Source organism: Protomyctophum bolini, assembly GCF_963924005.1.
Source record: "Protomyctophum bolini genome assembly, chromosome: 12".
Classification (NCBI taxonomy): Eukaryota; Metazoa; Chordata; class Actinopteri; order Myctophiformes; family Myctophidae; genus Protomyctophum; species Protomyctophum bolini.
The window spans coordinates 15,973,047-16,214,928 of record NC_137873.1 but is presented as its reverse complement, the minus strand read 5'-3'; the positions used below and the strand labels follow the sequence as shown (position 1 = coordinate 16,214,928).

The following is a 241,882-nucleotide window of genomic DNA, read 5'->3' as shown; positions in this document are numbered from 1 at the left end:
TAGGACCACTACCAGTTGGCCTGTAGTAAGTCTCATGGGGGGGGGGTAGGACCACTACCAGTTGGCCTGTAGTAAGTCTCATGGTCGGGGGGGTAGGACCAAGGGATTTGGGATTTGTTTATAAACATTTTGGTATTTGTTTATAAACATTTGTGATTTGTTTATAAACATTTGTGATTTGTTTATAAACATTTGTGATTTGTTTATAAACATTTTGGGATTTGTTTATAAAGATTTGGAATTTGTTTACAAACATTTGGGATTTGTTTATAAACATTTGGGATTTGTAAGTCTCATGGGGGGGGTAGGACCACTACCAGTTGACCTGCAGTAAGTCTCATGGTCGGGGGGGTAGGACCAAGTCTCATGGGTTTTGGGATTCGTTTATAAACATTTTGGTATTTGTTTATAAACATTTGGGATTTGTTTATAAACATTTGTGATTTGTTTATAAACATTTTGGGATTTGTTTATAAACATTTGGGATTTTTTTACAAACATTTGGGATTTGTTTATAAACATTTGGGATTTGTAAGTCTCATGGGGGGGGGGGTAGGACCACTACTACTGGCCACATGAGGCCCCCACCTAGCTTCTTAATTTTTATCTCAAAGTGCACCAGATTGAAGCATTTTCATGGCAAATTTACAATTTTTATCCGGCGTGGCAAAGCAGGAGGGGGGGGGGGGCCTCTGTATAATATGTTGCCTAGGGCCTCAAAAGGCCTAGAACCGGCACTGAAAGTACATATTGAAGACAAAAGTGAGGGCAGAAAAGTGAAGAAGCCAAAAGTGATTGGCCGGAATGGCATTTGTGATGATTTGATTGGCTGAGTACGGAATGTGATGTATGATGATAAGAGCGGCCCTCACTGCAGACTGCAGACTTGGCTTCAGACCATAGCCTTGTGATGTTACAACCAAAGGCATGAGAGGCGGTATCTGGAAGCATATAAAAAAAGGTTTTCACTTTCAGTTACTAATTGGATAAATTAACATTGAGGATCGTATTGTAGCAGCAGTGTGTTTGTCCTGTGATGGCATGAGGGCAATTTCCTAATCTTCCCTCTCCCCCTTGTGTTTGATCACAGGCCATTAGAGCATATCGTTCATAAACATACACAAACACAAGCACTCCAGCTGATTAAATTAGTGTGGAATATGAGAATCATTTCATATGTGGTCGATAGCGATAACAACTGCCATGGCCGTGGTAACACGGTTTCACAATTAAGTAAAGAATCCCCATTTCCATTATCATTTTGTTAATTATTGATCATTGACTAAATTCCCTATTTTGTACTTAAAGCAGTACTAGTTTGGGATATTCTTTGAGACACACATAGTCACACACGTATTTTGGGGTGTGGCTAAAACCCGTCATTCTTTAATGCGGTGAAAACAACACAGCTTACCATAGGAATTGCATAGGAACTTCAACTTACACACACAGCACAACATGGTATACACTATACAAGCTCACGAATGCATCACGATGCTGCACATTCTCAGCTTGTAGAATGCTTCCGTGTGATACCACAGTAGTGTCACATTCATATGCGTATTCATTTACAAAAAAACGCCTTCCCGACACCAGGGTCGAATGCACAGGTGGTGGGCACCATTTCACTATTGTAAACATTTGATATTGTACAAATGTATTGTACATTTGAGTACAATACAGCTGCCTGCATCAGTGGAATGCATGTATTATGGAGAGGGTCCGAGCCATATCTTGCCTATGTGTGGTCTAATGTCTCAGTAGAGACTGCAGCTGCCTGAATTAAAGTGTGAGGTTTCAGAAAGTGCTTGGAACGTGGTCGTGATTTAATCATGTTCTGTTGTCACACAGGGTGGCCATTGGGATGGGACACATTTCAGTTTGTCTCAGCCAGCTAATGCTGCTGTAAGGAACTATAAATGTAGTTGTAATTAAATGAATCCAAAGTGATTCTGCACAGATCCACTAAGCAGCTGGGAGCTGTGCTCATTAGCATGTAAATAAGCAAACATCACTTTCCTCATGTTATTATAGTTGTTGTAATCTGATCGCCCATGGCTGTGTACTTGTACGTGAGAGCACAGTGTACTTGTTATGTATTGCGTACTGCCTGAACTGTAGCATATTTTATTAGTTAGGCTACGAGAGGCATCTCGGTGACAGCAAGGTCAGCCTTGCTGCAGTAGGCACTCCCGGGCCCGGGAGAACAATAACGCGACACGAGACAGTATCACGCTAAAGGTTCACAAAGTTTATTACACATACAGGAACATATATAGAGCTGGATCCCAACTGACGTGACCACAAGATATCAGACATAATAACATGCCTACTGCAGTAAGGCTGACCTTGCTGTCACCGAGATGTCTCTCGTAGCCTAGCCTCGGAAACCCAGGCGTTTTTATTAAACTATTAAACTATTAAAGTATGCTACAGTTCAGGCAGTACGCAATACATAACAAGTACACTATGCTCTCACGTACAAGTACACAGCCATGGGTGATCAGATTACAACAATAGTTAACTAAAATTTACAAAATAAGGAACTGGTAAACATAGTTAACTGAAATTAAAACTTAAACTGAAACTGTGTTGTTTGTTTGTAAAACCAACTGAAGCTAACTTTGTCTTTGTCAAAATCCGTGTGAAGTGAGGGGCACTCTTATCATTGTACATCATCATGCATTATCTCATACTGCATGGCCAATCAGAATGCCTTTTGCCACAAATTACGTCATATTTGGCGGACATTTGACCTAATTTCTCCTTTCATTGTCAATGGTAAATTTTGAGACGTGTGGGGTCAAAAGCTGTATATAGGAGGGGCGCCCCTCAAAAAGCACACCTGTGTGAAGTGATGGGCACTCTTATAATCGTCCACAGTTAACAATTTTGTATTGAGTTTTGTATTGATTCAATCAATCATCATCTCATTCTGGCCAATCACAATTTGCGTCCTCACTTTTCTGTCTTCACTTTTGTCTTCAATGTTTGTTGTTTACACAAACCCGGAAAGCGCCCCTCAAAAATAAAACTAAGCCTTTTCTAGAAGAATAAAATAAAATCTAAACTAGCAAACCTACTTAAAAAAATCACACCCGGTGTGAAGTGAGGGGTCTAACTCATGTTGATTATGTGACGTAATGGTGATATAAAACAAATGGTGCCAACACAAACATTAAATGCCAATAAAGAGACAATATGACGTAATGAGGGATAATATGACGTAAATCTTCCCTTCATTGTCAATGGCATTTTTAAAACAAACATGGAAATAAAAACAAACCTGAAAAACAAAAAAATAAACCTGTATAGGAGGGGCTAGCGCCCCTCAAAAATAAATACATGAATAATAAAATAATAATAATAATCAAAACTCCAATAAAGTAAAGTTAAGATATGCAAAAACACACTCAAGTACTGTACTTCAATAAATGTACTTTGTTCCTGTCCACCAACTGGCAGTGATTAATTAAGTGATACATGATGTGTAGTGATGTATTGCAATAATTTAGTTTAATAATTTCTACCCAGCAGCACACAGACTCATTAAAATCAGTCCCAACTTTACCAGCTGCGCCATTAAAGTGATGAACACATTTATGCGTTATTAATTGCATCCAATAATACGATTTTGGAATGAAATGGGCCATTCTGCATAATCAGTGCTTTTACGTAATGTAAGTATATTATACTTAGAGTAAAATAATTGAATAACTGCGGCATAAAAACGAGTACTTTCCCATACACCCTGGCCTATACTGTACTATACACTAGTACTTTGTTATACGAAAGGAAAGGAGTGGCAGGACGGTGGTTGTTTGGACTCTACTTTAATGTCATTTTCTCTGGGTCTCAGCAGCGCTCTCTACCTATGAGAACAAGCCATTCATCTGTGAGCTTTTCTTTCAGACATGAACAATCATTTACATATACCGTCTCAGAGGTCAGAGAACTACATGCTTTAAGATCATGTCTGGTCCTCCTTGAACAGTTCACGTCTCCTTGGACCTTTCATTTGTTTGGAGTTCTCCTCTTCTCTCCTCTCCTTAAGTTACTTAGTAAATTTAGATATAGATTTCAGGGCCTATATTGGTTCTATATTGCGCTGATCAGAGGAATCTATGTCCAAGTGTTTAACAGTGCTAATAGTATGTGTACAATTATTATGTTTTGTTTATTTGACCCCTGGTGTTGTAAGTGTTTTATGCCAAACCCCTGAACATGTTTGTGCAGATGGGAATTAGGCAATTTAGGATTATTATTAATTATACTTAGGGAATTTGAAAATAGCGACTCTGCAAGCTCACACAATGCGTAATATTGTGTGTGTGTGTGTGTGTGTGTGTGTGTGTGTGTGTGTGTGTGTGTGTGTGTGTGTGTGTGTGTGTGTGTGTGTGTTCAAACAGACTCATTTCTGTGTCTAATGAGGCAGACTGGAGCATCAGCGATCGATGGCACTTTTAATGATGGCCACTTGTTTTTATAGTCACGCCATGCACGTCGAGACTGGGAAGGGAGGGGCAGGGTAGGGTGACACTGGAGGGGTGTGTGTGGGGGGGGGGGGACAACGCTTTAATTAGTGATGTAATGACTCATTTAACCTCATTAAAAGTATGGTCCTGCAGGTGATCGAGGCTCATGGAGGCGCAGCTCAACGGGTTCACGGGTGAACCGTGATTCTCTTATAGCGGTGACTCCTCTGGCTCATTGTAAATCAGTGATTTTCAACCTTTTAAATACAGGTTTGATTTGTCCATGTTTGTTTTGTCTGATAATTGCGTCATAAAAGATGCGTATACATTGGTAGCGATGTTGGAAGATGATAACAGCGCCCCTCAGTTCACACGGGAGTGATTTTTTTATTTCAAGGACCGCCCAGTTTGAGGCTTGGGCTTGGAACATGTTGAAGACCCCTGCTCTAATTCAAGGGTTCCCATACTCTTTGAGGCATTACATTTAGTTTGACTCGTTTCCACAAATAAATATTGTGAAAATAGCTGAACTGCAAGCTCGCCATTCTTCGCACAATTTCACAAAAAAACAGAACCACTGCTTTAGTGATGGTTCTCCGTGAAGCACATTAGCATAATAGCCTTTTAAAGCCCTTTTTAAAGACATTGTTGTCCTCCGCATTGTGTTGCAGTACAGATGTGACCTGCTGTCAGGCGGGTGGAGCTCCCATGGCGTTGCAGCGTTATCTCAAAACACAGCATGTGATTATGAAACACCGCACCGACACACATCTCCACAGCCCCCCCACCTCCCTCCTTCCAGTGCTATGATTTATGGGTAGTTTGTCGGAGTCGACACGCTACGGCCTTCTGACTGACAGGTCCCGTAGCGTCACATCACACTCTAGTTGATCTTTGACCCTTGTGCACCCCCCCCCCCCCCTCTCGTCTCATTGTTTCCACAGAATATTACAATGTTGTCGCTGTCGTGTGGAAACCTCGGATGTTCAAAAACTAGTCATGAGAAGAAAAAAACAAAAAACAAAACTAAAAAGTGTTGTGAGCTTTAATCAGCTATTGTTACAAACTCACAAACGCACTTTTGTGAATTCTCAAATAGCCAGGGGTTAAACTGTTCCTTGGACCCACTCTGAGAACCACTGACATAGAGTCTGTAACAATGCACTCTGAAAGCAGTGCGCATCTCATTTCCATTCAATGAAAATAATATATTATATTAAACTTGCACATGTGTGGGTGGACGGCAGGCATCCCAAACTGGATTTTATTTGCCATGCTTCGTGTTACGTAGCCTAATGTGGCCTGAAAATCTATAGTATTTTAAAATGTCTTTAAATATATATTTTTGAATGTCCATTGTGCGCTAAGCAGCAGCCCTATCACGAGAGGATACGCGACTGCAGAGATGAAAGAGAAGCGGGGGGAGGCAGACAGCTGTTTTACAGTCTGTGCATTGTCAGAGCTTTACGTTGCACGTGGCTGCATGTTGGAAGCATTCGTATAATTGTGCGAGCCAGTCTTGTCTCGAGAGACTATACACCTACTGTACCTACAGTATATTGAAGTATAGGATACTAAAGACAGATGGCGGGGGCGGAAAGACAGTATATACTGACGATCTAGCCATCGACTGGCTATAGACTCCTATGGAGGCTGGAGATTACTTTAGTGGATGACCTAGACTGGAGTTGGATGTTTATCTCCTTAGTGTTCAAGCTGTGTGACCATGGGCTGGTCGCGTTACACACAGGCTTTCTGTCATGTCGTCTGACATGTTCCATCAGCATATAGAGCGTCGCAGTCCCACCCCCTTTCATGACGACGACAGACCCGGAAAATAATTTCCCATGCATTTTTCCCATAGATGTTTCAAAAAGTATTTATTTAAAGATCTGTAAGCCTCGGACAAAGCCAACTTGGATCGTGACAAATCATGACACTAAACGCAATATGATGGAGGGGAAAGGAACTGGAGTAACGGAATAACGTGTACCTTCCACACGCCAAGTCCCGTCCGGGGAAACCCCCCACTATCAGGTGAAAATAAGCAGCTTGGACTCCTCATGCATAGAAGGAAGCATGAGGTCTGTCCGCTCCCCCCCCCCCCCCCCCCCCCCCAGGTTGGCAGAGGAAGTGTAGCGCCCAGGATTACATTAGATAATTGACACTGGGTGAAAAAATGGGTTGCAAAGTCGTGGGATAAAAATTATAAAAACTATGGCATTACGAAGAACCATTAAAGTCCATGCTAATTATCCATAATGTATAAATTATGGATACGGCCCGGGGTCAGAACACATAGAACGCCAGAATGAAATGGTTATTCGCCTAAACAAAAAATGGAGATGAGGTTTCTGCCCGATAACATATAATGGAAGTGTCACAGAGGGTGAGCCATAGGTGGTATAATGGAAGTCTCACAGAGGGTGAGCCATAGGTGGTATAATGGAAGTCTCACAGAGGGTGAGCCATAGGTAGTATAATGGAAGTCTCACAGAGGGTGAGCCATAGGTAGTATAATGGAAGTCTCACAGAGGGTGAGCCATAGGTGGTATAATGGAAGTCTCACAGAGGGTGAGCCATAGGTAGTATAATGGAAGTCTCACAGAGGGTGAGCCATAGGTAGTATAATGGAAGTCTCACAGAGGGTGAGCCATAGGTGGTATAATGGAAGTCTCACAGAGGGTGAGCCATAGGTAGTATAATGGAAGTCTCACAGAGGGTGAGCCATAGGTAGTATAATGGAAGTCTCACAGAGGGTGAGCCATAGGTGGTATAATGGAAGTCTCACAGAGGGTGAGCCATAGGTAGTATAATGGAAGTCTCACAGAGGGTGAGCCATAGGTGGTATAATGGAAGTCTCACAGAGGGTGAGCCATAGGTAGACGCCTCCTCCGGCTCTGGGGCATCTGTAAAAAAAGGGAAGGCAACGTGCAAGGCAAGCTTCTGGATTTCTGAGCGGACATTCTGTAGACCAATCAGAGGTAGGACTCAGAGGCAATGTAAACGTTTGTTTCCTCATGCCAAATAAAGTTCCTTTGGATTGAATTTAAGTCCCGTAAAAGACGTGCTGGAATTGGCCAGTTGGAAGTGTTCCTTCCGCACTTCTTCCTCCATGTGCACTTTTGCAGCAGCGAATGAGATATCTAGGTCTTTATAGATGGTGTGAACCTACAAACCTATAGCTCTGACACAGGGCCGGCTCACATGCCGGCATGACCAAGTGCTCAGGAAGCTGGCAGAGGCGCTGGAGAAATGTCGCCAGGAGGCCAATAACCTGAGTCCATCAAGGAGCCAACAGAGGGTCCACTTCCTCAGGCAGGGGGAACCTGCAGAACACTCCAGCAAGGGAGCACCACCCTCTAAGCTGTTAACACCAGGGGTGGAGTGGAAGATGGAAGTGGGTAGACAGCTCCAGTTCCCAGAGGAAATCTGCACCACCACCTTAATACCAGATGTGGTGCTGAGGTCTGCAGCAGTGAAGTCAGTACTGCTGATTGAACTGACAGTGTCATGGGAGGAGGGACTGGAAACTGCTTACGAAAGAAAGATGGCAAAATATGCAGACCTGGTTGCGGAGTGCAGGGAGAGTGGATGGAGTGGGAGGACGTACGTGGTGGAGGTGGGAGCTAGAGGCTTTGTTGGTAGCTCCACGTCACGCCTGCTCAAGGAAGTAGGGCTACGGGGAGCCAGGCTGAGCAAGGCCACTAAAGAACTGGCAGAGGAAGCAGAGAAAGCAAGCCACTGGCTTTGGCTGAGATGACGAGACAAGTCTTGCGGGGAACATCAAAATAAATTGCGCTGTAGGGGGTGTCAGGGAGACGTCCCTGTTCACTGCCCCGCCACCAGGAGATGTTCTGGGTAAGGGGCGAAACATCCATGAATGGTGGTCCCCAGCTGATGTCCTTGCAGTAAAACGTACCTTTTTGGTATGCAGTCAGGCTTAGGCTTGACTCAGGGAAGAGGACGCCCCTGCCATGCATAGTCCGCCATGGCACCGTTGGAGGTGTGACGAAGAAAGCAGGAAGACCATCCTTCTGTATGAAATATTACGGCAGAATGCAGTAAGCAGATCTGTCATGTTTAGGACAATTACAATAGGAACACGTTACCAACTATGATCACTGAAGCACCCAGTAAGGCTAAGAAACTCCTTGAGATCAATTACTATAATTAAAATTTTAGTGGACAGACTTGTAATTTAATGGATTGTCATGCTTATTTATTTCCTTTTTTGTAGATTGTAGGCCTACATGTTTTTCTTCTGTTGTGTTATGTTTGTTGTGGCCCCAGGAAGAGTAGAGCTGCTGCTCTGGTGGCAACTAATGGCTAAAGAATAAAGAAGGATCCATTTGAAATTGCGGTATTACTTCTCTGACCTGTTTACTTGTTTTCCTTTGCCTGTGTCTTCGTCTGTCTGTCTGTCTGTCTGTCTGTCTGTCTGTCTGTCGTCTCCTACCATCTGTGTTTAATTTGCTTTTAAGCTGATTTATTTCCTTTAGTCCCTGCTTCTCCTCTCTCCCTCGAAAGGTCTCGTCTCTTTTGCCAGGACACTATTATAAAAGAATAATCTGTTCTGTATGTGTTTTGTCTGCTCAAAGACAAACACAATTAAATTCAATAAAAAGGTCCCTCTCCTTTATACCGTCTGTCTACTGTACTGTCTGTGATCGCTTCCGGTGTGTGTGTGTGTGTGTGTGTGTGTGTGTGTGTGTGTGTGTGCGCGCGCGCACATGCACACGTGTGTGTGTGTGCGTGCGTGTAATCCACTCGTCTATACTCTTCCTCGCTGCCTCATTGATTTCTGTCTGTTGCCACGGCAACCCATGGTCCCACTAGAATTAAGCACAGCAGTACATACACTGAAGTTACACATCCATTCATCCACCCATCCACTAAAGTTACACATCCAACCATCCAACTACTTAAGTTACACATCCATCCATCCATCCACTAAAGTTACACATCCAACCATCCAACTACTTAAGTTACACATCCATCCATCCATCCACTGAAGTTACACATCCATCCATCCCCCCATCCACTAAAGTTACACATCCAACCATCTAAACATCTATCTACTGAAGTTACACATCCATCCATCCATCCATCCACTGAAGTTACACATCCATCCATCCACTACATTTACACATCCAACCAACCATCCATCCAACCACCCATCTACTGAAGTTACACATCCATCCATCTACTGAAGTTACACATCCATCCAACCATCCATCCATCCATCTACTGAAGTTACACATCCACCCATCCTTCCATCCACTATTGCCATCCACATTGAAAAATGAAGGGTGGCATTACTTTCTTGGCCTAGTGGTAATATGTGCAAAGTTTCATGACAACCTCCCACTGTATTCATGATTTGAGGCATTTTGTTAAAAAAGGACCACTCCTGCAAACTTTGGGTTTAATGATTTGCGTGATGTTTGGACAAAATCTGTAATGTTTAAAGCAAAAGTCGGCCTCCTGGTGGCACAACATAATGTGAAAAATGTGGGGCTGCCATCCAGGAAGTGTGTGTGTGTGCAGTGCACAGTTTCACGGCGTTCAAACACTGACGGACAGACAAACACACAGACAGGGTGCAAATTCTGCAAAACATCTCTAGAATAGTCTGTCTTGCAAGTCCTTGTGAGGCCCTGCGGGTCCTTGCACAGCAGCTGGCCTTGACAACCATCTGTTTAGCATACTGCAACCTACACTTCAAGCCACAAGCCCTTGGCTTGCTGAGTGTCCACAGACAGACTGCCCAGAGCTCATGCAGTTTAGAATCAGACTCGACTCCATTTGGTAATAGATATATAGCAGATATTTACAACCAGATAAGACTGAAGAAACAACTCTGTTTGGAATTACTCCTCAGGGAAAAATGTCCCTCATTTATTAGTGTGCCTCTTATAAGCTTTCTAACTTTAGAGAGATTATAGTTTGATTGTCATGTCACGTTTCATGTCAAGATACTGTTCCATATTATCGCAACACATCGCTCACAGTGATGCATATTGTAATTCTTTGGAAGTAGGAATCATTCATTAGATCTTGCAATAAGGGAGCTTGGAGCAGAGAAAGAGAAAGTTCTGAATTGTATAATATTTGACATTCAAATTAAATTGACATGTTATGGTTTCTTGCTTACTTATATAGACCAGGTGAGCCACAATACACGCACAGCACATCCAAGTGGATACACAGGTTTGAGTTAAATCTTGTACTCACTTGTGAGATATCCCTCATACCAGCCTCCTCATGAACAGAGTGATTCCTGCTTCCTCACTCCTCCATTAGTCCAAACACTCACCAGGCAGCTTGGGCTATTTAAAAGCTTCTGTTGATTGCCTTACTGGCTGCAGGTGCGTCCATGTCCAGGCTCCCATTGGCTGCAATACCTGTACAGGGTGATATACTCCCTCTATCACCTCCCCCAGCCTCCTTCTGTGGGGAATAGGCCTGGCTGTTTCCCCTGGTTTGCCACAATACACACACACGCACGCACGCACGCACGCACGCACGCACACACACACACACACACACACACACACACACACACACACACACACACACACACACACACACACACACACACACACACACACACACACTCACACACACACTCACACACACACACACACACACACACACACACACACACACACACACACACACACACAGTATATGGTTCACGTTTTGGAGTCCAAAACATTAAGCGTCGAAGCGACCATCTATTATGCCACTTTGGGGTGGAGGTTCTTCCTTGGCCTAGTAGTGCCTGATATTAGCTGTACACGCACGCACGCACGCACGCACGCACGCACGCACGCACGCACACACACACACACACACACACACACACACACACACACACACACACACACACACACACACACACACACAGAAATGGCATAGCACATTTTCAGATGGTTGTCCGTGGACAATTATATGAATCTGGAGTTCCTTAACACAATCACTTGCGGGAATTCTTTCAAAATAGCAGCTCGGGGTGCCGCGCAGATATAGCAGCTTTACTCTGAAAGCCCCCACCCCCCCTTCCCTTCCATACAAAAATGCCTTCGGGACCGTGGTCTCTGCCGTGATGTGGCTATTTTTCGAACACAATCCTTTGAACACCATGAACCAGGGGAATAGCGCCATCTAGCGGCAGTGACGTCAGGATTTATATTAAAGGTAGAGTAAGTGATTTCACTCAAAAAACCGTAGGTTTCGTTTTTGGCTGTGGGACCTAAGCCTTCGTCCAATCAGGATAGAGAGTCAAAAACGAAACCTAAGGTTTTTTGACCCGCAGGGGTTAACTGGGGACAGGGAGGAACTCCTTATATGGTCAGCACACTCTATAGTAGAGAGGATTATCACAACAAAACAAAAATAAAAGTAATATTTGAATTAAGTGAAATCCCTTACTCTACCTTTAACTCCTCTCAAGAACCCAACCACTGTTCTAAGCATCATCAAGCAGGGCAGGACAGCAGTACTCTTCCGTGCTGTGCCTGTATAGCACAGCCATGGCACTGATGGCAAACACCCTCTCGGTTTGCTCCATGGTTTCCTGCTCGCCATGAATCCATCCACACTTCTCTCCTTATACCTGCATCATCCTATTCATAATTTAAACAGTGGTGGAATAACTAGGCTACTGTATGTACAGTCTATAGGCCTATAATATAGTATAGTATATTATACAGTACAGTTCAAAACTGTGTGTGCTTTTACTTTAGTGGAACTTTTACATTTTCAATACTTTATACCTATACTTGCACTTTTTACTCCACTACAATAATTAAAACACTTAAGTTAGACGTTACTTTGTAGATGCAGGATATTATTGCAAAACGTGCAATAACCACTCTGACAGAACCTATTCTTTATGTTTTTATTTTATTGTTTTTTATTTTATTTATTCTTCTTATTGTGTATTATGCCCTGAGTCTGGCATAAAGATTGAATTGATTTGATGAATAGATAACATAGGTGAGATGAGCTCATATCTCAATGTGAGCTTGTAGTTTGTCTAAAAGAAGAGAAAAAAACAAGATGTGAATAGTTTTGCTTTGGTTCTTTGATGTAATAGTGTTATACATAAAACAAAAATCCAGAGTATTTCCACAGTGTGATGTTGCTTCACTTTGGTAAAAAAAAGCACTTCTTCCACCATTGATTGATTCTATCTCTTCCAAACCTTTTCTTACCTACAGTACCCCCCCCCCCTCTCCTCTTTCCTGCCCCCACATGACGTCAACCCCACCAATGCATTTACATGAATTATTTACATATCCATCCAGAGTAAATGCCTCTCTCTGTCAATCTCACTCTTTCCCCCTCACCTCACCTCCTGCCTGCCTGCCTGCCTGTCTGTCTGTTATACTGTATTTAATCTTTTTCCCCTTAAAAATTGAAATGTATACAGTGTTCTACACATCTTTCATTGGTGTCCCAGAGATTTTTAATCAAATCACGATATTGTGCATAGAAAGGGTATCTTGTATACCATTCAGAATTGAGACTATAGTACAACAGCAGTGTGTGATCCATTGAACGATGTCTTTGTCACAGTATAGCATGCTGGTGAATTATTAATGTGTGTGTGCCAGGTTTTTATCTCTGGATGGTGTTTGGGTTGGGCCTCCTCCACAGTGCTGTACACAGAGCATGTTTTATGCATCCAATGTTTCATCCAAGTTTGATCAGAGGAGGTTAGATGTCAGACTCTCTGAAGGCTTTTTCAGTTGGACTCTGAAATGTCAAAAAGTGCACTCGAGAAGCTATTCTATTTCAGTCAGACAACTCACGAATAGATTTAACCAATATTTATTATAGAATGAGAATACAAGTGTGCATACTATAATATCTTGGCGTTCGGCTCTGCTACATTTTTCTCCCTGCTCGGCACAATCAAACGTTAAACATTAAGAGCATGGAGATAGATATACAATAAAACCCCCATGGGGAACATAAATAACAGCGCCCACCGGTGGTGCTGGGGTGGTGGTGGGAGCAAACATCACATAACAGCAACCAAGAACCATAAGCAGAAGGAAGAGCATGCAGTCTAGTGAGCGCACACACTGAATACACCCACATAGTAATGCAGCATATTCATTCATTTCTGGGAGCATTCACAGCGGTGTACCAATCTCATTTGTCTCTTGAACGGTGCGATTTACATCCTGCGCCTGTCACATTTTTGGATGTGCATGCATTACCTTCTATTAGCTTCTATTTTTGGCCACTGGAAGCTGACCAGTATCACTACAGTCTTCTGTTGTACTGGGAGCTGACCAGTACAAAAGCCTGTTCATTCGACAGTCTCTCTTCTTATTTTTATCCCATGATTTTGCAACCCAGTTTTTTCACCCAGTGCCAATTATCTAGTGTAATCCTGGGTGCTACACTTCCTCTGCCAACCTGGGGGCAGAGGAAACCCCACCTCGGGTGTGGGCACTGATGACGTGGTGGAGGGAGCATGCCCCCAGTGCCCACGTCGTCCCCAGCGGGAATCGAACCCAGGACCTTCTAGCTGTGAGGCGACAGCACTACCGACTGTGCCACCGTGCCCCGACAGTGTCATGGTCTGTCTCCCTACAGACCATGTTTCCATGTCAGCCACTCCCACATTCCATTCCATCTCTCAGTCCTTGCCACACACCTGCTGCACACTCCCTCATTAACCCAACAGTGCCATGCCCCTTTCACACCTGAGGACATTTCTCCATCATCCTGCTCCCCATAAGACTGGCCTCATTCCACACACACACTGCCAGTACATATACTTCTGTTCCTGTGATGTTCCTCGTTCTTCTTGTGCCTCTGAGAGATTTTGGACTTTACTGCTTGCGCCTCTTGTAAGGTTTGCTTTTTGGACTTTTTTAACTGTTTGCATTTTGGGCATCCCTGTTTTTGTGTTTGAATCAGTTTAGATTTTTACTTTTCTGTTTTTCTGCTTGCAAACGCATTTTTGTAAGCTGTACTTTAGTTTGAATTAATAACTACGTTCATTTTAACTCTGCTGCTTGTGTCTTCTTGCATTTGTTTTGGGTTCTATCTTCTGCCTATCGTGACAGACAGTCCCTCTTCTGAGTCTATCCAGGGATTGAAACATGTGACCAGCTGGTCACAAGCTGTCTGCTCTATCCCCAAGGCTTCCCTTACAATGAACAGCACTCAGTAGAAGACAGTGAGACAGATTGGGATCAGTCAAGTGGAAACCTTGTATGACCAATCTTGTTACGTTTCAGGAAATGGAAAGAAGTCGTTATCATTTAGTCACAATGTTTTGTTAAAAGGATCCCTGGCTAATAAGACAAATATGCCTTAAAACATTATACTTGCCCTCAATTGCCCCTCAAATAAAAAAATAAAAATATTTTATTTCTTTCATAAATAGCTAAATCTTTCACTCATTAGGAACTGCTCCTGTCGCGAGTTGATGTTGTCATATGTCCAATTGTCCATGTGTGTCCATCCCTATGGAATGCACGTGCTAATAAAAAGTATTTAAAATATTGCTTTGATGCTCATATTAACCTTAGAAAGTATTACGTTGTTTTTTTTATTAGCATATGCATTCCATACATTCCATAGGGCTAGACCAGATCAGTGTCACACTGATGAAGGCTGGATTTGTCCTGTTCAAATATTAGATAAACAATTTGAACTGAAGTCTTGGTGTGTGTGACCCACTACCGTTATTTTGATATCTTTTGAAATAGCCAATCTACTTGTAAGTTCATAACACGTTGTACGTCATTAATATACGTCATTAATTTACCCCCCACCCCAAAAAGGAAAAAAAATAGACATACAGGGTTTCTGCCGGACAGCGACAGCATCAACAACCACACAGACACATGTAGGAATCTCTTACAACAAAGGGAAAAGGGTGGGGGGGAAAGAAACAGTCGTTCTCAGATCATTGAAGACAGGTTTGGTTTCAACAAAACGGCGAGACAGCAGAAAAATAAACCCTTGGGTCAGCAGCTTCATTTTAGAAAAGCTCCCCAGACCAGCGGTGGTGTCGCCTTACACGATGGACCCAGGTTGTTACACGAGGACCCAGCTCCACTGGGACCCTTCCAGAAAGGCTCTGGTTGATAGGACCCGACTCAGCATTTCCTCTGACATGTACTGTATGTTCATGGCAGACAGGCTATCGTTCTTCAGCTCTATTGATGCGCAAGAATGTTTCCACAGCATGGAGTCACAGCCACGTTATTAACTGCTCAAACTCTCAAATATACTTGAATATATATCGCTTAGTTGACCGGAGTTCCCTAGAGCTTCCCTAGAGAACAATTTCACATAAAGGCAAAGAAAGATAGATCTTAAATAGGCCTACTCTAGATGCCAGCCATCATGGATAAATATGGTTTTGTTTATGTTCATGTCCGATCTACAAGCTCTGAGCTTGTATATACCTGCTATTTTTGGTCAATGTTCTCCCCAGAATAGGAATGCTGGTGTTTAGTTTTCAAGCACCACTTTGAGACTAAACATGGGTTGGTCTCTCATAGATCAGGCAGAGTCAATGAAATATGTTGAGTTATTGTCTAATGTTCTGAAATGTCTAAATCTGTTGGAAATGTCTTATTTTGATGTGGTGTCATAAATGTTGAAATGGCACGCTGACTATCAGGGAAATTAAAAACATGGCATTTAAATGGTTGCAGACCCATGCATTACTTTATCAAGACTTAAATAAACACAGTGCAGAATGAGGTCCCATGTAGTATCAAAGGAGGGTCCGGAGTCTAATATATATAACTGGGGGTCCTTGAAATAAAAAAGGTTGCAGACTCTTTTAGTTTGGATTTACATGGACCATTTTGTAGGCTATAATACTGGACCTGGTAGTACCTTTGGCACTATTATTTGTATGCCAATACTTTGTAGCCTACTTGAAGGCAGCACTTTTATATGTAACATTATTTCTACATTGTGGAATTCCTACATTTACTGAAGTAATACAGTATTTCTTCCACCTCTGCCAAAGACGCTTGACATGCAGTGGTAACAGTAATAGTATCTTTAAAAGAAGAATTAATCTGTGGCGTCTGGGCTCTCTGCAATAACTTAAAAGAGCGGTGGCAGCTGAGAACATTGAGCCCAGGCCAAATATGCATCTCACAGTGTGCTGTTTACATAATCTAATTTACCATGCCATCTTACTGAGAATAGAAAATATATCGCTGTTGTCGAGCAGACACCTCTTATCTCCATATTCTACCTTGTGCTTTTACTTAATACTACTTGTTCACACTTCAAAACCATCAAAAGTAGCAGGTCGACAAGCGCTCAACACACCTGACAGAGACGACATATTTAAACAACAAATGCCTCTATACATCTTCGGCAGAATGCGTCCAACTCACCGAAAGACGTTTTTATTTTATTGTCTCTGGTGCTATAACCTTTGGTAAGATAAATGTGGGTTCTGTGAGGGGGTGTCTGCTGCAGTTTGGGGGCACTGAGCGTGACTAAACGGGCTGTCATAAATCAAGCTGTTAACCTCGTTGATGCCTTCCACTGCCGGCATGAAATAGGACACTCCAGAGGTGGTGCGAGTTGACAGATTGAGGTGACGGACATCATATCCGAGGATGCAGGGAATCAGCATGAATGCTGCAGATAAACGTATCAATCTCTGGCCAGCTCGTGCTGGCCAGGGACGTAAAGTATTTTGGCTTTACGTTATTTTGGCAAATTATTTTGGCAAATTATTTTGGTGTGACTGAGCTAGATTTGCTATTTTCAAAAACTGCTAATAATACATTTGGAAACTTGAAATGGGACACTCTGCATAATGAGTCTGACTATACTTTTACTTTTGGTACATTAAGTACATTTCGATTCCAATACTTTGTACTTTCACCCAAGGCCTACATTAAGAATGATGGGCTGTTACTTGTAACAGAGTATTTCTATATTGCAGTATTGATACTTTTAAAAAATAAGTGAGTACCACCACTGGTATTTAGTCAGCACTCAGCATGTGGATCATGTGCAGGTCTTCTTCTCAGTGTTTAGTCTGATTCATGTGCCAATGCTGAGTGCCTCCGCCAGTTAGACGTTATGGTGTGTGGACATTAATGCTCTGTGGATCAATATGTGAACCAAATCCATCAGACACGTCCATCATTCCAACACTCGCAGGGAACTCTGATCTCTGCCTTGCAGTGGTGGAAGAAGTACTCACGCTTTGTGCTTAAGTAAAAGTAGAAATACCACAATGTAGAAATATCTCTATTGTAAAGACCACAATGTAGAAATACCTTATAGTGTAAATACCACAATGTAGAAATACCTCTAGTGTAAATACCACAATGTAGAAATACCTTATAGTGTAAATACCACAATGTAGAAATACCTCTAGTGTAAATACCACAATGTAGAAATACCTCTAGTGTAAATAGGGCAGAAGTGGTTTGTGCATGTTTTGTAATAATAATCAAAATCTACAAAGTAACTAATGTTTTCCCATAACTGTAGTGGAGTAAAAAAAGTGCAAATATGGATATAGAGTTTCTGCCCGATAGCATGTAGGCATGTAGGTATGTAGACTATGTACCATGGTGATGTTCAGGCCATCTCCTTCCATCATTTGATCATGTGTCACTTCCTTCTGGCAGACTGTCAGTCCGTCCACCTCCACCTGTCACTGTGGCAACTCCGAGACCCCCCCCCCCCCCCCCCACACACACACACACACACACACACACACACACACACACACACACCCTAAAGTCACTTGTATGATATGATAGTATGGATGGATGGATGGATGGATGGATGGATGGATGGCTGGATGGATGGATGGATGGATGGACAGACGGACAGATGGATAAAAAAATATGAAATAGTGGATATAGCCAAGAGCTACACAAGCTTACACGCTTCACAAACTAGTGATCTACAAGCTCACAAGTGATCTTCAAGCTGTGAGTTTAGATTGGCTATTTTTGACACTCATGTATGACAGGGTTATGAGGGGAAAATAAAAATGAAATATGGAGATACGAAGTTACATGAGCAATGTAATAAGACAAGCCGGTATCTTATGTATTCTTCCAGATATGGCAGCAGAGCAGCGCCACACATCCTGAGTGTTGACTCGGTATACAAATTCCATTATATTGAATTCTAAATGACTTGGCTACTCTCCACTTATGTAATGTAATAATGTGTAGCAATATAATCCTTATATGTGTTGAGTCTGCGGACAATGAATGCTCTAACACGCACATTGCCAAAACTAAGCAATGATTTGAACAATAACAACAACTACATTTTCAAACTAGTGAAAATAGCCGATCTACAAGCTCAGTTGTGAGTGTGTAGATCGGCTATTGTTTTACTACTTCTTAAAAGTTATATTATTTCATTTTTGGAATGTCATTGATTATGATTCATTTGTGACATTCTTGCAGGTTCATTTGGTTACATTTGTGCACTCTCAGAGTCATGCATGTATAAATGAACACTGAGGATTTCACTGTGCACAGCAGTGGCAGACCGGCAAAATCTAATTATTGCTTTTTCCATTACAGCCTCGTTTAAAAACAAGACCGTTTTCTAACCCTGATAATTAGTTGGACAAGACAAGTGCATTCATTTGACCTGCTGATTCACGTCTCATACTCTTTGTTCAAGTAATTACTCTCATGGTACATTTACTCAAGTGCTGTACTCAAGACAAGTATAATTTTGAGGTACCTTTTGAAAATAGTGTGGCAGTTTGAGAGGTACAGTAATAGTAAGCGATCTGGGAGATGAGGTTTTGATAAAGGGAGACGGAGAGCGGCGTCAAATAAAATGGTGTAGTGGTCAGATAGACATGGGGCTATTTTTCTCATATTGATAGTGTTGAAACCATGGGATAAAACGAGGTCCAATGTGTGACCCAGCCTGTGGGTGGGACCAGTGTCAAGGGGTGAGAAGTTAAAGGACTCGATTAGGTGGATAAAATCAGTAGCTAGGGGCTTGTGAGGGCAGCAGACATGAACATTAGTGTCACCCAGAATCAAAGCCTGCAGGTCACATGTGGGCATGATGGTTGTGAGAAATGCTGCAAATTGAGGAATGAAATCCTTGAATTTTGGTGGGCGGTACACAAGTACAATTAATAGTGGATTTTCTGAGTCCACTATAATGGTTTGAACCTCAAAGCTGGAGTAGTGGTCAGTATTTATAGGCGGCAGTTAAATTATTTTTAAAATATAGCAGCTAGGCCCCCACCACGTCCAGATCTAGGTGAACTGAAAAATGAATAGTTTGCTGGGCATGCTGCTATAAGTGTGGCGTATTCATCTGTGTTGAGCCATGTTTCGGTTAGGAATAGAAAATCTAAGGTATAGTCAGAGAGTAGAGTATTAAGAAAGGCAGTTTTTTGGTTTATGGATCTTGCATTATATAGGGCCATTTTAACTGGGGTGGGGCATTTGGGTTTTGAAGGTTGTCTTGTCAAAGTGGAGAGGTTTCGGAAAACTACACCACGGTCTAAAACATGATGGTTTATTATAATTTTAGGTGGCCTGCAACTAATTATTGTTTTTATGTTACTTGAATTGCATATGTGAGCAGTGGCATTGTTTAACAGACTGGTGTTGAAAACGGGGGCTGTGAGAATTAATGTAGACGATGGTCCGAGCCCATTGAAAGTTATGGAGAGTAGGGCGGAACCATTGTGATGGGACCGGGACCGGGGGGGACGTCAATCAGTGGGGGATATGACAGGGCTGGTGTTGGTCAATGTTGTGGTCAGGTAGGGAGCGAGGAGGTTAATTGCGGCTAAGGGCTATATTGGACGCCAAAGCCTGTCTACCCCGTCTACTTGGGTGTAGACCGTCTCTGTGGAAGAAGGAGGGACGGTCCCAAAATAAATTAAAATTGTCGATGTAGCCTATATCGAACGTCAAATTAACCCGCCCCGCCGCCCGTCTGGGAAATGCATGTACACCTTCTCCATAGCGGGAGCACGCACGCACGGTACGACGCACGCACGCACGCACGCACACACACACACACACACACACACACACACACACACACACACACACACACACACACACACACGCACGGCACACACGCACTTGGGTCGTCAGGGCATCTCCACAACCACTCCCTCCATGCTCCATCCGTGCATGCACGCGGTGTCGTGTCGTGTTTTTGGTTTGATATCGGCATGTGGATGGATGGGTCGGAGCCAGCCGCTTTTAAGACGCTCCCAGTCCAAGCCCCTGATTGGTCGCTTTCTACAGGAGAGTCTTATCCACCCAATGCGAACTTTACGTTATGCCGCTTTTAGCGCTTTATTATTTGCTATTATTTTGTTATATGTTTAGGGTATAGTGACCGCCCTGTGGGGGCTCTTTGTTTAGATCCAACGCGACGCGAGGAGGCGACGGGAAGAAACAGAAAGACGGCGGGCAAATTGTTGCTTTTTGGTGTGGCAATCACGGTGGATCAATGGACCTGATCGAGAAGAGATCGGGCTTCGTTTAATGGCTTTTCTAATGATCGTTTGGATAACGGCCACGAAGGTTTACTGAGAGAGAAGGTGTCAGCACTCTTTTCTGCCTCTCTCTCTCTCTCTCTCTCTCTCTCTCTCTCTGTCTGGATCTCCTCTCTCTCTCTCCACATCAGTAGCCTATCAGTTGAGGGAGAGACATCAGTTGAGGGAGAGACAGGGAGAGAGAGAGAAGAGCACCTCCCTTTCTTGCTTTCTTCTACTATGAGGAGACATACCATCATCCTCAAATGACCCATCATTATCATCATCATCATCCTCATCATCTCCACCCTCCTCCTCCTACTCCTCAGTGAATCGTCCGTCTCCTCCTGGTCTCCCCTCCGGGCTGTCAGATCATGGCATGCGGCTTCTGTCGGCTCTCCACACCGCCACAGCCTCGCCTCGTCGCCGCTGCTGCCAGTGCTGCTGACCATGGGGCTGAGATCCAGGAATGTTGCCGCCGTTAACGGAGCTACCGAGGACAAGAACGCCGGCGGCGCTACTCCCCATGGAGGGGACCTGCTGGACCACCAGGTAGGACTCGAGTCGACTGTCGTTTCGATTCCGTTCAATTGAAAGCGGCCAGTGTGCGACAGAGTATAGGCTATTATAGCCTACCTCAAGTATTCAAAAGTATAGGTTACACATAACGAAGTAGACGACATTTAGTTTTTCATATCAATGCATTGTTGTATTGAAATTTGGAACATTTCCAAAACAATGTAAAAAAAAAAAGGAAAAAAAGGCAATTCTGAAATTGTCTGAAAGTTAAATAAGAAATTAAAAACATTGTGAAAATAGCAGACCTATACAAGCTAATCAACCCATTGCTTTATGAGCTTGTAGATATGCTATTTTTGCAATATTTGTGACAAAGGAGGCTAAGTGATTATTTGGTAATATAATAATAGATTTTTGGGGGTCCCAAACTACAATATCCAAATATGTAGCAGTGTGAAAGTTATTCCCAAATAACGCAAAACTAAAAATAACCCTCCAGATAAGTAGTAAATGTATCTAGTTTATGTCCACCACAAAATATCAATAGTGGAAATAGCAGATGTGATCAGATGTGTATGTGTATCCATTATATTTTAAATATGCTTAAGCAGTTAATAATGTACGTGCAGTGAAATATACACATCCTGGAGTAAAGTACAGATACTCAATAAAACATTGGCTACTTCAGTACAATAGGCTACTCAAGTAAATGATACTTACTCCCTATGACCTGCCTATACCACCAGGGAACTCCCACCGGTGCCGACAAAGATGGAGTTTTCCTCCTGGTGGTCCCCGGGAGCCGGGACTCGGACGGCAAGAAGCAGCGGGGGTCCCTCCAGATCCACGGGATGGTGGGCTTCGGACTTTTGGCCAAGACCCCCCTGGGCTACACACGTCCCACCAAGAGGAATAACCTCCGCAAGAGGAAGATCCAGACCCTCATCTACGACGTGCTGGAGAGACCACGAGGGTGGGCGCTGCTCTACCATGCCTTTGTGTGAGTAGACAATGAAACGGCCCGGCTGCGGTCTGTTTACTTTTACTATGTGTGGGCACTGTCAAGGTCTTGAGGGTTCATTTAACTCTGTTTCAGAGTGGTTAGGTACAACCATCTGATAGGATTTGTAATCTCTGGGACTCTGATATACACTGTAAACGCCTCAGTGTAATCATAATGTGCGGTGTAGTATTGAAGTCAGTCATGCATAATTTATTTTTCTGCTTTGGCACCACAGATATAGCTACAGGATATGTATGAAAACATAAACGCTATATTGTCTCTATAATCAGTGCTGTCAGTTGGAGAAACATTATATTGGATCATATAGATGTCTAAGTGTACAGTTCCTCATGTGATGTGTGATCCTCTGCAGAGTAACCGAAGTTTTGTGATATCAATGGGTCCATTTGGTTGCATTGTGGACATTCCCTGAGTTAAATTACGACCCACAAGTGAGTTGTAGTAGGATTTGGTTTCCTATTGCACACTCCTTTGTAACACTCAGGACTTTACTTGTTTGTGGTCAGACATACTGTACACCCAAACGCAAATCCGCTTATTGCCATTGTTGTACACATTTTGGGACTAACAAAGCTTTTAAATAGCCGGATAGTGTAAATCCGTCTCATGGCTACTTGGAACGCACGCACACACATTTACCCTACAGTAAGCAAATGTGACAACGTTTTGTTTAATATCAGTCTGTTGTGTGGGGAAGTGTAAAGGGAAATTGGAACTCATGTAGACAGTGGAGGTTTTCATGGATGCTTGTTTGTTGTAATTGTTGAGACTGTACTGCAGCAGTGCAGTCAGACCATCAAAGTGCGGCTGAACATTAAATTAGATCAGTGGTTCCCAAACTTTTTCAAGTCAACGACTTGCAAATGACCCGTATCTGAAAATACAGTTTGTGCCAGGGACCCCCATGTGAGATTCGTGCTTAAAATGTATCAGCAAGATTCCAAACGCTGTGTGCGTGTGTGTGTGTTTTATGTTGATTGCAGCTTGTTTTTTTTGTATAAATGACACCCCTGGCTGACAGCCACCACACTGAAGTCATCTTGGCAGCGACATGAAAAGAAAACCTGTCACCCCTTCTACGCATCATCTTACATCATACAGTGTGTCATCACACACACACACACACACACACACACACACACACACACACACACACACACACACACACACGCACACACACACACACGTTCCCGCTCACAATCACCCCCGCACGTACACACACAAGCAATGTTTTCGCCAAGTTCCGCTTGGTACCCTCGCAATCCAGAAGTCGAGTCGCAGTACTATATTAGTCCTTACAAGAGTCCGAACTCAGCCAATCCCTGTTTTTCGGCATGGTGTTGCATGGCATATAGGCAAAAATGTGTATACAATATAATTCTATATATATTCTATTATGGCACTTTTTCATTTGGTTTTGAAAATGTTTGGAGTGTGTGAATGTTGTTGATCTTGACTCTTCCGGGTGTTCTGTGTGTGCTCAATAATGGTGCCAATAATCCGCCTCAAATTGGCTCAGCGTACCTACTTATAACAACATGGCCAAAACAGGGTTGTGATCCGGAACCAGAGGAATTGGATCCAACATTGAGGAACCGGAACCGTCACATTTGTTTCTTCAACTGGGTTGTATCACAATGTCAGAGCTGTTATGTGGACTTCACGTCTGCTATATACAATTACAATACTCAAGGACCACCATAACTCTGAGAGTATACAAATGGAAACAAATGTATACGCACTCAAACTCACTACAGCCCTGTATGCAGTATCCATTTGAAACAGCCTGTAGGAATGGTTAAGACTGAATCGTTAAGGAATCAGAATCGTTACAATCCTAAAGGATCCCCATCCTATAAGGATGAATGTTGTTAATCGTGTCGTGTCATGTCGTTTCTGTTGTCACAGGCTGGGTGGTGTGTTTCAGTGTGCGTCAGTGTGTAGACATTGTGTTGTGGAGGTCACAGGGTCATTGATCAGAGAGGGGTGACACCCGGAGGTTATGTAAGGACTTTAGGGACCTTGACATCTGCTGAGCTTCCATTTCGGACTGCAGTGCGTGCGTGCGCGTGCGTGCGTGTGCGTGTGTGCGTGCGTGTGAGTGAGTGAGAGTGAGAGACAGCGACAGACATTAATCTTTACAGCGATGCCCTGGGAGTTGTAGGGAGTTGCCTGGTACAACCTCAGAGAGACAGAGAAAGAGGGGGTGGGGGGTGTGCGTGGGTCTTGGCAGTGTGACAAATCTCTTGACACCAGGCCGTTTCCCAGAAAGAATCTACCAAGCTAGTGTTTCTCCACCTCTCTCTGTTTGCATCCTGCCCCCCCTCTCTCTCTCTATCTCACTCTCACTCACAGACAGACAGACAGACAGACAGAGGTCTTTATTAGAACGTTTTATGTCCATTACAGTACAACATATACTGATAAAGCGTGCAGAGCTCTCCATGGTGCTGAAAGACAAGGGCTCCAATTTCGTCTCAGACTTTACCCGCAGCGCGGCCCGCAATTCAGCCGCTGCCCGAAAATGACGAATATAGGAGCTTTCTCTGTCCCTTAATGGTATTTTCGTCCAGCGTCACCCGCTATCTTTTTTGCCGACACCGGTATTTGCGCCTAGAGGTGTGTTCATGGGCGTGTTGGCACGCTTTCCCCTAAATTGCTATTTTGGTCACACACATTTGGGAAAGCGACAGTGGAGTTTAAAAAAGGCAATGGCACGTGGACTGGTGATTGGTTAAATTTGGTTTAATTATTGTAACCCCCAAACCACACCTGCATTTGATTATCCATTTATTCCATTAGATTAGACCATAGACCATTTCATGATTTTATCCAGAATTAAAACATTCTCTGAGGTAAATGAGTTAGAATACATTTCCCATAATAGCCTATAGCCACTATAATGTTTTAGTTAGCCTATTACATAACCTTATATGCTACTGGCTGTATTCTTATTGGACAGATATAAAAAGAGACTCCTATGGAAAGGCTGCCTATATTATTTTACTTATATTGACCAATTTAGTATAACTGTTAAAAAATATATATTTGTACTGTTGTGAACATTTATAATAGTTTCCAGCACACTGGACATTTGGACTGAATGTTTCCTTTATCCTCGTGTTGGGCTTCTGTTTTTATTTGTGTTGTTTCAGTCATAAGCGCAGGTCCGTTGTGCTTCATGTTCCACAGCCGTCTGCCTTGACTTCTGTGTGTGCTGACTGCGGTGGGCACAGTGTGGGCTAGCCCCTCCCTCCCCTCACTGGTGTGAAATCGGGTAGGAAAAACGGGGAAGCATATACCATAAAATGGTAAATGGTGCATTTATATAGCGCCTTTATCCAAGGCGCTTTACATAGATTGTGCATTACATTCACCCATTCATACACCGATGGCAGCAGAAGCCATGCAAGGTACCAACCAGCACATCAGGAGCAATTTGGGGTTCAGTGTCTCGCCCAAGGACAATTCGACATGTAGACAGGAGGAGCCGGGATTCGAACTGCTGACCGATCATTGGATCAAATGCTTTCTAAAGATGAGTCCTCGCCGCCAGACTGTTGCTGGGCAAAAAATAAAAATGGCTCACGATGCATCGCATCGCCATGCCCGTGAGCTTGCAGATCTGCTTTGTTGTTCTATCGCGCCGGCACACTTCCATGCTGAGCCTTCCAGTCCAGCAGAGCAGTGTTGATTTTGACAGCACAGTCCTTTGAATACAATTCCATGTAGTTTTAGTCATATTTTAAATATAAAAAATGTTAGTCTAGTTTATGCCGACTAAATATCATACTATTTTACGCGACTAAATCTACAATTGATTTAGTCGACTAAAAATAATTTTGGCAGGCCTTTATGGCATCATAATCCCTGATTTTACATGTTTTGCATGTTTTACAAGCTCACAACACGTCGCAGCACGTAGATCAGCTATTTTCAGAGCGCAACACCCAAGCACAACCAAACACAAAATTACTTCTCTTTTAGTTCTACTGGATCTCTTTTCCACTAGTCTCTCCCTAACATTTAGTCTAGTTCTTTTTATGTTGACGAAAGTTATTGTTTAGTTTTCATCAGTGAAAAAAGGGAGTGGAACATTTTCCGTCATAGTTTTAGTCAACAAAATCAACGCTGCAGCAGAGTGTGAACTTTTTCCACATTATTGATTGTGTGGTGTATTATGAAACAGCTGGTCTGATGGAAGCTCTCTGCAGGCGGCTCATTAGAAGCTGTGAGCGCTCATTAGTGGCAGAGTGGCCACGCAGCATATTCTGCAATGCTATACGCAGCGATTTAGTCAAAGTGAAACAAGACAGACCTCACGCTCACTCCATGCTCACTGAACTCACTCACAACCGAGTTCGCCGAGGGCTCCGGACCGTCCCACCTGTAGCATTAACCCATCTTGACCTGAGATCAGATTAAAAAAATGTCTTCTAAATCCTGACAGTTTTCTGAAAAAGCTATGTTTCTATGTCAGTCGATTTTTCAAAAATAGCAGACCTACAAGCTCGTAGCGTGCCACTCGGTGGCGCTATGAGCTTGTAGATCTGCTATTTTTCAATAGCTAAAGCATAACGTAATGCTAACACCAAAAGGGGTTCCCGCCAAAAATGGGTTCAGTAGGCTCCTTGTGTTACTAAAGCTTCAGGAAATTGAGTCCGCTACTCATACAACCTCACGTATCTCAACACGGTAACACCCCATGGAAATCAGTCACAACGCTGTTATGGCACCGTGACTTATCTCTCACTGGCAGTGCGATCGCTCTTCAGTCACTGAACACATTGATCTTTCATGCATTAACGCCATAACAGAAACACTTCCTGGAAGAGTCAACAGGAACAATGCATGAAAAAATATTCAGTCAACGAGTTCACTGGTTACAGGGACCGGGATTTGAATTAAATCCAGTGTAATCACTGTGCGGTTATTTTGTGTTTAGTAACCTGTCACTTTGACTTCTGACCTAGTTTGTCAACATTTGCGACCATGTCGCATTCTTGTCAGTGCACATAAATGTTAGAGCAGACATTGCTGTTCCCCTCAGAGTGCGGCTGCTTGGGTTCAAGTGTTTAATGTAAAAGCCCCTCTCCCTGTAGTAATCTTGAGGACTATGTCAAGTGTTGCCTATTTAGATGCTGTGCTTTTTATTGGTGATAGAAAGCACACGCAATACCTATGTGCCTATATGTCTACTGATGGCTCACACACCATGCACAGCCTACCAGCCAGCCCAGACGCAGAGGGCCATATCTGTTTATAAGTGATTTTGTGGTGAAAATAGCCTATCAATCTTGTGAAATATGAACTCATATATTCTAATCAGCACCTTGCAACTGAACCATTTGTGTGTTCTCTTCTCCTACACGTGCACAAACCTGCACACAATGCGGCCTATATGACACCTACACATCAAACGCGCGCGCACCTGTGTGTGTGTGTGTGTGTGCGCGCGCGTGTGTGTCCAGCTGACATAAACATGCTTGCTCACAGTAAATAGAATGATAATAAATGGACCACGCCTGGTGCTTAATATGGGGTCCAGGGTGTCTCCAGCTAGATGATTGATAGCTACTGCAGGGAAATTCACCTGAATATGTATGAGAGAGAGGGAGAGAGAGAGAGAGATGATTATTTGTCACGTGCCTGGTCTTGCATGTTCTTCTTACTGGCTATTAAGCCTTAAAGCTTACTTATATCTGCATGATTTGTAACCCTTTTCTCAGAAGCTGGCGTTGATAATGTAAGAGACACTGGACTTAACTTGGAATAGGTTCTAGACATATCAGGGAACCTCGGTGTGCATGTTGAAAGTCTCCATATTACATTGTGCATTTGACACGGTGTCTGACATCAGTCCATATATGGGCATTTGACTCCATGTTATGTGAATTTGACATGGACATTTCACAACACAAAAGAGTTCTAAAGAGTTCAAACTTGAATTTAAACATTCGCCTCGGTTCGCCCCGTTTGTGTTGTGCTAGCGGCGCTCATGTTTGCATTGACTTGTAATCGCACCGCTCTAACCATCCATGTCTGAACGCACCTTAATACCGTAAATAATACACTAAATCGATTAGTCTGATTAATCACTTCTAAGCCCTGTATCATGCTTCGTTGCACAACAGTGCAGTGCAAAACAAAATGTTGCATGACGTGTATTGCGTGAGCTTGTAGATCTGCTACTTTAACTTTAACAATTGTAAAATTGATTTGAAGTCATATGGCCCAGCCCTACAGCAACCAAATGGACCTTAATGGGTCTGTACCTCGGACAGTACAAACTAAATGGACCGTTAATTGGTCCATTTGGTTCTATACCATAACAATTACTAATTGTGCCTTTAACATCTCTCTCTCTCTCTCTCTCTCTCTCTCTCTCTCGCTCTCACAGCATCCATTAGGAAGCTGTGGTGTTTGTGAAATGATAAATATCATTTTTTGATGGGCAGAAAACTCGTATCTCCAAATGTATGTTATTTCCTGTAAATGAGCCTTACAATGTCATACTACAGAATTACACATTGTCAGCTTGTAGATCTTATACATTAACCATTGAAAAGTATGAACACAAGCTTGTGACTAAATCATAACTACATTTTTTGGATCCATTGGAACATTTTCTTTCCATTTCCTGAAAATTATGAGTTTTGGACATACAAGGTTTTCACCCGACAGCGATGATATTTGGTGTCTGAGTGTCTGGACATTGTGTGGGCTGACGGGGCCTGTGTTCGCTTTCTCCCATCGCAGGTTGAATAAGAGTTTGTAGGTCTGCTATTTTTGAAAAATCGAAGAACGACTGACATAGAAACAGAGCTTTTTCAGAAAACTGTCATTTTCAAAAAGACATTTTTAGAATCTTATCTCAGGTCAAAATGGGTTAAGGGAAGGTGAACACTTTGAAAAGCTGCTATAATAATAATATTATGCAATAATATGCAATAGTAATAATATGTCAAAATGACAAAACCTCAAAGACATTTTTGAACGCAGAAGCGGCCCCTAGATGTGTCACACAGACACAGGTGTTTTGGGGGAGCGTTTTAGTCATTGCTGTCTGTCTGAATACAAAAATACAACATGACTTAAAGCTGCTTATATAGCTTTAAGTCACGTTGGCTTTATACATATGAACCAACGACAAGTTTGAACAAGAGCCTGTGATTAACTAACTGCATTGGACCATTGGGGGAAAAAAAATCTCCATTTCCTGAAATAGCTATATCAGACATACAAGGTTTCCCAACGACGGTGACAATATTGCTACAGCACTGATAGGACGGTGTTTGTTTGGAGGCTTGTGGTTTGGTGTCATTTGCGGTAATGTCTTCAGTGTTTTAGCATTAGGAGTGTCTGCTCTGTTTAACTTCCCCCAAGGGGAACAATGTGGAGTCACATTTTATTTTTTACGACGTATTAAATACTCTCCGCTCTAATGCTGTTGTTGCTGCCCCACCTCTTCACTCAACTAAATCATATTGAACATGTATGTAGTTCTGTACTGATAGAACCAAATTAGAAAAAGAGATAGAAGACAAGAGATAGAAAACAGGGTAATAGTTTAGAACAATTATGTACATTTATGCCGATAGTGTATGTGAAAGGCAGATACATGATGTATCGAACATTACCATCACATGCAGGACATATTATTTGACAAGCATTAGCAACATATGCTGTTGTGTACATTCTTTTAGAAACATAAGCATCTTCATATAGAAATATTTGCATAACTTGCAGATGTGTACATATGTTTTTAAGGTGCCGTGTCCAGTTTGTGCAGCATGGAAAGATAAAGAGAAAGAGAACCATAAATCACATGGCTAAAAGGCGAAGCATACTCCAGTTCAACTTCTTAGGCGATAACCTACTCACTACGGTGGTTGGGAAAACTACAACATGACATCACTGAGCCGCGGAGGGTGATAAACGACTCACTACGGGGGTTGGGAAAACTACAACATGATGTCACTGAGCCGTGGTGGGTGATAAGCGACTCACCGCCCACCCCCAGCAGATCTCTCTGTTTTTACTAACCAGTGCGGTGGTTAGGTTATCACCTAACAACTTAAAGAACACCTCAGGCAGGTGTTGTTCATGCATTTTGTTCAACAGACTGATGGTTTTCGGGTCAGAAACCGTTCAGTGGTCGGGTATTCAGACATTTTACAGCAGTAGAGCTTGCGTTGCTGTTGTCCTGAACAGAAAATGGCACGCACGCACGCACGTACACCCTTTCGTGTGATCTCTGAATGCTACATACATTAGCATTGGGTTGCTAGGCAATGAAGTAAACAGAAACTGTATACCGTATGCAAGATTGCCTTGTGTATCCACTTGTTGTAAACATTTAAAATACCTTATCTCGGATCTTGAATCCGAGATAAAGGCATTATATGAAAGTGTAAAGTAAATCGTCCTTTCTTGAAAGGCGCTATATAAATTAAAGTTATTATTTGTAATATTTATCCATTTTGACCCATGTAGACTACTAGACGTATCTTGTTGTGTTCCATTCGAGATCATTATAAATATCACTGTAACTTGTCACTTCCACACAATGTAGAGAGAGATATTATTGTTGTTATTATAATTATTATGATCATATCGTGTCACTTCGTGCCATATGTTATGAGCTTGTAGATCTTCTATTTTTTTAATAGCCTAAGAATTCTAAAATGACACAGTTGCTTTCCCGGTTTTTATGGGATAAAGTGCATGAAACATCAAACATTGTTTTGATTAATGCAGCAACATTAGATTGCTCTCAGTTGCATATTGTTCTCATTACGTTCGAGGAGAAAACAACAGTTTTGACATGAAATCTATTAAGCTTCGGTAGTAAGTCTGTGTAGGCCTATAACCTTTTCCCTTCTTTTTACCCGAGTCATGTTTGGCTGACACAGCATCGAGTCAGGTAATCACCAGAACAGCTCCCTGCAGTCTCATAACACATTGCTAAATCCACCTGGACCTAATTATAGCATTCAATTAGTTGAGTTGTGTTTTTTTCTACTTGTCAGGTACAGTACATTGGAAATGTATTGGGGAGAGACAGAGAGAGATGTGTTTTTGTTACTGCTGCTTGTTTCTTAACCACAATGTTTAGAATGTACTCTAATTTATATTTTCTACCTGGTATCCTAAAGTTTCAATGTAGGCCTACAAATTATAATTTTTGATTGTATATTGTTTAGCTTAGTATATTGTTTGCATTCTATGTGTGTTATTACCTTGCTTAATGTGAGTCACTCTGGAAATGAGCAGTGCTAAATGCTTAAATTCTAAATTGGAGAGAGAGTTATCATAGGTTGGTGAACCAATAGAAAGTTGGCTTCGGTTTCCAGTGCTAGTTTGTTTTGTCTATGCCCTGAAAATCATATAGGGGTCGTTCAAGCTACCCTCCCCCAAACACGGGCCAATTGTGTTCGTACTATAGACACTCGACAAAGGCGGATGCACCACGATGGATTCGAACCCCCAACCTCTGTGGTGGCGGGCATGCAGGCACTTTACCACTGCGCTGCTCGAGCACTCTCTCCAACTACCAACTCTCATCCTGTATGGAGGTGTCACTGAAGGTGGAGGGGGTTGGGGGTAGGGGTGTCGTGGTATCGGCGGGCACGCCAGGCAGGGTGCAGGACGAGGAGGAGAGGTCACAGCCTCTCCCTGGCTGTCCTTGTGAGAGGAAACGCAGCGGGGTCGATCAGAGAATAAACACCCCACTTCCTCACTCAGCATCTCTCCTACACTGGCAGAACATCATGATCATGATAAAGCACGAAGAGTCCACCGACAAATCTCTCTCTCTCTCTCTCTCTCTCTCTCTCTCTCTCTCTCTCTCTCCCCATGCCTCTTTCCTCCCCTCTCTATCTTTCATTATTTCTCTCTGTCGCTATCTTGTTCTCTCTCTCTCTCTCTCTCTCTCTCTCTCTCTCTCTCTCTCTCATTATTTCTCTCTCTCTCTCTCTCTCTCTCTCTCTCTTTATCGAGATATATGCATATATCTCTCCCTCTCCCACTCATCAACCTGGTGGGCTGTGAGTTTATTGCAAGTGGGCCCCCAAATTATTGACAAAACACTGATTTTAAAGATAACATTAACATGAAAAGGAAATGATGTGGTTATAATTTAGTTTTTTCTTTAAAACATTATAAAATATTTGAATTATGAAACTGTATAACTGCATACTATAGGAATGCCGTGCTGGTTCCATATCGATTCCGATGCCAGAACACTGTCGATTGATGGATCATTAAAATAATCCCGGTCTGAAAATACACGCCAATTTAACAATGGCTGCCCGTGTTTAGTGGTCACATGGGTGGGATTTTCAAGTGGTCCTTGATTGAGAACCACTGCTCTCTCTCTCTCTCTCTCTCTCTCTCTCTCTCATCCAGACAAGCATAAATTCGCCTGGCGCCCACAGACCCCATCCTCCTGATTTATATCAAGTTTGTGGCAGAGCAGCAAGAACACATTCAGTTCTCTCAGGTAGTGTCTGAGTGACTCACTGGCAATTTAGCGATGGTACATGCTTGGCAAAAACGCACCGTGCTGGACTGGCTTTGCAGGTTGCAGAGGGAAACGCTACGCACTGGGAAACGCTGAATGTTATTTATGTTTGTCCGTTGTTTATACTGGTAATACCCCATCGAGATACATATATCTCCTTTTTTTCACTTTGACCTACGAGAGACAAATTCCATAACAATTGTGGTTGTTCAGTGGTTCGTTAGGGGTTATTTAGGTGCTGTCTATAGCACCACCTGTATGGTTAACCACTTAAACCTTCTAGACCAGCGGTCTTCAGCATTTTTCAGGCCAAGGATCCCTTAGCTGAGAAACAGATGAAGCAGGGACCCTCACTACATATATTGTATGCAATGTTTGAATGTGATGCATGTCACACTTTTTCATTGATGTCATAGATCGCTTCATATAGACCCATTTTTGGTCTTTGATGGCACAGAGCTGACGCTGTGGAGGCCTCCAGTGCCCCGGCATAGATCCATCTTGTAAACAACAGTTGAACGAGACCTGTTAAACATACTAGGATCATGTCTACTTCCGGAAGTCTGGAAATGTGGCTTTTCAAAATAAGAGAGAAATGCTGGCGTGAATTAGATCCTAATTTTTCAATTAATGCTAGCGGGCTAAGTGTTAACAGCACTATCATCGTTTTTTTTTTGTCTTTTCTGTTAAAATGTTTGATTCATCTCGATGAGTCATTTCCGACTTTTAAACCCTCAATACGTGGCGTGACTTTTTCCCCTCAACATGGTGTTGTGCTATTTCCGGCTAGAGTAAGGATTGTAGGGTTCAAGTAGTAAATGTAAAAACATAAATATTTCCAATCACACATATTTGGTGGGCCCCCTGTACTAACTCTGAGTACCCTTTAGGGTCCTCAGGCCCTGACCTGTTGAAGATCCCAGCTCTAAACTGAGTACAATTAAGGGTTCAAGTGGTTAAGATGGGGCCAAAGGACCACTTTTAGTGCTTTTTTTTTACCATGTAGTCAGTGTGTACTGTGTAGGATAGGTTGCGATCTCTATTGGTCGATCAAGGCATTCTGGGAAATGTTGAGAAGCAACAGGCCACTGCACTGCCTCAAGGCTTTGTGATAGTGGTGGGAAGTAGTTCTACTGTAAGTAGTAAGTACATTTACGTACGTATTAAGTACCATACATTTAGGTACTTTTACTTGAATCATGCAGTAAAAATATTCTTTTTTTGTTTGTTCTTTTTCATTATTTTATACTCTTACTCTCACACTACATCGCAGAGGCAAATATTGATATTTCTACTGCACTACAAACATTTCACAACTTTAATTACTTGCTACTTTGCAAATTTAGATGATTTCATACTGTACTTGTACAGCTATTTGGAGTCGGACATAGACAATCTACATACTAGCTCACAATGTGTCACATCTAGTTGTGAGCTTGTAGATCTGCTATTTTCAAATCATTTTGACACATTTAGAAAACATTATGCAGGGGAGGAGTACTTTTGTTTCACGTTTGGCACTTTAAGTAATTTGTTCAATACAAGACTTTTACTTGTAACATTGTTGTGAGAAATATTTGAGAAACAAAAGAGCACTGCTCTGCCTCTGGCTCTGGAAAGCGGAAGCTATGTTTAAATCAATATTTATTGTCAAAGTATTGATTTAGTTGGTAAGTAGTGGTGTAATCCGCAGGATAAAGATGTGAGTGTGGCCGTATCTCCGTATCTCTCTTCTTACCAACAGCCTTCACTAATCCAGCTTTTTAAGTGCAATAGCTACAGGGGAAATATGTTTAAAATACCAAGAGTAAAAGTACTCGCAGAACGTTCCATTGCTTTTTTCTTTCTTTACAAAGGATTTTTACATTTCTCAAGATCTTTTCAAAAATAGCTGATCCACAAGCTCACAATGTGACGCGTTGTGGTCTTGTAGATCGGTTAGTATTTTCAAATAGCCAAAGATAGGGTTTAAGTGGTTAGTGTATGTTTTGTAATACTAATGTAGTGGAGTGAAAAGTACAATATTTGCCTCTGAGATGTAGTGACGTAAAAGTATGAATTATTGAAAAACGGAAGTCATCCAGTGAAGTAAAAGTAGCCTACCTCAAAATACAATACTTGAGTAAATGTACTAGTGTCTTTGCACCTCTGCGGCCTTTCTTACCAACAGCCAGCGGTCACTACAGATTTAAGTGCAATTGCCTCAAGGGAATGGTCCATCCATATCACTTCAGTCAATTTCACCATTTACCAGTTAACTGAAACCTCAAAACTATCGCTGGTTATCTTCCAATTTCACAATTTCATTATAGCTATAAGTAAAACCTCCAAAGGACCATTTTGTTATCTGCCAAACAGGCAGGTGGTACGGTGGAGGAGGAGCCATGTGTCTGCCAATTGCATTCATCTGGTAAATGGTCTGGCAAACTAGGCAATTGCCGAAGAGCGGCACTTAGGGTGGCAAAATGTGGTCCAACTATTAAATTAATTACCATATGGCAAGTCAGGAACATCAGTAAACTGTGCCAAACCCTGCACCTTAAGTCGCCTCTAAATAACCGCAATGATCTGTGAATATTAAAAGGAGGAAGTGACTATAAGCCATTGAAGGACTGTTTTGAGTGGATGGCTGGAATTAAATCCACTGTAGACGAACGTAAAATGTACCTGTGATGTTGGTTTCACGTTTTCATCCCCATGTCAGTAGTTGCTTCAGGATAAGTTAAACTAAGACAAATGAAATACAATCTCTTCAGTAGCCTAATGCAACAAGAAAGGCATACATAAGCTCTGTATTCATGAACTGGCAAATAGAGGATAGAGTTGAGACAATTTTCCACTATGAATACTCGTCATTCAATTCTGAAATGTGGCTTTGTCTCTTAAATCGCTAACTGTTGTGTGTGTAGACATCAAAGGGGCTTGAGCCCCTGTACTTTTACCCGTCTGTAAAAAAGTGCCCTCTCCAGACCATGAATGCAGCATATTATGGTAAAATAAATCCCCTTTCCATGCCGTACTCAAAGGTAGCATTCAATAGAATTGCCTTTTTCCAAAGAATTCGAATTCAGCCTTTTTTCCGTTATTTCCTTTGTTGAGTGTGGTGTTGCACAACTACTGTATTTATATCAAGGTAAGCCCTTAAATCTAAAACAAACCCAGCCGCAAACATGTCCAAGTGAGTGGTCCGTCTTAATTTGAGACAGTGGTTGAAACAAGGTATGATGCTGTCAGGAGGAAACCACCTAACTCAATTTTCTTCATTAATCAATGCTACTGAACACCCTTTACGTCTGTGTGTTGGTTAAGAACATATTGAACCAATAAAGTATTAAAAAGCGCTTCGGACAAAACCTCTTAACTCCATTGGAAAAAATAACACAAAACAAACAAGTATCATCCTAATATTAATTGAAAATGAGATATTCCTCTAAATCTGGCTAGAAATGTCAAAACATTTGTTTGCCCTTTTAGTGCCCTTTTTAAAATTTCAGCCCATGCCACCCTGTAGTGTGTTTGTGTGTGCGTGTGCATGCGTGCGCGCGTTTCATGCAATGGCACTGGTTGTGCAGACCTTTTCCTTGATGTATCTTATGCACATGAGAAGGTGTAGGCTAATAGAGAGCCTGAACTATTTTTTTATTTGAGGAACTGAAATTGTATTATTCAGAAAATAGGTGTAACTCATTTTTTTATGTAAATAATTTGGCGGATTAGTGTATATATGCACAGCGTCCCTGTTTTGTAAATTGTATGTCGTCTCTGTCGGTTGGAAACCCCATATATCCAAAACTGTTATTTTTCAGGTTTCAAATTCAAAAACGGCAACATCTACAAGCTCAATATGTGAATATGTCAATCACGCGGTGAGGGTGAGGGTCTAAATCTCATCAAATGGTAGTCAGTGGTCCATGTTACTCTTCTCTTCCTGCGCTCGCATGAAATGCAGACCAGCCTCTCCTAAATATAAAGAATGTTTTACTTACTCACCAATACAAAGGCGGCTTGTGTTATTATAGAAAGCCTACTTTCCTTAGTGGACGCACTCTGAGCCCCCCACCACGTATAAAACGTTTGGCCAGAAATGGTTTATTTTCACCGGAAGTATTTTTCTTCAGGTGAAAAAAAATCCCTTTCTGGACAAAAAGTGCATAGTATACGTGTGGTGGGGGGCTCAGAGTGCATCCACTAAGGAAAGTCGGCTTTCTAATAACACAAGCCGCCTTTGTATTGGTGAGTAGGTAAAACTTTCTATAACGCTGTTAGTGGGCTCAGACGTCCCCGCCGTTCTGTTACCAACGAGTTACAAGACACGTTGGATCTGTGCATGAACGCTGTGTGTTGATTGGCCCTTCATCTATTTTACATGTAAACCTAATTCAGGAGACTACAACTACAGTTTTACTCTGCAGGCGCGCACGCACACACACACACACACACACACACACACACATGCACGCATCAGTGTTGACAGCAAATATTGATTTGGTTTAGTCATATCCTTTGAATAAAATTTAATTTGGTTTTAGTCACGTTTTTGTCATCTGGAATGTTTTAGTTTTAGTTTAGTTTAATCGACTAAATATCATGTAATTCTCTACTAGTCTAAATCTGCAACCAAACATATAATGACTTCTCTTTTAGTTCTACTGGATCTCTTCTCCACTTGTCCCTCCCTAATAGTTTAGTCAAGATTTATTTGTACAGTTCTATTTGTTATAGCTTAGTTTTTGTTTTATTTAGTTTTCATCTGTGAAAAAAGGTAGTTGACGAATAGTTTTTGTCATTGTTTTAGTCGACAAAATCAACACTGATATGTAAGCAATATGGGAACCCATTGGGTAAAAAAATGAGCGCTCCTCCTCCGTCACATCACGTTTTGGAATGTGTCCTCATGCATGCACGCGTTCATGTGCTATTATGATTAAATACTATCGTGTCGAGTTATCAATTTAATAGCGTTGTCGTGGTAACAGCGAGGTCACTTCCCCTCCCTGTCGTGCCGTCGCGGCGGGATGCTAATGAGCTCGCCGCTGTGACCACGGCGCCCAGATGGCGGAGTGGAGGCGACCTGAGGCGACGGTACACCTATACTTTGTGATTATCGTGGACGATTACAGCGCCAGCATGTGGTCTCTTGCTGGCGTGAAGGACAGCTCTCACAGCCAGGAGAGCATTGTCTGGTGACCCGTAACAGAGGCGTCACACCGGACAGATCTTTAGCACGCAGCCATCAGCCTGTGTGACTGAGAGAGAGTGATGGTTACCTGTGGTGGAATTTCTTTCTTTCTTTCTCTATAGTTTAGTATACTGTGCTGTAATTTTTTTTGTCTCTGTCATTTTTAGGAAGGGATCTCTGTGGACCCAAACGTATACATACAACCACTTAATCGAATCAAGAAGTCCTATTTGAACAAGAATTGATGATTACATCAATTAATTACCAGCTGCCTTATTATATCTGCAGAACTGTGCTATAAAATGTGTGTGTGGAAACAACAACAGGATCTGTCCTAAATAATTCTGAGGCAACATGGTGGCGTATTATTTCTATCTTGACAATGATTTCTACAGTACATGGATTGTGTGTGTGTGTGTGTGTGTGTGTGTGTGTGTGTGTGTGTGTGTGTGTGTGTGTGTGTGTGTGTGTGTGTGTGTGTGTTTCCTGGCGTGTAGACGATGGACTGTTGGATAGAAAGTAGTGTCAGGGCGTGTTTGTGTGTGCACCATGGTGTGCACCCCGGGCGTTTAAACTATGGGTTTTGTCGTTTAGACAATGGGATGTTGCCTCTAAGGTTGTTGTTGGCTGCAATGCTGTCCCATTGGCTTAGAGGTCGCCTAGAGACGAGGCAGCCAATGAGAAAGAGAGCTCTCAATAGTAACTATAACTCCAGTTTCTCAATAATTGTAGTGGAATAAAAAGTACAATTCCCTTAGAGATGTCTTGGAAGTAGGGGGGAGGGCTTGTTTCAAAAGTGTAGTTAGGCTACTTATTAGGACTTTCTTCCTCAATGTTAACTACTTAACTATAATGTCTTTCGTCACATATCCCCATCTGAAAATATTGTTGCACCAAATCTTTCTATTTAAAATGCCCCCCATGCAAGCCCCCCCAGCCCCAGATGTAAGGCCTTTTGACACGGGGCGTCGATGCCTTAGTATCGGTAATTCATTTTCAATGAGGACGCGTGGAGAAGTTGAGCTAGGGGCGGAGACGCAAGCGGGCGCCGACCTGTGACATTCTCACACATGCTCATTTGTGCACATGCTTTGGTCACGCTACGTGGATGCACGTGAGACTGCGGCACGGTCCCTGCTGGTCCAAGCAGTCTCTCCCCACCTGAAACGACCTATAAAAAGATACATTCATTAAAAAAATATTAACACATTAGTTATTTGCCTGAGTTGTAGAAGTAAAGTAAAGTGAAGGTGCCTCAATATTGTACTCAAGTAAAGCACTTGAGTAAATGTACTTAGTTACTTTCCACCACTGGGTCTCATGTGTGTGAAGGACAGCTTCACAGCCAGGAGGTCATTGTGTGATGATGATCTGTGACAGAGGCGTCATCCTGACAGATGTTTAGCACACAGCAATGAGCAGGGTGTGACTGAGAGAGAGGGAGACTGAGAGAACGTCTTTTTTATTTTTTAAGATATATATATATATTTTTTTTTAAACTTTTATTGGTTTTTTGAAGGCACAGACAGTAGGTTAACCAACAACTTCATAGTGATAACAGATGCGTTGCAAGCCATTGTGAGCTCAAGTACAGTAGATCTGGTATTTGCAACCGATGGTTCCAGGCCCCCTCTGGCACCCCCGTGGCGCCGGGCCTGCAGACATTCAGGCTGTTTGAAGGAGCTGTGAGCTTTGAAGTCAATTTATTTGTATTTCCATTTGGACGGTCTGTTTTCACAGATAAGAAAATTCAGCAGGACAAAATAAGCCACTAATAATTGGAATGCAATCTGTAATCCCTAACACTTAAAGTAATAGCCACTCTGTATTCAGCTCAGTAATTTGGTACAGCATATTGTGTACAATGCAGTAGTATAATAAGAGGCAATGTTTTGAATGAATTGTATGTCAAATATAAATAAATCACACTTGTGTGAAGTGAGGGGCGCTCTTATCATCATACGGTACATCGACATACATCACATTCCGTGCTCAGCCAATCAAATCGTCACTATTTAGTACCAAGTGCAACCAAGTGTAAAGGCATTACGATGCCATCAAGGCCTACCAAAATACATTTTAGTCAACTAAATCGTTCTGTAGATTTAGTCGACTAAACTCTTATGGTATTTAGTCAACTAAAACTAAAACATTTCAGAAGACTAAAATATGATTGAAGCTAAATGGAATTGTATTCAAGAGACTAAAATGTCTTGTCAAAATCAATACTGCAAAGTGGCGTCTGGTATCCCTTTAGGGAGATACGTATACATTGAGCAAGGATAGACACTGATGCTTGCCGGGCCTCTCCCCAGGGAGGTCCTCTGGGCACGTCCCACTGGAGGAGGCCACAGGGCAGACCAAGGTCTCCACACTGGGAGCCCCAGACCCCAGTCAGAGCTGGCTAAGGTGGTCAGGGAAAGACTTGCCTGTTGTTCTCTGCTGGAACTATATGGGTGGATGGATGGATGGATTATACTTATAGGCAATTATTTTGTACATTTTCTGTTCTCCAAATTAGCAGAAATGGCATAGCTCATATCATTGCTGTCGGGGAGACATCTCCCATTTTAATTTTGTTAAATTAATGACCTATATTTGAACATATGGGGTTTCCACCCAACAGAGACGATATGCACCATAACCTACCATATGACAACATTACCATAAAGTACCACGCCACGTCCATTCCATCAAAACCTGAGGCCTATAGACAGACAACAAGACGGCACACTATAGTTGTATTTCAGCAGCAAGCTGAAGAACCAGCCTGCCTCATATCACTTTACACTACTGCAACACTCGTGTGCGTGCACACACACACACACACACACACACACACACACACACACACACATACACACACACACACACACACACACACACACACACACACACGTGCATAGAGACTCGATTACACCGTGTTTGTGACGTTAGTCACACGACGGTAGCTTCCTCTTCATTAGGCGATGATTGACTACCTGCTGGTCCAATCGGAGGCTGTGGGAGAAGGACAGTGCAGTCCATGCTATTTAGGGGCCATCAGGGCCCCGCCCCGGTCGCTCCATGCTAACCCTGTTAGCATGCTGCCCTCTGTCCTCTTCAATCAGTCCATTGGAGGGCTGGATGGACTCCAGCTATACTGGAGCTGGATGCTCCCATATATATATATATATATATATATATATATATATATATATGAGAGAGAGAGAGAGAGAGAGAGACTGTCTGTCTGCATGCAAATCCTGGCCCAAGCTTGTGTCAACATTGAATCCACAGTAAATTTGGTCTGTGTTGCGCTGTAAATTATAGGTGGTGCTGTGGAGCTAATTAGAAGCTATTGAGCGTTTCGTGTGTGTGTGTGTGTGTGTGTGTGTGTGTGTGTGTGTGTGGATTCTTGTGCAACTAAGTATTTTCATTATGAAGCAATATAGTGTCCCCATTCAACATTTATTAGCAGATCTGCAGGCTGTGGATCGGATTGGCAAATAGATGGTTTTAACCAGGCGAACTCCAGGAAGAGCTTTGACTGGAAATGTATCACTGCTGAGAATGCATGCACACACACACACACACACACACACACACACACACACACACACACACACACACACTCACAAACTTGGCTGCAGGTGCATGCAGTTTTTATACATCGCTATAATAATATCAGCAGGGAAGCTGAGAGGGAGACAGTGTGGGAGAGACAGACAGTATAGGGAAGCTGAGAGGGAGACAGTGTGGGAGAGACAGACAGTAAAGCTGAGAGGGAGAGATCTATACAAGCTCACACAGCTTGTATATGTTATTTTTTGGTAAAGAGATGTTGGTGTAGACGAAAATAAAAAGCTGTCCAAGTACACGGAGCCCACTGAGGTCCAGTTTATGACGAAGGACATTTCCACGATGCATTGAAACCTCAGAGATATGATGACACTCACTGGCGTTATCGTCCCATCTCTGCAGTTGAGAAGCACTGACTTATAAAGTACAGTGGAAAGAGCAGGAGAGGTTGGGGGGTGAGACATGATGTGTACGGTAACATGATGTGACAGGGATTCAAACCTCCACATATCACCTCCACCATCCATACATGCACCCTAACGAGACATGACTTCGTTTGTGACCTTTAGAAGGTGAGGTGTCTTTCCCAGGAGGGAGGGAGGGAGGGAGGGAGCCATTAAGTATGTGTGTGGAGCTGTGCGTGCGCTCGCACTTGTGCGCGGGCGGGCATGTTTATTTGACAAGGATCTGCACTTGCAATGCCAATAAACCCATCCAAATGAAATTGAACTTCCTGTGCGTGCGTGCGTGTGTGCGTGCGTGCATGCGTGTGCATGCACATTTGTGCTTACTTGACAAGGACCTTCCTCTTGTCATGCCAATAAAAATACAGTGTGTGGGCGCGCCCAGCTCTTATAGTAATCCCTTTCCAAAGAGATTCCAAATAGAGCGGCCATCTGCAAAACTTGGTTCCCGGTTTGATCCCAACACCCCCATGGCTGTGTGCCAAAGTGTCTTTGAGCACCACACTGAACCCTTAACTGCTCCTGACTAGAAGGCTGGTGCCTTGCATGGCTTTCATCCACCGCCGCGGTCGTGTTACTGTTAGAGAAAGGTGCGATACAAAATGAGCATATTTGTGTCCATCTGGCTTTGAAAATGATGCATTTACACACACATGCACACGCACTTGTACATAATCACAATTTTCGGGTAAGAAATGCGGTGTACACCTAAAGCTTTCCATCTGGTACTTAGTATTCGTTCCTATACTCTCACCTATGATCCTGAAATGTGGGTCATGACCGAAAGAATAAGAAAACAGCTTGAGTGAGTGTTCTCGTCCCCTTAATTGTGAGGGTCTCCCTTAGGGCAGTGGTTTCTCACAGACGCCTACATTGATATGTATTCTTAACATATAACTGCAGTAGGCATGGGGAGAGAGTATGTTTTGCACTCCGTCCGTCCGTCCGTCCTTGTGTGTGTGTGTTCGTGTGTCCGGCCGTCCGTCTGTGTACAGCTAATCTCCGGCACCGTTGGCTTGATCACAGCCATAGTCTGCACACACACACACGCAGCTGAACCTCTGCCCCAAGGTTTTCACTTTTGCCTCTTATAGCGCCACCAGGAGGCGGCTTTGTGCAAAACATTTTTTGGGACAGTACACCTACAGATTTTGTCCGAACATCACACAAATTGGTACACAGTCTCTCTAGAGCCATTCAACGAAACACGTCTTTCAGATTTTTAAGACTTCATCCTGATTGACTAAGATTGGCTTCCAAAGTTTGAAAAAATGCTGCAAATCATGAACACAGCGTGTGATTTCCGTGAAATTATGCACGCACATTCCCACTAAGCCGAGGAAGAAATGCCACTTTCATTTTCAACTCAGCCTCATGGTGGCGCTATAACTGGCCCATTAGTGTTTTTACCTGCGTGCGTGCGTGCGTGCGTGCGTGCGTACGCGCGTGCGTGCGTGCGTGTGTACAGCTGGCTTCTGCTGGACAGTGACGATTATAACGCTGTGTTGTATGACAATAAGAGCTGTGCAGGCAAAGGCAGCTGCAGATCTCCCATCGGTGCCGAGCGACCCTGTGGATGCCCAGGAGATTGAGCCCCCGCACTGGGAACAATGCACAGAATGCATGATGTACAATTCTGAACGGATTTCTGTCATTCAAACTCTCTCTGTAATCTGCAGAGTCTCATTATTAATGCTGTGGTGGCATTTGTTTGTTTTACCAGCAGCTTTATCTCACTTTCCAACCTGCCAGTAAAAAATGTAAATCAGCGCCCCTGAGATTTTCCTATTTTTGTCTAATCTCGGACAAAACACTCAACTCTCAGTGAAGGTAATCTGCAGTCTGTCTTTGTCGCGTCTTGACAGTCAAGGGACCGACTCCTTGTCATCTCTGAGGTAAAGGCTGGCTTTAGCTGGGATGTGGAGGTTGGTGTAGGCCTACAGTTTGTGCGTGCGTGCGTGCAAAAAGAATATTTTTTATACACTTGAAAACTTGAAATGGGACATTCACCATATGAGTACTTTTACTGTTGGTACTTTATGTACACTTTTGTACTTTTTAATGTAACGTGTGCGTGCATGCTGGGGGTGTTAAATCTTGTCAAGGTGAGCGATGATGGTCCGCGAGGCTCTGTGTGGTGGGACGTCCCGGAGGTGTCATGTTAGAATGGAAATAGGAACTGTAAGTGAATCAGTGATGGTTCAGTCACGCGCCACGTTGCGCCGGGGGAGGAGGACTGGGGGAGGATATGTCCCGGAAATGTTTAAACACATTTTAAACACACACACAAATGGCTCTCACATGCAGATGCCAGGACACGTGTGTGTGTGTGTGTGTGTTTTTTGTGTGTGTGCGTGTGTGCGTGCATGTTTGAAGGGTAGGGGAGGACACACAGCATGAGGCCAGAGAGAGAGGGGGGGGGGGGGGGGGGAGGGGGTTGCGAGTTGCTGACTAGACAATTCATTTCCCCGTTTTCCCAGTATCTGTGAAGGACAGAAGCACGTTCTGTATAAAAAAAAGAAAAAGTGAACATGATATATCCTGTAGTTCTACCTGCAGACCATGCACAAAAACACACGCATGCACAGAGAGAGAGAGAGAGAGAGAGAGAGAGAGAGAGAGATTCCTGGAATTTATATAGAGATAATATCCCTTGAATAATATTGTCGTTCTGTGTGAGTGTACTCATGGCAAAAACAGTATTTTGAAACAAAATACTGTATTGCACACACAAAAGATCTCTCATGCCATTTCCCCCTGAAGAGGACCTCCCATCAATCCATTATATGTCTCCACCAATTGTCACATCTGCATTTCTCTCTCTCTCTCTCTCTCTCTCTCTCTCTCTCCCCCTCACCCTGTCATTTGTTTTCCAACATTACATTTACATCCCCTCCTCTCTCTGCCACCCCCATCCATCTCTCCATCCACCCCTGCCACCACCTCTTGTTTTTTCATCACTCTCTCCCCTACCTATAGTACCACCACCTCCTCCTCCTGCTTTGTTTTTATTTCAGCGGTCTCCTCTCCTCTGCTCTGCTCTGCTCAGAATCAGAATATCTTTATTGTCATTGTACAAAACGAAATTTATTTACAATCCAGCTCAGTGCATTTAAAACAAAAGACATAATACTCTATATAAAATACAAACATTTAAGGCATATTGCACAGTAAGTCCTTTTAGTCCATAAAGTGTCAAGTGTCACAGTTCAAGTGTCAAGCTATGACTGCTCTGGGGTAGAAACTGTTTTTCAGTCTGTTCGTCCTTGCCTTGATGACTATATAGCGCCTCCCTGAGGGCATGAGTTGCAGCAGGTGATGACCTGGGTGGGATGGGTCCTTGAGGATACTGTTGGCTCTCCTGCTACAATGTCTCTTGTAGAGGTCCTCCATAGATGGAAGGGGACATGTCATGATCCTCTGTGCCGTGTTTATGAACGGACTTTCTTGCTCTGCTCTGCTTTGCTCTCTTATAACCAACATCTACCCTCGTTGTGCTGAGATCATGCAGATGACTATAGGTCTGTCAAAATTGTTACATAATCGCCAAATCATAATTATTTTTGCATAAACCAATCCTAGCCATGTGTCAATGTTGAAAAACATGTTGCTCCCTCCAGTCCGGACTCTGCTGTTGAAACTGCTATTTATATTGCATTGCTGTTGTCACATAAAGTTTGGTGTGAAAACGAGGCTTGCTGATGTTGCTGAATATGTAACATAATAGCTAGCAGGAGAGTCCAGACAGGATTTTGGCCAATGAGTTTAATAACATCCTATCATAATGTCATCAAACATTGTCTGGAATTGGATATCAAAATCCTACACTTCACTAGAATGGTGGCACCCATTTCACATCCATGGAACATCATCCGTTAAGAGCACTATAGTGTTCCAAACCAAATGTATTCATATTGGCTGTAGACCCCCATGGCAGGATGGGACCCCCCTGCCAGGATGGGACCCCCCTGCCAGGATGGGACCCCCATGGCAGGATGGGACCCCCATGGCAGGATGGGACCCCCATGGCAGGATGGGACCCCCATGGCAGGATGGGACCCCCATGGCAGGATGGGACCCCCATAATAATAATAATTTGTCAACATTAATGTCAAACAGAGCTGATCTAAATGTCAGGCCAGCTTTACAACCATTTACATGTGCTCAGGGATGTGGTACAAACTCACAAATGATTTAGGATCGTCGGATGCGCGGCGGCTCACCATGGACAGCGCTCGAACCTTTTGAGATACAGCTCTTTGAAAACCCTGTTCTAATGGAGGCTCAATGGAGCTGGATTTAAAGATCCCATAGCTGGTGGGGACTGAGGCTCTCCATACTAACCTGAGCAATGCTAAAAGGTAAATAGACGGTCGCTGCTTAGCCTAGCTACGTTTATAAACGTAGATGGCAGCGAAAAAGAATGACTGCGTTAAGAGATATATTTGTTGTTTCCCAACCTTTTTTGAGCTGTGGACTTCTAGCATATCGTTGCTGTCGTGCAGAAATCTCTTATATGCATATTCAAACTTTTATTTATTTATTTTATTACATGAATTAATGCCCTATTTGATCATAAAGCGTCACACAAAAGTATCAAAAGTTGCAGAACAACAAGCTCGAAACGTGGTGCGAAGAAACACTCAATTCTTTCTGGCTTTATTAAGAGTCCATAGTGAAGAGATACAGGAAACAGGGAGAGAGAGAGTCAGGGGTCCTCATTCACAAAAGAGAAATACGCCACAGTGTAACGGATGCGTAAACAGATCATATTAATCCGTACGATCAAGCTACGAATTTTTGCCGTGAAATTCAAAGAGTGGTGCGCAGGCGTATCGCAGGTGTATGTCATACTGAATGCAGTGATCGGAAAATCACCCGACAACCTCATTTCCATTGATCCACGCCCCATATCGCACCATAAAAGGCTTCAAGCATGACTCAGCAGACAGCAGTTTGTCTGAGATCCATCTGTCAAAAAAAGAAAAAAAAGGCTTTGCAGCTTTTCCAGTGACTAGCGGCTTCACAAATTACAATAAAAATGATTGCTGGAAAGAAATCACAGCCGCGGTCACTGCTATGAATATAGCCCGCACTCTATTAATTTCATAATTCTACACATGTAGGAGCAGGACCACAAACAAGTTAGGGCTTTTATGTTATATCGTTTTTGCACCATTGTATATTACCACTGTAGGCTACTATATGTACAAACTGACATCAATCCATCAAAGGACAACAAAAAGAAAATTAAAAGATTTGCGTGCTTCGCTGCAGCAATATAATTATAATTTATTTAATTAAGTTCGGGACCAAGGCGGGTGCTCACTCACACCTTTTGCAGAGGTAAAACATATATCCGATATTTTTTATCAGAGCTGCATAATGCAGCTCTGATAAAAATATCAGATATATGTCAATGCAGCCTGCATTGATCCATATGCAGGGAATTAAGTCGTCTTTTGAGAGAGAGAGAGAGAGAGAGAGAGAGAGAGAGAGGGAGAGAGAGAGGGAGGGGGGCATGGGCCCTCGACACTGTCGGTTTGCGATAAAGAACAGTAGACATTCATAAGTGAATAATTATAGGCCTACCTCGTAGGCCTGAGATCCTCTTGTCTTAAGAAATTATAATCCAGTGAGTTTATCCAGTGAGTTTTCACCAAATGGTAAGAGTTAAACTATTCTGTGTGTGGTATCCATGTGATCAATATACATTATTATAAATGAATACCACAACGCAAATGGAGGCAGATATATATCAACAGCCTTTCTTGTCTGTCTGTCTTTCTGTCTGTCTGTCTGTCTGTCCGTCATGTTTGTGAACAAGCGCGAGTGGAGGTGAGCTGGCTTAAAACTATGATATGACTGGCCGACTTTCAAACACGCTGATGCCATTCATTAGGCTAATGTGGTCTTCTGTTTTTTATAATAGGGCTAATTCCCTATTCATTTTCCAATGTGAATCGGTTCGGCAGCATGCTGCTGTCTGTTCACGGCCATGTCCATGAATTCCGAATTAATGTGGGAATCCACGTAAATGCCTGTCCGCTCACGTTACGTAACGTTATGAGCGTAAACGCCGTTGTGAATGAGGACCAGGGAGTGACACAGCAAAGGTCTGCTAGTATCGGGAATGGAACCCGGGACTCGATGTCAGGCTTCATCAGAGCCTATACTGCATGTGGTGCCCCTTAACCACTCAGCTATTGGCGCCGGCAAAGTCTGAAAGTGTGTCTGTGGGTTGTTTAAACATTGAATGTCAAAATGTCAAAAAGTATTCACAAAAGTTTCAGTTTTGGACATTACGACATTTGGACATAAGATTAGTCCGACATCCCCTTAGTTCGACTATGAAGCTGGTTAAGACTCACCCGTGGCTTCTGCATGCGGTTAGGGTTCGGGGATAGGGTTCGTATGGGGCTCTGTGGTCGGAATATTGAGTAGTCAGATTTATGGGTGTCAGATTATCGGACTAACGCTATACGTGCACCCACCAAACCCAAAACTGTTACTCTCCCACCACTTGTTGCGAACGCAGTGAGCACTTACTATGAGACCTAGCAGATCATGTCTGTCTGTCTGTCCGTGTGTCTGTCTCGCTATCCAAATATGGAGTGTGTTGCATCAGCAATCACTCAGCTCCATATATGGGCACAAAAGGGGCCAGGTCCACTCAGCTCCATATATGGGCACAAAAGGGGCCAGGTCCACATATACAGTAACAGCGGGACATACACACAGACAGACAGACAGACAGACAGACAGACAGACATGATCTGCAGGGTCTCAGCTGCGTTCGCTTCCCGCGTTTGCACGTTTTACTGGTATTATATACAAATCCTTCTTTATACAGAGTGGTTTTATGTTGTGAAAATCCTTGCCTTCCGTTGTGAGGAAATAAAACGCGGAGGCCGGAGGAGGAATTGCCCTACATAAAATGCATTCATCACGTTAACTGGAGACCTGTAAATGTCCCCTTGATAGAGGGCAGAGTTGGTGCTCTGTAGCACCCTGCAGGGAAGATGCAGCGTAAGACAGCAGAGATAATGTAGCATATATGAATCAACAGCAGAGAGTTCAGGTAACTGTCAACTGTGCTGGGAAATTAATACATTTACGTTAAGTGTGTATAGATTTCTTGATGCGTAAGACTTCTCAGACGCATATATTTTATCATGTTGCTCCCCTACACTGCAACTATTTGACAGGTTATTATAACGTTTACTTTGCCAATTTAGAATTTATGAAGATTAGAGGTCCTCACACCTATGTCACACCGCCAGTCCGACCAATGAGTCATAGTGTCTGGGGCTTTGCCAGAGTAGCCGTTGTACCCGTCTGTCTGTGTCCCTTTTGTGCCCATATATGGAGATTTCTGTATGTGTCTGTCCACCTGCAGTGTCTCTTATGCCCATATATGGAGACTTCCGTATGTGTCAGTCCATGTCCTTTGTACAGTATGCCCATATATGTTGATACCTGATGGCTTTATAGCCCATATACCCTGTAAATTGTCATGATCTGTGTTTCTGGACAACCAAATCTCCCATAATATGCCTATGGGCATATCCCTCCACACACACACACACACACACACACACACACACACACACACACACACACACACACACACACACACACACACACACACACACCAGGGTGTTTTAGGGAAGGAAGAAGAGTCTAGGATGTGTGGAGTGTTGTCCATGGGGTTTTAGGGAAGGGAGAAGAGTAGGAAGTGTGGAGCGTTGTCCATGGTGTTTTAGGGAAGGGAGAAGGATCTACTGTAGGTCTTGTGGACCCAGGGTGTTTTTAGGGAATTAGTCTCTGACAGCAGTCCTGCAGGAAGGGTTGTATGGTTGGACCTTGTTCTGAAGATGGAGGTGCCATGCCTTTTTTTGGGACACACACCCACAGACACACACACCCAAAGACATCTCTCACTGTGCGGCACACACCCACAGACATCTCTCACTGTGCGGCACACACCCACAGACACAATGTGCGGCACACACCCACAGACACACTGTGCGGCACACACCCACAGACACACTGTGCGGCACACACCCACAGACACACTGCGCGGCACACACCCACAGACATCTCTCCAGACAAAGCGAGCATGCTGACTTGATTCATCTACAGTTAAATTTCCATTAACACGTGTTCGCTTGTTCAGATTAGGAGGGGAAGTGTGTGTGTGTGTGTGTGTGTGTGTGTGTGTGCATTGTACAACAACAAGTTCTTAGTTGCCTAGCAACCACATCTAAATATGCTTGCCAACAAGAATAACCCACATGGTTCAATGTGTGACATGCAACAGTTATGATCTCAGTTACATTTAGTCAAGTATATTTAGTCAAGCATATTTAGTCAAGTATATTTAGTCAAGTATATTTAGTCAAGTAAGTTTAGTCAAGTATATTTTACTCGAGTATATTTATTCAAGTAGCCTTCATTTCCTCAAGTACATTTATTCAAGTAGACTTCATTTCCTCAAGTACATTTCCTCATCAAACAATATGTTTATATTAGCTCGCGAGCCTCGTCTGTCGGTCAAAAACAAAAACAATCAAAACAATGTGTATAATTACATGGGGATAAAGAACGTTACGTTATAAACACATTATCGCACGTCAGCGTTATATAAATGCACCATTTACCATTTACCAAAGGGACTTTGTGGAAACATTTAATATTATATGTTTACGTTGCCAAAGCGAACAAAAACAAAAAACAACATATGCCTCTCTCTCTCTCGCTCTCTCTCTGCCACTATACTTTACGAGACAAAACAATCACAATGAGTCACAAGATGTATTTATATTGGCCACGTGACGTCTCACATTGGTTGCCCTAAACTAAACAGTAAAAGTCCATAATGGCGTAATTTCAAAAGCCAGGAATTGGAGTGACACTAGAATAAATATACTTTGTTTCCACCACTGTCCCAGATGCTCCGTACCCATTATCCCCAACATTTAATTAAACTTTTCACCAGATTGTATAGTTTTCAGTTCCTGCTGTTTATCGTTGACCTAATATTGGATGTGTGAGTCATGCTTTGAATGAGGTGTGTCATGTTCAGCGTCACTCTAGTCTACAGACGGCTTACAGTGTGTGTGTGTGTGTGTGTGTGTGTGTGTGTGTGTGCGTGCGTGCGTGCATGTCTTTGTGTGTGCCTGTGTGTGTCATTATCGGTTCCAAGTTGAAAAATCATACATTTTCAAACCTTTTCAAAATAATAGTGAAAATAGCCGATCCACAAGCTCCCAATGTGACTCATTGTGAGCATGTAGAAAGTTCACCCCAGAATATAGGCTCTATGCACAGCATCAATATTGGAAATAAATTGAACCTCTTCCTTATTTCCTTTGCAGGTCTTACCAATTATTCAAATTAATGCTTGGTTCCATTTAATGCCAATTTCTTTCCAATATGGCTGCTGTGCAGAGCCAATAGGATGCGAGCGTTCAGGTGGTTAACCCATTGTAGGCCGCGCGTGGGTAAATGGTATGGACAGAGCACTGAGCAGTCTGTTGTGTCGTTACCGTAGAGGGATGTTACATATTGAGACGCCATCATGGAGGACAGAGAAACATTAGCAACACCTCAGAGACACCGAGGTTCTGTAGACGCCATCATGGAGGACAGAGAAACATTAGCAACACCTCAGAGACACAGAGGTTCTGTAGACGCCATCATGGAGGACAGAGAAACATTAGCAACACCTCAGAGACACAGAGGTTCTGTAGACGCCATCATGGAGGACAGAGAAACATTAGCAACACCTCAGAGACACAGAGGTTCTGTAGACGCCATCATGGAGGACAGAGAAACATTAGCAACACCTCAGAGACACAGAGGTTCTGTGTCTCTGAGGTGTTGCTGATGTAGCTGAGCCAAAGTCACTGTGTACATACATGTTCACACATTCTGCTCTGACATTATTGTCCCGAAAGCCAACAGGCAGGGGACGGGAACATATGGCACTGTGCGCGCGTGCGTGCGTTTGTTTGCGTGCGTGAGCGTGCGTGCGTACGTCCGTGCGTGCGAGAGTGCAATGACTGTTCATGCCGAAGGCAGTGTGTGTGTGTGTGTGTGTGTGTGTGTGTGTGTGTGTGCGCTGCCGTGCTGCTGCTTAATGTCATCAGTCTAAAATAATGAATTAATCAGCCCAACTGTATAGCTGCTGTCAACCATCCATTCACCAGCTGGGTTTACATGTGCATGTGCTGTGTGCACGTGCTGAAGGCATGGTGACAGCAGCAGGTCAATAAAGGGATATAAGTGTGACCAGCTGTAAGCTCTATACTGTCACCTCTGTCACCTCCTGGCAACACACACACACACACACACACACACACACACACACACATACCATACCAGGTATGATGGCCAAGTAATGAAGTATTGTAAAATTTTAGAACTACACATTGTGATCCTGCGGTCCTGAGAAGAGAAATGGTGGTTTTATGCTTAAACTATAATTAGAGTTAGGGTTATAATTAGGAGAAAAAAATCAGGTTGGGGTTAGACATTTAGACATTAGGTTTAGGCGTTAAAGTTGGAGTTACGACCCAGTTCAGGTATAGCAATTCAAACGTGTGTGCATGCATGCGTGCGTTCGTTCGTTCGTTTCGTTTGCGTATGTGCGTGTTGTCACCTTTGTCATCTCCTGACACTGCACTCAATGAGTAAGTCCCTCTCTCTCTTCTCCCATGGTGCATTTATTCTTGCCATTATGGTACACTTATACGGGGTGTGCAAAGGTTAATGGAACTAATCCATTAGATCAATTCTAAGCCGGGTTACAAATGTCTTCCAATGAGTAGAGAAAATACCAAAGATTTGCTGATTTGTTTGTTTCACTTCCAATTGTAATCCTGTGTACCCTGTACAAGTTCTCTCTGATTGGATGAAATTGATATCCCTGATATCTCTGTTTAGTAAATAGTTGAAGAACCCCTGTTACTGAAGTTACTGAACAAACACACTATAGCGATGTTACAGTGGTTTTCAGCCAGTGGTCCGGGGACAACCAGAAGTCCTTGAGGGGGTTCCAGGTTGTCCCCAGCTAAATGATGAGGAGTTGGTAACCAAATGGACACTTATTAGATTTTCATCTCTTGACAGTGTAAAATTACTTATTTTTAATTGTACACTACTTATCTACTTAATTTTCAAGAAGTCGACACAATTAGAGAATGTAGAATAATCATTATTTTGATGAACACCGACTGTCTCTCCAATGGTACCACATCAATACAATATATTTGTTTCACTGACTAAAACAGAATATAAACTAATCTTATGATGGCTAAAACCAAAATTAGCTGTCAAAATCCTATGTAATGTGGCGTCATGTCCCATACCATCCTTGAGTTCTGGTATCGCCATTCGCCAACCTCCTGGAGGTACCCAAGACCAGGTACCGTACCTGGGGCGATGTGGATTTCTCTTTTGCTGCCCCAACCCTGTGGAATGCACTCCCCAATGCAATCAGAAAAGCCCCCAGGCCCTCCAATCCTTCAGAACTGCTCACAAAACGTCTTACTGTTCCACAGTTTTTATTGATTTTACTGCATAGTCTTAGCCATTTTTTGTGTTTTTCCAAATAAAGAGATAGAGTGTGTGTGTGTGTGTGTGTGTGTGTGTGTGTGTGTGTGTGTGTGTGTGTGTGTGTGTGTGTGTGTGTGTGTGTGTGTGTGTGTGTGCGTGCGCGCATCATTTAAAGTGTCTTCGGATAACGCACCATATAAATTTGTGATATTATTTGTAGTAGCAGCTAGGGGGCATGTATCCCCAACTTGTCTTGTTCCCAATTTCCGTGGTCCCTGAGTTAAACCAGCACTGGGCTATACTATGAATACAATGTGTCTGTTGACCGACTGCCCAGATATGCAGATCATTGATAACATCAATATGATGTCATATAGCATTGTCTCCAAGTACTCAAAGTGACTTGTTATTTGTATGGAACAACAGACGGGTAATGTGTTCCCAATGGATATGTGCACTTGTCAATAGGCTCTATGCACAGCAGCCTTATTGGAACTAAGGAAATTGGGCATTTTCTTTACTTCTTTCAGGTGTTACTAATGATACTGAAGGCTCTCTTCCATTCTGGTCACATAGAGGTCGAGGTGCTGATATTTTGCATGTTGGCTCTTGAGGTCTCTGAACACTTGATTAATTGCATTTTATATCGCTTTTCCAAGTGCTCAAAGCTCTTTACAATGGTTCATTCATTCATACATTGGGAGGTGAAGCGGCGAACAGTCGACGCCAGCGTCCTCACTTCCCACATTCACACACCAATGGTGGCAAGCAAACACCAGCTAACACTTCAATGTGGACAGGAGGAGCCGGGATTCAAACCGCCGACCCAGGGATCATCAACATATTCATTTTCTGAAAACTTAGGTCAGGATCTAAAGAAGGCGTTTTTTTTTTTAAATCAGCCTCATGGTCTAAATGGGTTTCATAACATATTTAATGTTAGACAGTCAAACATGTGAGTGCAATTTTATACAGTTATCCTACATCATAGACAAACGGCTGTGTATGTTGTGAGCTTGTATTGAGTGTTTATAGCATCAGCTCTGTGCTGATGTTAAAACACCCGACGAGAAGCTATTTTAACCAGCTGGGTTTCCGTTGCCGTGGAAACTAAAATGCCAAGCGCAGCAGTGGCTCCTGTTTGCACCAATGGCACACATCAGGCTGCGTGTGCACATAGTGCGTGTGCGCGGACACACACACACACACACACACACACACACACACACACACACACACACACACACACACACACACACAGCTTGTGTCAGCATGTTATGTTTCAAAGGCTTGTGATCCAGCTGAACTGCATTGACATCACCATGACAACCAACCTTCATTACGGGGTCTTGAAAGAAAAGAAGGAAAACGCTCAAAAACGCTGGCAAGGGCTGCAATAGGCATATATAAACTCTGGCAGTTAATGAGTTAAACGGTCCACACAAGTATTGGAAAAACAGAAATACTTTTGTAACCCTTTTACCACTGCCAGTGTTGGTTGTACAGTATGAAGAGGTCAGGAGGTTAAAGCAAATCCCTATACGCCTACAAGTGTATTTTCAGTTTTCTGTTATTGTTGGGAAAGCGTCAGCGGAAAATAGCAGACCGACAAGAGGGTCAAGCTGCTATTCTCTGCGAAAGTCTTCCACAAAATAAGGATGCTGAGGGTTTAAGTGGTTACCTTATAGGTATGCCAGTTTGAAATCAGACAGAGAGAGAGAGAGAGAGAGACAAAGAGAGAGAGAGAATACAAACAAATCCAGGAATTCACAAAGTTCCTTCCGGTACGTTCTGTAACGTGAAGCGTACATTAGCACTTTCGTCTGCCTTTTAATTGAACATGTTCCCGTCTATAAATAGAACGAGACACCTTCCATTGTCTCGCGGATAGAGTGTTGGGCACACAAGGTACAGCTGACAAAGCTTGACGGCAATCATTTCCTCCGTCGTACCAGTTCCAAAAACTTTCCACTTTGATTTGATTTAGCGTCTGTTCCAACACTTTTCATTTGGATTCGCTACAACTCGTGTCAGCAGGACAGTGAAGGAGGAGTGGAAGTGTCCTTGACTCATGAGATAACCCTTTATTGATCCCCGTGGGGAGATATTTCAGCGCTTGCAGCAGCCAACTGCAGTAAGAATGAAACTAGGAGAGATACAGACAAGAGTAGAGAGATAAGAATAATAATTTAAGTAAGATAAAATGCATAGAGATGTATAGAGTCTGCATGACACTGGACTGAGATAACGATACATATTGTTACTGTCGGGTGGAAACATTGTATGTTCAAAACCGTTCCTTACGTTTTTCTTTTCAGCTATTATATTCAGCTATTAGTGTAGAATAGATCTTCGTCTTACACAAACATTAAATTCCCCTTGACAATGATTGGAGAATTTACGTCATATGTGGCTGATGATGTACAATTATAAGAGCGCCCCTCACTTCACACGGGTGTGATTCTTTATTATTAGATCAGATCGATGGTATTTTGCATACCGTTGCAAAAACCATGTTTTTAAAAAAACACAATGCTGCTTCATCAAAATTGGTATGGTGACTTAATACATTGTCAGATACTTGCAGGTGTCCTTATATTATCAGCACTTAATTTACTCCAAACCCAGCTGGGAGTTGGGAGGTTTAGGGCTCGCGAAAGTCTGGGTTTCCGAGGATAGTTGTTACCTCACTTGGAGTGGTGGTTTGACGGACAGTTTGAAGATCCAATATTAATAATTTTCATTCGTTCAATATGTGTACAACCCACACACAGATGTAAAGGGTGTTCAAATAGCACTTTTTTATTAAAGAATATATTTATTTAAGTTGAAAAACAGAGATAGGAGGTTTGTGCCCAACAGCGGCAATAGCCAATATATTAGAGCTGTGTGTTGTTTAGCTAGCTAGATGAGCAATTAGCATCTTCTAGTGCAAAGCTAATGTTAGAACATAAATATCAGGTCCAGGGACCACCAGGGGTCCAAATGAACTCTGAGAGTGTGCATTAGTACACTCTCAGAGTGTACTACATTAGTAACACTGACGATCGTTACAGCAAATGGGGGTCTGTGTGGTCTAATTGCATATCAATGGGGATCCCTGAACTACTGTAAATTTAACTCTGACAGTGTGCAAATAGAATGCGGGTGAACTAAATATATAGCAACTAAGACGAATGAATTTAATTAGAAGCACGCGCGGCCGCGCCCATTGTGCCAACAATGCATTTCAACATAACATCTGTAATTTAATCAATCAGTTCACATTTTCTGCTTACTGTTTTCTTATTCAATACAAAACACAGTATGTAAGACATGAAGATGTATGAATGTGGACACTTCATGGCTCATCATAACACATCATTAAATCCTCCCACCCAAAGAAAAATAATCATCCATCTTCTTCTCCTGTACTGAAAAGTATATATATATATACAGAGCTGCACACAACTTTTTTGGTCTAGTACTCAGAGGAGCACCTGGAGGAGTTACTTGGTGCTCCTAAAATGCGGCGACCCGTCTCGCCGGATGGATAAAAGAGGGATGCATGAATAACTTATTATTGGATAAGTGGGGACTGGGGAGTCAATGGAGAGTATTGCAACTCTAGATTCATCCCATTATTTTAAAAAATCCAGAGTTACAAATTGCAGGTATAGGTCCATGTGTATTCCCAGCCCTATATGCATATTCTAATACAAACTTCTTATTTGTTTGTTTATTTGTTTATTGACTGGATCCCCATTAGCTGACGCCGTGGCGACAGCTAATCTTCCTGGGGTCCATATGAAATACATACAAAAAAAATACATACGGTAATTACAAACACATTCAACAGTTAAAAACATGAAAATACATAATTACAATTTATTCTATAAAATTTAAATGCAACGTAATGAAAATAACATTATGGTCATGTGGTCAGCTGTAGCAAGTGTTCCTTTAAAGCATATTTGAAAGATAATTTATGTTGTGTTATGTTAATGTGAGGTGGTAACATGTTCCAAAATGATATTGATCGATACATAACTGTTTGTTTAAGGAGGTTAGTTTTTGGAGCAGGGAGTGATAAATGACCGAGGCTTGCAATTCTGGTGTTATGATTATGTCTGTCACTTGATTTTAATAACTGTTTGAAAAAGTAATCTAGTGTTTGATTAGAAATTGTGTTTCTAACAAACATGAGGACACTGCAATGGAGTTTGTTTTTGACAGATAACCTTTGATTGATTGAAATATTTATTAACAGTTTGCAGAATTACAGTACATTTCAAGCACAAACTCATATTATCCTAAGGATAATATGAGCATCAAAGCAATATTTAGATACTTTTTTTTATTTTTTATTTAAAGCCGCTAGCTCACAACATGTTGCGGAGCCGCGACACGTTGTGAGCTTGCTGGTCAACTATTTGTTTAACATACGACACGTCGTACGGCGAAGCATACGTCAGGCTTCCCTTTTAGCCAAGGCGATGTACACAGTCAACACTGTCAGACAGACAGACACGCATGGCTCCTCGTGCAAAATAAATAATGTACAATAGTAACAATACTCGACTTTACGATAAAAGCTGGGTGACTGAAATTCTTTGTCCCTGTATAAAAGGTGCAGTTCTTATCGGCCAGATTGGGATGCTCACGACATATTTTGCACCACATCTCGCTGCGCTCAGCATTAGTTTGGAGCCAGCCGACATCATCCAACCACTTTTCCGCAAACACGTTTTCTGTGCGGTTCAGGTGGTGGTTCCGTTTGGCGTCTCTTTGGAGGTGGTGGTGCTGGAACACCAAAATAGTTACTTAATGACGCTTGCTTCTTGGACATTTTGACGAGAGTTTGGCTGTAATACTGTAAGAATAATGTGTCAGATAACTTTTTCTCCGAGTCCGTAGTAAACTCCTGTCCTCCTCCCAGTAGCAAGCAGGAAGCAGCACGCATGGATTTGGAATCCTCCCTAGTTTGAGTAAGGACGCGCTGTGATTGGCCACACTGGCCAGTGCACTCTCGCAAGACGTGCTGTGATTGGCCAGTAGCCACTTTGAGTGGCAGTCTGTGGGAAATGCTCTCGCCACAGAATTTAGTGGGTATTCTTGCCATAATAATCATTCTGGGCGGTCCCAGCTGTTGGTATGCAGAAGTGCTTCCCGGCGCTTGATTGACAGCGCATTTTATATATACAGTATATATATATATATATATTGTCTGTCTGTCTGTCTGTCTGTCTGTGTGAGAGCGTTTTTGTCAGTGAATCCACCACTCCAAGGCAGAATGATTCATTCCTCCCAAATGAAGCATTTTACTGGCTCCACACTCAACAAGACAACAGTAATAATAATAATAATAATAAAACTTTATTTGTATAGCACCTTTCATGACATGAAATGCAGCTCAAAGTGCTTTACAGAGAAATGGAGGATAAAAGAAAAGCAAGGCAACAACATTAAAAACAAGCAGTAATGCAATACAGTGAGGACATGAATAACAAAAATAAAAAAATAAAAGATCAATTAAAAGCAATGTTGTAGAAGTGGGTCTTGAGCTGAGCTTTAAAAATGTCTACAGAGGCTGCCTGACGAAGGTACAGTGGGAGCTTGTTCCATGCCGACGGCCCGTAGAAGCAAAAAGCTGCTTCCCCGTGTTTTTTAGTTGCCATTTTTTTTGGCAAAGCGAGCAGGCCGGCAGTGGAAGACCTTAGGGGGCGGTTTGGGACATATTTAGGCAAGCAGTCATGTAGGTAGGAAGGTGCGAGACCATTGAGAGCTTTATAGACAAGTAAAAGAATTTTAAAATCAATCCTAAAAACAACCGGAAGCCAGTGCAGTGATGCCAAAACTGGAGTAATATGTTCTCTCATCTTAGTTCTAGTTAAAACTCTGGCTGCTGCATTTTGGACAAGTTGTAGTCTGTCAGTTGTTTTCTTAGGCAGTCCTGAAAAAAGTGCATTGCAGTAGTCAAGCCGAGAAAAAACAAAGGCGTGGATTAGCGTTTTTGCATCGTCCAAGGACAAATAGGCTCTGATTCGTGCAATATTTCTAAGGTGAAAAAAGGCAATCTTGGTAACATGATTAATGTGTGAATTGAAATTCAATTCAGAATCAATAATAACCCCCAGGTTCTTTACTTTACTGTTACTTTCTACAGTCAGGTTACCAAGTCTGCTTATTATTGATTCTTTCTGCTCACTAGAACCGATTATGAGAACTTCTGTCTTATCCTCGTTTAGCTTGAGAAAGTTCTCACTCATCAGTCAAACTCGGCTAGATTGACAAAGTAACTTCTGTTTGATAGGTAGAAGGAAAACCAGGACAGGGCCGTACCAGACAGGCCTATCCAGTGCTCCAGACGCTGTATTAAAATTGAATGATCAATCGTGTCAAATGCAGCCGTTAGATCTAGGAGTAGGAGAACAGATACATGTTTCTTGTCAGCAGACACCCTAAGATCATTAATTACTTTTACAAGTGCTGTTTCTGTGCTGTGACCTTTCCTAAAGCCAGATTGGAATTTGTTGTGCACATTGTTGTTCTGTAGAAACACATCCAATTGATGAAAGATGCATTTTTCTAAAACCTTGCCCAGAAAGGGTAGATTTGAAATGGGTCGAAATGGGTCAGTGTACAGTACTTGAACTCTGTGAACCCCAGAAAGCGTAACGAGCTTCAATGTCCCTGGCGACCTTTGTGTCTGTTGTACACAGAGGAGGTGGGCTTTCATTAAAGCTCATTAATATTCTGCATGTTGTTTTATACATGCTTATCGTTGCTGTCAGGAAGAAACCTCTTATCTTGTTTTTTTTTAATGTTTTTTCATACTGTAAATGAATGCCCTACTACTTGATCGTACTACAACTTCTCACAAACGTATCCGAAATAGCAGATCCCCAAGCTGGAAACGCGACGGCAAGTGATGTGATGTGTCTCAAGCTTGTAGATCTGCTACTTTTTATTATGTTTTAATTTGCGCAGAACCGAGTCAAACGGAATATATTGCCTCAACTCCTGGACCAGTGCCTATAGAGGTCGGTCTCTGTCACCTCTAGCCCCCCCCCCCCTCCCCTGCTGTTATAAGACCCTCAGTGAGCCACTGAATAATTCACACACATGACCAGGATTTAGAAGAGAGACACGTCTGAATTAAAAGCAGCTTACATATTATAAGTGTTTGCATGTAGTTTGCCTATATTGGTAGATGTTCAGGTGTGTGTGTGTGTGTGTGTGTGTGTGTGTGTGTGTGTGTGTGTGTGTGTGTGTGTGTGTGTGTGTGTGTGTGTGCGTACACAATGTATCATCAATTGCACTGTTAACTTGGATTTAACTTCCTGCACTGCTTTCAGTAGGCCTATAGTGCGCTGCTGCAAACAATAATAGCATATAGTCATTCATCAGACATGCAAGGCACAACTAGAATATGAGATTGAATGTAAAATATAAAAAAGACAGGTTGAACATGTCTCTCTCTGGTCAGGTGATTCCCACAGCCATTCAATCAGTCATGACAATCTTTAATCTTTCTATTCTGAATGACTGCACAGCAAAATTAATGTTTCACATGAAGGGATTGAAGGCTGAGGTACGCGCGCGCACACACTCTCTCTCTCTCACACACACACACACACACACACACACACACACACACACACACACAGTCTGCATAATGTCACTGTGATGAATGGGGCGTGTGCCAAAAACAAGCACTCCCTCCACATGTGTGTGTTACTGTATATCCTGCTCAAACACGAGCAGCACAGAACACTTTTTTCCTCCTGCTTGTGTGACCATGCAGGTGAGTGCGGTTATAATACCCACACAATTTACAATGCATACTGTATAGGCTTTTAGCAGAGGCCAAATCCAAAGTGACTTACAAGTCTGGATAAGAATACGAGTACAGTAAGCACTCTTGTCAATGATCAACAAGGCCAATAATTGCTATAAGTACTAGTGTACATAGAGAACAATGTAGGGCCTCAAATAACCTATAGGTTACCAATGAATCTACAGTAGCATCTGTCTAAACGACATACTATCTCTCTGACATTCTGGACATTTGTGGTCGAAAAAACTAATCTAAATGACAAAAAACATAAGAACAATATTGACCAAGATACAGTATAGCATATAGTGCACATCTGTCGAACAAAGGTGACGAGAAGAGATACAACGAGAGACGTGATAGGGTGTAGTCTGGACAGGTGGAGTGGAGTCTGAACAGGAGAGTCTCTATTCAGACTGATCTACAGTATGAGGGGAAATTGGGAGTGAGTCATACTGTGTTGGGGAGTTTTTCCCACAGTTTGGGAGCCAGGGTGTGTCGTCCAGGGTGTTTGGGATCAGTGAGAAGAGTCTATAACGTGTGGAGTGTTGTCCACTCCATGCAGGCTGTTGTAGGGAAGGGAGAAGAGTAGGACGTGTGGAGTGTTGTCCAGGGTGTTTTAGGGAAGGGAGAAGAGTAGGACGTGTGGAGTGTTGTCCAGGGTGTTTTAGAGAAGGGAGAAGAGTAGGACGTGTGGAGTGTTGTCCAGGGTGTTTTAGAGAAGGGAGAAGAGTAGGACGTGTGGAGTGTTGTCCAGGGTGTTTTAGGGAAGGGAGAACAGTAGGACGTGTGGAGTGTTGTCCAGGGTGTTTTAGAGAAGGGAGAAGAGTAGGACGTGTGGAGTGTTGTCCAGGGTGTTTTAGAGAAGGGAGAAGAGTAGGACGTGTGGAGTGTTGTCCAGGGTGTTTTAGAGAAGGGAGAAGAGTAGGACGTGTGGAGTGTTGTCCAGGGTGTTTTAGGGAAGGGAGAAGAGTAGGACGTGTGGAGTGTTGTCCAGGGTGTTTTAGAGAAGGGAGAAGAGTAGGACGTGTGGAGTGTTGTCCAGGGTGTTTTAGGGAAGGGAGAACAGTAGGACGTGTGGAGTGTTGTCCAGGGTGTTTTAGGGAAGGGAGAACAGTAGGACGTGTGGAGTGTTGTCCAGGGTGTTTTAGGGAAGGGAGAACAGTAGGACGTGTGGAGTGTTGTCCAGGGTGTTTTAGGGAAGGGAGAACAGTAGGACGTGTGGAGTGTTGTCCAGGGTGTTTTAGGGAAGGGAGAACAGTAGGACGTGTGGAGTGTTGTCCAGGGTGTTTTAGGGAAGGGAGAACAGTAGGACGTGTGGAGTGTTGTCCAGGGTGTTTTAGGGAAGGGAGAACAGTAGGACGTGTGGAGTGTTGTCCAGGGTGTTTTAGGGAAGGGAGAACAGTAGGACGTGTGGAGTGTTGTCCAGGGTGTTTTGTTCCCTTTCAGAGACATAAACACTTAACCCAGTTTCTACATTAATGCGGCTGCCGCTGTGTTTTTTGGTTGTGGTGCTTTGAAAGTCGCCTCACGTATGTAGGTCACTGATAAGCTCGGCAGTGTGCGAGCACGGTGGAGGGATGAGGGGAGGTGTTTACACACACAGACAAACATAGGTGGCGACTGGAACAGAATCTGCCTCTCGTGATGCCTTATAGGAACCATATTTGGTTCCAGAAAGAACCTTTCATAAAGAACATTCATTTTGTGTCTATGACAAACCCTTAATTTGCTCAAACCCATATATCAATAGTGGCAGGCAGAAACCTCTTATCTCCATACTTTTAGTTTTTCGTAAATTAACACACTACTTGATCATATACTATAGCACCACAAGGGCATAAAAAATAGCAGATCTGCAAGCTTAACACGATCGTTTTGAGCTTTTGAACACTGTCATGGGCGTAGCTCGGATAGCGCCTAACTGCTCGGTCTCAAACGTGGCATGTGTGTCTCTGAGTCTGGTGTTGAATTGGGACGGACCGGTGGTTTCCGAGAACCCCCACCCACAAATATCTGTATCTGTCAAGTCTGAGAAAGACGCAGAGATTATCCGTGTATTTGGGAGATTGTATGTGCCGGCTTCCCTGCTTGACCAACCCGAACCATCTGCTTCACGGCTTGGCAGAGCGGAACGTAAACGCTTGTGCCTCGCCAGTATAAATCCCCGATTGGCTAACCCGACCCATCGGCTTTAACTGATTGGCCGAGCTATGAATAACGCACAGTAGAATCTATCAGTACCACTGCCGTAAATGTGTGGTGTTGTTGTTGTTAGCAGGAATACACACGGAAACACCCGGGAGGAAGTGGACTAAGAAAGGGGAGGGGCCAAACCAAGTTCCTGTGTCTCCACATAAAAGGAGGTGGCTAAAACAAACGGAAAAAAATATATATATTTTTTTTAACCAAATGGGTTCCCAGATTGAAATGGAACGACCTGCATTGTTCCCAAAATGTATTGACCCCAAGTAGGCACCAACCGATAAGTCATGCTTTTAGAATTTGGGTCGATAATAAGTCCTCTCTCATGAGGTCTAGTAAACAAACACTAATGGCTGCTCATTACAGTCTGTGTGAAATGGCACTCACCTCTGCTCTACACATCCGCTGGGACTTTTAATAGTGTGATTTTTCATCACCGTGTCATTCATTATTATTATTTTCTTTAATAAGACGTGGCCGGCCCACAAGGAAGCGGAACGCCCCCCCCCCCCCCCCCCCCCCCTGATTGATGGAGCAGCAGGCGTGTGATTGGAGGGACGGTATTGATCGATGAGTGTGTAACGTCACACTGACAGTTCAGATGATGGGGATTAGTTTCAGAAGCATAGGGTCACCAGTCGTTCAGGCTGAACACTTCAAATCCAATTTGTTGCTCTAATGCAGTGTTCGAAAGTAGGCTAACGAAGTGCATTCCGTTGCTGTCGGGCGGAAACTTCTTATATTTGAACTTTTTGTGTTTTTGAGTGGTGCAACCACTCCAAGGAACAGCAATGTGTGTCTGTCCCTATGTCTGTCTGTCTGTTTAGAGTACCAACAGGTGACAAAGTGGCGCTGTTGTTCACACTGGGCACAGGTGCGTGGATGGGAAGCTGAGTTTTGAGTGTAGGTGTAACACCAGCACAGAGCACAGTGCAGTAGGCTACAGACTAGGGTGTAGCACAGGTGCATGATGAGAGGCAGTACAGTACAGACTACATAGTCCGACAACCAATAGTTCGACAGGCAATAGTCCAACAGCCAATAATCCGACAGCCAATAGTCCAACAACCAATAGTCAGACAACCAACAGCACCGCTCAGTTCAGCCGGGAGTGATTTTTTCAAAAGGGGTCAGAAGAATATCGCTACAGTTTGACTCAGTCTCTCTCTCTCTCTCTCTCTCTCTCTCTCGCTCTCTCTCTCTCTCTCTCTCTCTCACCCAGGTGTCTCATGTCCAGCCGGTATTTCTCAGTTCGTTCCGCTGGTTTCTCCAGGCGCTCGTTACAAATGAACGACCCCCAGATTTTCTGCTTTGTCTCTTATTGTGGCTGTCTGTGTGAGCCAGCCTGGATCTTTTTATTTATTAGGATGAATGGTTTGGCCTCTGGGGATTCATTATAACGTATGAGGTACTTTTCTTGTGTGATCTCTTAGAAATAGAGATGGGTTGAGCCATGAAGTTGGCCTGTATTTTCTTTTGAAATATTGCTGCAAGCGCAAGCAGCCTTGTCCCTAAAGCATCACGGCCAAACCGCACTAGTGAAGTAAAAAGAAAAAAATATTGTTACTGTTGGGCAGAAACCTCTTATCTCCATATTCTTCTCTGATTTCTTGTTTTATTGCAAAGTAAGGCCCTACGTGATCATACTACAGCGTGCGTCACACAAAAGTATAGCAGATCCACAAGCTTAAAGCGACACGAAGATGTGTTTTGAGTTTGTCAATCTGCTACTTTCCTTTTTTTAAGCACCCTATGGACTTTTAATGTTTGCTTTAGTGATAGCCATCATGGCCACCCCTCACTTCACACTAGTGTGATTGTTAAGTGTTTTGGATATATGAGCTCACTCCACAAAAACCCTAAAAAGTCTGCCAGTGTCTCCATGTATACGGTCTTCGGAGTCAGGATTTTTTGGTGTACACCTGAGACAGCTTTCAGAAAGTCTGAAAAGTGTTTGCAAAGAGTTTGTCAGAGATTATAGTGCAGCTGAGGCAGACTTCTGACATTTTGCAGGTTTTAAATGAGCGTGCGTGCGTGCTCTCACTGCTCTGGGCCATTTTACGCTAATATCAGTCCCAGCCATTCCCCATTAGACATCGATAAGAGTTGGCCTTTCACGTGAGAGACCTACAGTAGCTGGGTTTGAATAGCGGGCGAGTACTCAAGTAAATGTAGCCTACTTTGTTACTTAAACTGCATTCATGTGATGAGCAGAGAGCATGATGGGAGGTGCGAGTAGCATCCTGACCTGCCACCGGCAGTAATTTGTCACCTGAGCGCCCTCAGGGCCAGAGGATCTGGGGAAGCCATCTCACTGGAGCCAAGATGGAGTGTGAAGTATCACTGTCACCCACTGAGCGCACACTGAGTTCATTACTGCAGAGAGAGAGAGAGAGAGAGAGAGAGAGAGAGACTTTTCAGAACACAAGATTCAGTGAGAGATCTGAACAGACAGGTAGATAAGAAGCAGATAAAGTGTGAGAGTGAAGAAGGAGAGGAGATGTCATGTTTTTGAGAGAACGAAATAAGTTAGTGTGTGTGTGTGTGTGTGTGTGTGTGTGTGTGTGTGTGTGTGTGTGTGTGTGTGTGTGTGTGTGTGTGTGTGCGTGCGTGCGTGCGTGCAAGGTGCATTCAGTATTTAAATTCCTTTGGCAATGTAAATGTGTGTTTTCCCATGCCAATTAAGCTGCTTTGAATTGAATTGAAATGGAATTGGTAGATTGAGTGAGAGATGCATATGAAAATAAAGTGGAAAAATAACGTGTGATAAAGGAGAGGTTAGAGAGAGATAGACAGAGAGATCCATTTGAACCTGTTGTACGTAAGTCATTTGATTTAAACATCTTCCAAATTTAAGTAGTCGATCTACAAGCACTCAATGTGTCAAAATGTGATGTTTTTGTGTAAGCGCAATAACCTTTTATTCTGAGGCAGGTCTTGTAGATCAGGTGTGTTCTGTGCAGATACCTCCAGTGAACACAAGTCTGGTTCCCCCCCCCGACTCACTCTCTCTCTCTCTCTCTCTCTCTCTCTCTCTCTCTCTCTCTCTCTCTCTCTCTTTCTTTCTTTTCCACTAACACATCATTAGGTTGCACAGTGATTTGTCACATGACTGTAGCACAGGAATGTTGTTTACTGCTGGCTCAGCATAACGTATAACGTATACTCGTATAGCATATCATCTGATTGGTATGATTCATGGATGTCACTGCTGATATGAAACTCAAGTAATTTACAGTAACTACATCTATCTGTCATAGTTTCACACGTCCGTCCGTCCGTCCGTCCGTCCGTCCGTCCGTCCGTCCGTCTGTCTGTCTGTCTATTCGTTATGCGGTTCAATGGCAGCATGTACTATATACAAATAGGACAAGAAAAATAACAGTTTTTAGTTCCCTATGAACACAACACAATATGTCTGTGAACATGTCTGACGGCGTATATTGAGATATTTGGCATGAATATTGAGGCATGTCCATATCTCACAGCCCCAGAATTTAAGTATAGTAATTAAAACAAATATGTGTTCAAATGAACGGTAATTACCTAATTACCTATCACTACTTTTCGGGCAAGTGGGCATGACCTTTGGGCGAGTAGAACGTGACCATCGTCTGACAGCAAGTAAAGTGCCTCTGAGACCTTCGTGTCAAGTCAACCCCTGTTACTATTACTAACTCAAGCAACTTTCACTTGTAGTTGAGTAATATTTGACTTAATGACTTGTAGTTGACTAGGCTACTTTCACATTGTCAATTATGCTTATGTATTGACTATATTTGAAAAAGCACACCCGTGTAAAGTGAGGGGCGCTCTTATCATCAGACATACATCATCAACTCATTCTGGCCAATCACAATTTCCGTCTTCACTTTTCTGCCCTCACTTTTACTTTTTATGTACTTTGTTCAGCGGCTTTTGCGATGGGCAATGCAGTTGGCTTTAATTTGTTACAGCTGTTATTGAATCAACTATTGTCAGTAGGCTACGCTACGTGTTGTAAGATGCACCGCTTGAAATCGGTATCATTCATTACTGTACCACACTGTCTGTAGGCTACTCCTCTGCTAGCTTCGGAGACCGCAGGCGTCTACTTTTCACTCCTCTCTGCCCGCACGCAACACACACACACACACACACACACACACACACACACACACACACACACACACACACACACACACACACACACAGACACACACAGACACACACATACACCTTGGGATACTCCTCGTACCACCAAGGGGTCGTTGCGTACCGGACCTGGTATGCGACTATGCGTACCACAGGTTGAGAATCACTGTGTTAGATTATTATTATCCATGCATAAAAAGTCCTTCCGTCCTCAAATTTACAAATTTACTAAAACTAGCAGTTAACTAAAGTTATTAGTAATAATAATGTTTGACTATACATTGACTCAAGCACTGAGGTTAAGTACTTTTTCCACCACTGCTTCATATTATGGGTTTCAACTCTGCCCGCGACCTTCAGATAAACATCATTCTAGCTTGGGACCGTATAAGTTCAAAATCCCTTTTGATGTCAGACAGAAATTCAATCAGGCCCGTGGATTTATAAAGCAACGTGGCCTGTTCATATATCAAAAGGTTGTGTGTCCCACGTTCTGAAAGATCACACGGCTGTGTGTGTCCCACGCTCTGAAGTTCCACCGCTCCCGCGTCAGAAATCACTACCCTGTCACCTTGACCTTCAGGCCACCTCGTTAATCAGCACAGTGCAGTGCTGATCCATGTAGGGTACAGTAGATGGATGAGCTGTACTGTACTGTACATCAGGGGCTCTTCAACAAGGGGTCCGTCCGGGACCCTTAAGGCAGTGGTTCTCAGAAAGGACTACAGGGGCGGCGCCAAATCTTTGGTGAAAGGAACTTTCTATTTTGAACCCTGAAGACTTCCATTATCCATCCATTATCTGTTGCTCATCATCCTCTGTTATTAACGTACTGTACATACTGCATTAGTTATCTTATATTATTCCCCATTATGTTATGATACTGTATCACTATATCGTCCATGGATAACACAATCAAACTTTTCAATTTACACACATTGCTTCCAAGATCATCAGACTTACCACACAATACTTTCTGACATGAACAATATAATAAGTCCATGCACATTATTGCATGGTTGATTATTTTATAAGACAAAAATGAACAGCACAAGGTACAGTCAGACATGTGAGCTAAAAGGATAACACAAAAAAAGTCCTGGGGACTTGTTTCCATTGTGGTCCTAATGTATGTATATTCAGTTCATCAGCTTATCATAAAAAGCATGCACCAACATATAATCAACACATATAAAACACTATGCATTGTACAGTGTAGAAAAAGGAAAAATCACACCCATATGAATTGTACATCATCATGACGTAACATGTCTATTTGCTCAGACGTAAATTCTCCATTCATTGTCAATGGGAATTTCATGTTTGTGTAGGACGAAAATCTACACAACTAGCTGAATATAGGAGGGGCTAGCGGCCCTCAAAAATAAGGGGTTAAAAAACTAGAAGAGAGAAGAGAACAGAAGTGAGTTTACCTCCTCCTTTGGCCTCTTGAAAGATGGATTTTCAGGCTTGTTTTGAAGGAAGCCATTGATCCACATTGTTTAAGGGATGGAATGGTGTCAGGGTATTCCACACTTTGGTGGCAGTGCCGTAGAAAAATCATTGACGCGCTACGTCCTACCGGGGAAACATAATTCCATACACAACAACAATTACAATTACAATCCATTAGTTACAGGGGGAAAAATACTTTCATTACTGAGAAGTAGTGAAAATAGAAGATCTACAAGCTTGTATAGTGGCTGTTTTCACTAGTTTTGGGTCCCGGGGAGACATCAAGCTAAAAAGTTTGAGAACCAACTTATTGTGATTCGGCACTTTAATAAAATGCAATGTGATTGGAATGTTATCAGAACACAAGGCAGAATGTCTGTATTATTACAACTAGAATTCAACCGGCCTTTGGGTCTCACTCTAGCGCCACACCATCCAGGTGGCCACTGTACTGTACTGTACTGTACCAGACTACCGTACCGTAGTGTGTGTGTGTGTGTGTGTGTGTGTGTGTGTGTGTGTGTGTGTGTGTGTGTGTGTGTGTCACCGTGAAATGTTGTGCAATAACATGGTATTTCATGCAAATGCAAACTGTACAGTAAATATGACAGGCATGCAGTAGGTGTCCTGCATGGAGAGATGTGTGCAAACGGACTGGTTTGGTAGGAGAAGGCGGACAAAGGCGAACGGATAAACAGGCTTTCAATTAGTGTGGCAAGATATGTAATTAGCAGACGCTCTTACAGCATTAGACTGTGGTTGTACTGGTCAGCTCCCAGTATAACAGCATTAGACTGTGGTTGTACTGGTCAGCTCCCAGTACAACAGCATTAGGCTGTGGTTGTACTGGTCAGCTCCCAGTACAACAGCATTAGGCTGTGGTTGCACTGGTCAGCTCCCAGTACAACAGCATTAGGCTGTGGTTGCACTGGTCAGCTCCCAGTACAACAGGACTAGTTGTCATTAAATGTTCTGTTCATTTTCTGTCAGTTACTTGGCATGCAAGGATGACAGGCATCACTGGTTGTCATGGCAACGACTGCTCATTCCCTGCATGCTGGAGAATTCCCCTCTTATCCATATCACCATGGTGACACCTGCTCGCTCCATCAATCCCCCCCTCTCGCTCTCTCTCTCTCTCTCTTTCTCTCTGTCTCTCAGTACAGCAGGTTGGATGTATTCATGTTTTGATTTGGGGCCGTGCAGTACAGTGGCATCAGGCATGTGTTTACGTATTTCGCGCTGTGATTTGTCCCAAAACGTGTGATGGGTGTGGATTGTCACAGTTTGTGACACATCGTTTGTCTTGGGCTATATGTCACGAATGCCAATCTATAGAGACCGCTTGAAACCGCATTTTCCAGGTGTTCAGGCCGCTACAATCTAGTGTGTGTAGTGTACACAGCGCACGCGTGCGAGCGGGGGCACACGCACACACACACACACACACACACACACACACACACACACATCACAGTAAACCGGTATGCTATGGCTCATATTCTCGTGCATGGCAGGCAGCAGTGGGTTCATCTCGGCGATGATATGGCCCTGTTGTGATCGCACATTCCGTTGCTGTGCAGGCGGAAACCTCCAACTACTTTAATCTGTTGCTATTAGGGATGTCAGTAACGGATAGTTTCCCAGCCGGTTAGCCGACCGCAAAGCTACCGTTGTAACTTGTAGCCAACTAGCCATTGAAGTACAACAGAGAACGGGGACATTGAGGGGGCAGAAAACAGAGCCCGAGCACTGTTCATACAGCCTGGAGTGTGACAAGCTGGGCGGCGCAAATAGCAATTTTAGGCATGTGTGCAACATGACAACTGTTTTAAAGTATTGTACAGTGACAACTACAGTCTCTGTAATGTTTATGTTGTACTATTACTAAAAACGATCTAAAATAAAGGGATTTAAGATCAGAACACACATTTATTATTATGCAAATTAACCGTTAAAGCTGATAAAAATATCCGGATGTTTCTTAACGGTCAGCTAACCGGTTAGCCGGTTAACCCCTGACATCCCTAGTTGCTATGCTTCTGCTACTTCTGCTATTTTTGCATTTGAATCCTGAAAATGAACCGTTTGGACATAATAATAAGGTTTCCAGACGATATATAGGCCCCTCTATGTCCAGCTTTTAGTGTTTAGTGTTTAATGTTCACAAACTTTGTCCTACACAAATAATAAATTCCCATTGACAATGGACAATTACGTCACAGTGTCTATTTTACATCATGATGATGTACGATGATAAGAGCGCCCCTCACTTCCCACTTCTGTCATACTGTTCACATCCTACAAGAGAAATAAATAAATAAACAAAAAAGAGCGATAAATGACCATAACGGCCTCACTAAATCCTCCTAAAATGTGACGTATATTATTTCCCTTGCCTTTTTGTTCCAATGACTTATTGTGCTCTCGGGATAAAGCTGTTTGTCATAAGAGTGTACAAAGCATGGGCCATTATGACTTGACCCCAATACCTCCCTGCGCCGATCGATGGCCATCTCATAGGCTGTAATGGAAGCATGGATATCAATAACAACAGCCTCACATGCTTCCTAATAACCTCCCTCCGCGCTCTGCTCTGATACACTTGTGGGCCACTGGCATTAACGTAATCAATCAATTTGATTGATTGATTACGTTATTAGTCAGAATTGTAAACAGCACATGGTGCAGTGAGACATGAACCCATTGAGACCCAAAAGACCAGGTCCCCCAAAATGACATGAATTTGGCCGCGGACGCCCATCTGAAAATGTCTTGTGCCAGGGTCACTCGGAAGAGGAGAATGGACAACACTGACATATGGTGGACAACACCGACATACCCAGCCGATCGCAGTACATGTGCACTCTGCTTGCGCAAGTAAAGACCAAACGTACCTTAGTTACATCATCACGAACGGTGGTCCCCTATTGGCCGACGGACAACACTGACATACACCGACGGACAACACCGACATACTGTACGCAGCCATTTACAGTACTTGCGTGCACTGCTTGCGCAAGTAATACGTTTAACAGGTACGCTCACAGTGAGGCACAAAAAGGACTTCTTTCCATTGTTCTCCTATATACATATGTTGTAGCCTACGGATTAAACAAAATAAAGTATATTTTCTCCTATGACATGCCAAATACGAGTCGTTTCACACCCCTACAGGTCACCCCAAAGTCTTTTCACCTATCCACATATCCATATAGGCCAGAAATAGGGACGCCTGGTCGGAAAGTTGTAAACACAGGTGGTTCAATAGAGCAGAGACAAACGACCTGCGAACGATTGATCTGTTTTTGTTGTTGGTTCCATGTCACCGGCTGTCACCTTGAGTCATCAGTACAATGGAGTGCAGCTCCGCACCGCAGCCTGTTATTATGACGCAGACTGATGCTCTGTGTTTCTATGTGTGTTCGCGTGTGAGTGCGTGCATCTGCTCGTATTATTTGCCATACTTGACAAATGACAAATGTCAAGTATGGCAAATGACAAGCTTAGTAGAATTTCAGAAAGCATCTTTGGGTACTCAGAAAAGCGCTATATAAGATATTATTATTATTATTATTAGAAATATATTTTGTGAGGACCATTTTCCTGGTCTTCACAAGAGGAATGGTTGGTTTGTATGGTTCAAACAGCTTTTGGGAGTTATGTTTGCAATTGGGAAAACATTCATGTTGTTAGTACATTTAGAGATTTTTGACTGGCGTTATAGCCCCTCCAATATGGCGTTTAAAGATTATACGTCATATGCAGGGCTGCACACAACTTTTTTGGTCTAGTACTCAGAGGAGCACCTGGAGGAGTTACTTGGTGCTCCTAAAATGCGGTGACCCGTCTCGCCGGATGGATAAAAGAGGGATGCATGAATAACTTTTAGCAAAATTATATTTATTGGATAAGTGGGGACTGGGGAGTCAATGGAGAGTATAAAAATCTAGAGTTGCAAATTGCAGCTATAGGTCCATGTGTATTCCAGCCCTATATGCATATTCTAATACAAACTTCTTAATACTTCCTAAGGATAATTTGAGCATCAAAGCAATATTTAGATACTTTTATTTAAATAGCCGATCTACTAGCTCACAACGTGTTGCGGAGGCGACACGTTGTGAGCTTGCAGATCAGCTATTTGTTTAACATACGACACGTCGTACGGCGAAGCATACGTCAGGCTTCCCTTTTGTTTTTAGCCGAGGCGATGTACACAGTCAACACAGAGTCAGACAGTCAGACACACATGGCTCCTCGGTGCAAAATAAACAATGTACACTACCCGACTTTACGATAATAAGGGACAGTATGTCGGGACAGGCTGTTGATAAGCTTCATGTTGTGCAGCAGTGCCAGTCCGCAATGCTTTGCACTCCTCCCACTCCACTATTGTTATGTTAGTTATTAATTGTTTCAACTACGTGCTCTTTGCTTTTCTCGTGCTTTTCAAAAGCTGGGTGACTGAAATTATTTATCCCTGTATAAAAGGTGCAGTTCTTATCGATGCTCACGGCATAGTTTGCACCACATCTCGCAGCGCTCAGCATAGTTTGGAGCCAGCCGACATCATCCAACCACTTTTCCGCAAACACACGTTTTCTGTGCGGTTCAGGTGGTGGTTCCGTTTGGCGTCTCTTTGGAGGTGGTGGTGCTGGAACACCAAAATAGTTACTTAATGGCGCTTGCTTCTTGGACATTTTGACGAGAGTTTGGCTGTAATACTGTAAGAATAATGTGTCAGCCTGTCAGGTAACTTTCTCGGTAGAAAAATCCTGTCCTCCTCCCAGTAGCAAGCACTGAAGCAGCATTCATTATTTGGAACCTCCCTCGTTTGAGTAAGGATGCGCTGTGATTGGCCACAATGGCCAGTGCACTCTCGCAAGACGTGCTGTGATTGGCCAGTAGCCACTTTGAGTGCAGGCAGTCGGTGGGAAATGCTCTCGCCACAGAATATACTCGCCATAATTATCATTCTGGGCGAGCCCAGCTGTTGGTACGCAGATTCGCAGAAGCGCTTCCCGACGCTTGATTGACAGCGCATTTTGAATTTTGACAACGCATGTGCCGTGGCGCACCACTTATGTGCAGCCCTGGTCATATGGCAGAGTCTGGCATTTGTTATGTTTGTTTAGAGCACATGACGTAAATCGTTGGCCAGCTAAGTCTATGGACTTTAATGTTTGTTTAGGGCAGTAAATGATATCATACAAGAAGCAAGCCACGATGGATAAATTAGCAGCCACGTGACATACAAGAACGAGAAAAAAAAGGTGTGGTTTGTTTTTGTTGTTTTTTAAGGGGCGCTATAGTGTAGATTTTTGTCCTTACACAAATTCCCATTGACAATGAATGGAGAATTTGCATCATATGGAGATGAGGAAATTGGCTATTTCGGTCCTACACAAATTCCCATTGACTATGAATAAGATGATAAGAGTGTGAATACGATGATAAGGTGTGATTTCCCCCCCCCCCCCCTCTTTTTGCAGATGGTCTTAGTCTGTGACCCGATTACTATCCATGTATGGATGTTTCATAGTACTGACATAACAGACTGGCCTCCAAGTATTCCCAACGGGCATTGGCATAATATCTACGTACTTCACTTGAGAAAAATACTTTTTCAATACATCTCAGAGCCAAATGGTGTATGTTTTACTACCCTTCGTCAGCCTTCTGATTGGTCCCTGACTGACTAACCAGCAGGCTCTTTCTGCCTTGTTCCACCCGGGTTCCGCCTTGATTAAGTTGAATTTGTTAAAACATATTTTTTGGAGAAACCTAAAAGCAAACATGATATGCCCAGTCACCATGCTGCATCTGTGACGTTCCTTTTTAATGACACCAAGTTTAGAAAAATAATCACACTGTCTTCACTTGAGTTTAGATTTTATTGAGCAACGTTTCGGTCATCAGACCTTCCTCAGGCATCATGATGCCTGATGAAGGTCTGTCTCACTGGCCAAACAGAAATGCTGAAAGGTCATGTCTCTTCACAAAATTAAACAGAAGCACGTCTGACATTTGGGAGCCTGCATAATATTGATTAATTTCCCATTTACAACGCCTAGTTTAAAAGTTTTGCTTCCATGTATTATAGGGCAGTGGCTCGTTGAGACCTGCAGGCTCATTCTCAAGACAAGTGGTTATCAAAGTGTGGTCCGGGGACCCCCTGGGATCCCTTGGGGGGTTCCAGGGGGTTCCCAGCAAAATGTGTCAGGGAGAGCGAGTGCATTTTCCGGCAGCGGCATCAGCCGTGGAACACAGGCGGTAGTGTTTCTCGACGGCATCAGTCCAATACTCTACCCCAAACACTAAACCAAGCACGACGCAATGCATGTCGGACCAACGCAAATATTCCAAATATTGAAATATGGAATATTTTTAATCTTGTATGGGATCCCTGGCAGAAGATCTTTTCAGCCCCTTAAAGTTGTCTGATTAAAGGTAGGGTGAGTGTGTCAAGCCGGTATCATCTGGTGAAAGAGATCCACAAGGTCATGTTGTTGTGAAAGCTACAAGATAGAGAGATTAAAGCAGATACTCATTGATCTTCTGTGCTCCCATTTCAACCCTTCAGGGGTTTTTCTTTTACCCTAGAGGCAGATGGGGCGCACGGTGACTTTGAGAACTGATAGCAAGAGTCATTTTGATTGGATCTCACCCACATGCAGACAGTTGATTATGTTACAGTATATATAACCATTTAAAACCCCAGCATTTCCAAGGGAATTCCAGACCATAATTAACAATAGGTGATAGATTTGTGTATCTCAGGTGGCATTTACATTATGTAGCAGCCCCCCCACTCTCTCTCTCTCTCTCTCTCTCTCTCTCTCTCTCTCTGTCTTTTCTTTTCTTTTTCAAAATGTTTTATGGGCTTGATAAAATAATATGTTCTACATTGCCAAAGCATACATACGACAAAGTATGACACTGTCCTTAGTGTGTGCAGTGAGATCACATATTTCGGCCATATCATCTCTGATCTTTCAGATGACAAGGACATCTAAAGACAGCGACGGAAGCTGTGTGCCCAAGCAAACATGCTGTGTCGCAGATTTAGCATGTGCATGTATTGCTCTTTAGATCCTTCTGTACACCACATACTGCACACCTTTGGTGCCGTTATAGACAGAGCAGCATCAGACGACTCACAGTGGCCTATAATGACTGTATGAGGCTGCTGCTGAGAGGGCCGAGAAGCTCCAGTGCTCGCCAGATGTTTGGTGTGTCGGGGTAACTACCTGCTCTGCTGTACTATAATGTAATAAAGATTGATTGATTGATTGATTGACATATTGATTTGGGGGTCTTTGACATGAAAATGTTTTGAGAACCACTGATCTAAAGGCTAGACTGGTGGTCTCAAGGTGAACACCTGCAACTGATTACAACTCAGATGTACTGGTATGTCCATGTTTAACATCGCACAGATGTCGTAAATATGACGTCATAGACGGGCCTCCAAATACTATTATAATGACGACTGCACACACGCTCTGCTCAGACTTCAATTCAGTGTGATCAGGTTATTTTAACAGTAATTCTTTACTCAGACGTACAGTTCAGTGTGTCAGGCATAATTAATTATTATCTAATTAATTCTTCAACCGCAAGAGAATGACAGACATCGTCCCATCTTACGCGGCCGCTTCCCCAGCGAAGGCGGATGCAAGGAGGAGGAGGAGGAGAGCCACATCTGCGGCGGCTCCCAAGAGACGCAGGAGGAGGACAACACGTGCTGCGTCCGTGAGGCCCAGGAGGAGAAGGAGACGCGCAGCTGCAGCCAAGAAAACCACCAGGAGACGCAGGAAGTCCATCAGGCGTCGCAGGAGGCCCGCAAGAAGGACCGCGCCAAAGAAGCAAGTGAGGAGGAGAAGAAGGCGGGCCGTATCGGCTTAGGAGTAAGCATCCATATTGGAAGCTGCAACTATGGATTATTTTATTTATTTGATTATTCCATCGGTCACAAGGACCGCGCCAAAGAAGCAAGTGAGGAGGCGCAGAAGGCAAGGCCAGGAACATGTCTGCGTAAACATCCAGGCTAGGGCTGCAACTTTGGATATATAAATATTTTGTATACATTTTTGGCTCAATGGTGTCGTGCGGAAATGTGAGGTGAGCTTGTCGATCTGCTATCGTCACTTTTTATTTCATTTTTACATTCACCCATAATGAATGCCATGCCCTAATCCATACAGTGACCTACGGAGCTGAAAAGATTGTCGTGTAAGATAAGAAAGGGAACCCCAGAGTACCAGAGGTACCAGAGAGCCTGAGAGAGATCTTTCAAGCTCAATAAGAAGGCTAATCTCGACTAGTGGAGACAGACTGTGGGCTCACACAATTTTCAAACGTTTCCGCCAAACAGTCTGTGCAACGGAAACGCTTAAAATGTGAAGATAATTACAGCCTCCCCCCAATTCTGTTTTGCCTTTGCAGTCGTGCACTTTAGCCCTACTGTAAATCAACGTAGTCGAAGCCAACGGAATTGATGAACAGCTTCCGAGAGGCATAGTTACAGACGGCCTCTTTAGCATTTGAAGGTTGTGGATGAGTCAAACGCAAGAAACGGTAGTGGAAAGGTCAAACGCAAGGAGCGAGCTACTATGAACTGCACATGTGGCTGAGAAGGCCAAGAAATGTGAAGCTGCAAAGAAACCATGCAGCAGCCAAGAGATGAAAGAAGGCGACCAAGATTTGTGGAACATCAAGAAGCCCGCTAAGAAAACACCAAGCAAGATAACAAAAAAGACGACCACTGAGATCTTTACAGTAGCCTGCCTAACCTTGCATCACAAGACTGTTCCCACACTGTGGAAAGCCTGGTTCTCCGGTGAAAGCCATGCCAACTTATATACATCTGGTTGCAGGTTGCCTGCTGCAATGTTATTGTTCCCTCTCGTGAATGCCATAGAGGCCTCGTCTTGCCAGGCGCTACGAGTTAAACATGGACATATCAGTACACTCAGATGTATATATATTTTTATTTATTTTAAAGATGAGCTAACCTGCATCACAGTTTTATGGGTAGAACTTAAAGCCAAGAGGAATCATTTCGGAGGAGCTCAAGCTCTATAAATTCAGCCAGCTGGTGACGCGAGGTTGTATCCACTCTAGGCCAGATTAGATTAGATCACAATCTACAGTAGTCTACAATGGTGAACAAACCCGCTTCAATGTTGAATTTCATTTATTCTTTATTTTTGTTTTTTTATTTCTTACAAAATGGCGGTAATCGAATTGTCTAGGAGGGCTAGGGATCAGACCCAAAGGAGAGTTCACCTAACCCCGGGAAATAAAGGTTACTCTGCTTCAGACTAATGTTACCGGGGCTTCTGGATCTTTAAAGCTCAAGACGTGAGCTGCCAAGACCCACATTACGGCTAACAAAACATGCAGCTGCAAAGGAACATTTGGCCAAGAGATGCAATTAGGACACCGAGAGTGGAAGAAAGGTCAAGAAGCCCACTGCTGCTAGGACATATTCAAAGACGCATCAGGCTATATTGGCTATCATTTGACTTTTTTTGTTTGTTAAATGACACCTTTGTTTAACCACTCTCTACCTGGTGTCATTAGGTGACATTTTTGTTATCAAAATAATTAAACCTTTTCTTTTTAGTATTGACTTGTCTTTTTTTTTTTTTTTTTTTAATATGGGTCCAAACTTTGATAGTCATTGGCGAAATATACAAGGAATCAAACAAGAAAGCACATAAAGAAGGAAGCAAAGAAATGAGCTGGCCCATGAAGACAGCCCAGCCAATAGGCTCTATAAACGGGCAGCCATATCAGATGGAAATTGAGCCTCTTCTTTACTAGCTTCACAGGTGTTACCAACATGAAGGCTCTGTTCCATTCTGGTCAAATGGAAGGATTGCTACGCCAGTGGGTCTCAAGGTGTGGCCCAGTACAAATGGAACCAAATTGACCCTTATTGGTCAATTTGTTTTCAAGCTCAAAAAGAAGCCACCTGCCAAGAAACGTGAATCCACAAATAAGCCCAAGAGACGGAGGATGGTCAGAAGGAATCATGGCAAGGTGATGGCATCCCAGATGACATCCGCCAAGATATCATCCCGTCATCAGACTTTTCCACACAGCAGAAAGCTTTTTTTTTCCCCCAGACTGTCTACTGTCCAAATCTGGGATTTGTCCCTCTTTGTTTTTGCTTGATTTTGTCCCTGTTTGTTTTTGCTTGATTTTGTCCCTGTTTGTTTTTGCTTCTCGGGGCACCACCTAATTTCTCCTCCCCTTGCGAAGTCCAGTTATTCCCGCCGGGTGCTTCTGTGTTTATTGCTACTAAATAACACAACACTTTTAAGGCAGTGGATTGATCTTAATTCTGTCCTACTGCTTGCTGTTCTCCTAAGGGCACAGCTGTGCCTCCGGCTTGGCAGAGTGTCTTTATATGAACACAATTGGTCAGAGGGAAAGATGCTGGGCAGGGAAGGTGATCTTTGTCACTCCAAACAATGGGGTTTAAATAATTGCCTGATTTTAATCAAATAAAGAAAGAGATACAGTACGGTTCCACTGTTCCTCATTGGACTGAACTACGTGAGAAGGCCTAGGCCCTTTCTACGGTGGACTGATAGCTGAACACTTTGTGAGCTTGTCGATTATAGCTATGCACACACACACACACACACACACACACACACCAGGGGCTAACTTAATTTTAGTCCGGCAGCCAAGGTGGACGGGTGGGAAATGTGGTATATAGTCTTTTTTATTTGCCTAAAATATTGTCTATAACTCTATACCCTACCATTAACATCCAGCAGGCAAAAATGTCACACTTCCTTTTGCTTTAAGTAGCATGTGACATGTCAAACGAGGGGGTTTTCATGATTCTGAATCCATTCCAAGCATTCGTTTTGCACAAACTAATGGTTGGAAACGAAACGTTGCTTCTTAATAATGAATGCTCTGAACCTAGCAAGTGGTGGCGTGCGGGTGTGCCTCCTTTCTACATGGTATACAGTGTTACAATACTTTTGTCATTTCAATTCCAAACTTTTTATATTATATTTCGACATTGTAGTTATTGAAACTTTTACTTTTTTTTTAATATATTTCTTTAAGAGTACTTTTTCCACCACTGTCTGCCTCAAGGTTTGAATGTTGATGCTCGGTTGTATTGAGTGGTTATTTGAGTTACTGTTGCCTTTCTGTACATTTGAACCAGCTGGGCTGTTATCCGTTGACCTATATGGCATCATCAACAAGGCATTATCGGCCACAGAAATGCTGTGATGATGACTGATGAGCAATGTGCTTTTCTCTACGTGAGGTATGGCTATATAAATAGAAATGCCTATATGAATAATATAGAATATAATATTATATGCTATTCTATGTCGTAATTACGGCACAACAACCTGACATATCAAAGTAATTATGCCCTACTGTATTGTATGCTTGGTGGAATATTTTCACCCAAATGCTTCAACTGTGCTAAGTTATAATTCGCATATTTCTATTAGTTGGTACTTGGTAGGTGTGAAACACCTCACCGTCCGTGATGCAGACAATTGGAAAGAGGTCTTGGTTGAAATGATTGATATCAGAGCAAAGAATATTGTAATGCAGTCTATTAGAGAATAACGTTTTTTATTGCAAAACGTGGCCTGTGGTGAATTACCAGAATCATCTTTATTGTCACATCACCGTTTTATAAGTAGGCCTACTATTGTATAATCTCTCTACGACTCCTTCGTATTGATGGGAGTCAACAGTTTGTTTCCAGAGACTGATGAACTAGACTCGCATCAATAGCCTACTGATTTATGCACACTCGAAATTACTCACAGTCTTTCATTTTATGTCCTATGTTGTCATCATTTGTCTCAGCAAAATGATTTGTCTCAGAAAAAAAACCCTCCATAATCATGCCAAGTCACCCCGCTTATAGCGTACTAGTACCCACAGAGAAGGGATTTGGGATAGCTGCCTCAGTGGCCCGCTTAAGACACGCCCCTTGCTTTCACTATGAAAATTGCAACAAGGGGACAATTTTTGGCGCTCACCAACAAAACCCCCGATCTGATGAAAGCTCGGGCTTTGATCGCCAAGGTTTTGCTCGCTGTGTGTGAAAGGCTCTGCGAGAATATAAAAGCGCCGTATCTGAATACCAAGCAGGTTTGATATTTGGCTCTCTCGCCGCCTGGACATCGTACAGTATGAACTGGGTTGTGACCGCGTCCCGAGAAGGCCATATTACAGCCAATGAGAGCATGCAGGACAGCTGTGCTCACTGACACTGTCTGTCTGTCTGTCTGTCGACTGTATCGATAGATGATCATGATATATAACCTTTATTCCTTGAGTATACTGTACATGTCGTACAGGCAGCTATATTAGCGCAATGTTGCTGTTAAATAGTATAAAACCAAGGCATTGCACTTGAATAATGTTGATAAAACCGCATCGGAATCAACATTGCAGAGCAAACTATGTGTGCTGCGTGTGTGTGTGTGTGTGTGTGTGTGTGAGTGTGGATGGCTGTGGATTTCGAGGAATTTGGGGAGCGCTGTGATTGGTTGTCAGTGGAGTAGGAAGCGCTGGGCTGTGTTTACGCCTACTAGTACTCTATGACTAGTATACTAACCCATCTTTAACTCTAACCTAAACATGACCGCAAGCAGGGGAGCAACGCATCCCTCACCAACCTTAATCCAGTCTTTTTAATGCACCCCTCAACAACCTTAATCCAAAAACTTTTAAAAAGTCCGATGTTGTATAAACAGTGGCGGCAGTGGGGCGCGAACGAGCAAAGCATGTATTACAAGTCGGTGTAGTAGTTCACTAGGCTAGCGAGGCAGCTGGCAGAATGGGGTTTGTGTTTATATTAGAAGGTGAAGTTCCGCCATATAGTAGTAGCCGGTGGTAAAACGAGCGCTCCTTTCCTAAACTAAACTAGGAATAAAAAACGAGATGTCAAAATAAATTGGAATTAAAAACAAATGATGTAGCCTATATGTATCGGGTCTGGATCGCATCTTGGTGAACTCTTGCAGTGTGTGATCCCTAGTCGGCGATCACTCGTTTAGATATAACTGACACTTTAAAACTCACCTGTGGCTCTCGACATTCGTTGCCAGTTATTCGTTGCGAGGTTTGGGCTAAGTTAGGTTTTGGGGTAGGTGTTGGACTAATGCAGAAATAATGCCACGGCAAAAAAAAAACAGAATAAAAAAAACAGAATTGGACAAATATCTAAAACCTGTGAATAAAACACGTTGCAATTTTAAATGAAATGTGTAAAGAAAATAAGTACAAGCTGAAAATAACCGATCTACAAGCTCACAATGAGCTCAAGTTGTGAGCTTCTAGATCGGCTATTTTCACTGTTCTTGCACGCCGCCGCTGTGCAACAAAGTAAAATAATAAAATAACACTCAAAAGGTTAATCGATGTGTTGATATGAAATAAAAATATATTAATTAATCAAAAATGTGACCGATCGAAGAAATTAAATAATCCATAGTTGCAGCCTCCAATATGGAAGCTTACACCTCAGCCGATACGGCCCGCCTTCTTCTCCTTCTCCTCACTTGCTTCTTCGGCGCGGCCCTTCTAACTGGCTTCCTGCGACGCCTGGTGGACTTTCTGCGTCTCCTGGTGGTTTTGCCTGCAGCTGCGCGTCTCCTTCTCCTCCTGGGCCTCACAGACACAGCGCGTCTGGTCCTCCTCCTCCTGCGTCTGACAGTTCTCTTTGGACCCGCCACCTTCGTGGTTCTCCTCCTCCTCCTTGCTTCGGCTTTCGCTGGGGAAGCGGTAGCGTAAGCTGCACACAGAAAAATAACATGGCGGATTTGTTCCTTTTGGGGTACAAATGGCTTGTCACCCCCGGAGTACCCTAGTTGAGTACAGAAATGTACCTTTGGTATTGGTACATTGGTGTACCCTTCTTGGTTGTACCTCTAAATAACATTCCTGTACCCCTATTGACAACTTTGTACCTTTGCCTGTATCTCTAAAAGAACATTTATGTACCCCTATACGGACAACATTGTACCTCTAAAATAACATTTATGTACCCCTATACGGACAACATTGTACCTCGAAAAGAACATTTATGTACCCCTATATGGACAACATTGTACCTCTAAAATAAGATTTATGTACCCCAATATGGACAACATTGTACCTCGAAAAGAACATTCATGTACCCCTATATGGACAACATTGTACCTCTAAAATAACATTTCTGTACCCCTATAGTGACATTGTACCCCTATATGGACAACATTGTACCTCTAAAATAACATTTCTGTACCCCTCTAAAATAACATCCCTGTACCTCTAAAATAGTAATTCTGTACCCCTACTGGCAACAATGTACCTTTATGTACAAATACAAAATGGATTCAGAAACATGAACAACATTCAATAACTTTTTATTTTTTCCCCAAAGTGCAGGTCAATTGGGCAATAAGTTATGGTTGTGCAACATGAACAACCTAGTGCAAAGAACAACCTAGTGCAAAATGAGGTTTTGTGCAACATGTACTTGAGTACATTTAGTGCAAACATGTAAAAATATAAAATACATACAACATCAACATTTAGTGCACACATGTAAAACTATATATAAAAAAAAATACAACATGAATGAGTACAATTCCCCCAGCACTTAAACAACACAAGACTGATGCATCGAGCCTGTTGAGCCGTTCATTAACAGTCTTGCATTTCTGAAATGCTGGGGGAATTTTACTCAATTCTGTGACATCCAGCTAGTCTGCACAAAACTACAAATTCCTTTCAAAAGATCTATACAAAATGTTTCAACGCAACATACAAATGATCATCCACTAAATATGTGTCAAGCGATGTGTGGTCCAATTCGTCTCCAGGTTTGAGCAACATCCAGTCACTGTCTACTTTTACATGATAGGCATGAAAATGTGAGTGGGACCTGGTGGGTATGCAAGGTTGAAAACAAAATACATACAGAAGGCTGTTATGAAGGCTTCATCAAGGCTTCTGCACTGGCACACGTCCGCACCGTCAACTTTCACCACACACCGCACCCGTCCAGCGATGGCCATCTTCCAGTCCTGGTCCATGACTTGTATGGTTGGATTGGGCGTAGCAGCATCCCCCTACATAAAGCAAAACATGCAAAATGAATATTTTCAAAATATGTGTCAAAACTTGTTACATCAACCACTTTGAACCGCATCGTTCTTTTTTCTGGGGACATTTGCCAAACATATTGGATCTACAAGCTCATGACTGACACATTGTGAGCTTAGAAATTTGGTCAAGGGGCGGCAGACAAAATAAAAATTGTATTTAAGGTTCAAGTGGTTAAATAAACTTTAAAATGAAGTCAACCTTTTATTTTCCAAAGCTAATGTGTAAACAAACACTACATCATATACACATTGGTGAGGGTCACTGCTAAGGGTTCCTTGGCTTGAAAAAAAGACCCCTAGTTTACATTTTGTAACTTCAGTGGCATTTATATAGAAAGAACAGATTTGTCATTTATGTTAAACACAATACATCTGGGTGGGGCAGCGGTTGCCTCTCCCTCATTACCACCACTGAACAAGGCCCTTAATCCAAACCGCTCCGGTGGAGCTGCTCAGTGGCTAGCAGGTCAGACTGTGGTTGTACCGGGCAGCTTCCAGCTATGAAAGTGTGTGACAAGAAGTACGGCCCCACAATTATATATGTTTTTGTAGTAGTAGGATTGGATGACCCATACAATTGACATGGGCTGCATACAGTGGAGGAGAGCAGTGGTTCCCAAATGCTGTGCCTAGATGAGTACGCTGCTCACACAGGCTTTGTGGCTGCTCTAAACTGTTTACATGGTGATAGAACTGAAAAGCAGTGAAACACCGTGCAGGACAATTCAGATGCTCACCTCTCCCATCATGATGAAGACTTCAATTTTCTCTTTGAAGATGGACGGCAGTATGATCAGCCCGGCCATGAAGTCGATTTCTGGAATGCAGTAAACATAGCAAGAGTCACCAATCACATCAAGTGGGGATGCACACCAACGGACCGACATGAGGAAACAACGGTCAGAAACTAACTTGTGGTTAGGTTAGGGTTTGAAGTAGGTTGTTGGTGACAGTCGGACCAATAGTATGTCTAAACTAAAGTGTGCAACGTGTTTAATTAGAAAAGTGCTCACTATCTGGTAGATCTTCAGCCAGGGCATCCTGTCTTGCGGCGTTGAAGACTTCTGCGTGGGATTTTCCTGCACGTTTTAGAACTTCTGGCAAAATACCAGCGAAACCCTCCCTGAAGCGATCACACAGACTGCTTGTGGCTGGATGGATTCGATCAACCTCATCAGAAAACTGTAGAAAACACAAGAATGATTAATATTCAGCATATGCCTATTATATACAATCTCACAATATTTGAAATTACTACATAGATGGGTTTTCAACAGGGGGTCTGAGACCCCTAGGAGGTACTCATGAGGACTTACATGAGGTTGTTTTCATTTTGTTGCTATAGCTCTGCCCCCAATGTAAAGCGTAAAAGCGCTATACAAGTTTGAGATATTATTACATGGGTGCTTACCTAATTGTGTGATGGGGAAAATGTGCAGAAAATAGCAAATCTACAAGCTCACATCACAATGCGTTGCTGCGATATGCTGTGAGTTTGTAGATCTATTTTTGGCAAAGAGGTTTGGTTTTGATTTAAAAAGTAATCAAAATGTTAAGATTTGCTAGCCATTGGGCTTGAGAACATATTTTTGTAACCAGATAAAGTTAATGACCCCTGATAGATTGATAATGCTGCAACATTCAGCTGTGCACTATACTTACTCCACCAGGAGCCCTTAGGAAGGGATAGCTTTGGAGTAGATCTTCCACAGAGATCCCATCCATGATTTCACGCCGTCTCCAGGAGAAGGTTCACACCATGAGATCTTTCACAGTTGGGAGATCTGGATGAGTCTTCTGGTATTCACTTTGAAGAACGGCAACATGGGCCTTCACAGAAGTGGCATCCTCTCCGACAACCAGTATTTCCTGTGGAAAAAGCATAGACAGATGTGGATGAGTTGCACAGTGTAACGCCTGCTCCCACGTATGCAAAGCCATTTTGTTATCGTTGGATGAGATTCTGTTCACAATTCCATGCTGTATTTATGTGGTAACCATACAAGAAATAACAGGCAAATGTTGTGAAGACTTATTAGAAAATTAAAAGGGTCCATTTCGTTTCTATTTACACTCTCAAGAGTCAATTTGGTTACCAACTCTCCATAATTTAGCTAGGGACAACCTGGAACACAGTCACCCTCAAAATATATAGATATGACAAATGACTTACACATTGATTAGCTGCTCGTTTGTGCAGACTAGGTGTAGAGGGAGGTTGGGGCTTCTTTGCGTGGCCATACTTCTCTTTCATCTTTCGGACCTCGGTATTGCTGAGCAGTGGTGCACGTTCATTTTTACATTTTCTTTTTAGGGACGCATGCCAGGTTGTCTGGATAAAATGGAACACATTTGGCTATTAACCCCTTTTGGTGTTTTAAGCAATGTTATACTTTAGCTATTGAAAAATAGCAGATCTACAAGCTCATAGCACGGCACTTTGTGCCGCGCTATGAACTTGTAGATCTGCCATTTTTCGTCGCATGTACATACACATTCCCCTCTGCATCTCTAAGATGCGGGTATTTCAATTTTTCTTAAAAGATCAGCTAACAATGTATGAATGCCAAGTACTAAAGTTATAGTAATGGTTAACAGTTGATACTTACATGTTGTGCAACATTAGTTTTTCATACAGCACACTGGTAATTTTGTGACGTATTCTCGGCACTACGAGACGCGGGTCCCTGGCATCGAGCACTGTCTGAACGTCATGGGGAAAGGTTGGACAGATGGTGATATGTTGTAGTCTCACACGGGCTGGTTCAACACTCCCACAGGCTGGTTCAGCACTGCAATGGAACAAATAGCACATAGGATGCAAACACATTACGGCTCCTACAAGCAGTTTCCTTTTGTTAGTTTTATATTCGTTCTGTGACCTCAGATAAGCACAACTATCTTATGGAGATGCACTTGCCTTGAAACCGTGGAAAGCTGATATTGGGAGGCTTCTTCAGGCTCAATTGGCTGTAAACAAATCTCTGTCTCACCCTCTTTGTATTTTTCTACAAATTGTCTAAATTTAATTTATTTTTTGAATGATCCAGCGAAGAGGAAGCCAATCATTTGTTCAGTTAGTCCACAGTCCACCGTTTCTCCGTCCACTTCATTCTCTGAGGAAACACACACACACACACACAGTATAGCTGATTTAATTAAATGAATCATATGACAAATTGTAAACGTTGTATTTATTCACTTAATTAAAGCCATTTAAACACCTCCTCCTCCTCCACACTAACCGTTTCCCCACATAAGGACAAATTGTACAGGTAGTTCAGTCTAGAGTCAGACCAGACAGCACGGACATGTTTCAGAGGCTAAAGACCTGGTGAAATGGAAAAATACGTTTTTCACATGTATCCCTGTCATAATAGGAGATGAAAAAAAAAAAGCAGAATAATGAATGCATTAGTGAATAAAAACTGCGGAAACGCACCCAGGGCGGAAAGTATTTCACAACGGCCAAGGGCGCTCACACACACACACACACACACACACACACACAGCCGCAACACAACAGTGGCATACAGTACAGCACACTTTCTTTCACCCGACGAATTTCGCACGTGTGTGGGACGGAGCCGTGGGTCACACACACACACTGACGGTGCCATGGCGTGTAGAGTGTGCTATGTTGTTTGCGCACGGACGGTGCGCAAACAACATTGAGCACACAGTTTGGGAAACACTGTAGCTTTGCATTTGTCTGCCCGTGTTTCAGCAGCACGGTGTGTTCACACACGCCAGAAATGAACAGATAATTTGTTGGCAAATGAATGTATTAGGCTACTGTGGTGGTGAATGATTGCGTGGTGGCCCGCAAAACAATACGGACGCAAACCATAATATCATGATACAACCCCGAAATAAAGACAGTGGAATGACGCTTTAAATATTATAAATGAACATGCTACTGCCAGTCTGCTCCCGCGAGCAGGGAAACAAAACACAGTAACAGGGAAAACACGTTTTGGCGCGTATATCCGCCATTTCAGTTTTCCCCGACATGTTAAACGACATGTTGGTGCTCAACATTTTATTTATATAGCCTATATGTTCCTAAACATGAAACTGCTTACTGTAAGTTAGTGCAAACATTAAATAAAGATACGTACCGGTAAACCTTTTTGCCTCGACTTCTGAAACGTCTATTCCAGCTTCCGCGACAAGCTTGTGAATCAGTTCCTCTGTAGTCAAGGTGGACAGCTTTCGTACGTCTACTCCTCCTAATACGAATACTGCCGCCATATCGCTGTTAGTTTGGTTGTCCGTCCGTCTGGCCGGCGGCCGCCACCCGGCTACAACGACCCAAACTCCCGCTAACTAGTAGCTACCTTACCGACCCAAAGTCCCGAGTGGAAAGTGCTGTGTCAGCACTGCTAAGAAAACTTAAATGCACCGTAAAATGGCGCCTAGCTGGTGGGTGGCTGGGCATGTTCCTCTTGACTGGTGAAGATGCACTGTGATTGGCCAGTACAGCAGACAGCTGACTTGCATTCAGCCAATCACTGACCATTTTGCTTCAAAGGCGGGTCTACAAGCTCAGAATGGGTTCAAATATGTACCTAGGGGTCCAAAAACTAATTTGTACCTTTAAAGGGCTACAGTTTTGTACCATATGGGCCATTTTAGTACCGTATATGGTACTCTACCGATCCAAAGGGTACATTTATGACAAAAGTACCATAAGGGGCCTAGATTTATCACAATTTTTTTTTGTGTGTGGGACGATGTCTGCCATCCTCTCACGGTTGCAGAATTAGTATGAATGAATGAATTTGAGTTACCGGCTTAACAATAATTTCCGTCACGTTGAACTATACTTGAACTATACTCTGGTACTCTGTACAGTACCTATTAATATAGTGCTTAGAGGCTACTCTATGACGTCACTGTGGAGTGGAGTTTACAAACAACCATCTCCTGATTGCTAGTAGTATGAAAACTTTGAGACCCTTTTTCTGAACTTCTTGGTTTGGTCTTTAACAACATTCAAATATGTTGTGTGTGGTGTGAACACTCGGTTAAAGCAAGGTGATTACATTTTTTTGTTTAAAACAAAAAGTAGTAGTAGTAAGTCGGATATGCAAATTTTCGGTTACAATGTGCTAGGCTGCTGGATGCTGAATGCTGAATTGGAGCGCCACACCTACTATCAGGTATAGCCTACAAACCGCACGACTTGCCGCACCCAAGCCGTGAATCTTGTGGTTCAAAGCAACTACCCCAAACCCTAACCCTAACCTCACAGGGAAGACACAGCTGATTTTTAACTGGCAGCGCATGTCAGGAGTCACGAGTGAGATTTAACCAGAGACACTGACACTACCTGTCTTCCACTCTATGACGTCACCTGTCTTCCACCGCTGAAGTGCCCTTGGACAAGGCATTGAACCTCTACTATGAAATGTTCTATGAGCAGGGCCTGGCTGTAAACAAGTTCTTGAGCTTAGTCCAGTTACCCTGGGTAAACATAGTACCTTTCCTTTCCTTCCTTCACCCCCCTCATATGCGAAAATGTCGGCTTTTTGGATTTATTGGTGACAACAGCGTCGGTGAATGCAAATATCCATGAAGCCCACCTAAGCATGCAGCTCCACAACACGGTAGGGCAGGCGCATGATTACCAAACTTCCTCGCAGGAGGACAAGTTAAATCCCATTATGCTTTATTTAACTCGCTCTAACCCGCCTCGCCCAATAAAGTTGGTGTCAAGTTGGTGTTGCGCCCCGAATGTGGCATGCTTCTTAAGTTCAGGACGGTTGGGCGATGCGCCGTGAGCTTGTGGATCGTCTGTTTTCGGCACACGAGTCATCACTGGTTGGCTTGTTATTGTGTTTTCAGAACATCATTGTTCGTCCTCATCTCACGCTGATAGTAAGCAGAGCGCCATGTGGGTTGTGAAAGTGGCACCTCCAGGGTCCTCATCATCATCATTTATTTAACTCACAACCATGATCACATGGTTTGGAGCACAGATTCATGAAAGTATACAATCGAAAGTATACAATACATTACAGATTACACGATATACATAGACATATCGGAAGGCTTTCCCTATTTGTACAGTGGAAGAACATTTTTCAGAAAAGCACCTAATTTATAGATTACTTTTTGTTTTTCGGATTTTAGTAATTCAATTAATTTAAACATAGAAGGGTGTTAAAATAAATTGGCAGGTATTTTTGCCTGAAATTCATAATGCCAGTATTCTTACATTCCAACAAAACATGATACTCATCTCCAATTCTGGCTTCATTACATAGGTTACAAATCCTCTGACTTCTTTCCAGTCCTTTATATCTACCGATGACCTTTGGGATTCTTGTGTTGTTTAGCCTAAGGTTGCAAATAGCCTGTCTATACTTACGGTTTCACATAGAAGGTATTTTTCTAGTTTGAACTCTTGTTTGTATTCAACATAGATGTCACATGATGTCATACTATTGAGTTCACTTTGCCACTTTTGCAAAAACTGGTCTTTCAACCTTTGTTTGACAGTTCACTTCAACCAGTCAATGTTATTACATTTCTGGGCCAACCAAATGTAAGACATACCACAGTCATCCAGTATTTTCTTCACCTGTTGAGCGGGTGACCTGAGGATCATAATTTTTCTGATGAGGCTCACGCTTGGGAGCATTATCCCTTTTCCCTGAAAAGTCACTCTTTTCAGAGTTTTCTTCTGGCCACGGAAACGCTGTCTATAGGCTTCTGGTACTAACTCGTATGTTCTGAGTATAGCACTTTTCACAACACCATATTTCAAACTGTCTTCAATTGAAAGGGCTGCACAAGCCTCCTGAGCTTTGCCTGTTAGTTTGCATTGAAGCAGTGAAGGCCAGATATCCTGCGGCAACTGTAAGGCAGCAGCAATTCTCTCAAATGCATTGAAATAGCATTCTACTTCACTTTCTCTGAAACTAGGTACAAAAAGCAATGTGTTTACTCACATCAAAGGTCAGAGCTGGAGAAAAGGGCAGCTTGGTACGAGGAGGAACCTCAGGGGTTGCATGGAATAACAACTATTAAAACAGCTACCTCTAATGTTCTCATTGTTAAAATAATATGCTAGTATTTACATGACTTGTAACTTAAACAAAAACATAGTTTTCAACTGGGAAAGGAAACGTCTCAAGTAGAAAGTAAAAAAATCACACCCATGTGAAATGAGGGGCGCTCTTATTGTACCACCATTGTATCATCATACATCCATTTTCTGCTTTTTATATAGAAATAAAATTGATATTATGCATAATTAAGTTCAGCCTTTTGGCCCGGCCCTCCAAAATATTTTCGGTTTCTCATTTGGCCCCTTGGGAAAAATAATTGCCCACCCCTGCTCTAAATGGCTAATCGTAACTCTAACCCCTAAACGTAACCTCTAACTAAATGTAAATACAGTATGTAACCGACCTCTGAAGCTATGTCTTATTGTAATTTTGAATGTGTTTCTAGTTGTAAGGCTAACTTACATATTTTAACAATATGTGACACAGTACAGTGCTTTGATCCTCATGTAGCACTGGTCATTTCCCCCTTTTATGTATTTTCTTTTTTACAGATTTTGTACTACAGTACACGAGTAAGCCTTCAAATGATGTGTCGTTCATTGAAATCTGAAAATATTTGAATATGCTTATTTGAATGTTGTTAAAGACCAAACCAAGAAGTTGAGAAAAAGGGTCTCAAAGTTTTCATACTACTAGCAATCAGGTAATTGGTGTGGACAATAGTTTGTAAACTCCACCCACAGTGACGTCATAGAGCAGCCTCTAAGCACTATATTAATGGGTACTGCACAGAGTCTGCTCATATAAGTATAGTTGAACTTGACAGGAATTTTTAATTGTTAAGCCGGTAACTAAAATTAATTAATTCAAACGAATTATTCAACCCTGAGAGAATGGAAGACATCGTCCCAGTTTACGCTACCGCTTCCCCAGCGAGAATGGCAGACATCGTCCCAGCTTACGCTACCGCTTCCCCAGCGAAGGAGGAAGCAAGGAGGAGGAGGAGAACCACGAAGGTGGCGGGTCCCAAGAGAACGGTCAGACGCAGGAGGAGGAGGACCAGGCGCGCTGCGTCCGCCAAGCCCAAGAGGAGAAGGAGACGCGCAGCTGCAGGCAAAACCACCCGGAGACGCAGAAAGTCTACCAGGCGTCGCAGGAGACCCGCAAGAAGGACCGCGCCAAAGAAGCAAGTGAGGAGAAGGAGAAGAAGGGCCGTATCGGCTAAGGAGTAAGCTTCCATATTGGAGGCTGCAACTATGGATTACTTTATTTCTTCGATTATTCCATCGGTCACTTTTTTGACTCATTAATTTATTTTTATTTCATACCAACACATCGATTAATCGATGTGTTGGTATGGTATGGTATGGTATACACCGGCCGTGTGCAAGAACAGTGAAAATAGCCGATCTAGAAGCTCACAACTTGAGCTCATTGTGAGCCTGTAGATATTTTTTTACACTTTTCATTTTAAATCACAATGTGTTTTAGACAGAGGTTTTAGAGATTTTGACCAATTCTGATTTTCTTTTTTATTTATTTAAACATTTTTTTTTAACAGACCTATGCCCCAAATTGGGATAAATTAAATTGATTAGTTTGAATTACAACATTAATTAAAACTAATCAAGTGTCGTAGGCTAAGTATACGCCTATGACGCTGAGAAGAACATCGCCTCTTAAGAATCCTTGTTCCTTGCTCCAATCCAAACATCAGAGCTTATGGATCTTCGAAGCTCAACTAGAAAGCTTAAACATGGACTTTCAACGTCTTTCATGACTACATGCGCTGCATAAATTGTGTTTCATATTGAACTTGAAATTGTATTTATTTATATTTTTGAGAAAGCCTTCCATGTAACTTGATAAGAGCCTTTCAAAGGTATCTCACCATATTTACTTTGGAAGTATTCCACAGGTTTTTATTGAGTGACTGGGTTCTGTCCAAGTGAAACAACAACTAAGAAGCCCAAGAATACGCTGCTCCAGTGCTAGCCATGGTTCACATGACAAGCGCCATGGCGAAACTTCAGCCTGTTTTTTGACACTGCCACATTTACAGAGCAAACGTGTAGCTACATAAATGTTCAGATGCTAAATATAAAGTGTTCACCCAGGCATGTTAGAAATGTCCTGGATGTTTAATAAAAAGCATTTTTATCCAAGCTGGGTTTTTTTTCAACAGGCTTTCAACCACGTGCCGGGTGTGTTCGATATTGTCACACTGACCGCACTGCCAATACAAACTAATAGGCAAGTGCGCTCCCGGTGTGCAACCAAAAATACCTTTTATGAAACAACGATTCTTTTTTTTACACGTTTGCTCTGTAAATGTAGCGGTCCCAAAAAACAGGCTGAAGTTGCTGCACGACTACAGTATATGACAGTCATGTTTCAGGGCTACTCCAGTGCAGACCAAAGGTACCAATCTGCAAACCTTGCGTCTTGTAGGCGCAAGACATCCAAGAATGGCAGGAAAGGAAGGTCAAGTCCTACTGCTAGTAGGAAAGCAACAAAGCAACATACAGTAGCAGCGTTTCCCAAACATTTTAATTTTGAGTGGTCTGAAAGAAGTGAGCTGACACATACGTAATACAAACACTGTGGCTATAAGAACACCATGATCGCTAAGAAATGCGTATGGAATGCCTTGGAACCTGTTGTTGACAATGTCCTTTAACTTGGAGTGAGTCAATGGCAGCCCGTTGATAGTGGGCACTATACTGTGCCTGCACATGCAGTTCAATCTTTTAATATCAACATAATGTATGTATGTATTAGGGATGCACCGAAAGGGAAATTCTTGGCCGAAACCGAATACCGAATATAGGAAACAGTTGGCCGAAAACCGAATACCGAATAGCCGAATACATCTTTGTTGTAAAGCTACCTGATTATGGCAAAAGACATGATTATGGATTTTTATAATCGATTCATCGGGCGATTATTTAAACGATGAATCAGATTATGGCACCTTTTTGCAATTACCTTTAAAAAAATGCTTCACGTTATTGTAGGCATGTTGTAACTAACAATAAAGACAATACAAATGAATACTCCTTCAAAATTAATATTTTACCCAGTTTTTTATACAATTTGATTTGCCATTCCTTGTACTTGTAATGATACTGTTGTCTGTAATGTTGACCGTGTATAGCTGACTGTCTTTCTTTCCATTTCTATCTCTGGGACCCCAATTTATTTTTTATTTCTATTGTAAAATCAATGTAAATTTTGAGAGTCTATTTGGTTCCATTTTTGCACTCTGTTACAGAACCTTAGGGTCCACTTGGTTTACTTTCTAACTATCTAGCTCTAGCTGGAACTCCCACTATGAGAACCACTGTCCTACACACAGTCTGTGTGGGCACGCACACGTGCGCACACACACACACACTCGCAGTTTTCGCGGAGCGCATCGCAGCCACAGAGACGCTCCGTGTGTGTGTGTGTGTGTGTGTGTGTGTGTGTGTGTGAGAGACTGAAGTTGGGGAGAGAGAGAGGGGTAGATGCGCAGCGCTCTGGTTACGTTCAAGACAATCGCGTGTTGTGTTTATAGCGACCCAGTGTTTTGACTATTCGGTGATATATTTTCGGCCTATTTGAGCCGAAACCGAATAGGCCGAAAATACATTTTTAGCCATTTTCGGCCGAATATTTTCGGTGCATCCCTAGTATGTATGTATGTATGTATTTATTTGGTTAAAATGGGTAGGGTTTAAAAAAAGGCAAAAGCATGCTCTGTTGCACTGGCCTAAAAGTGGGTCCTTAAAAACGGCATCCACTTCTGAGATGTATGTATGTATTTAGAAAGGGGGACTTTTAAAAAAAATCCCAACCCACAATACCTTCATATATTTAAAAATAATACCAAAATAGGGTTACCAGTGAAGGGCAACATGTCTATTCACTGGGGACTATGCAAGGCAGAGGCGTCCACCCCCCTGTCAAAGTTAGACTAGACCGCATACCTAAACCATGGTCCGAAACCATCCTCTAAAACCCAATGGTAAAAACAACCTAAAACCATAAAAAAGTAAAAGTTCACAGCAAGGCCTGGATACAATTTTTTTATTTTAACAGATACATGAACAGAAACGGGAGTCTTTCATTTAGATGTGATATAAGTATTGTTTGAGGCGTGTTTCTAGTGTGTGTACGGTTTCTCCTATGTAGTGTTTATGACATTGTGTGCAGGTGATGATGTAAACTATATTGGGGGTGGTCAGAGACAGGGGATCCGTGATGGGGGAGGTTTGTTGTGTAGTGGTGAAATTCAAAGTTTAAACTTGTGGTGTAGTGGTTGGAGTGTATGTGAAAATGTGGTTATGAATGGGAGTAGTGTTGTAATGGTAGAGGAGCCGATGGGCTGGATGGTAGGAGAAGAAGAGTTGGAGGAGGGAAGACATAGAGTAGATGTGTGGGCCCCGTCCAGGTCCCTGCGCTAGAGAGAGGCCTCTGATCCGGGTGCATGCTCTGAGGTGGCTGGGGAGGAAAGCTAGGAATCAAGTTGTACATCTTAATAAAAATCACACTCGTGTGAAGTGCGGGGAGCTGATTATCATGATGATCACCACTTATTTACCATTGACTTCCTATATGGTGTGTTAAAAGAGTTGAGCTCAAACGATCCAGAAGCTCTTGGTCCAGAGCAGGGGTCGTCTCAGTGGTCTTATCAATGATCTTAACATGGCTGTTCTTCTCAGTGCTGCATGGATTATGGTTGCAACAGTTAATCAAACTATCAATTGTAATCAATTCTTTAAAAAAAAGATGATTGATAATTTGTTTTAAAAAAAAGTCCCTATTTTGGGCATGTCATTCTAGGAGAAAAGCTAAATAAATCATAACAAATTGTGAAAATATCTGATCTACAACCTCACATTCAATTCACAATTATAAGTGAAATGTGTAAAACTAAAATGCTTCAAATTTAAAAAACAATCTAAAATAGTCACAACAGCTGAATTATAAGCTCACAACAAGCTCACAAGTTGTGAGCTTCTAGATCATCGATTTGCACGATTTTAGCTTGTGTATAAAATAATACATGAATAAATCAAAAAAGTGACCATGAAATAATCAAAGAAATAAAATAATCCATAGTTGCAGCCTCCAATATGGATGCTTACTACTCAGCCTATACGGCCCGCCTTCTTCTCCTTCTCGCTTGTCTCTTTGGCGCGGTCCTTCTTGCAGGCCTCCTGCGACGCCTGGTGGACTTTCTGCGTCTCCTGGTGGTTTTGACTGCAGTTGCGCGTCTCCTTCTCCTGGGCCTCACAGACGCAGCACGTCTGGTCCTCCTGCGCCTGACCGTTCTCTTGGGACCCGCCGCCTTCATGGTTCTCCTTCTCCTCCTCCTTACTTCAGCTTTCACTGGGACCACATCCATTATTATCTGACACTTAAAGACTTGAATTGAAACAACTAATTACCTCAGGAGTAGACTTCATAATAAGAAGGCTCGGTGCAGTGTCCATTAATATAGTACCTGGAAGCCACTTATGACGTCACACATTTAGTTTGTGAGTTGCGCTTACAATAAGGGAAAGTTGGGTTCAGAGTTGGACTAAGCATAGAGGTTATTGTTACAATTGGGCATAGATGTCAGAAGGTTATAGGATTAGACAGGAGGTAAAATTCAGGGATTAGGACAGGATAGAACATTTAGAACTGGGCGTACATTAGAGCTCTTCACCGGGTCCCCCGACTCCGAAAATACCAGTGTTGACCCGAGACCCGCTCGGGTCGGAGTCGTGTTTTAACGTAATCACTCATCACGGAATTGGACGCATCCCCCTCGGATCTCGGGTCTGTTAATCATTAAGTGAAATATCCGAGTGGATCCGAGAAGACCCGTAGCGGCTACTGTGTGTGTGAACTGTCTGCGCTTTTTTGTTGTTGTTGTTGCAAATGTTAATAAAATATTCATTCAGTGTGTGATTGTGTGCCAGTCTGACTGAGGCTATATACTCTTTTTCTAGCTCTGTCCACTGCATGTGCGCTCATGCGCATCGCTGCGGAGGAGAAAAACGGCGGTATCATGATTTTTTTTTTTTTTCATGTATCATGATTTAATCAGTGGACCCGCTGGGTCCACTGATTAAAAAAGGTCACCCGCCCACGCTGCGTTGTGTTCCGCCCGCACCCGGACCCGTTCATTTATAAAGGTATATACAGTATACCCGCCCGTTCCCACCCGTCAAACACGGGTACCCGCGGGGAAGGTTCAAGGTTCAAGGTTCAAGTTTATTTAGTGTCCCCGAAGGGCAAATTGGGTTGCAGCATAGACAGTACATAAACAGTACAAACAAACAAACAGTTCACATAGCAGATACCAGAGTACAGAGGCGCACACAACCGTTAAAGTGCAGGCGTTTAAAGTGCTATGCGATAGGTCATAAAAGTGCGTGTGCATAGACATAGGCACGAGATAATACAGTAAAAAGTAAAAAGTGAAAGTGCTCATCATAAGGTTATATCCTCGATCTACCCACAGCAGCATTCAGTGTATGAATAGAGACCGGGACAAAGGAATGTTTGTGCCTGTTTTTTGTGGCACATGGGGCTCGCAAACGAAGGCCGGATGGGAGAAGGATGTACTCTCCGTATAGTGGGTGAGCAGCATCAGATCGGATACACAGAGCTTTGTTAATTACCTGTTTCTTAAAGATCTGGTCTAGGCCGTTCATTTGTGAGCCAATGATTTTTGAGGCCACTTTTACAATTCTCCCTAGGGAATTTTTGTCTCTGATGCAGAGATTACCATACCAACAGATAATGGAGAAAGAAATGACAGACTCGATGTAGGCACTGTAAAACAGTTTCATCAGAGTCTTGTCGACATTGAACTTAGCCAATTTCCTTAGGCAGTACAGGCGTTGTTGACCTTTTTTATGCATCACGTCAGTATTTAGGTCGAATTTCAGTTTGTCATCAATAACTGTGCCTAGATACTTGTAGCTGGGTACAATATCTACAGTCTGTCCGTTGACAACACTCTTCTGGGGGGATTGAGGGGAACGTCTAAAATCTATGCATAGCTCTTTTGTTTTAGAAACATTAAGCTGCAAGAAGGCGTTGTCACACCAGGATAGAAAGTCGTCTACCACTTGCCCGTGACAGTTCTCATCATTATCAAGCAGGCTGACGATGACCGAGTCGTCAGCGTATTTAATGATGAATCTATTTTGGAAATGGCTAACACAATCGTTGGTATAAAGAATGTAAAGAAAGGCAGATAAAACACAACCCTGGGGCGAGCCAGTAGAAGATGTCAGGAAGCTAGACAGTATTTCATTAACCCTTACACGTTGAGATCTGTTGGTTAAGAAGTCAAGAATCCAGCCCACCAGACAAGGATCTACACCAAAGGAGTTAACCAGTTTATCAACCAAGACATGGGGCTGTATGGTATTAAATGCTGAGGAAAAGTCAATAAAGAGCAGCCTAGCATGGGTTTTACTACCTTCAAGGTGTTTGTGCAGGAGATTCAATAATGTGGCAAGTGCATCTTGAACACCCCTTCCAGCCCTATACGCAGATTGGAGGGGGTCCAGTAAGCGCTCAGTTTTTGCCACGAGCTCGGACTTGACTAGTTTTTCAAATTGTTTCATGATCAGGGAAGTTAGAGCAACAGGCCTGAAATCATTGAGCGTTTGGGGCTTATTGCTCTTGGCCACCGGAACTATAGTGGACTGTTTCCAGAGGGATGGCACCTTCTGCTGGAAAAGAGATAGATTAAATATATAATAAAAGATTATCCGGTATCCGACCCGTTGCAGGACTCTGATGTACGGTATGCATGTCTGTTTGGGGTATGAACAGCTGCAATACCGCTGGCTGACCTAAAGTGGCACTGTTGAGCAGACTCAAAGGGCCATTCACACTGAGCACTAACTATAACTGCAGCCAAGCCAGCGGTGTTGTTGAGCCAGCCTCAGTTCACACAGGTGTGATGTTTGTTATTGCTTATCGCTGCTTGCAGCTACTGTATATATATTTTTTTTGTTGGGCTTACAATTAGGAAAAGATTCAAGTTGAGTTTAGACTTGTGACCTTGTGTTTTTACATGTTTGTACTGTACTGTACCTGTATGCACGCGTGTAGCTGACAAACACACACATGCACATCCATGTGTGCGCACGCACACATGCACGCACGCTCACACTCACACACACGCGCACACAGCAGTGTCAGCTGTGTTTGTTGACAGATTGAATGATTGATTATGGAGCGCTTTCCTGCTCTCGGTGACCTACTGTCAGGATACCAGTTTTATCCAATCAGGAAAGATAACTGACACAGGAGTATACAGCAACAGCACGGTTAACGGTTAAACAAATCAATGTAGGCCATTATTAAAAAATATATATAATTGATAATTTAATCAAATAATCAATTATCAATCAATCCCTATTTGGGGCATGTCATTCTAGGTGAAAAAAAATGTTTAAAAAATAATAACACGTCGCAAGTATGTGAGTGAAAAGTGTAAAAAACACTACTAACTAAAAAGGTTTAAAAAAAATCAAAACGTGAAAACAGCTGATCTACAAATTATTTTCACTGTTTCTGCACGGTGCCGCTGTGCAACAAAGGATAAAACAATTCTTTAAACGGTTAATCGATTTGCTGATGCATCAAAACAATTCAAATTAAATTAATTAAAACAAAGTAATCAATGGGGTAATCGAATAAATAAAATAATCATAGTTGCTATAATATGCTTACTGAGCCGATATGGCGCGCCTTCTTCTCCTTCTCCTCACTTGCTTTTTTGGCGCGGTCCTTCTTGCGGGTCTCCTGCGACGCCTGGTGGACTTTCTGCGTCTGCGGGTGGTTTTGGCTGCAGCTGCGTGTCTCCTTCTTCTGGGCCTCACGGATGCAGCACGTCTGGTCCTCCTCCTCCTGCGCCTGACCGTTCTCTTTGGACCCACTGCCTTAACGGTTCTCCTCCTCCTCCTCCTTGCTTCTGCCTTCGCTGGGGAAGAGGTAGCGTAAACAGGGACCACATCCATTATTCTCTCTGATGCTTAAAGACTTAATTAATTGAATTTGATTAGTTAATCTGGCAGTTATCGAATGAAACAACTAGTCACTTCAGAAGCAGAACTATAATATGGAGCAACCAAGGCACAGTGCCCATTAATATAGTAGTTGGAGGCCACTGTATGACGTCATACATTTTCCTGCAAAACATGAAATCTCAGTCTGTTTTCCTGGAAAATGTTCTGTGGATGTTTGGTGCAGGATGCTCAAGATAGATGGCCTGAAAGGATGAATATGCAACCGCTAGAAATACACACGTGTGTGAACATACTGTCAACCGATACACTGCTAAAATACACTGCTTCTTCTGGGGACAGTGTCCCTCAAAAAAGATGATTGAAATAAAACAATCACACTTGTATAAAGTGAGCAGCGCCTTTTATCGCAATGATGATACCAGTTTTATCCAATCAGGAAAGATAACTGACACAGGAGTATACAGCAACAGCACGGTTAACGGTTAAACAAATCAATGTAGGCCATTATTAAAAAATATATATAATTGATAATTTAATCAAATAATCAATTATCAATCAATCCCTATTTGGGGCATGTCATTCTAGGTGAAAAAAAATGTTTAAAAAATAATAACACGTCGCAAGTATGTGAGTGAAAAGTGTAAAAAACACTACCCAGATAGCAAAAGATGTTAATTCAACGTTGACTTTTGGTCAGATTGGTTATTTTTGGTTGAGGTTGAAATACCTATGTTGATTCATTGTCTAATTACAGTTAACCATTTCAACGTTTGAAAAGCTGTTGTTGAATCAATGTATTATAGATGCTGATTTTTCAATGTTGAAATGCCCTACAATTAATTGACATTGTTTCAATCCTATGGTTTCAATTGTGATGGGGGGGGGGAGGGGGGGGGGACCTAGGTTGAAAAACCTATGTTGATTCAATGTCTAATTACAGTTATCACTTCAACGTTTGATTGATTCAATTGAATCAATGTATTATAGATGGTGATTTTTCAATGTTGAAATGCCTTACAATGAATTGACATTGTTTCAATCCTATGGTTTCAATTACAAGCACGAAATATTGAGAACCACTGATACAGAAACATGAGGTTTTTCATTTTCACTTTTCATTTTTCAAAAATAGCAGACCTACAAGCTCGAAATATTGAGAACCACTGAGGTTTTTATCATTTTCAAAAAAACGAAGACCTGCAAGCTCGTAGTGCCATGCTACGAGCTTGCAGTAGGTATGCTCTCGTCTCCTCTCCTCTCCTCCAGAAACTGTGAAGACACAAAACAGACCTTTAAAACATTTTTTTAATGTTATTCTTTCGTACACAAGACGTATTCTTCATATTTAGAGCATGCCGAATCCAATGGCGCACACAGACTTCCCCGTAGACCCACATATGCCCAAGTAGCTAGACCACCCTTCACCAACAGATATCCCCCTATACCTCTATCTTCCCATACCCCTACTACACGCCCCCATCACCCTGTACCTAACAGCCAGCCCCCCCTTGGTCACCCTCCCGATGAAGCCACCAGGCAGACAGCCAAACTTTATTTTAAAATAATCCAAGCTGTACACCATGGAGAGGTGGCTGACAGGGCTCTCCGGACAGGGTCCTTCCCTGTTGGGATGATGAGACAGGTGAACAAACTCACCACCTTCATCAAGCCCGCCTGCCCCACTGAGACCACCACCACGCAGGTGGACATAACTGGATGAACACAAACATGCACACAAACACACTACACAGACACCATAGACACACTCACACCAGACATACACCCACATAACCCTATGGCCTATACCATAGCCATAGGTTGGGCACATAAAAGATACACCCAGAGACTGACTACTGCAACCCTAGCAACATACTACAGATACAGACACGCACACAACACACACAGCCAACCACACAACACACACAACACACACAGCCAACCACACAACACACACAACACGCACAGCCAACCACACAACACACACAACACACACAGCCAACCACACAACACACACAACACACACAGCCAACCACACAACACACACAACACGCACAGCCAACCACACAACACACACAACACACACAGCCTACCACACAACACACACAACACACACAGCCAACCACACGACACACACAGCCAACCACACAACACACACAACACAGACAGCCAACACACACAACACACACAACACAGACAACATACACAGCAACATTTCACACATACCAACCGCTACAACATACATACACGAGCGAACACACACACAGCAACACACACCGCCCCCCCTCCACCTCACTCGAGACCTCCCAATAGCTCTGCTAGTGCTCGGCCTGGCCTGCTCCCACACCCTAGGACCCCAGCCCAAGTGTTCCCCCCTCCTCTGGGCAGGAACACTTCCCCACCAGCCTTACTCCCCACGCCTTACATCCCACCCCTTCTCACCTTCCCTATAACCAGGCGGCCTACCATCCCACCCCTCCTCATAACCCCCACAGACCAGCGACCCGTCCTCCCTAGTGCCCCCCGCCCACCACCCAGACCCATTTGCTCTCTGTCGCTGGGGAGACGTCCGGAGGCCTTTGCTCTGGCGCCCCCCCAGCCACAGAGAGTAAAACCCCAGAGGACCAGCTCCCGGTTGCCCCCCACAACCCCCCTCCCCCCTGTCCCGGAGGACTCAACACTGCCTGCCTCCTCTTCACCCGGACCCCCTAGCGGTGTTCGGGAGGTGGAGGTGGCGGGCATCTCACCCTATCCCCTTCCTTCTACCTCCTCGACACCCAAGTCCACCCACACCACCACTGGAACCTCCCCCCGTTTCCAACCCAGAGGGTGCTCCACCTGTGAGGAGTCCACAGCCCCAAGTCCACTCCAAACCACCTCACTAGTCCTTCCCACCACACCCACCACTCCCCAGCACACCACAGCATCATTCCATGATTTAAACTCCATTTCCCTTTCCCCCACAGGAGTCTGTTCGTGATGAGCCTTATATCTCTGCGATCGCGGAGACGAGACGATCGTCGTGATAGTCTCGGTTTTTTTCTGCGACCTTTGGAACCTCAAATCTAACCCTAGGCCCATTTCTTTAGGCCCCAAAGGTCACTGTTGCAGTCTTTTGGCTGAACTTTGACCTTTGCAAACGTCGTGGAAAGTCCAGACCGGCGCCATTGGATTCGGCATGCTCTAAATATGAAGAATACGTCTTGTGTACGAAAGAATAACATTAAAAAAATGTTTAAAGGTCTGTTTTGTGTCTTCACAGTTTCTGGAGGAGAGGAGAGGAGAGGGGAGGAGAGGTGAGGAGAGGGGAGGGAGAGGAGAGGAGAGGAGAGGAGAGGGGAGGAGAGGAGAGGAGAGGGGAGGGGAGGGAGAGGAGAGGAGAGGAGAGGAGAGGAGAGGAGAGGAGAGGAGAGGAGAGGAGAGGAGAGGAGAGGAGAGGAGAGGAGAGGAGAGGAGAGGAGAGGAGAGGAGAGCAGAGTGGCACTACAAGCTTGTAGGTCTGCTATTTTTTTATTGAAAATGAAAAACCTCATGTTTCTGTATCAGTGGTTCTCAATATTTGCTCAAAATGCATTACAAAAAGTCAATAATAATTATGTTTATTAAAATACAATACCATACATGTATAAAATGCACGACAGAAGCGATATCAGCTTGGATCATTTCATAAAGTTGATTCATTTTTATTGAAGAGGGGAAGTCACGTGACTCTTATAGGTTTTCACATCGCATGGCCCACATTACATTATCAAATAATTAAATATGTATTAATTCAATACGGTGCTCTTGTCATTTTGGGCGGCACAAAATAATACATGAATGAATAAATAAATACATATTTACATAAAAATCACTGGAGGAAGATAAAATTAAATAAACTATAAACATCGCTTTAAAATACTGAATCACGTGACCATCCGGCAGGTTGTCATCGGGTGGGGGGCGTTAACGAGACCATGCGAGATCTCACGGGACTTATTGAGTCAGTTCAAATTTTGCTGGCGGGCGGCCGTTTGCAGCTTAGAGTATAACTAACTATAAGGTTTGCAGTAGCACTGGAACTTTTGGAAACGTGGCTGAACGGCGTGTGAAATAAACAAGAAACAAACTGGTAAGTCGTTATGGAATATCATTTATTATCCCATTCAGATACCACCACTTGTTTTCCACTGTTTACGTTTGTATATTATCATGCCGTAAAGTCCGAGGTTTTATGCTGGCTAATAATGTCTAATTGTTGAGCCATGCTACTATTGTTTTATCCCGTTCCGATGCCATCATATGGCTGTTATCGTTTAAATGCATGTTAACTTTTTGTAATTATCCCTGGACCCCGTGCCGTGGAAAGTTAGTCCGGAGTCTGTTGCTTGTAGGTCTACTGTGCAACTGTGCATCCAAGCTAGCATGCTAGTTATTCATGTTATCGCCGCCATTTTGCTAACGACTCTCGCGATTAAAACTTATTTAATTTGTTTATATGTGCATATACGCGTATATATTATTAGCGTTTTTAATTGTTACATAAGCATTGATGTAACCAGCACCACGGCGAAGCAGTTCTTCATTTATTTATGAACAAAGCTGCGGTACCTCCTAGCCCCATATGTGCCCTCTCCCTACGCTCATTCTGTATCTCGGAGCTACAGAATGAGCGTAGGGAGAGGGCACATATGGGGCTATTTACTATAGTGAGCTTGTAGATCTCTTTTTTAAAGAACTACTTCTAAACAATGGTTCTTTCTGAAAAGCTTATAAATGGTGAATTGATATATTGTGTGGGTATAAAAATAAATGTTATTAAGACACTATACAAATAATTGTTTGTGCAGTCATAGGACAGGCTGGTTTTTAATCGTCTCAACAGGTCTCGGACTGCAAGTCAAGTTTCATAACTATGTATGATGTTGCTATAATGAGGCTCTGAGCTTGTAGATTGTAGATTGTAGATTACTTTTAAACCATGGTTCTTTAAAAAAAAAAAAAAAGCTTATAAATGCTGCATTTATATATATTGTAATTTGGCTGTGTGTCTGTGTGCAGTCACAGCCAGGACACTACGGGCGCTGGTGTTGGATCGGCACAGGACACTAGGGGTTGGATCGTCTCTGTGTAAGTCAAGTTTATAAATGGTGCATTTATATATTGCACACACACACACACACACACACGCAATATTTTATTCTTTGTTTCCCTATTTGTTTTCAGGGTCGTGGTAAAAGAGGACTACAAGCAATACACAAGGCCAAGTAAATTAATAGCAGCACCACCTCACTTTACCAACAGAGAGATGGCCTCTTATTGGGCCAAAAGACGTAGAGTAGTGAAAACTGTAAGGGACATAGAGCGAGAGATCCTTCATGAATATGAGGAAATCTCACACATTTCCCAACTACCGGTAGATGCACCACCAGATTCCCATTTACACTTTGAAAATAACCTTATAGATGGCAGTGTAGCTGAAAATGACCCTATAGATGTAGCTTGCTACGATGTAGTTGATACTAATTATGTACAAATGGAAGATTCTCATATTGATAGCAGTTTAGCTGACTATAATGAAGTTGAATCAGATCATGAGCAAATGGAAAATGATCATACAGATAGTGTAGCTGGAAGTGATGGAGATGATCTGAGTGATGGAGATGATTTGATTCATCGCCACTCTGACAGTGATGATCATCAACCTAGTCAGGATCTGCTTATAAAGAGCCTAAGATATTGGGCATCCTCTTACTCTATCAGTCTGGTTGCTTTGTCTGCTCTGCTGTCCATCTTAAAGATATTTCACCCTAGGCTCCCTAAAGATGGAAGAACTCTGCTTAGAACGCAATCCAAGGTTGCAACCACTCAAATGCAAGGTGGCGAGTACTATCATTTTGGATTGGTGCGAGGAATACTTTCACGATTGAAATGTCTGAGATTACCAGTGAACCTCAAAACTCTTACTTTACAGTTCAACATGGATGGTCTCCCCCTCTTTAAGAGTTCAAGACTTCAATTCTGGCCTATACTTGCAATGCTGAAATGTGATTACACAAAGTCTCCATTTATTGTCGGTATATTTTGTGGTTTGACCAAGCCAAAGTGTGTTGTTGAGTATCTGCAGCAATTTGTTAGCGACCTTAAAAATGTACTGGCTAATGGAATTATTCATAATGGTAAGCATTTGAATGCAGAGGTTTCCGCATTTGTGTGTGATGCTCCCGCCAGAGCCTACATTAAGAATATTAAGTCACATAATGGGTATTCCGGATGCGACAAGTGTGATCAAGAGGGTGTGTGGAGGAACAAAATGACGTATCCGGAAACAAATGTCAGGCTGAGGACTGACTTGAGTTTTAGTGATATGATTGATGAGCAACATCACTTAAAACAGACACTCAGTCCTTTAACAGGGATTGTAAAGATGGTATCTTCATTTCCAATAGATTATATGCACCTCTGTTGTCTTGGGTTGATGAGAAAACTGTTGAATATCTGGTTAAAGGGCAATCTAGCCACTAGACTTCCTTCACACGTGGTTAACAGTATGACAAGCAAACTGTTGGTGTTGCATTCCCACACCCCTGTTGAATTCAATCGCAAGCCAAGAGGTTTGAACGAGCTTGATCGTTGGAAAGCTACTGAGTTCCGATCCTTTATGTTATACTGGGGTCCTGTAGTTCTGAAGGATTGCCTTCCCAGTGAGTTGTATGACAATTTCATGTTGTTTTCAGTGGCCATGTATTTGTTTTTGTCACCTGAAATTACTGGCCAAATGGTTGAATTTGCCCATAAATTGACCATTTCTTTTGTGGAACACTTTGGAAAACTCTATGGTAGAGATCAGATTGTGTTCAGTGTTCACCAGCTTATACATTTAGCAGAGGAATACAAACGATTTGGACCCTTGGATAATGTTTCTGGATTCCCTTTTGAGAATTATCTTGGCCAAATAAAGCATCTGTTACGCAAGCCAAACCAACCTCTACAGCAGGTAGTCAAAAGATTATCAGAAAAGCCACAGGTTGAGTTTCCACTAGCAACAGATGAACCAGTATTACAGAACATCCATACTGATGGTCCACTTCCTCGGCATTTCAGTGCTGCTCTACAGTACAAAAAGGTCTCCAATAGTCGTTTCACCTTGTCTACAAAGCAAGGGGATAATTGTTTTCAGGTGGGAGATACTATTGCAGTAGTACAGAATATAGTCCAGGAACAAAATGAGGTCTATGTAATATACAGAACCTTCAGACAGCGTGAATCATATTACACTTATCCCTGTGAGTCCTCATGCATAGGCACATATAAGGTCAGAGAGTTGTGTGACAATATTGGGGTTGGTAAACTTAGCTGTATTAAACGCAAATGTGTTCTGTGTCCAGAGGCTGAGGGAGATGGCCTCATAGCCATTCCAATAGCTCATATGCAGTAGCATTCATATATGTAAAAAATAAACTAAAACTAACTTTACCAACCCCAATATCATAATATTTATATTCTAATGTCATTTATTGTACAGAATGGAAAAGGAGGTGGTGCTGTGGGCCGTGGTACTATTTCCTACTGGAGGAACTGCTACAGTTCCTTCCAGTTGGTTCAATCCAAAGGATAGTACCTTGTTATGGCCCCCAAAAAACATCAACTTTTCTAAGGCCCTCAAAGAAAAAATGATGCCTCAAAACGGATGGACCATGCATGAATATGTTCGGCTCTTAATTTCTTGTGGTAAGTAGACGTGGTAAGTGGTGCATTTATATAGCGGTTTTATCCGAGGACACTTTGACACAAATTCAGGGGGACCCCGGGATCAAACTGCACTTTCTGATTCCCAACCGGCAACTCTACCCCTGAGCCACAGCCAAGTGTTGGTAGTTGCCTCATTTGGCAGATGGTATTCTGGTTGCCATTTTCAAAATCCTGTTTATATTGCATTGTTTAAGTATTAGTCACACTTCTTTAAATGGCATACTGTATTTCCGACTTGTTTTACAGACTCACTTGAAAAGGCCAAGCAACATGAAGACAAGTATATAACTACTGGATGTCCAACCACTGATTTAGAATCTGAGGAGGAAACGGATGCACGGCGTAAAAGACGAATAAGGTACATGCAGTGCCCACACTGAGATTAGGAGGCCAGGGTTTCCATCTCTGGCCGAGTCAGAGAGACTAATCCGTTCCTCACTGCTTGGAACTCTGCCTCGAGGGTTGGATTGGATGTCTGTCCTGTGATGGACTAGTGTCATGTCTGTGTGCTTGTACGTCAAGCTGTCTCATTTTACAGAAAAGGGCGATGGGCTCCTGGCCCGAGAACAGTGCATCTCAAGGCTTTCTCATTTATTGTAATTATACTGATAAATGTTTATTTAATTTTAAGGCCAAATACTGTGTACATGGAGTCAGATGAGGAGCCAGAAACCATCAGCGCTAAGAGAAGATTTGCCAAGCCACCTGCTGTTCTTTTTCCAGGTACAGTGGCACTGTCAGTTATGACACTAATGGCTACCCATTTAAGTATTTGCATGTATAATTCTTTCTACTTTGTTAATCCAGTGCTGCTCGACTCCAATGTACCAACACCCAACCAGTACCTACCTGCACCAATACCAGTGCGGCAAACCAACCAGTCTGTACCAACCCCTAGTGAAATCAGTGGTATGTTATTACAATTTTAATTTGCAAGCATGTAGTTCCTCGGTCAATACATGCAAACATATCAGTCATGTGATATGTGTTAAAGTTTCTGTCTTGTGTTCCCTTTTAGCCTCTGAAGGAAGGTGCTTGGAGGACGTGCAGACATTTGACCAGCCTGATAATGGTAACCAGTCTAACCACTTCGCATTACTACTAGGGTATGTGCTTTGTCAGAGTTATAACTTTCATAGTTCATGTTTTATGTTTTCATTTTAGGCTTTTGTGGAAGCTTCTTGGCAGAGCTAGAGTCAAGAGACCTCTTTAATGATGGTAAGTACTAATAGGCTACATATATGTGATGCCCTGATTGGCCACTCTTATTGTGTCTAAAGTCCGTTTAGATGGGAGGCGGTATTGGGGGATTAATACTACTACTTACAGGAGAAGACCTTATTGACTTGAAATGTTAATTCAATGTAAAATGTTTAGTTGATAATACAGTAGCTTATTCAGTGACTCACTATTTGCAAGGAGCTGTTTGCGTTGGCATGATATCATATGACTTCATAAGAATTATTTTACCTTGACTAATTATATTTATTTGTATTCATTTCAGGAGGGCACCATAATGGACAAGCAAGAAATGGTATGTCCGTTGTCTGTTATAACTTTGTTTACAGTTGCTGTGCTATTGCACCATGACATACAGTAACTGTAACTTATTAGACTGAAATATTTCAACTTCTTTACTCCCAAGTTAAATCTCCTTGAATAATTTGATTGTTCTCTTTTTTTTAGTTCACCCTCCCCAAGGCTATCCCCAAGATTATCAAGGTGAGTTGACTAACAATTTGTGCCACGGACAGTATTAGCAGAAACAAAATACCCTTTATCGCCTGAATGACGATAAAAGGTCTGTAACTGAGTGTTCAAATGGTCTTGTAAGGGTGTTCATCCCACATCTTCTAAAACTGGAAATTGATGGTCCTCATTCATAACAATAAAAGATTGATATTAGTTTTATTTCTCCAGGAATGCCAATGTATACCAGCCCCTACCACACTGTGCCATCAGAGCAAGCAAGGAACAGTATGTATTTCTCATCCCATTCAGGACAGGAACCCCTGTTGGTGTTTAAAGCATTGTTATACTTTAGCTTTTGAAAAATAGCAGATGTCCGAGCTTGTAGATCTGCTATTTTTGAAATATTGTGAAAGTGTGGGGCAAATCTTTGAATATATTTTAGAGCAGACGTTTTAACTCAAGCCTTGCTTCTGGGGGGTCCCTGGAACAGCATATTTTCAGATGGGGATCGGTGGCCAAATACAGATCATTCTGGGGGTCCTTGACATGAAAACATTTGAGAACCACTGACATAGAAACACAGGTTTATCAGGTCTAAATGGGTTAAATGTTGTTTTTGAAATATTCCATAAATCATGTTCAATGATGTGTCCTTTCTTTTAGCCTTCAGTCCCAGCTATGCAAATGGCACCAGATCAGCTGGATTCAGGACGCCTGACCAGGGTGCAAATGGCACCAGATCATCTGGATTCAGGACACCTGACCAGGGTGCAAATGGCACCAGATCATCTGGATTCAGGACTCCTGACCAGGGTAAAGATACCTATATTACCATCCCTCCCCCCCCCCACACACACACACGGAATTACACAATGACCTATGTGCAATGCCATGTCTGATCCCATGTTGTCTGTTTCTTAAAGCGTCAACGCCAGAAACACCACAGAGAAGAGTGCATGGAGGGGAACCCAGCCAGATGTTGCAAGGCAAGTATCATTTTCTGATCAACGTCTTAATCTTTCTGATGACATCTGAATTGACAAACATGTCCCTTCGTCTTTACTGTCTTTGTTAAGCATTTAATGGTTACTATAAGCGAGGGGTGCAGACATTAGCGAGTTGGTGTCATTTGATTGAAAATGGTCAATAATCCTTGAAATTTAATGTCAAATTGTTTTTCTTCCAAGACCTTTCTTCCCAGAAAAACACTAAAATGCTGGCAGAGATACTTATGGAGGTGAGGCAGATGGGGAGGGACATTCAATTCATCAAAACTGAAATGGCAAAGTCCACATTGAATGTCCGAGGAGTTCCTGAATCCCAGCGAGAGGAGCCCTTCCCCATCAATCTGCCTCTCTCCAACGAGGAGGAGTTTGATCAGGCGGAAACTGCACTGAGGGAGGAGCGAGTGCGTCACAAGATGGTGAGCCTTAGAACGCCTTGTGATGGGTGCAATTATTCTTTCTTGGACAATATTTGACTTTCTTTTGCCAATTTTTTGAATTGTTTCATATTTGAAACTAATGCTCTTATGTAATAGAAATCTTAATGCACTACTTTGTCCATTTGACATGGCACGTTGTACACTAACTATTTTATCTCTCTGTTAAGATTGCACGCCTGGCATTAGTCGGAGGGACCAATAGTGAGAACATGATCCGGCGAATGGTTGGCGCCACCCTGACAAACAACCTGGCATGCGTTTTCAACTGGGCTGGCAAGGGAGAGAAGAGGGCCTTCAAAGACACCCTACTTCAGGACTGCATTTTTGGTGAGTCTGCACATCAAAATACTTGGAGTTGTTGTTGAGGCATTCAATTTGACTCTGTAGATTGGCTATTTTCACTTTCTCCTATCGGACCATAGGCCTGATTGACACCGAAGGAGTGATTGATTTGGCCAATGTTTGACCAGTTTTATAGTATAGATTGACTTTTCTAATGGTATTACTTTTTAATTTCTGAGGTATTCATTATTCTTCACTGTCATCTGGGGACACCCCATATTCATGTGGGGGTCCCGACCCACAGGCTGATAACTACTGCTCTAATGCTCACAATTGGACTGCACAAATGTGTCTACTCGCTCTGCATCTCAGGTGTTCTGTGCCTGTGTACAGTTAAGAATGTCACTGGTAGGCAAGTTTCAGAACTGTCCACTGTCTTCCTCTGAGACAGAGTAGACAAACTGTGACATTTATTTAATGAACATTAGTGTGGCTCAATTGTATGTAGGTTCCCGTCTGAACCTAGTACACAATGGACATTTATGTCACTTTGAATGGAACTGCAGCTTTATTTTAATTTTAATTTAGTAACGCCTGTTTTCTTTTTTTCAGCGGCTGCTCGTCAATTTGACCGCAAGTTGACCGAATTGCAGTACAAGGATGCTCTGCAGAAGTGGCTGCGTTATGCACCCGACAGGAGTGGCGGGGTACCCAGGAAAGACAAGGTTCCCACACCCACAGGTCCTTAAAGTCTTAACCCATTTAGGCCTGACGTAAAAAAATGTAAAAATCTCTTCTAAAGCAGCCAGTGGGTTTGATGGATCATTGGACTGTTTGTTTCGTTCATGTTGAACTGGGGTCCGATTGGTTCTGAAGGACTGCCTGATTTCTTTGTCCCCTGGAGTTTCAGGACAAATGGATGGACGGTTAATGTGGTGTTCATGTTGAACTGGGGAGGAAGATTTTAATTGTGTCCCCTGGATTTTCAGGGCTGTTTTTGGTTCATGTTGAACTAGGGTCGTTCAAGGACTAATCTTTTGAAAATTGCAGCTCTACAAGCTCACAATGTGACTCATTGAGCTGTGTATAGGACTGAAGTGGTTACTGTATGTTTTGTAATAATCAAAATTCAAATTCAGTGTAGCAAAATAAATGCTGGGAATTGGATGTGCACTTATCCATGTGCTTGAATCTAATAAATAAGTAAATGAATAATGGTCTGTTTTGTTTTTGTTCATAGAGAATGTTGTAAAGCAGCTGTTCTCAAACCTTGGTTTCTTTAATTGTTTTGGAAATGGCCAATCCAGAGGCTCAAAAAATGACAATGTGGGGTCTTTGTATTAAAAGGTTGAGAACCACTGCAGTATAGCATACTTAATGGACCATTTCAGCATTTTCTATGCATCATTTAAAAAATAATCATTTTACTCTTCTGCGGTGGTAGCTCCAAACTTGTCTATTAGTGATATCACTGACTAGACTACTTTGGTGTGTTCCTTGTTGAACTATACCATTAATTTTGTAATTTTTTACAATTCTTTTTTTAAATTTGACATATTAATTTTGTAATTTATATTCTTTTTTAAATTTGACATATTAGGCATACAGAAGAAGGTTGAAATGGCCCTTTAATAATAGCATTGTTTCAATGTATGATGGATGGATGGATGTATAGTTGAATCAATGTTAATGGATGGATAGATTCATAGTTGAATCAATGTTGATGCAATTCTACGTTCTTTCAATGTTGATTATATCATAGTTGAATCAAGGTTGATTCATTGTCACAATTGGTTGGAAGTGCAACATTATTTCAATGTGGATCATAGCGAGCACTTTCAACATCTTCTCAATACCTGGCATCAATGTTGATTGCAACCATCATGGCTGACTAATATCACAACGTTGATTCACTCATCTTTTGTTATCTGGGTACTAACTAAAAAGGTTTTAAAAAAAATCAAAACGTGAAAACAGCTGATCTACAAATTATTTTCACTGTTTCTGCACGGTGCCGCTGTGCAACAAAGGATAAAACAATTCTTTAAACGGTTAATCGATTTGCTGATGCATCAAAACAATTCAAAATAAATTAATTAAAACAAAGTAATCAATGGGGTAATCGAATAAATAAAATAATCATAGTTGCTATAATATGCTTACTGAGCGGATATGGCGCGCCTTCTTCTCCTTCTCCTCACTTGCTTTTTTGCCGCTGTCCTTCTTGCGGGTCTCCTGCGACGCCTGGTGGACTTTCTGCGTCTGCGGGTGGTTTTGGCTGCAGCTGCGCGTCTCCTTCTTCTGGGCCTCACGGATGCAGCACGTCTGGTCCTCCTCCTCCTGCGCCTGACTGTTCTCTTTGGACCCGCTGCCTTAACGGTTCTCCTCCTCCTCCTCCTTGCTTCTGCCTTCGCTGGGGAAGAGGTAGCGTAAACAGGGACCACATCCATTATTCTCTCTGATGCTTAAAAACTTAATTAATTGAATTTGATTAGTTAATCTGGCAGTTATCGAATGAAACAACTAGTCACTTCTGAAGCAGAACTATAATATGGAGCAACCAAGGCACAGTGCCCATTAATATAGTAGTTGGAGGCCACTGTATGACGTCATACATTTTACTTTTGAGAAATGCTTACAATTAGCCATAATGCTACTTACGTTAGCATCGGGTAGCTAGCTGTTGCTGTCACAAGACTCCGTCGACCATTTTAGATCATCGGCACCATAAGAATCCATTCTATCCGTTTCTTTCAATCGCCTGTATCTCCTATTCCCTGTCCCAGATGGCATTTTTGGTCCAAACAACGTTTCTTTGATGACACAGAGCCGGCGATGTGGAGACCCATATTGTAAACAACAGTTGAACGGGAACTGTTCAACTTCCTAGGATAATGCTACTTCCGGTTTTCTGTAAATGTGGCTTTTCAAAATAAGAGCTCGACTGGGAAAAATGCTGGCGTGAATTAGATCCTAATTTTCCAATAAATGCTAGCGGGCTAAGTGTTAACATTCTCAATGAGATATTGATTTGTTGGTGGTAGGTTTGAAGCTGATGCATGTCCTTTCCCATTATTTTCCCCCAGACTAGCAGTCTTGTGTGACATGTCCCTGCTCTTCTGTATGCCGTAATAGGCTGAGATGAAGGCAGTGGCTTTGTCGATGACTTGCTGGAACCGTGAATCCATGTTGCCAATATCTTATACCCAGTGTTCAACACTTTGATGACAGTGACTTTTCCCAACTAATAGTACCTTATACATCTTGATATGCCATGGGCTTGATTTGACTTGATTTGTTGACTATTACCCCTTCCTGGCTCGGAGATTCCATTATGTGTGGTACATCCGTCCTGCACGTTGGTAATTGTGTAGAAGTAAGACAAACATATCTGTCGATTTGATGGGCTTCTCCAGCACATAGCAGGACTTGTTGGACAATGATGGTTTCGGCTTCCTCCTGCTGGTTTTCTAGATGATATTGGCTCCTTCTGCATCCATCTCAATGGCGCATGGGTCCTCCCTGTCACCATACACGTTTGTTTCCTGTAGATGTAAAAGCCTGTCACAGATATACATCAGCTTTTTCTTGTTTTCAATAGATGAGAACACAACCTTCTGGGATGGCTTTGTTGTTGATACAAACATGCATGAGCGGGCTACTTTTACTTACTTTTAATTATCTTTTGATGGCAATACTTGATTCAAGAATCATGAAAACACCCTAGTTTGACATGTCACAATTGTCACATGCTACTTAAAGCATGGTGAAATGTTGCCTTATTGGTTGTCTATGGTGTGGTATACAAAAATGGCCATAACCCTTTTTCGCAATGTTTTTGGCAGAGCAGGCCTCTCATTCTCATTCTGTGGACCTTAATGACCAAGTGAATAGAGAAAACACAAATAAAAAGTACGGCATGACATCACAGGTTAATCCTTAACCTTTGAGCTTTTGGATCTGCGGCTTCCCGGCTAAAATACCTTTGAACATGAGAGGTAGCTTTTCAGGTAGTAGAGGCCATGACATCAGATGGAAAAGACAGCCGTCTCATGTTCAGAACAGATGTACTCCAAGTCATCAGCAGCACATACAGTAGGTTTTGCTGTCCTATCCTGTTCAATCTGTGATCACCCTCTGTAGCACTACCTCATCAACTGTACATTCAGCCATAAACTGCAGGGCACGCACATTTTGAAGGAACTTCTTGCCATTCAACATATTGACTAGAACATCTGAAAGCCCACTTTCAGTTAAGTGAACCTACTGTATATATCGCATAGCAGGACAAAGTTGCACATATATATTATAATCTGTACAGCTATACTGTAAATTGATAATGCATTCAGCTGACTGTTTTATAGTTTTGGTGGAATAAATGGAGCGTAGTCTGCAGTTAGTTCATGCAGACATACTCGAGGGGGTGCATGCCATGCCTTCGTGCGCATAATATGCATGTGTATTACCGTGGTAGCCTACTACACTCATGTTCATTCTTCATGACTACGATGACGCGGCAGTCAGCTGACCAATTGCCTTGTTATTTAAGCTCACCTCAGTCTCTGTCCTTTGTCATTTGTCCCCGGACTGTTGGTATGCGCCTGTTAGCTCCCACCGCCTCCCCAGCACCACCAGTGGGCTCTGCTATGTGTTTCCCATGGGGGCTTTATTGTATATCTATCTCCCTGCTCTTAATATTTCATAATGGTGTTTAATTGTGCCGAGCAGGGAGAAAATGCAGCAGAGCCGAACGCCATGAAGTTTAATATCACATGAACACTTGTATTCTCATTTATTCAATAAATATGGGTAAATCTATTCGTGAGTTGTCTCACTGAATTGTGTTTATAGTTGCATTTTTAATGAGGTTAAAGTACCCACCAATTCCCACCAAGAGTTAATATTAATTAATTTGGAATGAAAAACATGATCACATGTATGAAAGTTTGATGCTTTTGATTTGTGTATTGTGTATTTCCTGCAAAACATGAAATCTCAGTCTGTTTTCCTGGAAAATGTTCTGTGGATGTTTGGTGCAGGATGCTCAAGATAGATGGCCTGAAAGGATGAATATGCAACCGCTAGAAATACACACGTGTGTGAACATACTGTCAACCGATACACTGCTAAAATACACTGCTTCTTCTGGGGACAGTGTCCCTCAAAAAAGATGATTGAAATAAAACAATCACACTTGTATAAAGTGAGCAGCGCCTTTTATCGCAATGATGACACGTGATGATGTCATTCCGTGCTCAACGGGACAGACAGACAGACAGACAGACATTGGAGCGGCTGCACAGTGCACAGTTCAGAAATAACAATTAACAATCAGGCATTTGGGAATGTCATTCTTAGCCTGGAAAGCAAACATTCTGGCCTTGCCAGGCTGTCATTCTAGGTGAAAATGTATTAAAAAAATGTTTAAAAAATAAATCATTCATAAATTTTGAAAATATTTGATCTACAACTTCACAACACGTTGCAATTATAAGTGAAAAGTGTAAAAAAAAAGGTCCAAATAAAAAACAGTGAAACTAGCAGATCTAGAAGGTCACATCAAGCTCACAAGTTGCGAGCTTCTAGATTGCCTATTTTCACTATTTCTGCACGCTGCCGCTGTGCAACAAAGTATAAAATAATATAATGGTTGATGAAAGAAAGAAAATAATCCATATTTGCAGCCTCCAATATGGATGCTTACTACTCAGCCGATACGGCACGCCTTCTTCTCCTTCTCCTCGCTTGCCTCTTTGGCGCAGTCCTTCGTGCGGGCCTCCTGCGACGCCTGGTGGACTTTCTGCGTCTCCTGGTGGTTTTGGCTGCAGCTGCACGTCTCCTTCTCCTCCTGGGCCTCACGGATGCAGCGCGCCTCGTCCTCCTCCTCCTGCGTCTGACCGTTCTCTTGGGACCCGCTGCCTTCACGGCTCTTCTTCTCCTCCTCCTGGCTTCCGCCTTCGCTGGGGAAGCAGCAGCGTAAACTGGGATCACTTCCATTATTGTTTCTTTCTAATCAAGCTAAACCATTAATTACTTCTGAAGTTGAACCGTAATACCGAGCAGACTCAGTGCAGTGCCCATTAATATAGTACCAGGGGGTCAATCTATGACATCATAAATTTCACTTCCCTTCTCTCTCTCCGTTTCCTGTGCAGAATGGAGAAATCATGCAGACATATCTAGGGGGAAGCCTCGCCCAGTAGGGCGGGGCTTCTTTCGTTTTACAGGAGTTTTTTTCCATCTCCTGTAAAACTATCTCAAATTCAGATTCAAAGGAGCTACCCCCAACCGCAGACTTTATTTTGCCGTTAAAGATGGAGAAGTGCCATCTCAAGCAAACTTGAGGCACGAGAGGCACCAGCCACTAGAGGCGACATACTGTAGTGTCAGACAGCAAATTTCACAAACGTCCTATGGTTACTGGTGCTAGATCCTGCTAGAGTGTGTTGCTGGGAAAGAGAAAGGTTGATAATAAAGTAGATTTTCTCATGATTTGTCTCTCTGAAAAACACCATTTTAGTATGAAAAAAACCACACTCGTGAGGGGGATGTCCTTGACTCGTCTCGAGTCCGGTCTCGATCTCGATCTCTCGTTTCATCTCGGTCTCGCACATAATTTGACTGTCTTGATTCAGTCTTGGAGTCCACTCGAAATAAATGTATTATACCCATATCTTGAAACGGCTATAGGACACTGTGGCCTACCCTCTAAAATCACCAATCTAATAAAGAACCAGGATTTCAGTGGCCGTGTGATCAGCAAGGGCAAACTCTCAGACACCTTTGCCATCACAACAGGAGTGCGGCAAGGCTGTCTCATCTCTCCCCTGATCTTCCTCATTGCCATTGATTGGATAATGAGAACAACAACCAAAGATCAATGGACAGGAATCCAGTGGACCTTATTTACTAGACGGTTAGAGTTATGATTAAACAGCAGATCTATAAGCTCACAATATGTCCCAGCACAACCTGTTGTGAGGTTGCAGATATGCTTTATGTGAATATACTGTCAGCTGATAATGTTAAACGCTGTGTTTTAGCAGTGGGTAGCTGACAAACAAACACACACCATGCCAGCTGTCTGCTGTGTTGACAGATTGAAAGTTGATGCAGTGCTGTCATGAACCATCATGCACACCTCAACATGTTTTGTTTATGGTTTACACCTTGTTTACGCTTTGCTCTCAGTGACCTACTGTCAGGAGTATACGGCATAAACAAGCAATATGGGAAGGGGAGGCATACTTTGGTCCGACGGAGCATTGGTCCGACTCTGGGTTAGGTTTAGGTGTGCTGCCCCGTGCTCGCGGTTATGGTTAGGGTGAGGGTTTGGGGTTAGGTTTAGGTGTGCTGCCCCGTGCTCGCGGTTATGGTTAGGGTGAGGGTTTGGGGTTAGGTTTAGGTGTGCTGCCCCGTGCTCGCGGTTATGGTTAGGGTGAGGGTTTGGGGTTAGGTTTAGGTGTGCTGCCCCGTGCTCGCGGTTATGGTTAGGGTGAGGGTTTTGGGTTAGGTTTAGGTGTGCTGCCCCGTGCTCGCGGTTATGGTTAGGGTGAGGGTTTGGGGTTAGGTTTAGGTGTGCTGCCCCGTGCTCGCGGTTATGGTTAGGGTGAGGGTTTGGGGTAGGTAGTCGATGGGACTAATGGATCGGACCTATGCCCCGTCGGACAAAAGGCATGCACTCAATGGGAAGTGGAACCTCAACGTTCTATACTTGAATCATTGAACTAATTGGGTTCTCACTCCTGATTGCATGAGATTGGCAACCACCTGAAAATAAATGTTCTGTTTACTTAAGCCTGAGTCACACATGTAAGGCAATTGTCTCATGACTGTCCTGGGGGAGAGGGTGAGGGGGTTAGGGGGAGGGGGTGACGAGACAGCTTTGATTAATTTCCAATGGAAGTCTTTTGAAGAGACTGCCTTGTCTCAAGGCTGCATTCTACCCTCCCCCTATGAGACGAGGCAGTTTCTTCAAAACCATGTGACTTTCATGGGAAATGAATTGACCCTGTTTTCTGTCCCAGGAAGGGAGGGGCTGGAAGGATCGAACAAGTCGGCTCAAGCAAACTTCGCAACGTTTGACATGGCAAATCGCTCGCTTTAGCTCGCTCGGTGGTTCAAGTTTGCTTGAGACGGCACTCCTTTGTTGCAGTGTAAAACTATAGGGTGAAACCCCCTCCCTTCGTGGGGAAGAAAACTAAGTGTGGTCTTCTCCCCCCCCCTCTCCCCCAGGACAATCATGAGGTAATTTTCGTTCTTCCGTGTGTGATACTGAAGAAACAGAAGCTCTGATATGTTTGGTTTGGACTGGAGCAGGGGTCCTTCCAGGGGTTTTTATCAGCGACCTCGACGTGGCTGTTGTTCTACTCAGTGCCGTGGCTAGTGTATGGATTAGGGGTTCAACAGTTAATCAAAATAATCATTGATTATTGATTATTAAAAAAAGATGATTGAATATTTTTGTATTTACTGTAAATATCCAATCTCTGTTTTGGGCATGACATTCTAGGTGAAAAAAAAGGTAAACTAAAAATAAATCATTCATACACATCGAAAATATAAGTGAAAAACTAAAAAGGTTGAAATAAAAAATATGCAAGTGAAAACAACTGATCTACAAGCTCACAACAAGCTCACAAGTTGTGAGCTTCTATAGGTGGGCTATTTTCACTATTCCTGCACACCGCCGCTGTGCAACAAAAAAAAATACTTAAATGGTTAATCAATATGCTGATGCATCAAAACAATTAAATTAAAACAATGTAATCGATGAAATAATCGAAGAAAGAAAATAATGCATAGTTGCAGCTTCCAATATGGAAGCTTACTACGCAGCCGATACGGCACGCCTTCTTCTCCTTCTCCTCGCTTGCCTCTTTGGCGCGGTCCTTCTTGCGGGCTTCCTGCGACGCCTGGTGGACTTTCTGCGTCTCCTGGTGGTTTTGGCTGCAGCTGCGCGTCTCCTTCTCCTGGGCCTCACGGTCGCAGCGCGTCTGGTCCTCCTCCTGCGTCTCTTGGGACCCACCGCCTTCACGGCTCTCCTCCTCCTCCTCCTTGCTTCTGCCATCGCTGGGGAAGCGGCAGCGTAAACTGGGACCACATCCATTATTCTCTGACGATTAAGAAATTGAAATCGAATTAATCAATTGTGCAGCTATCCAATGAAACAACTAGCGACCTAAACTGTAATAATGAGCAGGTGTGGTTGCAGTGCACATTTATAGAGTACTTGGAGATCACTATATGACGTCATACATTTTGTTTTAAGTTGGGCTTACCATTAGGAAATTATTCAAGTTCCGGTTAGAGTTGAATTATGCAAGTTAGTTTAATAGTTTTAGAGGTTAGGGTTATGGACTACATTTAGATGTTAGTTTTAGGGGTTAGAGTTCATCCTGTCATCGCTGAAGACATGAACATGAAATAAAGAATGGTAGTTTGGAAGAGGCACGGGAGGCACAAACACCCCTGAAATATCTGTCTTCAGTGACCGTTTTCGGTTTGGGGGAGCCCGGTCAAATTGAACGGAAGATGCTTGGTTTGGTGGAGTATGCCTCAGGCTTTATTGTCCATCATTGAGTGTTATCAGCTGTGTGGCCTTGCATTTAGAGTGTCCACCCTGATATTGAGAGGTCGGGCTTCGATTCCGGCTGAGTAAAACCAAAGACTCTTAATAATCTTTCTCCCAGGTCCGTATATACTGTATCCATACCTCGCCGCTATAGGGTCGTGATTCGCCATGCAGGTCCGTATATATAAGGATGGCAGATTACCTTATAGCATTGTACGGTCCTTTACAACTCGGCTCCATTGACACTCCATTATAGCAGGATTTTCAAAGCGGCATAACTCTAAATTTACATGAGCTGTCCATGGTGGTCTTTCGCGCATCCAATTTTCGGATGTCTATCATGACCTTGTCTCGCACCGCTCCCGACATCCAACTGTTTCTGGTGTCAGGCAAAGAGTGCTATACAGTTGCCTCATGCTACAGAAGCAGGAGTATGGGCAGCATGGCTCCACAATGCTTCCTTACTTGGTGTGAGATGGTATAGAGAGATGCCATGCAGGGATGGCATCTCTGGCCAACTTACACACACGCGCGCGCACACAGACACATGCACACGCACACACACACACACACACACACACACACACACACACACACACACACACACACGTGAATGTGAAGACACACACACACACAGGCATGTTGTATGTGTATGGGGTCATGTTTAGGGTCATAGGGACACATATGAGGAAGAATTACTCCTGCTGTCCGTCACAGTGCACGATCTGTCAATCTCATACACACACACACACAGGTCTCTATCTCTCTCTCCGCCCCCTACTGTAGAGGTTGACATTGGGCACTCACTATTGATGACCTGACAAGAGTTCAAGAGAGTGTGAGCTTTTGCACGCATGCATGCACGTTCGTGTGTGTCTGCGTGCGCCACTCACAGTGACTGCCATGCAGGCCAGACTTGTCCTATTTTGTCTAATCTAATTTGATCTAATTACTTGTTTAAAGGACCACTTCACCACTTTTCAACCTGCTTTCATAAAATTGGTCTTCACTAATGTTCACGATAAAATGCCACCATTTTTCAGAAACCAGTGACATCAACAGCTAATAGTAACTGCAGGCTTACTATTCGTGAAAAGTTGCAATGTGATAATGGAAGCCATCGTTCTCACAATAATAGAAATCTAAATGTCTGTCTGTATAGTTACTTCTTCCATCCGTCACTGCAGATTAGATAGGCAGCACACGGTGGTGGTTAGACTCGTAGTCTTGTTATTTAATGCTTACAGAAGCAGCCTCAGATGTTAGACCTCCCTAGTGAGCCGAGCTTGAGTTGTCCTTGTGTCTGCACTCATTACCGCAAAGCTGCACACACACACACACACACACACACATGCACGGTTGAGCAGCCGCCGGTATCCTTCAGATGTTTGCACATCAGCCCTGCCGGCAAATTAAGTGTGGGAAATGTGTCGTCGGCAGATTCCGTTATTCAATCAGTCTCGTAAATTGCTCGTAGGAAAACACCCAGGGGCCGTATCGCCGCAGGCGAGGACCCCACACGGGGGAGAGGCTGCCGGGGCGTCAACACCATGGATTATTGGAGAAGGAGGATGTTCTTTTCTAAAAGGCTGGGGAAGCAGTGAGGTCAGGTACACTGGATATGAAGCCAACATGGAAATAATGAAACTGTTGCGGTTCTCATTAATGGACCAGAATGTGGCGCTATTTACCAGAGAAACCAATGGGTCACTTCACAGCTCCCTTCGTCCATATATATTTTTTAATGCACATTTAATTTTACACAGCCATTGGTCCAATGGTGCATTTGGTTCCATTTGTACACTCTCAAATCAACATTGATTTTACAATATAAATAAATATCCAAGAGATACAAATGCTATTAAGTGGGGATCCAAGACCTAATGCATGTCAAACTGCATGGGGTGCAGTTAAATGGGTGAGAATCATAGAGCCGTAAACTACTTTTATGGGGGGCTTTCAGTTGAAGACAGGGTTTTTAGAAAGCCAAAGAAACCATCCTAGATCTGTGTCAACCTACGCTAAAAGTAGGCTACTTATGTAGAAGACCAAGAGCGTTTGGTGCATGAGTGCATGAGGGTGCAAAATGCTCTTATCGTGTCTGGAACTGTCATATTTATAGTAAGTTGATAGATAACACCAACAAGAGTCACAGAAATGTTTTGTCCTACTTGATGGGAACGCATTTAGAATTGATGTTTGGTCTGTTATCTGCTATTTTTCTCCGCACTGCTCTGGTTGGGTTTGCTCTCGCGGGACGTCCCAGACAGCAGGGTAAAAGAACAGGTGTAAGACTACTGAATGAACCAGAGCACATATACCTCTATAGGCCTATTGAGTAAACTACTCATTTACTGCCAGAGTAAAGGAATACATCATTCAGCCCTTGCCAGCCATTTTTCATTGCGATTTTGAGGGGCGCTAGCGAAGTCTATGGACTTTAATGTTTGTTCCGGGCACTAAATGACGACATAAGACGTCATGTGGCCGATGTGGGCGCCCCTCACTTCACACAAGTGTGATTTGTTATAACATGGTACAACTTTAGTCAACTCAGTCTGTGTCTGAGTTGACTAAGAGGAGGAGGTACAGTTCAGAAACCTCCCTACCACTGATGTCACCGATGGGTAATCCGAGCTAATAGGAATATAGGTTGAAAATGCGTGAAGTGGTCCTTTAAGTTCTGAGACACGTTCTACAGTATAGGCTACTGCCAGAGCCCTGCACCTGCTCAGTGCTTTCAGGTCTGTGATGACATCAGGGATGTCCATATATGGACATTTAAGGTGCACACACAGACAGACAGACAGACAGACAGACACACAGACACACAGACAGACAGACAACACTACTTTGGCTCCTTGGCGACACAAGCCTTGTGATCAATGTGATCAGTTCATCAATGTGATCAGTTCATCAATGTGATCAGTTCATCAATGTGATCAGTTCATCGGCTAGTTAGAGCACTGGCAGTCACGGACACATTTATAGGTCCATTTATTTATTTTATTTTCCTACATTTAGTTTTTAAGTATTATTGTTTCAAAAATTTTTTTCAAAAAAACATTCCCAAAACAGCAAACTCTGTCATGAATTAAACACAAATTTGATGATTTTTTCAGTCATGTTGTGAAGAAATAAAAGAAAAACCCATGAATTAGAAAACGAATGTTTAAGAATTATTGAAAATTGCTGATCTACAAGCTCACAACACATGTAGCGCTAAGCAACAATTGAGCTTTTAGACATGGTATTTTTACTACTTTGGGTCCTGGGGAGACGTTTTGGAACCACTGAAGAGTGCTCAAGTTATGCGTGGGACAGAATCACACACACACACACACACACACACACACACACACACAACATCAGAGGGTGCTTCAGGGTATACTGTGTACGTATACTGACCAAAGCTATATCGGGCTGACTCTACCACACACTCAGTGGTGGAAAGTACTTAAGTACATTTGCTCAAGACAGACTGTATTAAGTAGGCTACAATGTTGAGGTATTTTTCCTTTTACTTGAATATTTCCAAAATTATTTTATTTCTACTTCACTACAGTACATCTCAGAGGCAAATATTGTATACTTTTACTCCACTACAATTATTTGAAAACTTTAAATGTGCCTACATTAACCTTGGACCCCTTTATGTACTTTATGTACTAATCTTTTTAACACCGGACTTTTACTTGTAACAGAGAATTTCTATATGGCGTTATTGATACTTTTACTTAAGTGAAAAAGACGCGAGTACTTCTTCCACCACTGCACAAACTCTGACCCCTAACACCCACACGACAACACCCATTTCCACACACCTCATCAGCTCAATCGATTCCGCTAAAAGCCCCATTACCTACGCACGCACGCACACATACACGCACGCACGCAGCCACGCACCATCACCTCACAGCTTCAGCTCAAGACATCGCCTCTGAGCTAAATCATTTATTTTTCCGGTGCTCCCCTCTGCCCCCCACCTACACTCAAACCACATCAGGAAATGGCTTCTCGTCCTCCAGACGTTAGACTGGAGGCAGCTATAGCTGCTCGTTGGGGGAGTGGAGGGGGGATGGGGTGGTAGTTACACCGAAGATTGGAATCCCATGTCCTCATTTCGATTGCCCGGCTCTCTTCTAATGGTGCGACACAATGCTTGCAATCCACATGCTGAGTGTCTAACACCGACCATGTACAGTCTACCAGCCTTGCTGCTCTGTGTGTGTGCGTACGAGAGAGAGAGAGGTTATCTAAGGATCTGGTCTGAAGTAGACTGTAATACATTGATATTATATGAGGACACAGATCTCCGCCAGGCCGGGTTGCCTGCGCAGGGCCCGCAGACTTTGGCAGTCACAGTCAATTGGAAATCTGACTTTTACATCTTGATGAAATGACCACCAGATGGTGGTGCTATAACAGGCTGATTTGAAATATTTAGAGTGAAGGTTCCTCTTTGCCATACTGGGAGCGTTCCAGCCGATCGGTCCAATGCTGCTTGTGGAAAAAATTGCAATTTGTACATCCTTATAGATACAGTATGAGCTATTCAGAATATGAGACACACACATGCGCCGTGGACCCCCCTGTGAGTGTCTTATATGGACACCCCTGTGAGTGTCTATACAGTATGAGAGCACACACACACACACACACACTGTACTATGGACCCCCCTGTAAGTGTCTTATATGGACACCCCTGTAAGTGTCATGAGTAAAGATTGAACACACACACACACACACACACACACACACACACACACACACACACACACACACACACACAGTAGACTGTGGTTGTACTGGTCAGCTCCCAGTATGCATTAGACTGTGGTTGTACTGATCAGCTCTCAGTACAACAGTAGAAGACTGTGGTTGTAATGAGCATTTGCGCCTGTCGTAGACATGCGCGGAGCAAGTTCAGTCAGGGAACCTCAGTCAGCGCAGCATCAGGCCACCGCAGCATCAGGCTCTCATCCACATGATTCACCCAGCCAATCACACGCTCACCCAATCTCATACCGGCTACTTTAACCGAAGGTTTTGCATTCATCTTCCTGCTTGCTTGCTTGCTTGCTGCTGCTTTATTGTATACTGTGCGCTGCTGTATACAAAGTGCTCACCCACCTCCACCCCAGCTTCCACCTGTCGTTTTGGATCTACTGTTTTAGGTACGGGGGATTCGGAGTCCCTATGGTCGGGACTGATGCGCTTGACCTGAGTACCTAAAAAGCAGATCCAATACATCGCCAAACCATAATAAATATATTGCATTGATTATCTTATATTCAATAAATATATATATTACATCCTCCTTGAGTTGTCTGACTGAACTGGTCAGAATATGAGACCACTGGATAAATAAAGGGAGGGAAACAAACAACCCTAATGGGTTAAGTTTAACTTCGTGGCTTTGAAGTCCCTGGTCCGTCCTATATGTGTCCAATAGACATCTGTGTTTGTCTTTGTAGCCGCCTGCTAGCTGCATCCTCTGCTTGTATTGAATTATTATCCATGCTCTGGTTCACTTTGAGCAGAATCAAGCCTTGCCTTCATGGGTAACCGCACGCACGCACGCACGCACGCACGCACGCACGCACGCACGCACGCACGCACGCACGCACACACACACACACACACACACACACACACACACACACACACACACCTCTCTGTCAGTGTGTGCATATGTTCCTGTAGTCTGATTAAATATGAATGTCCTCTAGTGTCTGAGCACACTGAGCCTGATGGGTGGACGGATGGGCCTCGGTGTAGTAGTACAGACAGACAGACAGACAGACAGACAGACAGACAGAAAGACAGACAGACAGACAGACAGACAGACAGACAGAAAGGCAGACAGGCAGACAGACAGAGTAAAGAGGGAAGGAATAAAAGACAGAACACATCAAGAACTCAAGGGCACTTTGAGGGTAGTCTGGCAGTGGATGAACAGGGAGCATTACTCATCCACTGGCTCTGCCCACATCTTCTCTGCTGGTACACCAGGGATTTGAACCGGTGACCTTCTGCTGCAAAGACACTTCTTTAAGAGGTTGTTGGCTTATTGTTTTCCTGTATTTCCTGTATCTATCCAGGAGAAATATGTCTATTTTCAATTCTGGACAACTGCCCTACTGACCGACTTCACACTTGGCACAACACACCCTTGTGTCCTCTGATACACACAGCAAGTCCATCGGTCAAACACACAGAAGTATTTGAAAACATAAAAATTAAACAATTGACACGTTATTCTATAAAAAAATAGCCAATCTACAAGCTCACAACACATCAGATCGAGATGTGTCTGAGCGTGTACATATGTCTATTTTAGCTACCGTGTGTCTACGGTAGCTAAAATTAAACCATTAAAGTGATTAGGTTTGTCCTAATAAAAAGTATGAACAAGAGCTTGCATGGTGGCACAGTTGTAGCGCTGTCGCCTCACAGCTAGAATGTCCATCCTGGGTTTGATTCCCGCCGGGGACGATCTGGGCGCACACACACACACACACACACACACACACACACACACACGGTCGGTGAAAGGCCTTTCTGGTTGGAGTTTGCATGTTCTCCTCGTGTCCCTATAGACAAATTCAGAAACGGGTCTCATGGTCGCAGCTTACGTATTTCCTGTAGGCGGAGCCGACATAGCTGAGGGGTAAACCCGCACCAATTCTACTACAGTTAACTGTAGAGTGACTGTTAGTCTGCCTCAAACGTTACTCTTTTACCTGCTTTTTACTTACACTAACATTACAAAGATGCCCAGAACATCGGGTTGAACCTTTAGGCTGCTTCAACAGTAGTGCCCTCAAATGTATTTCCGAGTATAAATAAAGGTGACGATGATGATGATGATGATGTTGAGGTGTGGGTTTACCCCGCAGCTATGTCGGCTCCGCCTACAGGAAATACGTAAGCTGCGACCATGAATTTGCGAATTTGTCTATAGGGTAGGTACCCTCACAAAAAAAACATGCAGTAATGCTAGTCTGGTCAGCCGGGGTGCCTGATGGAGGGGAAAGGAGCAGGTTGGAATAACATGTTCCTTCCACGAAAATGAAAAGAAGCGGATTGGACTCCTCATGCATTGAAAGAAGCATGCGGTCAGTCCGTTGCTCTCCCCAGTTTGGCAGAGGAAGTGTATCTAGGATTACTATTATTACACAATTGACACTGGGTGAAAAGGGATAGTTAAAAAAAAAAGTGGGATAAAGATTTAGTAAAAAAGAAAAAAGAAAATATGCTTGTGACTATATCATATAACTACATAGAAACATGGGTTCTTATTTTGCTATTTCCTGAAAAGTAACCCAATTGGATATATGAGGTTTCCACCCGAGAATAATATAATAATAATGGATGTACTGTGTGTACATACATGGGTGTGACGCCTCAATCTGTGCTGTCTGTGTTTTCTCGCTTCCTCTGCCCCGGGGTTCTTTTATTACGGTCTGAAGGGGAGCTGAAAGACACATTTAGACATTATTTGTGGATAATACTAGTGGCCTGTGACACGCACGCATGCACGCACGCACGCACACACACACACACACACACACACACACACACACACACACACACACACACACACACACACACACACACACACACAGATTGCAATCTGGGACGCTCAAGCACTTATGACTGAACTTCCTGTACTGTGTTCCTCATAACACTAATGCTTTCATAACAGCAGGCCTTTTAAAAAACAACATTGCTCTAATATCACACACACACACACACACACACACACACACACACACACACACTCTCACACACACTCTCACACACACACACACACACACACACACACACACACACACACACACACACACACACACACAAATATGAACATGACACACTCTTACACACTGTGCTGCACAGATAATTGCATGATACAGTGTGTGTGTGTGTGTGTGTGTGTGTGTGTGTGTGTGTGCGTGCGTGCGGGGGGGTATCTCCTGTGAAGTGTAAAGGTTACGGTTCATAATACTACATTCATCTGACAGACAGGACCATATCTAGAGCTATGAACACACACGCACACACAACAACGTGTTGTTGTGTGTGCGTGTTGTTGGTTGGTGTTGGTGTTGGTGTTGTTGGTTAGACAGGCTGCATTCGCTAAATGTTAAGTGGCCTTCACACTGTTGGAGAATGTGCGTGTGCACATGCATGTGTGCGTGCGCACATGCATGAGAGAGAGAGTGAGATGGATAGAGAGAGATACTTGGTTGAATTTAATGGATTTTCAGGCTAATTTATCATATTCCGGTGGAATAAATTGGATAATTTCAGATAATCCTGGTGTGTTTCAATCTCTGGGTAGTAATTGAATGCGTGCAGTCAGCTGGAAATCTAGGAAATGAAAGCATACGGACCTCCAGTCAAACGTATCCTCATCTCATTGGTGGATCAAATTGTTGTCTTGCTATGGGGCTAACCTATAATGTGGTCTCTGTCGTGTGGAAACCTCCACCCAGATGTTTGTTACAGACGTATTTATGTTACATACTGTACAGTATGATTCTATTTCATGATCAATAAAAACATCAATCAATCAATTAATGCTTGAGAAAGAGACCTTGATCTCAATGTTTTCTCATCTATATTGTCTATTTTACCAGAGTTATTACTTACAGGTGCATGCAACCTTATTATGCTCAGGTTTCTTGATCATTACAAATCAACCAAAAGTAATTGCACTTGTTTATCCTGTATTAGTTCTCTGTCCTGATTTGATAAAAACGTTATCCCAACCTGAACATTTGTTTTCTGTTTACAAAACAGCTGGAGAGACAGGGAGACCCCTGTTACTGAACAAACAGTTTTCAACCATTTTCATATCAAGGCCCATTCATTATTCAGCATTTGAGCCACGGACCACCATTTGATGAGATTTAGACTTGCAGACCCAAAACTAAAGAATATTGTTATCATTGGATAAGAAGAAGAGAGATAACAGTCAAAATAACAATAGCTCTAATTGTGTAGACTTCTTGTAAATTATAATGAATGCAGATGTTTAACAATAATGTAACCCTTGAGAGCGTAAATTGAAACATTTTACACTCTCAAGAGTTAAAGAAGCTAGGCGTTAAGGAAGATAGGGACCACCTGGAACCCCCTCAAGGACCACTGGTTGAAACCCACTGCTCTATAGCAATCATGATTGCTATCACAGTGTAGAGCTTTCCAACACTTGTTTTAACAACATAAGACATCACTTACAGCACAGAGTACAGGTGAACCCTAAATAACCCTGTGCAGCCGGACAACACCTTGTAATGAATTCATACTGTATGTTACAGTTTGTTGAACATTTTTTCTTTGCTTTTCAAAACACCCAGAGCTTATTGATACTAATTCAAATATCCAGCAACGACGTGACAAACGATTGGTTTAATTGAGTGCGTTGAGGTTGTTGTGAAAAGTGAAAACCTATAGCTGAATGTAACGCTCAAAGACATATTGTCTTACAGAAGAACTGTAAATGATCCACATACAGTACGCTGACAATATCAGACTTCATTTAAAGGTGTAGAAGATGCTTCTTCCTGTGTTTAAAATAATGTTGAGATGGGCAGTAACTGACACGCTCGCTTTATTTGGGCGTACGCACTATAATAATAATAATAATAATAATATGTTTTATTTATAAGGCGCCTTTCAGGGCACTCAAGGTCGCCGTACAACAAAATACTGTTGACACAAAACACAGTTAAAAGCAAAAGCAGACAAAGTATAGCTTGCAGCAGAAAACACAGATCAAAGTCAAACACAGATCAAAGTACTGTCAGGTTCTAGCATTCATTTCCCCTGTAGCAAACTGTTTAGGTGTCATACTTTCCTAAGGGAAGATATTTAGCTCCACTTAGTGGTCACAGTGCAGTGTTGCAGTCTGGTGGAACTGTATAGGCCACAACTAACTAAACTGTTTCCTTCACACTTGGGCCCTTGCTAGTACCTGATGTTGTGAGCTTGTAGATCTACTTTTGCTTGACACTATACGACAAAGTAGGATTCATTTGCGGACAATAATAGGAAAAAATTATGGAGATTACAAGGTTTCTGCCGACAGCGATGTGACAAAACATTTGGTCATTTCATCATCTACTCAGGCTTTTGTGAGCACCCTGGACAGTTTTTAAGTTGCTCGATTGAGTTTTTCGATATTGGATATTCATTTTAGCCATGTTAAATTAATTGAAATCACCCGTCTTTTTTTCTGGTGACTGATACTGCAATACTAATACATACTGTAGGTGCCTGTGTTTTCTTTGCCTTTCTTTACATTGTCTCTGTCTGGTGGAATGTCCAAAACTGTTACTTTTCGGGGTTCAAATTCAAAATGTGTAAAGAAAAAAAGAAAGCAGATCTACAAGCTGGAAATGCGTTGCTGCATGTTTCTAGTTGTACTGGGATGTGTTTTTTCTCCAGGTTTCTACTAGTTACTAGTAGGCTTCTGGGTTGTCTCATGGAGTTGTTTTTGTGTGTGTTTTTCCTGCAGGTTTCTGGTGGTACTGGGATGTCTCATCCTGGCCATATTGACCACGTTCAAAGAGCATGAGAAGGTATCAGCACACTGGCTGGTCATACTGGTGAGTTGAGACAATCATTATTGTTTATCCCTAGCATCCATATCCTGTGAGGAACATATCAGTTCTAACCCTAGCATCCATATCCTGTGAGGAACATATTAGTTCCAAAAACGAGCAGATCTACAGTCACATTGCAGCACATTGTGTGCGTGTAGATCGGCTAATGTGACGAACAACCAGACTGATCTCCACCGCTTTCTGTGCATGTGCCACTCTTGCAAGTAGGGCTAGGGCTTTATATCATCCACAGCACTCACAGGTTTTTCAGAAAACTCTTAAGATGTATTTAGAACAGCTGGTTCAGTCAGGACAACTCATGGATGGAATATACATTTATTGAATATAAAATGAGCAATATATTTATTATGGTTTGGCGATGAATTGGATCTGCTTTTTAGGTACTCAGATTAAGTGCATCAGTCCAACCATAGGGACTCCGAATCCCCCGTAACTAACAGCAGATCGAAAACGACAGGTGGTAGCTGGGGTGGAGGAGGGTGAACAGAAAAGGTTTAAGCAGCAGTGCAGCAGGATCAGTGTGAGCAGAGCAAAATTCCAGTTTAAATAGCAGGTATGAAGATGGAATGATTGTGATTGGCTGAGTGATCATGTGAATGAGAACGTGATGCTGAGGCGGCCCAATGAACGGTCGCTGGCAGCGGCACTGAGTTTCCTGACTGAACTTGCTACAGGCGCGATGATCATTTCTCAAAAATAGCGAATATACAAGCTCACAGCACATCACTTCATGTCGTGTTTTTCATGTCCACAGCACTCTTGCACATGTGAAGTTCACATGTACAAGAGTGCTGTGGACATGAAAAACTGTGTGTGAATTAAGGCTGTGTGAATTGAGCATGCATGCACGCACGCACACATAGTGATTATTGACACCTGCATTGTTTGATCACAAGTTATCTGGTTTCTGCTGGACAGCGACTATATTATCTTTATTTGTCCCAACATATGTTTTTCGATGAGTTCAGGAGACCTTCACCATCTTCGTCTTTGGAGGAGAGTTTGTGTTGAGGATCTGGTCGGCTGGCTGCTGCTGTCGATACAAAGGATGGCGAGGGAGGCTCAAGTTTGCTCGCAAACCACTCTGCATTTTAGGTAACCGACCGGAAGTATGATAATGACGGAAATTTGACATTTATGTTCATTTCATTGTTCGTTTCTTTTATACAGATGAAAGAAAGTGTGATTATAACGATCAGGCATGTGCACACACTAGACATCAAAGGAATACCCTGTCCTATTACCCATCTGTATAATAGTGCCCTCTCCGGACCATGAATTTAGCATTTGAAAGATATGCAAATGTCCACCTTTCCATGCTGTACTCGCACCATGGAAGCAAGAGAATACATTTCCATTTCTAAACTCCTGAACTTCAAAGATGGGTGCCATCTCTAGGTCATCCTCAGACAAGCCCTCCATCGTCGCTTCCAGTCATCCCGGTTCTCCATACACCTGGCCAGCTCATTGGTGCTTTGCGCTCCTGCGTCATTCTTGAGTACATCCACTTATGTTAAATTGTGACGTCCTCGCCATAGTTTTGTATGTGTGTATAGAGTTATCAATCTAATAGAGATCTCCAGGTGTGGTTATAATATCTACAGGCTTGTCGATCAGCTATTTTTGGACCAAAAAGAAAAACTTTGGCCAAACGTCAACCCCTGCCCCTCTAACATTCTCTGCACGTCCTTGGAAATTATTATCCAAATAATTGCGCTTAGTTAAATACATCAAGCGATGTGATGATTGCGACTGGCCTGACATGAACTATGATGTTGTTTGCTCCCTGGTCTCCCGTCCCTCTCAGACATCTTCGTGCTGATCGCCTCGGTGCCGGTGGTGGTGGTACGCAACCAGGGTAACGTGCTTGCCACGTCGCTGCGCAGCCTGCGCTTCCTGCAGATCCTGCGCATGCTGCGCATGGACCGGAGAGGAGGCACCTGGAAGCTGCTGGGCTCTGCCATCTACGCACACAGCAAGGTAATACCACGCCCCTGCACCAGGGGGTGCTATTTACCCACACTGCAAGGTACGAGTTGCCATGGCCATCCCTACAGTACAGTGGGTCCAGGGACTCTCAGGGTTCTACATTAGCCTGCCCCTGCCAGTGTGATTTCTGGTCTAGAGGGGCGGATTCAAATGTACCGGCGAAAACAGCCTCTGGATCTATTGTTCTCCGATCTGTGCGGCCTCCTCCCCACCCCAGCCCGAAGATAGTTCTAAATTGACCCTTACAAGTCTTTAACAGTATACAAATGTAACCAAATGGACCTCCATTTGTACACTGTCAGAGTTAAGGGGAGAAAGTTTGACATATGCTACTCTACAGATATAATTATCACTAATTATTAAAAAAAATGTGCACTGGCAGATTCATGTCTGGTCCCCACACTATCTCAGATTATCCATGACGATGTCTGTGATGTCATCAATATGATGTCATACTATGTGGTACTGACGCCATAGACTGGCCATGTGTGGCAGGTTGGCCACGTCAGACGTAGCTTGAGGCCCATAGATCCCTATAGATAATATCCTATAGATCAGGTGTTCCCAAACTTTTTTGGACCAGGTACCCTTTTGGGGTAGATATTTTTCCAGGTACCCCCTCATCCTCGCAACACGGATAACAATATATTTACAACCACAAGCAGTGTTTCCTGCAGGAAAAGCTTTGGCATGGTGCTGGGCACAGGCCGCAATTTTGATTAATTAATTAATTGTAGACGTCTAAATGTGTACGTCTTCTCTTATGGGGGTCCCTGGCATATCTTTTCAAATGGGGGTCCACAGGCTAAGTAGTGTCAATTTGGGGGTCCTTGACATGAAAAAGTTTGGGAACCACTTTAAACACTTTAGCACTTTATGAACATGAACAAAATAGATGGGTCCCCCCTGGAACTCCCTCAGGTACCCCTGGGGGTCCCCGGACCCCACTTTGGATACCAATGCTATAGATAATACCAGGTTGGCCACGTGAGACGTAGCTTGAGGCCCATAGATCCCTATAGATAATATCCTATAGATAATACCAGGTTGGCCACGTCAGACGTAGCTTGAGGCCCATAGATCCCTATAGATAATATCCTATAGATAATATCAGGTTGGCCACGTCAGACGTAGCTTGAGGCCCATAGATCCCTATAGATAATATCCTATAGATAATACCAGGTTGGCCACGTGAGACGTAGCTTGAGGCCCATAGATCCCTATAGATAATATCCTATAGATAATATCAGGTTGGCCACGTCAGACGTAGCTTGAGGCCCATAGATCCCTATAGATAATATCCTATAGATAATATCAGGTTGGCCACGTCAGACGTAGCTTGAGGCCCATATAGATCCCTATAGATAATATCCCGGGACATGGTCATGTTTCTTACAGGAACTGATAACGGCGTGGTACATCGGCTTCCTGTCGCTGATCCTGGCGTCCTTCCTGGTCTACCTGGTGGAGAAGGACGACGTCTCGGTGGACGCCGTGCCCAGCCCCGACAACCCCACGGCCACGCCCACCACCCAGGACTTTGACACCTACGCCGACGCCCTCTGGTGGGGCCTGGTGGGTACTTCATGGCACACACATATACACTACATTCCGCAGTGGCCGGCCCGGCTTTCCTATGTGTTTTCAAAGGGGGCCATGTCTGAAAGATATGAAAAGGCCTTGCAGGTGATGTCCTGTCAATGCTGTTATACTGCACCTTTGGAATTGGACCACAACCAAGTTGCATAGAGATGCATCACAATACAGCCATAACTATAGTTTAAGGCAGGCAGTGTAGCCAAATGTAAGCCATGCTGTAATCTGTGCTGTGAACTAAACTAAACATAAACAAACATGCTCGCACGCACTGCATTGTAATTATCTTTACAGACCAATTTCTTACACACAAATATATATGAGAAATAGCCATTTCATCGGTCAATCACACTTTTGAAGCTGTGTATGTTGTCATTATAATCTCATTATTCGCCGTGTTAGATCACCTTGACCACGATCGGCTACGGTGACAAAACTCCAAAGACGTGGGCTGGCAGACTGTTAGCTGGCACCTTCGCTCTCATAGGAGTGTCCTTCTTTGCTCTACCTGCAGTGAGTATATTTATACTGTCTGTCTGTCTGTCTGTCTGTCTGTCTGTCTGTCTGTCTGTCTGTCTGTCTGTCTGTCTGTCTGTCTGTCTGTCTGTCTGTCTGTCTGTCTGTCTGTCTGTCTGTCTGTCTGTCTGAAAAAACATGTCTCAAGCCCCCCTGTGTGTGTGTGTGTGTGTGTGTGTGTGTGTGTGTGTGTGTGTGTGTGTGTGTGTGTGTGTGTGTGTGCGTGTGCGTGTGCGTGTCTACGTGATCAGGGCATCCTGGGGTCAGGCTTGGCTTTGAAGGTTCAGGAGCAGCACAGACAGAAGCACTTTGAGAAACGCAGACATCCAGCCGCTGGACTCATCCAGGTGAGGGAGACACACTGGACGAGCCATGAAGGCCACACTATGGCCTTCATTGAAGGCGTGCCCAAACGCATGCCCTTTCTTTTTTTCTACAGTTCTGAAATAACAATAACTAGCTTAAAAATGTTGTTTGACCTGTCCCAGTCTGCCTGGCGATACTACGCCACCAATCCAATCAGGGAAGACCTTATATCCACGTGGAGATTCTACGAAACTATCATCTCACTTCCCTGTTTCAGGTATGTATTCTAATGTGTTCACCTGTAGCATCTATTCTATTATATAGCTTATCTCTGGCATATTTGTGTGTCTTGAGACATGTCACGTGTGGTGAGTTGAACATTGTTGTGAAGCCATTATTCTGGAGTGGTACAATAGGCCTACAACTTTGCACTCAACAGAGAGACCCTTAGCTCAATGCTATGAACAGCCTCTTAGCTCAAATGTTACAGTTCTAGTTTTTGGATTCAGTGTATTTTGTTCATCTATTAACAACACTATAGAGCACCGAAGTGTGACTTAATTTACACATCCTGGTTGGTGTTCATTTTAAGAAACCCAATGTTGTATAGAGGTCAAACTTCAGCAAACCAGGGGTTGAACGAGTGACATCAGGACTTCTGTGCTCTACAGATCTAATGTTATAGTTATCAAATACTTGTCTGTCTGTCTGTCTGTCTGTCTGTCTGTCTGTCTGTCTGTTACGTTTTGTTTTTTATTTGCCTCATTTCATTTTCATTTTTCATTTTCAGTTTGCATGATTATCATTAACCTGAATTGGAGACAGTGGTTTCCGTGGAAACACTGGATGGCGGGATGCATTAGATCGAGGTATAATCACCAGGTTTTCACCTGATTGCATCTGTAATTCTGTAATATTGTTCCAGAGATGAGGGCTGGGTGGGTGTTGTCGTACTGGATGGCTTAACTGTGGTGACCACTTGAAACCTTTTGCTTTTGCTATTTCTGAAATTGTTTTGAAAGACTGGGAAGATGAAACACGTTTGGAAATTATTCTTTGCTAATGCGACATGAGTATATTATCGTCTCTTTCGGGTGGAAAAATCATAACGCAGAAAAAGTAGAAGCTCTACGAGCTCTTATGTGGATCTGCTACTTTTGAGGCTTTTGTGTGACGCTATAGTATGTACTGCAGTATGATTTATGAGGGGGGGGGGGGGGATGTGAAAAGTTTGATTAACCCATTCTGACCTGAGATCAGATTCACACGAGGTTTCCACTGGACACACACTGGTCTGATGAATCCATTCTGACCTGAGATCAGATTCTAAAAATGTCAGTCGTTCTTCGAATTTTTCAAAAATAGCAGACCTACAAGCTCGTATCGCGCCACTCGGTGGCGCGATATGAGCTTGTAGATCTGCTATTTTTCAATAGGTAAAGCATAACATGATGCTAACACCAAAATGGGTGCCCGGTCAGAATGGGTTAAGAATATAGAAGGTTTCTGCTGGACAGTGACAAAATACAATAATCAAATTGTAGTTTAGATAAAGGGGGTACTTAGATTCCGTAAACAGGTATTACACCTGTAGAGATCTGGATTTGGATTGTTACCTGAACTTTGTTTCCTGATTATGCATTTTTCTTCCCCCGCCATCTCTCTGCATCCAAAAGGAAAGATGACACCATGGCAAGGTAGGTCACCACACTTTGATCTCCACTCTCTGGGTTATGTAGGGTGACCAGGCAGGCGTCCCAGTTTGGCCGGGATTGTCCCGGTTTCAAGCTGTGTGTCTCGAGCAGTACTGTAAAGTACATTCATTTACTAAAGCAATGTACTTAAGTACAATTTGGAGGTACTTTTCCTTTGCTGGAGTATTTCCAATTTCCAATACATTTACTTCTACTCCACTACAGCTCAGAGGCAGATATTGTACTTTTACTCCACTACAATTATTTGAAAACTGTAGTTACTTCATAGATTTTGATTATTTTTACCATAAAATAAAACACACAGTAACCACTTCAGCACTATAGGCCTATACATTTCTACCATTTGAAAATAGCCGAACTGCATGCTCACAATGTGTCGCAAATTCGCAATGCGACACATTGTGAGCTTGCAGATCGGCTATTTTGAAAAGATTTATTGTACATTTTAGGCATTTCAATTGAAAACTTGTGAAATGAGACATCCAGGATAAGTTACTAGATATATTTTGTTATACTTTAACCCATTCTGAACGGGAACCCATTTTGGTGTTCGCATCATGTTATGTTTTAGCTATTGAAAAATAGCAGATCTACAAGCTTGTAGGTCTGCTATTTTTGAAAAATCGAAGAACGACTGACATTTTTAGAATCTGATCTCAGGTCAGAATGCGTTAAATCAGACCAGTGTGTGTCCAGTGGAAACCTCGTATGAATCTGATCTCAGGTCAGAATGGGTTAAGTACATTTTGTGCCAATATATGTTTGTACTTTTACTCAAGTACATTTTGAATTCCAGACATATTTCTATATTGCAGTATTGATACTTTTAGTCAAGTCAAAAAAACTTGAGTACTCTTTCCACCATTGTCTCGACTCGAGTCCCGACAAATATCTCTAAAACTCTAATATGTGTCCCGCTTTTCAACATTCACTATGAAATTGTCCCAGTTTTCAGTGGTTGCATGTTCATCATGTTCTTTCTTTTCAAGTAAACAAAGAAGACATTGCACTAATTCATTGCATGTCTGAATTCATGTCAATGAGGCTGATGTTTGTCAATCAGTCGTTGCCTGTATGTAACCCATATGGTGTGTATACATGTGCGCGTGCATTAATGTGCATGCATGGCCATTGGCCATGTGCGTGCACGACACACGTGCACATTGATTTAAGGGTCCGGTTTGAGGGGCTGAATATTTGGTCACCCTAGGCCTAGGGGATACTTGCATATAGTCACATGATGAAGTATACATTTTCTTTTGTAACACCAGTCAATCCATGTCTATTCTGTGCAGCCAATTACCCCCATGCATGTCACACAGAGATGTATTATGTAAGTTAGTTGTGATTTAATACAGGAAGCTATTTATAAGAACATGATGGGGAATGGCCCTCCACATCGGAGGGTATTCTGGGAAATCTTCATTAGTCTTTGGCGCTGATGAAGCTCATTAAAATAATTAAAATGGGATCATGAACCGTTGCAGATCGAGCACTGTGTGCGTGAGTGCGTGCGTGCGTGTGGTGCGTATGCGCATGTGTACGTGTGTCTGAAACTGTGTTGATTCATCTAATCGAGAAGCGTGTTTTTTATAATATCAACATGAACACCTACAGTAAAACTTTTACGGCCTAAGTCCCAAACCCCCCCCCCCCAACATACTGTACACACACACACACACACAGTCAGACTCACACGCACACACGGCTGCCATCCCCCTATTATACAGTAAATAGCTTCCCGTATTAAATCACCAGTGAAATGGGGGGGGGGGGGGGGGGTGAAGTGGTGGGTAATGTGTGTCATGATCCAATCGGACACAAACAGCCAAAACCCATCATGTGTTCCGCCAAAAAAGATTAGACCCTCGGTGACATTCGAGAGGGTTTGCGAAGGTCTTTATTTAGAATCCAATTAGCGAGTCCATTAGTTGCGATTCAATTATGAATGGCAGTTTAAGATCGCCCGAGCGAGGCGGGGATAATTACAAGTAAATGGAGGTCTTTTAATATAGTTAATATGACTTTCTTTCTTTGGTATTTTATCTCACTCTCTCTTGGTGAGGGCAGGATCATGTGTCTACTTCAACAACATGTCGTTAAGAGTGATTTGGTTCTTATCGGCTCCGATGATGATGTCACTGGTCTTGTTGTCACAATGGGAGCATTGACCCGCTGTGTAACTATAGATGACCGTGTTTCATTAAACTGACTGAGTGCTACTGTATCTCGTCGTCATCTCCTCTCAAAGTTCCACGGGACTTTGGAACCAAACATCATTAACATTCTCTTCTTGATGTACCTGGTGGTGCCACGACATTAAGCTATAGTTTCCATCTCTGATCCCAACCACTTTGTTGTTTCATCATCCTCACAGCACAGCGTGTCATATTATGTAAACCGGTCCTCAACTCCAGTCAGTGCTTCAGTCAAAGTAATATAAGTATAGATACTCCTGTAAGAGCTACAGGTGAAAGTCGCTCTGTCAAATTTGTAGCACTATATGTAACTTTCATCTTCTACCCCGGAGGGTGCAAGTGCTTTAATGTTTACCATTCCCTAAAAATCAAGATGTGATTTTGATATTGTAGATCTGCTTCTGCATCTGCTCAAATAACAATTAAGTATGAAGTAAAGTACAAATACTCAAGAAACGTACTTAAGGACAGTACTCAAGTAAATGCACTTAGCTGCTGTCCAGCACTGGCCCTGACTCTGAGCTGACCATAGGTCAGTCAGATGGATAACGAAGCTTTAGTTACTAAAAGCCTAAAAAGCTAAAATGCAAAGGAAGCCGTCTGGAACCGGACGTCCCACCTGTCCCTTTGGTCCTGACAAGTCACGTCACCCTGCAACGGTCCAAGTGGACACTTACGGGTCTGGAACTCCGACAGTGTGTATGCAAATGGAACCAAATGGACCCTTACAGGTCAGTTACATTAACACAGCTTGGACTTAAAAAAGGAAATTTAAAATGGAAATGTTTTTAAATGGTTCAAATTGTAAAAAAATATTCTGATCATTGCTATAGAGTATTTGTTCGATTTGTTCGATTAACTCTCAAGAGTCCATTTGGTTCCCGGACGTGACACGTTGAGAAACTAGTGGCGGATGGGGGGGTCCCCTGAGGCCCCTCCCCCCATCATTAGCGGGCGGAGTAGCGCGGCCGTTAGGCTACGACGCCCTGGCACCTACGCAACGCTGCCCTCTACCTCTGATCTGCCGCGCTGACAGCCTCAGGCGTCGAATTACCAACACCTGAATTACTGCCTGGCGGACGGCCACGGCAAACACACACACACACACACACACACACACACACACACACACACACACACAGAGAGGCTCTAAGTACATGCATAGGATCAGTGGGTGGGAAACTTTGGAGCCTGGGCATCGTGGTGTGTGAGCGCGACTGTTGCATTTGGCCTTTGGCCCGCAGCCGAAACCAACAGCGATATGAACAGCAGCAGTGATGATAACAATAAGGTTTATCTCCACAGCGCCTTTTATCTACCGTATGCATGTCCTCCTATGATGTCCAATGCTATATAGCCAGATGGCTCAATTATGTCATCATCCGGGGTGTGTGCGTGTTTGTATTACTTGTGAGGGCCAGGTTCCCAAAAGTAGTTGAGAAATAGACATTGTGAAGAGAAACGGTTGTTAGTAAAAGAAGAAAAGAGTTGGAGTTATACTTGATTTATACTTTGAGCCGACAAATATAACCGACAAATATCTACCAGCCTTAGATATACTTAATTTTTGGGACTTTTAGGCTTGCGGTTAAAAAATGGAAACAAAATGGTAAAACAAAAATTGTTAAAGGAGCATTCATTGATTTGGGTGATTTGGAAAACCCCCCGGTCCGCCCCGGTAACAAGATGTGCACATGCACTACAGTGGGGGACACGCAACAGGCCAACAGCACACACACCAAGGCTCGATTATGATTGGCGGAAGGCCCCTCTCTATCCTGATTGAATGAAGGCTGGGCCACCTAGCCAAATACGAAACCTACGGTTTTTTGACCCCAGGGGTGAACTGGGGACAGGGAGGAACTCCTTATATGGTCAGCACACTCTATTGAAGGGAAATCACTGAATATACCTTTAATGTCCACACACAAGCAGGAACCTGTGTGTGTGTGTGTGTGTGTGTGTGTGTGTGTGTGTGTGTGTGTGTGTGTGTGTGTGTGTGTGTGTGTGTGTGTGTGTGTGTGTGTGTGTGTGTGTTGTGTGTGTGTGTGCGTGTGTGTGTGTGTGTGTGTGTGTGTGTGTGCATACTGTGCAGCAGGTCTGTGCATGTGCATCTTGGGAAGCCTCCACTCAGAGAGAGTCTTGGGGGAGTGGGGTTTAAGCCTGCTCTCCTGTGTGTGTGTGTGTGTGTGTGTGTGTGTGTGTGTGTGTGTGTGTGTGTGTGTGTGTGTGTGTGTGTGTGTGTGTGTGTGTGTGTGTGTGTGTGTGTGTGTGTGTGTGTGTGTGTGTGTGTGTGTGTGTGTGTGTGTGTGTGTGTGTGTGTGTGTGTGTGTGTGTGTGTGTGTGTGTGTGTGTGTGTCCAACACTTTCTGTTGTGGTGCCTCGTTTGAGCGAGACCGTGTGATAATCACGTCCAATTTTCCTCTCCTTTTGTGGCCGCGTCTGAGGAGCAGTCAGAGGTAGCGAGAGCCTCTTTAAGCCCCGTCTATTATCTGCAGCTCTCAGCGCTGTAATCTGCCGGGCCGGGCTCTCCTGGCTGCCTGCATATACAGGAGCATTGTGTGCTCCGTGGTGGGAGCTCGGGCAGCAAGGCCGACCCACGTTACTGAGGTCTCCTCTGGGTTGCTGTCGTCTCTGGTTACCCCTCTCTCCTCTCCTCTCCTCTCCTCTCCTCTCCTCTCCTCTCCTCTCCTCTCCTCTCCTCTCCTCTCCTCTCCTCTCCTCTATGTCGCTGTCTCTTCCAAGGCACACACAGGAGTTTTATTTTACCCAGAGTGCTCTCTCGTCTCGTCTCCTCTTCTCCCCATGCACCTGTCTTTTTGGCGGCCAAACTGTCAGCCATTGGACAAAATGAGACCCCCCCTTTCTCTTTCTCTCTCTCTCTCTCTCTCTCTCTCTCTCTCTCTCTCTCTCTCTCTCTCTTAAAGTATGAAGGGGTGACTGAGTTTGGTCTCAAAATGTCAAACATCTACCATATACGTAAACTGTAGCTTTTACACAAAGTATAACCTGAAAATTAAGAAAATACTTCTGTATACATAAATACATTATTATTATTTCTTACAAAGTGCAAATACGTTGGCATATGGCTTTTCTCAGTTTCAAATAACAACATTCAAATAAGCAAAAAGTCTTCAAATATGGTAACGTGGAAATTATAATATCCTGTATAAGCATAACATTACATGTCTGGTATTTAAAACCAAAATGCTTGGAATGTGGGTGAGAATTCAGTGGCCTCCTGCTTTAACAGACATACGGTATGCAATGTGTTATGATTTTAATAGTGGAGAGACATCCTGCTTCAATAGACTAGTATGCATTATGAGTTATGATGATTTTAATAGTGGAGAGATCTCCTGCTTCAATAGACAAGAATGCATTATGAGTTATGATGATTTTAATAGGGGAAAGATCGCCTACTTCCATAGACAAACAACGAGGCATATCCTACTAGGAGGCACGGATTGTCTCTGCCAATATGGCGGCCGCGATGATTGCTCCAATGAACAACAGCAGCCAATGGTATTTATGTGCGTACTGTATCTATGTATAGTTCTACTACACTTCCTGTCTCCTCTCTGTTTTTTTGTTTGAACTTTTAGCCAGAAGCTAAGTTTACTCGAGCGAGTTCGCCTTCCCAACACACGGCCCGGAGCCGTCGTAGCTAAAAAGCCGCCCGCCGGCACCGACGCCATAGAGGAGAGTCCGTCCAAGGACTCCAAACCCGCCGGATTCAGTAACCGGGAGAGGTTCAGAACCGCATTCCGCATGAAGGCCTACACTCTGCGCCAGAGTTCTGAAGGTACCCACCGCTAATAACACATGCCTTTAGCATGAAGGACTACTAGGCTGTACACCAGCAGTGTTCAAACTGTTTACCAAAGGGGGCCATATTTGAAAACATGGAAATTCCTTAGGGCCTCCTGTCATATACCTGTGCTGTACCTTTGGATCATAAGAAAGTCACAAAAATTGCACGCATTACAACGAACAAACGTGCACGTCCAAGTGCTACAGTCCAATACATTATTTTGTTCAAATGGCAGTGTAGCCAAACAGGTGTGGGAAAGTCTCTCTACAACATGTTTAATGAAATAAGAATAAAAATGCCCTTCTTTCACATCTTGGTAATGAAACAACATCAGGAACAAGCAGTTAGGAATCCTTTATACCAGTTGAGAAATAGCCTTTCTGCCCAGGGTAATTTCAAAAGACCAAAATGTATGAATGTATGAATGCCACATGAATATATTGTTGGCCACGAGCCTCACATCGTTTTCGTTTTTTTTAAATCTGCCCACAATATAACCAGCGTTCCTAACTTAACCAAGGACAATGAAAACACAGCATACTGTAGTTAAAATGGAGTTTGACGTTACAAACATGTTTGAAAGTGCAATATCCCTGTGCATTTACCGTAACATTAAATAACCGCAATGAAAATAGTGAAAATAACCAATCTATACAAGCTCACAATGGGTTAATTACTTCGGGATGACTTGTGAGCTTGTAGATAGTCTATTTTCTATACAGTACATTTTTTTATTCACCTTTATTTGCTTTATTTACTACAGATGCTGGAAGCCTTCCAGACACAGCCTTAGAGGAGAGGGGTTTCCCAGCAGACATTCTAATGGAGGACATGATTCCTACCCTGAAGCTGGTCATAAGAGCAGTCAGGTCAGTCAGCTTTGCTCTGTTTACCGTCAAGCCACACAACTCTCCCACAATCCTGTAATGCTACGTAGAGTCTGTAACTAACATGCCATCTGTTTGCCTCTTCCGTGTACGGAAATATATTTTCAAATATCATTAAAATATAATGAATTCTCCTTTGTGCTCAAAAGCACGCTACATACTGTATGCGTCAACTAATTTATTTACATTTGGACACTGCAAAGTTGAACTGAAAGTGGTTGGGAGGCGTTTTAGATGGATCAGACAGACAGACAGACAGACAGACAGACAGACAGACAGACAGTATGCCGTACGATATGGGCTATAGCCCACGGTCCAAAATGATGAGAAACGAGGCTAACTTTTTTTTTCAAAATTTCAAAAAACATGGGCTATAACCCACCGTTTTTTTTATTTTTTCATTTTTTTCAAATCCTCAAAAATGATGAAAAACTGCGCGCTATAGTATGCCGTACGATATGGGCTATAGCCCACGGTCCAAAATGATGAGAAACGAGGCTAACTTTTTTTTTCAAAATTTCAAAAAACATGGGCTATAACCCACCGTTTTTTTCATTTTTCATTTTTTTCAAATCCTCAAAAATGATGAAAAACGGCGTGCCATAGTATGCCGTACGATATGGGCTATAGCCCACGGTCCAAAATGATGAGAAACGAGGCTAACTTTTTTTTTCAAAATTTCAAAAAACATGGGCTATAACCCACCGTTTTTTTCATTTTTTCATTTTTTTTAAATCCTCAAAAATGATGAAAAACTGCGCGCTATAGTATGCCGTACGATATGGGCTATAGCCCACGGTCCAAAATGATGAGAAACGAGGCTAACTTTTTTTTTCAAAATTTCAAAAAACATGGGCTATAACCCACCGTTTTTTTAATTTTTTCATTTTTTTCAAATCCTCAAAAATGATGAAAAACTGCGCGCTATAGTATGCCGTACGATATGGGCTATAGCCCACGGTCCAAAATGATGAGAAACGAGGCTAACTTTTTTTTTCAAAAATTCAAAAAACATGGGCTATAACCCACCGTTTTTTTCATTTTTTCATTTTTTTCAAATCCTCAAAAATGATGAAAAACTGCGCGCTATAGTATGCCGTACGATATGGGCTATAGCCCACGGTCCAAAATGATGAGAAACGAGGCTAACTTTTTTTTTCAAAATTTCAAAAAACATGGGCTATAACCCACCGTTTTTTTCATTTTTTCATTTTTTTCAAATCCTCAAAAATGATGAAAAACTGCGCGCTATAGTATGCCGTACGATATGGGCTATAGCCCACGGTCCAAAATGATGAGAAACGAGGCTAACTTTTTTTTTCAAAATTTCAAAAAACATGGGCTATAACCCACCGTTTTTTTTATTTTTTCATTTTTTTCAAATCCTCAAAAATGATGAAAAACTGCGCGCTATAGTATGCCGTACGATATGGGCTATAGCCCACGGTCCAAAATGATGAGAAACGAGGCTAACTTTTTTTTTCAAAATTTCAAAAAACATGGGCTATAACCCACCGTTTTTTTCATTTTTCATTTTTTTCAAATCCTCAAAAATGATGAAAAACGGCGTGCCATAGTATGCCGTACGATATGGGCTATAGCCCACGGTCCAAAATGATGAGAAACGAGGCTAACATTTTTTTTCAAAATTTCAAAAAACATGGGCTATAACCCACCGTTTTTTTCATTATTTCATTTTTTTCAAATCCTCAAAAATGATGAAAAACTGCGCGCTATAGTATGCCGTACGATATGGGCTATAGCCCACGGTCCAAAATGATGAGAAACGAGGCTAACTTTTTTTTCAAAATTTCAAAAAACATGGGCTATAACCCACCGTTTTTTTCATTTTTTCATTTTTTTCAAATCCTCAAAAATGATGAAAAACTGCGCGCTATAGTATGCCGTACGATATGGGCTATAGCCCACGGTCCAAAATGATGAGAAACGAGGCTAACTTTTTTTTTCAAAAATTCAAAAAACATGGGCTATGACCCACCGTTTTTTTCATTTTTTCATTTTTTTCAAATCCTCAAAAATGATGAAAAACTGCGCGCTATAGTATGCCGTACGATATGGGCTATAGCCCACGGTCCAAAATGATGAGAAACGAGGCTAACTTTTTTTTTCAAAATTTCAAAAAACATGGGCTATAACCCACCGTTTTTTTTATTTTTTCATTTTTTTCAAATCCTCAAAAATGATGAAAAACGGCGTGCTATAGTATGCCGTACGATATGGGCTATAGCCCACGGTCCAAAATGATGAGAAACGAGGCTAACTTTTTTTTTCAAAATTTCAAAAAACATGGGCTATAACCCACCGTTTTTTTCATTTTTTTCATTTTTTTCAAATCCTCAAAAATGATGAAAAACTGCGCGCTATAGTATGCCGTACGATATGGGCTATAGCCCACGGTCCAAAATGATGAGAAACGAGGCTAACTTTTTTTTTCAAAATTTAAAAAAACATGGGCTATAACCCACCGTTTTTTTCATTTTTTCATTTTTTTCAAATCCTAGAAAATGATGAAAAACGGCGTGCCATAGTATGCCGTACGATATGGGCTATAGCCCACGGTCCAAAATGATGAGAAACGAGGCTAACTTTTTTTTTCAAATTTTCAAAAAACATGGGCTATAACCCACCGTTTTTTTCATTTTTTCATTTTTTTCAAATCCTCAAAAATGATGAAAAACTGCGCGCTATAGTATGCCGTACGATATGGGCTCTAGCCCACGGTCCAAAATGATGAGAAACGAGGCTAACTTTTTTTTTCAAAATTTCAAAAAACATGGGCTATAACCCACCGTTTTTTTTATTTTTTCATTTTTTTCAAATCCTCAAAAATGATGAAAAACTGCGCGCTATAGTATGCCGTACGATATGGGCTATAGCCCACGGTCCAAAATGATGAGAAACGAGGCTAACTTTTTTTTTCAAAATTTCAAAAAACATGGGCTATAACCCACCGTTTTTTTCATTTTTTCATTTTTTTCAAATCCTCAAAAATGATGAAAAACTGCGCGCTATAGTATGCCGTACGATATGGGCTATAGCCCACGGTCCAAAATGATGAGAAACGAGGCTAACTTTTTTTTTCAAAATTTCAAAAAACATGGGCTATAACCCACCGTTTTTTTCATTTTTCATTTTTTTCAAATCCTCAAAAATGATGAAAAACGGCGTGCCATAGTATGCCGTACGATATGGGCTATAGCCCACGGTCCAAAATGATGAGAAACGAGGCTAACATTTTTTTTCAAAATTTCAAAAAACATGGGCTATAACCCACCGTTTTTTTCATTTTTTCATTTTTTTCAAATCCTCAAAAATGATGAAAAACTGCGCGCTATAGTATGCCGTACGATATGGGCTATAGCCCACGGTCCAAAATGATGAGAAACGAGGCTAACATTTTTTTTCAAAATTTCAAAAAACATGGGCTATAACCCACCGTTTTTTTCATTTTTTCATTTTTTTCAAATCCTCAAAAATGATGAAAAACTGCGCGCTATAGTATGCCGTACGATATGGGCTATAGCCCACGGTCCAAAATGATGAGAAACGAGGCTAACTTTTTTTTTCAAAATTTCAAAAAACATGGGCTATAACCCACCGTTTTTTTCATTTTTTCATTTTTTTCAAATCCTCAAAAATGATGAAAAACTGCGCGCTATAGTATGCCGTACGATATGGGCTATAGCCCACGGTCCAAAATGATGAGAAACGAGGCTAACTTTTTTTTTCAAAATTTCAAAAAACATGGGCTATAACCCACCGGTTTTTTCATTTTTCATTTTTTTCAAATCCTCAAAAATGATGAAAAACGGCGTGCCATAGTATGCCGTACGATATGGGCTATAGCCCACGGTCCAAAATGATGAGAAACGAGGCTAACATTTTTTTTCAAAATTTCAAAAAACATGGGCTATAACCCACCGTTTTTTTTCATTTTTTCATTTTTTTCAAATCCTCAAAAATGATGAAAAACTGCGCGCTATAGTATGCCGTACGATATGGGCTATAGCCCACGGTCCAAAATGATGAGAAACGAGGCTAACTTTTTTTTTCAAAATTTCAAAAAACATGGGCTATAACCCACCGTTTTTTTCATTTTTCATTTTTTTCAAATCCTCAAAAATGATGAAAAACGGCGTGCCATAGTATGCCGTACGATATGGGCTATAGCCCACGGTCCAAAATGATGAGAAACGAGGCTAACTTTTTTTTTCAAAATTTCAAAAAACATGGGCTATAACCCACCGTTTTTTTCATTTTTTCATTTTTTTCAAATCCTCAAAAATGATGAAAAACTGCGCGCTATAGTATGCCGTACGATATGGGCTCTAGCCCACGGTCCAAAATGATGAGAAACGAGGCTAACTTTTTTTTTCAAAATTTCAAAAAACATGGGCTATAACCCACCGTTTTTTTTCATTTTTTCATTTTTTTCAAATCCTCAAAAATGATGAAAAACTGCGCGCTATAGTATGCCGTACGATATGGGCTATAGCCCACGGTCCAAAATGATGAGAAACGAGGCTAACTTTTTTTTTCAAAATTTCAAAAAACATGGGCTATAACCCACCGTTTTTTTTATTTTTTCATTTTTTTCAAATCCTCAAAAATGATGAAAAACTGCGCGCTATAGTATGCCGTACGATATGGGCTATAGCCCACGGTCCAAAATGATGAGAAACGAGGCTAACTTTTTTTTTCAAAATTTCAAAAAACATGGGCTATAACCCACCGTTTTTTTCATTTTTCATTTTTTTTCAAATCCTCAAAAATGATGAAAAACGGCGTGCCATAGTATGCCGTACGATATGGGCTATAGCCCACGGTCCAAAATGATGAGAAACGAGGCTAACATTTTTTTTCAAAATTTCAAAAAACATGGGCTATAACCCACCGTTTTTTTCATTATTTCATTTTTTTCAAATCCTCAAAAATGATGAAAAACTGCGCGCTATAGTATGCCGTACGATATGGGCTATAGCCCACGGTCCAAAATGATGAGAAACGAGGCTAACTTTTTTTTTCAAAATTTCAAAAAACATGGGCTATAACCCACCGTTTTTTTAATTTTTTCATTTTTTTCAAATCCTCAAAAATGATGAAAAACTGCGCGCTATAGTATGCCGTACGATATGGGCTATAGCCCACGGTCCAAAATGATGAGAAACGAGGCTAACTTTTTTTTTCAAAAATTCAAAAAACATGGGCTATAACCCACCGTTTTTTTCATTTTTTCATTTTTTTCAAATCCTCAAAAATGATGAAAAACTGCGCGCTATAGTATGCCGTACGATATGGGCTATAGCCCACGGTCCAAAATGATGAGAAACGAGGCTAACTTTTTTTTTCAAAATTTCAAAAAACATGGGCTATAACCCACCGTTTTTTTCATTTTTTCATTTTTTTCAAATCCTCAAAAATGATGAAAAACTGCGCGCTATAGTATGCCGTACGATATGGGCTATAGCCCACGGTCCAAAATGATGAGAAACGAGGCTAACTTTTTTTTTCAAAATTTCAAAAAACATGGGCTATAACCCACCGTTTTTTTTATTTTTTCATTTTTTTCAAATCCTCAAAAATGATGAAAAACTGCGCGCTATAGTATGCCGTACGATATGGGCTATAGCCCACGGTCCAAAATGATGAGAAACGAGGCTAACTTTTTTTTTCAAAATTTCAAAAAACATGGGCTATAACCCACCGTTTTTTTCATTTTTCATTTTTTTCAAATCCTCAAAAATGATGAAAAACGGCGTGCCATAGTATGCCGTACGATATGGGCTATAGCCCACGGTCCAAAATGATGAGAAACGAGGCTAACATTTTTTTTCAAAATTTCAAAAAACATGGGCTATAACCCACCGTTTTTTTCATTATTTCATTTTTTTCAAATCCTCAAAAATGATGAAAAACTGCGCGCTATAGTATGCCGTACGATATGGGCTATAGCCCACGGTCCAAAATGATGAGAAACGAGGCTAACTTTTTTTTTCAAAATTTCAAAAAACATGGGCTATAACCCACCGTTTTTTTCATTTTTTCATTTTTTTCAAATCCTCAAAAATGATGAAAAACTGTGCGCTATAGTATGCCGTACGATATGGGCTATAGCCCACGGTCCAAAATGATGAGAAACGAGGCTAACTTTTTTTTTCAAAAATTCAAAAAACATGGGCTATAACCCACCGTTTTTTTCATTTTTTCATTTTTTTCAAATCCTCAAAAATGATGAAAAACTGCGCGCTATAGTATGCCGTACGATATGGGCTATAGCCCACGGTCCAAAATGATGAGAAACGAGGCTAACTTTTTTTTTCAAAATTTAAAAAAACATGGGCTATAACCCACCGTTTTTTTTATTTTTTCATTTTTTTCAAATCCTCAAAAATGATGAAAAACGGCGTGCTATAGTATGCCGTACGATATGGGCTATAGCCCACGGTCCAAAATGATGAGAAACGAGGCTAACTTTTTTTTTCAAAATTTCAAAAAACATGGGCTATAACCCACCGTTTTTTTCATTTTTTCATTTTTTTCAAATCCTCAAAAATGATGAAAAACTGCGCGCTATAGTATGCCGTACGATATGGGCTATAGCCCACGGTCCAAAATGATGAGAAACGAGGCTAACTTTTTTTTTCAAAATTTAAAAAAACATGGGCTATAACCCACCGTTTTTTTCATTTTTTCATTTTTTTCAAATCCTAGAAAATGATGAAAAACGGCGTGCCATAGTATGCCGTACGATATGGGCTATAGCCCACGGTCCAAAATGATGAGAAACGAGGCTAACTTTTTTTTTCAAAATTTCAAAAAACATGGGCTATAACCCACCGTTTTTTTCATTTTTTCATTTTTTTCAAATCCTCAAAAATGATGAAAAACTGCGCGCTATAGTATGCCGTACGATATGGGCTCTAGCCCACGGTCCAAAATGATGAGAAACGAGGCTAACTTTTTTTTTCAAAATTTCAAAAAACATGGGCTATAACCCACCGTTTTTTTTATTTTTTCATTTTTTTCAAATCCTCAAAAATGATGAAAAACTGCGCGCTATAGTATGCCGTACGATATGGGCTATAGCCCACGGTCCAAAATGATGAGAAACGAGGCTAACTTTTTTTTTCAAAATTTCAAAAAACATGGGCTATAACCCACCGTTTTTTTCATTTTTTCATTTTTTTCAAATCCTCAAAAATGATGAAAAACTGCGCGCTATAGTATGCCGTACGATATGGGCTATAGCCCACGGTCCAAAATGATGAGAAACGAGGCTAACTTTTTTTTTCAAAATTTCAAAAAACATGGGCTATAACCCACCGTTTTTTTCATTTTTCATTTTTTTCAAATCCTCAAAAATGATGAAAAACGGCGTGCCATAGTATGCCGTACGATATGGGCTATAGCCCACGGTCCAAAATGATGAGAAACGAGGCTAACATTTTTTTTCAAAATTTCAAAAAACATGGGCTATAACCCACCGTTTTTTTCATTTTTTCATTTTTTTCAAATCCTCAAAAATGATGAAAAACTGCGCGCTATAGTATGCCGTACGATATGGGCTATAGCCCACGGTCCAAAATGATGAGAAACGAGGCTAACATTTTTTTTCAAAATTTCAAAAAACATGGGCTATAACCCACCGTTTTTTTCATTTTTTCATTTTTTTCAAATCCTCAAAAATGATGAAAAACTGCGCGCTATAGTATGCCGTACGATATGGGCTATAGCCCACGGTCCAAAATGATGAGAAACGAGGCTAACTTTTTTTTTCAAAATTTCAAAAAACATGGGCTATAACCCACCGTTTTTTTCATTTTTTCATTTTTTTCAAATCCTCAAAAATGATGAAAAACTGCGCGCTATAGTATGCCGTACGATATGGGCTATAGCCCACGGTCCAAAATGATGAGAAACGAGGCTAACTTTTTTTTTCAAAATTTCAAAAAACATGGGCTATAACCCACCGGTTTTTTCATTTTTCATTTTTTTCAAATCCTCAAAAATGATGAAAAACGGCGTGCCATAGTATGCCGTACGATATGGGCTATAGCCCACGGTCCAAAATGATGAGAAACGAGGCTAACATTTTTTTTCAAAATTTCAAAAAACATGGGCTATAACCCACCGTTTTTTTTCATTTTTTCATTTTTTTCAAATCCTCAAAAATGATGAAAAACTGCGCGCTATAGTATGCCGTACGATATGGGCTATAGCCCACGGTCCAAAATGATGAGAAACGAGGCTAACTTTTTTTTTCAAAAATTCAAAAAACATGGGCTATAACCCACCGTTTTTTTCATTTTTCATTTTTTTCAAATCCTCAAAAATGATGAAAAACGGCGTGCCATAGTATGCCGTACGATATGGGCTATAGCCCACGGTCCAAAATGATGAGAAACGAGGCTAACTTTTTTTTTCAAAATTTTAAAAAACATGGGCTATAACCCACCGTTTTTTTCATTTTTTCATTTTTTTCAAATCCTCAAAAATGATGAAAAACTGCGCGCTATAGTATGCCGTACGATATGGGCTATAGCCCACGGTCCAAAATGATGAGAAACGAGGCTAACTTTTTTTTTCAAAATTTAAAAAAACATGGGCTATAACCCACCGTTTTTTTCATTTTTTCATTTTTTTCAAATCCTAGAAAATGATGAAAAACGGCGTGCCATAGTATGCCGTACGATATGGGCTATAGCCCACGGTCCAAAATGATGAGAAACGAGGCTAACTTTTTTTTTCAAAATTTCAAAAAACATGGGCTATAACCCACCGTTTTTTTCATTTTTTCATTTTTTTCAAATCCTCAAAAATGATGAAAAACTGCGCGCTATAGTATGCCGTACGATATGGGCTCTAGCCCACGGTCCAAAATGATGAGAAACGAGGCTAACTTTTTTTTTCAAAATTTCAAAAAACATGGGCTATAACCCACCGTTTTTTTTATTTTTTCATTTTTTTCAAATCCTCAAAAATGATGAAAAACTGCGCGCTATAGTATGCCGTACGATATGGGCTATAGCCCACGGTCCAAAATGATGAGAAACGAGGCTAACTTTTTTTTTCAAAATTTCAAAAAACATGGGCTATAACCCACCGTTTTTTTCATTTTTTCATTTTTTTCAAATCCTCAAAAATGATGAAAAACTGCGCGCTATAGTATGCCGTACGATATGGGCTATAGCCCACGGTCCAAAATGATGAGAAACGAGGCTAACTTTTTTTTTCAAAATTTCAAAAAACATGGGCTATAACCCACCGTTTTTTTCATTTTTCATTTTTTTCAAATCCTCAAAAATGATGAAAAACGGCGTGCCATAGTATGCCGTACGATATGGGCTATAGCCCACGGTCCAAAATGATGAGAAACGAGGCTAACATTTTTTTTCAAAATTTCAAAAAACATGGGCTATAACCCACCGTTTTTTTCATTTTTTCATTTTTTTCAAATCCTCAAAAATGATGAAAAACTGCGCGCTATAGTATGCCGTACGATATGGGCTATAGCCCACGGTCCAAAATGATGAGAAACGAGGCTAACATTTTTTTTCAAAATTTCAAAAAACATGGGCTATAACCCACCGTTTTTTTCATTTTTTCATTTTTTTCAAATCCTCAAAAATGATGAAAAACTGCGCGCTATAGTATGCCGTACGATATGGGCTATAGCCCACGGTCCAAAATGATGAGAAACGAGGCTAACTTTTTTTTTCAAAATTTCAAAAAACATGGGCTATAACCCACCGTTTTTTTCATTTTTTCATTTTTTTCAAATCCTCAAAAATGATGAAAAACTGCGCGCTATAGTATGCCGTACGATATGGGCTATAGCCCACGGTCCAAAATGATGAGAAACGAGGCTAACTTTTTTTTTCAAAATTTCAAAAAACATGGGCTATAACCCACCGGTTTTTTCATTTTTCATTTTTTTCAAATCCTCAAAAATGATGAAAAACGGCGTGCCATAGTATGCCGTACGATATGGGCTATAGCCCACGGTCCAAAATGATGAGAAACGAGGCTAACATTTTTTTTCAAAATTTCAAAAAACATGGGCTATAACCCACCGTTTTTTTTCATTTTTTCATTTTTTTCAAATCCTCAAAAATGATGAAAAACTGCGCGCTATAGTATGCCGTACGATATGGGCTATAGCCCACGGTCCAAAATGATGAGAAACGAGGCTAACTTTTTTTTTCAAAATTTCAAAAAACATGGGCTATAACCCACCGTTTTTTTCATTTTTCATTTTTTTCAAATCCTCAAAAATGATGAAAAACGGCGTGCCATAGTATGCCGTACGATATGGGCTATAGCCCACGGTCCAAAATGATGAGAAACGAGGCTAACTTTTTTTTTCAAAATTTTAAAAAACATGGGCTATAACCCACCGTTTTTTTCATTTTTTCATTTTTTTCAAATCCTCAAAAATGTTAAAAAACGGCGTGCCATAGTATGCCGTACGATATGGGCTATAGCCCACGGTCCAAAATGATGAGAAACGAGGCTAACTTTTTTTTTCAAAATTTCAAAAAACATGGGCTATAACCCACCGTTTTTTTCATTTTTCATTTTTTTCAAATCCTCAAAAATGATGAAAAACGGCGTGCCATAGTATGCCGTACGATATGGGCTATAGCCCACGGTCCAAAATGATGAGAAACGAGGCTAACTTTTTTTTTCAAAATTTCAAAAAACATGGGCTATAACCCACCGTTTTTTTCATTTTTCATTTTTTTCAAATCCTCAAAAATGATGAAAAACGGCGTGCCATAGTATGCCGTACGATATGGGCTATAGCCCACGGTCCAAAATGATGAGAAACGAGGCTAACTTTTTTTTTCAAAATTTCAAAAAACATGGGCTATAACCCACCGTTTTTTTCATTTTTTCCAAATCCTCAAAAATGATGAAAAACGGCGTGCCATAGTATGCCGTACGATATGGGCTATAGCCCACGGTCCAAAATGATGAGAAACGAGGCTAACTTTTTTTTTCAAAATTTCAAAAAACATGGGCTATAACCCACCGTTTTTTTCATTTTTCATTTTTTTCAAATCCTCAAAAATGATGAAAAACGGCGTGCCATAGTATGCCGTACGATATGGGCTATAGCCCACGGTCCAAAATGATGAGAAACGAGGCTAACTTTTTTTTTCAAAATTTCAAAAAACATGGGCTATAACCCACCGTTTTTTTCATTTTTCATTTTTTTCAAATCCTCAAAAATGATGAAAAACGGCGTGCCATAGTATGCCGTACGATATGGGCTATAGCCCACGGTCCAAAATGATGAGAAACGAGGCTAACTTTTTTTTTCAAAATTTCAATAAACATGGGCTATAACCCACCGTTTTTTTCATTTTTCATTTTTTTCAAATCCTCAAAAATTATGAAAAACGGCGTGCCATAGTATGCCGTACGATATGGGCTATAGCCCACGGTCCAAAATGATGAGAAACGAGGCTAACTTTTTTTTTCAAAATTTCAAAAAACATGGGCTATAACCCACCGTTTTTTTCATTTTTTCATTTTTTTCAAATCCTCAAAAATGATGAAAAACTGCGCGCTATAGTATGCCGTACGATATGGGCTATAGCCCACGGTCCAAAATGATGAGAAACGAGGCTAACTTTTTTTTTCAAAATTTAAAAAAACATGGGCTATAACCCACCGTTTTTTTTATTTTTCATTTTTTTCAAATCCTCAAAAATGATGAAAAACGGCGTGCCATAGTATGCCGTACGATATGGGCTATAGCCCACGGTCCAAAATGATGAGAAACGAGGCTAACTTTTTTTTTCAAAATTTAAATAAACATGGGCTATAACCCACCGTTTTTTTCATTTTTCATTTTTTTCAAATCCTCAAAAATGATGAAAAACGGCGTGCCATAGTATGCCGTACGATATGGGCTATAGCCCACGGTCCAAAATGATGAGAAACGAGGTTAACTTTTTTTTTCAAAATTTCAAAAAACATGGGCTATAACCCACCGTTTTTTTCATTTTTTCATTTTTTTCAAATCCTCAAAAATGATGAAAAACGGCGTGCCATAGTATGCCGTACGATATGGGCTATAGCCCACGGTCCAAAATGATGAGAAACGAGGCTAACTTTTTTTTTCAAAATTTAAATAAACATGGGCTATAACCCACCGTTTTTTTCATTTTTCATTTTTTTCAAATCCTCAAAAATGATGAAAAACGGCGTGCCATAGTATGCCGTACGATATGGGCTATAGCCCACGGTCCAAAATGATGAGAAACGAGGTTAACTTTTTTTTTCAAAATTTCAAAAAACATGGGCTATAACCCACCGTTTTTTTCATTTTTTCATTTTTTTCAAATCCTCAAAAATGATGAAAAACGGCGTGCCATAGTATGCCGTACGATATGGGCTATAGCCCACGGTCCAAAATGATGAGAAACGAGGCTAACTTTTTTTTTCAAAATTTTAAAAAACATGGGCTATAACCCACCGTTTTTTTCATTTTTTCATTTTTTTCAAATCCTCAAAAATGATGAAAAACTGCGCGCTATAGTATGCCGTACGATATGGGCTATAGCCCACGGTCCAAAATGATGAGAAACGAGGCTAACTTTTTTTTTCAAAATTTAAAAAAACATGGGCTATAACCCACCGTTTTTTTCATTTTTCATTTTTTTCAAATCCTCAAAAATGATGAAAAACGGCGTGCCATAGTATGCCGTACGATATGGGCTATAGCCCACGGTCCAAAATGATGAGAAACGAGGCTAACTTTTTTTTTTCAAAATTTCAAAAAACATGGGCTATAACCCACCGTTTTTTTAATTTTTAATTTTTTTTCAAATCCTCAAAAATGATGAAAAACTGCGCGCTATAGTATGCCGTACGATATGGGCTATAGCCCACGGTCCAAAATGATGAGAAACGAGGCTAACTTTTTTTTTCAAAATTTCAAAAAACATGGGCTATAACCCACCGTTTTTTTCATTTTTCATTTTTTTCAAATCCTCAAAAATGATGAAAAACGGCGTGCCATAGTATGCCGTACGATATGGGCTATAGCCCACGGTCCAAAATGATGAGAAACGAGGCTAACTTTTTTTTTCAAAATTTCAAAAAACATGGGCTATAACCCACCGTTTTTTTCATTTTTTCCAAATCCTCAAAAATGATGAAAAACGGCGTGCCATAGTATGCCGTACGATATGGGCTATAGCCCACGGTCCAAAATGATGAGAAACGAGGCTAACTTTTTTTTTCAAAATTTCAAAAAACATGGGCTATAACCCACCGTTTTTTTCATTTTTCATTTTTTTCAAATCCTCAAAAATGATGAAAAACGGCGTGCCATAGTATGCCGTACGATATGGGCTATAGCCCACGGTCCAAAATGATGAGAAACGAGGCTAACTTTTTTTTTCAAAATTTCAAAAAACATGGGCTATAACCCACCGTTTTTTTCATTTTTCATTTTTTTCAAATCCTCAAAAATGATGAAAAACGGCGTGCCATAGTATGCCGTACGATATGGGCTATAGCCCACGGTCCAAAATGATGAGAAACGAGGCTAACTTTTTTTTTCAAAATTTCAATAAACATGGGCTATAACCCACCGTTTTTTTCATTTTTCATTTTTTTCAAATCCTCAAAAATGATGAAAAACGGCGTGCCATAGTATGCCGTACGATATGGGCTATAGCCCACGGTCCAAAATGATGAGAAACGAGGCTAACTTTTTTTTTCAAAATTTCAAAAAACATGGGCTATAACCCACCGTTTTTTTCATTTTTCATTTTTTTCAAATCCTCAAAAATTATGAAAAACGGCGTGCCATAGTATGCCGTACGATATGGGCTATAGCCCACGGTCCAAAATGATGAGAAACGAGGCTAACTTTTTTTTTCAAAATTTCAAAAAACATGGGCTATAACCCACCGTTTTTTTCATTTTTTCATTTTTTTCAAATCCTCAAAAATGATGAAAAACTGCGCGCTATAGTATGCCGTACGATATGGGCTATAGCCCACGGTCCAAAATGATGAGAAACGAGGCTAACTTTTTTTTTCAAAATTTAAAAAAACATGGGCTATAACCCACCGTTTTTTTTATTTTTCATTTTTTTCAAATCCTCAAAAATGATGAAAAACGGCGTGCCATAGTATGCCGTACGATATGGGCTATAGCCCACGGTCCAAAATGATGAGAAACGAGGCTAACTTTTTTTTTCAAAATTTAAATAAACATGGGCTATAACCCACCGTTTTTTTCATTTTTCATTTTTTTCAAATCCTCAAAAATGATGAAAAACGGCGTGCCATAGTATGCCGTACGATATGGGCTATAGCCCACGGTCCAAAATGATGAGAAACGAGGTTAACTTTTTTTTTCAAAATTTCAAAAAACATGGGCTATAACCCACCGTTTTTTTCATTTTTTCATTTTTTTCAAATCCTCAAAAATGATGAAAAATGGCGTGCCATAGTATGCCGTACGATATGGGCTATAGCCCACGGTCCAAAATGATGAGAAACGAGGCTAACTTTTTTTTCCAAAATTTTAAAAAACATGGGCTATAACCCACCGTTTTTTTCATTTTTTCATTTTTTTCAAATCCTCAAAAATGATGAAAAACGGCGTGCCATAGTATGCCGTACGATATGGGCTATAGCCCACGGTCCAAAATGATGAGAAACGAGGCTAACTTTTTTTTTCAAAATTTAAATAAACATGGGCTATAACCCACCGTTTTTTTCATTTTTCATTTTTTTCAAATCCTCAAAAATGATGAAAAACGGCGTGCCATAGTATGCCGTACGATATGGGCTATAGCCCACGGTCCAAAATGATGAGAAACGAGGTTAACTTTTTTTTTCAAAATTTCAAAAAACATGGGCTATAACCCACCGTTTTTTTCATTTTTTCATTTTTTTCAAATCCTCAAAAATGATGAAAAACGGCGTGCCATAGTATGCCGTACGATATGGGCTATAGCCCACGGTCCAAAATGATGAGAAACGAGGCTAACTTTTTTTTTCAAAATTTTAAAAAACATGGGCTATAACCCACCGTTTTTTTCATTTTTTCATTTTTTTCAAATCCTCAAAAATGATGAAAAACTGCGCGCTATAGTATGCCGTACGATATGGGCTATAGCCCACGGTCCAAAATGATGAGAAACGAGGCTAACTTTTTTTTTCAAAATTTCAAAAAACATGGGCTATAACCCACCGTTTTTTTCATTTTTCATTTTTTTCAAATCCTCAAAAATGATGAAAAACGGCGTGCCATAGTATGCCGTACGATATGGGCTATAGCCCACGGTCCAAAATGATGAGAAACGAGGCTAACTTTTTTTTTTCAAAATTTCAAAAAACATGGGCTATAACCCACCGTTTTTTTTATTTTTTATTTTTTTTCAAATCCTCAAAAATGATGAAAAACTGCGCGCTATAGTATGCCGTACGATATGGGCTATAGCCCACGGTCCAAAATGATGAGAAACGAGGCTAACTTTTTTTTTCAAAATTTCAAAAAACATGGGCTATAACCCACCGTTTTTTTCATTTTTCATTTTTTTCAAATCCTCAAAAATGATGAAAAACGGCGTGCCATAGTATGCCGTACGATATGGGCTATAGCCCACGGTCCAAAATGATGAGAAACGAGGCTAACTTTTTTTTTCAAAATTTCAAAAAACATGGGCTATAACCCACCGTTTTTTTCATTTTTTCATTTTTTTCAAATCCTCAAAAATGATGAAAAACTGCGCGCTATAGTATGCCGTACGATATGGGCTATAGCCCACGGTCCAAAATGATGAGAAACGAGGCTAACTGTTTTTTTCAAAATTTAAATAAACATGGGCTATAACCCACCGTTTTTTTCATTTTTCATTTTTTTCAAATCCTCAAAAATGATGAAAAACGGCGTGCCATAGTATGCCGTACGATATGGGCTATAGCCCACGGTCCAAAATGATGAGAAACGAGGCTAACTTTTTTTTTCAAAATTTCAAAAAACATGGGCTATAACCCACCGTTTTTTTCATTTTTCATTTTTTTCAAATCCTCAAAAATGATGAAAAACGGCGTGCCATAGTATGCCGTACGATATGGGCTATAGCCCACGGTCCAAAATGATGAGAAACGAGGCTAACTTTTTTTTTCAAAATTTAAATAAACATGGGCTATAACCCACCGTTTTTTTCATTTTTCATTTTTTTCAAATCCTCAAAAATGATGAAAAACTGCGCGCTATAGTATGCCGTACGATATGGGCTATAGCCCACGGTCCAAAATGATGAGAAACGAGGCTAACTTTTTTTTTCAAAATTTAAAAAAACATGGGCTATAACCCACCGTTTTTTTTATTTTTCATTTTTTTCAAATCCTCAAAAATGATGAAAAACGGCGTGCCATAGTATGCCGTACGATATGGGCTATAGCCCACGGTCCAAAATGATGAGAAACGAGGTTAACTTTTTTTTTCAAAATTTCAAAAAACATGGGCTATAACCCACCGTTTTTTTCATTTTTTCATTTTTTTCAAATCCTCAAAAATGATGAAAAACGGCGTGCCATAGTATGCCGTACGATATGGGCTATAGCCCACGGTCCAAAATGATGAGAAACGAGGCTAACTTTTTTTTTCAAAATTTTAAAAAACATGGGCTATAACCCATCGTTTTTTTCATTTTTTCATTTTTTTCAAATCCTCAAAAATGATGAAAAACTGCGCGCTATAGTATGCCGTACGATATGGGCTATAGCCCACGGTCCAAAATGATGAGAAACGAGGCTAACTTTTTTTTTCAAAATTTCAAAAAACATGGGCTATAACCCACCGTTTTTTTCATTTTTTCATTTTTTTCAAATCCTCAAAAATGATGAAAAACTGCGCGCTATAGTATGCCGTACGATATGGGCTATAGCCCACGGTCCAAAATGATGAGAAACGAGGCTAACTTTTTTTTTCAAAATTTAAAAAAACATGGGCTATAACCCACCGTTTTTTTTATTTTTCATTTTTTTCAAATCCTCAAAAATGATGAAAAACGGCGTGCCATAGTATGCCGTACGATATGGGCTATAGCCCACGGTCCAAAATGATGAGAAACGAGGCTAACTGTTTTTTTCAAAATTTAAATAAACATGGGCTATAACCCACCGTTTTTTTCATTTTTCATTTTTTTCAAATCCTCAAAAATGATGAAAAACGGCGTGCCATAGTATGCCGTACGATATGGGCTATAGCCCACGGTCCAAAATGATGAGAAACGAGGCTAACTTTTTTTTTTCAAAATTTAAAAAAACATGGGCTATAACCCACCGTTTTTTTTATTTTTCATTTTTTTCAAATCCTCAAAAATGATGAAAAACGGCGTGCCATAGTATGCCGTACGATATGGGCTATAGCCCACGGTCCAAAATGATGAGAAACGAGGCTAACTTTTTTTTTCAAAATTTAAATAAACATGGGCTATAACCCACCGTTTTTTTCATTTTTTCATTTTTTTCAAATCCTCAAAAATGATGAAAAACTGCGCGCTATAGTATGCCGTACGATATGGGCTATAGCCCACGGTCCAAAATGATGAGAAACGAGGCTAACTTTTTTTTTTCAAAATTAAAAAAAACATGGGCTATAACCCACCGTTTTTTTAATTTTTCATTTTTTTCAAATCCTCAAAAATGATGAAAAACGGCGTGCCATAGTATGCCGTACGATATGGGCTATAGCCCACGGTCCAAAATGATGAGAAACGAGGCTAACTTTTTTTTTCAAAATTTAAATAAACATGGGCTATAACCCACCGTTTTTTTCATTTTTCATTTTTTTCAAATCCTCAAAAATGATGAAAAACGGCGTGCCATAGTATGCCGTACGATATGGGCTATAGCCCACGGTCCAAAATGATGAGAAACGAGGTTAACTTTTTTTTTCAAAATTTCAAAAAACATGGGCTATAACCCACCGTTTTTTTCATTTTTTCATTTTTTTCAAATCCTCAAAAATGATGAAAAACGGCGTGCCATAGTATGCCGTACGATATGGGCTATAGCCCACGGTCCAAAATGATGAGAAACGAGGCTAACTTTTTTTTTCAAAATTTTAAAAAACATGGGCTATAACCCACCGTTTTTTTCATTTTTTCATTTTTTTCAAATCCTCAAAAATGATGAAAAACGGCGTGCCATAGTATGCCGTACGATATGGGCTATAGCCCACGGTCCAAAATGATGAGAAACGAGGCTAACTTTTTTTTTCAAAATTTAAATAAACATGGGCTATAACCCACCGTTTTTTTCATTTTTCATTTTTTTCAAATCCTCAAAAATGATGAAAAACGGCGTGCCATAGTATGCCGTACGATATGGGCTATAGCCCACGGTCCAAAATGATTAGAAACGAGGTTAACTTTTTTTTTCAAAATTTCAAAAAACATGGGCTATAACCCACCGTTTTTTTCATTTTTTCATTTTTTTCAAATCCTCAAAAATTATGAAAAACGGCGTGCCATAGTATGCCGTACGATATGGGCTATAGCCCACGGTCCAAAATGATGAGAAACGAGGCTAACTTTTTTTTTCAAAATTTAAAAAAACATGGGCTATAACCCACCGTTTTTTTCATTTTTTCATTTTTTTCAAATCCTCAAAAATGATGAAAAACTGCGCGCTATAGTATGCCGTACGATATGGGCTATAGCCCACGGTCCAAAATGATGAGAAACGAGGCTAACTTTTTTTTTCAAAATTTCAAAAAACATGGGCTATAACCCACCGTTTTTTTCATTTTTCATTTTTTTCAAATCCTCAAAAATGATGAAAAACGGCGTGCCATAGTATGCCGTACGATATGGGCTATAGCCCACGGTCCAAAATGATGAGAAACGAGGCTAACTTTTTTTTTCAAAATTTCAAAAAACATGGGCTATAACCCACCGTTTTTTTCATTTTTCATTTTTTTCAAATCCTCAAAAATGATGAAAAACGGCGTGCCATAGTATGCCGTACGATATGGGCTATAGCCCACGGTCCAAAATGATGAGAAACGAGGCTAACATTTTTTTTCAAAATTTCAAAAAACATGGGCTATAACCCACCGTTTTTTTCATTTTTTAATTTTTTTCAAATCCTCAAAAATGATGAAAAACTGCGCGCTATAGTATGCCGTACGATATGGGCTATAGCCCACGGTCCAAAATGATGAGAAACGAGGCTAACTTTTTTTTTCAAAATTTCAAAAAACATGGGCTATAACCCACCGTTTTTTTCATTTTTCATTTTTTTCAAATCCTCAAAAATGATGAAAAACGGCGTGCCATAGTATGCCGTACGATATGGGCTATAGCCCACGGTCCAAAATGATGAGAAACGAGGCTAACTTTTTTTTTCAAAATTTCAAAAAACATGGGCTATAACCCACCGTTTTTTTCATTTTTTCCAAATCCTCAAAAATGATGAAAAACGGCGTGCCATAGTATGCCGTACGATATGGGCTATAGCCCACGGTCCAAAATGATGAGAAACGAGGCTAACATTTTTTTTCAAATTTTCAAAAAACATGGGCTATAACCCACCGTTTTTTTCATTTTTCATTTTTTTCAAATCCTCAAAAATGATGAAAAACGGCGTGCCATAGTATGCCGTACGATATGGGCTATAGCCCACGGTCCAAAATGATGAGAAACGAGGCTAACTTTTTTTTTCAAAATTTCAAAAAACATGGGCTATAACCCACCGTTTTTTTCATTTTTCATTTTTTTCAAATCCTCAAAAATGATGAAAAACGGCGTGCCATAGTATGCCGTACGATATGGGCTATAGCCCACGGTCCAAAATGATGAGAAACGAGGCTAACTTTTTTTTCAAAATTTCAATAAACATGGGCTATAACCCACCGTTTTTTTCATTTTTCATTTTTTTCAAATCCTCAAAAATGATGAAAAACGGCGTGCCATAGTATGCCGTACGATATGGGCTATAGCCCACGGTCCAAAATGATGAGAAACGAGGCTAACTTTTTTTTTCAGAATTTCAAAAAACATGGGCTATAACCCACCGTTTTTTTCATTTTTCATTTTTTTTCAAATCCTCAAAAATGATGAAAAACGGCGTGCCATAGTATGCCGTACGATATGGGCTATAGCCCACGGTCCAAAATGATGAGAAACGAGGCTAACTTTTTTTTTCAAAATTAAAAAAAACATGGGCTATAACCCACCGTTTTTTTCATTTTTTCATTTTTTTCAAATCCTCAAAAATGATGAAAAACTGCGCGCTATAGTATGCCGTACGATATGGGCTATAGCCCACGGTCCAAAATGATGAGAAACGAGGCTAACTTTTTTTTTCAAAATTTAAAAAAACATGGGCTATAACCCACCGTTTTTTTTATTTTTCATTTTTTTCAAATCCTCAAAAATGATGAAAAACGGCGTGCCATAGTATGCCGTACGATATGGGCTATAGCCCACGGTCCAAAATGATGAGAAACGAGGCTAACTTTTTTTTTCAAAATTTCAAAAAACATGGGCTATAACCCACCGTTTTTTTCATTTTTTCCAAATCCTCAAAAATGATGAAAAACGGCGTGCCATAGTATGCCGTACGATATGGGCTATAGCCCACGGTCCAAAATGATGAGAAACGAGGTTAACTTTTTTTTTCAAAATTTCAAAAAACATGGGCTATAACCCACCGTTTTTTTCATTTTTTCATTTTTTTCAAATCCTCAAAAATGATGAAAAACGGCGTGCCATAGTATGCCGTACGATATGGGCTATAGCCCACGGTCCAAAATGATGAGAAACGAGGCTAACTTTTTTTTTCAAAATTTTAAAAAACATGGGCTATAACCCACCGTTTTTTTCATTTTTTCATTTTTTTCAAATCCTCAAAAATGATGAAAAACTGCGCGCTATAGTATGCCGTACGATATGGGCTATAGCCCACGGTCCAAAATGATGAGAAACGAGGCTAACTTTTTTTTTCAAAATTTCAAAAAACATGGGCTATAACCCACCGTTTTTTTCATTTTTCATTTTTTTCAAATCCTCAAAAATGATGAAAAACGGCGTGCCATAGTATGCCGTACGATATGGGCTATAGCCCACGGTCCAAAATGATGAGAAACGAGGCTAACTTTTTTTTTTCAAAATTTCAAAAAACATGGGCTATAACCCACCGTTTTTTTTATTTTTTATTTTTTTTCAAATCCTCAAAAATGATGAAAAACTGCGCGCTATAGTATGCCGTACGATATGGGCTATAGCCCACGGTCCAAAATGATGAGAAACGAGGCTAACTTTTTTTTTCAAAATTTCAAAAAACATGGGCTATAACCCACCGTTTTTTTCATTTTTCATTTTTTTCAAATCCTCAAAAATGATGAAAAACGGCGTGCCATAGTATGCCGTACGATATGGGCTATAGCCCACGGTCCAAAATGATGAGAAACGAGGCTAACTTTTTTTTTCAAAATTTCAAAAAACATGGGCTATAACCCACCGTTTTTTTCATTTTTTCATTTTTTTCAAATCCTCAAAAATGATGAAAAACTGCGCGCTATAGTATGCCGTACGATATGGGCTATAGCCCACGGTCCAAAATGATGAGAAACGAGGCTAACTGTTTTTTTCAAAATTTAAATAAACATGGGCTATAACCCACCGTTTTTTTCATTTTTCATTTTTTTCAAATCCTCAAAAATGATGAAAAACGGCGTGCCATAGTATGCCGTACGATATGGGCTATAGCCCACGGTCCAAAATGATGAGAAACGAGGCTAACTTTTTTTTTCAAAATTTCAAAAAACATGGGCTATAACCCACCGTTTTTTTCATTTTTCATTTTTTTCAAATCCTCAAAAATGATGAAAAACGGCGTGCCATAGTATGCCGTACGATATGGGCTATAGCCCACGGTCCAAAATGATGAGAAACGAGGCTAACTTTTTTTTTCAAAATTTAAATAAACATGGGCTATAACCCACCGTTTTTTTCATTTTTCATTTTTTTCAAATCCTCAAAAATGATGAAAAACTGCGCGCTATAGTATGCCGTACGATATGGGCTATAGCCCACGGTCCAAAATGATGAGAAACGAGGCTAACTTTTTTTTTCAAAATTTAAAAAAACATGGGCTATAACCCACCGTTTTTTTTATTTTTCATTTTTTTCAAATCCTCAAAAATGATGAAAAACGGCGTGCCATAGTATGCCGTACGATATGGGCTATAGCCCACGGTCCAAAATGATGAGAAACGAGGTTAACTTTTTTTTTCAAAATTTCAAAAAACATGGGCTATAACCCACCGTTTTTTTCATTTTTTCATTTTTTTCAAATCCTCAAAAATGATGAAAAACGGCGTGCCATAGTATGCCGTACGATATGGGCTATAGCCCACGGTCCAAAATGATGAGAAACGAGGCTAACTTTTTTTTTCAAAATTTTAAAAAACATGGGCTATAACCCATCGTTTTTTTCATTTTTTCATTTTTTTCAAATCCTCAAAAATGATGAAAAACTGCGCGCTATAGTATGCCGTACGATATGGGCTATAGCCCACGGTCCAAAATGATGAGAAACGAGGCTAACTTTTTTTTTCAAAATTTCAAAAAACATGGGCTATAACCCACCGTTTTTTTCATTTTTTCATTTTTTTCAAATCCTCAAAAATGATGAAAAACTGCGCGCTATAGTATGCCGTACGATATGGGCTATAGCCCACGGTCCAAAATGATGAGAAACGAGGCTAACTTTTTTTTTCAAAATTTAAAAAAACATGGGCTATAACCCACCGTTTTTTTTATTTTTCATTTTTTTCAAATCCTCAAAAATGATGAAAAACGGCGTGCCATAGTATGCCGTACGATATGGGCTATAGCCCACGGTCCAAAATGATGAGAAACGAGGCTAACTGTTTTTTTCAAAATTTAAATAAACATGGGCTATAACCCACCGTTTTTTTCATTTTTCATTTTTTTCAAATCCTCAAAAATGATGAAAAACGGCGTGCCATAGTATGCCGTACGATATGGGCTATAGCCCACGGTCCAAAATGATGAGAAACGAGGCTAACTTTTTTTTTTCAAAATTTAAAAAAACATGGGCTATAACCCACCGTTTTTTTTATTTTTCATTTTTTTCAAATCCTCAAAAATGATGAAAAACGGCGTGCCATAGTATGCCGTACGATATGGGCTATAGCCCACGGTCCAAAATGATGAGAAACGAGGCTAACTTTTTTTTTCAAAATTTAAATAAACATGGGCTATAACCCACCGTTTTTTTCATTTTTTCATTTTTTTCAAATCCTCAAAAATGATGAAAAAATGCGCGCTATAGTATGCCGTACGATATGGGCTATAGCCCACGGTCCAAAATGATGAGAAACGAGGCTAACTTTTTTTTTTCAAAATTAAAAAAAACATGGGCTATAACCCACCGTTTTTTTTATTTTTCATTTTTTTCAAATCCTCAAAAATGATGAAAAACGGCGTGCCATAGTATGCCGTACGATATGGGCTATAGCCCACGGTCCAAAATGATGAGAAACGAGGCTAACTTTTTTTTTCAAAATTTAAATAAACATGGGCTATAACCCACCGTTTTTTTCATTTTTCATTTTTTTCAAATCCTCAAAAATGATGAAAAACGGCGTGCCATAGTATGCCGTACGATATGGGCTATAGCCCACGGTCCAAAATGATGAGAAACGAGGTTAACTTTTTTTTTCAAAATTTCAAAAAACATGGGCTATAACCCACCGTTTTTTTCATTTTTTCATTTTTTTCAAATCCTCAAAAATGATGAAAAACGGCGTGCCATAGTATGCCGTACGATATGGGCTATAGCCCACGGTCCAAAATGATGAGAAACGAGGCTAACTTTTTTTTTCAAAATTTTAAAAAACATGGGCTATAACCCACCGTTTTTTTCATTTTTTCATTTTTTTCAAATCCTCAAAAATGATGAAAAACGGCGTGCCATAGTATGCCGTACGATATGGGCTATAGCCCACGGTCCAAAATGATGAGAAACGAGGCTAACTTTTTTTTTCAAAATTTAAATAAACATGGGCTATAACCCACCGTTTTTTTCATTTTTCATTTTTTTCAAATCCTCAAAAATGATGAAAAACGGCGTGCCATAGTATGCCGTACGATATGGGCTATAGCCCACGGTCCAAAATGATTAGAAACGAGGTTAACTTTTTTTTTCAAAATTTCAAAAAACATGGGCTATAACCCACCGTTTTTTTCATTTTTTCATTTTTTTCAAATCCTCAAAAATTATGAAAAACGGCGTGCCATAGTATGCCGTACGATATGGGCTATAGCCCACGGTCCAAAATGATGAGAAACGAGGCTAACTTTTTTTTTCAAAATTAAAAAAAACATGGGCTATAACCCACCGTTTTTTTCATTTTTTCATTTTTTTCAAATCCTCAAAAATGATGAAAAACTGCGCGCTATAGTATGCCGTACGATATGGGCTATAGCCCACGGTCCAAAATGATGAGAAACGAGGCTAACTTTTTTTTTCAAAATTTCAAAAAACATGGGCTATAACCCACCGTTTTTTTCATTTTTCATTTTTTTCAAATCCTCAAAAATGATGAAAAACGGCGTGCCATAGTATGCCGTACGATATGGGCTATAGCCCACGGTCCAAAATGATGAGAAACGAGGCTAACTTTTTTTTTCAAAATTTCAAAAAACATGGGCTATAACCCACCGTTTTTTTCATTTTTCATTTTTTTCAAATCCTCAAAAATGATGAAAAACGGCGTGCCATAGTATGCCGTACGATATGGGCTATAGCCCACGGTCCAAAATGATGAGAAACGAGGCTAACATTTTTTTTCAAAATTTCAAAAAACATGGGCTGTAACCCACCGTTTTTTTCATTTTTCATTTTTTTCAAATCCTCAAAAATGATGAAAAACGGCGTGCCATAGTATGCCGTACGATATGGGCTATAGCCCACGGTCCAAAATGATGAGAAACGAGGCTAACTTTTTTTTTCAAAATTTCAAAAAACATGGGCTATAACCCACCGTTTTTTTCATTTTTTCCAAATCCTCAAAAATGATGAAAAACGGCGTGCCATAGTATGCCGTACGATATGGGCTATAGCCCACGGTCCAAAATGATGAGAAACGAGGCTAACATTTTTTTTCAAATTTTCAAAAAACATGGGCTATAACCCACCGTTTTTTTCATTTTTCATTTTTTTCAAATCCTCAAAAATGATGAAAAACGGCGTGCCATAGTATGCCGTACGATATGGGCTATAGCCCACGGTCCAAAATGATGAGAAACGAGGCTAACTTTTTTTTTCAAAATTTCAAAAAACATGGGCTATAACCCACCGTTTTTTTCATTTTTCATTTTTTTCAAATCCTCAAAAATGATGAAAAACGGCGTGCCATAGTATGCCGTACGATATGGGCTATAGCCCACGGTCCAAAATGATGAGAAACGAGGCTAACTTTTTTTTTCAAAATTTCAATAAACATGGGCTATAACCCACCGTTTTTTTCATTTTTCATTTTTTTCAAATCCTCAAAAATGATGAAAAACGGCGTGCCATAGTATGCCGTACGATATGGGCTATAGCCCACGGTCCAAAATGATGAGAAACGAGGCTAACTTTTTTTTTCAGAATTTCAAAAAACATGGGCTATAACCCACCGTTTTTTTCATTTTTCATTTTTTTTCAAATCCTCAAAAATGATGAAAAACGGCGTGCCATAGTATGCCGTACGATATGGGCTATAGCCCACGGTCCAAAATGATGAGAAACGAGGCTAACTTTTTTTTTCAAAATTAAAAAAAACATGGGCTATAACCCACCGTTTTTTTCATTTTTTCATTTTTTTCAAATCCTCAAAAATGATGAAAAACTGCGCGCTATAGTATGCCGTACGATATGGGCTATAGCCCACGGTCCAAAATGATGAGAAACGAGGCTAACTTTTTTTTTCAAAATTTAAAAAAACATGGGCTATAACCCACCGTTTTTTTTATTTTTCATTTTTTTCAAATCCTCAAAAATGATGAAAAACGGCGTGCCATAGTATGCCGTACGATATGGGCTATAGCCCACGGTCCAAAATGATGAGAAACGAGGCTAACTTTTTTTTTCAAAATTTCAAAAAACATGGGCTATAACCCACCGTTTTTTTCATTTTTTCCAAATCCTCAAAAATGATGAAAAACGGCGTGCCATAGTATGCCGTACGATATGGGCTATAGCCCACGGTCCAAAATGATGAGAAACGAGGCTAACATTTTTTTTCAAATTTTCAAAAAACATGGGCTATAACCCACCGTTTTTTTCATTTTTCATTTTTTTCAAATCCTCAAAAATGATGAAAAACGGCGTGCCATAGTATGCCGTACGATATGGGCTATAGCCCACGGTCCAAAATGATGAGAAACGAGGCTAACTTTTTTTTTCAAAATTTCAAAAAACATGGGCTATAACCCACCGTTTTTTTCATTTTTCATTTTTTTCAAATCCTCAAAAATGATGAAAAACGGCGTGCCATAGTATGCCGTACGATATGGGCTATAGCCCACGGTCCAAAATGATGAGAAACGAGGCTAACTTTTTTTTTCAAAATTTCAATAAACATGGGCTATAACCCACCGTTTTTTTCATTTTTCATTTTTTTCAAATCCTCAAAAATGATGAAAAACGGCGTGCCATAGTATGCCGTACGATATGGGCTATAGCCCACGGTCCAAAATGATGAGAAACGAGGCTAACTTTTTTTTTCAGAATTTCAAAAAACATGGGCTATAACCCACCGTTTTTTTCATTTTTCATTTTTTTTCAAATCCTCAAAAATGATGAAAAACGGCGTGCCATAGTATGCCGTACGATATGGGCTATAGCCCACGGTCCAAAATGATGAGAAACGAGGCTAACTTTTTTTTTCAAAATTAAAAAAAACATGGGCTATAACCCACCGTTTTTTTCATTTTTTCATTTTTTTCAAATCCTCAAAAATGATGAAAAACTGCGCGCTATAGTATGCCGTACGATATGGGCTATAGCCCACGGTCCAAAATGATGAGAAACGAGGCTAACTTTTTTTTTCAAAATTTAAAAAAACATGGGCTATAACGCACCGTTTTTTTTATTTTTCATTTTTTTCAAATCCTCAAAAATGATGAAAAACTGCGCGCTATAGTATGCCGTACGATATGGGCTATAGCCCACGGTCCAAAATGATGAGAAACGAGGCTAACTTTTTTTTTCAAAATTTCAAAAAACATGGGCTATAACCCACCGTTTTTTTCATTTTTCATTTTTTTCAAATCCTCAAAAATGATGAAAAACGGCGTGCCATAGTATGCCGTACGATATGGGCTATAGCCCACGGTCCAAAATGATGAGAAACGAGGCTAACTTTTTTTTTCAAATTTTTAAAAAACATGGGCTATAACCCACCGTTTTTTTCATTTTTTCATTTTTTTCAAATCCTCAAAAATGATGAAAAACTGCGCGCTATAGTATGCCGTACGATATGGGCTATAGCCCACGGTCCAAAATGATGAGAAACGAGGCTAACTTTTTTTTTCAAAATTTCAAAAAACATGGGCTATAACCCACCGTTTTTTTCATTTTTCATTTTTTTCAAATCCTCAAAAATGATGAAAAACGGCGTGCCATAGTATGCCGTACGATATGGGCTATAGCCCACGGTCCAAAATGATGAGAAACGAGGCTAACTTTTTTTTTCAAAATTTCAATAAACATGGGCTATAACCCACCGTTTTTTAAATTTTTCATTTTTTTCAAAAATGATGAAAAACGGCGTGCCATAGTATGCCGTACGATATGGGCTATAGCCCACGGTCCAAAATGATGAGAAACGAGGCTAACTTTTTTTTTCAAAATTTCAAAAAACATGGGCTATAACCCACCGTTTTTTAAATTTAATTATTTTTTTCAAATCCTCAAAAATGATGAAAAACTGCGCGCTATAGTATGCCGTACGATATGGGCTATAGCCCACGGTCCAAAATGATGAGAAACGAGGCTAACTTTTTTTTTCAAAATTTAAAAAAACATGGGCTATAACCCACCGTTTTTTTCATTTTTCATTTTTTTCAAATCCTCAAAAATGATGAAAAACGGCGTGCCATAGTATGCCGTACGATATGGGCTATAGCCCACGGTCCAAAATGATGAGAAACGAGGCTAACTTTTTTTTTCAAAATTTAAAAAAACATGGGCTATAACCCACCGTTTTTTTCATTTTTTCATTTTTTTCAAATCCTCAAAAATGATGAAAAACTGCGCGCTATAGTATGCCGTACGATATGGGCTATAGCCCACGGTCCAAAATGATGAGAAACGAGGCTAACTTTTTTTTTCAAAATTTCAAAAAACATGGGCTATAACCCACCGTTTTTTTTCATTTTTCATTTTTTTCAAATCCTCAAAAATGATGAAAAACGGCGTGCCATAGTATGCCGTACGATATGGGCTATAGCCCACGGTCCAAAATGATGAGAAACGAGGCTAACTTTTTTTTTCAAAATTTAGATAAACATGGGCTATAACCCACCGTTTTTTTCATTTTTCATTTTTTTCAAATCCTCAAAAATGATGAAAAACGGCGTGCCATAGTATGCCGTACGATATGGGCTATAGCCCACGGTCCAAAATGATGAGAAACGAGGCTAACTTTTTTTTTCAAAATTTCAAAAAACATGGGCTATAACCCATCGTTTTTTTCATTTTTTCCAAATCCTCAAAAATGATGAAAAACTGCGCGCTATAGTATGCCGTACGATATGGGCTATAGCCCACGGTCCAAAATGATGAGAAACGAGGCTAATTTTTTTTTTCAAAATTTCAAAAAACATGGGCTATAACCCACCGTTTTTTTCATTTTTCATTTTTTTCAAATCCTCAAAAATGATGAAAAACGGCGTGCCATAGTATGCCGTACGATATGGGCTATAGCCCACGGTCCAAAATGATGAGAAACGAGGCTAACTTTTTTTTTCAAATTTTCAAAAAACATGGGCTATAACCCACCGTTTTTTTCATTTTTCATTTTTTTCAAATCCTCAAAAATGATGAAAAACGGCGTGCCATAGTATGCCGTACGATATGGGCTATAGCCCACGGTCCAAAATGATGAGAAACGAGGCTAACTTTTTTTTTCAAAATTTAGATAAACATGGGCTATAACCCACCGTTTTTTTCATTTTTCATTTTTTTCAAATCCTCAAAAATGATGAAAAACGGCGTGCCATAGTATGCCGTACGATATGGGCTATAGCCCACGGTCCAAAATGATGAGAAACGAGGCTAACTTTTTTTTTCAAAATTTCAAAAAACATGGGCTATAACCCATCGTTTTTTTCATTTTTTCCAAATCCTCAAAAATGATGAAAAACTGCGCGCTATAGTATGCCGTACGATATGGGCTATAGCCCACGGTCCAAAATGATGAGAAACGAGGCTAATTTTTTTTTTCAAAATTTCAAAAAACATGGGCTATAACCCACCGTTTTTTTCATTTTTCATTTTTTTCAAATCCTCAAAAATGATGAAAAACGGCGTGCCATAGTATGCCGTACGATATGGGCTATAGCCCACGGTCCAAAATGATGAGAAACGAGGCTAATTTTTTTTTTCAAAATTTCAAAAAACATGGGCTATAACCCACCGTTTTTTTCATTTTTCATTTTTTTCAAATCCTCAAAAATGATGAAAAACGGCGTGCCATAGTATGCCGTACGATATGGGCTATAGCCCACGGTCCAAAATGATGAGAAACGAGGCTAACTTTTTTTTTCAAATTTTCAAAAAACATGGGCTATAACCCACCGTTTTTTTCATTTTTCATTTTTTTCAAATCCTCAAAAATGATGAAAAACGGCGTGCCATAGTATGCCGTACGATATGGGCTATAGCCCACGGTCCAAAATGATGAGAAACGAGGCTAACTTTTTTTTTCAAAATTTCAAAAAACATGGGCTATAACCCATCGTTTTTTTCATTTTTTCCAAATCCTCAAAAATGATGAAAAACTGCGCGCTATAGTATGCCGTACGATATGGGCTATAGCCCACGGTCCAAAATGATGAGAAACGAGGCTAATTTTTTTTTTCAAAATTTCAAAAAACATGGGCTATAACCCACCGTTTTTTTCATTTTTCATTTTTTTCAAATCCTCAAAAATGATGAAAAACGGCGTGCCATAGTATGCCGTACGATATGGGCTATAGCCCACGGTCCAAAATGATGAGAAACGAGGCTAACTTTTTTTTTCAAAATTTCAAAAAACATGGGCTATAACCCACCGTTTTTTTCATTTTTCATTTTTTTCAAATCCTCAAAAATGATGAAAAACGGCGTGCCATAGTATGCCGTACGATATGGGCTATAGCCCACGGTCCAAAATGATGAGAAACGAGGCTAACTTTTTTTTTCAAAATTTCAATAAACATGGGCTATAACCCACCGTTTTTTTCATTTTTCATTTTTTTCAAATCCTCAAAAATGATGAAAAACGGCGTGCCATAGTATGCCGTACGATATGGGCTATAGCCCACGGTCCAAAATGATGAGAAACGAGGCTAACTTTTTTTTTCAAAATTTCAAAAAACATGGGCTATAACCCACCGTTTTTTTAATTTTTTAATTTTTTTCGAATCCTCAAAAATGATGAAAAACTGCGCGCTATAGTATGCCGTACGATATGGGCTATAGCCCACGGTCCAAAATGATGAGAAACGAGGCTAACTTTTTTTTTCAAATTTTCAAAAAACATGGGCTATAACCCACCGTTTTTTTCATTTTTCATTTTTTTCAAATCCTCAAAAATGATGAAAAACGGCGTGCCATAGTATGCCGTACGATATGGGCTATAGCCCACGGTCCAAAATGATGAGAAACGAGGCTAACTTTTTTTTCAAAATTTAGATAAACATGGGCTATAACCCACCGTTTTTTTCATTTTTCATTTTTTTCAAATCCTCAAAAATGATGAAAAACGGCGTGCCATAGTATGCCGTACGATATGGGCTATAGCCCACGGTCCAAAATGATGAGAAACGAGGCTAACTTTTTTTTTCAAAATTTCAAAAAACATGGGCTATAACCCATCGTTTTTTTCATTTTTTCCAAATCCTCAAAAATGATGAAAAACTGCGCGCTATAGTATGCCGTACGATATGGGCTATAGCCCACGGTCCAAAATGATGAGAAACGAGGCTAATTTTTTTTTTCAAAATTTCAAAAAACATGGGCTATAACCCACCGTTTTTTTCATTTTTCATTTTTTTCAAATCCTCAAAAATGATGAAAAACGGCGTGCCATAGTATGCCGTACGATATGGGCTATAGCCCACGGTCCAAAATGATGAGAAACGAGGCTAACTTTTTTTTTCAAAATTTCAAAAAACATGGGCTATAACCCACCGTTTTTTTCATTTTTCATTTTTTTCAAATCCTCAAAAATGATGAAAAACGGCGTGCCATAGTATGCCGTACGATATGGGCTATAGCCCACGGTCCAAAATGATGAGAAACGAGGCTAACTTTTTTTTTCAAAATTTCAATAAACATGGGCTATAACCCACCGTTTTTTTCATTTTTCATTTTTTTCAAATCCTCAAAAATGATGAAAAACGGCGTGCCATAGTATGCCGTACGATATGGGCTATAGCCCACGGTCCAAAATGATGAGAAACGAGGCTAACTTTTTTTTTCAAAATTTCAAAAAACATGGGCTATAACCCACCGTTTTTTAAATTTTTTAATTTTTTTCGAATCCTCAAAAATGAAGAAAAACTGCGCGCTATAGTATGCCGTACGATATGGGCTATAGCCCACGGTCCAAAATGATGAGAAACGAGGCTAACCTTTTTTTTCAAAATTTCAAAAAACATGGGCTATAACCCACCTTTTTTTTCATTTTTCATTTTTTTCAAATCCTCAAAAATGATGAAAAACGGCGTGCCATAGTATGCCGTACGATATGGGCTATAGCCCACGGTCCAAAATGATGAGAAACGAGGCTAACTTTTTTTTCCAAAATTTTAAAAAACATGGGCTATAACCCACCGTTTTTTTCATTTTTTCATTTTTTTCAAATCCTCAAAAATGATGAAAAACTGCGCGCTATAGTATGCCGTACGATATGGGCCATAGCCCACGGTCCAAAATGATGAGAAACGAGGCTAACTTTTTTTTTCAAAATTTCAAAAAACATGGGCTATAACCCACCGTTTTTTTCATTTTTCATTTTTTTCAAATCCTCAAAAATGATGAAAAACGGCGTGCCATAGTATGCCGTACGATATGGGCTATAGCCCACGGTCCAAAATTATGAGAAACGAGGCTAACTTTTTTTTTAAAATTTCAATAAACATGGGCTATAACCCACGGTTTTTTCATTTTTCATTTTTTTCAAAACCTCAAAAATGATGAAAAACGGCGTGCCATAGTATGCCGTACGATATGGGCTATAGCCCACGGTCCAAAATGATGAGAAACGAGGCTAACTTTTTTTTTCAAAATTTCAAAAAACATGGGCTATAACCCACCTTTTTTTTTTTTTTTTTTTTTTTTTTTTTAAATCCTCAAAAATGATGAAAAACGGCGTGCCATAGTATGCCGTACGATATGGGCTATAGCCCACGGTCCAAAATGATGAGAAACGAGGCTAACTTTTTTTTTCAAAATTTCAAAAAACATGGGCTATAACCCACCGTTTTTTTCATTTTTCATTTTTTTCAAATCCTCAAAAGTTATGAAAAACGGCGTGCCATAGTATGCCGTACGATATGGGCTATAGCCCACGGTCCAAAATGATGAGAAACGAGGCTAACTTTTTTTTTCAAAATTTCAAAAAACATGGGCTATAACCCACCGTTTTTTGCATTTTTTCAAATCCTCAAAAATGATGAAAAACTGCGCGCTATAGTATGCCGTACGATATGGGCTATAGCCCACGGTCCAAAATGATGAGAAACGAGGCTAACTTTTTTTTTCAAAATTTCAAAAAACATGGGCTATAACCCACCGTTTTTTTCATTTTTCATTTTTTTCAAATCCTCAAAAATGATGAAAAACGGCGTGCCATAGTATGCCGTACGATATGGGCTATAGCCCACGGTCCAAAATGATGAGAAACGAGGCTAACTTTTTTTTTCAAAATTTAGATAAACATGGGCTATAACCCACCGTTTTTTTTATTTTTCATTTTTTTCAAATCCTCAAAAATGATGAAAAACGGCGTGCCATAGTATGCCGTACGATATGGGCTATAGCCCACGGTCCAAAATGATGAGAAACGAGGCTAACTTTTTTTTTCAAAATTTCAAAAAACATGGGCTATAACCCATCGTTTTTTTCATTTTTTCCAAATCCTCAAAAATGATGAAAAACTGCGCGCTATAGTATGCCGTACGATATGGGCTATAGCCCACGGTCCAAAATGATGAGAAACGAGGCTAACCTTTTTTTTCAAAATTTCAAAAAACATGGGCTATAACCCACCTTTTTTTTCATTTTTCATTTTTTTCAAATCCTCAAAAATGATGAAAAACGGCGTGCCATAGTATGCCGTACGATATGGGCTATAGCCCACGGTCCAAAATGATGAGAAACGAGGCTAACTTTTTTTTCCAAAATTTTAAAAAACATGGGCTATAACCCACCGTTTTTTTCATTTTTTCATTTTTTTCAAATCCTCAAAAATGATGAAAAACTGCGCGCTATAGTATGCCGTACGATATGGGCCATAGCCCACGGTCCAAAATGATGAGAAACGAGGCTAACTTTTTTTTTCAAAATTTCAAAAAACATGGGCTATAACCCACCGTTTTTTTCATTTTTCATTTTTTTCAAATCCTCAAAAATGATGAAAAACGGCGTGCCATAGTATGCCGTACGATATGGGCTATAGCCCACGGTCCAAAATTATGAGAAACGAGGCTAACTTTTTTTTTTAAATTTCAATAAACATGGGCTATAACCCACGGTTTTTTCATTTTTCATTTTTTTCAAAACCTCAAAAATGATGAAAAACGGCGTGCCATAGTATGCCGTACGATATGGGCTATAGCCCACGGTCCAAAATGATGAGAAACGAGGCTAACTTTTTTTTTCAAAATTTCAAAAAACATGGGCTATAACCCACCTTTTTTTTTTTTTTTTTTTTTTTTTTTTTTAAATCCTCAAAAATGATGAAAAACGGCGTGCCATAGTATGCCGTACGATATGGGCTATAGCCCACGGTCCAAAATGATGAGAAACGAGGCTAACTTTTTTTTTCAAAATTTCAAAAAACATGGGCTATAACCCACCGTTTTTTTCATTTTTCATTTTTTTCAAATCCTCAAAAGTTATGAAAAACGGCGTGCCATAGTATGCCGTACGATATGGGCTATAGCCCACGGTCCAAAATGATGAGAAACGAGGCTAACTTTTTTTTTCAAAATTTCAAAAAACATGGGCTATAACCCACCGTTTTTTGCATTTTTTCAAATCCTCAAAAATGATGAAAAACTGCGCGCTATAGTATGCCGTACGATATGGGCTATAGCCCACGGTCCAAAATGATGAGAAACGAGGCTAACTTTTTTTTTCAAAATTTCAAAAAACATGGGCTATAACCCACCGTTTTTTTCATTTTTCATTTTTTTCAAATCCTCAAAAATGATGAAAAACGGCGTGCCATAGTATGCCGTACGATATGGGCTATAGCCCACGGTCCAAAATGATGAGAAACGAGGCTAACTTTTTTTTTCAAAATTTAGATAAACATGGGCTATAACCCACCGTTTTTTTTATTTTTCATTTTTTTCAAATCCTCAAAAATGATGAAAAACGGCGTGCCATAGTATGCCGTACGATATGGGCTATAGCCCACGGTCCAAAATGATGAGAAACGAGGCTAACTTTTTTTTTCAAAATTTCAAAAAACATGGGCTATAACCCATCGTTTTTTTCATTTTTTCCAAATCCTCAAAAATGATGAAAAACTGCGCGCTATAGTATGCCGTACGATATGGGCTATAGCCCACGGTCCAAAATGATGAGAAACGAGGCTAATTTTTTTTTTTAAATTTCAAAAAACATGGGCTATAACCCACCGTTTTTTTTCATTTTTCATTTTTTTCAAATCCTCAAAAATGATGAAAAACGGCGTGCCATAGTATGCCGTACGATATGGGCTATAGCCCACGGTCCAAAATGATGAGAAACGAGGCTAACTTTTTTTTTCAAAATTTTAAAAAACATTGGCTATAACCCACCGTTTTTTTCATTTTTTCATTTTTTTCAAATCCTCAAAAATGATGAAAAACTGCGCGCTATAGTATGCCGTACGATATGGGCTATAGCCCACGGTCCAAAATGATGAGAAACGAGGCTAACTTTTTTTTTCAAAATTTCAAAAAACATGGGCTATAACCCACCGTTTTTTTCATTTTTCATTTTTTTCAAATCCTCAAAAATGATGAAAAACGGCGTGCCATAGTATGCCGTACGATATGGGCTATAGCCCACGGTCCAAAATGATGAGAAACGAGGCTAACTTTTTTTTTCAAAATTTCAATAAACATGGGCTATAACCCACCGTTTTTTTCATTTTTCATTTTTTTCAAATCCTCAAAAATGATGAAAAACGGCGTGCCATAGTATGCCGTACGATATGGGCTATAGCCCACGGTCCAAAATGATGAGAAACGAGGCTAACTTTTTTTTTCAAAATTTCAAAAAACATGGGCTATAACCCACCGTTTTTTTCATTTTTTAATTTTTTTCGAATCCTCAAAAATGATGAAAAACTGCGCGCTATAGTATGCCGTACGATATGGGCTATAGCCCACGGTCCAAAATGATGAGAAACGAGGCTAACCTTTTTTTTCAAAATTTCAAAAAACATGGGCTATAACCCACCGTTTTTTTCATTTTTCATTTTTTTCAAATCCTCAAAAATGATGAAAAACGGCGTGCCATAGTATGCCGTACGATATGGGCTATAGCCCACGGTCCAAAATGATGAGAAACGAGGCTAACTTTTTTTTCCAAAATTTTAAAAAACATGGGCTATAACCCACCGTTTTTTTCATTTTTTCATTTTTTTCAAATCCTCAAAAATGATGAAAAACTGCGCGCTATAGTATGCCGTACGATATGGGCTATAGCCCACGGTCCAAAATGATGAGAAACGAGGCTAACTTTTTTTTTCAAAATTTCAAAAAACATGGGCTATAACCCACCGTTTTTTTCATTTTTCATTTTTTTCAAATCCTCAAAAATGATGAAAAACGGCGTGCCATAGTATGCCGTACCATATGGGCTATAGCCCACGGTCCAAAATGATGAGAAACGAGGCTAACTTTTTTTTTTAAATTTCAATAAACATGGGCTATAACCCACGGTTTTTTCATTTTTCATTTTTTTCAAATCCTCAAAAATGATGAAAAACGGCGTGCCATAGTATGCCGTACGATATGGGCTATAGCCCACGGTCCAAAATGATGAGAAACGAGGCTAACTTTTTTTTTCAAAATTTCAAAAAACATGGGCTATAACCCACCGTTTTTTTCTTTTTTTAATTTTTTTCAAATCCTCAAAAATGATGAAAAACTGCGCGCTATAGTATGCCGTACGATATGGGCTATAGCCCACGGTCCAAAATGATGAGAAACGAGGCTAACTTTTTTTTTCAAAATTTCAAAAAACATGGGCTATAACCCACCTTTTTTTTCTTTTTTTTTTTTTCTTCTTTTTTTTCAAATCCTCAAAAATGATGAAAAACGGCGTGCCATAGTATGCCGTACGATATGGGCTATAGCCCACGGTCCAAAATGATGAGAAACGAGGCTAACTTTTTTTTTCAAAATTTCAAAAAACATGGGCTATAACCCACCGTTTTTTTCATTTTTCATTTTTTTCAAATCCTCAAAAATTATGAAAAACGGCGTGCCATAGTATGCCGTACGATATGGGCTATAGCCCACGGTCCAAAATGATGAGAAACGAGGCTAACTTTTTTTTTCAAAATTTCAAAAAACATGGGCTATAACCCACCGTTTTTTTCATTTTTTTCAAATCCTCAAAAATGATGAAAAACTGCGCGCTATAGTATGCCGTATGATATGGGCTATAGCCCACGGTCCAAAATGATGAGAAACGAGGCTAACTTTTTTTTTCAAAATTTCAAAAAACATGGGCTATAACCCACCGTTTTTTTCATTTTTTCATTTTTTTCAAATCCTCAAAAATGATGAAAAACGGCGTGCCATAGTATGCCGTACGATATGGGCTATAGCCCACGGTCCAAAATGATGAGAAACGAGGCTAACTTTTTTTTTCAACATTTCAAAAAACATGGGCTATAACCCACCGTTTTTTTCATTTTTCATTTTTTTCAAATCCTCAAAAATTATGAAAAACGGCGTGCCATAGTATGCCGTACGATATGGGCTATAGCCCACGGTCCAAAATGATGAGAAACGAGGCTAACTTTTTTTTTCAAAATTTCAAAAAACATGGGCTATAACCCACCGTTTTTTTCATTTTTTTCAAATCCTCAAAAATGATGAAAAACTGCGCGCTATAGTATGCCGTATGATATGGGCTATAGCCCACGGTCCAAAATGATGAGAAACGAGGCTAACTTTTTTTTTCAAAATTTCAAAAAACATGGGCTATAACCCACCGTTTTTTTCATTTTTTCATTTTTTTCAAATCCTCAAAAATGATGAAAAACGGCGTGCCATAGTATGCCGTACGATATGGGCTATAGCCCACGGTCCAAAATGATGAGAAACGAGGCTAACTTTTTTTTCCAAAATTTCAAAAAACATGGGCTATAACCCATCGTTTTTTTATTTTTTCATTTTATTCAAATCCTCAAAAATGATGAAAAACGGCGTGCTATAGTATGCCGTACGATATGGGCTATAGCCCATGGTCCAAAATGATGAGAAACGAGGATAACTTTATTTTTCAAAATTTCAAAAAACATGGGCTATAACCCATCGTTTTTTTATTTTTTCATTTTTTTCAAATCCTCAAAAATGATGAAAAACGGCATGCTATAGTATGCCGTACGATATGGGCTATAGCCCATGGTCCAAAATGATGAGAAACGAGGATAACTTTATTTTTCAAAATTTCAAAAAACATGGGCTATAACCCATCGTTTTTTTATTTTTTCATTTTTTTCAAATCCTCAAAAATGATGAAAAACGGCGTGCTATAGTATGCCGTACGATATGGGCTATAGCCCATGGTCCAAAATGATGAGAAACGAGGATAACTTTATTTTTCAAAATTTCAAAAAACATGGGCTATAACCCATCGTTTTTTTCATTTTTCATTTTTTTCAAATCCTCAAAAATGATGAAAAACGGCGTGCCATAGTATGCCGTACGATATGGGCTATAGCCCACGGTCCAAAATGATGAGAAACGAGGCTAACTTTTTTTTTCAAAATTTCAAAAAACATGGGCTATAACCCACCGTTTTTTTCATTTTTCATTTTTTTCAAATCCTCAAAAATTATGAAAAACGGCGTGCCATAGTATGCCGTACGATATGGGCTATAGCCCACGGTCCAAAATGATGAGAAACGAGGCTAACTTTTTTTTTCAAAATTTCAAAAAACATGGGCTATAACCCACCGTTTTTTTCATTTTTTTCAAATCCTCAAAAATGATGAAAAACTGCGCGCTATAGTATGCCGTATGATATGGGCTATAGCCCACGGTCCAAAATGATGAGAAACGAGGCTAACTTTTTTTTTCAAAATTTCAAAAAACATGGGCTATAACCCACCGTTTTTTTCATTTTTTCATTTTTTTCAAATCCTCAAAAATGATGAAAAACGGCGTGCCATAGTATGCCGTACGATATGGGCTATAGCCCACGGTCCAAAATGATGAGAAACGAGGCTAACTTTTTTTTTCAACATTTCAAAAAACATGGGCTATAACCCACCGTTTTTTTCATTTTTCATTTTTTTCAAATCCTCAAAAATTATGAAAAACGGCGTGCCATAGTATGCCGTACGATATGGGCTATAGCCCACGGTCCAAAATGATGAGAAACGAGGCTAACTTTTTTTTTCAAAATTTCAAAAAACATGGGCTATAACCCACCGTTTTTTTCATTTTTTTCAAATCCTCAAAAATGATGAAAAACTGCGCGCTATAGTATGCCGTATGATATGGGCTATAGCCCACGGTCCAAAATGATGAGAAACGAGGCTAACTTTTTTTTTCAAAATTTCAAAAAACATGGGCTATAACCCACCGTTTTTTTCATTTTTTCATTTTTTTCAAATCCTCAAAAATGATGAAAAACGGCGTGCCATAGTATGCCGTACGATATGGGCTATAGCCCACGGTCCAAAATGATGAGAAACGAGGCTAACTTTTTTTTTCAAAATTTCAAAAAACATGGGCTATAACCCACCGTTTTTTTCATTTTTCATTTTTTTCAAATCCTCAAAAATGATGAAAAACGGCGTGCCATAGTATGCCGTACGATATGGGCTATAGCCCACGGTCCAAAATGATGAGAAACGAGGCTAACTTTTTTTTCCAAAATTTCAAAAAACATGGGCTATAACCCATCGTTTTTTTATTTTTTCATTTTATTCAAATCCTCAAAAATGATGAAAAACGGCGTGCTATAGTATGCCGTACGATATGGGCTATAGCCCATGGTCCAAAATGATGAGAAACGAGGATAACTTTATTTTTCAAAATTTCAAAAAACATGGGCTATAACCCATCGTTTTTTTATTTTTTCATTTTTTTCAAATCCTCAAAAATGATGAAAAACGGCATGCTATAGTATGCCGTACGATATGGGCTATAGCCCATGGTCCAAAATGATGAGAAACGAGGATAACTTTATTTTTCAAAATTTCAAAAAACATGGGCTATAACCCATCGTTTTTTTATTTTTTCATTTTTTTCAAATCCTCAAAAATGATGAAAAACGGCGTGCTATAGTATGCCGTACGATATGGGCTATAGCCCATGGTCCAAAATGATGAGAAACGAGGATAACTTTATTTTTCAAAATTTCAAAAAACATGGGCTATAACCCATCGTTTTTTTCATTTTTCATTTTTTTCAAATCCTCAAAAATTATGAAAAACGGCGTGCCATAGTATGCCGTACGATATGGGCTATAGCCCACGGTCCAAAATGATGAGAAACGAGGCTAACTTTTTTTTTCAAAATTTCAAAAAACATGGGCTATAACCCACCGTTTTTTTCATTTTTTTCAAATCCTCAAAAATTATGAAAAACGGCGTGCCATAGTATGCCGTACGATATGGGCTATAGCCCACGGTCCAAAATGATGAGAAACGAGGCTAACTTTTTTTTTCAAAATTTCAAAAAACATGGGCTATAACCCACCGTTTTTTTCATTTTTTTCAAATCCTCAAAAATGATGAAAAACTGCGCGCTATAGTATGCCGTATGATATGGGCTATAGCCCACGGTCCAAAATGATGAGAAACGAGGCTAACCTTTTTTTTCAAAATTTCAAAAAACATGGGCTATAACCCACCGTTTTTTTCATTTTTTCATTTTTTTCAAATCCTCAAAAATGATGAAAAACGGCGTGCCATAGTATGCCGTACGATATGGGCTATAGCCCACGGTCCAAAATGATGAGAAACGAGGCTAACTTTTTTTTTCAAAATTTCAAAAAACATGGGCTATAACCCACCGTTTTTTTTATTTTTCATTTTTTTCAAATCCTCAAAAATGATTAAAAACGGCAGGCCATAGTATGCCGTACGATATGGGCTATAGCCCACGGTCCAAAATGATGAGAAACGAGGCTAACTTTTTTTTTCAAAATTTCAAAAAACATGGGCTATAACCCACCGTTTTTTTTATTTTTCATTTTTTTCAAATCCTCAAAAATGATTAAAAACGGCGTGCTATAGTATGCCGTACGATATGGGCTATAGCCCATGGTCCAAAATGATGAGAAACGAGGATAACTTTATTTTTCAAAATTTCAAAAAACATGGGCTATAACCCATCGTTTTTTTATTTTTTCATTTTTTTCAAATCCTCAAAAATGATGAAAAACGGCATGCTATAGTATGCCGTACGATATGGGCTATAGCCCATGGTCCAAAATGATGAGAAACGAGGATAACTTTATTTTTCAAAATTTCAAAAAACATGGGCTATAACCCATCGTTTTTTTATTTTTTCATTTTTTTCAAATCCTCAAAAATGATGAAAAACGGCGTGCTATAGTATGCCGTACGATATGGGCTATAGCCCATGGTCCAAAATGATGAGAAACGAGGATAACTTCATTTTTCAAAATTTCAAAAAACATGGGCTATAACCCATCGTTTTTTTCATTTTTCATTTTTTTCAAATCCTCAAAAATTATGAAAAACGGCGTGCCATAGTATGCCGTACGATATGGGCTATAGCCCACGGTCCAAAATGATGAGAAACGAGGCTAACTTTTTTTTTCAAAATTTCAAAAAACATGGGCTATAACCCACCGTTTTTTTCATTTTTCATTTTTTTCAAATCCTCAAAAATGATTAAAAACGGCAGGCCATAGTATGCCGTACGATATGGGCTATAGCCCACGGTCCAAAATGATGAGAAACGAGGCTAACTTTTTTTTTCAAAATTTCAAAAAACATGGGCTATAACCCACCGTTTTTTTCATTTTTTCATTTTTTTCAAATCCTCAAAAATGATGTAAAACTGCGCGCTATAGTATGCCGTACGATATGGGCTATAGCCCACGGTCCAAAATGATGAGAAACGAGGCTAACTTTTTTTTTCAAAATTTCAAAAAACATGGGCTATAACCCACCGTTTTTTTCATTTTTCATTTTTTTCAAATCCTCAAAAATGATGAAAAACGGCGTGCCATAGTATGCCGTACGATATGGGCTATAGCCCACGGTCCAAAATGATGAGAAACGAGGCTAACTTTTTTTTCCAAAATTTCAAAAAACATGGGCTATAACCCATCGTTTTTTTATTTTTTCATTTTATTCAAATCCTCAAAAATGATGAAAAACGGCGTGCTATAGTATGCCGTACGATATGGGCTATAGCCCATGGTCCAAAATGATGAGAAACGAGGATAACTTTATTTTTCAAAATTTCAAAAAACATGGGCTATAACCCATCGTTTTTTTATTTTTTCATTTTTTTCAAATCCTCAAAAATGATGAAAAACGGCATGCTATAGTATGCCGTACGATATGGGCTATAGCCCATGGTCCAAAATGATGAGAAACGAGGATAACTTTATTTTTCAAAATTTCAAAAAACATGGGCTATAACCCATCGTTTTTTTATTTTTTCATTTTTTTCAAATCCTCAAAAATGATGAAAAACGGCGTGCTATAGTATGCCGTACGATATGGGCTATAGCCCATGGTCCAAAATGATGAGAAACGAGGATAACTTTATTTTTCAAAATTTCAAAAAACATGGGCTATAACCCATCGTTTTTTTCATTTTTCATTTTTTTCAAATCCTCAAAAATTATGAAAAACGGCGTGCCATAGTATGCCGTACGATATGGGCTATAGCCCACGGTCCAAAATGATGAGAAACGAGGCTAACTTTTTTTTTCAAAATTTCAAAAAACATGGGCTATAACCCACCGTTTTTTTCATTTTTTCATTTTTTTCAAATCCTCAAAAATGATGAAAAACGGCGTGCCATAGTATGCCGTACGATATGGGCTATAGCCCACGGTCCAAAATGATGAGAAACGAGGCTAACTTTTTTTTTCAAAATTTCAAAAAACATGGGCTATAACCCACCGTTTTTTTTATTTTTCATTTTTTTCAAATCCTCAAAAATGATTAAAAACGGCAGGCCATAGTATGCCGTACGATATGGGCTATAGCCCACGGTCCAAAATGATGAGAAACGAGGCTAACTTTTTTTTTCAAAATTTCAAAAAACATGGGCTATAACCCACCGTTTTTTTCATTTTTTCATTTTTTTCAAATCCTCAAAAATGATGTAAAACTGCGCGCTATAGTATGCCGTACGATATGGGCTATAGCCCAGGGTCCAAAATGATGAGAAACGAGGCTAACTTTTTTTTTCAAAATTTCAAAAAACATGGGCTATAACCCACCGTTTTTTTCATTTTTCATTTTTTTCAAATCCTCAAAAATGATGAAAAACGGCGTGCCATAGTATGCCGTACGATATGGGCTATAGCCCACGGTCCAAAATGATGAGAAACGAGGCTAACTTTTTTTTCCAAAATTTCAAAAAACATGGGCTATAACCCATCGTTTTTTTATTTTTTCATTTTATTCAAATCCTCAAAAATGATGAAAAACGGCGTGCTATAGTATGCCGTACGATATGGGCTATAGCCCATGGTCCAAAATGATGAGAAACGAGGATAACTTTATTTTTCAAAATTTCAAAAAACATGGGCTATAACCCATCGTTTTTTTATTTTTTCATTTTTTTCAAATCCTCAAAAATGATGAAAAACGGCATGCTATAGTATGCCGTACGATATGGGCTATAGCCCATGGTCCAAAATGATGAGAAACGAGGATAACTTTATTTTTCAAAATTTCAAAAAACATGGGCTATAACCCATCGTTTTTTTATTTTTTCATTTTTTTCAAATCCTCAAAAATGATGAAAAACGGCGTGCTATAGTATGCCGTACGATATGGGCTATAGCCCATGGTCCAAAATGATGAGAAACGAGGATAACTTTATTTTTCAAAATTTCAAAAAACATGGGCTATAACCCATCGTTTTTTTATTTTTTCATTTTTTTCAAATCCTCAAAAATGATGAAAAACGGCGTGCTATAGTATGCCGTACGATATGGGCTATAGCCCATGGTCCAAAATTATGAGAAACGAGGATAACTTTTTTTTCCAAAATTTCAAAAAACATGGGCTATAACCCATCGTTTTTTTAATTTTTAATTTTTTTCAAATCCTCAAAAATGATGAAAAACGGCGTGCTATAGTATGCCGTACGATATGGGCTATAGCCCATGGTCCAAAATGATGAGAAACGAGGATAACTTTATTTTTCAAAATTTCAAAAAACATGGGCTATAACCCATCGTTTTTTTATTTTTTCATTTTTTTCAAATCCTCAAAAATGATGAAAAACGGCGTGCTATAGTATGCCGTACGATATGGGCTATAGCCCATGGTCCAAAATTATGAGTAACGAGGATAACTTTTTTTTCCAAAATTTCCAAAAACATGGGCTATAACCCATCGTTTTTTTAATTTTAAATTTTTTTCAAATCCTCAAAAATGATGAAAAACGGCGTGCTATAGTATGCCGTACGATATGGGCTATAGCCCATGGTCCAAAATGATGAGAAACGAGGATAACTTTATTTTTCAAAATTTCAAAAAACATGGGCTATAACCCATCGTTTTTTTACTTTTTTATTTTTTTCAAATCCTCAAAAATGATGAAAAACGGCGTGCTATAGTATGCCGTACGTTATGGGCTATAGCCCATGGTCCAAAATGATGAGAAACGAGGATAACTTTATTTTTCAAAATTTCAAAAAACATGGGCTATAACCCATCGTTTTTTTATTTTTTCATTTTTTTCAAATCCTCAAAAATGATGAAAAACGGCATGCTATAGTATGCCGTACGATATGGGCTATAGTCTACCCAGTAGACCCAGGGTAACAGAGTACATCGATGAGTATTGGCTTCAGTGCTTGGGTACAGCTTGGTCCCCCAGGCTGGCCTTGAACCTGCTTTGGCCATGTACCTCGGTACACAGTCGCCTTGGTAGCCACGCTAGAACTCGATCACCTAGAGCACCTCCACCAATTACACTTGTTTCTTTAGGGCTTTTATGTCGAAAGTGTGCATTGTTTTTTAACCTAAAGAACCTCTATATTCTGAAAGGTGGGTTAAGTCAGACATTCTCAACTGCATCAAGTTCGAACCTGCTGAAGATTTAAAGGTCGGTCCCTGTTTCAATCCTGGATTTAGGCAGTTCAAATGAGGTACAGAAAACCCTTCGACTCTTTGGCTGATCTCACGGAGTGAAAAACTTTATGAGTTACAGAAGAACAAAAGAAACAAAAAATAAGTGTGAATTGTCTGGAGCCAGTAGCTCAGTGTGTTAGAATGCTGCCACATGATCGGGAGATGGTGGGTTCAAAGCCCACTCAGGTTCAAACAAAAAAATAAAGGGGCCAATCCCACTCTATTCTTTACTGACACTTTGCATTCCACACTAACATCAACTAGCACAGAAAAGCTGTGTTGTAGTAACCAGCAGTTAGCTCAGTGTGATGAGTGGCTGTACTTGTCATCCACAGGTCCAGGGTTCGAATCCCACATTAGTCATGTGGCTATGTGACACTTTGCTTTGCACACTGACTTTCAGAAGGACAACTTTAAAGCAGCCCAGAAATTCACCATGTTTGTGTGCCTCAATGGCCCAGTGGATAAGTCAATTGATATCCGTAGTATACCTAGTAGAAGTGTGCCGGTTCAAACCTGACTCATATCTTTAGGTTCAAGACCGATTTCAGAAGAAGAAAACAAACAAAAAAGCTTTGTATTTGTATTAGTATCCAGCAGTTAGCTCACTGTGATGAGAGGCTGTCCTGGAGAGCCACAGGTCCAGGGTTCAAATCCTGGTCAAAATTGTGACACTTTGCTTTACACACTGATTTCCAGAAGGACAACTTTAAAGCAGCCCAGAAATTCACCATGTTTGTGTGCCTCAATGGCCCAGTGGATAAGTCAAATGATATCCATACACCTAGTAGAAGTGTTTTTTTCATTTTTTCAAATTTCCTCAATTTCCAAAATTTCGCAATTTGCAATTTCCGCAATTTCCTGAACTTTTTTTTCAAAATTTCAAGTTAGCCTAAATTGCGGAAAATTGCGGAAATTGCGGAATTCAGGAAATTTCAGAAATTGCAAATTGCGGAAAATTGCGGAATTCAGGAAATTTCAGAAATTGCAAATTGCGGAAATTGCGGAAATTGGAAAAAATGAAAAAAACGATGGGTTATAGCCCATGTTTTTTGACATGAGTCTTTGCCGGTTTGAACCGGCACACTTCTACTAGGTATACTACGGATATCATTTGACTTATCCACTGGGCCATTGAGGCACACAAACATGGTGAATTTCTGGGCTGCTTTAAAGTTGTCCTTCTGAAAGTCAGTGTGCAAAGCAAAGTGTCACATAGCAACATGACTAATGTGGGATTCGAACCCTGGACCTGTGGATGACAAGTACAGCCACTCATCACACTGAGCTAACTGCTGGTTACTACAACACAGCTTTTCTGTGCTAGTTGATGTTAGTGTGGAATGCAAAGTGTCAGTAAAGAATGGGGTGGGATTGGCCCCTTTATTTTTTTGTTTGAACCTGAGTGGGCTTTGAACCCACCATCTCCCGATCATGTGGCAGCATTCTAACACACTGAGCTACTGGCTCCAGACAATTCACACTTATTTTTTGTTTCTTTTGTTCTTCTGTAAACTCATAAAGTTTTTCACTCCGTGAGATCAGCCAAAGAGTCGAAGGGTTTTCTGTACCTCATTTGAACTGCCTAAATCCAGGATTGAAACAGGGACCGACCTTTAAATCTTCAGCAGGTTCGAACTTGATGCAGTTGAGAATGTCTGACTTAACCCACCTTTCAGAATATAGAGGTTCTTTAGGTTAAAAAACAATGCACACTTTCGACATAAAAGCCCTAAAGAAACAAGTGTAATTGGTGGAGGTGCTCTAGGTGATCGAGTTCTAGCGTGGCTACCAAGGCGACTGTGTACCGAGGTACATGGCCAAAGCAGGTTCAAGGCCAGCCTGGGGGACCAAGCTGTACCCAAGCACTGAAGCCAATACTCATCGATGTACTCTGTTACCCTGGGTCTACTGGGATGCAGTACAGTGGGGCCGGGGGGGGTATTTCCCCCCCCGGTGTTTCCACACAGTAAAATGTGGGTGTTATGGCAAAATAAACTAGAACTGCACCCTATCGAGTGCCTACTTGCTTGTTGCACACAAGTAGGCCTACTAGTACGGACATTTATACAATATTTAGCTCACTCTTACATCAAGGATGTTTTTCCAAGTTTGTATGTGTATTACAAAGAGCAGGGCCTTTAGTTATTCTTTTTTCATTTTGCATCTTTGCAAGGTTGTACCTTTGTAGGCCTACCTGTCTCTAATGTATAAGCAAAGTTGTAGCAGCGGTTAAGACACAGGCTTCGCAAACAGAAGGTTCTAGGTTCAAGCCCAGCAAGGGGCTTTGTTCAACTGTCATCTTAGTCTTACCCAATATGTCACTCCTAATGAAGAGTGTGATTTGTTGTTTCAGTTTTTATATTGACTCATTTTTGAACCTACAACATTCGGTTTATACATCCTTGTCTTTATGTTTATGCCACAAAGGCATGTGAGATGCATGGTGCAGAGTTCTGTCTCCATGCGACGATGGGTTATAGCCCATGTTTTTTTTTTTTTTTTAGTTATCCTCGTTTCTCATCATTTTGGACCATGGGCTATAGCCCATATCGTACGGCATACTATAGCACGCCGTTTTTCATCATTTTTGAGGATTTGAAAAAAATGAAAATATAAAAAAACGATGGGTTATAGCCCATGTTTTTTGAATTTAAAAAAAAAAAAGTTAGCCTCGTTTCTCATCATTTTGGACCATGGGCTATAGCCCATATCGTACGGCATACTATAGCACGCCGCTTTTCATCATTTTTGAGGATTTGAAAAAAATGAAAAAATAAAAAAACGATGGGTTATAGCCCATGTTTTTTGAAATTCTGAAAAAAAGAGTTAGCCTCGTTTCTCATCATTTTGGACCATGGGCTATAGCCCATATCGTATTATAGATTAGTTTCAGGTGGGGTAATCTAAACACAGCATCTTAACACTGGTTGTCAAGCTATTTAGTATTTTTTGCAGTTTCCCTGCTTGAAAGGGATGGCACAGACCATATGGAGATTGTTACTGGGTTTCACTCATACAATGACCACACAGTTTCCTTCTTTTTACTCTTCTTTACTTTGTAGTTGAGTACAGTTGTACAGGTATTGTGTAAGTCAGTTAGTGGGTAAGTCAGGTAAGGTGAAAAACCTTAAAGGGAAAATAAAAAAGAACTAATGTAAGTATAATGCACATTCAATCAATACACATACTTTACATGTTCTAAACACCTAAATATCATTTTTACTTAAGTGTCTCTTAATCAACTCATTTCTAAATGCTCAATTCGTTTCTAAACAGTTTTTAAACATAATAAACTCATGAAATGTAAATTAAATAAACTGAATTAATTAGCATCATTGAAACGTTTTTATCAATCAATAATCAATTCAAATGTATTTTAAATCAAATGATCATGTTCATTGTTCATGTCCAATTGGCCATCATGTTTCCTTTAACTTCAACTCAAGTCATCATAAACAACAACAAACAATAACAAGTGTCCATGAACTGGCATGCAACTGGCATGATCTGTCACAGATATACAGTTCTCTCACCGGCTGTCTCTCCAGCATTTATATGGCTGCACCGTTCTGCTCTGCTGTTTGTGTGTGTTGCTCCTGTTTGGATGCACACTGCTGTTTCTCATGGAGGTTTGTGTGTTTCCTGTGTTTGGCCAACGCCCTACTCTCAGGTGCAGTGAATGCACTGATGCTGATTAGTGAGGCAATTGGGGAGTGAGTGAGTGAGTGACAATCAGCAGAGTGTCAGTGGCAATGATTGTCAGTCCAGATTTAACCTTTTGCTCTCCATTTCTCCAAGTTGACTTCACACTGGTGAAATAGTGAATTTCATATTTAATGTGAACATACAACAGGACTAAGGTTAGCAGGTTACAGCGCTGTAGGGCTTCGAACCCTATATCCAGGCAGAAGCTTGGATAGTACACTACCAGCGCTTTCTTTTGCTTTGCAACACCATGGTCCAAATTCACAACGGCGTTTACGATGATAACATGACGTGACGTGCTAGCGGAATTTACGTGGATTTCCCACATTTTAATTTGGAATTCAAGGAAATGGCCGTGAACTTGACACTCACGTAGGTTGGTCGGAAACTCCGTCAAATCCTCTTTAGGTGGCGTAGACATTTGCGGAGGCATACACTTGCGTATAGATCTATTCAGAAGGCTTTAGTCTTCATGCTGAATCAATAAATTGTTCCCAAATCTCAGATAAAATATGTAGGCATGTGTCCCCAACATATTGGTCGATCAGCACATAAAGAAATGATAGCCTATATAATAAATGATGAGAAACGAGGATAACTTTATTTTTCAAAATTTCAAAAAACATGGGCTATAACCCATCGTTTTTTTATTTTTTCATTTTTTTTAAATCCTCAAAAATGATGAAAAACGGCGTGCTATAGTATGCCGTACGATATGGGCTATAGCCCATGGTCCAAAATGATGAGAAACGAGGATAACTTTATTTTTCAAAATTTAAAAAAACATGGGCTATAACCCATCGTTTTTTTATTTTTTCATTTTTTTCAAATCCTCAAAAATGAGTGCTATAGTATGCCGTACGATATGGGCTATGAGAGAGATATACGTCTAAATGTAGACGTCTAAATGTATACGTCTAAATGTAGACGTCTAAATGTATACAGACGTCTAAATGTAGACGTCTAAATGTGTACGTCTAAATGTAGACGTCTAAATGTGTACGTCTTCTCTTATGGGGGTCCCTGGCATATCTTTTCAAATGGGGGTCCACGGGCTAAGTAGTGTCAATTTGGGGGTCCTTGACATGAAAAAGTTTGGGAACCACTGCTTTAAACACTTTAGCACTTTATGAACATGAACAAAATAGATGGGTCCCCCCTGGAACTCCCTCAGGTACCCCTGGGGGTCCCCGGACCCCACTTTGGGAACCACTGCTTTAGAGAACACCATTTTTTTTCCAACTGATTTCTCGTATCTTTGTTTATTTATTTGAATTATTATTGTATTTTATTTTGCGTGCGTGAGAGAGATTTCAATTTCAAGTAACGTGTGTGTGGATTACAGGCTACAGGTTCAGAATTCTATGAGTTTGAGTGCCCAAATCAAATTAGTAAGCTCTCAAATTTGCATCATATACCTTCATGCACTGTATATGTGTGTTTTTTCTTCACATTCTTCACACGGCCACCTACGTCACACAGATACTGTATGCGAGGGTAAAGCGGCAATCATAGATGGCGTGTCTTGTTTGTTTGTCTTGGACCTGCTTCTGAGGAACTGTGGGAGATGTAGTTTCCACAAGGTTGCCTCACCAGTAGCTCTTGCTGTGGGACGACAGAGGGCTGTGTTCACTTGCTCCCCATGTGCACTTGTCCTAGCATGCTCTTGGGGAGAGGAAGCAGTGACTGTCGTATATTTGTTTTGTTTTTCCAACAGCAAATCAATAACACAATCGATAGGCACCGCCATAGATTCTGCCAATCTGTGGAACAAACCAATTAGTAGTTGTTGCTAATTATTACTGCAAAATCAATAAGTGGACAGAAAGTTAGTGTCCCGGCCACTTGCAATAAAGGAACAGCATTATTGTAGTAGCCTACACAAAATACAAAATGTAACATTTAGGCATTTATCACACGCTCTCATTCAGAGTGACTTACAATTGCAAAATGAAATGCACACTAGTCATCAAGTGACAAGTACAGAGCAAAACTATTAAGTGTCTCAAAGAAACTCGGATACCAGCCTATAGCATCTATATCTAACAATAAGATGCTATCTGTTATCAACTTCAGGTACGGGGACCACCAAGGGTCCAAATTACTCTATATCTCTGAGAGTGTACAAATGAACCCTTTGGTTCCATTTGCACAGTAAAATAAATTACAGTGTATATCTATTGCGGTCCCACACACATGATCATAATTATGCCTGCTTACGGAACTCGCCTATCGGCTCTTTCCTGTAGCAGCGCAGAAGTGCCATTAATGACAGAAAGCACGACCCTTGGGTGTAACATTGCAATTATACAACAGTTATCCTTAAAAGAACACATCAACTCAATTTCAAAATCATGACAGATGTAGCCACTACGACCAAAAATCTTCCAAGAAAATCGTTAGCCTAGCAACGCAGTCGGCTCCACTCAGCGAGACTCAGCACAGCTGATATTTATTTAGTTGTTGTTTGTTTTGATATGTTTTGATTAGGTGTTCCATCATGCTCGTTTGAAGCACGGCTAGATGCCCATTTCAACCAATCAACTTGCTTCCTCGAAACAACCTGCTGTATAATAATAATTTAAAATGGTAGTGAATTGGTGTCCATGGCCTAATGCATAATAAGCTTGGGGTCACATAAGGTTGAGGATCACAGAACTAAGGCCACGTTTAGACAACAATGGTCTATAGAGAAAACAGCAAGATCCTGATGCGTTCTCTTTTTATTCTGTGTTTAGACGCAGACCCCGGGTGCAGCAACAGTGATTGAAACGCTGCAGTGTGCATTCCAGGTGGCTATATGTAGCAGTGACACACTGCCAGATAGACCAGTCACGCATGTGTAGAACCACTTGCGTTCTACTTCCTATCAAATATCTGTTTGTTTACATTCACCAATGCAGCGTGGTTTCAGGGCTCACTAACTTTGTATTCCATCCTAGGAACTCAATATCACTTACTACACTCATGTAATAGGCATGATACGTGACATGAGCCACGACACGTTGGAAGGGGTTTTCACTACTTTGTTACATTTTCAACCCCCGGTAACTCCATTGCCGTCTGAAGAGACGGCACAGCTGATATTTCATTTTGCCGTTTTCTCTAGGCTACAGACTGTCACATTCTGAAAAATCTAAATCTAAAAAAAAGCATGCAAACAAGAACACAGTTCTCAGACTCTGACTCCCCAGCAGATGAACAGCAAAGCTATATGGCCACACCTGCGACATAAAGGAAGGTGGAACCTAATCCAGCATGAAGACCTGGGAGATGAGTGATCAACCCTGTGAAAGAGTTGCTTCCTTCTGGGCCATTATCTGGGCTCTGAATAGGCGTCTGAATGGGATCTCAGCAGCTCTGTAGGCTTTCGTTTCAGCTCGTCTAGTGGGATGAAGCCTTCAGCTCATGTGTCTCTGTGTTGACAGCCACAGAGAAGGGCTTGAAGCTCCAGCTTGATCCTGTTAGAAAGCGGTGATCTTGTTGGCACTTTTCATAAACACGTGCCCTTCATCATTGCATGGGACTATCCCACGGAAGTAGCACAAATAGCTGATCTACAAGCTTACAACACGGTGCTTCACAATGCGTTGTGAGCTGGTAAACTTGCCATTTTTGAGGGGCGCTAGCCCCTCCTATGTCCAGCTTTGTCCTACACAAACATTGAATGCCATTGACAATGAATGGCCAGCTTGTGTAAACTGGATGCACCAAATGGGAAATTCTTGGATAAACCCATTAACGAATATAGGAAACAGTTGGCCGAGTTGTTCCAGACTATAGCATTTGGAGATTAGTGGAATATAGTTGTCTGGCTACGCAAAACTATACTCTGACCAATCTTTTAATCTTCCTGTGCTGAACGTTCCTCTGTGTCCTCCTGCAGGATCATGACGTTCCTGCTGAATAAGAAGCGTTTCAAGGAGACGCTGAGGCCTTACGACGTCAAGGACGTCATCGAGCAGTACTCTGCCGGACACCTGGACATGCTCTGTCGAATCAAGTACCTCCAGACCAGGTAGCATCTTCTTAGCAGTTATCATCTGCTACTTTCACCATTATTCGAGAAGTGTGTGTTTATTTTTCACATCAACAAATCAATGTAAGTGTTTCATACTTTCATGTCGAGGACCCCCAAATTGATATGTATTTGTCCGCCGACCCCCGTCTGAAGATATCTAGTGTCAGGGACCCCCAGAAGAGAAGATTTGTGTTGCAATGATTGTGACGCAGTATTAACACATTTTGCTATAGGGGGTCCTCTGATGTACAAGTTAACTGTGGTTCTTCTTTCTGAACCACTCTACAAAGAGCTTAACATGTTGATGTTTGTGTCTTTGCAGAATAGATATGATCCTGGCCCCGGGGCCTCCTCTGACCCCCAAAAACAAGAAAACACAGAAACCACCTTTCACCTATCCATCTAATCAGTCCCCCAGGTATGATCAATCAATCAATACAATCCGCATATTGTATGAATGAATGAATGAATAAATAGTACTAACTCCACAGTGTTGTGTTGCAGAAATGAGTCTGATCTAGCCAAAGCCCCGATCCCAGACAGTGAAGACCAAAGCATGATGGGACGATTTGTCCGAGTGGAGAGCAAGGTTTGTGACTTGAACAAGCAACTGCTGGGCAGTGATATTATGGGTCCATTCCGTTCCATTTGTACACTCTCAGAGTTAGATAAACAGTAAACACTATAGATTTTGCAGGATCCCAGATATAAAAAAAGGTATCAAATGATTTTCCCAAACAGTGGGTCGGGACGTCGGACCCATGGGTGGGCCCATTCGGTATTTAAACAGTGGGTCGGGACGTGGGATCCATGGGTGGGCCCATTCGGTATTTTCAGATCATTATTTCAGTAATCGATTGTGTTCTGGCTTGGAATCAATAGAACTAAACACAGTATTCCTACTTATCTGCATCACAATGAAAAATACTTTTTCAAGGCTTTAAAGATTTTTTTTTTTTAACATTTTGTATTTTTATATTAATGTTATATTATCATTCAATTTCTCAGTGTTCTTTCGCCCACAGGATGAGAATCAGTGCTTTAGTATGGATGGATCTTAACCCCCATGTTGTCTCTGCTGCCCCCTGCCTGCAGGTAGAAGACATGGAGAAGAAGTTGGACTTCCTGGTTGACATGCACATCCAGCACACCGAGCACCTGCAGGTCGACTCCGCTGGCACCGCCCACATGACCCTTGAACCCTGCGACCCCATGGCGCCCGCCGGCGGGGAGATCAGACGAGTGTTCCTCAACTACGCCGAGATGTTCCCACACAGCATGGCCTACCAGGTTAGAATGTCCTCACACAACATGTCCTACCAGGTTAGAATGTCCTCACACAGCATGTTCTACCAGGTTAGAATGTCCCCACACAACATGTCCTACCAGGTTAGAATGTCCCCACACAGCATGTCCTACCAGGTTAGAATGTCCTCACACAACATGTTCTACCAGGTTAGAATGTCCTCACACAGCATGTTCTACCAGGTTAGAATGTCCTCACACAACATGTCCTACCAGGTTAGAATGTCCTCACACAGCATGTTCTACCAGGTTAGAATGTCCTCACACAGCATGTTCTACCAGGTTAGAATGTCCTCACACAGCATGTTCTACCAGGTTAGAATGTCCTCACACAACATGTTCTACCAGGTTAGAATGTCCTCACACAACATGTTCTACCAGGTTAGAATGTCCTCACACAACATGTCCTACCAGGTTAGAATGTCCTCACACAACATGTCCTACCAGGTTAGAATGTCCTCACACAACATGTCCTACCAGGTTAGAATGTCCTCACACAACATGTCCTACCAGGTTAGAATGTCCCCACACAACATGTCCTACCAGGTTAGAATGTCCTCACACAACATGTCCTACCAGGTTAGAATGTCCTCACACAACATGTCCTACCAGGTTAGAATGTCCTCACACAACATGTCCTACCAGGTTAGAATGTCCCCACACAACATGTCCTACCAGGTTAGAATGTCCTCACACAACATGTCCTACCAGGTTAGAATGTCCCCACACATGTTCTACCAGGTTAGAATGTCCTCACACAACATGTTCTACCAGGTTAGAATGTCCCCACACAACATGTCCTACCAGGTTATAATGTCCCCAGACAACATGTCCACCGCCCATGGGGCTACTGTTACTATGACTAAGTCATGACCATATATAGAGTTCACTATGACTCAAACACAATCATATAGTTTACTATGACTCAGACATAACCATATATAGAGTTCACTATGACTGAGACATAACCATATATAGAGTTCACTATGACTCAGACATAACCATATATAGAGTTCACTATGACTGAGACATAACCATATATAGAGTTTACATCCATATATAGAGTTCACTATGACTCAGACATAACCATATATAGAGTTCACTATGACTCAGACATAACCATATATAGAGTTCACTATGACTGAGACATAACCATATATAGAGTTCACTATGATTCAGACATAACCATAATAGAGTTCACTATGACCCAGACATAACCATATATAGAGTTCACTATGACTCAGAAATAACCATATATATATAGTTTACTATGACTCAGACATAACCATATAGAATTTACCATGACTCAAACATAACCATATATAGAGTATACTATACATCCATATATAGAGTTCACTATGACTCAGACATAACCATATATAAAGTTTACTATCTCTCAAACATGCAGATACACCCACATATGGCATGTGGCATGGTGACTGTGACTGACACATGCCACTATGACTATAAAACATAGCCATACGTTGAGTTTGCTGTGACTCAGACATAAGAGTTCCCACTGCAGCTGTGTGTCATACTGACTGTGACAGCATGACATCAGACTCAGACAGATCATAATAAGGAACTCCACATCAACTATCACCAGACATATTATATCATGTGTGTCCCCCACCTGCACACCAGCTCTGTGTATTGCGGTGGACTCTCTAGGTCTGTTGAGAGTTGCTTTCGATGTACAATGACTCACACATTCAAGGCGTTACTGTCCTTGGGACGAATGAAGAGCCCTACGTTTACACCACACAGCCCACTGGGCAGGGTGACATACACCACAGCCCGGTCTACTAACAGACCTAATTCAAACAAAGGGTTTCCTGGTAGAGGCAACAGAGGACCCCGGGCACCCAGGAGAGAACCAGGGGAACCCAGGACAGAGCAGATGGCAGTGGATCAGGACTGGACTGCCGTGTACCCGGCCTGGGCTCCCTTCAGACCCGGATCAGTACCCTTACCTGTGCGGATGGGCAAGCCCATGAGGGGAGGCGTCCCCCCAGAGAAGAAGGGAAATCTGGAGCTCATCAAGATTCCCAACTTTTTGCACTTGACGCCAGCGGCCATTAAGAAACACTGTGACGCTCTGAAACCCTTCTGTACAGAGTGGCCCTCTGCGCTGGAGTCTGACAGTGTGTGATGAACACTTTCCCATCAAGGTACAGAGCACAGACTATGTTCCTGCCGGGACCTCGCTTAGAAACCCATCTGCTCGTGTCGTTCATCTGAAGGTAAAGCTGTCCAGTTTGAATCTGAACGACCATGCACGGAAGAAGATGCTTAAGCTGGTTGGGGACAGATATTGCAAACAGACTGATGTCCTGAGCATCACAACTGACAGTTGTCCTTTGAAGCAGCAGAACTATGACTACGCCATGTACCTACTGACTGTCCTCTACCACGAATCCTGGAAAACGGAGGCGTGGGAGGCCGAGAAGACGGTGGCAGACATGGAGGAGTACTGCTGGGAGGGCAGTCCATCCCAGAAGAACATCTTGGACACCTTTGTTCGCATGAAGGTGGTGGATCAGGAGGAGGAAGGAGACACAGACGCGGCAAGAGATGAGGTGCTGGGGCGAGCAGAGGTGCAGGAGTACAGGGACTCGGTCACCAGACTGAAGAACGGAGGAGAGAGCGAGAGCACCATGCTCCAGTACAGAGAGGCCGTCAGGAATTTATTCAATCTGTAATACATTTACAATCTATTAAAATTATTCTATCAATTACTCACTCCATAAAGCCTTGAATGGGCTCTATGGAAGGAACTTGGGCCCCTTCCTTCCTCTGTTACCAATGATACTAATGGGTGTACTAATGAAGGCTCTGTTCCATTCTGGTCAAACAGAGTCAGGGTGCTGCTATTGTTGGTTTGTTGGTTTGCACCGTAAGGATCTGTAACTCTGAAAGTGCACAAATGGAACCAAATGGACCTATTACCGGTCCATCAGGTTCCATTTGTACACTCTCCGAGTTATGGAGGTCCTTGTAATTAAAAAGTTTGAGAACCACTGTACACTAAATGGAACAGAGCCTTAAGTAGAATTGGTAACAACTGTAAAGGAAGTATAGAGAAGGTGCTCGGAAGTAGAAAGAGTTATTCTGTGTGCATAGATCCCATTAGTGAGGTGTTCTAATGTAGGGGGGGGGGGGACGACATTGGAACATCAGACCCACAAGGGTTAATTATATTAAGGGTTAATAATATCATAATATGATATGTACGCAATCACCAAGTGGCGATTGCGTACATATCATATTATGATATGTACGCAATCGCCAAGTGGTTACCCACTATGGGAATTAGAATGTACACGAACCTATATTATAGGTTTGTGTACATTCTAATTCCCATAGGGGGATTTTTAGATCGCCTCATATAAGATACGATTATACATATGATACGATTTTAAGATGACCCCATGTTATTCCTCATAGTAGAGAAAAACTACGAACCCCTTGGAACCAGGGGATGAGCGAGTGACGTCAGGACTTCGGCGCTACAGTGGCAGCCAAGTCTATGGGATTTTCAATGTTCGTTTAGATCTAGGATGGATAAATGTGTAATGTGTATTATTATTAATTATTATTATTAATACTATTATTATTACCACCAGGTGCCTGTCAGCAAGGTAAACCCTTACTACGGAGCTGGAGCCAGAGGGGTCGCAGATGACAGAGGCGTAGGGAACCGAACCTCCATGCCACCGGACCCCCACCACCTCCCACCGCCACACCCGCACCCCCACCGAAGGCAGCTGGACACGCCCAGCTACAGCGAGCGGCCCACCGTGCTGCCCATCACCTCCGTCCAGGACTACCAAACAGCCTGGGGGGACCAGGGGGACGTGGGAAGGACCACAGGGGGGGGACAGGGGGGGGACTCGCCCCTCTCCATGCTGTCGGTCAACCACGAGGAGCTTGAGCGCTCGCTGAGCGGCTTCAGCATCTCGTCGTCACATCGGGAGGACGAGGTGGCGGCGGGGGGCGACGGTGGGAGCCCCTACGGCGGCACGGCGCGGGACGAGGGTAGTTGGACGCGGGACAGGGGGGGCCGGGGGGGCGGCGGCAGCCGGCCCAGCTACCTGGCGGAGGGCGAGACCGACACTGACACAGACCCGTTTACGCCGAGCGGCACGGGGGGAGGAGGGGCAGGGGGGATCATGCCCCTCTCGTCCACGGGGGAAGGCTTCGGTGAGGATGCCGCGTGGGACACGCCACCGTGAATGCCCCCCCCCCTTTCCTCTCCAATCACCCCCCCCTTTTTTCCTCTCTTAACCACTTGAGCCCTGCCTAGCATCCCTATTCGCCGAAAATGTCAGATCTACAAGCTCACATCGCGATGCGTCGTAGATCTGATATTTTAGGCTAAAGGCACTCCCAGTGCATACCGGGTGTGTTTATTTCGTGCAATTAATGCTGCAATTTATTCAACTCTGTTTATGACATGAGCACCTCCACGATAACGTGGTGTGATAGTTTTTCTAAAATAAAAATTGGATTATTTTAACAGAGAAATTAAATCATCATCGTACGAATCACGCATTTTTCAGGTTGTTTATCCATCACACTCCCAGCGCGTGAAGACCTTGAGAAATGTTTACAGAGGCAACTCCTCTCCAGTTTACTAGCATGTCAAGGGTTTGAGTGGTTAACCCGCGGAAAATCCCCCACCCCGTTTTAACTGCAAAAAAACAAATCTGAGACTCTTAAATCCAGCCATGCCTAGAAGACCAGTTTCAACCTGGGTGTCAGAAGCACGTACGCCTGTGGACTGTGGATGACGTGCCTCCAAATAATCCATGGGTACCATTCCAACAAGGAGGCCCTTTGTGGAGAGAGACACTAGAGCCACAATCCCAATACTCACATTTCTGTCTCCTCCGTCCGTCCGTCCGTCCGTCCGTCCGTCCATCCTCCAGGCACGGTGGTGCTACGGTGAAATTAGTGACCTGCTGAAATATGAGACCATGTTTGTGTAGACTACACATGACATAACTCACCTTGAGGTCTTGCAATACGTGGTCTAAAATATCACACCTGTGTGAAGTGAGGGGCGCTAATATGTTAAAATCTATACTCATGTTGCTATGATTAGGTGATGTAATGTTGATGTAAAAACAAACATTAAATTGTCTTTATTGTTAATGGCATTTAATGTTTGTGTTACGGCGGGGCTCCACTGGACGCGTGTGACGCGGGTCAAAAAACGAACCGGGGCCATTTTAAAGCAACGCAACGCAACGCATCGTAGGCAGTGGAGCCACCCTTCATTGATTAAAAAGGGAAGATTCCCTGACGGTGACGGAGAAGCAACGCTGACATGTCCAGAGCCCCGGCATTAGGGACAAGATTTTCATTAGGGACATTAGGGACAAGATTTTCCCTTCATTGTCAATGGCGTTTTTAAAACAAACATTGAACTAAAAACAAACATTAAACCTGTATATAGGAGGGGCTAGCGCCCCTCAATAATACAACTAAGTTTAGTTGTTTAACACCTTTTGTCAGGTCACCAATTTCACCACGGACAGAGGACTGAAGCGGTGACGAAGCAGAAATGCAGGTGTCTGGGATGTGGCTTTGCTGCGTATATAGACTGACCGTCTAAGTGGGCCTTTGACGTCCGCTTGCCACCACCCGACGGGCGTGTGTGTGAACCGACCGGAGAGTGGAGACAGAACGTCTTCACACGCAACAAAAGGACAAGAAACAGACCAGTTTGTATAATAAGACTCCTCTGTACAGCGCACTCTTCTGCAAAACATTAGCTTGAAAAGAGCAACAACAACAAAAGAAAAGTATAAAACATTATTCTACATAATATACACCCGAAAGCTTTATCGCTGCAAAGCAAAAACCCGCACTGCATGTCGAACGCATGCGATTTCTAGTGTAGACACTGCGAAAGGCAAGGTCAAGAGGGAAAACAAGAAGAAAGAGATTGAGTTGGATACGTATAATTGCTATGCCTTTTTATTTTGGTAACACTTTTTTATATGACTTGGTTAGTACTGTTCATTTGCCGTCATACTACTTGCATGGTCTCTGCATGAGGAGGCAACATTGTGGTGGTTTCCCAACTTGGGGTCCCCCCCTCATGTGTGTGTGTGTGTGTGTGTGTGTGTGTGTGTGTGTGTGTATGTGTGTGTGGGGAACAAGGGGAACGCCAAAGTGTGTGAGACCTTGTCTGTTTTGGAAAATGTAAAAATCATGCTTTCATCCACTGTCTGCCTGTATGTTCTCAATGTGAAATCAGTCCCAACGTTTTGTGTACAATATGCGCATGTACTGTATGGATGGTCTAGGCCTAGGGCTTAGGCTTTGTAAGGGGGAGCTCTACGGAAGAAGATAGAGAGGGAGACCTCGACCACATACAGTGAAGAGAGAAGTGTAGCTTTCTGTGAGTTGTTCTCGTCGTTGTCCATTTCGTGGTTCCTGATCGAGACAGATCACGGTTCATGTCGTTTAGCATACCACACCATCGTGTGCATACCACCGCACTGCACACTGCATCCCAAAGCACTGCACACCAACGAATCACACCGCAACTGCTCACTGCATCCCAATGCACTGCACACCAATGACTCACACTGCAAACCACTGCAAAGCACACTGTACACCACTGCACCACTGCTAGTCCTCGCGAGCCAGACTGTTGCCTCCCACAATTTTCAAATGCTTCCGTCCGTCGTACATTTAAAGAGGATGCAACGCCTCGTCCCCAGTTCCGTTTAGTCTTTACAGTCGCGCAAATGTATCCGAATATAAATCACAATCATCTAAGCATAGGTTGCTGCTTAGTAGAGCTGAAAAAAAATAGTTATGTAAAGATATTTTAATGTATTTGTTCGTGGACAGAAGTTACAGCCAGGTGTAGTTCCCGACTCTAAATTGCATTCTTGATGTTGTGGAATAGTTTTCTGGCAACTCAAGATTACTGCACCACACCGCACAGCGCTGCACACATAGGGCGCCTTCGGAAATGTGCAATGCAAACTAATAGGCGAGTGCACACCGGTGCGGTAGTTCCGAGCGCGCCCATATTGGACACCACTGCACCACACACACACACACTATTCCACAACATCAAGAAGTTTTATTCAATTTCCCCTCGGGGATTAATAAAGTATTTTCCATTCCATTCCACACACACCACACCACACGCTGACCCTTAAAGACACAGTACATAAGATGAGATAACAAGTAAGTTGGTTACTTGTTGGCACATGAATTCAGGGATAAGAAACACCTTTGAGGTCTTAAAATACCGACGGTCACTGAACGCTGGTCCATGTACAGGAGTTGCATGCAACATAGTAGATAGAAGTAGGCTACTAATGCAAATATTGTCGCAAAACATTCCAATGATGCTCCATGGTTTCTACTGTATTATGACAGCTTTTCCTCGCCTTTAACTATTTCAATCTGGCTTCTCTATTTTGGGCATGTACTATAGAATGGATGCATTATCTTTTTTCTACAATCTTAAAAATAAAACGTATTATGAGTTTGTAAATATCCTATTTTTGATTGTTATTTTTTAAGAATATTTAAAAGTATATATTATTACGAGGTGAAAATAATAATAATCAGATTCCCCTGCCCTATATGGAAGCCTTGTTTATAAAAGGGATAAACTAACTAATTAACACAAACATTATCCACATATCAGCCTGAAGTCACACTCAGTCACTCTTCGCAGTTAACACAACTACTCTATTAATGCCACTTTTATTTTAAACATCTTTCTTGTGTCCCTGTTTTGTTAACCAGGACACATTATATCACGATGGACTTTGCTATGGCTGTAGAGGTAGATTTCTTTCTTTCCCGTTTTAGTAAACGCCAGAGTGCATCCGGGGTGCTCTCGAATTGAAGCATTTCTAGGTCTGTCATTATACACTAAATCTGTACTTTCATAATCTTGTGATTACGTGATTACGTACTGGCACTAAAAGAAGCCTTATTCTTCACTCTGAAGCCTGTTGTGGAGGCATTCACATCAGATCCTATTGAACTAGTAAACTCAAATCGATTAAAATATACAAGGAATGTTCTTTTATGTTTATTTTTCACATTTTTAGTTAGAAGAATTGCTGTGCCTCCGTGGGTCATCTGGGAGGGTTTCAATGATCCCTTCCATATAACGTAGAGAATGCCTATAGCATGTGTCCCTTTAATGTCCCCTCAGCTCAGGTTGAGAACCTCTGCTCTAGGAAACACGTGTGACACTATGAGGAGAGGCCCTTTCATTGTTTATTTGACAATCAGTGGTTTGCTATTGTCTCACCAATGAGCCATTGATCCAAATGTTGGAGGTGGTATTAACATCTTCTGCCGCGTTCCTGATCCCAATATATTCAATTAATTGATTGTAAGGCCAAGGCCAAGGCAAAAAAAAAAAAAAAGTTTAAGGTCTGCCCTTCCGCATCGGATAATTCACACATGCACATTGTTTGCCATAATATGCTTTTGAAGACAATGTGCAGCTTGGTCAAAACAACACGGCTAAAACATGACATAACTTATAACCCATTATGCTCATGTCGACCTAATGTACTGTACTCCCACCGAAGCCAAAGTGCAGTAACTACACAAAGAACGTGTTTCAAAATTCAACTGACCAGTCAAACGTGTTTTCAGTATGTAAGTGATATTGCACTAATTGTACATCTGCTCATTTGAACTTTGACATAAATAAATCAGTCAATATGTCCAAAAACTGTAATTACTGCACTTTGGCATTGGCGTTTTTGTTTCTTCCTAGTATAGCAGTGTGTCTGTGTGTTTTAAGTGAGCCGTAGGGCCGCTAGGGCGAGTGAGTGCCCGTGCCGAATAGCCTCGATCGTGCGCCGACGACTGCTCCCTCCACGCGTGTCAGTAAACACAGCGACTGGGAGCGGGGTTTTGCAAATGGCTTACACACAACAGAAACAAAGGAATACTTAGTGTTTAAATAAGGAGAGGTCACAGTACACGTTCTAAACCTTCTTGCTTCACACTGTGAGGCAAACTGCAGCCATAAATTTGGCAGTATACATTTGTATATGACTGCGCTGTAACTTCTTTCCCATTGCGTCTCATGAGTTGTGTTCTTTTGCCACCTGCTTGTGCATGCATTGCCTGCGTGATATAAGCGTGGCCTGGTCTGATAAGTGGGTGACTGTGGGTCTATAAGAGCACTGTATGATGTCGGTGAAGTCAAGAGGGCACTAGTGCTCGCATATGATTCATCTTATGTTATTTCTATCATAACGATACCACTGTAAAAGCATACCGTATCAAGCATTGCATACTGATACTGTGTACATGCACGCTCACGCAGAGCCTGCCAATTATGAACGTTATGAACTGCTACGGGACAAATTATTTGTGCCTTTGGCTTTATTTTCGCCAATAGAATTGTATTAACCCCCACCCTACTCACCCAGGCTGATTTATACAGATTTATACAGTTTCAAATGTAGATCTACACCTACCATGTTGAGGACCAACACAGGTGTTTCAATTTGTCTGAACAGTCTGATTGACAAATAACTAATTAATGTGTTGGTCCCCAAATAGGACTACATTTGAAACTCATGAATAGCCTGATAGACAAAGTAAGGGCCTGTGTCAAACAGAAAGCGTTTTTGAGTGATGCTGCGTTCACACGGGCAGATGCAAAGCTACACTCTACCATTCATTGTCAATGGAAGCCAGCGACATAAAGATGCATCCAACGTTTGGAGCTGCTGCAAAAGCTACAAAGCTACAAAAAGTTGTGCTGGTTCAACTTCAGATACAAAGCTACAAATACGCTGTGTAGCTTTGCATCTTTTGCATCTGCCCGTGTAAACGGAACATGAAGGAGTGCTTTGGGTATAATGTCCAGGGCGAATCTTAATATGCGCACAAAGTGATACCCACAACGTTCAAACCTATCAACCTCTGCTGTGCTCATAAACAATCAATCCATTAAAACATGGACTTCTCATGGTTGTGTCAACGAAGTTGAAATGTTTCCCGCTTGAAAAAGTGCCCAGGGCGCTCTGGCAATAAAACGATGGAAGACAAGGGTGCAGAAGCGTAAGGTTGCGGCACTGTGAAGAAGAGCGATCCAGCGTGCCTAGAAAAGCATGGCAGAAGTCTAAAAATAAAATATATACACTTTCTATGTTGACACGGCCCCTTAATGAACTGTAAAGGCATCACCGGTGTTGTCAAAAGCTAAGCGCGAGGCTGTGGTACTGTGGTGGTTATCTGTGTGAGGTATGACTCTATATAGACCACTTCTGACATTCACTGAAACTATGTTAAATCTGGCACAGACCTTGTCCAAGCATAAGTGACATAACAGACATGGTCTTTCGATCCGACAAAGATTTATAGCCTTACTTGTCAGCCATGGCTAGCTGTAGCTCGTCATCCAGTACAGTACAACACCTACCATTATCTCCCAGCAAAATCTACCATCAGCTCCCAGCAACACCTACCATCAGCTCCCAGAAAAACCTATACCATCAGCTCCCAGTACTTACAATAACACCTACCATCAACTCCCAGTACTTACAATAACACATTCCATCAGCTCCCAGTACTTACAACAACACCTACCATCAGCTCCCAGTACTTACAATAACACATTCCATCAGCTCCCAGTACTTACAACAACACCTACCATCAGCTCCCAGTACTTACAATAACACATTCCATCAGCTCCCAGTACTTACAACAACACCTACCATCAGCTCCCAGTACTTACAATAACACATTCCATCAGCTCCCAGTACTTACAACAACACCTACCATCAGCTCCCAGTACTTACAATAACACCTACCATCAGCTCCCAGTACTTACAATAACACCTACCATCAGCTCCCAGGACTTACAATAACACCTACCATCAGCTCCTAGTACTTACAATAACACCTACCATCAGCTCCCAGTACTTACAATAACACATTCCATCAGCTCCCAGTACTTACAACAACACCTACCATCAGCTCCCAGTACTTACAATAACACATTCCATCAGCTCCCAGTACTTACAACAACACCTACCATCAGCTCCCAGTACTTACAATAACACATTCCATCAGCTCCCAGTACTTACAACAACACCTACCATCAGCTCCCAGTACTTACAATAACACCTACCATCAGCTCCCAGTACTTACAATAACACCTACCATCAGCTCCCAGGACTTACAATAACACCTACCATCAGCTCCTAGTACTTACAATAACACCTACCATCAACTCCCAGGACTTACAATAACACCTACCATCAGCTCCTAGTACTTACAATAACACCTACCATCAGCTCCCAGTACTTACAATAACACATTCCATCAGCTCCCAGTACTTACAACAACACCTACCATCAACTCCCAGTACTTACAATAACACCTACCATCAGCTCCCAGTACTTACAACAACACCTACCATCAGCTCCCAGTACTTACAACAACACCTACCATCAGCTCCCAGTACTTACAACAACACCTACCATCAACTCCCAGTACTTACAATAACACATTCCATCAGCTCCCAGTACTTACAACAACACCTACCATCAGCTCCCAGTACTTACAATAACACATTCCATCAGCTCCCAGTATTTACAACAACACTACCATAATCTCCCAGTACTTACAATAACACATTCCATCAGCTCCCAGTACTTACAACAACACCTACCATAATCTCCCAGTACTTACAATAACACTACCATCATCTCCCAGTATTTACAACAACACTACCATCATCTCCCAGTATTTACAATAACACTACCATCATCTCCCAGTATTTACAACAACACTACCATAATCTCCCAGTACTTACATCATATTTTTCTTATACCGTGTTATTCATAAGTTTGCTGAGTTGGCAATGTCCGGGGTCAAATAACCTGGGTCCTAGAACCTTATATGGTCCAAATGCAAGGAAAATATGCTAAAATAAATAAATAAAAATCACCCCAAATATTGGATGATAACGCAATGTCAAATCTATATAGCAATTAATGAGATCACATCATGTGGCTAACACAGATCATGACTTTATGTTTGATTAGAAGAAGGTGTGGCATTTCTAGCAGAGAGGCGAGGAAGACATTAGAGAGAAAATAATTGAGATGTGTTGTTTATGTACACGCAGCCGTATATGAAATCATAGTAAGACCAAGAGCATGGTTGTGTGGCTGATTGACGGACAGCTGGTTTTGTTGTTGTTTTTGTTTGTGTTTCTCACTTAAACAAGAAGTTGAGACAACTTTACACTTAGTGGCCTTTCCAGCTGTGCTTGGGGTTTCTCATTCCAGTTTGAAAACAAAATAAAATAAATGAACGATAACTTGTTATTTATATTCTGTACAAGACCACTTTTAAACCTTTCATTTGACGATATAATATGCAAATGTTATTCTTACTTGATTTAGTTTTTCTTTTGTCTTTTCAATTTCACCAGTTATTAATAAAGTACTGAAATGAAAACAATGTATAGAGTTTTATATTCAGCCTGACCTTCAACCATCTATAAGGGCTTGGAGTGCAAAAGGGCATAAGTGACAGTTTCAGATTGTTACAGGAGAGCTATATACTGGAGAGCCAGTGCAGCCAGAGTGACCAGCAGCAAACCTCTCGCCATTAAAGCCTTTTATTCTGTGTTGCGTGTGCGCGCGTGTGTGCGGTACGTGTCACATGACGCGTTAGTGGCTCATTATCGCCACTTACCCACACTGTACAAAATGTCTGATCACACATGATCCTGTCCTTTTAACCACTTAATCACTTAACAAGCAGCATGAAACCTGAAGCCGGTTCTGTAGCTTGTTTTCCTGTTCAGGTTAAAAACTACATGAGCGTCGGGCGAGTAGGAACAATACTCACATTTGTCTGCCTTCCGTTCTTTCTCCATTAGCTATTTTTGATTTGAATAGCCAAATCATTTGTATTTTTGGCTTAGGCTATTAATGTATGTTTTGAAATAATCATTTTTCAAAATCTGTACAAGCTCGCTGCTCACAGCATGTACGGTACAAAGTGACGCACTGTGAGCTTGTATATCTGCTATTTTTGAATAGTCAACGTATAAATAGATAACATGGTTAAAATGATTGTGTGCTAGATGTTAATGTTGACCACACTTTGAGAACCAATGCCTTTCATTTATACTTCCACACCACTACACCTTAGAGGCAATATTACGACCTTTATGGAAAACAATGGGTCAAAACTGGGGCAACAAAGAAAATTGCAGCACACCCTTACCATATACAGCTTCCCTTCTATTGCAGTACACGCAGGCAAGTGGTTTGGGATACTTGGACAGTGGTTTATGAGTTGATTTGCTTAAAGTAACTTTAACAACTTTGTCTGACTAGTATTGTTTCACAGAAAAACAGGGTCTCAGCAGCATGTGGTGTTTGTTGCAATGGAAAAAAGACCTTGTGGGCTGTTCTCTCTCTCCTTTTATACTGGTTGGTGATGAGGCCCAGGTGTGTTACAATCTCCACGACACGCCTCCAATCTCTACTGCCACTCCCACCATCCATCATCAGCACTATTCATCATCAGCACTATACATCAGGAAAATATTGCACGTTTTACTCCACTGTCAGCCATGTTTAGTTACCACAGTTACTACAGAATTAGATTAATAATGATAAATATGATATCATTATAGGTTCATCATAAATGAATTACAACCTGCCCCAGTAAGCCTATGTGTGCAGTGGTATTGCTACTTAACATTTGAGTGCTTCTTTCAACACTTGAATTACCACTTGATTCATGCCCTTGCCTTCAGATCAAATAGATATTGTTGCCATCGGCAGAAACCTTGCATCTCCAAATTTCAACTGTGTATGTTTTTTCATTATTTGACTTTGTCATACAAGAGTGTTGAACAAAAGCAGTGAAAATAGCAGATCCAAGCTCACAATAAAGTCACATTGCGTCACATTGTGAGCTTGTAGGACCACTAGCTTTCCGTTCCTTTGGGAACAACATGTCTTGCAGCGGGTGCTCCCCTGGGTGCGGGCACACAGTACGCCTGCCAGTCTGTCCTCCTGTGTGGCCACTGGCCACCCTGCACCCAGCGGGTGCTCCCCTGGGTGCGGGCACACAGTACGCCTGTCAGCCTGTCCACCCTGCACCCAGACGCTATGCCTTCTATTCCTCCACTGTCCCTCTGAGCTGCCAGTCCACTGCCAGCCAGAGAGAGAGAGAGAGAGAGAGAGAGAAGGGGGGGAATTCTAGCTGCCTATAGCCATGACAGAGGCTGTGTGAGAGCCTCTGCATTCCGTTAGGGACGTAGAAGGGGGATTCTACCCCTGTGTCCCCCGCCTTGCACTCAGACCCGGTGCCATCTGCCTCCACTGTGCCCTGCATGAGCAACCCGTCTGCTGCTCTGACGGGAGACCGAGGGGATTCTACCGGTAGCCCTCTGTCGTTCTATCTGGGACAGAGACGGGGGATTCTATACCCCGGCTAACAGGTGGGAGCTTGGCTCGGTGGAGCTGGATGCTGACTGGAAGGACCGGTGTCAGGCTGAGTTTAGAGTCTAGCAGGTAAGAAGGCTCCCTCTCCCTCTATCTCTCTCTCTCTGTCTGTTTATCGTTTTGGTGCCAGTCACTGGAAAAGACAAGAACTGTGATTAACACTCCCCATTCCACCTCTTCAGACACTATAATAAATATACACAAAAGTGAGTGGCAAAGTGAGGGACAAAGTCAGTTTAATGTTGTTTAACATTGTTTAATGCAATCAAATTAGAGTAGTTTTTTGACACTCAGTAGACGTTCCCGCATAACTTCCGCGTTTGATGATAATGTCACACGCATACCCTCTAAAGCCTACCCTGTTTCTTGTATGTTGTATGTTAGTTAAACTATTCAGATGTAGGTCACTTGTTATGTTATTTTATTCACCACTAGACCGGTGCCCGGCTGTAGAGCATAGAGTCGGTATTGCATAGCCCCACCCGGCTATGCAATACCCGTTGTACCCGTGTCAGAGTACCCGTTCCACCCATCTGTCTGTGTCCCTTTTATGCCCATATATGGAGATTTCTGTATCTGTCTCTTCTGTCTCCATATATGGAGACTGGGCAGGGGCCCTGTCGAGAGCCCAGCCTTTTGTGGCGGTTCTGGACAACCGTGGGTCTGACTCGACACCGGGCACTGCACTCTCTGTGGGGGTGTGGGACGCGTGTGTCGAATTTGAAGGTGCAGGCGAACGGTTCTCGAGTTGTGGATTACATGTACACACGTATAGTTCTGTGTCAGGCATGCCCAAATATGGAGTGTTGTGATGTCAGAACAGCTCCATATATGGAGCATGGACAGGGGCCCTGTCCAGAGCCCGGGCTGAGGCCTTTTGTGGCAGTTCTGGACGACCGTGGGTCCGACATCGGACTGCACTCCCTGTGGTGGTGTGGAACGTGTGTCAAAGTTGAAGTCGGTGGGGCGAACGGTTCTCGAGTTACGTGGATTACAACCGTAGAGACACAGTGTACAGATATCTGGTAGACCATTTGAGTCACTCTGGCCATTTGGACAGTTTAGGCAGTTGCTATACAGTAGGTACAGTACATTGTTTACCTCCTAGTTTCAAATGTATAGAGCATTATTTAGATTTAGACAGATGCTACATTAGGTTCATTGTTTACTGGAATCCTACTTACTAAAAAAATAATTAAAGATCCTATATGCGCCATGAAAATATATATGATACTGTACATCACAAGGTCTGAGTGAAAACAGTCTGGAAGCGAACGCTCATTTGTGCAGTGGTGGGAAAAGTACAAAATTGGTTTAGATTTGCATTTCCAATATTCAATATATTATAGGTAATCAGATTACCCGCTTTTTTGGATGTCACAGGGTCTTTAAGTAAGGGTCTTTAATTACTCAAGTAGATACGTTGTTGCTGTCCACCACTGTGTGGGTGTGGATCAGGTTGTTGCTGTCCACCACTGTGTGGGTGTGGATCAGTTTGTTGCTGTCCACCACTGTGTGGGTGTGGATCATTTTTCTTGCAGTGTAATTCTCATTCACACGGGGAGATGCAAAGACACACATAATCACAGCATATTTGTCGCATTGTGTCTTTGTATCTGAAGTTGAAGCCAGTTGTTGGATTTGCTTCATGTCGCTGGCTCCCATAGAAAATGAATGGTATACTGTATCTTTGTATCTGCCCGTGTGAATGCAGCATTATAGGTGTCCCATGTTTTTAACTGGGATGCAGGCAGCAACCGGAAGCCAGTGCAGGGAACACAGCAGGCTAGGGTTTCCCACTGTTTAACTAATGAATGTAGAGCATTTATGCACTCACTCACGCATGCACGCACGCACGCACGCACGCACGCACACAGGTAAGCCCCCATGCACAGCTAGCTCTCACATAGACACACACATACTCTTCATACCAGAGGCACCGATCTATGGTCATGGCCAAGGGTGCTCACACGTGACCTTAGGTGTGCAGTGGCACCAGGCCACAGTGCCCCACTGCCCAATTGCACCAGGCCACAGTGCCCCATTGCACCAGTGCCACAGTGCCCCACTGCACCAGGCCACAGTGCCCCACTGCCCCATTGCACCAGTGCCACACTGCCCCATTGCACCAGTGCCACAGTGCCCCACTGCCCCATTGCACCAGGCCACAGTGTCCCACTGCCCCATTGCACCAGGGACACAGTGCCCCACTGCACCAGGCCACAGTGCCCCACTGCACCAGGCCACAGTGTCCCACTGCCCCATTGCACCAGTGCCACAGTGCCCCACTGCCCCATTGCACCAGGCCACAGTGTCCCACTGCCCCACTGCACCAGGCCACAGTGCCCCACTGCACCAGGCCACAGTGTCCCACTGCCCCATTGCACCAGGGACACAGTGCCCCACTGCCCCATTGCACCAGTGCCACACTGCCCCATTGCACCAGTGCCACAGTGCCCCACTGCCCCATTGCACCAGGCCACAGTGTCCCACTGCCCCATTGCACCAGTGCCACACTGCCCCATTGCACCAGTGCCACAGTGCCCCACTGCCCCATTGCACCAGGCCACAGTGTCCCACTGCCCCATTGCACCAGGGACACAGTGCCCCACTGCCCCATTGCACCAGGCCACAGTGGGGCCTACAAGATCTACAAGCTCCCGACGCGTCACATCGCGCCACATTGTGTGCTTGTAGATTAAAGCAATTAGCCACAAGAGGTGTGAGCCAAGGTTACCTTGTATTTTATAATGGCTGAGAGGCGTGGTGAGACACGAGACGCAGTCGAGTGCCTCCAACCCTCTCTTTTTCCAATTAAAAAAATTATCCTATACACGTTTGTATAGATTTGTGTAGAGTCAATCCTTTTTAGGTTATGTGGCAGAGTTATGACATTGTGTGTTCGTAGTAATGCCTGGCTCATGGGGAACCAGGTCCAATCAACAGTGTTGGATCAGAACCTGTGCAGCTGTGGCTCTACTCCTAGGAGCTGTCAGTCATGGTAGGTCACTGCATTTAACCCTGCAGGGCTCTATACTAGACCTACGCCCGTTTTCCCTCTAGATCATGTAGATTTAAATTGTAATGTATAACCACATGCACAACACAGTCTTTTGGATGTTAATTTTGTATCGATCAGTTAATTTTGGGTCAATGCCCCTCCTAAATGCCACCCCTTGCCCTAAATCCAGCCCTGAAAAAGAGATGGAATCGATACAGTATGTTGCTCAGGCCTAGTAGGGAGACCAGCTCCAACCACTGCATATACTAGTTATATTGACAAACTACCGCTTTCACACATGCAGGAGAAATGCCCTTTATGATTCATTAATATCATGTTCATGTATTGTGATAGATCTAAAACAGAGGAACCAGAAACACAGACATAGAAGAGACACCTTGCTTGCTACAGGTAGGCCTACTATTGTATCCCTTTCATTTTCTTTCAATATTACACGTGTACACAGTTTTAACCTATAGTCAATAATGATATGCAAGTTTGTACAGTCAATAATGATATGCGAGTTTGCACAGTCAATAATGATATGTGAGTTTCATGTACAGTCGATGATATGAGAGTTTCAAAATGAAATAAAAATCTAACTGTATTTATATAGCATGTTTACAACAGTCAAGTGCTGTACATGGTTACAGATAAGTCAATTAAGCTATTTAATTAATTTGTCAATATTATTTATTTTGTGTCACAAATTATGTTTCAAGTTTTTATGTGCAGTACATGTCTCTAATGATTTGCAAGTTGAATCTGATTAAAGCTAGCTAGAGCTCAGGTGGCGCAGTGTTAAAGTCCCTGCCCATGCAAGAAGACCGTGTCGCACATCACCAACAGTCATGGTAACACTGCAACACTAATATCCCCACCAGAAATTCCAGGGGATGCCATTGATCCGGCTGCTGTCGACCTAACCCCACTGGTCAATACTCTGATCAACACAACGCAGTATGGTAATCAATCATCTATCAAACAACACTGACACAGCTAAAATGATGGTGGAGTTTGCATGTGGGATGGACATTTTAAAGTAAAAAAACAAGCACAAAAACTAATTTAAAACTTGAAACCTGTGATGTGTCAAAAAAGTGATTCTGAACTCAACACAATATGATAGTGAATTAATTTATCAGGCACCAGGCCCCTCTCACAGCACTGAATGGCCAGGCTGTCATGGCCAGTGACAGGGCCTGTCACAGCCCTGTCACATGATACTGACATGATCAGTATCATGCCAGTATCATGGTTCAGTATCATGTCAGTATCATGTCAGTAGCATGTCAGTATCATGTGGTCCGTATCATATCATGGTTAGTATCAATCATCATGTCATGGTCAGTATCATGGTTAGTATCATACCAGAAGGCCCTAAAGGGCGAGGTCATGCTAAAACAACAGATCTTCATCTCAAAACGGCACAGTTAAGAAGGAGTTAAACTATTAATCTGGTGTCCGTGAGTTCAGATGTACAGTTGCCGGCCGGCTACATATGCAGATCTAGGTGATGATCCAGTCTCCTCCATGTATGGCTATATCAGCATCATGGTCAATATCACAGTATCATGTCAGTAGTAACTAGTAACATGGTCAATATCATGATACATGCGTTCTCCCGTTCAAAGGGTCTACCAGTACCAGTACTTGAACACAGTTATTTAAATGACTTGTGTTTCCTCCTCCAGGTTCCAGCCAGCTCTTCTCTCTGCTGAGTGTGACCTCACACAGCTCCCTGTCCCTCCACAAACTCACTCTGCTGGTCTACAACAGTAATATGCATGCACGCACACATATACTCAACTAATTAGTTACTACGTTTAGGTACCGGTACTTTCTATTTACAATTGAGTTTTCTATACTTCATACTTTTGCTCTATCTCAGTGGCACATTTTTTACTCCAATATTTTAAAACATTAGTTTCAATTTACTTTGTAGATTTCCAATTAAGCCCTATCGTATAGTTTATACATCATCAAATGCCAATACTTAGCCTATGTACCTTTACTCAAATAACTTTCTTTTTTTATAGGGTAAAGTAAAGTCATATTATTTGAATGCAGGGCAGGCCTTATACTTGATTATGGTCTAATTGTTAAAATAATACAACCTTTACTTGAAGTAAATACTTCTTCCACCACTGCCTGTTTTATATCAGAAAGTAGCCTACAGTAAAGCACAGTAAAATTATGTCCACCTCATTTAGACCACTGAGACCGTAAACATGTGGAGAGAGCTCCCCCAAGTGGATGGAAATTAACTGTCTAGCATGGTTTTCAAAAACAGTGTTGTGGATTTACAAGCTTGAGCTTGTAGATCTGCTATATTCACTGCCCCGCAGTGAATGTGTGTGTGTGTGTGTGTGTGTGTGTGTGTGTGAATTTAATGCACAATCTATGTAAGCGCTATATAATTACACCAATTACGCACACGCATACACGTACACAATCATACATCCATTTCAGAGTAACAACAGAGTTTGATTTGCTTGTGTGTGTGTGTGTGTGTGTGTGTGTGTGTGTGTGTGTGTGCGTGTTTGCATGCATGCCCGTGTGTGTTTGATTGTGTGTTTGTCGTCCAGTCTCCAGCATGAGAAGCATTGAGAGCAGCATGGAGAGGAGGTACTGCTACTGTGTCACAAATGAAACCAATGATTTATCAGGTGAGACACATAAATATGACCAGCGCACAACACACAGGTGATTTACATCACCGCTAAACACCTTATCCCAAACGTCTTTGCCTTTTCTTTTTTACTATTTTTCAAAACATTTTAGAATAGCTAAAATGGCCAGTCTACAAACTCACAACGTGTCGATGTAGATTGGCTAGTTGAACTATTCAAAAATGTTTTTCAAAATAGCAAAAAGTTTATGGATAAGGGGTTTAGCAGTGACGGAAATGGAGCCCACAGTGTGTGAGTGTAGTTAGGGAAAGTTAGCAAAATAAATGCTTACCACGTTAGCTTTCTTCACACAGGTGTTCATAAAGGTGTCTACTAATATCACCTCTCAATTTGTTGTGTTCAAAATACTTGTCTTTGTCTCGTCAGACTTCACAGCCATCCTGCTGGATGTAATGGGAGACTCCACCAGCTATGTGCATGAACTGTTCAAATCCACCTCCATATTATCAGGTATACAGCACGGACATACATGTGGTTTGTACGTTTAAATGCATTTCAGGCAGGACAACTCATGAATGGATGGATTTTTTTTTTTTAAATGAGCAACATATTTATTATGGTTTGGCGATGAATTGGATCTGCTTTTTAGGTACTCATCAATCAAGCACATCAGTCCAACCATAGGGACTCCGAATCCCCGTACCTAAACAGCAGATCCAAAACGACAGGTGGTTGCTGGGGTGGAGGAGGGTGAACAGCAAAATGTTTAAGCAGTAGCAGTGTGCAGCAGCAAGCAAGCAGGATGAGCAGTGCAAACTTCCAGTTTAAATAGCCGGTATGAAGACGGAATGAGTGTGTGATTGGATGAGTGAATCATGTGAATGAGAACAGGAGTTTCCTGACTGAACTTAATGTAAAGCAATGGTTCTCAAACTTTTTCAAGTCAAGGACATCCCATCTCAAGAATATTTTGTGGCAGGGACCTCCAGAAGCAATGGTTTGGGTTAAAAAATGTGAAGTGAGTGGTGCAACTCTGTGTGAGGGTCCCGGGGGGGGATTGCTAATCAGTAACTCTTATAACTTAACCAAGGCTTACACAATTACGTACATCAGGTCATATCCAAGTTAAATATATTCCATAATGTCCTCCAGACGCCAATTTATTCACAGATAATAATAAAGCCAAAATAATGATATAATTATAAACACAACATTACACCCCCCCCCCCCCCCCCCCTACAGTGCTTGGCCCATTCCAATGAACAGGATTGCCAGCACTGCAGAGGAGAGACAGGTGACCCCCACAACTAAATCACATTTCCCCACAGTGTCAATTTAAAACTCTCAGTCCTCCTGTTGAAAATGTTCAGATATACTGATCCCTGTATGGAAAACATGCAACATCACTATTAAACAGCCTTCCCAGCCGGCTTGCTGTTGAATGCATTGGGAAGCATTCAGCTGTGCCGTGTGTGCATTGCGGCGGTGGCTCAGGGGTAGAGTGGGTGGATGGTAACCACAAGGTTGCCAGTTCGAACTTGTGCTCCCCCAGAGTTAGTGTCGAAGTGTCCTTGAGCAATTGAGACACTGAACCCCAAATTGCTCCTGATGTGCTGGTTGGTGCCTTGCGTGGTTTCCGCCGCCATCGGTGTGTGTGTGAATGGGTGAATTGATGCACAATCTATGTAAAGCGCCTTGGATAAAGGCACTATATAAATGCACCATTTACCATTTGCATGCAAAGTTCCTCCTTACTGTCTATAGGGCACGGGTTGCCCTGTGACACTCTCACTCACTATTATTGGGCTCGTGAAATTAAAAGGTTTGAGAACCACGGACATATGGAGATGCTGGCATTGTTTGTGTGTTGTTTGTGTATACATTGTTTGTCTATTGCGTGTCTATTTCAGTGAGCCAGATGAATCATTCAGACTGTATATACATCTGTGTGATGGCGGGCAAAACCGGTAAGAACTAAGAACTGCAATGACATTTTTAGTTTTTTACAATAGCTAAACAAAAGGCAACATATTGAAAGCAATGCAATTATATTTTTTATATTATGTTTATTTAAACATACCTGTCTTGGCTAAATATTATTGCACTGACCCCATCAGCAACTGATGCCACAACAGGCCATTATATGAACTTTCAGGAAATCCCGATTTCCTCAGTGGCTTCACAAAATATCTGTCTGACTGCCCCCCTGTTGATAACACGTTAACCGATCTTATCGGTCTACTGGACATGCTGGCAGCCTACTGAAAATGACAAGCCTCCTCATACCCTCACCAAAACACCAGTAAGACGCGCAAACGCGGGAAGCGAACGCAGCTGAGACCCTGCAGATCATGTCTGTCTGTCTGTGTGTCTGTCCCGCTGTTACTGTATATGTGGACCTGGCCCCTTTTGTGCCCATATATGGAGCTGAGTGGACCTGGCCCCTTTTGTGCCCATATATGGAGCTGAGTGATTGCTGATGCAACACACTCCATATTTGGATAGCGGGACAGACACACGGACACACAGACAGACAGACAGACATGATCTGCTAGGTCTCATAGTAAGTGCTCACTGCATTCGCAATCACTGCGTTCGCAATAACCGCAAGCATGTCGCAGCGTGGTCCTAATATTAACGCATGTTCGCAGTATCAGTCGGCAGAGCATGCCCATACTCGTCGAAAACAATCGTACTGATCCTAAGTGATCACTGTGGTCTTGTCGATTGATAACAGTCGAAACGGGTGAAACGGCTCGTGACAACGGCAGGGACACTTTAGCCAAATTCCAATACCCCAAATCTCGGCCACTCGCCCACTCACACTCGGTCACTCCAGCATGGCAAATTATGGTGAAATTTCCTGCCGAAATATGTTACCATCTTGTGGACTTCACACAACTTACAAGTTACATGGAAGTCTTTAAATTCGTGGCCTGAATACCGCTAGGTTGAACACGGCTAATGAACATACTGCATTATGTGATGTCTTGATTGTCACATATTTCAGCAGGTCACCAATTTCACCGTAACACCACCATGCTTGAGTGAGCAAGTGTGAGTGTGTGAGTGGCTGAGATTTGGGGTACTGGAATTTGGCTTATGTGACAGCCTGTGTGGGTGTTTTCCTCAGACAAGGTGCTTGAGCTGTGGGATGTGGACAGCATCACCCCTCTGTTCAACCAGACCATCATAGAGGGACCTCCGCAGAGAGGTAAGCGCGCACGCCACATGCACGCACGCTACGCACGGAGTGGACGGGAGGCGATTTTTGTGGCCACATGGTTTCCTTGTTCCTGGCTTCACTGGGACTTGAACGGTGAATCATAGGTTAGCTAAGAGTGCCATCTAGTTTGAAAAAGGCGTCTTTGGCAGTGTGGCCTTTAAAAACAACAAATACAAAAAAGTGACATGAAAAACAAAGAGCATATGGGCATACCTAACAATAGATGCCGAAACAATGAGGAGATTTTCATTTTTGTGTATTTTTATATCAAAAGACCATAAAAAGCCTATTTTATTTACTTCCTGTGAATGAAAATGTGCTGTATGATGACTTACCGCTAGTCTTATGCATATAAATTTATCTTGATTTCATTCACCTGATTCCCATAGCTGCATGTTCCTCCAAACACAGCTAATTTTGATTACACTAGGCCCTACTCCGTTTTTAATCTCATTCAAAATGACATATCCACAGTGTATTACATCACTTAATCAGCACGCTAAAATATGCAGGCCTAAAATATTATAGGTCAGAAATACGCCACGTAGTAGCAGCGATTCGATCTCACTTAATTGTAAACACTAGCTCAATCACTACACCTGTGGGCAGCGGCAGAGCTTGAAGGGATGCATCACTCTGATTGGTTCAGAAATGTACAGGCTTCCGTAGTTCCGTTTCAGACTGAAACTTAAAAATAAAAATAATGACCAAAAAAGCCATTGTTGTCCAACTTTAAACTCTGCAGCTCAAACTTTCATGGCACACCGCACGTAACAAGGCAGTGCAGAATCCACGGCTCAAATGCGGAAATAAATAACGAACCTTCAAATCAAAAGGGTTTGAAAACCCCTGCTTTAATTAGAGTCTGTAGTGTGATACAAATATTTTACTTCAGCTGCACTTGCTTTCCATTCCTCATGATTTACTAGGATAATTATTTGATGTAAATCAATTATTCTTAGTCAATTAAATCGATCAGTTTGATAATTGTTGCACTTTTGTGATGTTCCAACACTGTATTTTAACAGCTGATCTGCCCTCCAATGTGAGCCTGAGTGCTCTGTCTGGGATTAATGCCTTGCTCACCAGCCGGGTTCAGTCCACCGCAGGTGAGTTACCAAACAGTGGCTCCTGTTCCACAGATGGTTGCATTGCTTGATTCTGATCAGTGTTGGACAAGTTGGACAAGAGTCAGAGAAATAGTATACATTACTAGTTAAAAAAAAACAAATTGTCAGTTACAAATGACTTGTCACTTGGTATCAAGAGTAACTAGTCTAGTTATAATTACAAGTACTTACTATATTTTAAACATGTTATTGAAAAGTATAAATACATGTGCTTAGTAAGTGGTTTTGCTTTGTGAAAATAGCTATATATTTTTTATACTAATTATTGCCACAGAGTGTTTGTTCTCCCGGTCGCTGATAAATGGGTACACTCTAATAATTGGTTGAATTTGGCAACCAAACTGTCAACAGAACATATATTTTCTGTTTATTAAAGAGCTGGAGAGACTGACCTGTGTATAGAACAAACACTCTAGCAGGGGTGTGGCAAATGCGACCCTCGGACAGACTTTATGCGGCCCTCTGCTTCATATTGTATTACCCCAGTTTTTTTTATTAACCTGGGCATTTGTCACGATTCTTTGTTCCTCGTCTCATTCTGAAGGGGTCAAATGTAGCCAGACCTTGCACGTCTGGCTACATTTGGTAAATAATGGAAATTGCAAATGTGAAGCGAGGAACGCAGGCGTTGTTGCCTGGATCAACAGGCAGGTCTCCTCCAGGTCTGTTGAAGAGGGGCGCAACAACGCAAGCGTAAAAAAAAAGCTAAACAGAATCCAGGTCTGGTGCGTCGCAGGCGTGTGCACATAACGAGCGCAACAAATTCACAGGCTCACATAAATACCGCGACTTCTCAGAGCAAAATGCAGGTCTCATTGAAAATGAACTATAGGCCCGTTTTATCGCTCCCCGTTTGCAAGGCCCTTAAGGCTGAAAAAAGTAAATAAAAATTGTGTTTTGTTCACAGCACACCTAAAGACCATTGATATTAAATACTGATGATGATATACATAAAATCGTTTAAACGCAATACATATGTAGGACTATGTGACTTTGTTATAGTCCGAAGGCACATTATGTCAGTCGAGGAGATGTAGTTGGCCCTTGTGTGTTTTTATATTTTCTAATATGTCCCCCTTTGAAAAAAGTTTGGACACACCTGCTAAAACAAAAGGTCACTAAGGTCACATTCATACCAGAGAGCTTTGCTGCGATTAAAACGAATCCTGCTGCGCATTTTCAGAAAGTGCACTTCGTTTGGCAGGTGTGAAGGCTCATTCGAATCGTAATGCATATCAAAGAACCGCATTATACTCCGAGCAAAAACAGGGGTTTCGCTTCGCTTCCAATCGCACTTGATTACGATTCGGTGCAGGTGTGAATGCAATCCGCAGTGAAGCAAACAATGTGGCGGGTGAGGAGCTAAACACAGTTGGAGATGGAGAAGGCATATTTTACGCAGCGCAAAGATGTCCCGTTACCGTGGATAGACGTGGTCGAATGAGGAGACTGAAGCCCTGATCGAAATGAGGACGAGTACATTAATCAATTGCTTAAGAAAACACATAAACACTGCAGAGCAGTGTAATAGTATTATAGCCTACAGAATATTCTGTCTGTCTGTGCGTGCCGTAAACATGGAGTGCTGTCACTGTGTGGGGACTAGTAGGGAGTAGGAACTTTCATCTCGATAAACTTGTAAACATTTTGCGCTGCTGTCTGTTATATCAGTGCGGCTCAGCGCTGTGCCTCCATGCCCAAAAGAACAGTGCATGGCTGCGTGTGTAGTATAGTGAGAGAGCGAGAGAGGGGGGGGGTCCAGTCCCAGATGGCACGACACATGCACGTTATGAGTATAATTTTATCACCATAGATCATTATTATTATCATTTCACTGTGTAGGCTAGTTTATGAATGGAACACATTGATAAAGGTCCCCCCTGCTGCGTTTTCAATTGCTGCGGATCATGACAGTGTGAAGGCAAACAGCAGCAAATTAAATATGCAAGAATCCCATTTCTCCGCCCATACGCATCCGAGTCTACCGAAGTATTAGGTGAGAATGTGACCTTAATCACTTTTAAACTAACGCGTATAAATAAAAGTGTACAAATAAACATTATCATCATCATAAACCATATAGACAGAACACCCAGACCAACACCAACTACCACTGCTGTCCAAGCAAGTACAGCGACACCTACAGGCCTGCTGACAACACAACCGACGACAACAACGCCACAACAACTCATCAGAACTACAGCCGGAAGAACCACACACAGGACTTCAGCGACATCTACAGGACATATGACGACACAACCGGCAACAACAAAGTCTCAAGAACAATTTACTAGAACTACAGCGATATCTACAGGACATATGACGACACAACCAGCCACAACAACAACAACGCAACAACACCGCCTCACTAAAACTACAGCCAGAAGTATCGATTACATAACCGTCCCAACGACAACCACGTCGCCGATAGCCACCTCACTTAGAACGTCCCAAACACCCACCCTCAACACGCATCCGATGATGACGACGGCTTTCGGGCCGCTCACGACCAGAGCGTGGCCCCCCACGAACACCAGGGGGCCGGTGACCGTCGTTACTGCCGTTGCCGCGCCTCGTCTAACCGTGGCTAAGACCACACCTGTAGCCTATCCGATCACGACTCCTCCCCATCCAACCACAACTCCACCCCATCCAACCACAACAACTACACCCCATCCAACCACAACAACTACACCCCATCCAACCACAACAACTCCAACAAATCCAACCACGACTCCACCGCATCCAACCACAACAACTACACCCCATCCAACCACGACTCCACCGCATCCAACCACAACAACTACACCCCATCCAACCACAACAACTACACCCCATCCAACCACAACAACTACACCCCATCCAACCACAACAACTACACCCCATCCAACCACAACAACTACACCGCATCCAACCACGACTCCACCGCATCCAACCACGACTCCACCGCATCCAACCATGACTCCACCGCATCCAACCACGACTCCACCACATCCAACCATGACTCCACCGCATCCAACCACGACTCCACCACATCCAACCACGACTCCACCCCATCCAACCACGACTCCACCACATCCAACCATGACTCCACCGCATCCAACCACGACTCCACCACATCCAACCACGACTCCACCACATCCAACCACGACTCCACCACATCCAACCACGACTCCACCCCATCCAACCACGACTCCACCACATCCAACCATGACTCCACCACATCCAACCACGACTCCACCCCATCCAACCACGACTCCACCCCATCCAACCACGACTCCACCGCATCCAACCATGACTCCACCGCATCCAACCACGACTCCACCACATCCAACCACGACTCCACCTCATCCAACCACGACTCCACCACATCCAACCACAACTCCACCACATCCAACCACGACTCCACCACATCCAACCACAACTCCACCACATCCAACCACGACTCCACCGCATCCAACCACGACTCCACCCCATCCAACCACGACTCCACCCCATCCAACCACGACTCCACCGCATCCAACCACGACTCCACCGCATCCAACCACGACTCCACCGCATCCAACCACGACTCCACCACATCCAACCACGACTCCACCACATCCAACCATGACTCCACCACATCCAACCACAACTCCAGCACATCCAACCACGACTCCAGCACATCCAACCACGACTCCACCGCATCCAACCACGACTCCAGCACATCCAACCACGACTCCACCGCATCCAACCACGACTCCACCGCATCCAACCACGACTCCACCGCATCCAACCACGACTCCAGCACATCCAACCACGACTCCACCGCATCCAACCACGACTCCAGCACATCCAACCACGACTCCACCGCATCCAACCACGACTCCAGCACATCCAACCACGACTCCACCGCATCCAACCACGACTCCACCACATCCAACCACGACTCCACCGCATCCAACCACGACTCCAGCACATCCAACCACGACTCCACCGCATCCAACCACGACTCCACCGCATCCAACCACGACTCCACCGCATCCAACCACGACTCCAGCACATCCAACCACGACTCCACCACATCCAACCATGACTCCACCGCATCCAACCACGACTCCACCGCATCCAACCACGACTCCACCGCATCCAACCACGACTCCACCACATCCAACCACGACTCCACCACATCCAACCACGACCCCACCACATCCAACCACGACTCTGCCCCATCAAACCACAACTACAACCCATCCAACTATGACTACACCCAAGGTGACTACAGCTTCATTGGTTGCCGGTGAGTTTCAGGATTGAATTGAAGGGTGTACTCATGCTATGCTATCATCCTAGTACCATAATGAACCTGTCTGCAGCCTCAGATCCACAGGTAGGGCTCTGTTCGCCTCTTCACCCAGGGTGATCTGAGTTTTACAGCACGGACACCTGTTGCCTTTTAAATCACTTGTAAAAACCTACAAAGCCATGTTCTATGTAATCAGTTTTGTTTAAATTTAAAATGTTATATCAAGGCCTATTCTTCTTAGGTTTGATTGCCTCCTTATCCACACTTACTTCATTGAACATTTTCTGTTCATCTCACTAATTTGATTTATTTTATTGTTTATTTAACAATTAACCATTTTTAATACAGCCCAGCTAACTACAAGGCCTTTCACTACAGAACACCATCCAACCACGGCCAGATACACTGCTACACCCCAACAAACTACAAGTACAACCACACCAATAACTACATCCAGAGCATCTATACCCCAAGGAACGACAAGTACACCAAGAACTACAACATCCAGATACACTGCTACACCCCCCACAAACATCACACCAAGATTTACAACATCCAGCTACACTACTACAACCCAACAAACTACAAGTACAACCACACCAATAACTACATCCCGAGACTATACAACCCAAGGAAATGAAGGAATGCCAAGTAGGCCTACACCAAGAACTACAACATCCAGATATGCTTATACACCCCAACGAACTACAAGTACAACCACATCAAGAACTACAACGTCCAGATACAGGACTACAACTTTGGGGATTGTGACAACAGCAGCCAAATCAACAGTCATAGAAAAACCAGGTGAGAGAGAGAGAGAGAGGGATGCCAGGGACTGAGATAGTAACCATGGCGACCCAGTCACCATGGTGCCTGAGCATTGATGTTGTGGTCCAGTAAAAGGTTAAGAGCAAATTAACTCCAACTAGGTCGCGCGCGCGCGCGCGCACACACACACACACACACACACACACACACACACACACACACACACACACACACACACACACACACACACACACACACACACACACACACACACACACACTTTGTCAGTCAAGCCGCTGAGAACAAAATGACCACTAGATGGCAGAAACTCCTCACCATTAGAACATGCTGCACCTCACATGTTCCTGGGCTTGAGCTCTGCCTAGCAACAGGCAGGCAGACAGGCAGGCAGGCAGGACATGCTGTACATCTAGGTACATTTCAACATTCCAATACATTTTCTTTGTATGCTTGTATATTGTTGTTGGTGGGCAAAAACCTTGTATATTCTGCCCCCCACCCCCCACATACACACACATTCATTATTTACCTGTTTTAGAGTTCATTGTAGAAGCTCACAGTGTGGCAATTCATATTTGAAAAAGGTGTTGTAATGACATGCAAATTATTCAAACGATAGATTTCTGTTCATTTCATTACAGCTTTTTTATACAGATGAATGGAAATTGTTCTAACAAAGATAATTGTGATTTGCTCATATAATTGCAATCAGGTGTGATAGACCTATACTCAGGGAAAAAAAGTATTTACAAGGGAAAAAAGGCACTGATTTGATCATTTAACTGTCTCTTTATTCAGATTTCTGAAGTAAAAGCAGCTATACCACAATGTAGAAATACTACAACAACAAATTGGTATTGGCATTTAAATACTTGGCATAAGTACCCGCAGTACTAAAAAAAAAAAAACCTACCCACAGTAAATGTTACTGTAGGGTCTACTCATTAACACAACAAAATGTCAAAATGCAAAATGTGTCTTTTGTAGCATGGCTATTTCTGACTATGCCCAGAGGGCCAAAAAATATAATTTCTGGTCACACAGTTACCAGTCCCCAGAGCTATCTGGGGATTATTATAAATAGATGGAAATTAATTAGGAGTATGTGAGGTGTATATGTGAATGTGACTGAAATGAATATACATGTCTATGATAATTATGATCCCCAAACGGCTGTGGAGAAAATGGCTTGGCACTACAGACTCCTGTGAGGGGAATTCCAATAAAGAGGAATATATTTGCACACCCTTCTGAGAATTGATCACTTGAGAGAATATTGTATTAAAAACCACTCCGGCCTGTGCAAATGGATTTATTGTAAGATTAATGACCACAAATGTTTCCAAAATATTAGGTTTCTGTTGCTTAACTTAACTTAGGGAAGAGGGAAAATAATGTATTCTGCAAATAACCGGCATCAGATTGAAAATGGCCTAGCCTTAATAATCCTCTCATGAGAACTGATGATGATGCATCTTTTCAAAATATTCCTGATGGGTTAATATTAACGGCACCATACAAAGCATCGTATTTGAAAACAAAGTTAATCTAAGTAAGGAAACAGTGTGTACTTGAACCCCAGCAACCATATTCTGGGTGGGAATATTTGCCAAAAATATAGAAATATAGCAGGTCTGCAAACTCACAATGTGAGAAAATCTTACGTCTTTAGTCTACGTAAAGTTGATTTAGTCGCTTTTGGTTGGCCTTGTCATAATGGTGTCATGATGCTTTGCTTCACGTTTGCTCACAACGCATAAAATGACTTGTCTTAATTCTACTAGATCTGTAGCATTTCCATCTATTTTTATTTGCTGACAAAATATATTAGTAGTTATAGTAAACATTTTTATTTAAATAGTATTTACCGGTAGTTTCCATCGGTGAAACAAATCACACCCATGTGAAGTGAGGGGCCCTCTTATCATTATCCATCATCATTCATCTTCTCATTCTGGCCAATCACAATTTGCGTCCTCACTTTTCCATCTTCACTTTTCTGCCCTCACTTTTAGCTTCAATATGTACTTTGCTCAGCCAATCAAATCATCACTATGGAGTGATCAGCCAATCACAAGCCAATGTTTGTGTTTTCACAAACCCAGACAGCTGCGCAGCGCATAAGAGGCGCTAGCGCCGCTCAAAAACGGTAGTGGACCCCAAAAAAGTCAAAGGTTTTAGTAGACAAAAGAACACTTTTTGATTAACCATTGCACCCCACATTGCTTGTGTTTATAGCTAAAACGATGTTGTTGGGTTGTTATTTTTCTTGAGAGGTTGTCCGTGGAGACAGTCCGAGCTGTTTCTTGTTCCCCCTGGTGGCCAGCTGGGTGAAAACTTTATCAACGGCATGTCCATTGACACCACGACAATCAGCGCTCACAAGCTGCAGCCCTGCGTCTTCGAACTCTGCAAGTTCTTCTCCCAGTGCCTGTGTCGCCCGTTTGGACACAAGACCCGAATGAAAAGGTATGGTACAAAAAAATCACACCTGTGTGAAGTGACAAACAATCAGCTCATTCCGGCTAATCACAATTTGCGTCCTCACTTTTCCGTCTTCACTTTTCTGCGCTCAACTTTATCTTCAACATGTACTTTGCTTTACCGAGAAAGCTGGGCCTCAAAAATAGACAATATTGTCGGTTGGACATCTTATGTCCAAAACTGTTACTTTTCAGAATTCAAGTAAAAAAATAGCAGATCTACAGGCTTGCAGATCTGCTACTTTTGATACTTTTGTGTACGAGCTTTCAGCTTTGCACAAACATATAGTGAAAATAGCCAACCTACAAGCTCACTTGTGTAGACTGCCTATTTTCACTACTTAATCTTTTAAATAATGACGAAAAGGAACGGTTTTAAGGTTTCCACCCGATAGCGACATTATCCTGTCCTTTTGTCTCCCCCTGCAGGTACTGTGATGTTAGTCATCTCTGGTACGAGAAACATACGCTAGAAGTGTGCCGGCGGGTACGAAGGATCGCCTTCTCCCGAAGTAAGTTGGGCCCACTTAGCCTACTTGCAACTGCACTGCTCTGTTCTGCTGAGACTGTCTGATCAGCACAGCTGATGATGGTATTTCTATTGTGATTAAGCCATGTTCTCAAATATGTCATTTGAGATTGAGAAAGAGTAGTTTGTTTTGTGCTCATTTGAGCATGGCTGGGCAGCCTATTTCAACCAGGCTATTTCAGCAATCAGATTACGCAAATCAGAACCGGTTTGGTCTTATGCCATGCTTTATCCTAAAGTAGCCTAATAAACATTTTCCGTGAAATACGCATTTAGGAGCTTCCACTATGCGTAAACCGTAAACGTTATCTTGCGGCCACACAACCCACTATTAATTTTGTCGACTCCTATATTTGCGGGTGGAGGTGTGTCTGTAGGCGTGTTGATGTACTTTCCCTATATTTGCTATCTTATGCACACAGGTTTAGGACAATGGAAAGTGCCTCTTCAAACCACCCATAATGCGAATTCTGTTTGATAAAAGAATGCGCTCCTGACTCTGAGGCGGTGAGACCTGAGTTGGAGCCTCGGCTTGAGTCATGACTCATGTTGCACAACATTCACAGCTCAGAGGTCTCCTTCTGTCTTAATTCTCCACAAATCTCTGTGATTGGAATTGTACTATAATCAGCAGTGTCAATTCCTTGTGCTTATTGTGTTTAATTGTCTAGTCAAAGAAGTTTGCACGAGTGAGGCTGTGTTGGAGCTACTGGACACAAAACAACCCGGCCTCTGTATCAAATATAAATAGGCTATATTTCAAGGCAGTGTGTCGCTCTTCCATGGCCATGGGTCATAGTGTAAATCACTGGGCGTAATGTTAAATGGATAATGCATCTCTTAAAGGCAATGGCAGGTGGCACAGTGATTGGTTTAATCATTGTAACGCCCAAACCACACCTATGCATAATGTAAGGGGTAATGGAGGTGTTTTAGGGACATAGGCTGTGGCACAACATTTCATGGGGCCACACCTCTCACACAATACTAAATCCCCAAATTAAGAAAAAAGAAAGATGGAGCCCTATATGTTTGTTCCCTAGGTTATATGTTCCCCTTGTTCTATGTTCCCCAGGTTTTATATTATGTTCCCCAGGTTCTATAATGTCCCCAGGTTATATCGTCCCCAGGTTCTATAATGTCCCCAGGTTCTATAATGTCCCCAGGTTATATCGTCCCCAGGTTATATCGTCCCCAGGTTCTATAATGTCCCCAGGTTCTATCGTCCCCAGGTTATATCGTCCCCAGGTTATATCGTCCCCAGGTTCTATAATGTCCCCAGGTTATATCGTCCCCAGGTTATATCGTCCCCAGGTTCTATAATGTCCCCAGGTTCTATATCGTCCCCAGGTTATATCGTCCCCAGGTTCTATGTAACAATGCTTCTTTCGCCCCCTGTCCCTCAGATCTGAAACAGAAGTGTCTGTCCAGGATGTGTGACAAATTGTGACCACAGACCCAGCCAGGCGTCCATCACCACAGGACCCAAAACATATGTCTCTACACTCTGGAAGAGGACATTGTAAAACTGACCTACGGTTGTCGAAAAGGCCTCTCCAAGCCTCCAGGCCACAGTTGTAAATAATAATGTGTCTGGTTGGATAAATATAAATACATACAATTAAATATTCCATTTTTGACGATTGTTTATACATTAAACAACCCCCCCCCCCCCCCCCCCCCCCCTACAAAATACCTAATACATCTTTCTACAAAATACCTAATAAATCTTTCTACAAAATACCTAATAAATCAGCAGTTGTTACGCTTGTTCATGCCAAGGACCCCCACGATGATAAATATGTATAAAGGTTTTGTGCCAGTGACCCGCAGAAGAGACTATTGTTGTTTCTAAATTATTATTTTTTTTTTTCAAAAGCAGCTTGCTATTTTTGAGAACCACTGTTAAAAACAAAACTAAATCGTAAGAGTTTTCTGAAAGAAAAAAAATATATCTTTAAAGTAAAATATACTTTATAGCTAAAGTCTAAAATGACTGGTTGTAATGGGTTAAAGTTACATGCATATAGATTATGGACGTTAAAAGATCAACTTTAACATGTTAAAGATACACTTTAGCATGTTAAAGTTACAGGTTAAAAGATTCTGTACGAATGGACAACCTCCAAGTCCAAACAGAGGGGGAGTAATACGCTTATAGTGGGGGGACTTTCAAATGAAATGTTGAGAGTTAAGGGCTTGGTATACTTTTTATAGTATAAAGGCTTTCAGATTATTGATGCTTTAATATTATTATATACGAATAAATAAATAAATAAAACAGACATGACTGTGCTACCGTATGTCCATTTCTTTTCATAAAGTATTGCCCTACTCCGTTGCACAAGATTGCACCAATGTAGCGAAAACTGGTAATTTACAAGCTCTGTTGCATTGCAACACGTTGTTAGCTGGGATCTGCTATTTTATTTAAATCATAAAGTGTGTCTTTTTTCTTTTTTTTAGAATATTGAACCAATGAAAAGTAAACAATAACTAACTACATTTGATCCATCGAGACACCGTTCCAAAATATCAGAGTAGCTATAGTCGGGAGCTCCCAAAAACATTTGTGAATCAGTGCAGTAACAATGTATGTATGTCCACATACAGGAGAGCATACAACAACACAACGTGCACTAAGGTTACATTCACAAAATCATGGCATACTGTACGCCTTCATGTTACAATAAGCATCAGTATTTCTATGTGTATAAGTTGCAGCGTCTCTGCCATATGGCAGCTGCCAATTATAGCAGAGACAGTGCAACATGTGCCAGACTTTTTGACTCCTTTTAAGGCATAAGTTGTTGAAAATAAAAACAAATAGTCTGCACCTATAACCTATAGCACACACGCACGCATGCATGAGCGCACACACACTCACACACACACACACACACACACACACACACACACACACACACACACACACACACAAAAAATAGTGACACATGTCCTCATAAATAAAATAGAAGACCACATTATACCAAGGGCATTGCCAGTGCAGTCAGACGAAAACGACCAGTTACAAATTATGTGCCTATAGACGGCAGAACATTGTTACATTATACAATATACTGTTATCAGACACAGCAGAAACCGTTCATGGATGGATAAAAGGAAACAACGCCTACTCTAAATTGAGCAGCATTCCTATAATAGCTGATACTGCCGTGCCTCGCCGAGACGCTGACTGCTTAGCCCTCCTTTTGAAGTGGCCATAGCTAAGCTATTTGAAACCCCCCTCGCGTACGCACGTACACACACACACACACACACACGCACATACACACGCACACTCACATATTACTACAACACTAACATCATTTCCTGAATGCCATTTTTTCCCATTGTGGCCTTGTAAGTGAGCCGTTTTCATTAGGTCTTCTAAAGCAGGCATAACTCCAACGCTAACCCATTTTCCTAATTGAAAGCCTCACCAGTACAATGGTCCACTATTCCCTGCCTCTTCCCTGTCATTACACACCACTATATTGTCTCAGGAAGTCGCCGATCGGACCTGGAGAAGATAACAGTGACCCATGTTGACTCTCCCTGTGGGACAAAGACACCCCCTTCACCCCTTATTACCAGGGGTCATCACCATGCTGGCTTATAGTAGGCCTAGAGATTTTTGTCAAAATTAAAGTTTTGCCACGGACATACAAAATAAGTTGACAATAATATCACCAGAAACGCAAAGAGCTAGCCCAGAATGACCATAGGTCTGTAACCCTGAAAGTGTTCAAATGGACCCATAAGGGTCCATTTATCACGATCGAGTCAGAGGTGTGTAGGACCCAAGCGCAGGACAAAGGCAGAGGATGAGGCAGACACAAGGCAGGTCGAGTGCACGGTGGTTTATTAACCCATTCTGAACGGGCACCCATTTTGGTGTTAGCATCATGTTATGCTTTATCTATTGAAAAATAGCAGATCTACAAGCTCATAGCGCGCCACCGAGTGGCGCGCTACGAGCTTGTAGGTCTGCTATTTTTGTGACTGACATTTTTTTGAATCTGATCTCAGGTCAGAATGGGTTCATCAGACCTGTGTGTGTCCGGTGGAAACCTCGTATGAATCTGATCTCAGGTCAGAATGGGTTAACAAACACAGGAACACAAGGAAACTAGGGATAACTAGGAGCAAGAAAATAACACTAGGGCCCTTTCTGAAACCAGTCCCTTGACTTGAAGTGCTCTCGGGAGGTTCCCTCATCAGGAAGTGCCCCTCCAGCTGAATCAAGTTCCCTTGATTAGGGTGCTGGGTATAAAAAACTGTTTGGAAATACACTCGCCCTCCGAAACAGGAAACAGACACCATTCGTTGACATGGTTACCATCATGCAATTGTGTTACCTGTTATTTTGTTTGTACAGTTATATTGCATTGCATCGTGTATGTTTGTATGACATGTGGATTTCATTAATATGGAAAAAGGAAATACAGCGTGACCAGGCCTGGAAGTCCAAATCAGGCCGGGAGTTATACGCCCTGGCACACCTCGATTTCTTTTGGACAGCCAGGCCACTAAGTGGCAGGCCACCGGGAATAGTCCCAGTGCTCCCGACGGCCAAACCGGGCCTGAGCGTGACTGTCAAAAATGACATGTCATATACATCCATGGTGTTTATAAATCATTGTGTTAAAAGTTGTTTTGTTTGTGTGGTTTCATTTATAGTTTTTTCACGGTGGGGTAAATAAAGAGCCCTTGTGATCAGTTGGAGCGTTGTCTATTCTGCATCAGATGAAGATTGTTTAGGAGGAGTTTATCTATCATTTATTTGTGGTGGTACTTACATTTGTAGGTCGCGGTTTCCATGCGGACAGAGAGCAGGGCTGCACGGCAATCGAGTCTAGATCGGCACAGACTCTCTCTTGAGGGCTTTATAAACCACTTCCACTCAAGGCTGCTTGGTTTCGGACGACACTTAATATGGTGCAGCCTCACGTGAACGCGCATATCGAGGGCAAGTGTGTAGGGCAAATGGCTAGGAGCTGGTTTCAGAAAGGGGTAGGACTAGGAATGTACAAGGAAATCACGAGGAGCTAAATAACACTGACAACAATTTACGAACGAACAAAGAACTGAAAACACAAGGGCATACTCATAGACATGGGAAAACTAGACACAGGTGAACACCACTGACAATCAACACTGGGATAGGCTGGGGAACTAAGGGGACACAGGTGGAAACACTGGCAATCACAGGACTAATGAGACAAGACAGGAACAGAACTACAGGGGCAGACAGGAAGGCACAAAACAAGACAACAAAATATAGGTTCACAGTGTAAAGCAAAATAGTACAGGCAATCTAAGGTTTAACCTCAAACAAATTGCAACACAAACTCTTTCCACTTTTTTTGTTTCATCAATATGTTAGTAATAACATATCAAAAGTCCTAAGAAATCGGAGTAGGGGAACATAGTGAAAAATGCTGAAATAGATGACGTCACAATTCCCCATTGACGCCCATGTTAAAAATCGAATTATGGATGTTTTCTTGTCTGATGTCCAAACAAATGGTTCACTACTGTCCAGAATCAACCAGAATAAACATTAAAAAGTTAAATTAATAAAGTATTATAATAATTCTTATTATTTCATTTATTATTATTATATTATAATTATTATTACTACTAAAACTACATGTGGCATTCGCTTTTTTGATATCAGACCATTTACCTTTTTGCTTTACCAAACCACAAAATAGGAACCTTTGATGTTTAATTTTAAATTAATTAATTTACTGTGGACCACATCCAATATCAGGTGTGATGTTCAGATGTCAGAGGATGATAACCCAGCTGGGAATGGAACGGGAGAATCAGATCTGGATGAAGTAGCTCTCCTCTATGCACAGTTGATGGAGGGATTAGTATCTGCAGAGGTAGTGTTGCTCAGAATCAAGGAACAACTAAAAGCAAAACTGAATCCTTGAAATCCTCCAGCAGGACTGCTGCCCTGTGGTTGCAGTACATGGATATGGTAGATACTAGACATACTTCGAAAGTTTCTGAGAGGCGAACATACTGGAAATTGGGCATTGCACCTTGAGGCAATATCAGAAATGCTTCCTTACATCTGGGCACAATCTCTACACGAAATCCACTCAGATCTACAGTATGTGCAGCGAATGTGCAAGCTCCAGGGGGATCACCCAGACGTCTACCAGAAATTTGAAGAGGGATTCCACGTGGTCAGACGAAGTGATCGGCTATGGGCTGGCCTGTCTGTAGATTTAGCTATCGAACAGGTGCTCATGAGGAGTATGAAAACCAGTGGTGGCCTCACAAGAGGGCGAGGGATGCCAGAGCAGAAACGTTTGACATGGCTGCTCTCCATGCCAGCTTGTGCTGAAGTCAACATTGCAATGCAAGAGCTGACAGGGGTGAACCACAACACTGGTGAGCAGAACACAGACCTGACAGTTGCAAGACAAGCACGTGATATGGAGGACACACTCACAGTTCTGAAATATTTCCAAGAAAGGCATCCTTTCTGCTTTCATCCAAGCTTGCGCAGTATTTCAACTGGGGTCCACTTACATGGACACATGCAAGCGGTACGGCGAGTATGTGACAAAACACTATGGTGAGGCAGTTGTCGTGTTTGATGGTTATGAGGGCACATGCACCAAAGATATGACACACCACAGGCGAGCAGGTGGGAGGACTGGAGCAACCGTGACCATCGATGACTACTTGCCTGTTACAATGCAAAAAGACGAGTTCCTTGCAAACAACAAGAACAAGCAGCAGTTCATCAATATGTTCAGTCGTGCACCTACAGTCAAAGAACTGTCAGACATATCATGCCCCAGGAGATGCTGATCTCCTCATAGTAGAAAAAGCAGTGGAGCCTGCAACCACAACAACTACTGTGGTCATTGGTGATGACACAGATCTGCTCATCCTCCTCATCTACCATGCTGACCTCAAGTCACACAACCTCATCTTCAAACCTGAGCCAAAAAAGAGCATGAAGAAGCCACATGTCTGGAACATCAAATCTCTGAAACAGCATCTGGGTCCCAGTGTGTGCAATAACATTCTCTTCGTCCACGCAGTAGCTGGGTGTGACACTACCTCCCGGCTTTATGGCATTGGAAAAGCAGCTCCCCTCAAAAAAATCACAACCATCAATGACTTCCGTGAGCAAGCTACAGTGTTTGACAAACAGTCAGCTTCAACAGTAGAGGTTGTTTCAGCAGGAGAGAAGGCTTTGGTTTGGCTGTACAATGGGAAGTCTGGGGAGGGTCTTGACTCATTAAGATACAAGCGCTTTTGTGAGAAGGTGGCTACTAGCACATCTCATGTAAAGCCAGAGAGTCTGCCACCTACAGCTGCAGCAGCAAAGTATCACAGTCTCCGTGTGTACTACCAAGTGCAGCAGTGGAAGGGAACTGCATGTGAGCTCCTGCCGCAAGAATGGGGATGGGAAGAGAATGATGGGGGGCTTGTCCCTGTCCAGACGGACATACCTCCAGCTCCACAGGAACTGCTACGGGTCATCAGATGTACCTGCAAGACAGACTGCAGCATCCTGAGGTGCACTTGCAAGAAGCATGGCATTGACTGCTCTGTTGCATGTGCAAACTGCAAAGACACAGGGTGTGCAAACACATGTCTTGTTGAAAGTGATGATGAGGAAGATGATGAAGAATAGTGTAAATATAATGACAACATTGCTTTTATAACTTTAAAGTTTTGTAATGTCCAATATGCATGTCTTTTACCTTTCATTGCATTCATAAACCATATTTCCGATTTTCTCTTGTGTGAATATTGTCCCTTTTTTCTCACAAAATGCCTATAATATTAAGAATTTCCTTGTGCACAATCAATTTACTGCATTCAACATATTTTCTAGGTAATTCTGGAAAGTATTTAACCTTTTCTTTGGACACCAGCTAAGAAAACATCCATAATTCGATTTTTAACATGGGCGTCAATGGGGAATTGTGACGTCATCTATTTCAGCATTTTTCACTATGTTCCCCTACTCCGATTTCTTAGGACTTTTGATATGTTATTACTAACATATTGATGAAACAAAAAAAGTGGAAAGAGTTTGTGTTGCAATTTGTTTGAGGTTGACCCCCTTTTTTTCTTAGATTGCCTGTACTAAAACTGCAACTAAGAAACGAGGAAAATAGTGGAAATAGCGGCTCTACAACCTCACAGCTTGTATGTAGAGCTGCTATTTTCACTATAATTTGGGAAATGTCTATAATCTCTCTTTTGGGTCTTGAGCTAAGACTGGTTCATTGTTTACCCGGTATCCCATAGTTTCAATATACAGATTGTTATTTCGATAGTAGTGTAACGGCTTGGCTTGATGTTATGCTTTTTGGGGTGCCAGTTAGGCAAATGCCTAACACAGTTGGACCACTTTGGGGACAACTGCTTATTATTTGAAGCCAGCCTTACAATGGTTAAACAAGAATAAATATATACATATACACATTAAGGTTGGGCGATATGCCAATTTTTTTCAATCGCCCATCGTCTGACCAAGAATCGGCGATTAACGATGTATTCGTGTCATAAAAGTAAAGTGAGAACAGCTCACTGCAGGTCGCAAAAAAAAATCTACAAGCTCTCAAGGCGCCGCGTCCTGCCTGCCTGTTTTTGCTGCTCTGTTCGCTACGCGTTGAGAGCTTGTAGATCCGTCTGTTTTTTTTTGCAGCACAACTGCGCAGCCATGGGGTAACAAAATAAGAAATAAGTTTAGATGAAGTGAAGTTGGAACGGACAAGCAGCTGCAAGCTAAGCTAACGTCACAACCACTGCCTGTTTCTGCAGCACCGTTCGCTATGCGTTGAGAGCTGGTAGATCTGTCTATTTTTGCAGCGCTGGTGTCGGGGTTCGTTCACGTTGTCAATAAAAAAATAACTTGGATTACAGGCGGAGATGAAGTTCAGTGGGTTGAATCAGTAGCTACACGCTAAGCTAACGATCCCCAAGCCTATACACCTATACGGCTCAGGGATCGTTAGCTTAGCGTGTAGCTAATGATTCAAGTTAACCCACTGAACTTCATCTATACTAACAACACTACCAGCCTGTTTGTTTTTTTCCCCCGACTTCACGGGTGGCGCATTGGGATGAGACACGAGACAGCAGTGTGCATTCTGTTGCGACTGTATATTATTAAACTGCATGGTTCTGGACTCCGGAGCGTAAACAACATGTAGGCTACAGTACAGTAACAGTAGCCTTCCTCGGCTCGGTCCCTCGGCTCACACTGTGAGTCACTGAGAGCAACTGAGCATCACGGCTGCGGGGACCATACCATTATAACTGTCGCTGTTACTACTTTCCTGGCCCAAATTGATTCACATGTTGCTCACACTTTAAAGGTTAAAAATCGTCCCGAAAAATCGCCTAATAAAAATATTCGGCGATTGGATTTATATATTCGCGATTGACGATGTATTCGTATCGTCACCCAACCCTAATACACATGAACCTGTAAACCATAACCAGGGATAGGTTCCCCGAAAAATGACCTTCACTCAATGCAACAGAATTCAGTAATTCACACAGACACAGTACAACTCAGTTTGTTTGGTTTGTATTAAGGTTTCCAGCCCACACCCAAAATCCAGTCCAGTCTCTTTGTACCACAGTATAGCGTCCACAATATTCACAACACTTTCACTGTTGTTCAATACATAAAATGTTATTCCACCCAAAATAAACAAACAAAAGAAATCCCACGGCCTGTACCGGGGTGATTCACTCAGGCACAGTGTGTGTGTGTGTGTGTGTGTGTGTGTGTGCGCGTGAGAGCGGGGGGGGTACCAGTCAGTGAGGGAGAACGGCAGCTCCGTTGCTGTCTGCTGAACGCCAAGACACGGGCAGAGAGAGATGTCCCAAGGTTTGACTTCTCAGTCGATTCCTCCTCTTCCCGTGCATCCACTTGTAGCTTCAGTTTAACTTAGAAAACGCACCGCGCGGACTGTGTAAACTCGCGTACCGATTGCTCCTTTCCAGTCTCCTCTCCAGGCTACTCTCTCTCACAGGGCCGCGCCATCTTGGCTCTATAGAGCGTAAGGGAACGTGCAGGCGTCGGGGGCGTGTCGCTGCGCTGACGCTCGTCTGGGTGTGTACTTGACATGGACATGAATAATTGCGGTGGTGATAGTGTGTGTGCGTGCGTGCGATAGCCGATCGC

General features: G+C 41.7%; 3 protein-coding genes across 3 annotated transcripts; all 3 read left to right on the top strand.

Moving 5' to 3' along the window:
• Positions 1-21,444: 21,444 nt before the first annotated feature.
• Positions 21,445-203,351, top strand: kcnq3 (potassium voltage-gated channel, KQT-like subfamily, member 3; the record flags this gene model as incomplete). Its single annotated transcript, XM_080778909.1, is given in 16 exon segments — positions 21,445-21,546; positions 22,260-22,513; positions 131,896-131,986; positions 132,973-133,099; positions 133,812-133,984; positions 135,392-135,568; positions 135,992-136,102; positions 136,357-136,452; positions 136,594-136,688; positions 143,930-144,129; positions 144,902-145,007; positions 197,677-197,808; positions 198,134-198,229; positions 198,316-198,403; positions 198,913-199,101; positions 202,743-203,351. Coding segments are annotated over 16 exon segments (2,646 nt in total).
• LOC308325336 (uncharacterized protein) lies at positions 108,642-111,150 on the top strand (the record flags this gene model as incomplete). Its single annotated transcript, XM_080777824.1, has 11 exons — positions 108,642-108,733; positions 109,007-109,098; positions 109,183-109,284; positions 109,394-109,447; positions 109,540-109,593; positions 109,880-109,909; positions 110,062-110,097; positions 110,296-110,352; positions 110,731-110,880; positions 110,991-111,057; positions 111,144-111,150. Exons 2-11 carry the CDS (start codon positions 109,023-109,025, stop codon positions 111,148-111,150), a joined length of 633 nt encoding a protein of 210 aa, XP_080633950.1. The 5' UTR covers positions 108,642-108,733; positions 109,007-109,022.
• On the top strand, positions 200,816-201,818 carry LOC308325335 (small ribosomal subunit protein mS35-like; the record flags this gene model as incomplete). Its single annotated transcript, XM_080777823.1, is given in 2 exon segments — positions 200,816-201,264; positions 201,266-201,818. Coding segments are annotated over 2 exon segments (1,002 nt in total).
• Positions 203,352-241,882: the final 38,531 nt, after the last annotated feature.